Source organism: Aphelocoma coerulescens, chromosome 19 (genome assembly GCF_041296385.1).
Source record: "Aphelocoma coerulescens isolate FSJ_1873_10779 chromosome 19, UR_Acoe_1.0, whole genome shotgun sequence".
NCBI classification, from domain to species: domain Eukaryota; kingdom Metazoa; phylum Chordata; class Aves; order Passeriformes; family Corvidae; genus Aphelocoma; species Aphelocoma coerulescens.
In genome coordinates, this window is record NC_091032.1 from 11,003,449 (window position 1) to 11,285,425 (window position 281,977).

At 44.1% G+C, this 281,977-nt stretch overlaps 10 protein-coding genes and 3 long non-coding RNA genes across 35 annotated transcripts; 8 read left to right on the forward strand and 5 right to left on the reverse strand.

Moving 5' to 3' along the window:
- Positions 1-28,261: 28,261 nt before the first annotated feature.
- On the forward strand, positions 28,262-31,430 carry LOC138120604 (uncharacterized). The gene is made up of 4 exons (XR_011155913.1): positions 28,262-28,310; positions 28,794-28,918; positions 29,812-30,310; positions 31,076-31,430. It is a non-coding gene; the product is annotated as an uncharacterized lncRNA (long non-coding RNA).
- Positions 31,427-33,126, reverse strand: LOC138120605 (uncharacterized). The gene is made up of 3 exons (XR_011155914.1): positions 32,827-33,126; positions 32,314-32,382; positions 31,427-31,642 (listed from the first exon to the last, which is right to left on the reverse strand). It is a non-coding gene; the product is annotated as an uncharacterized lncRNA (long non-coding RNA).
- A 7,026-nt stretch (positions 33,127-40,152) lies between these two features.
- Positions 40,153-54,948, forward strand: SLC13A5 (solute carrier family 13 member 5). 2 transcript variants are annotated; one of them, XR_011155912.1, is made up of 13 exons: positions 40,153-40,302; positions 42,614-42,742; positions 43,531-43,667; positions 44,093-44,307; positions 45,623-45,794; positions 46,941-47,063; positions 47,600-47,812; positions 48,590-48,711; positions 48,985-49,103; positions 50,239-50,400; positions 51,391-51,528; positions 52,303-53,582; positions 54,052-54,948. XR_011155912.1 is itself a non-coding variant. In XM_069033400.1 (12 exons), exons 1-12 carry the CDS (start codon positions 40,198-40,200, stop codon positions 52,429-52,431), a joined length of 1,764 nt encoding a protein of 587 aa, XP_068889501.1. In that variant the 5' UTR covers positions 40,153-40,197; the 3' UTR covers positions 52,432-54,948. The 2 variants fall into 2 exon arrangements, 1 of the variants encoding a protein (XP_068889501.1); XM_069033400.1 differs by having other exon boundaries at positions 52,303-54,948.
- An 8,628-nt stretch (positions 54,949-63,576) lies between these two features.
- On the forward strand, positions 63,577-66,039 carry MED31 (mediator complex subunit 31). Of its 2 annotated transcripts, none has more exons than XM_069033739.1 (4): positions 63,577-63,825; positions 64,155-64,232; positions 64,842-64,938; positions 65,652-66,039. In XM_069033739.1, the coding sequence occupies exons 1-4, from the start codon at positions 63,585-63,587 to the stop codon at positions 65,842-65,844; spliced, it is 609 nt and encodes a 202-aa protein (XP_068889840.1). In that variant the 5' UTR covers positions 63,577-63,584; the 3' UTR covers positions 65,845-66,039. The 2 variants fall into 2 exon arrangements, with proteins under 2 accessions (XP_068889840.1, XP_068889841.1); XM_069033740.1 differs by having other exon boundaries at positions 63,691-63,782.
- A 981-nt stretch (positions 66,040-67,020) lies between these two features.
- Positions 67,021-69,223, reverse strand: TXNDC17 (thioredoxin domain containing 17). Its single transcript, XM_069033741.1, has 4 exons — positions 69,035-69,223; positions 68,214-68,295; positions 67,921-67,996; positions 67,021-67,307 (listed from the first exon to the last, which is right to left on the reverse strand). Exons 1-4 carry the CDS (start codon positions 69,174-69,176, stop codon positions 67,239-67,241), a joined length of 369 nt encoding a protein of 122 aa, XP_068889842.1. The 5' UTR covers positions 69,177-69,223; the 3' UTR covers positions 67,021-67,238.
- KIAA0753 (KIAA0753 ortholog) lies at positions 69,217-84,828 on the forward strand. 7 transcript variants are annotated; one of them, XR_011155959.1, is made up of 16 exons: positions 69,279-69,369; positions 69,553-69,693; positions 70,492-71,119; positions 71,603-71,706; positions 71,997-72,059; positions 72,184-72,399; positions 73,473-73,683; positions 74,766-74,965; positions 76,073-76,242; positions 77,279-77,366; positions 77,569-77,742; positions 78,796-78,877; positions 79,533-79,653; positions 79,779-80,003; positions 80,718-80,925; positions 83,061-84,828. XR_011155959.1 is itself a non-coding variant. In XM_069033733.1 (15 exons), exons 2-15 carry the CDS (start codon positions 69,604-69,606, stop codon positions 80,833-80,835), a joined length of 2,490 nt encoding a protein of 829 aa, XP_068889834.1. In that variant the 5' UTR covers positions 69,217-69,288; positions 69,553-69,603; the 3' UTR covers positions 80,836-81,853. The 7 variants fall into 7 exon arrangements, 6 of the variants coding, with proteins under 6 accessions (XP_068889834.1, XP_068889839.1, XP_068889836.1 ...); XM_069033733.1 differs by lacking the exon at positions 83,061-84,828 and having other exon boundaries at positions 69,217-69,288; positions 80,718-81,853; XM_069033735.1 differs by lacking the exon at positions 83,061-84,828 and having other exon boundaries at positions 69,278-69,369; positions 74,769-74,965; positions 80,718-81,853.
- A 285-nt stretch (positions 84,829-85,113) lies between these two features.
- Positions 85,114-142,857, forward strand: PITPNM3 (PITPNM family member 3). Of its 5 annotated transcripts, none has more exons than XM_069033127.1 (20): positions 85,114-85,579; positions 94,906-95,001; positions 103,194-103,301; positions 112,004-112,051; positions 116,037-116,113; positions 118,113-118,348; positions 119,319-119,508; positions 122,210-122,329; positions 123,174-123,355; positions 124,137-124,306; positions 125,836-126,006; positions 130,564-130,758; positions 131,202-131,350; positions 131,593-131,709; positions 132,354-132,470; positions 133,653-133,801; positions 134,811-134,960; positions 135,791-135,974; positions 136,373-136,501; positions 136,887-142,857. In XM_069033127.1, exons 2-20 carry the CDS (start codon positions 94,941-94,943, stop codon positions 137,193-137,195), a joined length of 2,862 nt encoding a protein of 953 aa, XP_068889228.1. In that variant the 5' UTR covers positions 85,114-85,579; positions 94,906-94,940; the 3' UTR covers positions 137,196-142,857. The 5 variants fall into 5 exon arrangements, with proteins under 5 accessions (XP_068889228.1, XP_068889226.1, XP_068889227.1 ...); XM_069033125.1 differs by lacking the exon at positions 85,114-85,579 and adding an exon at positions 85,877-86,420; XM_069033126.1 differs by lacking the exon at positions 85,114-85,579 and adding an exon at positions 85,877-86,420 and having other exon boundaries at positions 131,256-131,350.
- Positions 142,858-144,605: 1,748 nt separating this feature from the next.
- On the reverse strand, positions 144,606-150,059 carry PIMREG (PICALM interacting mitotic regulator). 2 transcript variants are annotated; one of them, XM_069033130.1, is made up of 7 exons: positions 150,016-150,059; positions 149,225-149,556; positions 148,801-149,120; positions 147,664-147,986; positions 146,771-146,866; positions 145,885-145,931; positions 144,606-144,682 (listed from the first exon to the last, which is right to left on the reverse strand). In XM_069033130.1, the coding sequence occupies exons 3-6, from the start codon at positions 149,089-149,091 to the stop codon at positions 145,901-145,903; spliced, it is 741 nt and encodes a 246-aa protein (XP_068889231.1). In that variant the 5' UTR covers positions 149,092-149,120; positions 149,225-149,556; positions 150,016-150,059; the 3' UTR covers positions 144,606-144,682; positions 145,885-145,900. The 2 variants fall into 2 exon arrangements, with proteins under 2 accessions (XP_068889231.1, XP_068889232.1); XM_069033131.1 differs by lacking the exon at positions 144,606-144,682 and adding an exon at positions 145,280-145,292.
- A 300-nt stretch (positions 150,060-150,359) lies between these two features.
- Positions 150,360-156,729, forward strand: FBXO39 (F-box protein 39). Its single transcript, XM_069033600.1, has 4 exons — positions 150,360-150,563; positions 152,459-153,673; positions 154,458-154,634; positions 155,669-156,729. The coding sequence occupies exons 2-4, from the start codon at positions 152,660-152,662 to the stop codon at positions 155,795-155,797; spliced, it is 1,320 nt and encodes a 439-aa protein (XP_068889701.1). The 5' UTR covers positions 150,360-150,563; positions 152,459-152,659; the 3' UTR covers positions 155,798-156,729.
- A 4-nt stretch (positions 156,730-156,733) lies between these two features.
- On the reverse strand, positions 156,734-164,481 carry TEKT1 (tektin 1). Its single transcript, XM_069033602.1, has 8 exons — positions 164,415-164,481; positions 161,330-161,573; positions 160,297-160,462; positions 159,939-160,067; positions 159,378-159,521; positions 157,966-158,188; positions 157,168-157,364; positions 156,734-156,894 (listed from the first exon to the last, which is right to left on the reverse strand). Exons 2-8 carry the CDS (start codon positions 161,517-161,519, stop codon positions 156,735-156,737), a joined length of 1,209 nt encoding a protein of 402 aa, XP_068889703.1. The 5' UTR covers positions 161,520-161,573; positions 164,415-164,481; the 3' UTR covers position 156,734.
- Positions 164,482-165,506: 1,025 nt separating this feature from the next.
- On the reverse strand, positions 165,507-185,566 carry SMTNL2 (smoothelin like 2). Of its 2 annotated transcripts, none has more exons than XM_069033590.1 (9): positions 185,363-185,566; positions 177,263-177,353; positions 176,301-176,543; positions 175,499-175,552; positions 174,343-174,418; positions 172,194-172,370; positions 171,517-171,634; positions 170,024-170,175; positions 165,507-168,505 (listed from the first exon to the last, which is right to left on the reverse strand). In XM_069033590.1, the coding sequence occupies exons 1-9, from the start codon at positions 185,492-185,494 to the stop codon at positions 168,379-168,381; spliced, it is 1,170 nt and encodes a 389-aa protein (XP_068889691.1). In that variant the 5' UTR covers positions 185,495-185,566; the 3' UTR covers positions 165,507-168,378. The 2 variants fall into 2 exon arrangements, with proteins under 2 accessions (XP_068889691.1, XP_068889690.1); XM_069033589.1 differs by having other exon boundaries at positions 185,090-185,566.
- Positions 185,567-253,157: 67,591 nt separating this feature from the next.
- LOC138120522 (uncharacterized) lies at positions 253,158-255,755 on the forward strand. Of its 3 annotated transcripts, XR_011155879.1 has the most exons (5): positions 253,158-253,235; positions 253,410-253,489; positions 254,092-254,132; positions 254,237-254,669; positions 255,416-255,755. It is a non-coding gene; the product is annotated as an uncharacterized lncRNA (long non-coding RNA). The 3 variants fall into 3 exon arrangements; XR_011155880.1 differs by lacking the exons at positions 253,158-253,235; positions 253,410-253,489 and adding an exon at positions 253,685-254,007; XR_011155881.1 differs by lacking the exons at positions 253,158-253,235; positions 253,410-253,489; positions 254,092-254,132; positions 254,237-254,669 and adding exons at positions 254,682-254,773; positions 255,180-255,310.
- Positions 255,756-257,440: 1,685 nt separating this feature from the next.
- On the forward strand, positions 257,441-271,462 carry LOC138120679 (tyrosine-protein phosphatase non-receptor type 1-like). 7 transcript variants are annotated; one of them, XR_011155934.1, is made up of 12 exons: positions 257,443-257,603; positions 258,076-258,304; positions 264,196-264,269; positions 264,861-265,070; positions 265,504-265,665; positions 266,288-266,454; positions 266,531-267,722; positions 269,090-269,196; positions 269,791-269,857; positions 270,434-270,496; positions 270,576-270,617; positions 270,859-271,462. XR_011155934.1 is itself a non-coding variant. In XM_069033554.1 (6 exons), the coding sequence occupies exons 2-6, from the start codon at positions 258,169-258,171 to the stop codon at positions 266,396-266,398; spliced, it is 693 nt and encodes a 230-aa protein (XP_068889655.1). In that variant the 5' UTR covers positions 257,443-257,603; positions 258,076-258,168; the 3' UTR covers positions 266,399-269,050. The 7 variants fall into 7 exon arrangements, 1 of the variants encoding a protein (XP_068889655.1); XR_011155935.1 differs by having other exon boundaries at positions 267,539-267,722; XR_011155936.1 differs by having other exon boundaries at positions 257,441-257,603; positions 264,867-265,070; positions 266,288-267,722.
- Positions 271,463-281,977: the final 10,515 nt, after the last annotated feature.

The window sequence follows — 281,977 nt, forward strand, 5'->3', positions numbered from 1 at the left end:
AGCTGTTCCCGTAATAACATTTAAAGTACCATATTCAATAAAGTCTTTTCTTCATTGTACATGGGTGTGCATGATCTTACTCAGAAGAAACCTTGCTGGCTTCTGAATGCATACACAGTGTTAACACTGACAGCAACCTGAACATTCATGTACCCTCCCTTCTGTTCACATAAGGGAGGTGGAAGGGCTGTCCAAGAGGGTCCAGGCCTCTTCCACCATCTCCCTAAGTGACAGGCTTTGGCTTGGACACACACTGGAACTGGGGCGGGCAGTGCCAAGCAGCAGCACAGGCTGGTGGGGCAGGGAAAAGCTCCTACAGCATGGGCACACCAGAGACAGCTAGAACTGACATCTTCCGTTCTATTACACTGGTCTTTTCTGTAATAAAGGACAGAATGACCCAGTCCCTTGAAGTGTGATTAAGATAGGGTCTGGTTTCTGCCTGTTGTAGGGTATCCTGACTAAGACTCTTATGATATGTATTCATTTCTCAGATCAATGCTTGTTATTAGTTTGTGTTAGCTTTGTTCTTCTACTCAGGAGGGACCTCTGATGTGTCCTGACAGCTCTACCCATGTTTGAACGTGACTGTTGATATATGTATATGGGATTACTTCAATTCCGTCTAGACTGTCAGCTACTGAAAATGGATTGACAAATGCCTACTAATAACCTAAACCAGTAGAACCAATCATAGTCTTAGGAGAAAAATTGTGATATCTCAAATTCTCTTCTACAAAGCAGAGCCCTACAAGACTTGCTCAGAAGCCATTTCTTCTTTGAGCAGCACATGAAGTTTCCTTCCATCTATAGCTGGCAGATTTAGGTTATTTAACCTCTGACAATAAGCCTTTTCTTAATTTCATACATTAATAATGAGGATTTAACCCAGACAGAGGACTATGCACCAAAAGGCAATGGCCAAAAGGAAGCCCAAATTCTCATTATACCCAGATGCCCCCAGCAGCCTGAAAGCACCTCAGACTGGAGAGCCCAGCTGTTCCACCCTTAATGAAAAGGTGACAAATAGCCAGGTACTGCAGGGGACACTTCCAGAGAAAACAGATTCTCACACACTGTCTCCTTGAACTGGGGAGACAAATTCTTATGGAGTATTTCCATGTGTGGCTTATTAATGCAAACAGCTGCATAGCAAGAAAAAAAAAATCAATGCCTTGTAAAATAATCCGTAAGTCTCCTGCAGTATGTTACTGTCTTCTTTATGGTAATGGTCAATACTGAATATTAATTGAAAATCAATGGTACCAATAATACTTCAACTAAATATAGACCATAGCTCTAAGTTTTCTTGTATTTCCTGGGTGATGATTTCTCCAGTATCATCTTAAGCACTTCATTTTTTGGCAATAATTAAAAATGCTATCATGTGCTGTCTGAAAACAGATCACAGTCTGTTCATAAAGACCTGCTAGGAAATGTGTGATTGTGATCACAGCTTTACACAGAAGCTTCTCCATGGAGCCAAGGCAGTGGCATGCATTCATTCAAGATGATCAACTGGGCCTTCAGAACACACAAAGAGAGATTGTTTTTCCCATGAATGGGTACAAAAGCTGCAGTTTAATTTATATAAATGATACTCTTAGTACCTTCCCAGAAGCATGGCTTTGAATGACAGGCACCTTGATTTTGTAAAACAACATCTGAAATAGAGTGGCACAAAAATGCTGTCTCCAGTGTGTCCATAGGGCCACTTCACTGCCCATCAGGACAAATGTCCTGGGGCACTAAAGAGATTGCATTTATAATAATTATGTTAGAATTACAATGATGAATTCTGACAGCTGTATCCTCTTCAGGGTTATGACTGGAATGCAAAATTAATATATTATCTCTTGATCCTTTGCCATTTGACTTGCATTTCCTTCAGCAAGATGTGGAAAACCTGAAGTTAGTGTTAGCATTGATACACCTACCCTGCAGATTCACAGCAAAAAGAAGGGACCCATTTCAACTGATTGCCAAATTCATACCCTAATAAAGGAGGGTTTAAATACAGTGTAACATTAAGTCTAGAAGTAATACAGAGTAAACCGATTACATCCTACTGACAGTTCACAAGAGCTGCTGCTGCATTGTTCACAGAAGTAGATCTTTGACACTGGAGTTACAGTCATTTGTCCCCAAGCATAACCTATAAAAACAATTCGATAAAATCCTATAAAAAGGATTCTCTTAGCAGATTAAAACAGTTTGATGTCTTGGAAAATGATCCCTTTAATACAATGAGAGCTGCACAAATATTCTCTCAGCTGTCCTTAAATAGGAACTTTGTACATCAATCATCTGAGGAACTACCAACAGAATTACAAGTGGAGCCATTTTTATATCTTGTGCCATAGGCACGAATTTGTGATGCAGAACCCATCACCCAGATGTGCTGAGGGAGAAGAGTGCTCAGCATGCCGGAAATGAAGGCTAATTACAAGTATCACATGAACTCACTCAACATGGAAATCATTCACTGGTTGGTATCTTCCACTTCAGCTCCCAAATATTGTTCCACTATACTTACTATAGCTTTGTTGTGAATCAGGAACCACTTGCTCACTAAATCTAAATGCTTGAAAAACTTTGCAAAAACATTCAGTCCAATATAAAGCACATTTGGCAACCTGCTCTGCTTTGATAACCAAATAACCTGGATCTTTCATAGAATCTCTAGATTGCATCTTGTTCCCATGTTCTTCTTGCTGTCTGCAGCCTGATGTTTCAGCACACTCCCATTTCTATGCACTATGAAGCCTCGTTAGCATTACAGGCAGGGAATTAAATTCCAAACTCAGCCCTTGGAGTGCACAAGCAACTCCAGAGGAAAGCCTAATGACTATGAACAGAACCAAAATGAATAAAAGAGAGGCAAGTGCTGGCAAAACATGAAGCAAAGTCTTACCTAAAATCATGCCCTTCTGTGAGTCTTCCAATAATATCATCCTGATCACAGCAGGCATTTACTCCTCCTATTGGGAATGCCTCAATCAGTGCATTATGCAGAGGGTGTCCTCACATAAAGGAAAGCAGAAGAAAAATTTCAATTGGGCATTTTTCTGACAATAGCCTGTGCAGGTATTTACATTCCATCATTGCTTCCTGGGACCCTTCCTATATCCACAAGTGCATAGAGGGGAGCAGAGTTAAGAGCTGAGACATTTTTTCCCCCCTCTCTAAACCTATCTAAATTTTGGGGATTGCACAACCAAGTGCCCCCAGCTCCACCATCTAACACCCACACAGACACCCAGCTGCGCCACTCCCACCTGTGATTTAGAGATAGTCTCCTTGCTTTGTGCAATCCAGAGCTACAAGCAGCTCCCGTGGCATCCAGTTCTAATCACATCAATGGCATTATATGCAATACAAAGGAAAACAAGAAGTGGGATTTTGTTCCACACGTCAACAGTTGAGGGGAATAATTTATTCATTAGCTCAACCAACCTAAGGCAACTCATACCTGATACAAAAGAACATCTAAGTAGTTCACCAAATGGTACAACCAGAGTCAGTACATGAAACAATTACAATTAAAAAACCTGAAAATAGAACCTAAGCTGTAAAACTAATAAAGCTCTTCAGGGATGAGAATTTCCATTTCTCAATGTTGGACAGTTTCGAACTACAGCTAATTCCAAGTCAGAAATTACTTTTCTTTTTAACACAATGATATTTTATAGCATTTCAATCCATTACACTACAAACTGCAAGTAAACTTCTGTATGAAATAAGAAGATGCATTACTTAACTCTCAAAAGGTGTATTTTGACAATGTTTTGTTTGTCCCTGACTATTTCCTTGATATCAATACACCCCCATTTTCAGTATTAATGAAATAGCGATTCCCAAAGAAAAAATGTCCCATCAGAAAACTCTCCATAGCTGTAATCGTCAGCCAGAAGGCCAGGCTGCCAAAAGGCAGCAGAAAAATTGATAAATGCTTCAGCTGTCTTTCTGGAATACCTTAGCTCAGCTATCAGTTCTGAGGTTACCTGTCCAAACCTCTGACCACAGGTCCTAGGCTGCAGTTCAGCCTTGCTCTGAGCACTTATGTGGAAAGAACAGCTCTAGGGAATGGGACTTTTCAGGACAGCAGAAACCAGGAACATTCTTTCCTTGGTGCTATTCTTAGACTGAAATATTCATCCTTAAATTGCTTCTGTGTCTCCAACTGGGTTGTCTGGCAAGCTGACAGACAAATCTTAGTAAAAGACATACTTGATAAATATGCCAGAAGTACTTGCAGTCTTGTTACACAAAGAAAAAAAATGGGGGAAAAGTTAGGAAAAGAGCAAAAGAATAAGACAGAAGAAAATGCAAATTGCTCAGCTGCTCTGGCTCTGTGGATAACTTCTGGGAAAAGGCAGTGAGGAAAATGATCATTTATGCCAAACAAGGCAAGGCAAAATATTTAGGCTTTTTCTTTGCCTGATGTACAGAACAGAACCAATCTTCTGGGCCTCCTAGATCTAAGCAGGGGAGACTCTTGCCAGGCTTGCTCCCACTGCAGCTGTAGGAAAGACCCTCCCAAACACCACACCGTGAGTTGAAGTTGGGATGTTCCATTGCTGTTCCACAGCTCAGAGCTCAGGTAGAGGCTTGGAGACAATGAGCAGAAAGACCATAAGGACAATAAAAAGCATTTCTGTTTCTATTTCATTTTGCATCTGAGCCCCAGATTGTGACTTGAATCAGTTTCTCTACAATAAGTCAACAAGAAAGGTGCTCTTAAATATGGACTTGATATTCTTCTGTAATCACATGCTTTGGAACAGTTTCAAAACACTTTGGGATGTTCATGGTAAGCTATTGCAAGACATCTAAATTCAGGGTACCTGAAGAAGCTGCCCCATGCTCCCTCTGCAATGAATGGGTCAGACCCTTCCGAAAAATCACAGGGTGTCAGAAGGGAGGGCTAAGTCACCCTCAGAAGTACTTTTCTACCTCTTCTGACTACTTAAAGTAAAATTAGGCAAGGTAGATCCAAAGCCATCTTTGCATTTTTATGAATATCAGATAGGGTTTTGTTTTCTTTCAGCATGGGACCTGGACAGTCATTGTATTGTTCTTCCACACCTCCTGCCTGCTGGCAGGGTGCCTTCAAGGGATGATCTGAAAGCTTTCCCACCAAGTCCTGTTTCTCCAGGCCTGAGCCCACAGATCAGTAAGCCTGTCAGTCTCAGTAGCTTTGCCCAGCTCACAGAGGTAATGCAATAATGCTGCTTTTATGCCCACACAGATGGCACTTTTGTTCACAGCAGGATACACACAGGAGTTAAAAGGAACTGGCTACATTTCCCCAGGTTTAGGTCTCTGGCCTGGAGGATTATTATAGGTTGTTTGCTCTGGCATTGCTTTGACCACCAATAAATGTAAAATAATCAAACTGCTCTTTCAGAGGAGGGCAACAACTAAAATTTATCCTGTAAATGACCCAGCCCCATACTGAAGATTGGTCAAGTGAATTCAGTTCTTTTATCAGTGACTTTGTTAAATGTTATGCACTGACTTGATCAAGCTAAAGGAAACAGGAAGAAATGTAAAATTATAATTCAGAGAACAAAAGATTCTCAGCAGCCATTTACTATTACTAGTATATTTAATCAAGACACATGTTGAAACAAGGTAGAACAGCAGACTCATGCCACTTTGTTACCACAATTAACAGGACACAAAATCAGAGTCAGTTATTTTCTCTCCAGATTGCCTTGTTTGAGGGAGCCTTGAAAGCCATTAAAACCAAAATTAAATAAATGCATGACAGCTGAGAGCATATTCACCAAAAAGTGAGTCAGCCAGCAAAATCAGAACCAATTTCAATGTGTCCTTAACAGGTATAAGTAGCAGCCACAGGAGTCAAAGAGATTGTGACAGCTTCTTCCACATGTAAACCCAATGCAACGAAAGGGATTGTTCCCCCTCCAATTTTTTTCTATTTAAATCCATGACAACGTGCACACCAGTGTAAAAATATTATATGCATAGTGTATATCAAAACTGGAAAAGTCCCCAGTTTCCCTCTAAATACAGCTGAGAGTCAGGCCATTAAGCTCTCCTCCCCCGTAATAGAGGTCTTGCTCACTTCAGTGAAAAAAGAGAAAAGTTATATAAAGGATTAGCAAAAATGACAATTTCAACAATTCGGTTAATGTCTTCCAGCAGATACAAGATCTGTTGGCTACTGAGTTCAACAGAGCCTTGACTTGCATGGCCATGCAGTGCGACCTCACTTCAGCGTGGTGAGGAAATGATTGATTGATTGCCAAGGCTCTGGTGCTGAGCTTTGTTTTCTCCCTATGGTATTCACAGCAAGGTAAGCAACGTAAATAAGTGGCCCCGAGGTACATTACCTCCTCTGAAAGGAAAACACATGATCCTGTCATAAAGCATTCATCCAACAATTCTTCAAAACCATAAATTAGGCTGTAATTTGCTGTTGCTGTAATCCAGACATTCATTTACTTTTCCAAAATTGTTCTTTCCGCAGAGATCATTCTGCCTCAAAAGCAAAACTCAAAATCGTTTCACTGACCTGTTAGGTTTAGGTCTTAGTTTTGAGGATTTTTGTTGTTTTATTTTACAATGAGAGGGATTAAATACCTCAGAGCTCAGTTGCCCCAGCAAACTGTCTGCATCCAAAAGACCCTCAACAAGGCTAAGCTTCTCCTAAGGAGTTAAAAGAAAAAAAATAGGCAAAATGAAGAGGGATGTTTCCATGAAATAAACTTTTCAGGAGAAAAGATTTACTGAATATATAATTTTGACTGATTTTTTTTTTAACCACAGCTAATTAGAATGTATTTTAATAACTACTGAACCTTTACAAAAAAATTTAAGCCCTGAACAACACTTCCTCTACCACACACACAGTCAGCAGTGCTTCCCTGTGGCAGACTTAATCAGAAATTGAATTCATTTAGCTCCTAATTGATTTATCATTATGCCACAGCTCTTCAACAAAATGGAATTAAAAGGTCCCATGTAATATTGTTATACAGTTTCCTTTTGGGGAGCAGAGTGAGATGTCTCACAATTCACACTGGTTTTTATTGCAATGTCATTTGTTATTTGCAATTTGACTCCTTTTAAAATTGTTTTTTGGCTTAGGATTTATTCATTGTATCACTGTAGTTCCAACAGCCTTGTAGTCAAAGGGCCAGGAGGCCCTTGGGGACAGCTGGCCCCACACACACCCACTCCCTGCGTGGGACTGGGACAGCAAGACCCAGCCAAACCTCACCACAACTTCCCTTGCAAAATTTTCCACAGGACTGTCAGACAAGGCAACCCCTCTGTGGAAATTTTTTTACACATTATTCAGGATTGTGTTAATCAAGAATTTGTAGATCAATGACTTTAAAAACCTTTAGGCTATAATTAAGTGCCTGAACTTCACATGAGAATCAACATGGAAATTAAAACCAATTACACTGCAAAATAACACCGTGCCCTTCTGCAGCACCAAAAAATCTTGTCTTAGAAGAATTAGCTCTGATTATAAGGGACTGAAAAAAACCAAGGTAGACATACATTTAAATTTAATGTGCATGGTCTCATTTAATTTATTAGGCTTTGAAATTCTGTGGAGAGCTGCAGAGCCTTGGTATGGGCACATCTCCCCTTGACATGCTGAGATTTTGCAGGTTTGGGATCTACCTCAAGCAGCTCTGCCAGTCACCGTGCAGCCAACAAATAGCAGCTCTTGGCAGCTGCAGTCCTCAGATCACTGTTTCCCCCTGTAAATCCTGCCATCTCACATCTCCCCCTCGATGTAGTATTTTAAAACATCTCTTACAAGAGTTGCACAGCAGCTGCTCAGCATAAATCCAGTTTTCACATAGAGACAGTTTTCACATAAAGAACTCGTTCAACTAGAGCAAAATAAAAGAGCACCACTACTTATCTTACAAAAGTGTTAACTACACTTGCATTATCTTCTGAAGACATGGCACCTGAAAACACATTAATGCTCTGTTCCTGAGAGGAGCAGAACTACTGAAAACCAGACAGACCACATGGTGAGTGTGGGAAGTTACTCCAGTAAAATGACCTTCTCACAGTGGCTGAAACCATTGGGGGAAGCCAAATACCCCACTCCTTCACAAAACAAAAAAAAAAGGCAAGGTGAAAACTGGAGCAAGCGTCCACTTGAAAATAATTGCTACTACTGCATTCACACATCTGGTAAAAGCTACCTTCTGCTTAAACCATGTTCTTTTATGCTCTTCATTTATGCCAGAAAAAAATGTTAAAAGCCAAAGCACTCCTAGAAGTAACTGCTGATGCCCCATCTCTGCTGGAGCTTGTCCATGTTTTGCTGGGAGCCATTGTTGATACCAGCACAGAGCAATTGCTATGAACCTCTTCAATATCTCTTCAAGTGACACAAAAACCTACCCTCAAAATTAACCCCAAATGATCATCACAAGAACTGGGGAACGTTCCTTGATTCTGGGCTGCCATATCATCTGCCCGCTGTTTGCAGAGAGAATACTCAAAGGCTTCTCCCCCTCTGAACCTTCAAGAAGGGACAGTATCAAACAAAAGGATGGCACATTAATGTCTCCTCACTCTGGTGTCAGAGTCCACAGTAGAAAAATTAGCAAGAATGACACCAAACATGGAAAAAGGAACTCGCTTTTTCCAGAAAGCTACATGAGACACTCTAGGCACAGATGTTCATGCAGCTAAAAAACACAATCAGAAAAATCAAGATGGAAAGATCAGGAAAAAGGTTTTGTAAGTCCCTTTATGTGCCAACCACATGACCTAGGAGCTTCTAAGGGACCTTGCATGAAGTGCACTTTGCTTTCTCAGGCTCATCACTGAGATCCACTACCAAGCAACAAGAAATTCAGCTTAAACAAAGGTATAAGAGGCTGGCTTTAAGAGTTAATTCTCATTTATCAGAGTGTTCTGTTTTACATCACTGACCTTGAGCCAATGCCTTTACACAACAGGTGGGGGTGTTTTCTACTTTTCCCAGAGTCAGCAGTCCTGCTGAAATAAACCTTGGTTTTGTTCTCCCCAGCCTTCAACACAAATTCATGGCAAACATCCCTCCTTACAGTCTTTCTGAAAACTAGGTAATTCTGTCCTTCCTCTTTCAGCTTCCCCAGCCACTAGCAGCTACTAAAACTGAAGTCCATACTCTAATGAAAGCAAAAATTGAATGCTATATAGCAGTTTGGAATCACAATGCTAATGAAGTCTCTGAAATAATTGCATCTAAGGTTACAATCAATGGCACTAATTGTCTCAGGGATAGGCAATTACAAAAAAAAGGATAATTAGAATCACTTCTGCAAACAAAATCCTCTGTTATTAATTAAGGTGAAAATTAACTGTCAATCGTGTTTACCAGAAGCAAATTCAAGATTTACCTGATAACAGTGTAATATGCATTATCTCACTGCTCTAACAGGATACTGAGCAGACATCTCTGGGCTGAAGCATCCAAGGCTGACACTTTTGAGAAAATACACAGCAAAAGCCTAATCTTTAGCTGAGATCAAGAACATGAGTCATCCTAATTTTGATTGCTCAGTCAGAATGAAACATATGGTTGTAAGTTTATAAACTCTGTCCTAACCTTGTATCTTGAAAAAATGCCAACTTGCAGGAAACAGGATACCTGATACCCGTGTTTGCTGGCCCAACTCACAACATTGCTGACACCACTAAAAATATAATCTGCAGGTGAGAGCAGAAGAATTTGAGCAAGTCAAAACCATCTTCTGTCTGAATGTTCTAAATCCCTGTCTATCATGAGCAGCCTCGCATCTGTCACAGGAGCTTCCTGAGAGCCACAGCATGAAGCAACCAGGGGGCTTGCTCAGAACCTGCCCCCAGCAGAGCACAGTGTCTTGCAGGAAGCCCTTGGAGTAAATCACCTTTCTGGGGCAGACCTTGGCACTGCACTGTGGATAACTGCATCAGTAGGAAAGCATTAATAGCAGTCCTTACTTCATAACCATTCTCCTGGACAAGCTGGCAGCTCACAGCTTGGACAGGTACACCCTTCACTGGGTTGAAGTAGCTAGATGGCCAGGCCCACAGAGTGGTGGTGAATGGTGCCACATCCAGTTGGCATCCCCTGGAGATCAGCTTCCCCCCAATGTCTCCTAACGACCACCCTGCCTCTTCTCCCATGTTCAGCAAGCACAAGGGCCACATGATGGGCTTACAGTGGTGAAGCACCTCACTCAAGGTGTCCTACTGGAGTACAGCTCCCGCCTCATAACCCACTCAGCAAACACGTGAGCTCAATGTGCCATCAATCTCTAAATCTCACAGAAGAAACTTGCATATTAGACTTCAGCTTCAAGTCCCAGCAAGGTGTGAATTATTATCCCACAGTGACCATCTAAATCTCATAATGGCAATATGTGATGATAATACCTACATTGTCGATCCTTTTTCCAATAATAAAAAGGACATAATGATCAAGTGAGCAGGTATAAGCCTGGTGACTCTGCTAAGATTTTCAGTATGTGAAACAAAATTGGTATGGGTGTCCCTGTACTTCCTGACTGCTCCAAGTGCAGGATTTATTGCTCTGCCTTATGTTTTTAACTCATGGTATGGCTGGAGGAGGCACCTCTTGCTTGGAATATGCACTAACATATCTTCTCTGTCGTTGAGCTTTCTGGAAAACAAGATGTAGTTGCAGGACCTATTCCTTACTCAGTTTCACCTAATGACAGGCAGCATTTCATAGATTATTCCAATGCCAGAAAAAGAAAAAGAATTAAGAATTTTAGTGGATGCAAGGATACAAAACACAGATGGATGTTAGTGGAAAGAGCTACTTATTCCCTTGGGCAAATTCAGTGGCATCACTGAATCATCTCAGTGACAAAAAAAAGGCGCCTAACAAAAATTCTCTGCACAACCTGTCTCGGAAAAAGTGTCACATTTGATATAAATGTTCAAATGTAAACACAGATTTAGACCATCTGCAGGCTGTGGTGAGTTCAGCAAGAGACAGATTTTAGTTCATACAAATGAGGATCACACCCAAGGATCAGCCAAGTGGCCAATGGGAAGCAACAGATAGAGGCAACCTTTATTCCTTCAAATTTTAAAAGTTTGAATCAAAGGCCAGTGAAAATAACGTAAGTCCAATGACCTCACTGGACTTTGCCAAGATGTTCATTTCCATGTCACTCCATACAGCTGCTGAAGTACTGGTTCCATCCCAGAAACTGGGCCCTGCCTGCCTTGGGTAGGGGCAAGAAGGCACAGAAACTGAGCCACAGCTGCTTTGATAATTTTGCAATTTACTGCAAACATTAGTATCCAAGACAAATTCAGATACTTTTTGCTTACGCTGACAAATTGGCTGATTTTTGGCACCCTCAAATCACCAGAAATCCATGGAAAGGATGGAACAATCTCAGCACTTCACCACATCCCCAGGGAGGGCTCATCTCCAAGCACACAGCAGCCTGCAGCTGGTGTTGTGGCTTGTATTGTCTAAAAGCAAATGTGAACACCAGCAACTCCTGCTTACAAAGACATGCCAGTTGAAGACAAGCTTTGCTCTTTCTTAACATGACTTCAGTCACAGACAGATGCTGCTTTAGCGACAGCATCAGAACACAAGCAGTGTCAGTGCCAGCATGGGTTGTCTTTCCTCCAGCTGCACACTGTGACTCAAGGCCATTAAACCAGGGAGGAAGATGTTAATCATCATGGGGCTTTTTGTGATTTTGTTCCCCAAGGCTTCAAAGGATAACAGGAAAATTGGAATTTCAGAACCACTCAATGCCCAGCTAAGCACAAAGTCACACCATCAAATTTTCAAGTCAATTAACACAGTAGGAGGGCATTGCACATTTCTGAAAGCGTCTCTTGTTTAAACACCTCACTGAAACTGGGCTCCGAAACTGAGCCTGAACTTTTACTGTGCCCCTGTTTACTGGCTCTCTACAAGTTGCACTTCGTACTTACACAAATGTTTTTTGACACTTCAATAATGTCATATTGAGCAATATCTACCTAAAGCAACTTGTTGACCCATTTTCCAGATGACACTTTGAGAGAGTGACTCCAAGTACGATCTGAGTGGCCAGGCTCTGGTAATAGTCCAGGGAGGAAGAGGAGGGACATTATGCATCAGCTCATTGACCACAGTCTGTTCAGCCTTCTCACACTGTCTTACCTGGAGACATTACAGACAACAAATACCCAGAGTATTTGTTTATTTCCCTACAGACAAAGCATTTACTACAGATGAAATTCAAAGAAAACAAAACTGACAAAAATTACTAACTTATTTCCAAACTCAGGAAAACTTATTCCAGGAAATCATGGCCAGTTCTTCAGCTGATATAAATTGCATCCTAGCAAAAGAAGAAATAACAATTTCAGTAACTCTGGCACTTTCAGTATCAAGAAAAAAGTATGAAAAAAATCACATTAATAATTATTAGTCACAGTAGTCAGTAAAAGCATTGCCACACTCTCTCTGCTCCCATTCTTCATGCTGTAGCAGCCTTTGCCACTGCTAAGAAAAATTGGGGTGGCAAAGTCCTTTTTTAGCCAAAAGCCTCATGCTTGTGGCAGGTCCTTTCAGAAGACTTGACTGCATAAAAATATATGAGGCAGTTTCATTTAGCAGCTAATTTTAATCCAAATCTCCAAGCCCTCTTCTGCTCTTTTCACCAGCATCTCACGCTGTCCTTATCACATCACTAGAGTCAGCAACAGCTCTGAGGAAACACTGAAAATCATGTTTTAGGATAAAAACAAGATAATTTAGAGCCCCAGAATGTTTTTATAGTAGGAATACTACACATGATTAACTATTTTCTAGGTATAAAATGTAATCAACTTTTTGACCACTTGCCTTCATTCAAATTTAAAGAGCAATTAGTTAACCTTTTAAACCAAAAGCACTTAATGCATTTCTTGACCTACTCACAGATAAAGTTAGAAAGATGTTCAAAAAGGCAACCCAATTTCTTCCACGAATCATCAGGGCTATTGTTATTGCTCTTTCTTGGCTTTACAAAACAGGAATGAAATTGTTCATTAAATTATACAGCCCACTATTCCATTTATCCCCATTTATAGCATTTTAAGGAAAGAGAAAGTGTTTGAGATGAAATAATGTTGCCTGGGCTGAAATAATGCTGACAATCACGGGTACATGAGACTGATCAATGCACAGCAGTGTCCAGAAAGGGAGAAAATTGGTATATTTACGACCATCCTCTTACCCATCATGCAGTAAGTTACTGAAACAAGTTTAATGTACTTAGTTTGCAAATAGTTTTTAAAGTAAGTGGCCCTAAGGACAAGATAGTTGCTCATAACACCTCATCCTTTAAGTCTTAGAAAGTCCATCTGAAAGGTTCTTTAGAATGTTACTCCTTTGGCAATAATGTGAGCAGCTGAATCAATACTGAGCTGACTTTGGGAGCTGTCTTAAGTTTGAACTATGGATTTATGGCACTGGGTTCATGATTGATAGAGTGCAACTCATACAGACAGGCATCACTGGCCTGTTCCCATCTGTGCTAAAAGCCAGTAAAATTTCAGTTGCTGTCAGAGTTCCTGATTACTCCCAGTACTGCACAGAAAAATGGGGTTCTTCAGGCTACCAAAATACTGCTGAATCCTTACCCCCAAGGCACATCATGCCATCCTCCTGCTCTCCCCTCTTCATAGGCAGGATCAAAGGGATAGAAAAACTAATTCACTTTCATAACCCTTCTAGAACAAAACCAAGAATAAAAAGGAGATTGGGAAACATTGCCTCTTCACATACATACTTCGAAAACTAAAGAATGCTGGTGGAACTGCTGTTTCAGATGTGACATGCACACACACCATTCTGCCATTTGAAGAGCAATGTCCCATATCTAGAACACTATCTCCACAGCAGAGCAGAGTCCCTGGTGGAAGGAAAAAAAAAATCTCCAGAAAATACTCTTACTCCTGTGTGACCAACACTCGTGGGCTGCCTTCTCCCAGTCCCTATGCTCAGGAACTCTTTAATTAAAGCCAAACCATGTGCTCCAACAGCTGTGTTTACTAGAGCAACTGTGGCTTGCCCTCCAAAACTAGTTCTTAGATGTTGTCAGCTGTGTTTATACAGACATGGGAAACTTCATGTGGCAAACCATTTGCCAAATACCCTGTGAATTCAGCTATTTTCCCTATGCTGAGATAATACTGGCATTATCTAGTTTTAAACTTCAACACATTCGTATGACAGCACTGCAGATAAATCCTCAGCTAAAAGCTGAGCCTTGAAAGCAATTCTTTGGCAAGCACGTATATGCTGAACACAAAGGACACCCTGCCTAGTATTTCTTTGCTTTTGAGGATCACAAATCAAAGCCACTGTCTTGCTCAGCCACTGCTATTTTGGGAACAGCACTCTTCCTCCTCTGAGGAGGGAGGTTCACAAGGAGGAAGAGGCAGGAGGTCACATCATCCCGCATGGTACAAGCAGGGTGTCTGGGAACATCACACCTCTGAAGTAACCAAATTCATGTCTTTTCATTACCTGAAGCCCCTAAATTGAACATGTTAGCAATGCTTAACACAGTAACTGTGTCACAGGCAGAAGCATACAGGAGATACAGAAAGTCTTGCCCATTATTCCCTCTGGATCCTTTTGAGGCATGGATAATTGACACCCTAAACCCAAATGGTGCTGTGCTAGATTTGTGGCCAAAGCAGTGCTGATAGCACAGGGATATCTCAACTGTTGCTAAATTCTGAGGCACAGCAACAAGGGTTTTTCTGCTTCCCCTGCTGCCCTCAGTCAGTCAGTAGGGAAAAGGCAAGAATAACAGGCTAGACAAACACACAGGGTAAGAAACATCTGCCTGTGCAGCATTCTGCAGGAAGGCATCTATGATCATCATGGATTATAGATGGAATGTGAATCAACTAGTGACGTTGCTGAAAAATATCAACTGGAGAGAATCCAGAGGGGAATGATCTGAGGTCTCAAAATTGCTTAGGAAAAACAAGTGAAAAAAAAAATTTAATCTAAAGAAGATCAGACTAAGGAGATCAGGTACAGATGTAACAGAGGGAAAAAGCAGTGAACATTAACATTATAGGGCTCTTTTCAGAGCCCTATATTTATTTATATTTTCAGAGGCATTTAGACATGCTAAATATCAAACTCTGTCAGGATTATGCTCCAAGTCACTAACCCTACTACTGAAAACAAATGCACGTCTTAAATTACAGCTAAATATTCATACAAGAAAATGGCTTCTAGAAAGTCAGAAGGATCATCTCAATAGAAGAAGCACGCTTCTGCTCTTTGAAGAGACTTAAATTCAGAGCAATTCAAATTAAACTTCGGGATATTAAATCTAATTCAAGCCATGTCTATGCAAATGATTCTAACAAGACTGCTGCATTTTATACAAACGAAAGGAACAGAACAATCCTGCTCACCTGCAGCAAGAGGCAGTCTCATTATACATTCCACATCAAGTACCTCTCAACAACTTACTGGAACATGATGGTTAAAAATTTGAGCAAGCAGCTGACAAGAAATTTATCATTCTAATAACGTTTGAGGTACAGAAGTCAAGCGTTAATAGACCTGCTACAGTGTAAAAGAGCAGGAAGTCCTCGGACCTTTCAGTTCAAAGGGAATAGTAACTCAAAGTCCTTTTGATCTGGTGATGACCTGCAAATCTGCACTTATCCGTTCATTCTGCTGACTCCCAAGATAGTCAAGCAGAAAAACCTCACGACAAGCAACTTGGCAATGCAGATGGTTACAGGATACACAGCAGAAAAAAACCAGCTGTAGTAAGTTTATAGTGATCCTTTCCCAGTATGCCCCTTTCTCGGGACCTCCATTCTGCACTTGGGCTTTCTGAGTCATATATTTTTTGCATTTCTCAGTCCACAGTAATTGTCAAGGCAGTTTTTTAACTAACTTAACCAACTTAAGTTGTTAAAAAGCAGATGGTAACAACAAACACGGAGATTGTGATGCCCAAATGCTAAACACAAGAGTTTGTACACCTCAACAAACCTTTACACCTTTACACCTTGTGCACCTTTACACCTTTACACCTTGTGCAAACACCTCACCCCACACTCACCAGTTGAAAAAGAGACCAGGCAGATGCAGACAAAAATTTCTTCACTTTGTACACTGCACCTACATGCCTGCCTCCACAGCAGACCAAAACTCTACAGAGACCAATTTCTAACCTTAGAATGTGACCTTAGCTTTTCTTACTCTGTCATTAGGGGGATATTCCTTATAAAACTCTTCCATCCTCAAGACAGATGGTCCAGGATGTGTTTTCCCCTAACAGTATACTTCTCACATACCCAGCAACTTTTGTCATTTATATTTTCCTGAATTATTTACAAAATTTGATAACAAAGTGTTAGAAATAAACACAAACAGTGAATCTATAAATAGAAATGTGCAGCACTCATTTAAGTCAGTGAAAAATGGTTCCTGACATGTGATACTTGGTTCACAATTGTTCTGAAAATTGAAAGATGAAGATAAACTATTGCAACAAGAGATTGCCTTTCAGAAAAGTCAATTGATAAAACAGTATATAAACCAACTCCTTCAGGAAGCCTCCCCTGACAGTACTTCCAGATGACTCTACAGTTCCCAACATAGGCTGTTCCAGGCTGTCACAGTATTTTGTTCATACACCCAGCAGTAACTCAATAGTCTGATCCTTCATAATGCTGGCATTTACTCTGCTAATACAATACAAATCATCCAGCTCTTCCTGAACTTTATGGGAAGCAAACTTCATATTACACCAAATCCACTTGCATGGAAGGTTTTGTGACTTCAGATGCCAGTTTTCCCACAGCACAAGAAGCAGAGGGAGCTCACACCCCCCGGACAAGCTGGGGGCACCCCTGCTCCCTCCAAGCACACTGAGGTTGTTACAGGTTATGGTGATATTTGACCTCCCAGGGCAAGCATTCGCCAAAGGGAAAAACCAACAGCAAGAGACCCAGAGATTCACCAGGTTCCAGGACAAACCCCCAGTAGTACAGCTACAGTACCTGCAATAGAGCTGGGAGTGAGGCTGTGGCACTGCAAGGAAGGAGGGAAGAGGCTCTTGGTGGAGCTCAAATAGGGCCACGGGGGTGGGGATGGTGTGGAATTTCATGTCCCAGGTGAGGCTGTTTGGGTCCAGCTGGCCCATTAGCCACAGGATCAGGAACACCTGTGTGCCTTCCCACAGAGCGTTCCCCTCCAGCTTGTGGGGTCCTGAACCAGGGGGAGGGGAGCCTTCCTCAAGCCTAAGCAATGTATTTCTTAATAATTGCAACAACTTATCTTTTTCTTGGTGTTTCAATTAGACCAGATCCCAAAACCAGTGAAATCAAGGAAAATCTTTCTGCTGATCTCAGGCACTTTGGACTAGTTTCTTATGAAGTGATTTGTGTTTCATTCTGCATTGCAGGTTAAACTTGTGTTAATCAAAGCACTGGTGACACTATCAGAAAGACAATGTGACATTTCCATGCCATTCCACCAGGTTAAACAAGATTCCATGAAGAATTTGACCTTTTCTCAGCCAAAATATAAATGCCAAACTTGCAGGAATCTATCTTTCAATTACTGTCACCTTGATAGTGAAAAATGCTGTAAGCACTACACCTAAAAAACATTACCAAGATAAGATGTATTTCAAATGCAATCTCCCCTTTCAGGGTGGATTCTTCATTTCTGAAATGCAATGAATCTTATGCAACTTTCCCACACAAATGTGACAATACTGGGGATTAAGACTAGCTTTAAAGAGGGAAGGACTATGAAAATATTGGGGAATGGCAGGAGCACCAGGCACTTGCCTGACTATGAGGAGGGGCTCTTGGCCATGGGCTGTTTGGGGCAATTAATGCCCCTCAGTCCTGCAAAGAGAGGTCAGAACTGAGGGTCCCACTAAACTGGCTATGTTTCTGCCAGCTTTGTAGGGAATGCTGCCAGCCAGGGGCAGAAGGCACAGGCACCAATAACAGGGGAGAGGGGTCCCTACTTCCTGGGGAACAAGTGTCTTTCTTACCCTCTTCCCAAGGGTCCCACTTTTGCCAGAAAACAGGCTTCCAATTGAGTTCCCTAGGAAGCAGAAAATAAAGCCCAAAACCCAAATTTTTAAAACCCAGCCTGAAGCAACCACAGAAAAGTTCTGTTTAAGAAGAAATGCTGTAAGGAATAAATGATCCAAAGTCCCTGCTGCTCTTTAAAGACATTTTTCCTTTTGCTTTCCTTCTCCTTTGAACTGAATGAGGCTACAAGTCCAGCTTGTCAAAAGAGTAGTAGATATTGCTTTTAAAAGCTCACAGAGCTGAAACTTTACACAAGCTCAATTCTACTTCAGTTTCATTTGATATTCCAGATCAGGATTCTTCTCTACACAGGTGGACGCCAAGTGTTTAATTCATCCCTCTGTGTCACTGTACGTCTGTCCCATTATCCATACACCCATGAAGTTACAGGATGGTCACAATCATGATATATAAGCCCCTGCCCTCCAGGGAAAGGATTGCTGCTTTTAACACAGAGTTTTGGCTCAAAAAAAAAAAAGTAAACAAGAATTTATACCAAAGTGTGTGAAGATCCCTAAAGTTCAATTATTGCTTCAATTTCCCAAAGAAGGCACAAACTGCAGTGCTAAGTGACAGCATAAAATCCTTAGATAGATGCATAATAATTTATTAATTACCTCTAATATAGACAGAAGCCCTTGGACATAGACATGATACAAGGAAAGTGTCATGAATCACTACCACAGATTAAGAAATATCTGGTTTTTTGCTTCCTGTTCTCACTCATTCCATCTTTTTCATTTCCTATTCTTTCATCTCATGGTAGCAATGCTGAATACTAACAAGACATATGTATTTAACTGTGCTCACTCATTTCCATGCTAATTAATTCAGGTTCCAATATATGCATTTTGTACAAGTTTGATAAATCCCTCTTAAACTGGTAATTTGAGCCCAAATCTTCTCCCAGGGCAGAGAGAATCATTCAGCTTCTGGCCATCTCTGCTTATGATGTCAGTGCAGAGATTATTTTAATTAAAATATAGGTGAGAAAAGCAATCATAAGATAACAAACAGGCCAGATCACCCATTACCTGTAGACAGTATATATATATGGGATTCTAATCCAATTTATGAAGCTTTCAAGCCAGTAAACCAATTACTTTTAAAATGTGTTTCAGTCAAGATGAAAAACTACTTTGTCTTGTGCTTTGTTTTTTAAGGTGCAGGATGAATAAGCCACAGAAGACAACAGAAAAGCATTTCCTTCTTGGTTTTGTTTTTTAATGACACAAATGCAGTGATTACTCCAAAGTAATATCCATCAGAAGTCTCCTAACAGATTATATACAACTTTTTCAATAGTTGAAGTACCTCAAATACTTTGAGAGTAATGTTAGCAGACTGTTTTTCTGCTCTTATTTGCTTTCATTCTGACACATTAAACCACGAGACAGAGGGAACCTAATATGGTCCTGCTGTGTTCTTCTTGGTGCCTTGCCACTCACAGATGCCAGAGGCTCTGAAAGCCTTCAAGGGAACAGTAAGCATTCAGGAAAAGATATTGAAATTATTAGATATGGGGCCACTATGCAAGTACATTAAATATAATTACCTTACATCAGGTATTTCACTGAGATAAGGATTGTAATCATTATTTTGGGTTATGTTACCATTTAAAAAAAAATAGGAAAAAAAACAGAGTGATGCAGCAAAAAAGCTCTTCACTATACAATATTAAGTAAAAGTATTGAAAAACAGGATAGTGTATAATTAGACATAACATATATCCAAGCAGATATTTACAGTCTTCAGGACAGTAAGACAAACAAGAAGCAATAACCTGCCCAAATACAACAAAAGTCACCATCAGTTTGGTGTACCAGAGGAACCCTTACAATGAACAGGAAAATGTAATTTCATTCTGCATCACCAAAAATGGTTATTCAGTTGTGATGTGTTCCATTCTTCTGAGCATCTTCTCCCAGTTTTTCAGTTTGCTTTTTTGTCAGGGAGAACAAAAATGGGAGGAGGAAGGAAAATGGGAACAAAAAATATTTCTGTCTCACCCAGCATAAAATGTATTTCATAGTAAAAGCACTCAGGAATCAGAGGAGAAGAAAAAAAATCCCTATTTTTTTTTTGCCAAAGCTTTAGCATAAAATAATAGTTTAAGAACTGCCTGTATTCATAATCTCAGTTTCAGTACAAATGCTGCATTCATAAGAAGAAATATAGGGTGGTAGGGTTGGATTTATCACTGGAATCTGCACACTGCCATAAAGAATGTCCTCTATTAGTGACAACAGCTGTTGGTTTAATAACCCTAGAAAAGATCATTAAATTCCTTCAAATTTCCCATAAACAGATGGAAGAAATGCAAAAGTGTTAAAACATATGGGAGAACATATTGGAATTCTGCAGCCTCCTGGAGCAGCCAGGAATCCCAACACTGCAGCCTCCAGGTTGCCACGGGTCCCCCCACAGCGCTGGAGGTGGGTATGCTGTGGAAATACTGGGAGATGATGGAAGGGGCTGGATGTCCAGGGGCAGGGGTTGCTCTGACAGCTCACCCTCATGGTCTTTGCAGGCATGGATTTCCTTCCCACTCTATTTCCTTGGGAAGTTCTTTGCACCCAGAACTTCAGAACATGCAAAATCTCAACACACAGAGGAACCCCTTCCCCCAAGAGCTGCAACAAACCCGTGACTGTGGCCTCTGCACTTCCTAGAACAAGAAAAAATTCACTTTAGGAAATGGGAATTTCCCAACAGCTTGAAAGGGAAATCACAACAGGTCCCAGATGAAGTGTTTCCTGTGATCAGGGACACTGTGACAGTCCTACATTGACATATAATTTATGCACAAGCCTTACACACCGCATAAGAACATCAGGAACATTTCAATGAAATATTGTTGGCATTGTTGCTAATGCAGGCAAACAATGGTAGCAAAAATTGAGGAAACTCAATTGAGGAAAGCTGCAAGGAAAGTAAAATGGAAGTATGTTTCAGAGATCTGGCCCTGGGTGTGCTGTCCCCACCACTACGTCAGTCAAAGTGGCACCATTTCATTTCCTCTGTGATGGGGGCAAATGGGTAGTGTCAGCCTTCAGAGGAACATGTGCAACGTTTTCATTTTGAGGAGTAAGAAAGCACTAAAATGTATAAACCAGCTGTTCTTTGGGGAAGAAAACACTATTTATAAGCTAGAGAATTCACAAAGGCATCGCCTCCCTCTGTGTTCCCCAGTAGATCCAATATCAGTACACCTCAGCCCTCCTAAATTAGTCATTTAACCTTCACAGTTTAATCATCCCAATAATACTTGTCCTTTCCTCACAGCACCTGACAGTTGCTGTAGTCATTACGGAGACCCGCACACCCTTCTGGAGGAAGCACTCAGATCTCAATCAGCCCCAAGGCTTTTATTTTTTCCCCAGGTGCCAGCCAAGTGTTTGGAAATAACCTCCATGACATACAGTAACTCCAGACGGTAACAGCTGTTGTTCAGCCACCCAGAAAGGTTATGAAGTTTTTCAGGTATTTGTTCTGAGCAGATTTCCCCTCAGTTCTAAAGAACATTCCTAAAGTCCTTTTGCTGTCTCTCCTCTCCCTGGTCGAGAGTGTAACAACAGAGTTGTTGCTTCAAGGTCAGTTCAAAGGGGCCCTCTGAAAAGTTCTGGTTTTCTCCCAGCTGTCTTCAAACAGTCCCACCTATTTATCCAATGAAGTCTTTGAATGCGTGTTCCAGTAAAGTGATAGATGTAATAGATTCATCAGGTTATTAATCACTGACGAATTGTCTTAAAAAGAAATATTAATCTTTGTTTGGGAATTTTATTTTTCTGTTCTGATCGCAGATTAAAAGTCTGCCTATTATTAATGTTTCAATTAATGTTCCAATTAATGAACAGTTTGCTTAAGTGAAAAAATAATTCATTAGATTCAAAAAGACAGTCTGATAAAATGTTTTCATTATAAGATGTAGATCTTCCCAGTGAGTGCAATTCCCACCCAGACAAGCTGACAGGCAGTTCATGAGCCATCTGCAATATGCAGCACCTTCCTTGTGTACACAAATAATTGTAAGTTGGCTCCTTCAAAAGACTACTTTTTCTTCAGTAAAACCCAATTACAATATTAAGCCATAAATCTAGGTCTTGTCTCATTGTTTATTTATGGTAAGTTTTCATAAACAAATGGTTCTTGTCCTCTCTAAATTGATAGCACAAAATGAACAAGTTTATCAAAGTCATCCCAAACTATATATAACATAATAGTGGTTTTGTAAATCCAAGTCAGTCAGGTACATAATTATTGCAAATAATATTTCCTGCATTACTCACTTGAGCAGAAAGGCATTTCAGTGAAATTTTGGTTAGTAATTCACTGTTTTGAAAATCCATCATTTCAACTCACAAGAACACATGCACGTTGATATGTTTTATTTGTATACGCACACTTCTATTTGCCACCTCACACACCTGCCTACCACAGCGCACGTCACCAAACCTGGAAATTCAACAGCTCTCCGTTCTGTCCCAATGAAATGTTATAGATTGAAAGGGTTTACTCTCTACACCTTTTTTTGGCTTTTGTTTTGTTCAAAGTGCCACCAAGCAGCACAGTCCATGGTGAGGATTGTAACAACCAGAAATAGTTGCTCTCTTTTTTGAGCACTGTACACAAGCTGCCAGCCCATGCTGCTTTCTCCTCCTTGCCTCTTGCTTTCCCCTCAACTCTTCAGCCCCATTTTCCAACCCTAATTATTCTGTGACTTCCTTTTGTAGTGATTACTTCAGACTGGAAAACCAGGTTATCATCCAAATCAATTGCTTGTGCATTCTCACAGAGCAGGCTTTTGATATACCAGGAGCAGATACAGGTGAGTTCTGGGGAGTTTTAGGAGGGAAAGGTTCCCTTCACTGTTCAATTTCTGTATTGCACTGAGGAAGCACAACATTCTATTATTGGCATCTAATAGCAGAACAGATCTTTTCCCTAGATAAACAGCTGATCTGTACTTGCTAATGCCAATCTGCTATGGTGGGTAATGTAGTGACTGATACAGACCAAGCTCTGTTCCTTCTCAAAGCTATCAGTTTCAAATTCATTCCACACCTTTGTGTTTAAAACCCCACTCTGGAGCTACAACCACAAACTATTAGTCAGCCAGCCTCTTGCAGAGCTCCAGACCCCTTCTCACACCCACCACCCTGCCCTCAGTTTTTGCAAGTGGTTAGATTCCAAAGCAGCTTTCAGTGACAACCTTTAGAGCTAAGGGAAAATGAATTAGAGTCTTTGTGCTTCAGGAATAAAATATTTCTTGTTTGTTTGCTTGTTTTGCCTAGCCAGTGTTTTGAAGGTCAGAGTATTGTTTCCTCATACTGCTGGGTACTTTACACTTCAGTGGAAATAAAACCAGTCTGCAAGCACCTTCACAGCAGTATGCAAACTCCCTCCCACTTCCCACTCAATACATGGGAATGAACTAGCATTCCTACTTACTGGCAGATGGAGATTGGGAACACTGGGAAATCTTGATTCTGCCAAATCAACTGAAAAACCCCATAGGAGCCCACCAAGAACTGCTCCTCAACACCCCCATGAAGTTTGGGGATTTCAACTGTTCTTGTCCTTTCTGGTGAGGGAGTGAGCGTGTCTCCGACTCACCCAGGCATGGCACCTGAAAGGTTTCAGGGAGGGCAGGTTTCCCAGCACATTTCCCCAGCAGTCACACCCTGCCCCAGCAACAAGGCAGCTCTTGGCGATGTCCCTGCTCCCACCAGAGCAGGCTCTGACACGGAAAACACTGCCATGGCCATATTTCAGCATGGTAAATATTTAATTAATTTGCAGATTTTCATTATCGTGTATGACTCAGTATTGATTTCTCTCTTATTTTTAGCCAGCTGCAGCACACTTGATACGCCACTTCCCAAACCTCCCGTCTCACAGTGACCGCTTGTCTTGGCAGCATTCACAGGGTGCTGAAGTGTCACAGGTGTGCTAGCCAGAAAGAGGGAGGTCATAACACCCGTGACAAACTTCCTGTAGCAGCAATACAAAAACATAGCAGATCCAAAACACAGACCTAGGCATGTCTCTTGCCCATTTCACCCGTGTGACACCAATGTGTCATTAACTTGTAGGAGGATCCACATATGGGGAAATGAGATTAAAATCTAGGAGGGTAAGGCCCCTTGCTACTGCTGTGCCTCTAGACCCCCAAGACTGCTAGCAATGGGCCAGCTGGGAAGCCAGATGTAAATTTTTAAAAAATGTGAAATGGATGCACAAGATGCTTACTTGAAGGCCCTCATTCAGAACTGGCCTTAAATTGTCATTCCTTATTCCTCCATAGCAGATGAAAACTAATTTATCTTTGAATGGAAACATCTGCAGGAGAGCTAATGTGTTTTAAAATATGCATAGTGACCTCACATTGAGCTGGACCTGCTTCAGCTTTCCTGAGCACTGATGCAGAGATCAGCTGCAATGCAGGGATTGGATCTGCATCAGGAGCCCCTCTGACCCCCACTGCAGAGCCGTGGGACAGGAGATGGAGAGGAGCTGTTGAGGACTGCCTCTCCACAGAGCCAAGGCTTGGCTGAGCTGACATCCTCTAGCAGACAGAAACACTTCTGCCTCTTTTATTCAATGACCCAAAGAGGTGCTTCACCTGTGGGCTGACTCCTGCAGTTTTAGAGGGGAGTTGGTCTCAAATAGGGCCCTTGGGCTGTTCCTGTGCTGAGGCTAAGGTTCTCCTGCAGAGACTGGGTAAGTCCTGGTGCCTCTGTGAGTCACAGCTTTGCTTGTTACTGATGCCCAATCTCTAATCCCTGCTTCCTGTGAGGCCTGTTGAAAGGGGACCAAAAAAAAGCAAATAAACAAAAAACCAACAAACAAATTAAAAAACCACAAACATCCAACACAAAAACCTCCATGCAAAACCAGTCCTTTCCTCAACAGAATTAGCTAATAAAGAACATAAAGGTACTTGGAGTTTTACTGGGTTAGGCTTCAATCTTTATTACAAAGTTTATCAATTATTGAATAATATTTATCTGAATTATTTAGCAAACCTTTTATTTAAACAGGCTTTTGGTAGCAGCGGAACTGGAACACACCATTTCAATCCTCAGCTTTATAATCTAAATAGGTAGGCTTAGCAAAGATAAAAGTCACATTTCACCGGAAAAATCCATTTGCTGGACTCATTTCACCTTCCAAATTTTTTTCCCCTCCTCAGGAACAGCATGAGATTAAATCAAAAAGCACCTTTGGTGCCTGGTGCTGGTGTGGAGCGTGACATCCTTCCCAGCACCCCACAATCCCACCACAGCTTCCCCAATAGTGATGGCAGAAGAGGCCAAGGGCCCCTGTGCACCCACCAGCACCATGGGGAGGGAAAGGGCTTCTGCCTGGCCCCAGCCCTGCCCTACCAGAGCAGAGGCTTAGGGGGTGGTCCTCATCATTCAGCTAGAGGGAACCTGCAAACCACAGCTCTCTTCTCACTCAGAGCCAGGGGCAGCTCCTACTGTGCCTTTCAGCTCCAAGGCAAACGTTCTGATGGCTACACCTTGGATCTTGCAGCCACTTGATCCTGGTGCTACCATAGGACTCATCCCACTCACACAAACAGGAGACTCACACCTTGAAATTGGAAAACTGAGGATAAGCCTGTACAGGATTGTGACCAGTAATTCTGTCTTTCCAGTTAATATTTAAACTCTAGCAGTGGAGTTTCATGAGGGAACTTGTCTCAAAGCTCCCTTTGAAGGCCATATGTGCCTTTCCTTAGTGCTCTGCAGCCAGCACAGGGCTCCTTCAGTGCACAGGCTATGCTGCACCTGGGCTTTATGAGTGTCATCCTCAGGTGACACTGCAACGTGTGTGTGTGTGTGTGTGTGTGTGTGTGTGTGTGTGTGTGTGTGAGTTAAGTCTCACCTCACTCAAAGCAATCAAACTGTTTTAATTACTTCAGTGCTCTTTATGCACAGTAATAGAGCAGACCTGTTAAAGCTGAATCGTTAAAGATTTGAGCTAGATCAATAGATAATTATCTGTGCCATACCACTGTGCTCATAAACAGAACCTTCCAGACGTAGACATGATGGAAATAAGCAACAGCCACACGGACATGTGAAAGAAAGAAGGAAAACAGACATTCCTTACAAAAACTACTTTTTTCCTAAGAGTATAATAATGAGATTTGTGAAGTGCCAGAGCTGTGAACTGATAATTTATTCCTAAAAAATTAGAGGCTTTTGAAAACTTTGTTTTGTCAAGAGCAGCTTAATAATTACCATATCTGGTATTACTTCTGCACTATAATTTTAAAACTGACCAGATATGTATACGGACACACAAACATGAGCAAAGTGATCGTGACACACCAGGGAGCAGTGATGTCTTGACCTGTGCAGGAGTTTTATGTAACAAATTTCCTGCAATAATCTAAAAGTTGTGAGAGAAGGGGTAACAAAAAGTAGGCATCCGGTCACTGCCACCATTAAACTCCATTTTAATGCTCATGATATTTTGGAGAAATGCCTATTTAATTATCTTCTAAAGAGGAGCTCTCCCACCCCCTCATGTCTCAGATCCCTTCCTCCTCTCAGATAACTCTGGGAACTGGAGCTTTAAGAAGAAACACCAAGCACTGCAATAAAATAAAAATGGCAAGTCATGTCAGCCCTGCTGCTTGAATGTTTTCCTGTTTTCAGAACTGAGCCCTCTGTGCTCCACCATTGTGCTCACCCCAAGACAGCACGTCACAACCAGGCGCCAGCATCCCAGCTCTCATAAACCACCCCTGCAATGTACCTCTTCAGTCTCTCCAGAGACACAAGTCCTTTTTTCAAGAGGAACCTTGCTCTAGTTTCAGCATGTTTCCAGGACTGAAATTCTTACACAAGATTAAGAAAACAAAAGTAAACAAAAAACCAAAATAATCCCTATGCTCCTTTAATAAAACCTACATAAGATAATGCAATTTTTATAGTGCATGAAAAAAACAAAGGTTCAGCTCTTGTAGAAATCAATGAACCTCCTATTTCAAAGGCTTCTGGGCAAACAATATTTCCTTGAACTAATACAATACATTGAAGTGAAAATTTTAATTTTACTATAATTGCATCAATAGAGCAGCCACATTCCTCCATACAAAACTCTGAAGATTAAATTTTAAAGCATGGTTCATAAATACAGGAACAGAGAACAAAATAGCTTCTTTTTTGATAATTAAACAGTTAGCAGCTAAATTGCATTGTAATTGATTGGAAAATTGCTTTTTAAATGAGATTTAGTCACTAGGAAATGGCTTTTTTCTTCAATACACCCAGTGTGCATTGGGGTCATTTAAAGAGCAAATTGCCTTCCTGGGCTCTCCTGTAGAGATTGAACTTTGTGTAAGAAAAGTCACATAACCCAGCAAAGGAGTCCCAGCCCTGTGAGGCTCAGCCCTGCAGCTCAGCTGTGCTGGGCATCCGACACCTGCAGGGCAGATGCAGTTGTGCACCCAGGCAGGTATAGGTGTGTGCAGGTGGGCACTCCTCACTCCCCCAGGAAATGAACTCGCACCCTGCAAGCTCTGCTGTCTGGCTGATGCTGGGGTGGATCAGGAACAGTGCTCCAGCAGAGGCTCCAGCCTGTGCAGTCTAAATAGACAAAACAGTGCGAGAGAAAGTACTGAAGTATCTTTTTAAAGATGTATTATTTCAGATCTAATATACTACTATGATTAATACAGTGTGTAAAAAGATAAAGTAGCCTTTCTTCAACAGTAGAAAGACCATTAAAATATTTGTTTTCAAGGATATAGGAAACAGTGTAAAAGAAATCTTGTCCAGCTACGTGAAGAGCACTGAATAAGCATGTATTAAATGTAAATTATCATTTGACAACCATCAGTTAAAGGAATTTTCCAAATGCTACAGGAAAAAAAGCTTTCGAAGAATCCTGGTTATTGCGAACAACCTATTATGTACAACAACACATGCATTATACAGTTAAGCCAGATTTTTAGTGTTTAGTTTCCAGTATCTCTATTGATGTGACTTGGACTGCAATATAAACAGCAGTGATCGCAATCATTTGTTGCTGCCATAGCAACAGAGAAAATTAAAAGGGCAAACACTGAAGCTGAAGTGGCATCACAGTTGTAGCTTATAATTGCCTGACAGTAAAATGCTGTGTGCAGGGTGGCAGCAGCACTTGCAGGTATCTGTGAAGCAGGTTTGCTTGCAGAGATCAGTGTCATTTAGGTCAGATTCTGAAATCAAGAATGAGCACCAGCTCTCATTTTTCTACAGTTCGTTCTCTCTTTCTCTCTCTCTCATGTAGGTAGATTTAAAAAAAAAAAAAAAAAAAAGAGTTCAGAGCAATCTTATGGAGATTTAGGCTATGTCTCCATTCTCTAGGCTTCTAATTTGGAACTCAGACATAACTATTATTTGCCACTTCTGTTCTGGATTTTAGAATGTGGCAGAGAACAGAATCCCCACTATTTATGCAGTTGCACTATACCAGTTTCCACAGCCCAAGGATAAATTTCCTTCTGCTCTGCTGCCCCTGCAAGGTTTGCCATCACTTGGAGACATTTCTGCCTACCTTAGTCCACTCACTCTCCCCCACTGGCTACTTGCACTTTTACTGCATTTCTTTCTGAATTTCAGGGACATGTGTTCATATACCATAGGAGAAGATGGTCCTGGTCACCTATCTAATAGTTTGTTTACTTTTTGCAGGTTTTTTTCTAAATAATTTAAAAAGTACTTGAGCTCAAGTTTCTGCCAAATTTTATCCCAATGTGACTCAACTCAAGACACCCAGAAAGCCCTTCAGCAGCAAATGAAGAGATGTCAGTCATGAGGTACTACACAAGTTACATAGTTGGGTATGGTTCATAAAATATATGCTGTTTGTTTCAACATGCTGAGGCAGTACGGGGGCCTTGTGTTGGCTCAACAGATGACTTTTACCCTCTGGATTATAGAAGACAACAGTAAGACAATGAGATCTTGCATTGTCTTTTGCAACAGAACCACTGAGAAGCAGCAGTGGGAAAATTCAAAAATAGGTCATTTAGCTTCTCCCTATCAGCTCACTGCAGGGTATATTGTCAGTTTAATTTCCTCATTTAGTTCCTTCTGCTTCCCATAACACTGCTTTCAAATCACAACAGTGTCTGGGAGTAGGATATGCCAGCTGGCTTTGCAATGTTTTGTGTACACACAAAAATCCTGCCTTCAAATGAGATTAACCTTTGAGGAAAATTAATATACATACAGCATAGTGAGGAGCAGCCACCAGCACACAGCACCTAGGAAATGGAGGAATACAAGGTGTCCTTCATTCTGATATCTCAGAGATTGGTGTTAAAAGTTGTCACTGTGACAAAAGATTGTTTAAAAAAATACTATATGGAGAGGCACGTAGGTAAGGGTTTACTGGGGAAGGAGGGTCATACAGAAATGGATTTCCTCCTGCCACTGCCAAAGTATAAAAATATTAAGCTTCAAGGTAAAAGACTGAAATCCCAGAGTATTTGAAACCTCAGCAGTGCTTCAGGAGTATCATGCCACATCCTCTGAGTACCTGTCCTGGGAAGGCTGAGCTTCCTTTTCTTGCACAGAAATATATTTTTAATCCGATAATAGTTTTGTGCCTGGTAAAGATCTATTTTTTGTAAGAAACAGACAGTAACTAAACAAATCCTCATTACCAAGCAGAACGACGGCACACTTATTTTCTCGGTTTCTCTAGTATCTTCCAGTTCTATCTCCTCGGGGAAATCCAGGCCTACAATCCTCCTGCGCTGTCCAGGGAAGAGCACGTTGGGCCTTTATTGCCATCTAGTGACGGAAACGAGCACATTGGTACACCGAACACATCTGGGAATTTGGAAACCGAACAGCGCTTCTTCTCTCTCACCCTGAGAAAAGGTGAGGTACCTCGCGATACCCTGTTCCCCGCATCCCTTACGGACCTTGGACCTCAGGTTTGCAGACTTGTGGGAACTGCAGCTTTCATACAGTGACGTCGCTCTGCAAATGAACAGGCCCTTCACCTTCCCACCAAGACCCGGCAGTTTAGACAGAGGCCATTCACAAAATCGAAGAGTCGTGGTTTGTCCCCAGAGGACTCACCGAGCTTGGCAGCAGATTCGCCGCGCTGGGCCGCACATTCAGCACCAGAGTGACATTTGAGGTGGCCGTAACAGCCATTTCCTCACGCTGGGAGGCCGGAGACAGATTGCTTACAGGTATTCTGAAGATCCATCAGAGAGGTATTTTGTTTTGGAGACTCTCTTGGTATTGAGACAGACTCCCGGCAGCTGGTACACCTGCACACAAGGCACCAGAGCGTGCCGGGGAGGCTGCAGAGTGTTCCAGGCCATGGACACTTGGCTCGCTGCTCTCTTTATCCAGACGCTGTTGTCTTTGACCCAGCTGGGATCCTGACGTTATTAATTACCGACCGGTCCCGCGCCCGGGCTGTCCAGGCTGCTCCCGGCTCTCCTCGAGCCCGAGCCCGAGCCCGAGCCGCGGCCCCGCGCGGGTGAGCCGGTGCTGGTCTCACCGGCAGCCACACGGTGCCACCATCAGCCACACGGTGCCCGTGCCACCATCAGCCACGCGCTGCCACCATCAGCCACACGGTGCCGCCGCAGTACCGAGCACCGAGCACCCCGCGGGCCTTCGCGGAGGAAACACTTCTTCAATAGTCCAGGCCTTCCCACCCCTCCAGAGGGAAAGGCTGGAAGGCTAAAGCCGGCCCTGTGATCTGAGGTAGTTTTGTGGCTCTTTCCAGATACAGTAATTTTGGTCCCGGTCTTGCAGTACGAGGTGTGACCCCATGTGCTCTCACAATAACCTGTGACAGAGCACAAAGACAGTCTGCAGTGGTCTTGGGGTAACAGGGCTGGTGTGTGCACCATCCCCTTACTTGCCTGTTCCTGCCCATTTGCTGCCCCGTGAGCATCCATTTTCCTGCCATTGGACTCTATCAGTTTCCACTTGTATTTCAGGAGATGAATTATCCCAGGATCTGTCTGTCATCTCCTGAGATGAAGATGTTTGTGCTGGTCCTGGGTTCAGTGGCTCACTGAAGTGATGGAGAGTAGGATTTAATGTTTTCTACGTTCACTGGGCCATGACCTGATAAACACAAAGTTCTCAACTATCAGTGAGTACAAGAGGAATTGGTGGCACTCAACATGACAACGTATTCTGAATTCCTTATTTCCTTCTCTTCCCCAGAACAAGTATTTTAAAATAAACTGCTCTCCCTGCTGAAGCGGGTAGGAAAATTACATTCCTAAAGCAAGCTTACACAGAAATATTTGAAATTATGACAGCTGTTGAGCCCCCATCACATTTACAGTTTTCTGTTGAAACCTTTAAATGCTTCTCTTGATAAGGAATAAAAATCTGAGTCAGTCGTTGTTCCTAATCTAGAGTAGCAAGTTTACACTTTTATTTGCTGATAAAGCTATCATACTTTCAGTGCCTTTTCCTAAAGATGCGCTGAAGCTTCAATCTGGAGACGTGCCTCTATTTCCAGACTTAGTCACGAATGCTGTAGAAACAGTCTTCTGAAAACAAAGACCAGTTATGAGTGGTTTTAAAGTTTCCGGTTTACAGCCTTCCTATGTCATCACTCAGTTGAACAATATAAAAAAACTCGCAATGCAGTTCAAATAATCCATGTTATTACCATGTATTCACTTTTATTTCAAGACCAGAGTCGTGTAATTCAAAACTAGACACACCCCCTATTTCTCACTTTGGTGCTTTTTCTCTTTAATTCACCCAGAAAGGAAAGCTTTACAGGGAGAAGTAATACATCATTTACTGAACAAAGTGGAAAAAGGACAGATTGAGAACAACAGCTTTCAGTTTCACTTAATTAAACTGGACCAAGAGGAAATGATTCTGCCAGGATCTGAAAACCAGAGGAGGATATTCTGGTCTCTGCTTCAGTAGGGAAAGTACTGCACTGTTCAGAGTAGATTGATTTGTGAGGCACAAGACATATTAGTCTGAGTCAGGAGAGTGAAAACAGACTGGCTCTGCAGCAATGCTTCTTTAGTGCAATCTCATGGGAACACCCTGTGCGTTGGAATCTAAAGAGCTTTGTGATACTCTGAGTATTAGCTTTACAAGATGCACTTCCTCTGCAAAATATCCCATTGTTCCTGTTAACTCAGTCTAGAATCATCCTGAATGAGAAAATCTATTCTAAATTTCTGAAATTCTGCAGTACCTTTTTCCCTGTGGCTTGATTTTTTTTCATCCTAGCATTTTACGAAGTTGTCCAATGCAGACATTTGATCTAGAAAAATAAGTAACAGTCATGTCAGAGGAGAATTTAACATTATATTCAACAAGCCATCATATTCAGTAGTGAGGCAACGGGATATAATCCTACTATTTGCTTAGCAGGAACAACATGAGCCTTCAGTAAATAAGAACAGTTGCTGAAGACTTTCCAGGATTTGAGCTTAAAATTAATTATTTCAGTCATGGTTATTACTTTCCTAAAACTGAAGCAGACTATAGGCAATGGATCTTGTTTGTGTGGATGTGAGCATAAATAGTCTATGGAATTAACAAATTCCACACTTTACAAACAAGAGTGTACCTGTGGCCAACAGTTCAAGAAGCTTTGGAATACAGAGATGGGCACTGGGATCCTGGGCACTGGGGACATAAGCAGTGATTGTGTAAGTATGGCCCTTTGCAGGTAGGAAGCCAAGTCCAGTGTGTCACTTCTCACCTCATGTTTCTGAAGGGTTGGAAGTGGCAGCAGAATGTTTCAAGAGTCACAGGTCACCAGCATATCAAAAAAAATTAGTGTCTTTAAGAGCTTGAGGTGATGTGGAGCGTAGTCTCTTCTGGGAGAAGGAAAGCTAATCATCTTTCTTTTGTATAGTTTGTCCAATGGCCTTGCTACTATTCAAGACACATCAAGTTCTGCAATCCTCATGGCCCCTTTCAGCCATCTATGAGAGATGGCCAATTACCCTGAACAAAGAAATGAATGTTTTATCACTTAATTGCAAACATAGCAACAGAAAGAACCATCAGTCATGGGGGGAAATTGAGGCAGCTGCTGGGTTTGGCATGGTCCATGCACTGACTCTTCTCTCTGCCAGATACTGCAAAATTGCCCACAGTGGTATTCTGAAAAGAGAGAACATGCAGCAGGGGAGAAGGATGTGAAAGAAACCTCTGCACAGCAAAGTAGCAAGAGAGCAGCAACTTGGAAATTTGCATACAAAATATTTTTGTTTCCTACTCAATGGCTAGCATGCTCCTGATGTGTGGTTCTTCCTCTGGTCCCTCTCTCACAGGAGACCCGGATAACACTAAGGAAAATCCTAGGAACTCTTGAAATTCCCCCCACTTTGTAGGAGTGAAGATCTCTTACCAATTTTTGAAGGACTTGATCTCTCCTGACATTTTTCTTTTTATTCTGCTGGATATCCTTTCTTCTAAGAGCAGAGAGGAAAAAAACCCAAAAACTGAAAGGCTGTGTTGCAGTAACTCCACCCCAAACAGCTGTTTAGCCAAAAAATTCTTTAAAGGAGAAACAGCAGCATTGCCAGAGAAGTATTGGGGTTTGGTTTTCAGTGTGAATTCCACACACAGATTAGTTTGCTAGTCCTTAGAGAAACTCTGGGGCCTCCGTGTGCTTCTTTCCCATGTAAGTTTGATTTACATTAGCTGGTTCAGTAGATGGCAGGGTTCCTCCACCCCACTGATGCTGGTCTGGCTGGCCTCTGCCCCCAGCATCCAGGCATGCTCTGGCCCAGAGTTGAAGGAGCCTGAGGAGGCAGAGTTGTGGCACCCTGAGGAAGGAGGCACAACATGAGGTCCCTTCCAGGCTGCAGGGCCTCAGGGCTGGCTTGTGGTGAGTAGGGGGGCAGGGGCATGCTGCTATCCCCTTCACCTCTTGAGGGCAGGTCATGGTAGTATTTGGCCCCACAAACCCATCTTGGCCTCCCTGGAGCAATGCTGTTTCCCTTGGAAAAAAGCAGCCAGCTCACGGGAGGTGTTTTCCCTCCATCACCACAGGGGAGAAACCCAGCATTGGTCCCTAGCCTCTCCTCCCCAAGTGCACAGCATGGGCTGCTCAGCCATGCCCCAGCAGATGCCCAGGCCTCACTGATTCCCCAGTTTCCCTTGGACCCAGGGTATCCAAATATGTGCCAGGTGAAATCTTTAACCTGCATTAGCCAGCACTGCCTTTCCTCTCTGGGGATACTTTGCTGTGATTGGGATGGACCGACAGCATGAAGGCCCCAGGAACAGCACGTCCTGTCTCTTGCTGGACTGCAGCAATACATTTTTACATAGGAAACTTCAGAAGAAATATAAGTTAGAGAGAAAAATGAACAGAACTTCATGTTTTCAATGCCTTTTGGAAGGAAGGTCAAACCTGCTGCTACAACTGATCCCTTATAGCTATATGATGTAAGTGGTGTCTTTGATGTGACAGACCCTACCCAGTGTGGAACAATGGGATACAGGAAATACAGAAAATACTAATTGACCTTCTTAGTCTGTCAAGTAGGGGCACTAATATTAATTCTTCCACCTTGCAGGAATATCAGAAATAATTATTCACTAGACTTTGCACAATGTATCATAATGCCACAGACAACAGCTGCCACAGATGTTTCTCAGAAATTGGTGTGGTTCATTTCCCATCTAAACAAGCCCCTTCTGTCCCCCATTTTTCTCTGGGAAAAATGAAGGAAGAAGAAAAAGGAAGCGCAATAAGCCATTATTTAGATCTGGGAATAATGAATGTTTATCTGGATTTTGTAACACAAATTATGTAATGAAGCAGAGAAAAGGCTTTTGAACAAATATGTTAATGAGATGGCAGCTAAGGGAGAGGTTACAGAGCTGCCAATTCTGAATCAAATTTTTAACATGATTTTCTTTTGGATCTTTTTTCTTTTGTAGTTGTTAGCTTGCACAGCATTTGAATGGGCTTTAGGGCACTAACTATATGGGAAACACCAGTTCTAGGTCTAGAAAGACTGATCAGCGACATACACTGCCTGAGAAAACCCCACTGACTCAAAATTCATAATGAGGGCTTTTATGTAGAAAGTTGTTGGGCACAGGGATTGTGCTGAAAAGACTGTTCGTTCAGAGTCTCAAGAGCTTTTCTTGGAAAAATATCAGATACTCCACTGGGAACTTAGTTGAAAGCTACTCCTGAAGCAGCACAGTGGACTGGCAGTAGCTGGGAAGTACCGATTGGAGGGAAAATGGAGAGCAATGAAAGAGTGGTTTTCTCTGAATGCTGGTAATAACTCTTTCTATTTAAATTTAGTGTAAACCTTCCAGTGCATAAAATTACCATACAAGACCTCTTCTAGGCATCTTTTTAAGGCAAGAATCACATAGAGGTAAGTTCTGAGCTGGTTATTTTTTAAATGTGATTTTCAAAAGCCTAAGTAGAAAACATTCTTTTTCTGCTAAGTCCTAGAATGACTCAGGGTCAGTTGTTTTAATTTTTGTTTCTCAGTGTCAAATATGATACATCTTACAATCCTGGTTTAATTTTATTTTGTTAAAACTTTTGTACCTCTGGCTGTTGCATGGAGCCTGCAACATGAAAGAACTTTAAAAAGAATGTGAGGAGTTTTTGTCTTGAGAGAGAGTAGCAGTTATCTAGGTCAAATGGACTGCTTTAGAACAAGCAAACTGTACTTGTGTGCTTGGGCAGCATTTGAATTAGAAGCAGAAAATATGTCTATCTGTAATTAAATGAACCAGCTGCTGCCTGTAAAGTCACCTTTTTACAGACCATTCCTATCCACCAATAACTGGAGTAACTGGGATGATTGCCTTGTAGAGAGTGCAATATATCAGAAAAGCAGCTTCTCGGGAATGAACTAAACTATAACAAAATCTTTATTTTTCAATTTTTCCACCTGGACTGACCCTGGAATTCCTACTTTCTAAGTGGGATTGATTTCCAGTACCTTTCTCTACCAGACAATATAGGTCAGCCTTTCTTAACTGGTCTTCAGCAGTGTCCCACTTCTGACTGCAACTCTTGGCCATGGTTCACATCATTGCCTCTGGTATCTCTAGTATAAAAGAAGAGATTGCAAGACTCTGCATGTGGTTTGACAATGCTGTCAAGCTCATCGTGGCATTTGCTGTCTTGAAAGATGCAGCTGTTCCTATCACAGCTGTTCCTTGCCCAGCCAGAACTGGCCCAGTCTCTTGAGCTGGCTCTGGTGCTCACTGAACATTTCATTGAACCTATTCAGCTCACTAACAGCAGAAAAATGTTATGCTTTCTTTGTCAAGTTAAATCAAATGAGCCCCAGAGCCACCAGCTGAGAAAACGTCGCAAAGGCCAGGGAAGGTTAGTGGCGGTGAGCCACAAGATGGGCTTGGCTCTGTTACTCAAACCCTTGATTCTTGACATGCTTCAAAATACCTGTGTTTATTAGGGCAGCAGAACAGCAAATGGGAGAAGTGGTGTCTTGCAACCAGGAGAAGGGTTTTCAGCTACAAGAGAGCTGATTCAGCTCCTGGTTCCGCCTCATGTCACCACCCATGCCTAAGCCTCTTTGTAATACAAAAATTTGAATTCCTTTGAAAACTGATTTGAAACTTACTACCAAGAAGAACAAGAACAGCACATTATTCAAAATTTGGCCCAAAGGATGCTACAATCTCTGCTTCTAAATGATGTCTGCAATCAAAAGTTAATTTTACCCACTGCCTTTAAAGCAGTATTTAAAACCATTGCTCTCTACTATGTTCCGAGCCATACTGACTGGAGGAAAGGATTCCTTTTTCTTGAAGGTTTGCAATTAGTGCTCAATTAGCATGAGCCAAATTTCAGGCTGTGGGAGGTTTTTGTTTGAATGCTCTTTGGACCACCTAAATTCCTCCTGAATGTTTTGGAAGTGCTTAGGCTCTCTGCAGCTCCCTCTACCCAAGCTGTCAAACCAGTTCTGTAAAGTAAGCAGCCAAAACTTTGTCTGTCCTCTCCTTGGCACAGTGAAGAGGAAGTTCATCGTCAAATGCTATGAAAGAGCTGCCACTCCTGTAGCACCCTCATGTCCAGACAGTGCCAAATGCACCTTTGTCGTAAGCGTAAGGGAGATGGAGAACAGCTGCAGTATTTGCCAAATGGAACATGTTCCTCTGTGCTTCTCTGTGCTGATCCCTTAGAGCTGTGCTGAGTCTCGGCCTGTACTGTAAATTCCTCTTTTTCCCATCTGGATTATGCATTGCACAACTTTCCCACCTGTTTATCTGAATGTAGGCATCTTCTCTCATCCTCTCTCAGTATTCTTTTTTTTGCAAATGTTGTTGCAGCTTGCCATAATACATGATGACATACTTCTAACATCTGTATTCAGTCAACTTCTCGCCCTCCTGGTTCTTACAATAGAACATGAATTGACACATGTAAACCTTCTGTGGTTTATAAAGTAGTGATGAAGTGTGCAGTGGCAGAATGGCTTGAACAAGGTGGTAACAAGGTCAGAATTTACTTTTCAAGTTGACAGGTTCAGTTCAGTACAGGAATTTGGCTTTGCTGCTCTCCCTCAGCCAGCTGCTTTGCTTGATTTTCGCTGAATTCCTAGCAGACTTCCACAGGAACTGTAGTTGGCACTAATTTGATTTCTTCTCAGCAGTCAGCCCTGACATAGTTCATGAACAAATATTCCACATGCACTCCAACAAACCTGCTCTCCTCCTGAAGTAAACCTCTAAAAAAGGAGCCTACTTTAGCAGAAGAAGTAAAGAAGTAAAAGTTGCACATTTCCATGGTCCCACTTCAGATTTCTCCCCACTGCTGCTTTAATCAAAGTGCTGGGAATGCCTTAAATTTAAAGTTCCTAAAGGCAGCTTATCAGTGCTGGTCTTGATTCATGAAAAGATTACAGTGTCCTAGTGTAGGACCAGTGTCTCAGATAAAAACATGCTCAAATAAAGGAAATCTAGGCATGCTTTCTTTCAAATCTGCACTCAATGTTTTTCCTAGATATCTCTCACTTTTCAACCAAGCAGCTCTGCCAGAAGCAGTATGAAGTGGGTATTTATCTCTAAGGGTCAGGAACTTACTGGTCTTGACTGACACCTCCCTGTTTCCCTCCTTTTCTCCTTCCTTTTTGCTCTATAATCTCTTGGGAGGCCTGCACCATCTTCTCATCCCTGTCCAAAGTCAGCTGATCCTAAGAAACCTAGGGAACATTGTGTTTCTCGCATGCCTCTTCCTCTCCTCCCAAGGTACACCCTTTGCTGGTCCAGTGCTAGATAAGCAGCAGCAGACAGTATCCACTACCTTTCAATCTGGTTCTCTATTATTCAGGTGCTGGTTCTTTTCTATGAGTCTTTCTTTCTCTGTTTTGTTCCATACTGTTGAATGGACTTTGCATGGCACACTGAAGGCAAGTTTGCAATAATTCCACACAATAAAGGAATACTGATTCCCTTTTCTATATTGACAAAAAAAGGACTGAGGCATGAATTAGCTAATTGAATTGCCCGTGGAGTCCCATGTCTCACCCCCAGGCACAGCAAGCAAGTCTCCTTTCACAAGATTAGTCCATCCAAAGGTATCAACACATTTGTTGTCTTCCTCTTTATTTTCTTTTTTCTTCACTGCATCTTATTGAAACAAGAAAACAACAAATCATATTTGCACTGGTCTATCAGAGTTAACCTTAGAACAACTCCATTAGAGTTAACTGTTTGCATTTTCTTATTTAAGTGCTTGTAGTCCTTTTTCTTTTTTGACTAGGAACCATTTTTTCGTTGGAGATAGGCCACAGGAATGCAAGTTTTGGCCGATTCCCCACTTTCTTCTAGACTTTGCACTGGTGTGAAGTTTCCTCTGTGTTGGTAAGTTACCCAGAGGGACTGCTCCGAAAGGTTTGAAGATTTGGAATCTGTCCAGATCCGGTTGGCTACTGTTTTTCTTAGTGGGCATTCACTGCTTTTATAAATGAAAAGTAACATTGGAGTGTCTTGTTTTGAACTTCTGTCACTCAAGTTCCTCTGGTCAGCAGAGGATAAAGAGTGCAAGCTGTAGTCAGAGCTCCCTCATTACTTGCTGTGGAATCTGAAATTCTTTATTTCTGTGAGTAACTGCTTGGTAAGACTGTATTAAGAGACTGCAGGATCAAATTGTTGAGATATGATTTCTGCTGACTTCATTTCAGGTGGCTGTTGCCATCCCAGAAGCAAAACCTAAAATATCAACAATTTGTTTGTCCCCTGTCTAGTTTCCGGTCTCTCTGGTTGTTTCTTTCTGCCCTCTCAGTAGTGCTGGCCACTGTCAGTAGGATCATCCCTTTGGATTCCAAGGCTGTGCTGTAGACAAAGCCACTGAATTCAACAACATTAAAAATAACCTTTCAAGTTAACCTTCCTGGGTTATTTTTAACCCAGATCCAGAGGCACAATGCCTCTCAAAATAATAGCAAAACACAGCCATGCATGCCTGCACAGACTTCTGTTTTGGGGAGACCCCCACTGTGGTTTTCACTCTCCATTTCCCTAAAGGAGCCCAGTCCTTCCCCACCACTGTGTGAACGAGCGAGGGACGATCCTCCCTTGGCGTCACCAGCACCTCCCGAAAGTCCAGCTCCCGAAAGGGGCCGTGTCAGCACCTCGGTCCCTGCACGCGATGCGCTCCGTGAGAATCTGTGATTGCTGGCACCTTTCTGTGGGCTCTGCGAGCAGGGAGAACGTTCTCAAAACATTCTCCCGACTAGTGTGACAGCTGATACAGGCCATTGAGCAAACTTCCCTGGCATGGAGGGGCTGCAGAAGCCCCGCACGAAGGTGGCCGCAAGGGAGGGAGTGCGGGACCGGCCCCGCGCCGCGTCCCGGCGCCCCGGGCAGGGAGGGCGGGTCGGAGCGGGGCCCGGGGCGCTCGGGGAGGCTCGTTCGCTCCCGGCCCTCACCCGCGCCGCCGCCCGGGGCGGCCCCCGGCGGGGCGGGCAGGACGTGTCGCCCCCCGCCGTGTCCCTCCCGTCCCCCCTGCCGTGTCCCTCCCGTCCCCCCCGCCGTGTCCCTCCCGCCCCGTACTTAAAGCGGCGGCGGCGCGCACTGCTCCCACTCGCGCCCTGACCGTGTCACCCCACAGAACATGGCCCCGACGTGCCTGCGGCCCCTGCTGAGGTACCGCTCCTTCGCCATCCTCTTCCTCACGCCGCTGCTGCTGCTGCCGCTGCCGCTCGCTGTGTCCACGCGGGTAAGTGCCTGCCGGGCCCCTGCGGGAACAGAGCCCGGCTCCTGCCCTGCTGTCCCCCAGGTGATCCCCACTCTACCCGTCTCCGGCCCTGCTCCCTGTGGCTCCCACGGACCCAACCCATCGTGCCAAACAGATGCTATTCATTTTGGGCCAAGACAAACCCATGCGTAGCTGGCCGGCGCGTTTGAAATTGTCCCGCATTATGTCGTAGCGACTGGAGTGGGCTGAAGGGCAGGAGTGCGTCCCCCAGCTCTCTGCTGAGGCTCTGCTACTCCCAGCACGTTGCTTGGTGACATTCTCCATCCTGATGGCAGTCGGGAGCCGGCGCTGTGTTGTATGTATTGGTCAGGATTTCAAATACCATGTCCTCCAATTCATCCATTTTACTCCACGGATGGCGATGGCACAACTCCTTTGCGTTCAGTGGAGTTACACCAGCATAAAATTGGAATAACCCAGGGAAGTATGGCCTTCATTGTCTTGTAGCTTTCTTCACCAAGTGTGAAAGCTCAGTTCACATTATTTTAGCCTACTAGAGCTTTGGAGACTATTCTAATGCTAAAACCAGCCTTTCTTCTGAGCAACTTGTGTTGCTCAGTCTGTTTTAAAGTACAGGAAAATTTGATCTGTATTTATAAACCAAATTGCCAACCCTCTGGTTTACCTAAGTAATACCAACCTGACCTTTCAGTTGAATGGTGGTGCTTTATATAGTGAGGACTTCCTGACTGTTAAGCTCTACTTTGGTCAAAACTAGCAAAGACAATTTCCAAAAAAAATTCAATATGTCTTCAATTTGCCATTATTTGTAGGCATCTTGTGTCATTAGTATAACCTAAGAAATTACAGTATTTCACAATGGGAAATTAATACTTCAGTCAGTGACTGCTTTTTCATCTCTCAGCCAGAAGGCAGGTCACTGCATTTTGTGTCAACTGTACAGAAACATCAAAGAGACATTCTGTGACTGTTCCCATAAATCACAGATAAATATAGCTATAAGTACAAATACATATTTAATTCCAAATCTTTGGTCGTTTGAATTGGCCATGGTGGTTGGAGTTAATTTATAAGCTTGGTTGTATTTTTGAACTCCACATAAATTATTTACTCTTTAGTCTCTAAACCCAGTGTTTTGAATTTTATTCACTTAGAATTGTTTATCTATCTTTCATACTAGCAACAGATTAACCACAGTCAGTTCTAGCCCTGCATTACTGCAGTACAGCATGAATTGTATTGTGGGCTCACCTTATATGTATAAAGGGAAGAGACTTCAGTAGGGTCTGCCTGGTATCTTCTAGTCTCTGAAGAAATTTTTTTTTTAAAACTTGTAACCTGAGGGGAAAAAAATACAAATTACTTACAAAAGGTGTTTTCTGGTTCTTAAACTTCTCAACAAAGTTAAGAAAAACGCAGCCCTACTTACAAATATCACCTGATGTCAGTTTTTAAATGTCACTGTCACACCATTTATTTTAGCAATAAAGTCAGATTTGTTGTATTAGAGTAAAATCCTATAAACACATGCCCTAAATAGGAGCAAATACTGAACTACAGAACACTGACTTCAGCTTTCAAACAGTTCACTGTTAGCTAATGAAGGCTTGCTTTTCCCAACAATTTTTAGAGTACAAACCACGGAAGGCTGGGATACAGAAATGCCTGATCCACAGCCCAAAAAGGCAGGTTGCAAGAATTCTAATCTAGGGAATCCGCTTAGCAGGTAGGGACCATAAGATTTGGGAAAGTTGTTTAGTACCTCTAATGTGCTTAGTCACAAAAAAAAAAAAAATTATAAAAGAGTTTTACTTTAGTAGTTACTTTAAAAAGCAGAGAACTTTTAAATTATTCAGTGAAATAGTTTCTGAGTTCAGCTGTGTTACAGGACATACATCAAAGACTTGTGAATTTCAGGCAAGCTAATCATCTTGGTCATCCATTTAGAAAAATTAACTCTATATTGCTGTTCTTGGCTCCTAGATGTAAAATCTGCTGACCTCACCCACCAAGAGGTAATTGCACACGGCGAACTGTGCACTTACCTCACGGTGAAAGATTTGTTTTTCTCACAGCATTTATATTGTGTGGATGGATTAAAGCAAACACTATGGTCTTCTTGGTCAAAAAGATGTTTTTAGACAAGTGACTTCAGAACATGATTTAAGAGCACAAGTTTAAGTCCTCATTCAATGTAATTTGTTAAGCTACAGACAGTGGAGTGTGTGAGCCACTTGTAAGAGCTACCAATGTATTTCTTATCTTTAAAAACAGTTTCTAATGCTTAAATGTGTTTTCTATTATGTTGTAGGAGGCCAAATGTGCATATATCATCATCATCATGGCTGTGTACTGGTGCACTGAAGTGATTCCCCTGGCTGTCACCTCCCTCATGCCAGTGGTATTTTTCCCTCTGCTTGGAGTTCAGAGCTCTAAATCAGTAAGGAATTCATGCAATCCAGGTCTGATACAGGGAAATCCAGTGCTCTGATCCCTCATCAATATTTAGCCAACAAGTCCATATTAGTGTTCAGGGTTCTTATATGGGAAGATGCTGAACTACATACACATTTGCCCAAACTGTTAAGAGGGGAGGGCTTGAGGTGGTAGAGGGAAGGGTCTGTTTTGGGCATGGATCCTGCTGGAGAGCATCCCACTAGTGCCAGCAGTCTGTGTGTTCATAACCTCTGAGAAAGTAGTGCTGACAGATCTTCTGGGAGATCTCAAAATGCATGGGACAAACTTCTAAGAGGATAGATGGCATGGTGCCAGCAGGTATGCTGTGTCCTCTCCAGAATTCATCCTAGACTGTTTGTACTGGAGCATTAGTCCAAGGCAGAGGCTGTATTCAGGTTCTGTAGCCCAGCTTCACTACTGCCCAACAAGCTGGTAAAGGCAGGTGTGGTTGTTGAAGGTGCTGAGAAAGCCGTTTTGGAGCTTGACATTTCCAGTGCCTTCCATACTTTGAGCCCCCAGCTGTGTTTTAGGAATCCAGTGTCATTTTGCACAATGATGCACAAAGACCTCCTGCACAGGCAATTCAGCAGTTACACAGGTGATCAAGGGTTCAGAAAACTGCATGGAGCTCTCAGGCAGCAGCTGCCTCTTCTGCCAGTGTTGGGTGGGGTTTGGTCCAGTCCGTGGATTTGAGAGGGTAGTAGGCAAAATGCAGTAGTGAAGCAAGTAAGAAGCAACATTTGGGCCCGACTTACCTTCTCTGTCTTTCAGGTTTGCTTGCAGTACCTAAATGACACAAACATGCTCTTCGTTGGAGGGCTGATTGTTGCAATTTCTGTTGAACAGTGGAATCTTCACAAAAGGATTGCACTGAGGGTCCTTCTGATTCTTGGGGTGAAACCTGCACTGTAAGAGTATTCCATTGGTTTTTTCTTACCTCTTACCTCAGTTTAGGAGAGGCCTAGGGATAATGTTTAACAGTCAGCAGAGAAAGAGTTCCTTCAAGAACCAATTGAGCTGTATTTGCACAGAGTTTTCAGAAATGAAGTCTAGCAACAGGAATAGTTTATTTGTCCTTTATCCAAAACTAGCATCTGACTAAATTGTAGAGGCTTGCCACTGGGGACAAAATTATGACAGACTTAATCATGCACTGGGATTCCTTCAGTGAAGGTGGCAGAGCTGTCCTAGAAGGGAGTCTGATCCTGCTCTGTATTACTGGATGCTGCACACATCCCTGTTGGGCTCTGCTCTCCAAATTACAGTGACTACAAAGCTTAGCAGCATCTGTTCACTCTCTTCCCCTCTCCTCTGCGTTTTTCTCTCTTTTCAGCCTCATGCTGGGATTTATGATAGTCACTGCCTTCCTGTCCATGTGGATAAGTAACACAGCTACCACTGCCATGATGGTTCCCATTGTCCAGGCTGTCCTGGATCAAATGGACAACACGGAGTATGATGTGACCATGATGGAACAAGCAGCTGGGCAAACAAATACAGTTATTGAGCTGGAAGAAAAGAGCACATCAGACTCCACTGCAGTGCATGGTAAGGGCCTGCTCACCAAAAAGCGGATGCTACTGAGCTTGCTACACTCACAGCTCCCCAACCTAGGATTGCTGTGTACACTTTCCAAGGAAAGAGGATGGTAACCTGACTGAAACCCCCTAAATACATAACATTCAGGTTTTACAAAATAGCTTCCAATTTTGATGGCTGCCGTTTTGTATGCTAGTGCTAGATCCCAGACAGGTTGTTATGTTCTTTCTTTTGAACTGGAGTCATCCTCCTACAGTTTCCCCAGACTTAACCGCCTGTTTAGGGAAGTGAAAAGCATATCCTGTGGGAAATAACCATCCACCCCCCTAACATCCCACTTTCTAAATCTTGTGATTATCAGTGAGGATTCAGCTTCTAAGCCATGTAGGGCTATTTGAAAAAAATCAATCATGTAAACACAATCTATTTTGGTTCTGGGGTAATAAATATCTCTTTATTGACCAGATTGTATGTGGAGGTGGGGAGAAGAAAGAGGACTACTTTAAAAGCCACGTGGAAAAGAGGAACTGGTGTAATTTGACTCAGAGTAGACAAACTGCTCTTGTGTGTGATCTTACCCTGATCTTACCTCAAGGTCCTCTGCCAATACTGTGGTTCTGCAGTAGGTTTTACTTCATTTGAAATATGTGCATAAACTCAGTCCCTCTCATTTCGCTGCTCTGCTGTGCTGTTACAGAGGGCTGTATTATTAAATGTGATTAAAGATCAGATCCCAAGTGTAGTGAAGGTAATTAGAGTGTGCAAAAAACACCCTTTGATATTGTTGAGTTGGCTGTAATTGACATAAATTCTTTATCCTGCTCCATTAGTCCAGTCAGACTTCAAGATTAGAGTGTTAGCTTCAGAGAACAGTGGACACTGCAGTAAAGTTTCATGGTTATTGTAAACTGGCATAACATATTGATTAAGTTATGCCAAGCAAGGATTTGGGTTTCAGTGGGGTTTTTTCTGCCTGTATTCATATCTGTTAAAGCTAGTTGGGTTCTCACTGTGGGACTGAAATGGTTCCAGTGACTACAATATTTGGCTGGTGGTAAGCCTCTCTGTGAAATAAGAAATTACTGATGAGGAACTGTGGCACTGATGTGGACAACAGCATCCTTGGATCATGTAAACCCAGACTGTCAGCCTCTTTCTTCAGCTCCTCATGAACATTAGTCCAAAGTATTTAGGGACATGTCTGTGAGTTTTTTAATTAAAATAAATGGCACATACAAACTGGAAGCACTGAGCCTACAGACCCTATCCTGAACTCTCTGCCTTTCCAGTTTTACCTGAGGCAAGTCATTTTCTTTGTGTCTAGCCATAAGCAATGGACAAGTCCCTGATGACCCCAAATCTTCTGAGGAAAAGAAAATGAGGAAGCGTATATGCAAGGGAATGACACTTTGTGTATGCTATGCTGCCAGCATTGGAGGAACTGCAACACTTACTGGAACAGGACCAAACATGGTACTGAAAGGACAGATGAATCAGTAAGTCATTTTTGCTGCTTCTTTTAGTTATACTGTTGTACTGTTTCTGTGACCAGTTGACTGGTCTTAGATGACAATTTGAGTTGCGAACTTTAAGCAATAAGTTGAGGAGCTGAGAGTGAGAAATGTGTATGAAGAGTTGGGCCTCATTTTTTTTGCCTCAGCATCTTTTAAAAGGAGGCTTTGTGATGGAATTATAGGTCTTCTGAGAAAATTGGAAATAGTTGCTGGCAATTGACATGCAAGTGGTTGATTATGAGATATTGGTTCTTGTGTGTCCTCTTTTTCAACTAAAATACAGTACATCAGAAGAGGAACTGCAGTAAAGAGCACCAGAAGAATGTAGATTACTTGTAAGCACACTGAAGAGCTCTAGAAGGAACTTGGCCCCTCCTATAATACTCTTCCTCCATACTGTGCCTGTGGAAATTGTACAGTTGTGTTGTACTCTCATTGCTAAACTGAGTTTGGGAACTGATTTCCATGAAACCCAATCCACAGTGGAAATTTTGCAGACTCAACATCAGTCCCTCAACATTGCTTCCTTGTTTTGAAAGGACTTCAGCCTCAGCTGCTACATTATCTGTTGGTTTTAATACCCAGCTGGAAGTTTGCTATTGATATTTTTCCTCCGATCATTATTGGCGGACACAGGGAAGAACAAAAATTGCCATTCTTAAAACACTGTCTTCATTCTTTCAAGCCAACTAGCAACTTTTTCTTCTGTTGAAGGCAGCAGAAGTAAAGGTATTAATTTCAGGAAAGACATTTCTTGCTCTCTTATTAGAATGAATTGGGAGGAAGAAAAAATATCCTGTCTTGGGATAAATGAGCAGGTGTGTTGGAAGTGAAAGGTACCTAGGATGTATGGGAGATCTTTCAGCCACACTTGTCTGACTGAGACAAGTATCAACATAAGCTCCTATATGCATCAAAGTAAGACATGGGGAAAATTGAGGATAATTTAAGTTCTGCTCTGAAATCAGGCTGTCTTCCTCTGTGACTTCAGTTAGGCTGTGGATGTTGCCTATGATTGCTTGTAATGGTTATCCTAGATGTACATGTATAATTGTCACTAGGACATATTAAAGGGAGAGTAGATTACAAAAGGTTTTGACATTCATACAGAAAGTCATTTCTTTACAGGTTATACCCCAACAATAATGATATTGTGAATTTTGCTTCCTGGTTTGGATTTGCATTCCCAAACATGATCCTGATGTTGGTGCTAGCTTGGCTTTGGTTACAGTGCTCCTTCATGGGACTCAAGTGAGTATTTATCTACACAATATTGTGTAAACCCCTCAGTAAGTTAGTGCAGATCAGCTTACTGAGACATCTGGGTAAAACAAATGCACTGACAAGTTATTAATCTGGTAGCAGAGAGCAGGTCCATTTCACAGAAATTTTGAGGTCTGGAAACCTTTTGTGTTCATGAGAGGTACACTAAGGCAAAAGCCTTATACATTCTTAATCTTCAGACAGAATTGCCTTTTTATTTTTCAATCTCTCACCTGTGAATTTCAGCCCTAGGAGAGCTGGCAAAGCTGGTTTGCAGCCATTGATTCAAACCTGAGTTTTTCATCCCAGGTTACTCCAAATTGCCATCCTTTGATAGATCCCATTCTTCTGTGAGAACTGGCATGTCCCCACAAAATACTTTGGCACTGTTGTGATTTCTTTATTTCTGGCCTCTGCTGTAGTCTGTGTCTGTCCCCAAGAGTGATAGCTTCAGAGTGATAAGGATGTTAAATCCCTCTAATATATTCATACTTACAGGGTTTTTTTCTCCATTTTTCTTAAAGCTTTAAAAAAAGCTGGGGCTGTGGGACAGAGAGAACTGCCAAAGAAAAAGCTGCATACAATGTGCTGAAGGCAGAAATGAAGAAGTTAGGCCCTATCTCTTACGCTGAATTCAATGTCCTCCTTATGTTTGTATTGCTGGTGCTCTTGTGGTTTTCCAGACACCCAGGCTTTGTAAAAGGCTGGGCCACCAGGCTCTTCCCAGAAGGAGAAAAGTAAGTTTTTAGGTGTTTTTTTCATCTTTTACCCTCTTGGTTACTAAAAAGATTCCCTTGCTCATATGTTCCATTTTGAGTGTGGGGTCATTAATTCCAGCTTTACCTGACTTCACATTTGCTGGCTTGATCCAATGGCTTGTACATGACACCACCAATTATCTATGATTTGACAGTTTGTGCTGCAGTGAAAAGGCTGGAGACTGAGACATGGAGCAAGCTGAACCTCCTAAAGGAAGAGAAAATTCTGTAATGCTGGTCTCAGTCACACTGACATACACCTTCGTATTTTGTTTTTATGAGCTCCAATCAGTTGCAGTGACATTTGAATATTTGGTAATATTGCCTCTAACCAATACCTTAGAATTCACTGGAAAATTGATTTTGTGCTTTGAATGGCTTCTTTGCATAGTGTTCATGCATGGCATGTTAGGAACATAAAATACATGTTGAGATTATCATTCAGGCCATTTCTTTAGACGTCCATCTTTAAGATACAACTGTTGAATCTTGGCTTCAGCACAGAGAAGGAACCCTGCTCCAGGAGGGATGAGTTGTCATCCGGGACTCTGGTTATTAATGTGTATTGTATTTTTTTTCTTTTATTACTGTGTTTATGTTATAGCAGGTCTGAGAGACCTCAGACATGAGCTAATGACCCATTTTGCTCAAGCCCCAAATGGGATGGCAAAGATCAGTGACTAGAGTGCTGGAAGGCAGCCCTTTTCTAGGAGAAAGATGTCCATTTTCTAACCTATATCCTCTTTTCTTCATTAGGTATATCACTGATTCTGCTCCTGCTGTGTTTATTGCCCTGCTACTGTTTATCCTTCCTGCTCATAAACCCAAATTCATAGCCTGGAGTCAAAGCATGTCTGACTCTGAACAGACTGAAGAAGGTATTTAAAAGAGAGATTGTAATATTGTGAAACAGCTAACCCACTCAGCTAACAAGGCAGAAGCATGCACTGGATTTGCATGCAGTTCTTTATAGCAGCTCACCTATCTCACTTGTTGGGCAGGGCTGGGGCACAGTCCGTGCTCACGTGTGTTACCCTCACCCTGTGCAGATTTCTCAGTAATGTGCATCTGCCCACTGGTACCTTATAGAACAGGAGACAAAGTGTCTTCGCTCTCCTAAAACATGTTCTACTTTTCATTTCTCACTTCAGATATTAAAAAGCCATTTTTATCAGACCCGCTGCTAGACTGGAATGTGGTTCAAAGGAAGATGCCCTGGAGCATTGTGCTGCTGCTGGGAGGAGGTTTTGCTTTGGCTGATGCAAGCGCAGTATGTCCTGACATCTGTTTTTCTCTGACTCAAAGGCGAACTTCCCTGGTTTGTTATCTAGTCCTGTATTACTGGGCATGCACCCAAAGCCAAACCCAGTAGAGAAGTTCAGATCTGGAGGCAGATCTAAATTAGCAAAAACTGAGGAGAGGTGAACGCTTGTGAGTCTTTTTTAGGAGTTTTTGTGCTCTGACCAAGTTTCTTTAATTTATCTTACCTCTTTGAGACTGCCGAGTAGGTTGGGATCTTCACTGTCTGGACAGCCCAGGAAAGCATCCTTTCTTATTTCTGTAATCATCCCAATCCCAGCCATGGCTAGAAAAATAGAAGCATAGACAAGACTTGTAAGATTTTCAGAACCATTTGTGGTTTGTTTAAAGGTTATATATCTTCAGACTTAAACCAAAACCACTTTCAGAAAGAAAATCCTGGGTTGATGCTGTGTTCATAAATTCACAGAAAATGCGGCTAAATTCCCAAAACAGGAAGGAATCTTGAGGTGAACCACATTGTTTCCTTCACCACTGCTAAGATGCATCTAAATCAAAGCAAGCCTTAGATATCAGTAGTGCCATACTTGGGGGAAAGTCACGTTCACATCTAAGTTTTGTGGCTAATTAGGTTTAAACCATGGGGCAAATTAAAGCTCTGGGGGCTTACTTTCATCTACATACATCAGACATAAATTATTAAAGCTCCAGAGCATTAAAAACAATCAAGTCCGAGATTTTGTAACCTGTTTGTATCAACTACTGACTGTGTTCCTACAACAGAGCATTCAGACAGAATCATAACCTTCAGAAACCCTAGAAGTTTCTGGGCCATACATTAAGTTTTTGCAATGGCCTCAGAAATAACACTTTCTGTTTAGCAAGAAAGCCATAATTTTGTAACCTAAGTGTGAGCAAGTATTTGATTTCCGGAAGAATCAGAAAAGTGGGATGCAGTATTATGTCTAGTTGGCAAGGAATTTCTTTCCGTTTTTGTGACAAATCATTGTACTTTCCTGGATGGTGTTTGTATAACTCAGGACTCCTTTAGCGTTATTTGACAGGAATGTTGCACATAACATGACTTCCCTGCTTGTGAGTCAGGGGTTCTAAACCTCACTGAAACCCACTTTTTTTCTTGTCAGAACTCTGGGCTCTCAGCTTGGCTGGGTCATCAAATGACTCCACTGGGATCTATCCCGCCATGGGCCATTGCAACAGTGCTCTCCCTTATTATAGCTGTCTTCACTGAGTGCACCAGTAATGTGGCCACAGCCACCCTCTTCCTGCCTGTCTTTTCATCCATGGTAAGACTGCTTCCATCCTGTTGCCCTGTCAGCTGGAAGATCAGAGTTAAACTGGGTGACAAAGCAGTATTACATTTATTGTCTTGGATGTTGCTCCAGTGTTTCCTCACTTAAAAGGAAGCCACGTTGTGCCTTCTGTAAGGTGTGTGCCTTGGCCCTGGAGAAAGTGAAGTCCCTTTTTCAATACAGATCAGCAAACATCAGTTACTTTGGTCATTTTGAACCATCACTTAGAACTGGAAAAACACACACACACAAAACCCAAACCAAAACAAAATCTAGCACTTTCTGATGATGCCTTTGAATGATGCATCTTCACATTTTGTGCTAAAATACACAAAGTGGTAAGCCTGATTATTAATAATGTGTCATTTCTCATAGGAACCCAGAACAATTTTAAAACTTAGGGAGGAAAACCTGGTAAGTTTTGCTGCCTTTTCTGAGCAGATTTGAAACTGTGGCATAAAGAGAAAAATAGGTTACTTTGTTCTTTATTTGGGAAAGGAAAAGCACTTTGTTCTAGACTATTTGACCAAAGTAAAATTACCCCAGTCAAGGTACTGAGCTATTAGTGACTTAAATTGGCACTTAAGTTTTGATTCCAATAGAGTTTATGTAAAGTCTTAGAGTGTCTCTCCATGTGCCTAGTAATTATAATCCCATTCCTGTGTTCCCTGGAAAAAGGGTGGTCCGAGGTCAAAGAAAAGATTGTTGGATATATTTGACCAGAACTCCAAATTATACCATAGAGCAAAACAAACAACATGAAAGAATCAAACCTTGTTTTTAAGTATCATGGGACAGGAAACAACAGCAAAGTTATGTTTAAGCACATACAGATTTCAGAATAAAATGTTTGTAAATTATTCTGGTGATGTAATACAAGGAAACAAAATAAGCCTATGTATCTCAGTGGTCTGGGGTAGATTGATCCTTTATACTTTTCTTTTCAAACACCTCCAGAGTGATATTCTCTCCATTTCATTTCAGGCTGCATCTGTCAAGATCCACCCTTTGTATGTTATGCTGCCTGGTACTCTCAGTGCTTCATTTGCCTTCATGCTACCTGTTGCAACACCACCAAATGCAATAGTGTTTTCTTACGGCCACATCCGTGTTTTGGATATGGTAAGATGCCTTGTCTCTTATCTGAAATTCTCCATTGCTTTCTTCCTGAAATATGGTGAGCTTAATTTTCTTTGCAGAGTGTTTCCATAGTACCAGGAAGCTCTTACGGGCTGTAACTACCACCCTATGCCCCTCTCTTCTGCAGTGTTAATATTGGGATAAAAATTTGCGTCTCTGAAGTAACAGAACTTTTCTCACAGGCTTTGGCAGACATACAGACTGGCCCAAGTGAAATGAAAAACTGACAAATCATAAGTCTCTGAAACCTGAAGGGTTAAAGTGCGGGCATGCTCTGCAGTGTTCTGGGGCTTTGGCAAGTGTCTGAGGCCTTGTCTCCATTGGAGCTGAAAGCAGAAGGTAGCAATCAGTAGCCCTTGGCTCTGGTCCTCTGATTTTCTGCCAGACCACACAGGGCAGGTTCTGGGCGGAACACACAAACATTACTGTTTTTCTAACTGGACACTTGAAGAGGGCATAAGCAGTTCTCTAACTAATAAGAACAACTTATTACACATGCCTTAAAGCTCCTAGACTCATTATATACATAGCAAAGTGCTCAAAGACTTTGCACAGTGTGTTCCCTGGTATCTCCACCTAAGCAAGAGCATAAGGCAGTGGATACAATGGCTATTTCTGTGATTTATATGACCATCTTTCTTGTGTATGTACAAGTAGGCCTTGCTGCAGTTTGCTGTGCTGGTGTTTGGGTGTTGCTGGTTTGGACTTGCTGTGCTGGCATTTGGTTATTGTTGGTTTGGATTTTTTTCCTCACAGGTTAGATCTGGAATAGTGATGAACATCATTGGAGTCTTCTGTGTCACACTGGCCATCAACACGTGGGGAAGACCTATGTTTGACCTGGACACATTCCCAACCTGGGCAAACAGCACAACAAATCAGTGAGCGGTGAAGAATTTGTGTGTTAAACAAGGAAAGGACCCTTACTACTCCCTATTGCCTAAAGTCCTGTATAGAGTCTCATCACCACTTCAGATCCAGTGTTGGTTGTTTGCTGCCTTCCAGCAGTCACACATCAGTTCAGGGTTGAACCAACCCAAACGTACTCCAGTTGTGCTGGAGCCAAAAGTGTTTGCAATTATACAACCTTAAGGATCATATGTCGGGATCATAAGTATGATCAAATGATCCATTGTTCCTCCAATCAAGGTCAAGAATTAGGATTTATCAAACTTTCAATAAAGAGAGGGGAGGCTGTTGGATCAAATGGTTTGAACTATTATATCACTATACGTACTTGTAAATCATTAGCATTGAACATTGCACTCAGGCAGGGGCTGAACATTCCTTACCTATTCCTTATATCTACAAGTCAGCAACTGTACAGAGAAATCCCTGTTGTCACTGGTCTAGTGAAGAAGGGGTATGTGATGTTATGCTATCTTATGTTTTAGTTGGGCCGCAGCCATGTGGTGGGATCCTTCCAAGTCAATATCCAGCACGCTTTCTCTTGGCTTGTTTTCACTCCTAAGTCTCACTGCATTTAGACGCCTTTATTGAGGGTTGAGATAACATAATTCCATGCTGGTCATGATTCAGCTGATGTCTCGGACAATGATGCATTAAGGCTGGCTCTGTGCTTCTTGCACTGTGGCAATTAGAGGGAGGGGAGCCTTTCCCTCAGTCACATGTGTGATTTCACATGCCAACCAGTGTTCTCTGAGTGCCAGCCTGGAGATGACTAGTGGCCCATAGGACTTCACACCTATTGCAGAAGTTCCTGGATTAGCCCCTGATGTGCCTTGTTAATTAACTCTGGAATTTTGAGCAAAGTCAAGACATGAGAAAGACTCTAATTGATGACCTGGGAAAAATTTAGGGATCCAGATTTTAGTGCTTCTGCTGCTGGCTGACAGCAGTGGGAGTTGTCTTGTGTACTTTGGAATTAATGTCTTGTGAAAAAAGTAGTTTGTAATAGTTTGTAACCTCTTTATGCCATTTCTGTTACAGAAATAGTCTACAGAATGATTGGTGTTGGGCTGGGTGTACTTCATCAGTGGTACATGGACGCTTTTCCTTCAGCCCTGGGGATGGAGGTGGGTGGGAGGTAAAGCTCTGTCTTAGAGTGGAAGGATGTGTGGGTATGACCTGGGTTTTGCTCCCAGACTTGCTGTGTACCCCCGTGCAAGCCAGTTCACCTCTTTTTGGCTATTTCCCCTCCTAAAAAAGATGTTATGGAACCTATCTACCTCACCAAGGTGTTGTGAGGACATAAGGGTCAAATTCTGCACCCATGCTGATTTTCCACCTCATGATAATGGGTGCAAGGTGTTAAGTTATAGAACCATAGAATTCTGTGTAGAAGATCTGGCATATAGCATAGTATTGTGTGTAGGATATTCAGTAGTTCTGTTACTAATGTGAATGTTCTTTATGGAACTGGAAAAACACATTTTTATGTAAAAGTGAGGGAAATATTTATCCACAGAATGACCAGGTGCTTTTTTGAGCAGAAAACTGCTTCAAGAATTGATTTTCATGCCTTTATCTTCTGTGCTCTTTCAGGGTGCTTAGCACCATAAACTCTCTGCTGAATGTTGCTCCCGAGTGCCACCAAAGGCTCCCTGTCTACCCAGCTGGCTGCATGTGGTTCAGCCTCATACTTCTTCTGGGGAATGGTGGAGCATGTGGATAAGCACGCTTCCACTTGCAGAGTCTATCTAAGGAAGAGGCCAGTTCTAGTGCCAAGAAGTGGCTTGCTCACAGATATTTGTCACCACCTGAAACTTATCACAGTATTTGTTTGAAGAAAGTGAAACCAGGAACAGCTGAGCACCTTCTGTCCTTTGGCAGTCACCACTTAATGCTGATTTGCATCTCTAGGTGTCTAAATGCATTTGCGAAAGGGACTTTTTCTGCTTTCTGATGGACTTCACAGTGTGGGAATGCTTCCAGATACAAGGTGCTTGCTCTGCTCTGTCTTACGAGTAAGAGGGGAGCTTGCATAGGTAGATGACACTGAGCTTGGCTATCTCAGTTCATGCAGACCAAAACTCCTCTAAAACTGGTTCCAGCTAAAAGCTGTAGGACAGCACTTCACTGTCCTGTTTGCCGAAAAGAATGTTCTGAAAGTTTCTTGAAGGGGAGAAGTTGCCCTCACCTCAGCTAGGGAAGAGCTTCACTCTGTTGCTGGACAAGAAGGAAGCAAATGCTATTTTCATCAACAGTCACACAGGGTGATTCATGGTCAGGAGTGCTGGGGCAGGGGAAGCGTGCATGTGGGGTAATAAAGAGTGTTGGGTTTATTGTAACTGTGATTTACTGGATGTGTCACCTCTCTGTACTGTTAACAGCAGTTTCTTTTTGAGACGCTTTTATGACATTCTGTATTGATTCATATTAATTTAAATGGGTGGGTTGCGTAAGTAGAGCCTGGCAAATAAAAACTTTCTAGAAACAGCATGGATTGTTTCCTGTGTACCATAGTGGACCACTTGTTTCTGCATTAGCTGCTGCTGTACCGTGGTGTTGCTCCAGTAAGATCCAGGAGGGTACATGCTGTAATGAATAATGCAAAGCAGAGATTTGGACACCACTCTTAAGTGTCTTCAGACCTGAATATCAGTGGTTTCTCTTCTTTCAACAGCTAAGTGATAACTCAAGTTTGCACCTCTGAAGATGCTCAGGTGGGACCAAATCAGGTGGCATACCCTACTAACTCTCATTCATTTCAGAGTAAAGGATTATAAGAATCTAAGAAACACAACCAGTTTTTAAGAATTAATGTTGTACAAACTTTCCAGTATAACAGGCACAAGCGGGCTTTTCTTCAGAATCAAGCATGCATGGTGTCCTGTTCCAGTGCCCTAAGTAAATATATGTTACTTACAATGGACAATGCAAGGACAATTGCTTTGTGATTGGAGCTGGTTTACAGACCCTTCAGCACTGCAGGACAAGTATCATGATAGACACTTACTGGGCATGGCATTTATTTTGTTGCTCATCGAAGGATTATTGTTTTAGATGAAGAAGTTGTGATAGTCCTAAAGTAGTGGCATAAAAGAATCCCTTTGTCTCCGCTTTAAAACACACAGCCCCAGCACCCACAGAAAACATGGGAGGATCTTCAGTGTGGGTTTTGTCAGGGCAGGTTATTCGGCCACGCTGAGCGAGCAAACAGTACCCATTTTACCATACGAGGGCAGAGTGTGATTCCTCGTGGTCGGTCAGTCAGTCTGTCAGCTGGTCAGCTGGCAGCACAGCTGGCAGTGCCACCTCTGAGGAGCTAAACCAATGCTTTCTTATTTTCTTCCCACTCTCTATGGATCCTTGGCTTTTCCTTTCTTCTCTCAAAATACCAATTTACCAAAATACCAAGTTGCTAATGCTGTTTCTGCAAATATTGAGTGTCTCAAACCTGCAGAGTCATGATCTGGGCTGCTGTTGCACAGGGCTCCTGCTTGGCCTTGTACCAGTGTGCCAACTTGTTCCCACAATGTCCTGGTGCTTGGGGATGGTCTCACAATCATAAATGAGTACATGAATGACCAAACTACAAGAAAACATACAAAGGGAGAACAAAGGTATTTCCTTCCCATGTGTTGAATATCTACATCTGTGAAACAGAGAAGAAAAACCTTTCAGCATTCTCTATATGATCAAGAAGAAGTCCCCAAGCTGAAAAGTGGTTCAGATTTTTTGGTGTCATCCACTGAATTCAGAGCAGCAGGTAGTGCATTCCAGCTAACTCACTTGAACTCAGTCTTTGGCTTATTCAGCCTTTGTTTTCCAGCTCAGGTGTGTTACCATTTGAAAGGACGATAACCTGGTTGTAGCCAAACCCAACATTTGCTGACAAAGTTGGAATTGGGCAGTTGGTGAAAATGAGCCCGGAAAAAGAAACAGAGCACTGAATCAGTCCTAGCCAAAATGCAGCAGTGGTTCCTTAACACCACCTCTTCCTTTTTAGTAATGACATATCATATACATTTTTCAGATATTTCACATCTTTTTCTTCCCCCCAAATGTCTATGCTAAATATGTGAACAAGTGGGTAGTAATGAATCCTGAGCACTTGGATCAAGTGACAGAGTTTCCACAATGTTTTCCAGTGTGGGTGAATAAATGTGTGACTTTTGACAAGTCTGATCAATCTCATTGTGCCATTGAGAGGTCTTCAAGACTTTTGTACTTTGCACCACAAGGCTAGCAGTCTGCTGCAAGAGACTTGTTGGGCTCAGCATTTGTCTGCATGGTTTAGTGGCAGGGTGCTGATTCCCCTCCGCACAGAAGAACCATCTCAGTGGCCGCTTCTCTGCATCAGATCAGACCTTCCCTTTTGTGTATCTTTGCTGGCCCCTGTGTGAAGGATCTGCGGCACAGAGAGGATTTGCCATGCGCTGCAGACTGCCTCTGCTTGGCAGAGAAATTCTGAGGGAAGTACAGCCCTCACCATTGGCAGCACAGAGTAAAAGCAGGCATACCATGCTGCCCTGAGGTGATCAGGGACTACTTAATACAAGGTTTGGCAGTTATTTAAAAATAGAGCTGACTATACTGAAACTATTTTTTGCCCATTTTTTCTGGAGCACTTAGTCAATAGCTGCCCATTCATTATGGTGTAAATGTAGATTTACATCTGACTGTAGATTCTGGCCGTAAGAAAGAGACTGTTTCTTCTGTCAGAGAAAAGATGTTATGCTTCCCCAGTTTACTTCAGTGCTTTATTTCCCCCACAAAATTATTTCCCAGTCTTATTTGGCACACAGCACTTCAGTGAGTTTTCATAAGCTGTTTCAGGCCAGAGTGTGAGCCCCATTATACTGTTCATAAAACATTTTTTTATAGACAAATCATTTTCTTGAAAGAACTGAGTGTTCCAGATACTAAATCTAATTTATTGTAGTTTCCTTTGTGAGCTATTCTTTGAGAACAATAACTTGGGTTGGGTCTTAGCAAATATTTTAGAAAGCCAGCTGAAGATCAAATTTCCACCAGAAACGAAGTTAACACAATCTTTCATTTAAGGAATGATTATTCTGGAGGAAGTTTCTATTTTACTTCAATATTTTGCCTTGGCTATAGAGTCAGAAATCAGAAATGTAGGGGTTTGGGGGGGGGGGGGGGGGGGCGCGATTGTTTTGTTTTGTTGTTGGTTGGTTGGTTGGTTGGTTTGGTTTCTTTGGGGGTTTTTTGTGCACAATACTAAGTTATCCTTCAATTTGGAAAAAAGAATTTCCTCTGAAAAAAGGGATGGGGATGAAGAAAATGAAGGAGCAGGGGGGGCAGTACACAGGACACTTTAACTCCTTTTTTAATAACAAACAATGGGGAAAAAACAACATAAGTTTTCCTGGGAACATCCTCCACAAACACAAAATTGTCTTATCTTGCCTCATTTTTGGAGCTCACCTTCAGCTGTTTTCATTTCTATCTTTTTACACAGGTAAGTCAGATCAATACAAAGCAATGTCACCTAGGATACAAAAAATACCATTCAAGTAACCCCTTTGCAGGGTCATATTGAGAAATAACTTCAGCCGTGAGTGAAAAGTGGTCAGACAAATAAATCGTTAATGGTTTGGGGATGATCTTGGCCCAGCTCTTTGTTTTGTTTATTTGTGTGTTTTCTTTTGAAATTACTTAAATTGATGATGACCAGTGCTCTGGGGGTTAGGTGCAGGTGTCCTTCATGAAACATCTGTCAGCAGTCATTCTCCTGTGTGGGATGACTCCACTCTACTGCTCTGTTTGAATTGATCTGTCAGTAGATTGAGGGCTGCCCAATAAATTAAAGTCAGGGAGATGGTCAGGAATATTCAAGGAATAGAAATTACAAAAGGTAAGTGGGTTTGGGAGGTTTTTTTGTTTGTTTTGTTCTCTGTTGTTGGGTTTCTTTTTTTCCTGCAGTAGTTTGATTACCTTTAACAGCAGGAGTCAAAAGATCAGGAAAATTACCCTGATGAACACTGGAAGGCATGAATGCTTGTACTTATTAATGGCATGCAGATGAGAGCTCCAAGTTAATATACTCTGCAAAGCATTTACAAGCCTATGCAGCCAGGTTGTCTTGGTAGACAGAAGACTGCACAGTACTATAACCTCTCACAGAGAGAGTGCTGAGGCTGTTGCAGTAAAGCTTCATCAGAAAGAGCCTGTAATAATGGACCTCCTTACTCAGGGATTAACCAAAGATGTATGTGATATTGGGACAACTGAGCTAATGCTTGCTACTGCAATTCCTGCACTTTGTGGGTCACAGCAAGAAATTTTAGGAGTGAAGCCTGTTTTGACTATTTTTCCAGAACTAGGAATAGATTTCAGGAATACTGCTGTTCAAAGCATGGGCAAGATACATATTTGTCTTTCTTGTTGCTTCTGAATGCTCATGGTATAGATGCCTTTTCCCTGACTGGAAAGAATAACCTGTGAATAACAGCTTCCTCTACTGAACTGCTCTGCACAGGAACTATTAAACATTCAGTGGGACTGTTAGTGGCACTTATTAACTGTAGGTGAAAGACAACAGGAAAAATTGTTGCTGAACAGCTACAGCATCCTGCAGGAAATTTGCACAGCAGCTGCCAGAAGTATGGTGTGATTTAGGAAAAAGCTTGGCAATTATTTTTTCATCTTTCTCTCTTTTCCAAAATATTAAAATGAGCCTTTCTGAGCAAGGAATGGAGATGACATTGGCATTCCCAGCAAAAGAAAATGGTATCCTCGAATGTGGTTCCCAGCAATGTGGCCTAGGAAAAGGAGTAGATACAAAAACTGAAAGGCTGTTTTCGCTGAGCTGGGAAAAACTGCTAAAACCCAGAGATATTAATTATTGTAATGCATGGGCAAGGAAACGAGAGCTTGAAGAAACCACCCCAGATAAACTGTAGGTTTGTGGCAATTAATCTCCAAATACTTTAATTATATTTTTAACTGCAATACAGAAAGTAAGTGGAATGTAATGCAAGTAACATGGCAAGGTGTGCCTTATACGGTTGTGTACTTAAAAGCTCCAGGTTACTTCATGTTACTAAGTTTATGTGTTAGACATAATTCCAGCATATTCAACTGTGGGCCTGGTGTTCAAAAGTTATGAACCTTGTAATGAGAGATGTATTTAGATTTGCTCCAAAGAAAATCAGTACTTTTGTTTGCACAAATGCTGTATAATCTTGCTCTAAGCACTGGCAGGTTGACTAGCATGCAACTAAAGAGAGGGTTTATATTCTTGCTAAATATTGATGTAGGCATCTGTGAAACTGTAACTATTTGTGCACCACCTTTGCAATGACCAACAATTAAAGTTATTTTCATCCTGAGTGGGTGAGGTTGTAGATGACTGGACAGAATATTTAGTTATACTTGCCAGTAAGAAGGAATCTCACTAATCATATTTCCATTATTGGAGACTATGCTTTTCTTCATAAAAGTGACTGTAGTGCTAGTCTATATGGGTGTACCTACTAGTTTCAGCACCAAATTAACTATTTATTTCTTATCTGCTGAACACATACTAAATGTATTCCAAAATAAAGGAGATTAATTCTTCATTAATTACAAAGACATGCCAATGATTCCTTTAGTTTTATAATTAATTCTTTCTGGTGCTTTCCCTACGCCCTGCTGCTCAGTGCCACAGTAAAAGAGCTTAAAAATGAAATAGCACAGAAAGTGGCTCAAACTACCTCATTATTGAAGTGTTATTTGGAGAATAACATAACCATAATGCTAATCTAAAATATCATGAAAATAAGTGAAATTAATCATATTTGTAATCATTAAAAAATAGATAACATTCTGTTTATTGTTCTGCAAACTTTTCTATGTAACTTGACCTTGAGAAGTTTTACATTCCTTCATTACTGGGAATTAGTTGTTTCTGGCCTGTTTGGTGTTCAACAGAATAAGAGTTCCTTTAGATCAGGCCCCATGTATCCTGGCTCCCTCCAGAATTCTTTCCTTAGAGGACCTTAGGAAGGGCTCCAAACAGTGGCAGTATTTTTTGGGAAGATGTTCCTTAAAGACCACTGCTCTCAGGTCAATGCATATTGCTCCTGGCAAATGGCTGACTTCAAATTCACCTGCCATCCAGGTGTCCTAATAGAAGCCTGACATATTTTTAACCAACTTATTAATGAAAAATATAAAATACTTTCTGACACATGACATTTAATCTTGACTTTATCTTTGATTTCTAACGTTTGTCTGAAGCTAGAGGAGTACCATAGTCACAGAAGTACATGTCCCAGTGCCTTCAATAAACCAGTCCCTTTACACTATCTCGTCCAATTTGCAGCTTGCTTGAATGGTGTTTGGCATCTGCAGATGAAGTGGTTCCACCATGACTGTCATTGGCTGGCTTCTGAAGTGCACATTACCTGCCAGTGTCTTGACCTCAAAAAAAGAGAACTCAGTGAAGAGTTAAGCCTTTAATTAAATATATTCTAACAATTGTTTTAGCCACTGAAAACTATGATCTTGTTTCTATTGAATTACAATTATAGCATTGTAGTAAAAAAATTGCAGACTTTGTGCTGGCTTGTTATAAATATAACATAATGCATACTCTGTTCTCTGTTATTTAACCATATTTGAAGCAGGATGCTCTCCAGTCTACAGAAGCTGTCTTGCATTCTATGGGTAAAATCCTGACAGATGTTGCCCATGTTAATATCAGTTTGCATTCTATTCCAAAGCAGTGGGTAAATGGGTGAACAAAATGGGATGTCTTGGGTTTCATGCACTGGGTGTAAAAACTTCACTGTTTCATCTCACTTGATCCATTTTCAGTGATGAAATTGCTGGACCTTCTTTTCTCTCTGATGCAAATGCATTGCACTATGGTGTCACAGAGGAATCTTTTGTAGCATCTCGCTTCTTCAGTGTTCACGTTCAAGATCTAACAGCATACCAGACAAGACATTATTTTCTCTTGTGTCATAAAACCTTAGTGGCTTCAGGTCCCAGAGATGGTTCCATTTAAGAGCTGTGTCTCTACACCAGTTCTCATAAGTTAAGTTATACTTATTGTCATAAACCATCGCCTTTCTGGGCAGGCAACAGCAATGATAGCAGTCTAGTCTCTGTGAAAGGAGAAACTGAGGCAGTGATGTCATCCTGGTTCTATGACAATAAGGCAAATTCCTGACTCATATTTATATTAACACATATCCTGCAAGTTTGGCTCACCTGACATTTAAAACCAGAAAAAAATCCAAACTTTTCTTAGAGAATGTTCTCAGTTAGTATACTAAAATCCTGATTTTCAATTTTGTTCCTAGTTTTGATGGACAAGAATTGAGGTGTTTGACTTAACTCTGGCAAACCTACATAGTAATTTATTTTTGTGACCAATTCTTTTTTAGGATTCTCTCCTCTGAAGTCAGTCTTGGGAGAAAAATCACATTCTAGAATAGCAATGCAGACACGTGGGATCTATTTGATCTCTTCTTTTAGCTTAAAGTCTGTGTTTACTGGGGAGTGACTTGTTATGTTTTGATATAGTAATAGTAGTATTCCACAACCACTAAAATGTTGTCTAAAAAAGCAACCTTTTTTATTAAGAAACACTATGCATGGATCCTTTTTATATGGTTTTTGTAATTCAATTCCCAGGGAAAAAAATCATACTGCATAGGAGAAGATAGTATTATAGAAAATTGCTAACTTGGATGCCAAAAATACTTCAACAAATGAAAATAGAAAATAATTAAACAACAAAAAAAAGGAAGACATGAGAAGGGTTTCGGGTAAGTTTGTAAAGATTGCCTCCACTGCTGCTGCTGCTCACTCATAGAGTATTTGCTTATTAATGGTTTTACTCTGAGAAAATTGTGCTTTAATTAATGAAGAATTCAGTGCAGAGGTTGACAGCAATCTCCTTGGCTGACTGTAAAGTTACTATGAAAAACAAAACAAAGCCCAAAGCTCCAAACTTTGTCCAGTATGCAGAAAGAAAATAATACACCAGTTTATTTACCATTAAACTTTAAATACAGTTCAATATTTTAGGGTTGATACTCTCTACTTCCTTTTGCTCTGGAAGTGATGAACAGTGGCTTTGTCTAGTACAAAGCTACAATGAATGTTCTGCAAATACAAACAAAAGTTCATCCTCTTTTTATCCTTCCCAGCTCAAGGATTATCTGGTGAAAAAACATGCCTAGAACATTGACCCCAAAGCCACCTTCTAATGGCTCTGGGAGTGACTGGCCTCTGTGGCAGATGGACAAAACACTATCCTTGCTCCTGTCAGAAGGAATGTTCATGTTCGGGAACAGTCGTAGAAGCTGCAGTCCCAGGAATGTCACTCTGTACTTGCACTGGGTCATTGGGTCCCCCTGGCACAAGCAGCGCGTGTGTCACTGGGTTTTTTCCCCTCAGATGGTGAAATTTTCCAGGGCTGGAGGCTGCCGCAGGACGATGGTGAGTGACGTCGTCAGGACAAAGCGATTGATGTAAAACTGAAAGTTGGTCGTTCAAAAATACATTGGTTTGTACTTTTATGACTTCTGAGTTCTTTGGGGGTTGCCGTGAGCTGCAGCAGAGCACCGTGAGAAGGAAGGAATTTGTACAGTGCCATATTCAGTGTGGGGTTTATTTGGATATTGGGATCTCTGAATACTCTTTCCAAGAGCAGCTACTCGATGCCCTGCTGCTGCAACCCAGCAGAAGCTGCTCCCTCACCCGCGGCAGCGAGGGAATGGTGTCAGTTGTTCTCAGCTCCCAATAGCCGAGTGTTTGCCGGCTTCTCTGCGGTATCGGTACGAGGGAAGTGCTCCCAGCAGTGCGCGGCTCCTGGCGGGACTCGTGGGTCGGGAAGCCCAACACTTAAAATAACCAGCATTTGTTCAAGGGACGCCGTGTCAGTGTCTAGGGACGAGTGCGAAGGACTGATGTGTCGCCACACGGCCGGGACCGGGCACGAAACTTCTCCACGAGAGGGACGCTGCGCCGAAGTGACCGCTCCGCGCCCCGCCTCCGCGCCCCGCCTCCGCGCCCCGCCTCCGCGCCCCGCCTCCGCGCCCCGCCTCCGCGCCCCGCCTCCGCGCCCCGCCTCCGCGCCCCGTCACACCGCCTCCTCTCCCCCCGCCTCCATGCACCACCTCCTGTCCGCTCCGCTCCGCTCCGCTCTGCACCGCACCGCTCTGCACCGTCCCGCTCCGCACCGCCCCCGGCCGTTGCTAGGCAACGGCCGCTGCGTTCCCAGCGTGCTTAGCGTTGCGTTTCGCCGGGCCTCCGGCAGAGGGGGTGCTTGCCGCCATCTGCTGTCCGCGCCCCGGACATGGACGCAGGTGCGGGACGCTGTGGGGCCAGGATGGCGTCGGTGCGGGGCTGGTGAGGAGCCCCGTGGGGCCGGTGTCGCAGCCGCTGTCGGAGCTTCCCAGGCCCCCGGAGCGCCGGGTCTAACGGGTCCGCGCAGGCCGAGAGCTTGCGGCGCGGGAGAGGCTGCCGCACGGGCTCTGGGGCCCCTCTAAGCCCGCAGCCCCGAGAAGGCCTCTCACGTACTTGCCCGGGCCGGCCCGGCCCCCACTGTGTGGTTCGCTGCCGCCGGCCGTGGCCCTCGCCCACCCCAAGGACGCTTTAGTCCCGGGTTACACATCGACCGCGATTACTTTCAAATCTGTTGTGTGGGTCCAATTCTTACTGTTTTTTTCTTGAATCAGATGATACAGGAAATCGACTTCGATTCCAGCTGGAGCTGGAGTTTGTTCAATGTCTGGCAAATCCAAATTACCTCAACTGTGAGTACTTAAAGTAAATACCAGGACGCTGAGGAGTTAATATAGTTTAATGATGTTTATTGTTACTGGTAATGTTGAATATAGAGACAGGGCTAAACAAAGGGTTTTTCACAGCATAAAGATAATCTGTAAACAATTTGTTTAACAGGTGGATTATTATTTTTTAAAATGCAAAGTCTTTTGTTGGTTGGAATGCAAAAAAAAAAGCATTTATTTGATGGAGAAAAAAATAACAAGTTCAAGTCTGTTATTAAACATTAATGTCAAGTTAACAGCATTCCTTTATCTGAAAACAGAATTTTACTAATGTGAATAGTTTCAGATACTATACATAACTCTGCTAATTTTGATGCTACAGTCAAAAAGTTCTTGTTTCAAAAAGCTGCTCCATTCAATGAAAGATACAAACTGTAAGGGAGATGAGACTAATCTATTATTTTGTTGACATAAAAATATTATTTTTCCCTGTGTTTTTTTTCTATTTACCAAATACAAATTATTGAAATTTGATTGTAATGAGAAAGTTTTGACTTTGTGAATTTGATCAAGTGTCCAGATTTTTTTCACCCATCTGTAACTGACAATTCTTTATTTGCCATTTTATTTCAGTTCTTGCACAAAGAGGCTACTTCAAAGATAAAGCTTTTGTAAATTATCTTAAATATTTACTTTATTGGAAAGAACCTGAATATGCAAAATACCTGAAGTAAGTGCTAAATTCCCTTAGGTTTCTGCATTTTAATGGTTTGGCTTGTACAGTAGCATGTCAGGGTTTCATTTCTGCCTGTAATGTTACTTTTGTCTTCCCTGCAACATAGACTATGTAATATTATGGTTATATGCAACGTAGATTTTCCTGTTTCCAATAGTCCACATGTAGCAGGAATGGGCAAAATTATACAAATTTCATGAGTTTTGCATAGAATCTTCCTTTAAAGCCTTAATCTGCACTTTTGATTGATTCAAAATTAAAGTATTGAATGTTAGGGTACAAAAGCAGTAAGTGCATTTTAAGATTAATTTTGCATTATTGATGCTTACATGAGACAAAAGGTGATTTTGTGTTCGTGCAAGTGTGCAAATTCCTTCAGTTTTTGGGAAAATGGTTTTGGTCATCTCCTTTAAGTGGGCTCTGGAAACAGGCATTGTAATTGCTATGGATTTGGTCCATCAAACCAAGACATTGGGGAAGCTACTCTAAGCAAGCGGGAATGTGCATTTATACATGGAACTGGACTCCTTGTTTCCTGGCCTGATACTGCAGTTACCAAGTCACAGTGTGTAGGCGGAAGTGGTTTCACACTTGGGAAAAGCACATACAAGTCAAAACTAAAGTAATAACCTACAGAAGTATTGGGCACTCTAGATTTAGTGTCCCTTGTAAAAACCTGTATTAATGTGTGTTTATTTTTAATCCAGGTATCCTCAATGTTTGCATATGCTAGAGCTGCTCCAGTATGAACATTTCCGCAAAGAACTGGTCAATGCTCAGTGTGCCAAATTTATTGATGAGCAACAGATCCTCCACTGGCAGCACTATTCCCGGAAAAGGATGCGCCTCCAGCAGGCACTGGCCGAGCAGCAACAACAAAACAACACCTCTGTAAAATGAAAAGCACGTGGAGTAGTGATGATAAGGTGTACTTTGTGTTAGTGAAATATTTACAGGAGGGGAATGAACCCTTGTGTAAGTTTGGCTCTGGATGTGTGTCCCTTTTATTTGAATTTATCAAGTGACTGGGGTTTTGTTTCATCAACTCTTTTAAAGACTAATAAACACCTGCAATTTATTTTACAGCATGGACAATTTTGTAAGAGTTTTACTACAATAGTTATTGATTCCTCTTGATTTTGAAAACAAAACCTAGCTTTGTTACTTACTAAGTATCTACAAAAAAGTGTAGCTCTAAAGGCTGGTCCTAGGAAGCTTTTTCCCTGGAGAATAACGATGTGTCTTAAAGCGTCACTGAGAACTCTCTGCTACTTACAGCTCTGGGACAAGCAAAGGTGAAGTGATGATAGACAAAGTTGAAATGGTGCAGTTTTATTTTTGGAAACCAAGCTGAGCTATTACTTGTTATTTCTGTTTCTCTGGCAGTCATTGCTGATGACCATTTTGCAGAGTTTTCCTTATAGCATGTAGTACGCATAGAAATTGAGTGTACAAGGTGAGGACTGGGAAATGGAGCAGACAGGTGCTGATAAACTCTGCAGACAGAGAGGGAAACAAGCTGCAACAGTCTCTGTTCCATTAAACTCGGCTTCCTTGAATCTTGGCCTCTGCCTGTCCAGTGGTGGCTGCTCTGGAGTCTTTACACTCTGTAATGAGAACAGTGTGTGTGGGGAAACATATCATTGCTTGGAGTATTGGAGAAGCACTTGCCACTTGTTCCTTTATAGTTTTTATTGTAACAACATAGCTCTTGGCAGCAGCCAGGGTTTTAATTTTCATGTTTTTAGACTCTATTTCTGGTGCATTCATGTTGTATTTCCTGCCGTTGTAGGAGCAGGTACTCCCAGCTGTTAACCATTAACATGTGATCAGTGACACTACAGCTGTCAGCCACCACCTTATTACACTTGGACTGACCAGATGAGCCATTAAACATCTTTGGCATTGAAAATTTATCTTAACAGTTTCAGTAATTATGTGGTCAGGCTTAGAAAGGAGGTTTTTCTGTTTCTCCCCTTCTTCCTTACTCACTGTGAGTGTAACTTAGCAGTTACTCTTCAGTAAGTGCAGGCTAATCTCAGTTTCTAATATGAGCTCAGCTCCTTTGAAAACAGGTTGTTCACAAACTCAAGTTTATTTGGACATGAAAGGAAAGATACAGTTTTTTGTTGTAAGATTTTAGTGTAGGGTTTGGACCCAGAATTTAATTACATTTATCTTGACTAGTACGAAGTAATTAATCATGAAAGTTTTAATAAAGGTCAGTGATTCCTTGAAAGGAGACTGCAGTAATTGAGATTACCATCTTCGTCAATGATTGACTAGTGAGGGCTTTAGTCTTCAGTAAACAACATACGCACAAGCTCTGCTTTAAAACATTCTTCTTCGACCAGCTTCTGAGGCTGAAAGGAAAAGTTCACATGTTTTAGGGGCAATTAAAAAACCTGTTCTAGCCAAGAGCCATCTTAACACACTAACATTAGTCACATCCAGCAACTGTTGTCCAGGGGAGTGAGGTAGTGGGCGCGGAGCAAGCAAGGTAATAACAACTGAAACATTCCTGAGGGTTTTCTGGCCTTGGAAGAGGCATTTCTAAGAAAGTAACTGCTAATTTAACATGTACAAGTTACAACTTGAGCTGCTGTCTGAGTCGAGCATACTGGTTTCACTCCCGTAGTTCAGCGTTTGGATTTTTCAAAAGTTGAGCTGCAAATCAGGAACATTAACAATATGTAGCTAAGAAATTTCTCAACCCCTCAAGCACTATGAGCCAAGAGTACATATTCCCTTTACTGCATATTTATTATAGACATTACACAATAAGCAGAATGGTTCTCTCTTGAGGAACTGTTTGAGTGAGGAACAGGGAGCAGAAGAGCTGTTGAGAATGCTCTGGCCTCCTTGAACAAGAGAAGGTTCTCAGAGAATACACGACTAACTCATTTACAGCCCTAAACTCCTGCCAGGTCCCCATCTCAATGCCCGTAGATCCAGAACATACAACAAATCACTTACTGTTCCGTATTTAAGTAGTGTGGGCACTCCCGTTAGTTTCAGATTCCTCCTGAATTCATTGTTGGGATCCTTCCAGCTGTTCAGAAAGAAGGCGTTAAGCACAGCTTGTAGAGGGGCATTTTGAAATTAAAATAGCTTCAAAATTATTCAAAGGGCTTTGCCTCATACCCTCCCAACCCCTTTCTCAAAACAAGCATGCAGATAGGTCATGTCAGAGATGGTGAAGACCTCAAAAAATGATTGATTCCTTACAGAGGACAGTTCCCATTTGTCAGCAGTCAAAAGTTACTTACTAGGCTCTATCTCCTACTAGACAGTAGATGAAAACTGACTCATCAGGCAGGTTATGAAGTTCCTTTCTCACAACTGGCTCAGCTAGAAAATAATTTTTAAGATCTGTTAGTACTTAATACTTGTGACACAGAATCGCATGGATTTACTTGGACCAGCAAGGCTGCAGATTAATGTTTTGTCTGCTTTAGTTAGAGATCTGTATTTCATTTCACCTGGCTATCCACAAGTTTTTCAGACTTTATGACATGCTCGAACGTTGACTGGTCTTGTGTTTGAGTAAAGACCAATTTCTTCTCTAACAGGGAAGAAAAACACTCGTTCGGTCCTGTCCTGTCCTGGGTGTGGCAGCCCAGCACGGCGCCCACCCTTCTGCAGGGTGACGGTTCTATAACGCACCTCCACTCGTGCTCAGACACGTACGACCCAGGCAGTTCAGTGCGATGATTTCTGAGAACAGCCTTCATCTGCTGCTGCCGGACACCGTCGGGGAGGACACCGCTGCGCCCTGATACGTGCAGCATAGGTGAAATTGACTGTACGACGCACGTCTGTTTGTTTGCTGGGCTGTGTACCAGTCTTCGCGAACAGCCCGTGCCGTTCGATGTGGATAACGAAAAGGGCAGCGCGGCAGCTGCGGGTCACAGCCCGTTCAGTTCACCAGGGGAAACTGCGCCTAGAGCTTGGGACCGCCACTGGGACTGGGGCTGCTGTGACCACCCAGCATGTTCCGGAAAGGCACCCTCCGGAAAGGGCCTCTCCGGCTTCCCCAGCACCGACACAGCCCATGCCGCAGGCAGGGCATTCACCCCACGGGCCTCACCCGTCACGCAGTCAGGACACCAGCTCCTGCCCTCGGCGTCCTTATCGCCGCAGAAGAGCGCGAAGATGGGTCGGCCGTGGTAGCTCTGCGCTGTCCGCACGAACTCGGGGTACCCGCGGACCTGCATCTCCTCCCAGCCCATGGCGGCAGCGGCGGAGTCTCCGCCCGGCCCAGCCTGCGCGGCCGCCGTAGCTCCACGCGCTCCCAGCAGCCCCTGCGGCGGCGGCGGCGGGACCGGGTTCGAACGGCGCCTGGTGGGTCCCGGCGCGGCCGGGCCGCTCTTCCTTCCTCCCGCCTCTCTTCCTTGCGGTAGCACCCGGGGCCCGCTGGTGCCGGTACCGTCCGGGACGCGATAGGGCGCGGGGCGGGAGCAGCCGCGGGCCCTGGGCGGTTGCAGAGAGGCTGCCCCTATCTCCTCTCCCCGGCTCCTCGGGCCGGTTCTCCCTCTGTTACTCACATCAGACCCGGGATTGCTTCTGCAAATCTGAAATAACTGTTTATTGTTCTCGCATTCACAGCTGTGATCACAAGCAAGGGACAACAACGGGGTTTGCTCTCAAGCCGATGCGATGGGGCCGAGCAACACAGCAGTGCCTGATGATGCGTTTGCACTGAGCACCCAGCCATACAGGAATGAAGCTAATGCTTTACAAGCCCAGGTACCATTTGCCTTCTGCAGCGATGCTGTATTGGTTTCCTTTGTGATTGTAACAGAAAGACGATTCTGACCCACTTTGTGAGACAGCCCAGCAGGGAGTGTCATACTAGCTTTCCTCATTCTGTCACACATAATCTTGACACCGTCCTTTTGTAAGGGGAGAGGTCAAAAACTGTATCTCTAATTATTCTTAATTGTCTGTTGTGGTTCAGTCCCTGTAGGCAGCTGAGCATGCAGCTACTTGCTCACTCTCTCCCAGCTGGGATGGGGAAGAGAACTGGAAAGCAAAAAGTATGAAAAGTTATGGGTTGCGATAAAGGCAGTTTAACAGGGAAAGCAAATGCTTTCCTGTTTTTATGCACAAACAAAGCAAAATAAGGAATTCATTATCTACATCCCATCAGCAGGCAGGTGTTCAGCCATTTCCATGACTTCAGCACATGTTGACAGTGACTTAGGAAGACAAATGTCACCAGTCTCCCCTTTCTCCTTCTTCCCTGCAGCTTTTACTGCTGCGCACGATGCCACAGGGTGTGGAATATCCATTTTGTCAGATGGGGTCAGCCATCCAGTTGTTTTTTTTCTAGTTTGTTGCCCACCCCCAGGCTACTCACTGGTGAGCAGGTGAGGAGCAGAAAAGGCCTTCACCTGTGTGAGCACTGCTTAGCAAGAATGAAAACATTGGTGTGCTGTTAGCACTGTGTTCAGCACAAATCCTAAACAGTGCCATCATGACAGAGTTGCATCATCTGTGTATAGTGTTCTGTATAACATCAGGGTCTTTTTGCACTTTGAACAGCTCCAGTTTAATAGAAATGTTCCTGCAGTTCCAGAGAACTTGGCTCTCAGATTCTCTCACCCTCGTCCAATTATAATAGAAAAACTGAAGGCATCCAGTGATCAGAGAAATCTAGTTGGAAGTGAGGACCCCAGCCTGAGAAGCTCTGGGATGTTCTCAGTGGTATCTGAAGAGAGACTGAAATTAGCTGTTCAGCTGGCAAAAAGGGACATCAAACAAAAACGTCTCCAAGAACAAGTGAAACAGCGGGAATTTGGAGATGTGGTCAGTAAGCCATGGTGGACCCAAAAATCACAACAGCAGAAGACTGAAGTATTTGTAAGTCGAGAAAATAAAAATGCCCTGAAGTCTCAGTCTTGCTTGACATGTCAGCAGAGGCTTGACCAGCCTTCCCAAGGGGAGTCTGCCAGCTCTGACGCAAACATTTATCTCTGCGTAGTTAAGGAGGGAAAGCCATCACCAGCTGTTTTGGACTCTCCACCCACCCATGACACAGGACCAGACCCCAAGCCAAATTTAAATAAAAAAGAACATAAAAATACGCAGGAAGTCCAGCGTCTGCAGAAAGAATTGAGGAGCTATGTCCAGAAAATCGAAGAAATTATTAAAAAAGGTGTAAGATGGAACAGTAATTATGTTATATAAATGTACACTAGTTTGTTGATTTTTCCCCCCATTTTTTGGGTTGGGTTAGAATTTGTATTTATGTCTGGATTTTTTAGAACCATCTGTTTTCTTGAAAAACAGATAAAAGATAGAATAGCTAGCCAGCTTAAGCAATTGGTTCTTTTGTAATAACTGGCAGGAGGTTTAACCATTCCAAATTTTGAGTGCTTTATCTGCAACTTTGTCATAAAACTAAGGGGTCACATGATTTTTTAAATAACTAATGAGCTATATTGTATGAGACTGTTTAGTCAAATTCTAAACAGAAACAGAATGTAGAGTTTATAATAACTAACTTGCATTACTGTTAAAGGAACCCCCACAAGTATGTGGTTTGGTTCTGCATGGAAGAAGCTTATTACTAAGTTATGTCTGTTGTCATGGCTTAATTGGGATTTTCACGGGTTAAATTAAGATATAAAACTTTATATTCTATGCTTTTTAGGGAGAGATAGAGAACTTGATCCTGAAAACAAGCAGCGACTTTGCATTAGGAGACAGCAACAAGCTGCACGGTCAGCTCGGATGCTGTATGTGCTCCAGCAACAGGTAGGAGCCATCATTTTAAACTGGGATGTGTAGTAGCTTAGTTTGTTGTGATAGATTTGACAGACACTAACTGAAACAAGAGAAATTCAAACAGGTTATCTCTGAACTTCCATAGTTTAGATCTGAATGGTGTGACTAATTTCCCTCATGGCTGGACAGAGAGGTGAGCATCACTGTTGGAAAATCTGGACTTTCACTCAGATGCTACAGTGAAAATCTATTGTTCATTTATAGACATGGAATTAATTCTGACTGACTTGCTCCTCTCCGTCTGCTTTCTTGATAAACAGGTAAAAGAAATTCAGGATGATATAGAAAAACTGAGTCCTCATACAATCAAACATACTAAAAAGGTAAGATGTAATTATCCTTCAGGCTGTAAGTGACTTATTGACAGAGTTTTCTAGATTACTGGGTTTGATTGTATTCATAGAAACTATAGTTATTAAAGCATTTATTTGTTTTTCATTTCTCCAGTCCCGAGCAGTATCCAGGTTGGCAGCAGCACACAGAGGAGCTGTACGAACCTTGCAGGCATTTGCCAGTCAGTTTGCAGATCAAACAGATGAGCAGATTCCTGCCCACTACAAGGAACTGGGCAGTCTCATTCGACAACTGTCTCTATGCTCTGCCAAAGTAGAAGGAGATTCTTCCATTTCTGACGTTATCATAGATATTTTGCTGCAAGTCGAGGTAGGAAAATAACATTTGTTTTTGCTAAGGCAGGAAAGATGTAGTGAAATATGAGATTGTGTTCATGAAATGGCAGAATATATTATTGGTTTTGGTTTTGTTTTTTTAAAGGCCATATTTTCTAATGTAAAAATGTACTTCTAATGTTCCTAAGTAATGGTGGCCTAAAAGAGAGGTGCATCCTAAACACAGAAGCTACCTGCTGCTGGTCTTATTGATTGCTGTTCCTATCTTTCTTGGCTGTCCTGGTAGAATGAGGACTGGTAACAAAGCATCAGTTTCTAATTCATTTGTCATTTTCAGGATCAAGAGAATTAGTTTTATAAATTGGTGTGCATTATGTGTTTATTACTTTGGATGCATGCTTTAGTCATCAGTGTCAGTGATGAGCACCTGAGGATCTCATGTGGTGGTGGGTGTAGAATTGTCCAGGCAGAAGATAAAGTTGTGGGTACAAGATTTACTTAGCTCCATGCCCTTCAAATATTGTTTTTAGTGATATCTGATGGCTTATACATGTCATTGTCATTGTTATCATAGAAAAGTTCTGATTCGTGTTGCCTGCTGCATAAATAAAAAAAAGCAATACCAGAGCCATAAGATACTTTCCTTAAAATACTGTTAAAACTGTAAAAGCTGTGTTTTTAATTTTACTGTCATGAACTGCTTATGAGAACAGTAACAGTGCTAACTGCCTGGGAATGGGAAAGGAAGTAGTTGTTTAAGTTTGAAGATAGCATTGGAAGAAGTGTCTGTATTACCATAATCATGTGACCGTGGGGGTTTTGTTGGTCTGTAGCCCTTGTGTTCAATTTTTTTGAACCTTCTATAAGCAAATGGTTTGCTGGGGTCAGTTGTAAATACAAAAATGCAAGCCTTTTCAGTAAGATTTAAGTTAATAATATGAAAAAGCTTCTACATGAACAAGCTATCAGGAATAATCACTGTCAGAAAAAGAAAACCAAAACAAAACCAGACAAAAAAAGCTCCAACTGCTTAGAATCTCTTGAATTTGCTTTTCATTACATCAGATTTGCTGAGAGAGTAATTAAAACTCTAAATGTTTGGTGCAGGATCTGAATTCACTGCTGGAAAACAAGCAAACACCAAAAACAGTGAAGAAATGTATTTCAGCTTCTCAGGCCAAATCTCCAAGGAACACTGAGACATTTCCAGCCAGAAAGCACCTTCTGTCTCCAAAAGGAGAAAGCAAACCTGTCACCTTAAAGGGACAGCTTGGACAAGAGTCTAAAAAACCTCCATGTGCTGGGAGTCTCTTGACTGGTTTGTATTTTGAATTACTAAATACATTTTTATCACCTAGCTCGCCATGTGCAGTTCCATTTTTTAGTATGGTATTGTTGGTCAGAAGTTGGTCAGATGTTAGCAAATCAATCTTAACAAAAACCAGGTTGTGGTGGTTTAACTGTTCACACTGAAAAGGTATTCTGTAGCTTTGGCTCAGAGTTCCCTTGGTTGGTACAATTTCTCTACTTCTGGGAGCAGTGGCTGTTTTATCCTGGCCAGTTCATTACTGTCAATGTCTTTTGTACAACAGTCACAGTTTTGTACCTAGAGACACATTAACTGATGGTTAAGCTGAAGACTCGGGGGTTTTCACCACTATCTTGCCATGCAACTGTTTGGAGTTGGCTTTCTATATTGTTCTTCTACTTTGTATTTGAAAGAAAAGGAGCTTTATTCTTTCTCAACCTGTTGTGAGGTAAATTTACCTGAAGTATTTTGGCAGCTCATGAAAGCCACTGTAAGTTCTTACATTATTATATAGTCTATATTAACTGTTTTTCTTCTTTGTGGTGATTTTCTCATACCTCAGGCTAGTTTTTACTAGAACAGTAAGTATTCTCTACTACCCCCAGGTAGCAAGAATTCCATATGCCAAATTCATCTCTGGCAGTCCTGGGAGACAGTATATAAACATCTAATGATTTCCATGTGTCTTGCTGCCTAAACAGGGATGTTTTGTTATCACTGCCTGGAGTTCATATGGCAATTGCTACCAAAAGGCTTTCCCATGAGTTGCATATATATGTATATTTTCAAATATCTCTATACATATAAATATGTATATGACCATAAACCCCAAACCTTCCTGTTCATCAAAACAATGGAAGAAAGACAATTTCTTTAATACTTGTCAGGAAATACAAGGCTAGAAATTTTCTTTTTGTCTTTGATTTTTGTAAAATTATGGTGGAGCTTAAAGTTCATGATTCAGTATACCTAGTGTAACAGAGGTATCAAATGTAGAAACAAAGACAATTCTTGCCCCTTTCAACTTACAATTAAAAGTTTATGTGTTATTTTTGATACAGATAAACACTGACATGTTGCAAATATTTCAGCAGTTCAACAGGTAAACAGTTGTGCTCATATATTGCACAATAAATACCAAGAAAAAAGTGGCCCACCTATTCCGGAGAGAAATGCCACTTTGCAAGGGAGCACAGTTGCACTGGTGAGAGCTAGAGCTGTAAAAAAAGAGTCTGTCCTTGAAAGTGGTGCTTTGAGGAAGAAAGATGTGTTACTGCCTGCAAAACCACAGGTATGGAAGTGATAAATCATTTATGCTGTCTTCTACTTGTGCTCTGGGATTTGTTATATAATATAAGACACTGTCAAAGCTTTGCACTTGCTCACAATATTGCCATTATGAGATAGGAGATACAGGGGGATAAACCCTGTCTCTTATTTCTAGTGGTTATGACTATTTTAGCAAATGTTTTTCGAAAACAGTGTTTACTGTTCCTTGGAAATACACTATACAACTAGAAACAACAGCAGAATTAGTAAGGAAAATGCTCACTGAAACTAGTTTCATGTTTGAAATTAACATGTTTTTCTCAATTTGAAATTAAAGCTGAAGTATTTTCCTCCTATGGTCATCCTCTGTCACAAAAAATGCACTCAGCACTAATGTGCTAATGTTAGTAGGAGAATATAAGTTACTCAGGCTTACTTAATTGATAACAGGAATGATAAAACTTCGCTATACAAGTTCTGGTTTCTGCTAAGTCCTTGCAAACAGAAAGAAGCTCCATAGTACAAACAAAACAATTCTTAAAAGACTAGGGCTAGATTTTGCAAAGAAGTGTATTTTTCTTTTATTCCTTCCTCAGAGTATCACTTTTAACTAGGAAAATCAAATCTGACACAGCAACATAGATGTATGCTTATGTAACTTTTACTGCTTCCTATCCCTGTGGATCAGCGAGGATCGTGGGCAGGAAGGTTAAGCATTTCAATAATTCATATTGAGGGGACAAGTCTAAATGACCTTGTAACAAATATAAATGGGGGAATATTATTGTTTTGTGGCTGAATACAATGTTACCCTGGAAACCTATTTGGATTTATTAATAGTTAACACAGAGTCTAATTCTGAAAAATCAAAAATAAGTTTTTTCCCCATGAAGAGCAACACTGGAAAAGTTGGAACTGTTTGCAAAAATAATAGTTGCAGGATTAAGCATATGTTCTGTTCAGGCACAGCTGTACTTCCCTTTAAAGCACTTGTAAAACCTTCACATACGTCAGCTGCAGCAAAGCTAGCAGGTGTAATTTCAAGACAAAGTCTGAAGCAGAATGCAAAAGACTTTAAAAATACAACAACTGGAATATGTGTTTTCAATGTGATCATGTTAATTTTAAGGGAATGCTGAAATCTTTAAAGTCACGACGGGTACACCCTCCAGGAAAGCGTGCCCGATTTCGAGAGCCGACTATAGCTTTCCAACTAAAAGAGAACAAACGACCTGTTAAGGAGAGCAAAATGCCCTGCATGCCTTCAAAGCCTCCACCTCGGTCTGTTTCACCTAAGCGGTATGTTTGCAGTCCCCTGGCAGCCATCTGTATCCTGCTTCCCAGTGGAAATGTTTCTGGATCTGTGCTAGTAACTAGGATAGAGTTGGCCTGGCTTCAGTCTCCCAGTCCAGGGTGGCCAGTGGCACAGCACAGCTTACTGTCAGATAGCTGCTCTGCTTTCCCATTTGGCCCAGAGCAGCCTCATTCCCTAAAGCCTGGGAAGAGCCAGAGCTTTAGTCTTTTGCCTGAGTTACTGCCTGGGAGTGAAGGCCAAACTGTGCAAGGCAGGGCAGTGACAAAACACAGGAGGTGGAGTGGGTATTCCCAACACTGCTTTAAAAAGGTAAAATATTATCTCCCTGTTCCAGAAGGACAAGATACATGTATTTGTCCCAGACAATAATAAAGTGCAGGTTTGTTTACTTTTTACTCCAAATTTACTTAATTTGGAGACAGGGGTCTCCAAATTTAGGTTGATTTGGGACTGGTGTTCATAGCATTTGAAGCAGGAGAACCAGATGCTGTACTAGGCAGTGTGCATGGTAAGATGAGGAGCTCATTTCTCTGGACAGTATTTGTGGATAGCCATGTAGTTCCTGTTTGCCAACAGCAGAAACATGATTCAAGATCCCTCAGTCTCAACAGAATTTTCTGGCTTATATGGTCTTAAACTCTATTAGTTTTTTCTCTAAAATTTCTTGTAACTCTTCCAAACTAATGCTGGAAATCACACTACTTCATTCTTCGGTTGTTAGAATGTACATTTTGTAACTCTCTATACTACTGCACTATTTTTGAAGACTAGCAAGGCTTGAAGCAAAAAATTCTAGGAGTGAAGGTTCTAACTGACCTTTGCAGAGGAGAAATGGAAAAAATAGAAAAGTTAAGATAATGACTTACTTTGAAAAATATCATAATGGGTGTCAGATCTAATACGAGCTTCTCCCCACTCCCAAAAGTCCCCCTAAAAATACATTTATGTAGTTGGTGTTTTAAATTAATATTGTCATACTAGGTTTCAGAATGGCATTGTCATTTCTTCTTCTTTGTGCAGGCCACAAACTGTTTCTCCAGCCCATTGTGCAGACAAAGATGGGAAGGAGCTACAGGAGTGGTCAGAGCCTCCATTAGACAGGACACAGGTAGTACAGGCAAGGTCATGCCACTGGGTGAATGATGCCTTGAGAGCTGTCAAACATTTACAAAGGGGAAACAGACAGTTTCTTTTCAACTTAATGCAAGTTGCTTTTGTTTTGGTTTGGGTTTTTTTCTTTCTTTCTTTATTGGCTTTGTGTCTTTTTCTTTTCTGTGGTATTTGTTTTTGGGGTTTGTTTTTTTAAGTAGCAGGTTGCAACAAATGCAGATGTTCTGAGTGAAAAGCTATTGGATGACCTTTTGGAAGATACTGCTCAGGAACTGTGGAGCATGGATCAGCATGAGAGACTCCAGACCGAGGCCCTGCTTGTGGCTGACACTCATAGCCTAGAGTCAATGTTGCAAAGAATGGAAGAAATTGAAGTAAGATTTTCTGTCTTGGTTGGTCTCATTAGTGCCAATTTCTTACTGTACATAAATTATAATATTTGTAAGTATCTACATTCTTAAATGAAGCAAGGTCTGACTGGATCAGTGTCTGAGATCAAAGACCTGGTTGGAGTTTGTGCTTCCAGAAAACACAGTGTAAGAACAGAAGCAGAGCGTTTGATGAATCTGTTGCTGTAAAGTTAGCAGACCTGAGTTTGCATCCCATCTCAAAACTTTGTGGCTTAAATCATTGTATGTGAATAGGAGAATCAGTATGGTGATTATGTTGATTGTCTAGCAGATTGGAAAGTATTTGAATATTAATTTGATTTTTTCCCTTGTGTTAAGCTATAGAATCTCAGTATTCCCGTAGCATGACCATCTTGAGGAAATACGCTCTGGCAATCCAAAGTATTTCACAGGGCAATATGGAGACGTCAGACAAATACATGGTTATCTGTGTCTTTATTTATTCATCTTTCTATATAAATATTCATAAGGTTATTGTTTAGTTGACTTGAGCTTTCTCATATATTGCTTTCTTAAAAATTTTTCTTCCATCAGTTTTTTCATAGTTTCTGGTTTGAGTTCCATTTTGACCTTCCTGTTCTCTGAAATTTTTTGTGACTTAGAACTACTCAGTTTAGTGCCATTTACTTGTAGAGATCTGTTCATCAGTTGGAAGTATGAAGCTGACATCCTGCAGTGTCCTTGTCCCTGAGGCACTGGAGCACCCATTTGGATTCACTGTTGGTGAGGCAGAAGCAGCTTGAGGGCCCTTCAGTTGTTTGGCTAAGGGCTATTGGTCTGAAATCTGAAGAGCTCCCATGGGACTGGCAGTTAGTTTTGTATTCGAGTATGGCATTTTGAATAAGAGAAATGTCTGTGTTTTCAATCACCCAGCCCTTTTCTGTGTTTTGTTGCCAGCCAAAATAAGCCTGCTTTGCCCAAGGAGGATCATTACTTGCTTTCCTATTGAGTCATAATCAGTCCAGCTGGGCTGCCAGATACATGGGTGATTGATTGATGTTGTGTGTTCCACTGCAGATGTACCAGGAGGCTGTCCGCAGGAGAGTCACCCAGATTGTGTACAGTGACTCCCAGCTTTGGGCCCAGGAAGACAAAACGGGTAATTGTCTTCTTTAGTACAGGTTGGTTTCTCTATAATCTGTAGGTTTAAATTCAGGTGTTTTGAAATCAAGGTCATTGGATTATGTGTGATCAAATAGCACCACTCAGACACATTTTTTACCATAGGTGCTTCTTTCAGAGGACAGTTTCTAAGATGTAATTCTAAAATCAATACTTTATCAGCATTCCTTTTCTTTATCCTATGGTTTGATTGAGTAGCACAGTGAAGCTACATTGATTTTCCAAGGTATCAGATCACACACAACTTTACTGAAACTGTGTTGTTTAACACAAGTTGGAAAATCTCACAGTAAAACTGGTGAAGATTTACCCCAAATCTATGGATTCTTTTTCCATATCTTGGATTTACCACTAAGTTTAATAGACTGTGCTATTTTTACAGTGGTATTTTCTATCTCTCTGCTAGAATTACCCACTGGCAGCACAAATTATTTATACTAAAGGTAGCATTTCTAAATTGCTAATTGTTAATACACTGAGCTGAATTTGTTTTTTCTTACTTTAAATACTTTACTTACCTGAAGGACTTCCCCTTAAAAGAAACAAAAGTCTTTGTGAGGACTTAACCTGCAGTAGGTGTAGTTTTTCCTCTTTCAAAAAACCAATTTAAAATAGTATTTTCTTCCTTCTAGAACAACAAGTGGCATCAACAGCTAAAAAACTTACATCTCCTCATCCAGTTCAGATAACCAAATTAACTGGACACGCAGAGCTAGAAACAGACATTTTATTTGAAAAACCTTTTGACAGCATGTAAGTGGAATATTTGGCCCTACAGTAAATGTGGTGCATAAGATCTATGTGACTTCATTACACTGACTCTTCAAAAAGAGACTTAAAAATTTTGTCCTGTCTTGATGATTATTTCATATTTCCAGTGATATTGATGAAAACAAAGAAGCAGAGGAGAAATTGCAGACTGGAGATGACATTCTGCAGCCCTTGCCTCTGAATTCTCTACAGAAAGCGTATTCTGTGTCTCTCTCTGTGCCAAGCGATGTGCTCCAGAGCATCTTGGATTATAACAGCAGATACAAGCATCATTTAAAGCTTATTTCCCATGAGGTGGTGGGCAATTTCGATCCATGGCAGATTGCTGAGAGGTATATGAACTATCTTTGTGGTTTGGAAGTGAATGTGTCAGCTATTGACAGGTATTTCCGTTCTCACTCAGGAGATGAGGGGGTAGGGGCCATTTCAATTCCAAACTGAAAGCCAGAAGCAGTTGGCTCTCAGACTATTTCTCCACTGGTACTCAGTGTTCATGGATTTTGAAGGTCTTTGGATAAGACAAAAGGATATTGGAGTAGAGTATCCATCCCTTAGTACAAATAGATGTGAAGAAACAGTAAACTACAGCCTTTCTGCTGTTCACTTCCTGGCAAAGAAAAATTGTTCCTCAGGCTGAATGTCTACTAAGCAAGCAGGGCAACATAAGCCAAAATACACACCTTTGCACTGAAGCTAGAGTAAGTGTTTTGATTGCTCAGTAATAGGTTTAGCAACTAAATTACATAATTGGTTATAATTTCCTTCCACTTTTCTTGAGTAATTACCTACAATTGCCTAGAAATAATTTTCAATATATATGATATATTTCAAAACTTATCTTTGGGTCTTGCAAATTCCAACCGAAAGAAAGCATGGAAATAGAGGCTGAATTTGAACTTTGCTAGCCCTGTTTTTCGGAACTGCATAAATACTGGCACAGCATCAGGTGGCACAGAGCATTGATATCAATGGCATGAATGACTGGAATTTGAAATCTGACTTTCTGAACCTTTTCCTTCTCTTATTTTGCCCTCCCTCTCCCTTAGTCTTGCAGAGCAACTGACAGAAGAAGCCCTGTGTGACGTGGCAGCAGAGTTGCAGGATGTTTGTGAGGACTATGCAGAAGCTGTGTTCACATCGGAGTTTTTGCAGCCAATGCACTGAATTCTTTCCCACATGCCCCATCAATGTCAGCCTCAGCCTGACAGTCTGCGAGATTTTCTGCACTGGATCTCCATCAAGGATTCATCTCAGGTTTTTATAAAACCATTATAATAATGTTTTCCTTTTCAGACTTGATGTTGTCTGATCACCTTAGCACATGCTTAGCACATACACTGGGGTGAGTTCTTTGGGGATGTGGCAGTCCAGTGAAGGATTCTCATGGAACAGCACAAATAGATGCAAACACTTGTCACTGGCTGTAGTTGCAGGCTTGCTTGGGCTCTTGCCGTCAGCTTCAGAGTGGAGTTCCTGATTATCTCTAGTACATCATGAACAGGCAAAATGAGACCTTTCAATAGAAGCACATGGTAGAGATCTTACTTTCTTTTTCTTAAACTACTCTAAAATGTTACATTTTTAACAGCATTTAGTGATTCAACCCCACATTCCTTTCTCTTAAGAATCCCAGTGAAATCAAGAACAACAAAATAAATGAGTGATTGGCATTTCTGCAACATTAAATTAACTTGCTTCAAGTAATCAAGGTACTAGTTTGGGTTATGTCTGGAGTCAGAGCAATGAGTAATAATTACATATGTAGTATACTAGGGAAATGCAAATTCATCCCTTGAGGTAACTCAAAGAACAATATGAGTCTGTTTCCTTTGTCAATTTCTTTTTCTCCAATATTATTCAACTTATAACACATTCATTTTTAACCTTCTAAGATTATTTTTATTTCCTCTAATTAGAACATATATTTTAAAAATAATTTTGTTTCTATTGAAGCCTGGTTTACTATTTCAATCATCTTCAAATTTACATAAAATGTAATAAATGTTACTGCTGAAGCATAACTTTGCTGATACGCGATTCTGTAATTTAAAACAGTTAATTTCTAAGATTATAAGTCAAAAATACTAAAGCGATAGTGTCTATGTATGTGTATATATGTGTCTGAAAGTATTTCAAGGATGTTTTATTTTTTAATAAACAACACTTGTTTATTATCACTGAACAGTTTTAATTTAAGATAACTTCCCTCTGAATCCATTTGGAATAGTCAGTACCCAGCATGCAAGAGAGCACCTAGCAACATTACAAGAGTCAGACCACACACACCTTGAAGTAATGTGGTCATCTGTGAAGGAAGGCGTACTTTCTCTCACTTGTGAGGGGTATCCTCTGACTGAGGATGCCAAAATCAACTTTTATTCCGGATGAGAACGCTGTGGCATTTGGCTGCCTTCTGGGAGCAGATATATGTGGAGAGTGAAGGCTTTAAATAAAATTCCCAACTTCACACTCTTCAGTCCTTCTGGAGGAACTTAACTAAGGTGCAGAAGAAAAGTTTGAGACATCTTACTTGTGTCTGCCTCATAGATATTGAGCAATCCCAAATTTCTGTAGGCTTTAACCTCTTTTAGGAATCTGAGTTTATTTATTGCACTGACTAGTTTTTTACGTTTGGCTATTTGTTTCCTACTGTGAGTCAGATGTGAGAATAGCAATGTTATGAAAGTTCATGTCTGGGGATTTGGTCTTTAGTTGTTCTGAATTCTTGGTAGGGACAAGCTCTTAAGGTTTCAGTTGAAGTTTAGGCTCAGCAGGTGTCAGGATTTGGCCTTCAGTTTGGGGCAGTCTGCAAAGAAACTGGTCTTCGTATTGTAATTTTGCACCTACACCAGCGTGGGCAGCTGAATGAAAGCTAGTTCCCTGTCCAGGTGTTTTCACTGGAACTTTCATTTGCCTCTGATGTTTTTAAATGTGGCTGAAATTCAAGTGCAAGGTTACACTCTCTATAATTGTCTTTTGTCTTTCAATTGAGAAAATAAACTTGTTCTGAATATGGAACTAAGTAGTGCCAATTAAACTAAACATAAGGCAGCAACTGCTGCCTTCCCCCCACTCCAATCCCTTGCCTCTGGCTTCCGTCTTCTGTTTCTGCAGCCAGTCTGAATATTTAGGCTGAGGGAATAAGCAGCCAAAGAGAACTGGGTGATCTGGAAGGAGACAGAGAGCAAGTAAACTTCAAAGGGGAAAAAGAACAGAGTGGTCAAGACTTCAGTGTGGATTTCTAACCACCTCAGGAGCACGTGCTTAGCAATGATTATATCTGCAGAAGGTGGCACCATGGGTGTCAGTTATTAATAGACTTGTTAAAATGCACATGCTGACTCTTTTTCTTTCTTCTTCTTCTTTTTTTTTTTTTTAACTTTCTGTAGTGATTTCTGTCCCTTTTTGAGCTGCCACAGAACAAAACATCCATAGTATTGGTGAAACATAAATAGCATTGTTCAAATGGACCCAAACTGAGATGCTCAGGGGAGATCATGCTGGGCTGTTCCATACAGACAGCTCCTGGATCTGGCTTTTCCAACATCCTGAAATTTGTCCAAAACAGAACCAACAGCATAAGATGAAGTCTGCCCAGAGAATGATGCAGTCCATAAAACAGAAGTCATGAAGTACCACATTTGTTTCCTTTATGAAACATCACCCTTTGCTTCTCCAACAGCCCTCATTAGTCTTGTATCTGAATAGGGGGGAGTGCTGGTGCTAAAATACATGCTCTTGAGGTCTAGCGACTTTGCTTTTCTGTTTGCTGACAAAACTTGATGGCACATTTTTGTCTCATTATTTCTTCCTATGCATTACATATATGGTCCCACACCCTTTTCTTATTTGGTACTGGTGAATAAGAGGGCCATGGGTGCTACTGAGAAAAGATATTCTGTAAGTTATTAGTCTGAGAGGGAGCAGAGTGTCATTTATCATCATTATTTTTTGAATGCACTGGCCTCTTCTGACTGTCCCCATTTGTGGATTACTGACTTGTTCTGCGTTACACATTAATGATGGCATTTCCCTGGCTTACATCGAGGCCTGATTTTGGAATGGAGCATATGCATGGTGGGCTGTACAGCCAGTCTCTCCTTGTGCTCCTCTGCCTTACCTGGCTCATGGTATGACTGGAGTGAGCAGGTCCATGCAGGTCCATCATGCAGCGAGCCATCTCTGACCCTGGCTGGGTGCCCTGAGCTGTGATCCCCCTGGCAGAGTTCGGCCACTTTGCAGTGTTGCTCCTGAGTGCAGGGTGAGCATTTGCCCTGGATGAGATCCATCTGTGCCTGAGGAAGCCCATGGAAACTGAGGCTGTCTTTGAAAACAGTTGCTGCACTGCAGAAGAGAAAAGCTCCACAGATGCTTCAAAAAATCCTGGTGTCACTGCTTCTCCCTCTCCCCTCAGCATTCCAGTTAGGAAACATGACTAAAAATAGCCTGCTGCCTAAAGCTTTCAGAGAGCTGTGCTGTCTGATTACTTCCTTAGCATTTAATTTCTGTTCTCATGAGTGTATCCAGGTTTTTGGTTGTGGGTTTTTTTGGTTTTGTTTTGTTGGGGTTTTTTTCCAAATACCCAGTCCCTCATTTAACAAAAAGAAGTCTGATTTAGGATCAAGCTGATACTCATCAACAAATCTTGCATTTATCACAGTCCTTCCTTCTACTGATATTTCCTAATATTTTGCTCTGCTATGGACTAGCAGCCAGGGTCTGGAAAGAAGGCTTCCTAGCAATGCATTAAGCCACTATAGCAATGTTTTTCTAAAACAGGCTGCCTTTTTCAAAATGAGTTTGGGAAACTGATAGACTTTTCCACATGAAAAGAATAGATGCCCTGTGCTTATCTCATGAAATGGAGAAACACTGAAATTTTATCACCGCTTTTCTGTATGGAAAAATCAGAACAGACTCAGTAAAGCAGAGCAAATATCAGTAATATTATAGATGGAAGATTCTGGGCTACTCTTTAACAGTGGGGTAAATTATGGGGGAGAGGGGCAAGACAGGACAAAGTCCATACGGAAAGAATGAGATACCTAACCAGATACGCCTTTGGAGTTCAACATGCCTGAGTTCAAGAAGTTTTTAGACAATGCTCTCAGGCACATGGTGGGATTGTTGGGTTGTCCCACACAGGGCTAGGAGTTGGACTCGATGATCCTGATGGGTCCCTTCCAGCACAGCATATTTTGTGATTCCATGTATCCACGGTCTTTCTCTAGGATTGCTTTCTTTGGTGGCTTAGTGACACTGTAGCACCTTTGGGAAAGCAATCCTTGGCAAATCTTTTAAACAGGACTTATGTCCAACAGCAGAGGCAATGTGGCTCAAGGGCAAACTTTACAGCATGTCATAGCACTATCACCCATAGCTGGGGGAAGGTGAACCATAGTTTACTTGCAGCTGGCTCTGGAGGTGGGAACTGCTGGGCATTCTGGCTACCTATTCCACTTAAGGCTCAAGCAAAACCACTTAACTCACCATGTTCTCAGGGGTATTTGCTGTGGCTCTTGAATGAACTGCTAAGCAATACCCCTAGGAAATCATGTAATTATCTTTATACTTAACCAAGTTGGTGTTGACACAGAGCCTAGAAGTTGCTTTAGGACTTGGTTGCATTATATTTCCTTGGCTCTTTAATAGTAGGGGTTTTGGGGCAAAACTTTTGTTCACTGCCCTTTATTTGGTGGTGTTCTGACACACTGCAGTATCGTATAGTCCCTCCTAAGCTCTCTGCCAGCCTCCTCCCATCGTTTCTACAAGGAGGGCTGTGACTTAAGACGTTCCTTAAGGTGAATTTCTCCCAGTTATTGGGGGTTCTAGAGAAGTTGGCTTCTGTGCTTTTAGAGATAATGCCGCTAGTGATGCTCCTGAAGAGGGACGAACCAAGTCTCACCCTGTAAGTTCCCTAATTCAGCTTTCAACAGACTCTAAGCCACTTGCCTATAGCTGACTTAAAATGCAGCTTTGCAGTTGTTCAGCTACTGCATTGACACGGGGCTTGGCAACACCCGGAGGAATTTTGCTGTTAAAATCCAGAGCAGCCAGTCGCAGGAACGGCTTGCAGGGGCAGTGCCGCAGCAGCAGCCGAGCCGTGCGCGCCCCAGCACCACGGGCCGGGGCAGGGACAGCGTCACTCGGCTCCCCGGGCAGCTGAGGGCGGGAGCGGGGCACGGTGCGGGGCAGCAGTGGGGCGCGGGTCTCAGCCCCCTCCTGCTCTGCCCGGCTGCAGCTCCGAGGGGCACCAAGACGGCGAGGGAGCCCCGACCCCTCCCCGGGGGGCGTGTCGTGTGGGCTGCGGGCGAGGCGAGCTCCAGGCGGAGGGTCCTTGCCGGCAGCGGCGAGGCGAGGCGAGACAAGACGAGACCCGTCGCCGAGCCCTTCTCCAGGGCGGGGTGCTGCGTGCACCTCGCGGCCGCTCTCTCCAGGCCGTTTATGCGTAGCCAAGTCCCCGTGCTGGCCCGGCCCGACCCTCGCTCTCCGCGGAGCCGCTCACTGCGCCGTTAGCGACGGCGGCTGCGCCTTTAGCGGCGGGCGGCACCGGGTGGCGGCGGCGGCGGCGTCTCCCGGCCGCGTCTCTCAACGCCGCAGGCAAGGGGGCGGCGCGGGGCCTCTGCTGAAAGCCGATGGGGCGCCGGAGAGCAGGGTGCCGGAGCGCCCAGCGGGCGAGCACCTGATAAGGCTGAGGACGGCTTGGCTGCGAGCGGGCAGCCCTGAAATGGCGAAAGCTCCACTCCCAGGTAAGTGCTGAGCTCGAGGGGCAGTCCCTAGGGTAGAGCGAGGCCCCTGGGGCGGGATGAGGCGGCCCCGAGGGGAGCGCGGGGCCCCAGGGGCACGGCGGGGATGGGGCTCCGGCGCGCTCCCCGCCCACCCGCGGCTCCGGGGCAGCCCCGTCTCCGCGTTCTTCGCCTTCGGCCCCGCGGAGTGGTGAACGCAAACTCGCGTGAACGAGGCGCGGATACATTTGTCCTCGTCGTCGTTATCGAGCACGGCCCGCTCTGCCTTCGGCGCCCGCATCTGCCGGTGTCGTGGTCGCGGCACGGCCGTGCGGGTCTGTCGGGGCATCGCGGGCGCCCGCGCCAGTCGCCGCTGCCCGGCTTCCTTCCCGCCCTCCGGCGGTGCTGGTCCGGGAAGGGTCTCTCGTAGCTCCGGGGGAATTCCCTGGCTGCCGCCTGGTTCGGGCCGTTGCTCTCTGGCGCCCACTCGGGAGGAGCAGACCGGGAGGCTGCAGCCGTGGTCGGAGAACAATACAGGTGCGCTGTTGGGTGTAATTTGCCGAAAGCCTGCGCTGCGCCTTGCCCATTCACGTGCTGTAACTCGTGCTTCCTCCGGAGCCTGAGCAATGTGGAGGTTGGAGGTCGGTTGGCTGGGACTGAGACCAGGGCTGGAGGATGCTCAGCAGCAGCACCCGCACCCTGATGTCCCGTGCCCAGCCGCAGGTGCAGCCTTAACGAGGTAGAATATGTTCTGTGTGCACAATGGCCAGAACAGGTGAGAGTGCAGTTGCTGATGCAGAAGTGGTTTTCTTATAGGTTGCATGCAGAACCCATTGCTGCTGCAGGTGAAGGCCTAACTGCTACGACTGAATGGTCAGTATGTGACACTCGCCTGGCGTTCGGTGCCAGGTCTGGACACAGCTTTACAGCAGCGTGGCAATATTAAAGCTAAACCTAAAAGAGGGTTTTTTTCCAGCACTGGTTATTTCTTTTACTCCCCCAAAGTAAGCATGGATTGGTGGCAGCCCAGAGATGTAATACTCAGGAACATGAGAGCATCAATAATTTCAGAGGATGCAAATACAGAATTGAACTAAATGGTTTTTTTCTGTCTTTGGAAGATGAAGAAGTAATCCAATGGGGGAAAAGTCTCATTTTTTTTCTCTGGCATTAGTTTGCAATCCTTTTAAGTTTGATAAGAAAATAAGGGAGCATTGCTTTTGCTTTCTGTGATACGTGAGTAACACAGCCTGCATACATAGCTTGCATATTCAAACACAGTTTTGGACAGGAATTTTAAAGCATGGTACTTGTCTTGGATGTGATTTCACTGACAAACTATGTATTTTGATACAAGCTTTGTGATGTTGTCACTACTTATTGCAAAGAAAAGTAAGAGTAGACCATTCACAAAGGACGTCTGGAAGAAACTATCTGCTCTAGGTGTAGGGAAAATGTGTTGCTTTTATAGCAACACATATTTGAGCCTACCGAGTTTATCAATGTGAGCTGCAATATGCACAATTATAAAAAATTGCATCTATTTTGCTTGTATTACCCTACCTTGCAGCCCCTGCCAGTGCTGTAGCCTTACCTCAGATAGAAAGGAAGACCAAAATTGTACTGAAAATGTGCGGTTTGGTCACTGTTGAATGACAGGTGTGCTTGTAAAGGGCTTTTAGACATGGTCCACGCTTGACTCGTTTGAGTAGCCAGATCTCACCTAGTGAACTCCAGATCTTAAGCACTTGAAGTAGTCCCTGCACGGAAATGCTTGGGCATTTGCAAGAGTCTAGATTGTAAAACCACACAGAGACAATTGCAGATCACTACCTGACATGTCCCTGTGGGAGTTGTAGGGTATCTGCTCTTCATCTCCAGCTTCATTTTTAATAGAGCACAGTGACTCAAAAATGCCAGAATCTCTGCACTATGAAAGTAGAGACTTTCAATGTGTTGCAGGCAGTCCACCTACAGTCCTTGCAGGAAAAGGTTAGAGAATATTCATATCTTCTGTGGTTTTGGGGAGTAAGTTTGGAGGAGGTGATGACACTGCTGAGAGGGAGGGTGAAGTTAATTTCTGCTGTGGGGAAGCTGGCATCTGAAACATCAAGAAACAGCTCTGGGAGATGTACCATGTTTACAGGAAAGTTCGATCTAGGTTTTGAAGTCTGAACAGTCATGTTAAACTTCTTCTCTCTCTTCCTCCACCTCACTAGTAATCCTGTGAAGTGCAAGACTGCAAATGTCACTGGTACCTTAAAATAGGGGCTTAAAGGCCTGCATGGCTTAGTTTCTCAATTTGTTTCCTGTACTCAATATTCAAATACATGCCTATCCTTACCAACTGGCAGTGGAGGGATGTACAGAGTAGACAACCAGGGATTTCTCACTGTGAAGTTGCTGTGAGATGAAAGACACTGAATGAGGAATGGGAGAGAGGAGTTGGTTGTGTTGGGCACTTCTGACCACAGTGGCATCTGGACTGTTCCATCAGTTAGATCTTTCACTTCTTGACAAGAGAACCTGCAATTTATGTGGACTTTTTTCTGTCTGTAACTATATCTGGCTTTGTCAGCTCTGCATTTTGACAAGAGAACTTGACATCTTGACTTGATCTTCCACTTTTTTCTTCCCCATCCCCTTTGGCCTTTTTTGTTCTCTCCCTCTTGCCTCCCACTGTTATTTTTCTCCCTCTCCCCCTTTAGCCTCACAGTTTTGTAGGCCTCCTTCATCAGCCCCTTCCACTTGCAGTGTGTTTCATTTCAGCTTCAACTGATTTCATTTCAGTTCCGGTCTCTGCTGCAGATTCATTCCATAATTTTGGATGAGCTCTGTGTGGCCCTGCTATAAGTGATGGCATATATGGTCCATATTTTTTGGTGGTCAGTGTGTAGGCAAGGACTTCTTCTGATCAGCATCTCCCTCTGTCTTGTATGTATTCCTGAGTCTTAGGAGTGCCTCCAGTAGTTAAATTCACATCCTTGTAACAATTTTACATTTTCCAAATAGGAAATAAAACATAACTAGAAAATAATAGTGGGTGAACTTGGCCTCCAGTGAGTCTTAACTGCACAGTCACTAGGTAACACTGTGTGGGTAGCTGAGTTAAATCACTTAATGGGTAGGCAAGAAGCATCTGAAACCGGCAAAACAGAAAGAAGTATTATGCAACAGCAGTCAGTAGCAATAGCAAAGGTCATTCCTCCTACCCAGCATCTCTATCCAAATGGAAAAATGACTTGTGCTTTTTGATTTTATTAGGAAAACTGCCCCTGAATTCAAAATGGTACACTTCTAAAACAAGTTTTGACAAGTGGAAATGTTTTAATCTTTGCAATAAAGTCTATTTTTTATTATTTTTTAACTGAGATTAATTCAACACTCAATATTTGACTATGTAAAAGACTGAGTTTCCAGTATCTATGAGAACATTGTGTGCTGTTTCATCTCTACCTAGGTGTCGTGGTAGTATTCAGGAGTGGTTTTTTTTATGATTGCTTGTTGTCTGGCATGTGCTTACCTCTAGGCTTGATTGGAAATTGGAAAATGTTTGTTACCAAGCAAAAGATGTAGAAAAAGGCTGGGCCTGCTGCAAAGCTTGAAATCTGTGATAGTATGATGGTGAAGTGAATAATATTTAATTAGTTTTACAGTAAAGCCCACTGCTGTACTTGCATCCAATGAAAACTGCTGCTCTTATCCCAAGCTGCTTGAATGCATTTTCCTGGCAGCTCTGATGTGAGCACACCTGAGCTGGGATGGCCTCTGGAACCAGCCTGTAATGCTGCCAGTACACAAGGGGATGGTATGACTGGCATTTGGGTCATCCTGCTTACTTTCCGTCTGTCCTGTTTGCCTGACAAGGTAGCCAGTGATACGTGCATTGGTAAGGAGAAGAGGGAGATGTGGAGTGACTCTTACGGTGATGCTTCTGGACTGAGCCTACTGTGCTGCTACTCTGCCCTCACAGTATGTTTTAGGAATGAAATCACTGCTCTTTCATTCCCAAAGTGTATGTGCTGGTACTGCTCGTGAAGTGCTTCTGTAAACAGTGATGCAATGACTCCAGTAATGGTTTTGTTTTTCTGTTGCAGTAAGTGTTTTTAAAAGCTATTTCAAAATGAGGAGAAGGCAGAACCAGTGACGAAAGGTAACATGGCTGTGGTTTCACAGCAGGGCTAGGCTTACTTCCTGCTGCATTTGAAAATTAATTTTCTGCTCATTAGATCCAGTAGCAGATTCAATCCCTGTGTCTTGGCAAAGTGTGCTTCCACTAGAGGGCATCATTTCCACAGGAAAATGTTCCTTCCTTTTTCCAGGAGATACTCCTGTGCTCCTCACGTTTAACCTCCAGGTGTTTGGCACCTAAGGACCTGGGGTCTGTAGTGTACGGTGTTGCTTTGTGCTGTCAGAATTGATGCCGGTTACTGGAATGGAAATGGAAAGTACATGCCTTTTCTTTCTCCTGACGTGGTATGCATTTTAAATATGATCTTTGCCTAACAAGTGCAGCATTAGCTATGCAGTTTTCAGAGGAAAACCTTTGTTTCTTAAAGTGTTTTTCAGAGCCTCTTCAGCCTTACTTCACTTCTTACATGTCCTTCTGTTTCCATTTCCTTAGTCCTGAGAATGTTGGCTACAGACCAGTAGGGTCACTTTAGTTCCTCTTGTGTTTTTCTTTTTTTTTTTCTCTTTTAGAATCACCCTCGTATCACATGGAATGAAATGTGCTCATGCACTGCTTAAACATCATATCATTGCTAGTTTGATAAAAAAAAAGAGGCACCTTGGAAACAATTTGGGTTTATGTCTCCTGATCAGAGGAAGCTGGAGCTGATTCGTCTCTTATGTATACTTTCCAACTGCTGTTGATTTCTTATGGAACTATGGTAAAACGAGCTCTGCTGGTGTTTGTGGGTCAAAGTGGAATTGGCATTTTCCATGGCTGTTCTGCTCCTTAGGTCTATTTGTGGAATATATCAGAGATTGCGTCATTTTAGTGGGTTGTTCCTTCTCTGAATGGACAGCATTAGAAGCTGCTGCTATGTGAGTGGGAACTGTTCCTTCTGCTGTTTGCTGGAATTATGTACAGTCACTAAAGACCAAGGATGAAATTTGCCTCGCATTTGAATTAGGATGACGTGTACAGAGGTGCAGTCTGACTTGCCTTCAACCGGAAGTGCGAGTGTTGCATAACAGAACATGGAACTATTTCTGTAGCAATTTTTAAGTCAAATGAGATCCTGACTATTTTGCTGCCTATCACAAGATATTGTAGCTGATTGTTTCTGTGGCTCTTCCCCTTATGGAAGCTGTTGTGCAGGGTATAGGTTTCAGTTGTGATCCTTAGTTGTACATTGCAGGGGTAAGGAAATCAATATCTAACAAGAGTAAATTGGCTAATGAATATATTCATTATTTTGTAAATCTAAAAATATTACTTTAACTGATTGCTTTTCACAAACATTCAAAAGTGACTTTGCTTTTAATTAGCCTTTTACACACTGACTGCTACTGTGAGGTTGGGGCATATTGTGAAGTATAGTGAATCACAGACCCAGATCTAGTATATTGATGATGCGTGTGTATATGTATTATGGAATGGTATACATGTGGGAATACTGCTTTCTGTAGGTCCTACAAGAGTTGTCTTCAGGTGGATATGATAGCATCAGCCACAGAAAAAACTAAAATGTGAACAAAATTTGTGCAGGGAAAATTAGGAGAGTGCTTTCCAACATTGAGTTTTACTCATGCATCACAGCACCTCCTCACATGTCACCCAGATCACTGATGCAGCAAAGTACCAGTGAAATTCCAGCTGTTCTTCGTTGAAGAAAAAAATCAAGACTTTTTTTAATGAGGAAAATCCCTGATTGTAATCTTAATTACAATTAATTACAGTTAGTGCTGGCCTAACTAGAGCATTCAGCTTCTGTTCATAATGCTGCAATGATGGCTCTGCTCTTGTCTTCTCCCTAGCTTTTACGGTGGTTCTGTGCTCAGGGAAAGTCTCTTCCAGCTCCCTCTGTGACAGGTTGACTGTCACAACCTGCAGTTCTGAGCAGAGAGAACAGGTTAGATAGGAAACTTCTGCTTCTTCTAGAAGAAAAGCACCTGTGCGTTTCTATGGGCTCTCCATCTGCCTCTTGGAAATGTTACTGTTGTATCCTACTGTCCGTCTGTCGTGCTGCCCCAACAGCTTACGGGGAACTACTGTATGTACTTCCAGTGCAACTATTATGACTTGCAAATTGGTCATGCAGTGTTCAAAGCATTTCTACGTGCTTTCCCCTTCTATGATCAGAAATTGTGATCCTGAACAACTGAAATGAAAGTTGCTACCCTGGGTGCAAAAATTGCTGAAATCTGGCTGCTAAGAGTCAGCTGACTGATCTTATAAAGAGTAGGTTCACTGCCATAGAGGCATAAAATGTCATTACCGAGGAGCTCGCCTGTGTTGTGAAGTAGGGCTGGTCTTTTCATTCTCTGAAGCAAAATTATAAAATAAAATATGCGGCAGTTGACAGTGTAAATCAAGTCAGTGAGTCCAGGTAATGCCAGTGTCTAATAAAATCAAGAAATGTTAATAGAGTCCTCTGAAGGTGCCTGATGCTAATCTGCTGGCACAGAAGGAAGCAGACTCAATAGCACCAATGTATTAGGGCAATGCAATGCAGTCCAGCCAGCAAATCAATCTAGATGTAGAGAGCTGTTGCAGTGAGCTTTACACAGATTTGTGCTGCTGACTGTGGTTATGTTTAAGCTGCTTCTAAATGTAGAAGCATTCCCAGTGCAATATAATAAAACTGATGCTCCCAAGAACTTTTCTCATGGCCAGAATTTATGCCTGGATATTTGTGACTCTTTCCCCTGCCCTCCCTTCACATTCTACATCAAACTCCAAGGTCCCTAGAACCATGACTTTTTTTGTGGGGTGAGTACTTCTACTGATTTTCAGCCAGGCTAGTGGCAGTTCTTCTCCAGGGAATTGCTCTTTACTTTGGAGTACTTTGGAAGTTTTTACAATTTCTTATTTGTATAGCCTCCTCCCTCCTTTTGTTCTCCCTCTCTCCCTCCCTCCCTTCCTCCTTCTGTCCAACCCTCCATACACCACTCCAGTATTTTTGTGGTGCCTCCCATCTTGTGCTTTTGAAATTTTGAAATGCCTTCTCTTCCAAGCATTGACCCAATGCAGACTTTTTGTCATTAGAAGTTCAGAATAGTGTTCTTTCTACCACTATTTTGATGACTATAGTGATACATTTTAGGATAGATATGAATCTGAATGGAGGGACTCCATCAGCTGCCAGATATCACTGGACAGATTCCCAATACATGCTGTACTCTTGAAATGAATACTGACTCCTTAATAAGTATTTTTTTAAACCATATTAAAATGCTATTAATTGATTATTATTTTTACTCACATCTTGGCCAGCTAAAATCTGCTTCTTCTTACCACCCTTCACTTATATTTCTGATTAATTCAGCTATAGGTGGAGTAAATGAAGAACAAAAGGCTGTGACCTAGAGGCATGTTTTCTCCAGAATAATACAGAAGGATGCATCCTCTGTTTGAGTTGCTCTTTTACTACTGAGAGAAGAATGTTTTTGTGGCGAGGGGCTCAGGATATTAGAATCAGGTCTGATGTCGTCATTTGCAAAAATGAATAAAACGAAGGACACTGTTCTGGTGGGTAATGAGTGTCCTTTCTACAATAGTGTTGTTAAGGGTATGGTGGATTTGATCCCTGGTCCTCCACTGACTGTGGGGAGACTTTGTTGTTAATATAAGGAATATATTCCGCTACTGCTTTCTAGTGTTGGGTTGCTCAGATGCAAGGAGAATTCAGGTATTTAGACAAGTCTGGTTTACTAACTACAAATTAGTTTGAGTATGATAATCTATAAGGACCATCTAAGGTGTCATGACTATATCTGTTACTGTACCTATTCTAATGTGGTTTTGCCTTCATCTTCAAATGGCAAGCTTCAAATAAAAGCCCCAGGCTCCAGCACAGCAAAGCCCTCTGGTGAAAGCAGTTCACTGAGTGAGAATTGAGTAGCTTGTCTGCAAATCTGTGAGCCAAATAAGACGGCACTTCTTTTAGGAGTTAAATTGAATTTAAGTGGGAGCTACTGCTATGTCCTGGGGAAATGCTGCTGTATGTCTTAGAAACAATGTGCAGTTTGAGTGTTGGAATGGAACAGCCAGATAAATTCAACAGGAAAGAATTTATCTTTTGAGGTCACTGCATTAGCTGAAAGTGATGAAGGCTTATCTTTAACATGAACTTGTTTTAATCACTTTGGTTAAGTGGAAGTATTTTTTTTTGCCATCCTGAGAGCTCTGGCTGGCTTACAGTTGAGATTAAAGTGTGCATGATGACCATCCTCCTGAGGGGCATACACAAACTGTTCATTAATGTGTTGGGTCGGGGTTTTTCTCTGGAGCAGAGGTGAGCATTCCCTCGTGTTAATGTGAGTCTCCTTGTATTTCCAGCTGGCCCGTGCCAATTTGGTGACGCTCAGCGGCATATGCAGAATGTTCTCAGAGACTCTGTAGAGAGCTCCGATGATGAATTCTTCGATGCACGAGGTAAGTACACATTTTTGTTCTCCCCTCTCCATTCTTTCCCCCAATTTTGAAACAAGTAGCTAACCTCCTTTGTGGATGAACTGACAACATTGTCCTCATCAGACAAAACATCCATCAATTCTTCTATCCAGGATTTGTGGATGGACCTAAATTTACAGGAGTTTGGTGAGGTGCTGGGGTGGATGAGCGAGCTGCCCTGAACTGAGTCTAGTGTCGGAAGCAGCAAGACACCACCAGCGCGGACCTCATGGGGTCTCTTGGGCCCAGGTCCTTCCCAGGTCAGACAGTGTATGATGTTACAATGGGAGTGCTCTTGTTCGCAGTTCCTGAGGAAGGCCATGAGCATCCATGTTACTGATGGCCAGCTTTTAAGACCAATGTCTTAGGTTTTCCACTCTATAAAAACTTTCACTGGAGGGACTGGGACCTCTGCTTGTTCAAGGAACAATATTCAAATGCTTCTGGATTTAATCACAGGGTATTCTGACTTGGAAGGGACCCACAAGGATAATTGAGTCCAACTCCTAAGTGAATGGCCCATATGGGGATCAAACCCGTGACTCTAACCAGCTGAGGTAACTGAAGCATTCCCTACATCATCTGAGACTCTGAATCTTGACATGATCAGTAACATGCCGAGTTTTGAAGTGGGAGAAGAATCTGTAGGTTGTGTGCATACACAATCTCCCTCCTCCAGTGGGAGACTGGGGCTCTGGTTTTGGTTCTGTTTAGGGGTTTTTTTTTATATAGGGATGCTGAGGCATAAAGTCTGACTACATGTTATCTGGTGTCAGAAAGCCAGTTCATGCCTAGCCTGAAATCAGTTCAAATTTGCTCTTTTGAGCTGAGATTTAGCAGCCCTTCTCTACTTGAAGAGAGGTTTGAGAGCTTTCAGCTCTGCCTGTGTGCATGCACGAGTCTGTTTTTCAGAAAATACATTGCTGAACACTGATTGTTTTCTCCATGTTCTGAACCAAACAGCTGTCTTATCTGAAAGAGACTTATAGCACAAGGATGTTCCAGCTGTCTGCACAGATAGACGAAAGAAATATGGATGGTGTATAAGCTCATTTGTCTCTTTTAATCTTTATTGTCAGTTGGTAGGCACACAGACACTGCAGCTGGTGCTCAGATGATCTTTCATTATTATGGGAATGTAAATTGTCATAGATACAAAACTGATATGGGTGTGTAACTGAGATTTTGGGGGAGAAGGTGTGTGTGGCATGTATGTGTGGATACATATTTTGTTTGCTTTGTTACCGGTAAGAATGGCAGCTTGTTTTGTTTGTTTTGGAGGCAAACGCAAAATCTCCATTTATGGTGTAATTTCTCATGAAAATGCATGCCCTTGAAATACGTGTCAGTCTGTGGAAGTCTCTTCACCAAGAGAACTAGTCCCATGTGGACACTGGACTCTTTAGAGAGGCAGTATTAGGTAGTGGGTAAAAACCAGGTGGACTGTGGGTAGATGTGGGCTATTTTAGGGCACTGGTTTTTTGTGTCATATACAACTATTAATTTTATTTCTAGATTTTCATTTTTCCAGTGTTAAAACTATGAGAAATCTTTTCTGGCAGGTGAATGAAAATTGGAGTAGAATTTAAGAGGAAGCTGATAATGGTTGTTATTATTAAAGTACCTTGGAGGTGATTTCAGGCTTTTTGTGGCCTCCTGCAGAAGAAGCAAAGTTAACAGTTGATACCATGTTTGTGGTAAGATGCAGATGGTAGTATTGCTGTTCACAGGAGGTCCTGTCACCACCTTCTGACCTACTTTAAATTTGAATGTTCTCTGACCTCAGCAGTTACTCTGCATTTAGACTAGTCCAGCAGATGAGAATCTGACCTATCAGAAACATACCTTCTTTATAATTTCTTTATCTGTGCATTAGGCTTCTAATTTAGAATGTTAAGGGTTAGGGTTTTTTACTTCCTAAGTTTCTAACTAGCAGATGTTACAGTCAAATGCTCTCTGACACCTTTGCTAAAGATTCAAGTGGTGGCATGGAATATAGCTGTCTCCTTGTCCCGAGCTGAGTTTGATTAGCCTGCATAAGAACTTTTGTCATCAGTTTTGCCTTCTTACCTTGAGCCTTGTGGCACTGTCTTCTCTATCACTGTGTTCATATAAAGCTGAAGCCAATAAATACGTGGTATATATTTCAAGCCAGTCTCTGTGTGTTCTTTCTCAAGATTCTTATTCATTAAAGGAGGCTAGGCTAGCTCTTTGCTAATTAAGAGCTGTACTTAATTTGCTGAACTTTCCTCTCCTGAAATTAGATCTGTCTAATTTATTTAATTTTAAAATGCTCTGCTGTGCAACCTGAATATTGTTTGGAAATGCTGCCAATGAACTGAGGTGGAAGTTTGGGAGGTCTAAACACTCCTCAGCATGTTTGTGCTCTAAGGGATGTGATGTAAAATTCTGTTGTGCTCACCTGTCAAGGTGTGAGCATGCTGACTCTCATTCACTAAAGTATGTAAATTTTAAGAATAGGCTGTATTGCAAATAGCTTGTGAATGTCTTGATGTCAAGATATCTGTCTTCTGCTGCCTCAGTTTTTAGTGGGTGTCGTTCCCCCATCTCCCCTAGGTTAAACATCAATGGAAGGCACTTCTGTAAGCAGGTTATTTTCCATGTGATACATTCATTGCTGATGATAAGGAGTTTACCATTCCTTTGGAAAAGACCAAAGTGCTTGATGTTGCAGTAGTCCTCCTGCATCTCTGGCTTAGAGTAGCTCTTGCTTCTGGTGTTTATAGTATATTATACCAATGAACCTCATGCATAGTCTTCCATCACCTCTGCTTAAAGGATTTTCCAAGAGACAAATACAGGTATTACAGTTTCCAGATACTTCTATGCAAACTGTATATAACAGTCTTCTAAACCTTTCTGCTCATAATTTTTTTTTAGCTGTTGCCTAAAGCAGGTCAATCATGTATATTCTTAGTTACAGATGCTCAGCTATGCCATGACGTTTGTCAGATGGCAGGTCTCATGCTGGAATTGCGTTGTTCCATAGAAGACATTGTCATAGCATGACAATACCATTTTCAGTATTTTGATGCTTCCAAAATTTATTTAAAATACTTTGATTGTTGATCAGTGCAAAGTCCTATGGGTTTATCCAGCATGTCTTCACTTCTGGCAATTGTGGTATGTTTCTTGTTCTGCTCAGTGCAGATGGCAAAACTAATGTATAGGCAGTAAGTTATTACTGCACCAGATTAACACAATGCTTCACCAATGTGAGGAAAGTTATCCTTTTCTTGGAGTTCATGCATGTTAATCATCCCTATCAAATTAATCCCTATCAAATTAAAATCAAAGTCAGCATTTGACTGCTTAAGTACTGTAAATTTGAGGTGTGTCATTTGAAGGAGATTTCTTAAATCTAATTTTTTCAGCATACCCAGGCTCTGAAAATGAGGAATACAGAAAATTATGTGCAATCAGAATTGGAAAGATTTGGGGAAAAAGGAAGACAAAATCTGTTCAAAAATGTTTCCATTTCTAATGCTGTCCATTATGTATGTATAATATTTTATGTATTATATCTTAAATGTATTTTGGAGAAATGTTGTGGTACTCATAGTTTATGAGCACAGAATGCTGTGTGTAAAGTATATTGTGTGGTAGGCTTTCCTTAAATACTTACATTTTAATGTCAAAAGTAGTCTATGTAGTCTGAAATGCTTGTAATGATAGTCGCTATCATTTTTATAATGGTTACTTGAAATAAAATGTCACTGCTATGTAAAGATAATGAACAACATCTGTTACTGAGCTGTTAATCCCCTAATAACAGACTTCTAGTGAGAGATAATAATACCTGATAAATTACTTGTGTGGATCAAAATTAAATGTTCACTGGAGACATCTAAGCATGAAGAGAATGAGAGATGGTGATCTGTTCCCACTGGGTATTCAATGAGAATAGGATACCCAGATTGTTTAAGCTGCATTTAAATCTTAAGCTTTAGTGAGTGGAAGAGTTGGAAATAGAAAAGAAATATAGCCTATGCTGATTTTCCTCTACACTGCCTTTGTGCTTTGCGATGTTCTACCGCATGCTTAAAATACCTGTCATGATGATTTCAGCAATGTTTCCAAATTCCGTGTGAAGCTGGAGTTGTAACTTTGAGCACCAAATCATACTTCAGGTTTTTTCTCCAAAAAGAGAACCAAAATGATGATGTGTCAGACATTTTAGATGATGTCGTTTTCTTTGATGTGAATAGATCAAAACTGTGATTAGATTCTGTCTTTGGGAGTATGATCACTTACTGTGCTTGATGGAATATTCTTTTGAATCATCAAGATCCATTGTTCAATAATGCTTTGAAAGGTCAGTTTGATGGCTGCATTTTTGGAGTTGGTGAGGCATGCATTGTAGACTGAGAACAAGAAATGCACTTGGAATTTGCTGGACATAGTCCATATTGAGTTGGCACAAGTATTTCCAAGTTTAGATTACTTGATAGCTACTTGCAAAGATGCTCTTCAAATCAAGTTTTGTTTAGATAGGCTTTCATTTCTTCGTATCCTGTCACTGGTCACCAGAGAGCTATCAGCACCTCCCTCTCCATGGCCCAGCCTGAAGAAGTTGCAGACTGCAATGAGGTCTCCTCCCAGTCTTCTCTTCTCCCAGCTGAACAAACCAAAGGACCTCAATCATTCCTCATTAATCTTGTCTTGAGGCCTTTCAGCATTTTGGTTGTCCTCCTCTGGATGCTCTCTAATAGCTTTAGATCTTTCTTGTATTATGGCACCCAAAACTAGACACAGGGACTCGAGGTGGGGCTGCGTCAGAGCAGAGCGGGACAGTCGCCTTCCGTCAGCTGGCTGGGGTTGCTGTGCCTGATGCACCCCAGGACACTGGTGGCCCTTTTGTTTGCCAGGATGCACTGTTGACTCGTATTCGATTTGCCATCAACCTGAACCCTCAGATCGCTTTCTGCAGGGCTTCTCTTCAGCCTTTTCTCCCCCAGTTTGTAGGTATAACCAGGATTACCCCATCCCAGGTGCAGAATCCAGCACTTGCACGTGCTAAATTTCACATGGCTGGTGATTGCCCAGCTCTGTGGTCTATTCAGATCTCTCTGCAAGGCCTTGCTACCTTTGAGGCAGTCCATAGTCCTCCTAATTTAGGAAATCTCTGGTTTCTCCCAAACAGCCTTTCAGAAATAAGTGTATAAATGTCAGGAAAATAAATGTACACACAAACATAAATACTAGCAAAAGAGGCAGAAGGCATTTCTGCACTCAGAAGCTTTCTTGGTCATAAGAGAACTTGTGCCTTTGGTAGAGGAAAACACGTGCGTGGGCTGAAGTAATTTGCATTATCAGTAGATTAAATTTAGCCCCAAAGAAACAAGAGGAGTTTGTTTGTGCTGGAGTGAGGGAAACCTGTCCAGGAGAGAGACTGTGGCTTTCACCACCTAAAAATGAGGTAGCTTGTTACCCTTCTTCTGTCACATTTTCTGCAGTGTTTCTTACAAAATTTCTCACCCATTCTCTGGTACTTATACAGGGTGCTTCATCAATGTTTGATATTCTTGGCAGCTGCACAGTGCAGCTGGAGTTGAGTACTGTGGAGTTTCTTCATGAGAGAATCTGGAAGCTATCCCACATCTACCCATGTGTAATTTGTACTTCATAGACAGTCTGAAGTAGGAAACAGTGGGCACAGCAGTGGGCACCGTTAAAACACGACAATAGTGAGCTGCTTTTGTATTCTGAAAAACAGCTGGGGTCAAATCTCAGTTTCTCAAACAAAGAAGTTTCTGGCTCACAGCCTTGTAAACAGAGAATCAAGCACCTGTGTTTGAGATGAAGCAGCTGTACATGTTTTGACTGTTGATTCATCTGTCATGGCTAACTGCTTAATTTAGTGAAATCCATACAGAAAGGGAGAAGTAATATTTTACTGTTTAATGTTGTAATATAAATATATGTTATATTTGCTTTCCTTTGTTTCTTGCTTTCTATGTGGCAGGCCATAAGTTAGACAGGAATTTTACAGTGTCAACATGTAAAATGATATTTGGTGCAGGAAATGACCTTATAATTTAACTGCAACATACCTCTGATCACAGAAGATGAAAATTACAGCTGAGTACATTATCACAAAATTGTCAGAATATGAAATTCCACAGTTAACTAGCATTTTTCCTCAGATTTGAAAAGCTGCTCAAAGAAGCTTGCACATTCCCATTTGGCCATTTTATCAGACTTCCACAACAGACAGGCAAACACCCCCATACAGATCTCCCCACATACCTGCCCCACAGCCTTTAAGCTGAAAAAAAATCTTCCATAACACAGCCCTGGAGGCACATGTCTCTCAGTTGTTTTCAGTTCTTTTCATTGGTCTTCGTGCCTGCTGTACACACCTGCCAGTGTAAAGGGCCATCGGCTATGCTGCTGCTGCTGCTGCTGCTGCTGCTGCTGCTTGGTCTTCCACTGCCAACACTGGAATTTGCTCAAGAAGAACAAAGCAGGAAAACAAAATGTACAGAAGAGAACCATTACTGCCCATTTTTATCTATGGATGAAATGTTACACCTGTCAGCCAAACACTCACCATTAGGCCTTAAGGAGGTCCTGAGGGCTGTGTTTGTTCTATGCTGCTGCTAATTTGAACACTTTTCCATCTGTATGTGCAACTACACTGAAGGGCTGGTGTGAGGCTCAGGGGGGCAAGACACTTCTTGTTACTTCCAGTTGGCAGGAGGAACAGCAGTGAGGACTAAGCACAAAACATCACTGAAAATACCCATCATAGTCAGATTGACTGTAAAACCACTCGTGGAGGGAGGGAGGAAAGAGACCAAAACCACCGTGGCTCCTTCCCTTCCTCCTTATAGAACTTCAAATAAATCAGCCTTTGAGAGAAAGTGACAAAAAACCTAAGCAAAATGCTGTGCTAAGTGGTTGATTCTCTCTGTCTCGGAGCAGCTGAGATTGCATCAGGTGTCAGGGGTCTTTGCTGGATCCACCTTCTCTGATAAATCTGATAAATAACCTTTATCCTTGTTTGTTTGTAAAAGGCATGGCATACGGACAGAAAAGATATGGTGGTGACTATGAAGTGATTTATACAGTCCTTTATGCAGATCCATCTTTCTCTTTCTCCAGTACCAAGATCTCTCTAAATGAGAGAGGTACATATGAAAGAACATAAATTTTTATATCATTTAGAGGCCTACTGAAAGGTAGGTATTTGAAAATGATTATTTTAGCCAGAAATGTCCTGACTAAATTATTCTGTGTTTACTCCCATATTAGAGCCATTCTCTCTACAAAAGGCAGTAAGAGAGGACAGAATTTGACCCATTCTCTGAATCTGCATTAACAAGTAAAGAACTGTTATTTCTTATTTTACTTTTTTTTTTTTTTTCCTGTGTGCTCACCCTAGGTACAAAGACCATTTTGGGCTGTATGCAGCCAGACTGAAGTGCTTTTAGTAAATTTATTCAGAAAGGATTAATGCACCCTTCTTGCTAAATAGTTGTTAAATTGAAGGAAAAGATTTTCCTACAGCTTCTAGGCCTGTTTGGTTTTGGTTTGTTTTTTTACAAAAGAGAGTGAATATCTATCTGCAGGTTGTGTTTTGTGCTTTCCTACCCTGCTCCCTGGATGGGATCTCAATAAAAGAGATGGTTCTCTGTGCTGTGAGCTTGGTTCCATTCCATTATGTCTGTGTGTCCCTAGATGAAAATGTAGTTTTATGTAGCACAGGTGGCTTTGATAAAAGGGGAAAAAATATTCTTGAAAAGTCTTGAACTGGTCTGTGTGTCCACGCTTCCCTCTGCTCTGCCTTCTGAATGTTCTTAAAACAAAACAAAAAAAAATTTTAAAAAACAAACCCAAAACCAACCAACCACTCAAACACTCAAGTGATTATTATAAACTTTGTTTTCAGTGACTGCTCAAGGCAAGAGAAAAAATTCAGACAGTCCTCTCTTTTCCATGTTTTTCCTGCACATAATCTGTGAAACATATAGGATCTCTAGATCATATGAGTAGGCAAGAAGCTTTCCTGGACAGTCCTGCATAACCTGTTATCTGTTCCCATTAGGAGCTCTAATGAGTGTTTATTTCTCTCTCAATTACTAGTTCTCACCCTGTGTTTTTTCTCTTGTTTGTCACAGTAATTTATTCTATTCTTTTTCCTGTCACAGAAGAGATGGTGGAAGGAAAAAGTGCTATTCTCATAGGCATGAGCCAGTGGAACTCAAATGACCTTGTTGAGCAGATAGAAACAATTGGGAAGCTTGAGGAAAATCAAGGTAATGTTTAGCTTGTATTACCTATTTCTTTAGAGTCAACAAGAACATCTGACTACTGAAGCAATTCATTTTTAGATACTATGTAAATGCTCTACGGAAGTAATCTAATTTTACAGCATCCCATAGTTAAAAGATTAACATGGATATCTAAGTAGCATTTTAGTGCTGAGAAATTAATTGCAACGATCTCTTTCAGGAGAAAACTTTGTCAGACCAGGTAATACAAATTTATTGGCTTCAGTGGGAAGTCAGTGTTGGACTCAGCTGAACAACTATGACATAGATTACAATACTAAAACTTACTTTTTCTTGTATTCAATGTGTGAGAGACTTCTTGTTGTCACCGGGTTATTTTGCTCCTTAAAGTCAACGAATCTTTATCTGGAATTTCTATGGAGACGCATACTTTCAGGTATTTGGGGCCATTTATATATAAATATATATGTAACTATGTACCAATGAAAGGAGTGGGAAATGGGCACTGATACACCAGTAAGAATCTGGGACTTAGGGTGAAGGCCTAAGCACATCATAGTTATGCATTTAAATTCACTCCTGGTGCAAAGTATTCTGTCCATTACATGAAAGGAAATTGCATGTACTCACCACTAGGAACAAATTCAGACTGGTGGATTTCAGTCCTCCAGCTATCTTGAGATCATATCCTTACCTTAAATATATATTGTTAGTGTTTCTATGGTTGAAGTTATTGTTGGTTTGTTTTTGTATAGTGCAAGTGCAGTGAAGGTAAGTTGAGGTAAGGTGAAGAAGACTTTTTGTACACTTTGAATTTAGTATATGCTTTATATTGCATTACTTAAGTTTTTTATGGTGGGAAATGAGATTACTGTACATGTTAACTTGTAAACCAGGCAAATACTTTTTACAGAAAAAAACGTCATTCAATTCAAGCTAGTAATCTTAAATTCAAGCATGTAAACATAAATCTATGTCAGCATTTTAAAGGGTGAAATCCTGAGGAAAAATGCTGGAGTATGCATTATCCATGAGGTCAAGACACATTTGTTTGAGACCAAACCTGCATAAGACTTCAAATAAGGTCACGTGAATACTAGGGTTGTCCTCTCTCCCTCAGTTGCTATCTCTTGTTATACTGGTCTTTTGTAAATGTGGGCTTGAGAGCTGGAACATACCATTTCTTATTTCTTTTCTCTCACACGTGCAAATTAAAATATGAGAGAATCCAGAAACGTCTCAAGTGGATGAAGAACCACAGAGCTCCATAGGGAGATAATAAATGCTTGCCAGTGCAGTTGGAGTTTATCTGTACTGTTATGATTCAATCTCCGTATATGGCCAGCAGACTTTTCAGCTCTTCAGCCTTCATTTTGTCACCTCTTTCCCCCCGTTCCCTCAGTTCAGTTTATTTTTTTAAAGAGTAGAAGAACTGCAGCTGCCAAGGAATGGCCAGTGCAGCTCAAGGCCAGGATACCTTGCCTTTGCCAGCTGAGCAGTGTCACACATCCATGGACATGAACCAGCTTTAATTTACACTGAACAGCAGTGACAAAAAGGTTGCAGCTTTAGTAGATCAGACTGCCCTTCCTGAGCTGGTAACTTCCACGCTAGGGAATTTTATTTACTTCTGCCTTCCTAACTGGTGAGCAGAAGCAGTTGGTATTTTCTGGGTCATTAACATAGGCAGAACTACTGTATTACTTCGTGCAAGCTACATTGCAACATCAGACCTCTTTTTTTGGTCACATCTAATAAAATATGCAAGCTTGGAAGTTTTTCTTGTCTTGAGCTTCTGGTTTTTTCTGTGACTGTTTGGTTTTCTGCCTGTCCTCAGTGAACCGACCACTGTTGCTGGACAGCTCTGATTCTTGGCCATTTTACCAGAAATTATAGGACAGGTTATATTTCATTACAATTGGTGAATATCCCAGAACCAAGTTTGCAAAGCCAAGATTTCAGAATTTAGCAAATGCCAAACTTGAGATCTTAATGTGATCTTCATCAATTTCCTTTGTCTATTTGCCCCAACGCACTAGTTTTAATTACTTAGTAGTGTGATAGGAATGGATTGTATATGTCAGGTTTGCTTATGGTCCTCGACATGAGTAGCAAGAGAGGTTTTGTCTTTAATGATGGTGGGAGACGTCTTGAAGGAAAGTTTGTCTAGCAGTGAAGAGAAAGTGCTTGTACGTCTTTCTTGTCTGTGGATAGCTTTTTCATAAAAAAGCTTCCTGTAGAAATTCAGAGAGATGTGAAGATGATCTTCAGAAACATAGATGAATGAGTGAGTAGGAAGGTTGAAATGGTTGGTTTAGATTATGCATTAAAATCACAGTAACAAGATATTTGCAGTAATGTGAGTTTGTGGTGTAGTTGTGGGAAAACAGGTAATTGGCATGTTTTTGTTTGGGTATTTCTTTTAAGGAAGAGAAATATACATCTTTGTAATATGTGACCGAGTTAAATAACATCTGAAACTTGGTGTGTACAATCTTACAATCTCTTTTTTTTTTTTTTGACTGTGCATTCTTGCACGACTCATGGTTCTCAGGAGCACGTAATTTCTGTCTTTCACTAGAAGATGTACTTAATCATAGAGTGATTTGTGTTGGAAAGGACCTTAAAGACCATCTTGTTCCAACTCCTTGTCATGGGCATGAACACCTTCCACTATCCCAAGTTGCTTCAAGCCCCCTCCAACCTGTGCTTGAATACTTCCAGGGATGGGGCAGCTACAGTTTCTCTGGGCAACCTGTGCCAGTGCCTCAGCACCCTCAGAGGCATTAATTTCTTCCTAATGTCCAAACTAAACCTACTTTCAGTTTAAAGCCATTCTCTCTTGTCCTACCACTGCATGCCCACTGGCCTGCTGAAGGGAAAAATCAACCAGGCTATTATTCAAGGCCACAAGTCCTGCCAGAAGTGGGCTCCTTTTCTCTGGGCGCCGGGTCACAACATTTGTCACAATGTTTCCCTCTGCATCCAGTAAAGGATGGAGATTCTCCTTGGCCCTCTTTTTATGGCTGACATATTTGTAAAAAAGCATTTAATGTTGTCTTTTATAGCAGTAGTTTGAAGACTAAGTTCTAGTTCAGCTTTTGCCCTTGCAATTTTCTCCCTGTGTAACCTCACAACAGCCCTGTAGTCCTCCCCAGTTGCTTGCCCCTTCTTTCAAAGGTGATGCACTCTCTTTTTTCCCCTGAGTTCAAGCCAAAGCTCTCTGATCAGCCAGGCTGGTCATCTTCTTTGCCAGCTCAGCCTGCGCTTTCCAAAATGTAAATACTACAGAAACCCACACATGCACACACAAAAAAAGTGAAACAGGCAAAGCCCTAATGAATCTTGACTGTTTCCTTGTTTTAAAACCTAATTTATTTAAAAAAAAAGAAAAAGGCTGTATTTGGTATTTTTGTAGAAAATAAACAAGCAAGCAAACAAATAACAATGTAATTTCTGTAATAAAGCTTGCCACAAATGATGACTATTTATTTAATACACCCTAATTAATTTTAAGAGCCATTAGTCAATTTTGTCAGCAACATGCTACTATTTTACTCTGCAAGTCCAGTTAATTGAATTAAAATGCTTCAAATTAGGATGAATTCTCAGGTATATTGACAAAATACGATTTAATTTTTAGTTGTTTAAAACATAACTGACTGTAAAATGCCTGTGAAATTCACTTTTCCTGTGCTTCATATGCCACACATACAGACTGATGGATTGCTTTACTGGTTACCAGCAAAATACATGGACATGATCAGCTTTCACAACTGGAAATTTTCATATCAGGTGAGTGAACGGCCTTTCTTAGTCCCATTGCACAAGAGTAGGTTACACAGATCTTTTCATCTTTTACCAAATTGATTGTCTATCTGGAAAGTAGTGCTGACAGGAATATTGCTTTCTTTCTGGGAGTCATTTGAATTGCTGATTTAGATCAAATTTATTCTTCGTATCCAGCCCGCTACAAGATAGTGGATAGAGCTGGGAGATGCTACTGTTGTGCAAGTTGTAGTTGGTCTGTGTATGGAAACCTGCAAGTCTTTCCCTTTCTGCACCACCTAGGATTGAGCTTTTCAATTTCTACTGATTTTTTTTTTTAATAACAAGCTTTGTGTTTCTCAGTGGACTATAAAATGCTGTTGAATTCACGACATGCACTATGACTCCCCACTACTCTATCTGCTCTTTGTAGCTTCCCTTTAAAAAAATATTTCCTGAGATTTTAAATGCAATAAATGCATCACTGAGTGATTTTTTGGTTGGTTGGTTTTTTTGTTCTCTAATATAGTATCTTTTGGATCTCGTTTTCTAGAGTAAGGGGAAAAAAAGGCTGGTTTATTTGTGCAGCAGCCAGTTTCTAGGAGTGTCAGGAACAATTTCTTGTTGATTGCTTCAACTGCTCTCTCTGTTCTCCTGTCATAATAGCCACAAGGCACTGAACAGAACTGAAAGATTAGAATAACGTTTTTGGTTAAGTTTGGTATACATCTGTGGAGTAAGCTAATTTATAAAATCATAGAATATCTCAAGTTGCAAGGGACTCATAAGGATCAAGTCCAACTCTCTGCTCCTAACAGGACTACCTAAAGCTAAACTATATGACTACATGGCAGGAGGTCGCAATTCATATTTTCTGTTGTCTTATGTGCACAAGGCTGCTAGAAAGACTTAACTTGATGACAGTGATTCTTCTGTTTAGAGAAGTTTTGGTTTTGTTTTGGGCAGACTGCACGAGGAGTAGCTTTTCAGAGTGCACTAAGCTCCCAGAAATTGTATTGGGCATTCCAGAGCATTAAGCATATATGAAAATGCCTTTGTCTTGTGCCAGACGTCTTGAATTTCTGGTTAGACCAAAGTAATGCATGAGGTAAGACAATACCAGTCAGAAGGGTAAGATATACTGACAGCTGCTGCAAAAATTTACCGTGACCTTGCCCTGTAGATGAAGGGAGAGATAAGAAAGCAAATGAGAAAGTAATTGCTATTTTATTACTTTGTAGGACAGAAACAGTTTTTAGTTTGTCTGTGGAACAGTATTGCTTTATCTTTCCATCAAATTAAGAGTCTAACTAGTCTGGTATTATGGAGAAACATTACTGTGAGAGAGAAGTAATTAATCAACTTCAGGAGATTTTTCTTCATCAAATATTCAACTGGATTGTTGCACAATAGGTACAAATCTTACATGTAAGAGGAAAGTTTAGCTACATCATTCTTCACGTTGATGTTTTTTCATAAGGAGAAAGACTGTAGGCTTTCTGAAAACCATCTATGGTTTCTTGTGAAATGAAATTAATCCCGGTTTAGGTCAATAATAAAGGCTGTACAGTGTTTAACCCCTCTGAGGGCTGCCTTGCCTAATTTTGTCCACAGTGAATGTTCTGTGTAAACAAACTGCTCTCTTCCTTCCCTCCAGCAGCATGTGATTTACCCCTCCTCGTCATGCCCTCCTGGAGTCACATAATTAATTAAACGGTGTTTTTACATAGCTGACTGTGATGTTTATGCTGCTATTAAATTTATTGCAATAGCATCTGCTGCTGCCTATTAGTATAAAGAGTGGCAAACAGAAAATTTGGCTTGGTGAACAGTAGAAGGGAAATATGGAAACTACAATAGTCATCAGCATTCCAAAATGCATCAGATTGCTCATATAAAGAACAGATTTTACTTCTAGCAGCAGGTTTTGGAGAGAAGCAGTGGATTGGACTTCTGCAAATGACTACTGTTAGCAGTTTATAGTAGGGCAGGTTACTACTGTTCTGCAACTGCTGTCATTTAATTTTGTGATGCTGTATGTTCTAGAATACAGCTCAGAAAATGCAAGCAAAATGGAGGAAGCTTAATCTACCTGCTAAGATATTTTTTACTGAGAGCTGAGTCCTGCTGCAGAGAGCATTGCTTTCCTTGCAGTCTCTCCCTTTTCATTTTTTAATCTGTATTAAGATCCGGTCCACATGCTGAAATCAGCATGTGTTCTTGCATCATTTTCACTGGGCCTAGAGTTTCCCTGGCTGCCATTCCCATGGAGAGGATCATACCATCTGTAGGTATATTGTCTCCTTTCCTTTCTCTCTGTTTTCCCAAGTTTGACATATCTATGCTCACACTGGTGTTGCATTTGCTACAGCATTTAAAAAAAAAAATTAACAAAACAGATTTTTCTGTTCAGAAGTTAATTTTCACAGTATTCTTGCTGAGGTGAAAGTCATGTTCTAAAGAGGAGCATCCATGTTGTTTGTTCCAGTGGTATGGTTATGTTGTTACACAAATTCAGATTATTAGAGCGTCATTACAGAAAGTCATGTATACCATAAAACTTGCTGGCGCCTTTTTGGCCAGTATTGCAAGATTGGATGTGTGAGGGAAGAAAGAAGAGAACAATTCCCCTGGTATCTCCTTGGTGCTGAGGCACATAACTCTGTTCTGCTGTGCTATCCTCTAACGCTGAACCCATTATTGATGTAATCCCAGGCGAGAGCAAAACAAGAGACAAGAATTGTACAAAATGCCCTCTGACATCTCAGGAGCACATGTGTGTGTAATGGCTACAGTCTACAAATCTAATGTATGTATATTGGCAGTGTACCACGGCATGACACTAAAGGTAACTTTGTGAATCTTATTTTTACCTGCAGCTGCTTACTCTGAAGAATACATAAGGTTATTTCTACTGGTTTTACCAATCTTTTGTGGGACAATAAGGTGGCTTCTATTCTGGTTTCAACACTGCCCAAAAAACACCTTCCTGATTTTTTTTTTAATTTTTTTTTTAGTAGCATGCAAGTAAGAGTACTTGCAGATCATCCTTCAGTTCTGGGACAGAGAAGTGGCATTTTTTTCAGAATCTGTTAAATATACTGTGTGATGAAAAATAAAGTAACTGTCTGTTTCTTAAAACTACCAAATAAAAATTAATTTTAGTTCTGTAGTGGACGTCTCTTCAGTATCTGTCGAGAGCTGTTCTTTTGTGATGTAGAGTTTCTATCTGCACAGCCATTCAAAGCTGCCACAGGAAGGAATTTTATTCATGAAACCCATTGTTTTTCATGTTGTAATTTGTGGAATCATGTATGCAAGCACTTCAGAAAGCTGGTCTGTGCTCTTGGCACGGAGGTCTGGTTTTTGCTTTTAGCTCTCACATTCCTGAGAACTTCACACATTGTTCCCAAGGGAGTGACTGATGGCTGCTTTGCCTCAGCAATGACTCTCTCTATGAGCTGTTGCAGTTAATACTTCTTCCCTGGTAAGCTTTCTTACCTGGAAAGCAGGTAACAGTTGTGACCCAACCTCTTTGGCAGAACAACAGTCTGTGAATTGTCCTGGAAAGGAACTGAAAATGAAAGATTATATGTGAAGTTTGGAAATAGCTAATTCAAATTATTTTCGTTCCTCAAAGGTGAGGTACAGCAGTGTACTGCAAGTACAGCTTGCACAAAGAGTGGACTAAAGGAGATTTCTTTGCTGTATATTAAAAGCCTGTCATTTTTTTCTGTTCTTTTTATTCCCTTCAAAACCAAATTGTCAACTGTGATAGTTGGAGCACCTGAAAAAATAGAGAATAGTTGCAGTACTGCTGCATCCATCAGAGGACTTAAACATTATTATTAGTCTTTATGTATTAACACTAGCTGGATTTAGCATAACACTGTTTTTAGTTCATGAGATTGAGAAACAGTGCAAACAAGTTCTACAGTCTTAGATGCTAGGCAGAAGCTTTCATTGAACGCAAGGAAATCAGTGGGGAGGCAACAGCAGCACATGCAGTTTTATTCACAGTATCATAGAGGGCCACCGGCTTCCCTGGTCCTTGTCATTTGCCGTTCTGTTCTTTGATGCCAAACACATGCAACAGGATGTTGCCTCTTGTTGAGTCAGGCTGTGCTCCAGGAGCAGCGTGCTGTGTCTGTTGCATGTGTGAATGTACTCAAGTGGTAGGTTGGCTCTGGGAAAAAAAAGTAAATGTTGCCTGGGCCTCTGAAGAAAGAACCTAGAGAAGGGATTGAGAGACCTGTGTTCTCATTCCAGCTGTGATGGTAGGTGTAGGTAGAGGTAGGCTGATACCTTTGGGTTTTGTCATGGACAAATGATGGCAAAGGTGTTTACCCTCCATGGTAGTAATGGCCAGAGTGCTGTAGGAGCACTTTATCTATAGGAAGGGCCTTTAGTCCCATATCCTTATGTCTCTGTATATTAGGTTTTTGTATTTAGATCTGAGAAAATCTCTTTGTACTTGCAACTTTCCTTGGATGGGTAGACTGTGGGAGAGAATGGAAGGACAAAAATATTCTTTAAACAGCTGCTAATTAAATATTTGTAATAAGAATCTGGTTTGTATTGCTAGGTAAGTTATGCCAATTCTTAGTTATTAAGAGATTCAGTGACTAGTGCTGCAGGTTATCAAATGGATTCCTACCTACATTCCTCTATCAAATAGATTCCTCCCTACCTACCTACAAGTTTCATTTTTTATGATGCCTTTCTTGAAATGAAGAATAAAATCTAGCTTCTAGCATAACCATTTTGATTAATAGATTCCAGAAGTTGTCAGGTGTGTCATATGCTGATCTATTCCCACGGAAGCCAATGGGGGTTTTTGAAATCTGCATAGTAGTAGTCAGTTGCAAAATATTTACAGCAACACAGGAGAAAAAGTAAAGAACTTGATGTTCATGTAAAGCAATTTTAGTTTACATTGTGGTTTCTTTCTTTTGCAGGTGAAGAGTCTGCATTTTGCTCATCTGGCTTTCTACAGGAAAAACAACGTGAGTTGTTCTAATTTTTCTTTGTACCAAAGCTATTCAACAACTAGAGATAGTAATAGAGTAGAGTTGTTAACTAGCACAGGCCTTGTGGTATGTTACACTGAGAAGAGAAATGCATGTGGAGGGATCATGATTCTTTTAAATTTTCTTTTAAATTTAATTATTTTCACCATGGATTAAAATGTACCAGGAAAGTGCCTGTGACATTATTTAATGCATTATTGTCTTATAGTGTTGGCTGGAGTGGTGGAGGTAGAGCACTGGAGAGTGAAGCTGCTGGTGTACACAATAGCTCACACAGGACAGTACAACATGGCTCAATTTGGAGTGTAGGAGCCTTCAGCGCTTTGTGCTCTGGACTTCCTTTTTCCATCTCTGCTTAGGAAGGTGCAAGAAGTGTTACTGTTAAAATTTCTGAGTGCTATAAGAATGAAAAGTAGTGCCAAGCCTGGCATTGCTAGGGTTCCTTTGCTGCTGGTGCCCAGCTTCAAGGAATGTATTTACATGTGGCTCTGCTTTTGATATTTCTATGGTTTTGCATTGCTTGCTAAAGAGCAAGAATTGACTTATAGAAGTGTATGGTGTTAATGAGGGTGTTTTCTTTCATCACAGTTCTGTCTGGGGACATTGTCCGTTACCTTCCTGGAGTTCACAGTGAAATGTTGGTTCTTTATTCCTGCAGCTCTGTTTCTAAGGACATGCTGTCACTAGGTGCCAACCCCTTCCTTTTTGGAAATCATACTTTTCCCATCTGGCCAGGTCTGGTAACTGGAGCTGTGGAGCATTTTGAGTCAAGATCCTCAGCTAAATCCTGTGTGTTTCTTCTTCTTCTGTTCTCTATAGTAGTAATTTACGAGATCTGGTAGCGTGTGTATGTATAAGACTCATTCAATGAAGAAACTGTGAAAGTTAACACAGGAACTATCTCATGTTGTGATTTTCAGAGCACGATTGGGCTCAGTGATGCATGCCATTATTTTCCTATAAACAGTGCAGTTTGCAAAACTGCATCTGCAGTATATTTACAGTATTCTTTCTCATTTGTTAATAGAAAGCATATGTCACAGCCTTCATATGAACATATTTCTTATGATGGATTTGTCATGATAAAGGGCTAGCAACAGTGCAGCAGATGGCAAGAAACGGCATCATTTCTCATGAGGGCGTGATAATGGAAATAGCAGTTTTCTTTTGGGACTATTGCCACTTTATGTTTTGTAGCCAACACAAGTTCTCTTTTTTTTTCTCCTCTAAATTTTTTTTTCTCCTCTAAATAAACATGGCAAAATATTAGGGATATTTGAAATGGTCTGTGTCATAAAAAAAAGAGGACCTCACTTGATTTTTAGTATGGCTTTGAACTTTACCTCATGATCTCAGAAGTTTGGGAATGATCATACGAATTCTCTTCTACTAGATTCAGGGTACTAACTTACTTTTTTGGTCATGTATCAAACCCCTGCCTTTCATGCCTGCTTTGAGGTGTTGAATCACTCAGAGTTTTTCCTTTCACCTGGCTTTCTTCTCGTGGCAGTCTTGAGATCTGATGTACTCCATGTGAAGAGACAGGGCAACAAGTTACTTCAGGCAAAGTAACTGAGTAGAGATGCAGAACTTGCTTAGTGCCTCTCTAAATCACTGGTGAACATGTATGCATGTGTATATATGTATATTTATATACCAGTTCCAGTGGGAATTTGAGTCTGAAAAAATCCCTGCCAGACACACTAGCTCACTGGTATCTGTGTTAGCAGTATATGTTTCTGTCTGCAGAAATACTTGGTATATCACTCATTAAATAAGTTAGTTTAGATGGTGTCCACTGTTCCTGACTGTTGACTGCTAGAATGAAAAGCAATTTTTCTATTGGGGTTGCATTTGTTTTAGGACTGTGTGCTGTCTTCCTTATAGTTCAGTATCTGGTAAGCAATAGGCAAGTGTCACTTTCTGTTTTGACTCACCTACCTCACCAAAGTTTGCTTTGGTACCACATGTTACTAAGAGCCATTTAACTAGTAGGGTAGTTCTCAATGGGCTGATACATGGTCCTGACAAAAAAATGCTCAATAGTTCCTGCTGAGTTTTTATAATGAAGACTTAAGTTTAAAATCGCTTTAGTTTAATTTAAATGTTTTTAAATTGATGATCTCCCCAAAAATGGAGCTTCTAAATTTCTATTGTTGACATAGTTGTTTAATAATGAGGTCAGCATTACATTGCAGAGAATTTCAGAAAGCAGTTGCATTTGGTGGAATTTTAGGGTTTATGTCGTTAGGTTTGCTTTCTGATATTGTGGGTTTTGTTGTTGTACTCTTTTGTTTTATACAAGTATTAAATTACTGATACATTAAATCCTTGCCTGTCAGAAAGGCAAGAATAATTGCCTCAATTTTAAATACAGAGAAGTGTAGACACGGGGGCTAAATAAATTTCCAGTGGCTATAAGGGATAATATTGGTAGAATGTGCTGTAGAATTCAGTCTCAGTCCTAATGCAGAAGAGTAGAATGTTCAAAATGTGTTTTGGACTAAATTCAGGGCTTTCAGAATAACCTGGCCAGACTCTGCTTAAGCAGTGTTCTTGGTGAGGTGAGAATTCCATTTCACTCTCTTAAGGTCTGGCAGACTGCCTGTAGACAAATGGCATAGAACCTCAAAGAAGGTGTGAACTCCTAATGCCAAGGAAAAGTAAACTGAGCCAACTATAGCATTATGTGGTGTATTTATTTTCTTCTGGCATGCTGGAAGAAACGGAGGTAAATGTGTCTAAATCCTGAAAGCTGTCTGTTATCTATTTTGGTGTTATTATTTGGTACAATCATCTCTCTTTAACTCCTAAAACTTGTGTCTGTCATGGAGGGAGGAAGGCTTCCTAGTTTCTCTAGGAACAGCTAACATGAGATGAGTGGAATTTTAAGACTGCAAACTCAATCAGCTGAAATTTTAAATTACAAATTTCTAGCATCATCATTCACGAGGGTTTAAAAGCCTCCTCCTCCCCTCCCATAAGAGTGAAGAGGAGTTGTTACAGGACTAGGATTCACATCTTGTCTGGAATTCCATCACTGTCGGAGGGAAAAGCACATAGAACAGAATAGAACAGAATAGAACAGAATAGAACAGAACAGAATAGAATAGAATAGAATAGAACAGAATAGAATATTTTCAGTTGGAAGAAACCTGTAATGATCATGTAGTCCAACTGCCTGACCACTTCACGGCTGAACAGAAGTTAAAGCATGTTGTTAAGGGCAATGTCTAAATGCTTCTTAAACACCAACAGGCTTGGGGCATTGACAGCTCTCTAGGAAACCTGTTCCAGTGTTTGATAACGCTTTCTGCAAAGAAAAGCTATTTAAGTGTTCTTTCCCAAGGCAAGACAGTGGACAATCTCTTAATCTTAAAGCTGGTATCAGGAATTTTTCACCACTTACATCAGGCTGCTGCCCAGCCAGACTGCCTAAAGAGCAGACAAGTAGGTCTTTGAGTCTGTTTGGTCATGCTCCAAATTCAATGCAGAAACTTTCATTGTTGTCTTCATAATTGAAGATGTTGGATGCATGATCCTGTTATGAAAAGTTATTGGCAAAGCAGTGTGTTTCTCTGCAACGTCACTTCCTATTTTTCAGCTTACAAGACATACCAAAGTATCTAAGATACCTTTATGGGATGAGCGGAGTGATGCAGGACATCAGGTGACCTGTTCTGCTGCTGCTTCAGAAAGGCGCAGATGATCAACAGCAGCTGTACTGGCACTACATGCCTCTGTATAAGGACCTGAATCCTGTTCTGTATGTTGCTGTTAAGAATAGAAGAGCCTCTAATATGTAGGCCTGCAAGAAACTTTGTGTATTGTTCTGTTTGTCTACAGGATTTCATGTGAACAGAACTTTCTCTCTTGAAATTAGAAATGTGCCTCGATAGATGTCTGTGAAAGATGTAGCAGGCAAATACTTATATGACTAATATGTCTCTTTTCCTTTCAGGTGAATTATATAGAGCCTCTTTAAGAAAACAAAGGTTCCCTGCACAAGGCAGTATTGAAATACATGAGGACAATGAGGTGAGATTGTTTCCTAAAACTAGCTGTGCTGATTTTCAAGTAGACAGGTGAAAATACTGTCATATAGTATTATGAAATTGTAAACTCATTTGATGGCTTAGTGTGTTTTTGCCTTGTTTAGTAGGTGCACATGCAATCACTGAAAATCATCACAAGATTTTTAGACATTGCATACTTAGGTGGAAGTAGGACTCCGTTTTCTGAAGAGAAATTGTTATGTCTGCTTAGTAATTAACTGGAAATGCAGGTTTTGTGAAGCAGCAGTCATGAAATTGGTAATAACAGAATTGCCTGGTTTTAGAAGCAGGAAAGAATCTCAACACATTGTAGTCCTTCCAGCAAACTGATTACGGTCCTCTGTCCACACGTAGGAGAGATAGTGGAAATGTCTACTTTACCACTTTTGAAGAACTCAATCCTACAACCCCCTGAAAGTGGTGACAGTCATCGATTGACTTCAGATGTCCAGTCGATTTGTTCTTGAGCACCTTCTCTAAGTCATGGCTGAGCTACTGCTGAGAGGCAAATTAATTTTATTCCCTTTGAATCTTCCTGTGAAAGATACCAGTTAAATCCAGCTGAGAGAGTTCTCATACCAGCAACTTCAGCAATATTGACCCACTTGAGTTTTTGCTTTTTGAAGCTTTCAGTTCCATCATCTCCTCAGCAGTGCTGCTTATTTACAAGCAGGCATTGTCCATGGAAGGAACTACATTTAGCTTCTAAAGGGAATTAAATTTCTCTTATGAAAGCTGGAATGACACCTTATGGAGAAGGAAATTGTAAATTAGTGCATGGAAAAGTGGAACCTGAAAAATGCTTCTATGATTCTCCTGTATTTAAGCAGATACAGGCCAGGTCAGCAAAATGCCTTCGCAATGAATACTTCTACTGGATACTAAAATTCATGGGCTGAAGAGAGTTAGTGGAATAACCTACAATTCTTTCATTTTCAGCCATTTCTCTGTCATCATTATACAAGTGCTTAAGTTCCCATTTCCCTTCACTCCAGAACTTAAAAATAAACTGTCCAGAACATTGCCTGATGCTGAGTAAATCACTCAATCTAGCATTTAATGATCCTTAGACAAAAAATATTACTGTTGTTTTTGCTGTGTGTTCATATTTGGTCAGGAAGTAGAAATCTTCAGGAATCATCCAAAGTGAAGAAGAAAATAGCAGCAAGATTTAACAACAAAAAATCTAATCTTTTCATTTATTACTGAGTTCTTTGAGTGCACATGAGTCTCAAGGGGTAAACAGGAAAAAAAAGGTGAAATTGTGAGACATTTAAAATGCTTTTCCAGTTTCAAGTAGGAAATATCTGTTATCTGCAAAGCATGCTGATTATTGTCTGTGTATGTGCCTATTTACATATTCATAAATTTGTTTGTGAGTTTTATGGATATCAGCAATGATGTGTTTTTTTACTTTTTCATTAAGTGTCTGGGTGAATTACCGCCATCTTTCATTTTAATAAGAAGCTGCCAGTGTCAAAAGTCTGAGATAATGGTATCATCTGCTTTTGCTGAATGTTTTCATTTGCAGAGAAATTTGTCTATTTTGGACTTGTGGTGATTTGAATAAGAACCTTGCCAGTAAATGAAGCAATCATTAGGATACTTAGATGATTGCTTACGCTGCCTGTGGAGGTTGGAATTTTTCTCCAGGCTCAGAGTATTTAAAGTAATTTCTGATGTACACAAAGCTGTCTTAATCTTTGTTGATCTGAAACCTACATCTGTGCTGCACAGGGTTTGTGTCAGAGCATAGTGGGCTCTATATGATTCAGACGTACTTGAATTAAATGGAACACAGGACATGTGCACATGCACATGTGCACACACATGCCCCCACCCACTCCGGTGAAAGGAAATACCACAAAATTATCACAGTGGCGGTGGAAGAAAAAAAAAATCACTGCTAATGTTGCCACCAAATAAACTAACGAAGTCCATAAAAATGCCACCTCCTTTCTTATTTCCTGTTTTTCTCACAGGAAGGAGTTCAACACCAGAACTGCAAAACTCACGTGTTAATTTTGATCCTACATGGGGGGAACATATTAGACACTGGGAGTGGAGACCACAACAGCAAGCTGGCAGACATCAACACCTTCAGTTCTGTGTTTGAGAAAGTGACCCGAGCCCATTTCCCTGCTTCTTCAGGCCACATCTTAATGAGACTTGTTCCCTGCCCAGCAATCTGTTCAGCAGCTTTCTCTCTTGTTTCCAGGTAAGTTGATTTGTATTTCCTGGTGTTTGGTTTTGCATTGTGGTTTTGAATAGCTTTCTGTGACCCATATATTTCATAATGAAATTTTGCTAATCATTCCTAATCTTTTGCTGACCACAAGACTTGCACCGATCTTTCATCCTAAATGGATGAATTTGTTTTAAAAAACATTTTTATTGGATGTATCCACTTCAGTAGCTGCTCTTCCTCAGCTGCTTTTTCAGTCTTGAAGTTCACTCATTGAATGAGAGAATGTTTTCAAGTAACATTACTTTCTGTGATGTAAATATTTTAAATGGCACGATAAAGAAGAAAGAAACACATACTCCTGGGACTGCTTCAACTCCTCTACAAGTGCAAACCAGGATTAACTGTTGAACTCTGGTGAGGGGAGGAGAGAATCAGATTTTCTTGATTTCTGTTTTTCTAAGCATGAAAATGTTGCATTTTCAATCAAGTTGCCTCCTTTTTGCCAGATGTTACTATGCAAATATTTACTATGATTACAGAATGTGTGCAGCTTTGTTTCATCTTTTTGAAAAGATTGGACACTGCGAAAAACGTCTTTATATGCTTTTGAACAATACACATGTCACACTTGTGTTCTAGGAAACTGTTTCATTGTGATGGTTGGATCCTGCTCTCTGGTGTAGGGAGTTATTATACAGGGGGAAAACAAATGCTGAAACGTAATCATGTCATTGCCATTCAAAATTATGTCTAGTTGTATGTAGAGCAATTGCACCACGTACGTTTAACTGCAGAAATGCCTTCTAGTGTGATCCCATTCACCTAAAGCAGTAATGCCTTGGTTTTTCTAAGCAGTTGAATTCTATGAGAAAATGATCCTTCCCACGTTCGCTCATTGTGAACTGCAATAGCCCAACCCATTTCTGTTGCTAACTGCTCATTCTCTGATGCTGTGTCCTGCCTCTTGAAGTTTTCCTGATGATAACATGTTCTTTTCTAGCCTAAATCCCTACAGCTATGATGAGAGCTGTCTCAGCAGCAGTGAAGACCACATCCCACTGGCTGCCTTGCCTTTGCTGGCTGTTTCATCTCCTCAGTATCAGGATGCAGTTGCCATGGTGATCAGTAGAGCAAATCAAGTTTACAATGAGTTTCTCAAATCTACTGATGGGGCTGGTTTTAATGGGCAGGTAGGACTATTTTCTCTTGCATCAAAGTAAAATTCCTTCAGAGCAAGGCTATTCCTTTTTAAGCCATTGTGTTGAGGGGTTTGAGTTTTGAGTGTGAGACAACACTACAAATACGATGAATGAATGTTAGCATGGGATCACCTACACAAAATGCCCTCTCAGTGTCCAGCCCAAGACTGGCACTTCTGGGATCCCATGCACTATCTCGTGTGGATTTACTCAGCTGGTGGAAGACTATATACATTCTCCCACAAGCATTTTGACTCCTAACCTCTTACTTTGCTATGGTATGGTAAGCAGGGTATGTAGTGAACAAGCATGCCAGCCTGAGACAAAAGATCATCTGTGTTAATGAGTTCTTCTGACACAGCTGATTGAAAAATTGGGACGTATTTAAGATCCTAAGAAATCCAATACTGATCTATTATTTCTTCTTTGCCTCCATCACTGTATTAATAAAGCAATAGTCAGTAAAGAAGCATAGCAGACAAATACTCAGTTGCTAGTGGTGGTGCAGATTTCTTCTCTAACTCTGGGGAAATTATGTGATTTTCTGTTGTGACCTGCACACCAGTGAAGTCACCTACAGGTTTCTTCCAACTGACAGTAACTGTCAATTATTGTTCCTGCTTCACCATCTTTAATTTTCAAAATCTCCTGCTTCACATAGAAAAATGATATTGATACCCTGTGTGAGTTACTGATATTATTTTGTAATGGGGCCGCCTACAATGGCCAGAAGCATGCATTTCCTTTAAGAACAGTGGCCTCCACACTTCAGAAAAAGAAAGAAAATACATTTAATATAGAGTACAGTGTAAACTTTGAAGGGAAGCATGTGTCTTATTACACAGATTCTTTTCCATGGCACTAATAAGGTTATGCTGTGATATATTAGTATTTTTAGGCTAAAATTTGGTTTGAAGCCATTTTTACTACACATAGTAAACTGTTATTGCTGAAAGCATAAAATCAGCCCAATTGCAGTGACAGAACATTATGAAAGGTGAAATTATGTAAAGAGTGATACCAGTTACAAAAATAGTATGAAAATTTTCTCAATAGAAACTTAGTGTTATGATTTTTTTCTTTGGAAAAGGTACAAAAAAGTCTCCCTGTTGTAGTTTACAAATAATATATATTATTTCCTGTGGAAGAGTCTGCTAGACTTCTGTATGTTCCACAGAATTTTCACTATCAACTAGCAGCACTGTTAAAGTGGAAGTGACTTCTCTTTCTACAGTGCTTTGCTTTGCTCCTTAAATAGAAATGTCGGGTCTGCCTCTGAGTAAGTCCTGTACTGATCGAATATATATCATATATCCTGACACACACCCTGTGTGTGTCTTTCCTTCCATATTTTTGTCTCTTCTGTCAATTTACATTGCAAGTTCATTAGATCAGAGGTTGCCTTTTTGATTTTACGTAGTATCTGGAAAAAATTAACTCCATTACCTTAATGCAAATAATAATAAGGATTAGAAACACAGTGGTAAATTGAAGAAGGTATTGCCAATTCCCTACAAAAAGTGCTGTTACTTTTATTAAGGTTAACTGTATCATATGATTTTCAGCTCTTTATGGACTTCATTGTGCAGCATAGGAATTTGAAAATCGGAGAGTAAATTGGCATGCTGTTCAATTATATACAACTTTAGAACCAGAAATGCCTTAGGATAGATATCACCTTAATGTATTTTGATATTTTGTTTTATTTTTTAAAGTGTTTTTTTATAATTTTAGTTGAGTACAAGAAATGTACTCAATATAGGAAGAGTGCTACATGGATATGCACTGAGAGGAGTTTGAAATTCTTCCCTACCTGCATCTTGAAGAACTTGCTTTTCCTAACATTCTTCATTTCAGAGAAAAAATGCACAACATGCTATATCCAAAACTTGTAGTTTAGTGTTGTAGCCAAGCTGAATTAAATTTAGAAGTAAGTTAAGATTTGTAATATTTTCTGTTTTGCTAATCGGAGTTGGGAACAACAGATTAGACAATTGCTTCCATTTGAGAATTGGAAGGAGAGACTTGCTGAAGCATGTTATCAAGCTATTACTCATGCTCAGACATGGACAGGGGAACAGGGAGAAAGAATCATCTCATGTGGGATGGGGAGGTGTTCAGTGGAATTGGCTTGTGAAGGAGATTCTAGTGTACCATAAAATTACTCCAGAATTCCCAATTTTAGTAGTGTATGTATTTTTAATTGCCAGATCCATACCTTGAAGATAGCTTCCATGTTTATATTAAATGTGAAGCAAGAGTGAATTTCTCTGCTTAATACCTCATTTTAAAGTTTTGTTCCCTTGTCCTGACAGGGGAGCGCCAATCTGCTGAAGTTCTCTCCTCTGTATGACTCTGAAGGAAATGTTAAGTGGCTTGAAATCTTTGTGACACTGGTCATCCAGTGATCTGGACTTTTCGAGCTGGAATCTGGCTGCAAGCAGCTGGAAGAGTTCTAATCCATTTGGCAGAACTCCCACTCATCAAAATAGTTCCTGGGACAGATAGTCTTGGTGTAGGGCATATTTCTGGAGATAAAAGAAAGTAGAAGAAAGTAACTGCAATATAAACCAAAGTATAAAAACGAGTAACAAGGGTATGAAGTAAGACAGAAACTCCTCTGCAGTGCCGTGATGCTTTTTGTCTCTTTTAAAAATAATTGCTACATCTCCCAAAAAAATCTTTTTTTCAGGTGTGTCTCATAGGTGACTGCATTGGAGGAATTTTGGGCTTTGATGCCATCTGCTATAATTCTAATACAGCTTACGAAAGTCGGAACAGTAGCAGGAGAGGAAGCATCAGCAGCATCCAGGTGAAGAGAAAAAAATACGCACAGCTGAAACCCTATAGATTCATTCCATGGAGGAAATCGGCTCCATACGAGCCAGAGGAAATTTAAGGATTTGGTAAATTGCCATGATAGAGTGGGATTCTGCCCATCTATCAAAAATTTGCTGTTAAAAATTAAGTTGTTAGCTTCAGTTTATGATATACAGAAATCAGTAGTGAAGGCTTTATCTGTTAGCCTTTACAGTAGGGTTACCAAGTGCTCTTTATTGTATCCCTAATTGTAGATGCAAACATGTCCTTGCTCAGAAATCTCTGGTTGGCTGCCATTTTTGTCAAAATACCTTCCTTTCCCTTTCCCTTTCCCTTTCCCTTTCCCTTTCCCTTTCCCTTTCCCTTTCCCCTTCCCCTTCCCTTTCCCTTTCCCCTTCCCCTTCCCACCCTGCCCCACCCTTTCTCAAAAAAGACGATCCCATATCCATGGAACACGATGAGCAAGACCATTAATGTTGTAATGTGCATTTTGTGCACTCAGGTAAGACCCCTTCTGATTACCTTATGATATTTTTAGTTCTCTAAGAATGATGAAGTTATGAGGGATAAAGCTTTTGTGTTACTCCTCCTTTCCACCCCTCACACCCCTCTCCACCCTCAAATTCCTGATTCTCCCTCCAGCTTTTAGGCTATTTATCTTGAAGGGAAATTTAGTTTTCATCTCTTTGCTTCTACTGCAAAGAGAAATTTTTAGTCCCTTCCACCCTTTGTTGGATAAAGTGAGGTCATATGTATAAATGCAGGCATTTCATATAAGCTCTTTCGTATTTTGTTACCTGTCTAAATCATCCCTTTACTCTGCTCATTTTCTGAAGGATAATCCACTCTTAGCAGAGGACTCCAGTCTGGGTGACAGCAAGCACCTGAGCAAAAGCAATATTGACATCTCGGGAATCATAGAGGATGACAAGCAAAGGCAGCTGGTGCCTCGGAAACAGAGTGACTCATCCACTTATGACTGTGACACTATAACCCAGCATCATGCATTCCTGTCCAGGTAGCTAGTGGTTGATGACTGAGTAAAAGAAATGGGCTTGCCAATGAATGGAGCCTGTTAGCACCAAAGCACAGAGGCATTGTTATTATTTCTGTTCTGTCTCATGGATGGACAGCAGGTTCATAGGCTACTTTTCTTCTTCTGACTGTAGGTATTTATTCTCCAGCAGAACTAAATGATAGATAAGTCTTTTTCTGTCAGTAAGAAATAAGTGGTCTGTATTTACCTCATGCATACAAAGTAAATGGATGTGTTTTACATCACTTAAAAGATTAAAAGCTGTCTATAAGTATCATTGATTTTGATCTGTTAAAAACAGTTGAGAAGTAATAAAATTCTAGGTCATAGCTCAAGGAGCAGATTACAACAATGGTTTTTATGTACCCAGATAACATACTTTGACTGTAACCTTTTAATACCATTGTCCTTACACAACTTTAGTAGGTTAACATTTGTAGCAGAAGTTTCAGAATGAACTTGCATACATTTGTACTGCTAAAAGGGAGGGGAGGTAAACTTGAATATTCATGGTTTTTGGAAAACTTTACCAAGTGTTCTATAAAATAACTGTAGGAAACTCTTGCATGTTGAAGGTAGTAAATTTACTTAATAGCCACACTGAAAATCATGGCTGCTATATTGCTATCATTCTACAGTTTTAAGGTGTATGGCTTGGATCTAAATGCCAGTGCTAGAGCTTTCTAAGCATCCTGTTTTGGGAATGTTCTTTTTTTCTGAATGCCCTTTTTATTATTTTTGATTCAGTATTTTCTTTATTCAGTATCCACTCAAGTGTGTTGAAAGATGGTGCAGACCTTCCTCCTGTGGATTCCAGTCTCTCAGAAGTAAATCTGGGCCGATTTGAATTTGAGGTGTCTGATTTCTTCCTTTTTGGATCACCGCTTGGTTTGGTGCTGGCCATGAGGAGCACTGTTCTGCCTGGTCTGGATGGTAAGCTCTTTTGGGGGTTAAAATACAGGATATGTAATGACCTTTGTAAACAAAGAGACTCACACAAAAAGGAGGTAAATAAAGGAGCCTGGTTAAAGATCATGGGGCGAGGTAAGTTTCTTCCTTTAAGAGATGGGAATGTTAATGTAGGTAGGTACTGAGGTGACGAGGATTGTTCCAGGGATATCACTGCTCACTTACAGAAGTGTGTCTTATGTTCTGCTGTTAATCATATATTCCACGTCATACAACATGAAGCTCACACTTCACCAAGGATCAGTCCTTGAAAACAATACCAAAAATAACATCTCTTCTTGGTTCAGCATTACCTCTTGTTCATGTCTGGCTTCATGGGTGGATTTGGCCCTCGGGTATGTTGCATGTGAGCCATTCTTCCTCTCTAGTAACAGAACATAGTGATCAGACACAGAAAGGATTTTTTAGTTTTATTTCTAATGCATCTGGATTTTTTAAGTTTTTCAGTTAAAAACTTACTTTATTTTTCATTATTCAGCACATGCTTTGTCTCTTTGCATGGTATGAGCTTTGGATAGCACAGCATCTTTATAGGAAATGATGCATTCATTTATCAGGTGAGGGAGAAAATCTGTTACAATAATGAGAAGAGACAACATTTCAGAACTCTAAGGGTTTTTTTTTCCTAGCTAGTAGTCCTTCCCTCAGTCTCTGCTCTGCTACCCTCCAGACACTTTGACAGGAAATTTTCGTGTTAATTACTAGTATTTTAAACTATTTTTTTCAAATTAGTTCTCACTTCTATCCTTCCTCTGGTATCCTGCAAAGGAATATGCTTTGAGAGCAGCTCAACTGATGGGCATTTCAAACACATTCTGAGGTGAGCAGTGTCTACTTGAAGCATAATTAGTCTTTAGAAGTGCATATGATAAAAGAATCCTGTTTTAAAGTGATAATTGTGACACAGTTGAGAGAGAAAAAGACAAACTTAAACCTATCATGCAGACAGTTGGAAATTAGTTGAGAAGAGTCAGGTGCCCTCTTTACTGAAAGGAAAGGTAGAAAGCTACCTGAAAATGTGACAAGTAAAATTCAGATGTATTTATTTGTTTTGTTAGAATCAGTTTTTAAAATATAAGGGAAGCTTCTGCTGTCACCTAGGTTTAAGTCCTCTGGATGTCACAGGCCCATCAGACCATTTTGCTGGTCTGAAGCACATTTGAAGTGCTGAGCGTCACAGCTATAATGCTCAATAACATATTTACAAGATTTTTAATTTCTTTTTCCTTCCTTGCTTCCATCTGTTTCTCTTCTGCTGCTCTTCACATCTCCTATGTACCTGCATCTCAGATTGTGATGTCTCTGTAAATTCCTGTGCAGTGAAGTGTTCTTCACTGAAACAGGAAACAATTCAGTTAAATTTCGTTTGGCCTGATGTGTGCTAATCTGGAGTTTGCAGAAGACTGTATTAACTATGTTTCTGTACAGACTCCTTGAAAATTGTAAAGCAGCAATACTGACCCCTGTCTTTCTCTGTCTCATTCTCATCCAAGTATGCCAGGTCCGACCAGCCTGCAGCCAAGTGTACAGTTTCTTTCACTCTGCTGACCCCTCTGCCTGCAGACTTGAACCATTATTGGAGAAAAGATTCCATCTTCTTCCTCCATTCAGTGTCCCACGGTACCAGAGATACCCACTAGGGGATGGAAGATCTCACCAGTTAGGTACAGTGCCTGTTTTTGTAGGTCTCATTGCCTGTTGTTAAGTGTTCTCTCCTTACACAGCTCAAGAAAATTTGAAATAGCAATGTGCTAACATGCTGAAAACAAGTCATCTGGGACTGAGTAGCACAGACATACTTAGCAAGTGTGGAACTGAAGAAGATTACTAAGAAAAAAATTATTCTTACGCACGAGGTTTGCGATACTAGTTGTGTTAAAGAGGAGCTGGAAGGCAATATCACTGTTCTAGTTGAAGTGTCACTTGAAAAATTCCATGTCTTTTGCTATCCTTTTAAACAATTTATTTTTACAATTAGTTGATCTTTGCCTAGATCTTCACATGTTGTTTCTTTTGGTCACTTGTGGTTGGTTTGTTGTAGATATCTACTAGGACAAATCAGACCACTGAGCAGTCTTGATTACTCTTCTCCTAGGTGGGCTACTAAACAACAGTTACGTTGGTAATAAAGATTTGAATCCAGGAAAAAAAAAGCAGAAATAGATTGATTTCTGGGGAAGAAAGAGGAAGGTGTGGATGAACAAGGTGCTAGTAGAAGGAATTGTGCCTTTTTGACTTTATAGAAAATAAGGTAAAATCATATAGGCATGAAGTATCTTTGACTTGTGACATTATGCAGAAAAGGACTTCGGCAGTCTGTATCTGTACATGCTTGCATATTAGATTAATTCTTTTTGCTCTGTAGCAGACATGAATTCAAGCTTCAGCAGGATATTGGGAAAGGTTTCTCAGGATTCAGAGTTTAAGGTTGGAGGCTAATAAAATGAAATGTCAATGTTTCTATTTGTTGGAGCTAGGAGAATTGTATTTGGGAGCCAGTTCTGTGCAGTAGGGTACACAACTCCTTTCTTTTACATGCTCAAATATGGCATCCATTGGATGCAAATCAGTTTGAAAAGTGACAGTTGATATTGAGTTGCTGAAGGCTTGTTTCTAGGTATTGGCTTCACTGAAATATGTAAAGATCTGGCTGTTCCTCATGAATTGATTTAGGGAATAGCTAAGGTGAGAAACAGTCCAGACTAGGGAATGCATGCTTTCTCTTCATTGAATTTTCTTGCAATGGAAATACATACCTTGCTTTGCTTTGCTTTGTGACTTGGAGTTACTGTAAAAGCTGACTAATCAGTTACGATGAGACCTAGTTACGCCAAACCTTAATTATTATGCACTGCCCAAATCAGCCTTTTCTGATAACGTTTCACATCATTAAACAATCCCATTCTTTGTTCCATTTCTCATGATTGGTTAAAATAAAAGTGACTCTTCTGTCTACCTGACGTTCCTGATTGGTTCCTCTCTGAAAAAATAGTTCTGATCTGGAAGGTGCCTGACAAAAAATGTACTACTGGAAGAGAATTTCACCATAAGATTCATAAGAACAGTTCTACAATAATTCAGGCTGGAGAACGTGAAAATTGGGTGGGGGTGTGTAGAGGGATATTTCTGTAGCTGTCTTTCTGTTCTTGTCAGTCAAATTAAGCTTTTGAAGCCAGATTGCTCTGTGCATAGGGTTTATCTCGAAGGTTTTATTCTGTCAAATTCACTTTTTCCATTGAGATTCAGGAAACATCTAAGACTTAAATGGCAGTATACAAAGAGCAGGACACACATTTATCTAAACAATTGCTGTCTATATCCAGTAGTCCTCAATAATTGCCACTAATCAGTGTGTAATAATTGTGGTATTATTTTGTGTGTGAGGGATTGATCAATATATTAAGTGTTTAATGAGGATGAAAGCTTACTCTTACTGGGTTCGGTTTTGACTTTTACAGAGACTGGACTAGCCCTAAGAATTATTCCTCTTTCTGTCAATGACTTGGTCAGTTGCAACGCTATCTCCTGTTGCTACAATTCCTAATGCAGACATGATGCCGATATTAGGCAATTGATGAAATAGCTTAGTAATATAAAATTATTTGAGGCATAATTTAAGTTCATTTTTTTGAGTGTGATATACAGACACTCCACCGTAAAAGTAGGAGACTGAAAGCAGATTGAAAGCACTGCCAGGCATGTAGAGCAAGTGGGGAAGACATTTCCCTTCCTCCTCTTTTATCTGTGGTGATTGCTGACAGAAGACATTGCAGGAGGTAATGGTTCAGACAAAAGTGTGATCTATTAACTGGTGTGGTTCTTCACTGTAAGGGCAAGGTACAAGTTCAGGTTGTGTTACAGCCCAGAGAAAGCCACACTGTCTTGACCTTTCATTAAACAGCAGCTTTCTTAGCTGCTACCTAACTGACGTTTTGTAACTGAGATGCTTTTGTGGCTGTTATAAGTAAGCTTTAGCTTTGTAACAGGTCTCTGATTTACCACTCCTGCTTTTGATACTAACACATGTGATTTAATTCCTTTCCTTTACTTTCCTGCTTATGACAAGATACATTATATCTACTAGGGGGCTAAAAGCATGGTTGTTCTATATTAATTCAAAACACCTGGTTTCAACATAGCCTACTTTTTAGACATTTGGCATAGCAGGAGGTAGATAATCATTATCTTTATTGTTCGAGCTTCAACCTCACATTTAACTTTGCAACACAATTTAAATAATTGCAAAATTCTTCTCTTGAGATGTTTTCTTTATAAGGAATAGGCAGGAGTGCCAGTCCAGACTATGGCTGATCCAACTGGTCTGCTTCATTATGGATAGACAGAAGTAAACATCTGAAAGCTCAGTACTTCTCCAGCTGTATATGCATGAAATAAAGTATTGTTAATTTTGTCTGGAGATAGTTGCTGTGACTTTGAGGAAGTTTGCTTTGTCTCTTTGTATTGGCTGTGACTATCATAATTATCCAAGATGAGACTCTGTAAAATGATCTGTCTTTAATTTATTTCTTATCAAGCATGATGGTAAATTTAGATTAGTGGGACAAATAATAACTTCTGGTCACTCTCAGAGCCATGAGACAGGTTGCTTCTTTCAGTACAAAAAGCATAATAATACTGCCTTGTCTTGCGAGATAAGTAATAGCAAAGTAGCATTGTGTTTTCTTTTCAGTTAGACTGTGTTGGGATCTATATAGTTTGCCTGAGACAAAAGTATCCTTCCATTCTTTTCACCTCCATCCTGTAGCCACATTTAGCTACACTACGTGTCAACAAGATTTCTTTGAAAGAACAGTACACTGCAGTTTTTTGATGAAAAACATGTTCCCATGGAAACTGCAGTTGAACATATTCTGTTCAAACTACATACCCACCACAAAGTGTTAGAACTGAACTGTTTCTCTCATTCAGTTGCGGGGCAGATCTCGGTATTGTTTCTTGCAGTTGAGATATTCATGCTTATGTCGAAACAAGCCAGAATCTTTCTGACCACGTCTCCTTTTTGGAAGGGAGGAGATTTTAGGGAGCTATACTGCTATTCCTTTTCATTTAACGATAAATGATTTTACCAGCTCTGATAAGCTATAGACACTTACGCTTCCAGTGGTTTGGTTTTCTTTTTTGAATGGTGTCCTTGAAAGCAGCAACGTTCTTGTGTTCTCCTTTGTGCGCCATTGAGGTGTGCATTGCATTGAGAGTTGGTAAGACTTGAAAAGTTGCAGAGAAACTTATTTCAGACCTCCAGCACATAAAGAATCATAAAGTTCCCCAGCCCAAGACCGCATGAATGATGAGCACAGCGTGACTGCAATTATTTGTCTGAATGGAACTGAAACATGCTCAAAAATAGAGCAAGACATCAAGGGCTATCTCCTTTCTTTTGTGTTATGTGCATTGAACCAGGTCTCCTTTTTTTTTGTTCACTATTTTTACATCTCCAAGAGGTTTATTCTCTGAGGAATAACACCGAGGAGTCAGCTGCTTTTGATATGTACTTTGCTGTGTAACCTATATCTAAGTTGAGGTTCTGCCTTTCCTGGCTATGAGGAATGTGGCTGCTTCAAGCAAAGATATCAGTAATTTTTATTTAAGTGCATGTCTGTTCTCACATGTTTCAGAAGACCTCGGAAAGAAGGCTGTGTTTCATTTCATTGAGTAGAGGTATTACTCACTCTCGCTTTGTCAGAATGGCATGAATAAATGAGAATTCTATTCCATTCTGTTTCATTTGGGAAATGCAAACCAGTAGATAGCCTTGCTGAAGATTCTCTTTCTAAAGTAATTTTGGTCACGTCAGAAAGAGGACCAGAGAAGTATCACAGACTCCCAGAGCTGTGTAGTTCTTCTCCAAAAATGACTTTAAAATGAGTAGGGTTGAGTGTGAAGTAAAATAGCCTCCCAGCATTACTACACAGTTTGGAAGAGCCTGGCCAAAAGCACCAGGATGCCATTGCACATTCATGGCAGTAGGGTATGCTTTCTCCATACAGTCATGCTGTGTCATGCTATTCTCACTCTGAAGGAGGAAGTTTCATCCATGGGCATTAAATGTGATATTATCCAGGAAAACGCTCATTAGCCCTGTATTTAAAAATAAATGAATAAATAAACAAATAAGATATACACACAAACACTAGTTTCAAAACCATCGTGTGCATCCTTTTTTCTTTTTTTTGTGTTATTTTCATTTTTGTAACCTGCAGGTGATGCTCTCCACAATCACAGTGGTCTGTTCCTTGAGAATAGCTCTTTGAACATACCTTTCTCTCAGGAGAGTCCTGGATCTCCAAATACATCTGATCAACTGCAAGGGAAAACAAGAAAGTTGAGCTTGGGCAGCACAAACAGTGAAAACTCTGGGTCAACTGAAAGCTTGCCATCAGCATGCCTCACCAACAGTGAGTGAAGCCTGACGCCATGTGCTATTGGACATGGCAGCAGCCTTTCCCTTCACATTGTTTCTGTGAAAAAGCTGATTATGAAAAGAAAAGATATCTGCTTGGAAATTGGGGAGAATGAAAATAGCCCAAGTTTCTGCAATTTTACATAACACAAGTTTTCTTCCTTTTCTGTTTGTAATTAGATAAAGTAATAGAAAAGAAGTCACAGTTTTACATTAAGATGCCACTCATAAATAGCCACAAGAGTTTCATAGTAACGGGTTTATGATCATGTTCCAGGCATGAAGCAGTATAGATAGATAAGAATGATGCATGAATGATAGATACCTTTAACAGACTCAAAATGTCAAGATTAAGAAAGCAGAGGACTTAATTCCATTATCTAGCTTAAAAATGAAGACAGCAAGAAATTTATTGATATTTTGTTTCATTTTCTGTAGTTACTGCAAAGTGGTGGGGAACAAAACGAATAGATTATGCCTTGTATTGTCCAGATGTGCTGACAGCTTTTCCAACGGTAGCCCTGCCGCATCTCTTTCATGCCAGCTACTGGGAATCAACAGACGTCGTGGCCTTCATTTTAAGACAGGTAATTAATTTTTTTTTTCTCTCTGCAACAGATAACCTTGGGATTGTTAATTGCATCTTCCAAGGGTCAGTCTTCATATTTGTGCAATTAATGTGAACATATGGCTTTACTCTCTACTTCCATGGTGCTTTTGGCTCTGCAGTGTCATTCAACTGGGGCAGCATTGTAATTTCTCTTTCTTTGCCAAGTACCAGGACTCCCCAGGCCATACACCATTTATTAAAATATTAATGTAATTTCAGGTGATGAGGTATGAAAATGTAAATTTCAAGGAAAATTACAACCTGGATCCAGAAACACTAAGTCCATCCAATCCACGAGAAAAATGGCTCCGCAAGAGGACACATGTCAAATTGAGGGTAAGTTTAAGTCTGAATATATATGGCAGCTATAGAACATGGGTTTGGCAGAAATTTAAATGGAGTTCAATCTCCCCGAATAAGAGTTTACATAACTGAATATCACTAAAGAGCTGAAAATGGCTAACTTAATCCAGAGGCAGGCAGATTAATGGTTAGGGAATAGGAGCAATTTCTTCTTGGTTTATCACTACATGTTGGGAGAAAGTATATTTCTTTCTTTAAATAACAGACAGGCCCTAAGTTTCCATTGAGCAAAGAAGTTTCTTTTATGTTAGACAAATCCATAAGCCAAGCAAAAATATTTCCTCCATTCTTCAGGTGCTAAGTCAGTTATTAATGTCAGTTAAAATGCATGTGCCCTGCGCATAATGATGTGGATCTATGGCACCACTTGAAATGAAGGATAATTGGGTTTCCCCTAAAAGTTCTCTCTTATTTGGTCGTCTTGAGCACTCTCTCTAGAAAGTCTGTTCAGGAGCCCACCATTAGTGGAAATCAGGCTCCAGCTGAAGTGGGAATGCAGTGCACTTGACGTACCTCAGACATACTGTGTTCCTGTGTCACTGTTCGTAACATAATAGAGAAAGTAGCCTCGTGACAAAAACAAACAGTACCCTTCCCATCTTCTGCTCTTATTTCAGAATGTGACTGCTAATCACCGAGCTAATGATGTCATTGCAGCAGAAGATGGTCCTCAGGTACTAGTTGGGCGCTTTATGTATGGACCTCTGGACATGGTGGCTTTAACAGGTGAAAAGGTGAAGTCTGAGTAATCAATTTTCTTAGTTTTACAGAAACAGTTGTGGAATGTAGCACACATGTATAGTGTCAGAGAAAGCCTTACAGTGAGGGGAAATGTGTCACTAGCCCCCTACTACTTCAGCAAAAATAGGCTGTAAAGTGGGCTTTCCTGATAGGTGACCTTTTTCTGAGCTCTCATCTCTCTTACCTGATTATGGCTATCTCCTTTGGTTACTGGTGAGTGTGCTGTGCAGTGGTTTCTGAACCTACCATGCAACTGGATCACCTACTGGAGACAATTAACTTTCCGAGGAAGAAGGAAAAAGAATTTTATAGTAGTTGACAAAGCACTAAAAGAAAATCATGTATCATCCTGTCCAGGTAAAACAACCAGATAAAAGAATAGGCATTCTAGAGGTTAGGTGGCTGCCTACACATGGGTGTGTAAAGATTAGTTCTAGAAATCAGTAGTAATGTGACACAATTGAAACTCTCATTCCTAAAGCTGCCTGCAGAAGCCACGCTTACAGCTAATAAAGCCAAGCATCAAGTGAACACATTTTTTCATATTCACTGAGGTTGTAAGATTTTCTGTGCAAATTAAGAGAGCAATGCAGCTGAGCTGAGGGAAAAACTGAAGCATGGAGGCTTCACTTGGCCTGTTTCTGGTCCAGCAAAGTATTTAATATCCTTTATGTTAATTTTGATGAAATATTTCAGTTGAAGAAAACCATATTGATGAAATCTTCTGATAATTTGAAGTGTTTTGGTTGTAGGCAAGGTTATGATTTGAGAAAGATTTTGTCTCAATAACCAGATGAAATTTTCCATTTTGTAGGTTTAGTGTGCAAAAAGGTAATAATAGCCATGCAAGATAGAATTTTCCTAGTTTAGGTTCCTGCCAAATTTCTGACCTCTATACCTATGTTTGACACGTGCAGTGCTAAGATCAGGGCTTTAAATTATTAAGACAATAAATTATGCAGGCAATAAACTCTTGTACTGTATGTTAGGAAGCATTTGCTTATTGCAAGGACTCTCTTTGAAGTTCTTACTGAGTCATGAAGTTCCTTCAAAATTCCTTGTAAGCTTTTACAACATGGTCGGAGATACTAATATTGTCTGGTCTTGGCAGGCCTGGTAATTAGGGGGTGTTTTGTTGACTATCACACTAGATTACTGTTTCATTGGTTTTACAGGTGGATATCTTCATAATGACTGAGCCATCTTCGGGTAGGTGGGTGTATTTTGACACAGAGATATCCAACAGCAGTGGACGAATATCCTACAATATACCTGAACAGAAGAGACTGAGAGTTGGTGTGTATCCCATCAAAATGGTGGTCAGGTAATAGCTCCAAGCTGGAACTAAAGCTGTGATGGGTTGTTGTGATCAGGAAGGAACTTCAAAACTGAGTAAAAACTTCGTTTGAATCCCTACTTGGGAGATTAAATCAATGAGGTGAATTTAGCTTAAATAGAATGTGTTGTTATCCACCAGTTAACAAAGTCCAAAGTCAGCTTACAATCCTATGTAGTGCTGTTTGAGGAGGAGAATATGTTTTACCTCACTTTAATAAATAAGGCAATCAATTCAAGAAAATAGAGTTACTGATACGCAAATAAAATTGTATTCAAAAGTGAAGCTTTAGAGTACAGGAGTACGTTTCAAAGAGGAACAAAATAAATTGTCCTGTCTTTGTTCATTAGGCTGTGAGCACATATTGTAAGAATCTTCATCACCAGACATAAACGCGGTCTTTAGATTACAGGTTTTAGGGAACATGAGGTCGTAGGATGGGAAGAGCTTTGGATTTCCTTGTCATTTATCCATTTTTTAACATCCAGTTCTCTTGGGGAAAATACCTCATAATGAAATGTGTTTCACATGTCTTTCCATGAAAAGAGTGATGTATGACTGCATCGTTTTGGGGTGGGCTTATTTTTTCTTTTTTTTTTTTTTTTTTTACTTTTCTCGACTGGCATTCCCATCATAATTTGCAAGGATTGAGGGTGGCTAATGCTCGTATTACCAACTGTTAAGCTTATGGAGAAAGTTTGAGTAGTAGTTTGAGTACTTCAGACTGGTTTGCATTTTTTTTTTCTGACTCTTTTAGTTATTTGTTTGTACATTATTTCTTATTAAGGTCAGCTTCCAAATTTGTCTTTGGAAAACTATTTCCCAAAAGTGTAAGTTTCAATTGCCCCATGTAAGACTGAAATCAGAAGCCATATTTGACAGTGATTTTTAAAGCTGTAGGTCCAGACAGATCTAATTTCAAGTCTTAACTAGAACGTGCAGAAAATACATTCTGACATTTTGCTTTTTAAATTAATTTATTGCTTTGACTCTCCAGAGGGGACCAGAGCAGTGCTGCAAGTTACCTGACTGTACTGCCCCGAGGAATGGAATGTGTTGTGTTCAGCATTGATGGTTCCTTTGCAGCAAGTGTTTCAATTATGGGAAGTGACCCCAAAGTCCGAGCAGGGGCCGTTGATGTTGTCAGGTAAATGAGCTTTGAACACTTCAAATCTCTGACTTTCTGCTTGAACACAGTAGGAGGGAAAAGAGTTGTTATACTAAACAGACAGCAATTTTCTAAGGACCAAGAGTCTTTGCAGATACATTTCTGTATTTTCTTGGACATCAGGTCTGCCTGAATTTCAGAGTAATATTAGAATGCTGTGGATTACATTGAAATTTGTAGTTTAAGTTGCCTAAAGATAAAAAGTTACTTCTTGGGAATATGATCTTGAAGTGTGTGCAGTGAATTAATAATGAATCCCATGTGTATTTTGTGTTTCACTAATTTCAAATAAGGACATATTTGTACTTCAAAAATATCAGGTGCCAGGAATGCAAGAATGTTTTTTGGAGGAAAAATTAAAAGGCCTTTTAATCCATTCTTGCAGGTCTGTTATTTTTGCACTGGATGGGTAAAGGCAGTTCTCATTTTGGAACTTACATGGGAATGTAGAAATGTCAGTTTTCAAGGGTTTCCATTCACTACAGCTGAAATGGCAGGAAATCTCATTAAAGATTTCAAAAGTAACAATACCTGATGTGTTGCAAGGTTTATTCTAAGTATATTTTTAAATGTCTCTCATACTTTAGATAATATTTTGTATAAGAATGTCTCTTGCTTTCCTCCATCTCTCCCAGGGTGTAGGCATTATTATTTAGTTTCTTGATTAGAGCAGAGACTTAAGCATGCTCCTTTCCACTTGTTGAAGGATAACATCTGACTCCTAACTGATCTGAGAAAAGATGCTGACCTGACCTGTGAGTGTTGTTTCTCTTTCTGTACTTACATAATTTAACTGCTTCTTCTGACAGGCATTGGCAGGACCTGGGATATCTGATTATCTATATCACCGGCCGTCCAGATATGCAAAAACAGCGTGTGGTTTCATGGTTGTCCCAACACAATTTCCCACAAGGGATGATCTTCTTCTCAGATGGACTTGTCCATGACCCACTGCGACAAAAGACCATTTTTCTCCGGAATCTCGTGCAAGAGGTACTAGAAACCTATTTATAGCCTTGAAACCTCTTTTCAGAGAACATTATTCAGTAGAGATCTCCCTTCTTTCTGAACAGTAAATCTTTCTGGCCATCACAAAGTCTTTTTGCCATTCCTCATTTCTTTTCTCACTTTTTAAAGAGCAAGGAAAGCTGATAAAACATCCAAAGGGACTTCCAATCATGACACATAAGTAAATGAACTGCTTGTTCTTTCCTGTGCGCATAGCTGTAGTTCTTGCTCATATGCAGGCAGACCGATTTAGCTTTCTGTGGTTTACAGATTGAAATTGTTAACAACGAATTCATATGCTGCTTCATTGCAAATCACACACCTGCCTTGTAGTTGCATGGTGTTCAACAGTGCGTTCACTTTGGAAGTAATGTTTGTTTCAGTGCCACATCAAAATCTGTGCCGCATACGGTTCCATGAAGGATATTTCTGTGTACAGTGTCTTGGCTCTGTCACCATCCCAGATCTACATAGTTGGACGATCCACAAAGAAATACCAGGCACAGTGCCAAGTAAGTAACTCTTGCTATTCAGTCAGGAAGTCCTAGGGAAAACAAGGAAATGCATGCAAATGAATGCATGTGCAAACTCACACACACGCAAAGCAATGACAGTATTTCAAAGAAAGGCCGTTTGGGTTACATATGAGGCATTTTCTGGAAGAGTGAATAGTAAAGAGAATCAAGTGGTTGCAAGTTGTATCTACAAGTGCATGCATTTCATATTTCTGAATGACAAAATGGAACAGGTCACTTGAAAAAAAAGTGAGGGGAGAGGAGTATTAATACTCTGTAGGTGTCTAACTGGAATGCCAGTGATCAAAACTTAATCCCTCATAGAGCTCATAGGTCAAGGCAGCAATAATTTGTCACTCCCTTTCTTTCCTTCCTATTTCAGTTCCTCAGTGAAGGTTATGCAGCCCATTTGGCCTCGCTGGAGTTCAGTCTCCATTCACGACCCAAAAAGAATAACTCTCGGATGATCTTGAGAAAAGGCAGCTTTGGCCTCCACTCGCAACCTGAGTTTTTGCGCAAGAGAAACCACCTCCGCAGGACTATGTCTGTACAGCAACCTGACCCGCCTTCTTCCAACCCCAAGCCAGAGCGTGCTCAGAGCCAGCCTGAATCAGACAAAGATCATGACAGGCATTTGCCTTCCATTGCTTGGGTTCGAGGTGGAGTTCACAAATTTGAATCTATTCCCTAGGAGGATGGGGAATGTAGATCTTGGGTGCACCCCATTAAACTTGTAGGCATGCCTCAAAGATGGTATTTAGGCAGCTCCAAACTAAGAGAAGTAGATGGGAATTTGTACCTTGGAGTCTTCCCTGTTCTGAAATCTGCCTTCTTACACCAAGTGGGGCACTCCCAATCTCTTCCTCTTGTCATGTTTATTGGGAAACTATAAAACAATCTAAAATTATCACAAGTTTATCATCATAGCAACAGGAAATATCTTTGGTTGTTTTTTAATACATGTAATATGTGCAATAAGAGGAGAAGATACTGATTTTACTCAGAAGGATTGTGGTATCAGCTAACTAGCTGCACCCAAAACAGCATAAAGGGTAGGTCCTGTAGGTTACAGAGAAGATTTACACTTTAAACATTAAGTAGTCATGTCTGTTTCCACTTCACTTTTCAATAAAAGTGATAAAGGGAAGCAGCTATAGGAGCTACAATAACAGATGGTTAGGATTTGTATAACAAGATGCTTTCTGGGTGCCTTAAACCCAAGGTTTCCTTTCAGCCTACAGTGTTGGTCAGCAGACTCCAACATGGGCACTCATGTTTGTGTGAGGTGCTGGACAAATAAATGAGAGAACTTCACTTGTGAACCGAACATAAAAACTTCATGTTAAAAATAAATGTGTCTGCCACAGTTTGAACACGGTTAGTGTTGTTGTAAACAAAGTAGTGTGCAACTGTACAAAGATCACATTGTTTGTGGAACTTGGTGACTGTGCAAAAATGTGTGGACTACTCCAAAGAAGATGGCTCTGATGATCTCAGTCTGAGAGTCAGATCCTAAGAGGGCAAGTTAAAGGGAACCGTTTTACTAAGGGATCTGCAAACTTCAGAGCAATCACTTTTTAAATTATTCTAACTAGAATCTTTACACTGGAGGGGAAAAAAAGTTAATTAAGTAAATTGATAAATTGTTTACCTTCTCATGCTTTACAGCAGCTGCTGTATTAAGACAATCTGTAGCATTCAGAATTATAGCATTTGAGCTTCAAAGAGTGGACATGTGAAAATACAGGTGCCAAATAGACATTTTTCTACTGATTTAAATTTCTCTCTGATCTTTCAATGGACTTACTAGAAGTAAAATGTCTGACATTTTCCCTAAGTAGTAATATTTCTAAAGCATTATAGTTACTTTTACATAGTAGCAGTTTGCAGATTCTTCATGCAGATACTTCCATTGAAATTAATCAAGGGAACTTTAATGACTGAACTGATGCATGTTTTAAAACCTGCAATGGAGTTTAAAATGCACATAAAAAAACTTTTTTTTTAGAGTTAAAAACATACTATTGACACTGAGAAAGCTTGAAGTCAACAGGACATTCCTTTTTCAGGTTTGTTGTTTGTTTTTTATTTCAGGGAATTGGGGTGGAGAGGGTGTTGTGCCTCTCCATCTCCCTTTCAGGTTTTGCTAGACCAGAAATAGTCTCTTGACAAGTTGGTTAATGATTTTGAAAGTTAACATGTAAAACAAGAAATGCAATGGAAAACTATTCAGACAGTGCAGAAGTAAAGTAAGTCTATACTCCCTGTTAACCTTGAAGTTTCGGTGTGCTTTTGGAAGGGCATAGGAGTGTAGCTTTTGCCTAAGAGGCAGCAAAATAGCTTATAAGTGGGGATCTTTGATTTATATTTTCAGACATTACTTGGCAAGATTGTCAGTTACCTATTTCAAACTTCCTGAAATATCTCTGTCACATCAGAGTTGGTTTGGGTTTTTTTTATAACGCTTACTTTAAGGGAAGGGGTAATCTCTGCTGAAGATTAAGGAAAGATATAAAAAGTTTGGTAGCAAACACTTATTGGGAGCAGGTAAATACATTACAAGGGGCTGGGGTTAATGAAAGTCGTTCGGAAACTGCATTGAAGCAGTCTTTACCTTTACAAATGCTTTCCCGGTAGTATCATAGTTCTTGTATACGTGAAATTGGAGGAATTATTCCATGTTCTGTTTCAGCCCACTGCATGTATTCTAATCATGTAGTACATTTCTTCTCCTCTGCTCTGCACTAGGAGGAGGTTGCACAGCTGCCCCAGCCTCCATCTCCTTCCACTGAGTTTACTGTTAGCATGCTCCTGCTTGTTAGTTTTAAATAGGTATGAGGTTCCAAGGCTTGTGAGAGAACTTACTAGGAAAATTTTAAGTTTGCTGAGGGGTCTAAAATATTGACTGATCAAAAAGTTCTTTTTAAGCATTGGGTGTTGTGTAGCATGTCTCCTGACAGTAATTGCTATTCCTGTTCAAAGCTACTGTTGCTTTAGCCATCTACCTCTATCACCCAAGAGACTTGAAAACCTACGTTTTTGTTTTAAATTGCTGTAGTAGAAAGGTCTACTTCCTTTCAAAAGAGGGATCTGTGTGTAATTCCGTAACTGTATTGAAGGAAATAGTGTCTGAATACGAGGTTAGAAAAATCTCCTAGGCTATAAAGGGCTGCCTTTTACTCTTGGAGACATAATGTCATTTTGCAGGGTACCATGTCATGAAAACTCTATTTTGTGTATTTCTATTAATAGCTGGGTCACCTTTACAGTAGTCACTGTGCTGGCTTCCCTTAGGAATATTAGGAGCTAATAGCAGTAAAACGTGTGTGTGTGTGTGTGTGTGTGTGTGTGTGTGTGTGTGTATGATTTAGTGTGGTAACAATTTCAAAGTTTCACATGGTATTATAATCAAGCTGAAAATATTCTCCCTAACTTTGTTTTCATACAATATATGAGAGCTTATGTAGTATTTGCATAATTCCAGCACTGCTTATTGCTCATGGCGAGAATGGTTTATCTTGTGATCACATGCTCCAGCTGTGCATTTTAGCAAAACAGTGATACAGGCATTTTAGTTAAACACTTTGTCCACATGAAACTGCATCCAGTCATTCATGGGCATTCAGCTTGCAATTGGATTTCAGTTTTACCTGTGTTTTCATGGAAAATCAGTCCCGTAGGCAGGCCATTTACTGAGGGTAAGTTTGATCCTACAGTCATTCTTAATTGCAAGTCCTCATCGCTGCAGTTTCTGTGCAGCCAGCACTTAATTAAACTATACAGGCTATGAAAATGTTTTAGCATACATGAAAGGGAAGGGGATAGAGAAGTCAGGTGGGTGTGCCCACAGAACATACATTAGACTCATCAGTTGGTTCAGCACCATCAGTTGTTTAGTGCCTCCAGTGTGTAACAGAAAAGCACGTTCTTTTAAAATGCTGAATGGAGGAAGCGTAAATGAAATTGTAAAATGCAAAATTGTTAGTCCAGTGGGTGCTAAGGCTACCATACAAGTAAGCCACAGTTGGAAGCATTTATTTCTTTGTCCTGTTGATATGGATCCATTTTAAATTACTGTAAAAAAATGGCTGTGGTTAATAGCAGTGGTAAAGTTATTTGAGATATTGTGAAAACACACCTTCACAACTGCGGTGTTTCAGTTTTGTTTGTATGTATGTGTGTATAGCTGCTGGAAGACATTTAAGTTTTGGTTCTGCTTTCACAGCAAATTTGTAACCAATATACATTAAAAAAAAAGAACAAAGCCAACTCAACAGCAACAATGGCTGTCTGTTCAGTTTTGTTGTCTAGCTAGGTAGGTTTGGAAAAAGATATCGTTGTATAGATTGCAGAATTGAATAGTGATGTTAATCCAAATCTGCTTATTTTGAATAACATTTTTGTTTGCATACACTAGTGCTCTTGGAATAGATTTTTGCTTGACCAAAGTATTCCTGTTTAGTTTTGTGGCATGGTTTGTATCTATTCAGCATAAAATTTTGTTAGGTGTAAAAATGACAAAGTATTGATAATTCTTACTCATTGGGGTTCATGAGAGCTGTCATTTTTATTTGTTTACATTAAACTAGTCTTAATTTATACAGATTACTTCACTTTTTCCTCTAGTACCTAGGGAAGTCACTTCCAAACAGGTAAAACTTTCACTGCTTATGTAGAAGTGGAAGTATTAGTAAACTAGAGAAAAAAAATTACACACCCTGGTCTATGCAGGACAATGACATTTTTTTCAGAAGCCCCACTATTCTGCAAAATAGCCTTTGTTTGCCATTACTAGTGAACAAGTTGTCCTGTTTATACATTGCAGTCTTTCTTTAGCCAGGACACTACTAATGTGTGTATTTAACAAATCTTCAATATTTAGATCTATAGTATCATCCTGTCCTTCATGGAATAAATTTAGAAAGGGAAAAAAGTATTTTTTTTCTTTCCTTCTGCATCATTTTCTGTTTTAAATTTGCTAAAAGCTTTGTTTATAAGCATTTTAAATAATACCCAAAACCAGTAGGTATTTTACATTTCAAAATTTGTAGGTCCAATAGTTGTTACTGAACAAATAGGATTTCCCCAGGTTTCTTTTCCCCTCTTGCCATCTAGGCAACAGAAAGGTGAGTACATCATCGCAGGACTAGATAGATGATTGGGTACCTTTTTGACAGGCTCATTGGTTTGATAATGGAGAGATTAAGATTAATCAGAAAAGTTATGAAATTGTGGTGCATAGAGATTGACATGTGGCATCTGAACTCAAGATCTCTGCATTGAATTGTTCATGTCAGGCATGCAGGGGAGAAAGTGGAACTTTCATCCTCATCTGGAGCTGGTACAGGATAGAATTCCTATAAACACAAAACTTTCCAGCCTACCTTCTCAGCTTCTCTAAGAGCAATGGCTCTTCATGGTCTGTGTTCATATCTTAAGCAGAAATTGTGGGTTTGGCAAGGTAATTAAGACTTCCTTAATGTTTAGTCACTCAAGGTAACTATTTGTTCCTACAAATGAGCCTAAATTCAGAACCCCCATAAAAAATGGAAGTAATAACACATTTTTCTGGATGAAAATATCTGTTTTTCAGAAACAAGGCCTGGAACAGCTAGAATCCTATGCCACGGACTCTGGAATTGAAGTCATGTTGTTGGCTCTTTCACTCATTTTAGTTCAAGCCCAACAGATGGCGATTAGCACAGTTTACCTTCTACTTGTATTTATCTCAATAAGCTATCCTTGAAACAGAATGGAATTTTGAGGGTTGGGGAAAATAGAACAAATTTGACAGTTCATTTGTCATTTGTACGGATGTATAGAACTTAGGAGGGGGAAAAGAGAGAGGCGGGTTTACGGTGACATGCTGGGAGATGGTATAGCAGAGATTGCAACATGATTTACAGATAGCAAGTTTGAAAGGTAGGGTTATTCCTGGATGACTGGTGTACAGCCCAGAATGGCAGTCCTCTCACAGAACCCCAAGTCTTATGTATAACTTAGGCAAGCAGGTTATGCATAACTTGTTTTTCTATTTGTTGGGGAGAAAAGGGGCAGTCCCCTTACAACTGAATTCAGACAAAGAAACTTGAAATTGTAGGTGTTCATTCAGTCTATAGTTTTATTAAGTGCATACTTTTAAATATTGTCAGTGAGAAGGTTCTATCTGGTGACAAATGTTTATATTTCTTATTGCTGCCTTGTAAAGATTCAAAAATGTACAATAATGAATTTCTTAATATGAAATAAGGAGTAAGATTTCTACAACTGCTATAGATTTTGATGTGAGCTGGTTTTTAAAATATTAAAACAGATTAGCCACTTAAATAAAACCTTCCTTGCCTTTAAACAAACAGTGTCACTGATTTTTCTTACCAGTGATTTGGTAAATATTGGATCATCATTGTACATGTCCTAGTAGCTGGTGGAAACATAAATAGAGGGTATTTGATCTGTCGGAAATAATACTTAGATTGGAGGTCAACTTTTCACAAAACTCCAACCCTCCTTCCTTTTCAAAAGTCATAGAAGAAGGTATTTCACTAATGAGACAACATTTTTGTGAAAGCTTTATAGAAGTAGTTTCAGGACATGCAAAGAATAATTTGGAGATACTATACTTTTCTATACTTCCACATAGAAAAGTTGTTTAAAAACCCTAAAAACCAGCCCACAGAACACACACAAACACTACATCAAGAAATAACATAAGCTAAAATTCTCAGTCCTCTGAAAGTCTAGAAGTCTTCAGGCTGGAAGGGTTGCTTTCATGTTTCCAGGCCTCATTAACTGTTTCAATGTTTTAAAATTGTTTAGTTTGACAAGAAAAAGAAGAAAAATTGCAAGCAAGTTTAAAATCAAAATTTATACATAAATCATAACTGAATGCTTTTCATATTTATACCTGATACCATTAAAATTTTAGTAACACTCGAACTACTAAGTCACAAGCACATCTTAAAAATTATCAAGTAGAGCAAAGTTTCCCAAATCAGTCTTTCATTTGAAGGTTCATTTTAGAGTGAACATAATCGGAGAAGTCTGCACAAAGCTTACCATGGAAAACAGCCATGCTGTTGAATTCTAGAAACTTGGTAAGTCTTTGCTTTAGTTTGAAAGACTAAACTTTGTTATACTGAATGAACTACCAAAAATGGCTTGTCAAACGAATGTTAATTTTTTTTTAAAGTCATTAGAAGCAAAATACAGGTATCAAATGCTAAGTATACATAATCAAAATACTTCCACTGTGATATTAGCTAATAACAGTAGTTGCAAGAGGTTACATTAATTGTAGTAACAAATTTCCATGTGTAACTAAAAGACAGATTAGCACAAAAGCAATGTTTAATTCAACTGCCAAGATGCTATCTAAAGCAGCAGTAAGAAATGACAAAGTTGCTCTTTGATTTGTCTGGAACCAAACTACCTAAGATTAGCCTAACTAATCCTATCTTTAAGGCCATGAAGTAAGAGTCCTAACAGAAGCCCGTTGCTTTGGAATGGCAGTTCTGCCTAGAACTCAAAAAAGCCACTACTGTTTTATTAACTTCCAGCTAATACAATGAATAACTTCTAGTTTGCTAATAACAACAACAACAAAAAAAAAAAAGTTAGGCTTTCAAAATAAATAGACCAATCTTTTTCACATGAAAAGTACTTGTGCTAAAACTCATGGCCACTGGATACCAGTTAAAACACTAATATTACCTAGGATTACCCTTCATAAATCCGTGGCCCTTGCTTTGGCCATTATTACTGGCCAGTTGAGCATCAGTTTCTAAGTACTTACTGCCTCATGAAAGTCACTTTCAATATGAACCATCTCCCTCATCTCAGCGGGAGATAACACACTGTAGTTGGTACCATTCTGATTCTCTCTTTACTTAAAAAGAGAAAGCAAGGGAAGTGCTGAGCTGCTTCATGAAAAAAAAATATATAAAGTGTAATGGCTCATTTAAGAGTATAGAGTGCATCCTTTCAGGTGCTGTACAGACCTCTCCTTTATATGTGCTCATAAACTTGGAAACATGAAAAAATAGCTACAGCCATCTCTGTCTAGGTACCAAGTGCTTGATGGAGTTTCTTTGCCTTCTGATAGCTTGAGATGATTTCAGGGATCGATGTATAGACTGTGAGTTTTGTGCCATTAGACAGTGGTTTGATATTGCTTGTTGCCTGCAGAAGAACAACAGGACTGCCATTAGCAGCATGAAGTCAGTAGAGCTAATCAACTGGTTGTCACACAAATTGCTAGAAAACAGATGGGAGAAAGGAAGAGGTCTGGTACACTTTCACTGTGTAATTGTTCTAAACACTAGCAAGAAAGTATTTTGTTATCTTCAATGAACATAAATGGCAGTACACAAATTAAGTACTGCAATATTTTAACTAGCAACAGGAGCATTTCTTGTGATATAACCTAATTCATTAAAATGCAAAACATTAGAACAATACATGGAATTGGAAACAATCTTTTGAGATCAAGGTTTGCTGCATCATGAAAAAAATGAAAAGGGAGCGCTAACATTAAAACTCATGGCAATTGGATACCAGAACAGAAAATCTCATGCAAGACTAAAGGCACCTCCAAAGTTCATTTCACAACCATTCCAGTAGGCAACTAAGCAGTGACAGAGCACGTTGTATGTATCTACATATTCAGGAGAACTGTACCAAATTAGTGGAAGCAGTACAGGTCACAGCTTAAAGCATCAGTCAAGCATTTGAAACTGTTCTCATTTTTCTTGAAAAGTTACAGCAAAGTGTCTTGCACCCATCTTCGTTGCTAAAATAGAACATAGTATTCAGGACATACCTTTCCCTTTAACAAAAAGAACACTTCCAACATAATGGGTGAAGATATTAATGTCACATTAATTTGGGTACAATTGCTGTGTTTAAAAATGCCACCAATACAGTTACGAGCTGCTGTTAATTGTGATAGCATGGATTCAACTGCTACGAAAATTCGAGGCATGGAAAAAAAAGGCTGTAAAATCAGACAGCTCAGGATAATGGTTGATTCTCTCATGCTTTGTGATCATTAGTAACCAGTGAGAACTAAACTTGAATGACAAAAACATTAGTACCAGTAGTTTTCTGGTCTGGGGTGAGAAAAGCTGATGTTTGCATAGGAGGTTCATTGTGAACCCACAAGGACTCACAAGTCCACAATGTAGAGGTGAAGTTTTACAACTGCACAATGATCTGCTGTACCACAGACAGCCACAGTGAATATGAAGGAAGAACTCTGTGGTTTGGCATAATACTGCCTTAAAGCAGCATGAGTTGATAAGCCTCTCTCTCTCTTTAAACAGCAGGTTTTCTCCCCACAGATGCATGCATGCATAGACAAGGTAAGTGAACAACTACTTTACCTGGTTGCTACTATCTTCAGTTACGAATGAGAGAAACTGTCATATCGCTAGCAGATGGGAGAATATTAGGAGTGACATTTAGTGAACTTTCAAAGGATATGATAAAATTAACTTGATACAAGCTTTAACCTATAGGTATCTAGACATGGTCCCATTGGTAAAAATTTTTGCAATTATCTGGGATGTTAAGCCCTTAACTCTTTGTAGGTAAAGTACTTGATGCTAAACTCTCTAGAGCATTTGAGGTGCTTGACATTTAGTTATTAAATGCTTGACATGAAGTGTCCTAAGAGAGGAAGAAGTTTAGGGAATCACCCTGTGACAAGACTTCTGACCTTTAATTTTTACTCGCTTAATATGTCTAATTCAGAATGGCATAACCTTCACAAATACAGCAGCCTATCACCTTATGGATTAACCAAGGTGTTTTATAAGAGGCTGCTTCATCTGGGTACCATGGACTGTTTGCTAACAAAATAAAAGGATTTTTCTTATAGATGTGCAGACATCAGTGACTGTGTCAGTACACTGGAATTTTCCCAGCTCCTCCCCCAGCCTGGACTGGCACCTCTTTTAGACAAGAGTCAGGGAGGTACTCTTCTCACACAAGGTCAAAGGTAGGCTCTTGCTGCTAAAAATCTGACTTCCACAACAAGGAAACTGAAGACAAGGAGAGCATTTGACAGGTTTTAGAAGCTGCAAATCCAACTGCAGATTTAATCTTCCCAGGTATCTTGAAAGAAAAACGGATGTACTACATTACACCTGAAAAAGTTCTGCAACTATTCCTCATCCTGAGTTACAGGGACTACTTGGCCTGCAATTGGCTATGTTCAGGTGGGAGGTAACCTGTGCCAAAAGTTGAAGGACACTTAACATTATTTACCTCTCCTCTTCCACAATGGTGTCATCGAGTGCTTGGGAGATACGCTTCAACTGGCAAATCCCTGAGGAGACCAGTTCCAACTTGCAGTCAAACTCTCTGTAAACAGAATGGTCATTGCTAAAGATCAAACAGGACAGGCTGACTAGGCGACACTACTCAAGCCTCTATCCCTGCAGTACCGCTCTTGTTACCTCTAGACTTTACCCAGAGAAGTTTAGGGCGGTGGCAATCATGCTCTTAATTCCATTGGCCAACTGCTTCACGTGTCCATTCATCCCCCAGACAGCTACCTTCCAACTCAGACACAGGATTCAGATTCACGAGGCTTGGATTCAACTTCTAGCTTTAACCCTTCTTGCAACTTTTACCAAAAGAAAAACCTATGTGCACATTATTAAGTATTTCCCTAGCTCACAACCCTTGATCTAATTTGTGTTTGTTCTTTGAGGCAAGAATCTGTCTACGTTCTATAAAGAACTCAGCATAAGCAGAGCAATTCCTGGTATCTTCACAAGACAAATAGCAGCTTTGGAAAAGATACAATGAAGTAGGAGTGAGATACATACAGAGCATTTTCCTTTACCCAGCAAAGAACTCAGGTATGTCTCTAGCATCTGATGGGCACTGGTGCTGAGAAACAGTGCAAACTTTCCCAGTGGGAGAGTGATTTTTTCAAAGTTCCTGTCAGCAAAAAATTACTTTTTTATGTTTCAGCTTTATGCAGAGCTCTGTCCCTGTCTATACAGGGAGCTGGAACTACTTCCTTAACTATTTGAGCAGCACACCCCTTCAGGAGAATAGGACAGTAGACTGCACACCTTGCCTTTCACTTTACCAGATATTCTAATCAGAGTAATTAAAAAAAAAAAGACTTACAAAAGAACGTAACTCACATCTTCCTGCTGGAAGGAGCAGGTGATGAATAAGGGCTCTTCAGTGCTGCTGCTCTTCTTGATCTCCAGAGAGAGACAGCATTTTTACCAAGCCAGGATGAGAAATCCCTCCATTCTCTATGTTCTGACACCCTTGTTGGCCCAAGCAAGGCCCTTTTGCTGGACCTTGGAGTGCCTTTGGAACTGGCTGCTGGAGTAACACTCTTACAGCAAGGTGTAGTACTTCTTTTTTTGGTAGAACTGGTCGCACAGCCTCTGCTGATGGATTCAGCTGGAAAGGTCACCATTGAGTGTACTGGGCTTTGGCAAGACTTCTGTATTTTCTGAAAGAAGCATTAGACATGTTAGGCTAAATGAACTCAATTAGCCTAGAGTTTGGAACCAGGAAGACTAGGAACATTTGGGCTGAATGCCTAGCTTCCATTCTCGTATCAGGTTTCAACTAACATGAATGCATCTCAACCTCTGTACTCATTTGCATTGTAGGAGTCACTTGCTTCCCTAACCCCTGGCACTCATCAAGGACTTCAGAGCAGGCATTGGGACAAACCTCCTGCTGCTCTTATGCTGGAAGAAGTCAAGCTCCTCAACACAGAACTCATGCATTTAAAAATCTGAGGTCTCCAACAAAGGGAAGTGCAATCTCAAATCTGCTACCCTGCTACCTTGTAGCAGGTTTTGTCAGTCTAAATTTAGATCAACTATAATGAAGAACATGCTAGTAAATAGTATGGGTACAGGAGAATAAATAAAAGAAAAAAAAATCCAAAGTGCTGCATGTTTCTCAGTAACAATTCTTTGCAAGTGATGGCAATCTCTACCCAACTTCCTCAGTGTGAAGGCTGCTCTGCCATACATGAATAAATATAGTAGGGGAAAAGCTTTTATTTAATAATAAAATAAAATGTTTTCACCTTGCTCCATGTTCTGCTAGATCCATAATTTGCCTGCCTATACTTTAGGAGAAGATATTAAAGATTTTAAAAGTTAGTAGCTATGAGACAACTACTAAGTCGTGCAAGTGCATAGGAATGGACTCTCTGGAATACAGCACTCAGTACAGATTTCAGAAATCTTAGTACTGGAGTTGAAGCAAAAACTAAACTCTATCCATGTTCCACTGCAAAGGCAAAGTACCTGGGACACTGTTCCAAAAGCATATTTTGCTGTTCTTTTAATAGTCTGGAGAGTTTGGCATCTCTGTCTTGGTTCCAGACTTTCCCTAGTTGGGGTTTTATGAAAATTCAGCTCTACTCGCTTTAATGGTACCCGTTTCCTTAGAGACATGCGAATGGTATTGAGAGAACTCAGAGAGGCCCTTCTCTTGAATTTGTCAGGCACAGGGCTCTCATTCTCATTGAGGTCAGCTAGGAGCTGGTGTTTCCGCCAGGCCATTGTTGCTTTGACATTTTGAAGCACAGATGCCATCTTGTTCCAGTTCTTGGTCAGCCTTATTTCTAAACAATCAAAATGAAAGCAAAGCTTAGACAGAACAAGGTACAAAGCAGTGTAAAAAAAAGAGAAATGGAAACTGTTGCACAATATATTTGGTTTCACTTGCCTGAAACAAGAAAACCAGAGCTGAGCAGGCTTTTACTTGGAGGCTTGAAAGAGAACAGGATTGATTTCTACAGCTGTTTAGGCTTGTGCAAATCCATAAAGAAGCCTCGTACTGCAATTCCACTGCTAATTTGAGAGGTAGAATGCTCTATGAGTGCAATTTTTTTGTTTGTGTCTCAGATCAAGATCTGGTATTCCCAAATTTTTGCCTTCTTTAGTCAAAAACAACCTTCCACTGCGAGACAAGTTTACGCAGTTGCTGTTGTCTCCTGCTGTACTTGCTAGCTGAAGGCTCCTGCTTCAGTCACAGTTATGAGTGTGGAAACGTAAGTCCTGAAACAGACAGGATTATTACTGACAGAAGGCTTTGGTGGGAAGGGCTAAAATGCCAGTTACCTAAATGACATACGACAATTCAAACATATGTACACATATACTTTCAATTCTTGATTTTCACTTGCTAGCAAATATGATTCAGGTGAAATGCCCCGAGAGAGCCACTGCCGTCCTACGGCTACAATGATCAAACGGGTATTGCACAGGACAGCGCGGTGCTCTAGCTCTTTTGGAAGCCACGGCTGTCTGGGGTAGCCCCCGGCCGGGCCCCTGGACACGCCCGGCCCCAGGCCTCGTGCGATCCGATCCGAGCCGCTCTCGCCGCAGGGACCCCGCTCTGCTGGCACTGCCCGTGCTCCCCGCCGACAGCCGCGGCAGACCCGCCGTGCCGCCACATCGGGGTAACGAGACACGGCGGCACCGGGCGGGCCCAGCTAGTGCCGTTATTGCACCCACCGGGACGGTAGAAACAAGCGCGAAAAGTACCGCCAAGGCCGGAGGAGAGGGGCGGGGGAAAAGCGGGCCACAAGCGGGCCGCGACCGGGCCGCGCGGGTTAGTACTCACTCAGTGCACAGGGCGGGGCCGGGGCCGGGGCCGGGGCCGGGGCCGGGGCCGGGGCCGGGGCCGGGGCCGGGGCCGGGGCCGAGCTACCACCTTCCTCCGGGAACTGCCTTGTGCGCCGCCACCACGTTTGAACGCCGCCCCGCCCCCTCCGAGCCCCCGGATTGGCGCCGCCGCCGCCATCACCCGCCACAATTGGCTGGGCCCCGCGCACGCGCGGCTGCCGTTACTCGGCTTGGCAGGCGCGTGGCCGCCGCGAGCCGGGGCTGAGGGAGCGTGTCCGGGCCCCCAGCGACACAACCGCAGGGGCTGCGCTGCCCCCCCTCCCGCGGGCCTGGTGCCTTTGCGGACCGCGGCCCAGAGATCCGCGTCAGCTGGAGCAGTAAAAGGACTCAGGCTGGGTTCCACTTGGATATCCAAGCCACAGCTCCTGTTACTTCTGGTAATTATCGGCCAAAGTCTTAGAAGGTTTTTGTTTGTTTGGTTTTACTCCACGGGCTTCTGCAGCTCTTGCTGGAGGCGACAGCTGGTGTAACTGTCCTTGTGGGACCGTAAACCATCCGGGATGCCCTCTGAAGCAGATCGGGCAGCAAAGAGGGCCAAGTGTAGCGGATGTATTTGTTCAGCCGTGGGGGATTTTGTTTTGATTTGGATTTTTTTCTTACTCGAAAGGCAAACACGACATGCAAAGCATTCATTTATCTTTATATAACTTCTACCTGAAAAAAATTGCTCTAGAAAGAGCTATAGCAGCATCTGTTTTTTTCCAAAGATTTGTTTTCCCTGCACCAAGTTAAACTCAGAGCTGACAGCTAAAGACACCTCCTTAGCTAAGACTTAAAGTGATAAGGAAGCCAACCCAGTAACGCTGCAGGATACCTCTTGAATCTCACCACTGGCTTACAAACATACTTTTTACGAATTCCTAAGAGCTCTGGTTTTAAAAAAGTTCCACGTGATGGTGTTTGTACCCTTTTGTATTCACACACTAAAAATGATGAGTATAGTGTAATAAACACCCTTTATTAACAGATGTGTTTCTATGTATTGCAGCCCTATATGCTGTTCTGCTTTCCTCTGTCCATTGACTTTCAGGGCTTCCAGGTAGCTGAAGTGTTAGACCTCTTCTCCTGTGTCCTCCCGGCCCTCAATCTCTATAGCAAAAATTTCAGGTTCTTCTCACTAGCAAACTGGAGCTTCAGCTACCATATTTGAAGACTTGGCTTGGATTTTTGGACATTGATCTAGAGACCTCCTAAATGACTGATGGTTCTGCAAAACAAAGAGCTCTTCTTGAGGATACTAAATAAGAGAGAGAGAGAGTCGGGCGGTAATCAGACCACGCGCTCAGTTTCTAAGGGTTGTCTTGATAGCTGGGGATTTGGATTGGCACTTTGAATGGCAAGAGAGGGCAGAGGAATCCCTAAGAACAGAAACGGTGCTAATTGAAAAGAGTGTGTGTACAGGCAGAGAGATTCTGTGTGACATAAGAACCATAGGCCAAAAGGCAAACAGCAGTCTGAAGCTGAACTGGGCTGTCAGCCTGACCTTTCGTGCCTGTTTATAAAATTAAAATAGAAATATCTGAGCCTTTGTAGTTGTAAACAGACTCTTATGGATCTGCATGCTTTCTTCTTCTTCTTATGGCGCATTTCTTGTTTCCATCCATTTCAACTTTTTTATCCAGCAGAATATCACGTGCAAAGTAGAAAAGGTAGACTGTTTGGAGATTGGCATATTGTACTTTTGAGTTGCATCTTCTTGTAGTCCTGTCAGACAAGAAGCCTTGATTTCTGGGGTAGACCATTAGAAAATATCACTTGATGTTTTTCCAGTTTCACCCCCAAAAGCCAAGGCATGATTTTTCAAGCAGACATGATTAAGACACGTGTATTACAGGGAAGGGAAGTAAATACATCCTGAATTTTAGCCTCTGCAAAGGTACTAGCAAAACACTAGCTTTCCATGGCCATGCTTATTATACTCAACAGGGATTTTACCTGAATCTAAGGCAGGGTACTAATTGTCATGGAATGGTACCCCAGAAGGCTAGGAAAAGTCATTAGTGCTAATTTTGCACTCACTGATGGTCCAGTTCAAATGTATACAGCCCAAAGAACTGAGTACTTTTAAACACTAGGCAACAGAGCACAAACCATGATCAATTAACTGCAGCTGATGCTAACCAAAGGCTTCTTAGAGTGTGGCTGCTGTAGCAGCAGTTGATACCCCATCACTGTTTAGCTAAACTGAAGGTGAAGGCCAAAAAGTTAAAAGATGTGTCCTATGCTTGTACTGTGATTGTTCTTCATTTTTTGTTTTTTTCTTTTGGTTTAGGTAAGACTATAGTTTAGACTCAAGAGCTTTGACTCTGACAGCTAGAGTACAGAGGCAAAGAAGAGGTTGTTTGTTTTGATTGTGAAGAAGCAAACTTTCATCCATTAGTTTAGAAGCCTATTATGTTGGGATTGGCAAGAAATCTACCCACAGCTTTCTGCATGTAGGTTTGACTCAAGACCCAGAAGAGAAGTCCTCTCAATGGAAGATGACAGTGAACCCGAGCAAAGCTCCTGGGCCTATCTACCTGATGTCTGTCTGAGGCATGTCTTCCATTGGCTAGATGACAGGGACAGATCTCGGGCTGCCTTGGTCTGTAAAAAATGGAGTTGCGCCATGTACTCTGCATCTCTCTGGAGATGCAGAACCATCACTTTCTATGGCCAACCATCAAGGGCACGCACACTGGAGTTTCAAAGTGCACTGTGGTATACCAAAAAATTTGGCAAGTATTTGAAGCACCTGGAGATTAAGTTATCGAATCCTTACAATACTCCCTATATCAAAAAATTTCAAGTGGTTATGAGAGGTCTTCTTTCACACCTGGGTAAGTGTAATAGTCACCTAGTATCACTGAGCATCAAGTACCTAGAATTAGACTGCTTGATCTGGAAAAATGTGGTTAGGGCTCAGTTTATCAAGAACTTAGCTGCCTTCCTGAAAAGAATGAGCAATCAGCTTGATTATCTTAACTTAAAAGGAGCAAGAATAACTTTGGAAGAAGGCTGTGAGCTTCTGAATTCTCTGAGCAGCTTGACAAATAGAAGCTTTATATCTGAAATCAATATTGAGGATTTCTTCAGTCTCCACCTTTCTGTCTACAGCAGTGCCTTGTTCCACCAAACTATGTCGAAGTTCCACAGCCTGACCATCCTGACTTTCAATTATAACTGCATCTCTGATGAACTGCTGGACATCCTGCGGGAGCACAGCTCTCATTCCCTGTGCACCTTGAATATTAAGTGTCATGTCCATGACCCTCATGGGCAAGTGGTCTCAGGAATGGCATGGGAAAACCTGGCAAAGAGAGCCCCAAAACTGAATGTGAACTTCTTCTTTGAAAGAGTCATGAAGCATGATCACCTAGCTAGGATCCTGCTAGTGGAGATCCCAGTTAGGAGCATCAGCCTACGGAGCTGTTATTTTAGTGACCCAGACTGGACAATGAGACCTACCCTCACCAACCTTCTCCCAGCTTACTGGCATGGTCTGCAGGTAAGGGAAACAATAGGGACACCCTACTGCAGTATCACAAAGCTAAGCAAAATAATCATGTAGGCCTTCTGCATAACAGCAGTTAGCAATAGAAGTTCCTGACTGCTTCAGTTTTATGTTCAGGGGGCAGTTCTCCTAAGTGAATCATTTCAGTGTTTCAGCTATAGTGTGTTGATGAAATTATCCTTGTCCATTTATAACCCACCATAATGCTATCAGGCCGCTCTATTTTGGCAATGCATAAATGTTGTACAGCACATCTAAATTAACTAGTGCCCATATCAAAGCCCTTCGGTGTCACAAGGGATGTGTCACCAAAGGTTTGCCACAGCTGACCCACATAGTGAGCATCAGGTCTTTGCATGCCAGAGGGAAACACGTGGCCTTACACCTGATGGTTGCTGACAGCTTTCTGTAAGTCCTGTTGCATTGCAGAGTTTCCAGTAAACACCAGAGATCTGTAAAGCTTTCTAGAAACCATCATTGGCTCTACTCTTGTCTCTGGGATAATTTTCAGGATGTCAGATAAGATCATGGCATGACTGTGGGTGGAGCATTTTCTAATGAATGCACAAGGGATCAACCCATCTTAACAGGAAAGTGATTTACTGTAGCACATACATTGTTGTCATAATGCAAAACAAATTCTCAGCTAATGTCAAGGTACAAAATTGATCTGTTGACACTTGCTTTCGTTGATTAACTTGGAAAACTATTTGTTGAATTCTAGTTACTGCACTCAACATCTGTTCAGTAGTACTAACTGTGTTCATTCTTTTTCAAGAAATTAACACTTGAATTGAACAATGACCATGAGTTGCTGGACAATGAGCTGCTACAGCTTATCTTATCATGCAAGAGGTTGTTTTTTCTGAAAGTCTGGGCATTTCTAAGTGCCAGCTTTATGGAGAGGCTGCTACAAAACCGTGCAGAAAGGAAATGCGTTTTGACTACCATAAAGGTAAGACTGTGCTTCAAAACTCCCATTTCCATTCTTGCTCCTATACCCAAAGGTCCCCTGCCCAGGCAAAGGTCACTTACAGAAATGTTAATATAACTATCTTCCCTATGTTATGCTTTAGTACTAAAGAGCTTGGGAACCACTCATAGAAATGGGGCTTTCCAATCTACTTAGCCACATACAGATACTATAGAAGTTTAATATGATGTCCAAAAAAATCCAGAAGCCCTTCCTAGACTGGCATTCCCTCTGTCACCTCTAGTTCAAGCCCTCTCCCACTTCTAGGGTTTCTCAGTCACCTCTCAGGCTCAGTGCTTATGTCTATGCTTAAACCAAGGAGGGTGGACTGAATCCCACTAAATAGCAAAAAGATGTAAGCACATCACACCCTTTAGGGATCCTGTGTTGAACTGGGGCCAGGCCACAACTGTAGCTGGTGTAAACCATGCTGACATGCTAGTTTGTGTGCTACAGTCTGAATTCAGTAGGTCCTCACAGATCTGCGCAGGTTCCAGGGATGCAGCAGTTCTGGGGGGTAAAAAGAACCTTGCTCTTCCTGTTTGAGTCAGCACAGGCAGACAGCCAGGACAACCACAAAACCACAGCTAAAAGACAAAGAGTAAATTTGTTTCCCTTCCTTTGCTCACCGAGGGATCCCCAAAGCAGCCCACAGGCGGACACACACAAGTGGAGATGTAAGCACAGTTAAACTCAGTCCATGCCAGAGGGTCACTGGCTGGTCTTATTAAGGGCTATTCCCATCTGCAAGATCACCTGAATGATTTACAATCCTCCTCGATAGTCTTCCACTATTTAACCCATTCCTCGCAACACCTCCCAAAAATTCTTTGGCAGGAGATGATGTTTTCAGTCAGTTAGGGGTGGGAAGAGAGCAAAGCTCAAGATTCTCTTCAAAGTCAAGGAATTTTGCTTCTCTAGATTCCTTCTTAGTTACAGATGCTTCTTGCTACCACGAGTTTTAATGGGCCAAGCTCCCTGTATCTGAGAGATGTTACTGCTGTTTGTGCATACAGGTCAGGATTTATACAGCCCAAGACGACAGCACTGAGGAGGAGCAGCTGTTGGCTGATATTTACAGGAAGTTCAAGTACCTGATTGACTCAGAACTTAATTATTTTGTCATTACCTACCCAATGGTGTAAACTACAGGGGGAGAAGAACACCCAGTGACATCTGCATTATCGGATCCTTCGGAGGGCTTTGGTAAGGTATTTGAATCTTGACAGCAATGCCTCTGAAAGGGAGTTATCATTCCAGCAAGAGAGAGGCAAGGGACGATTTTAAACTCCATGCATTAAAATGTTGGACTTGGGAACTGGACTCCTTTGTGTCCAGCACCATTTATTCTTGCCCTTGCTTTGTTTTTCCTTGCCAGAACCAAAGGGAGCAGTGATCCCTTTTGCACCCTTACCGGCATCTCTGTTAAAAATAAGACCCTCCTCTTTTTTCAGCACTTCTCGTTGTAGAGCTTCAAACACTTTACCTTTGAAGCCTATCTCATTGTGTCCATTTTACGAATAGGGAAACTGAGACCTGGGGTGAGGAAGTGATTCTCCCAAAGTCAGCCTTGACTTGATCTTGATTCAGATGCAGACAGATGTACTATCTAGTGTATCAGCTAGTTAAGCTAGTTAAGTCCTATTAAGTTTGTCATGCTGCCTAGTTCTTAGCAGCAGATGCTAAGATAAAAACAAAACATAGCATGGCTAGTCCTGAGAGACATCCCTCCCACTTGCCCAGCTCTCCAACAAGTGATTTATGAGGACATTCCTGCTCTAGCTTCCACAGAGTCCTCTTTTGACACATTTCAGTGGCAAAAGATATCATTGGTTACACATGAGAGAAACATGGAAGAAGGGGCATTTCTCATTATTCTGGAATTTTATTGCCAAGTGGAAGATTTCATCAAATGTTTTAGAGCGTAGATAACTGTGAAACAGATAGCTGTAAGTACTAGGTCTGTTTTAATTACCTTGCACAACTAGACAGCATTGAGCCAAGCCAATAAATTTGGAAGTTTGTAAATAAAATTTCAGCAGGAGCTGGTTCTTTGGAGCACAATCCCCCAGTATGATGACTTCAGTAATTGTTTATGTAAAGAGACTCTCTCATTTGCATGCACAGCACTTCATCAATGTACAGTGTATTCTCCTTGACCTTGATCTCTTCCTCTAAGGAAAGCTGTCGGCAGCTCAGGCGTTTCAGCTCTGTCTCAGCCTGTGCCAATGCATCCTTTAATCTAATAGGGAAAATAGAGGCAGCCATTAGTTGAAAACACATGAATAGTTTTTTTTCTCATATGGGTTAAGAATCCTGAGCAAGAAAAAAGAAAGAGGGAAAGGGATTCATGGAGACAATATCCATGCAACTTCCCTTAAAATGTCCTGCCCTTAAGAGAAAAGCATCTCGCAACTTTTCAGGGAGAATAGCTGGGACCCATTGTTACTCTGACACATTAAATTAACCCAGTAATCTATACCACAGATTTTCCTCTTGCATAATTTCCACTCACCTTTGAATATTTTTGGTAATCTCTTGAACTTCATTAATCAGGCTGCAGTGCACTGTGTCATAGCACAGTTCCACATTGGGGCGATGGTTTCTTGCTTCCAAGCGGGTTTGAGCCACTTTTACAGGTCCTTCTTTATCAGCAATTGCTTTGTTTAAGGCTGCAATGTTCTTCTCCTGTGAGGCAGTCTCATCCATCACCTTAACAAATCCAACAATGAAATTCTGCACACCGCCTCTTACAATGTGTGAGATCATCATCATCATCATTATCTTTAATAGTTGTAACAATCACAGTAACACTCATTATGTTGTTAGTTCATCAAAGGACATTTTGCAAAACTTAGCCAGGCGTATGGTTCTGTCATTGGAAAGCAGATGACACTGTTCTGGGTGAACCCAGAAAATTATGCTCAGCAATTAATTTTTAATATTAATACTCAGTTTTCATGTGTCAAATTTTGAGCACATTGACCCTGCTTTTATCAATTATCAGGCTCTTATATCACAATCCTGAAAAAGCTATAGGAGCCTCTTGCAACTAAAAATCACAAGGAAAATCCTCACTTTGCTGATGGTTACAACAACATTTAGATTGAATAAGTGACTCCAGAAATGCATCTCTGTGGTGGTGCACACAGAACCAAGAAAAAAAAAAATCTGAGATGACTTTTACGGAGGAGGGAGAAGGGAACAAAAAGGAACACGTGGCAGATAAGTGCTACCCACTGGACTGGGAAAACCAGTAGATAACTCAAGCCCAGTGCTTCCACTTTTTCACTGACTGTCCCCTATGACTTACCATTGCAAGAAATGTCTCTAGCTTGTGCTTGGCATCCTTGACTTCCTTTACCCTATTTCTAAAAGCAGTATTCACCATCTCACATTGCTTGCGCATGTCATTTGCTGTCTGTGAGAGAATGCTATCAATAAGCGCCTTCAGTGCCAAAGAATTGTTTCTTTGCTTGTCAGCCTTTTCAACATTTATGTTTGAGAAATCTATCCAGTCCTCAGGGCTAACAAAACTGAAAGAGATTCAAAATAAAAGGTCACCAACAGACAGCAGCAGGCCCTCTATGACTTCATAAATCTGTAATTATGCCACAAAATCAAGAACAAAGCAGTACTTTTAACTGCATGTCCCAGTAAGCGCCACTTGTCCTGGGAATTCTACAGATACAAAATAAAGGCTCTGTCACAATAATTTTGTAATGAAGTAGATGAGAGTCAGATGAAAACAAATTCACTAGAGTCATAGAGCAACTTTGCTATAACTTTCTTTTCCCCTGGCGACAGATTAAGTTATTGTGGAGGGAAACACACATAATAGCCAGTATTTCTTAGAACATCTTTCATTAATAAAGCTGTTACTATTCATAGCAGATAGCTATTTACACAACACAGTCACTTATTCTCTCACACAGTTCACCTGTGCGACACTTACAGTACCTGCCTGGAGCAATAGTTGAGAAGCCCAGCCCCAACTGTATCTCCAGAATTAGAGGGTCATCCTTGCTGTGGCTTCCAGGCGGGTGTTTGGAAAGTTCCTCAGAGGGTTCATTCCTTGTTTATATAAAGTTGTAATTGTCATTTACACACAGCAGGCAACACTATTCTGGGTGTTGTCTGAGTTACACAACCCATTGTTGATGCACGCCAACGTGATGGCAGCAAGAGCTGTCAGTCTCTTGGTGTTACAAGTTTGCCAGTTGTTGCATAGCAAGAGTGACTTCCTGAGGCTCTCACACACATTGCTTTCTCAGTATAGTTCCTCTTTTCAGCCCATTTTTCTGTAGTAGCTATTTTTCCATTTAGACCTTTCACACTAACTAACCCATGCAGAAGGGGCACATTTGACAGGTTAATGACTGAGTCAGAAACTGATTCCACACCTCGGGTGTCCCAGTCCAGCATTCTTCCCACTGGGACACCCTGGGAGAGGAAAGAAGTTAAGGGCAGTAAATCTATTCTGTGTTTAAACAATATGTGAAATTCTTCCTTAGCTAACGGTGAACTTCGAAAACTTCTACTAAACTGCAGTTCACTGGGAGCATAATTATTGTGATACAAAAAAGTGATGGACAGAAGTATAAGAAACAATTAGTTGGCGAAAAGATAAAGCCTGTTTTACACAAAACTAATCTTGCTGTTACTGGGACAGCCCACATTATCTGTATAATTATCATATGTTTGTTGAACTAAAGAACCACTTACTTTCCTTCCAGTTTCATTGCATTGTCAGCATATATGATATGAGGAGTGTCGTTTGTCAAGCTAGCACAGTAATCATCAATCGTCAAAGCTGTGAATTTGTCCTTCAGATCCATTTCCAGGTTGTATTTTGCTGAACGGTTTCGTCTAGGAGAAGAAACAACCAAACTCTTAAGACAAAGTGTAGACACTCACAGGTGTCCTTAATATGTATGCATACATGCATTAGGTAATTCAAATGCTGTTATGGAAATATTAGTGTATGAACTCTTAGTTGTCAAGTCACAAAATCTACAGCATGAAGCTGCCTTTCTATAAATTGATGGTACAATTCACACTGAAATTAAAGGCACAGGACTGAATCACGAGAAGACCAAGGATCAAGTGCAAGTACTTTGTATTCTACATGCAGAGCATCTCACCATTACTGATTGACCTCCTGCAACTGTTTAGCATTGAAGATAACTTAGGACCTGTGCTCAGCCTGACCCTACAACTTCTCAGTATTGCGGCTGTCTTAATTTTCATCTAATTAGTGTTCTATTGTGCCCTTTCCCTCTGCACCTGATTTGCTCATTGGTTTGTTCCAATGTACGTCCAAGTAAAGCAATAATCCCCTGGAGGACTTCAGCTTCCTTCAGTAGTTCCTGTTCCACTTCATCATGCACCAAGTCAATCCCAACTCTCCTCTGCCTAAATGAAAAAAGGAAAAACCATCAACCACATTGTTCAAATGCCTGCATCTAACAGATGATGATGTTCAGCTTTCCCCAGTGTATGAGCACCTAAATCAGACTGTGACTCCACTGCAAAGAGAGTCAGGCCTTTAGTTTGCAGTCTTTTTTTTTTCATTTGTTAAAGGTTCATTACCTAGATTTTTTTTTTTTCTCTCCTTGAATGCTTTTCTTCTTAATCATCTCACCTGTACAGGAGACACTTTTGGGCAACGACAAGTGGCTCTTTGCAGCTCTCCAAAGCTCTCTCCAGCCTATTCTTGAAAGTCAACAACACCTCTGTCTCATGAACAATTTGTTCTAGCTTGTTATCTAATTCTTGCTTCCAGAACTTTATTTCTTCCCGTCTCTGGTCTGTAGAATCAAAATAACAAATGCGTATTAATATGATGCCATGAAGATTTTTGCCTTTTCTTTTATACCCCTGTTATACCTTTTTACAACTTCTGTATTCCTAGTGCTTTTTGCCTACATTCTTGGACTTGTTTGTTAAGCTAAGAGACTAAACATTTTAGAAGCTTCGTAGCTAGAGATCAGTGTGCCCCAGACCCCAAGGTCCTCTCCAGAACATATTCTGAAAACCAAGATAGAATCATCCAGGGGAGGGTTCCTTGGGGAGGGGGGGCTCACTTGAGCCTCTCATTGGGGAATCTTTGATAGATATGCTAATTAGTAAAACCTATAATGTTATACCCAATGTTGGGGAGGGGGAACAGAGACAAGGAGAGAGAGGATAGATAGACTCGGCGGGGTGCATCTCGATGCATATGACCTGGACGTGTACACCTAAGGATCCTTAAAATAAATACCAAGGTAAAATCCCTTTTCCCCTTCTAACCGTGTATGACTCTTGATTTTAAGACCAGGAAAAGGCATCAATACGGGCCCATTTTATGAGCAAGAGGACTGTAGCTCAGATCTTAGATACGGCTAGAAATAGACTTATTCTACAGTGGAGTGCCTGTAGCGCTGTGGGCTATGTGGAAACAGTTTTGCAACCCCATGTCAGGAGGTTTGGTTAAAATAGCTTTTTGTGTGTTTTGTAATAAAAATAAAGAGTCTGCCTCAAAATATTTTATAAAATATTTTTGATTTTTCCATGACATCAACAAGCATGGCATTGACACATACTCCTGTTCATTACCAACTAGTTTGTTAAGTCTTTCTTAAACATATAGCTCAAATAATGTGTCTTGACCCTTGCAGAAGACGTGGGATTACCTATTTTCTTATTGACATCGCTTTGGGTTTTTTGAGTTGTCTTTTCTATTTCATCCACCAGCCTCCAACTCTCAGCTGTCACACATTCTGACCTGGATTTCTGGGACTCTGTACTGGCACGCTGCATCCTGTTTGCAGTGTACCATTCTGAGGGATGAAATTTAGATGTATCTTGCAACAGTCTGGCCATTGTTATTTGGAAGGTTTCTGGATATAATGCAGGTTAGTTCTTGTAATGTAGAACCTGAAAACAGAAATAGCATTACATTTAGCTGCAGAAACAAGAAGGGGAGAAGACGGGTCCATGCGGATGAGAAATATTTTGTTCTTTTTACCTGCAAAATGATACTGATATGAAAATAATAGATGTCTTGCTCAAAGTTCCCCAAGTCTTTGCTGATGTGTAGGGAAGAATGTGCTCATGTGTTTGGAGTTGGAGAGTAAAGAAACAGAAGAATTTGTGAGTGGAGTTTAGGAGGAGAGAAGTGGAACTGACAGGAAAAGATGGACTATGCAATAGGAAGAAGGGAAAGGAGACCTGTGGAGGAGGCTGGAATTACTAAACAAGCAACCACAGAAAACAAGAGAAAAAGTGAACAAATAGAAAAGATAAATAGCCTCCCAGATGTTGGAGAAGTAAACACCTTTCAGGAATATGGCTGGAGAGATGGATAAAATCTAGATTGTAAAAAGAAATGGAATAATAGAATTCTTAAGGTTGGAAAAGGCCACTAAGATCATTGAGTCCAGCTGTTAATGCAGCGTGGCTGTGTTCACCACTAAACCATATCCTCAAGTGCCAAATCTGCATGCCTTTTGAACATATCCAGGGATGGCAATTCCACCACTTCCTAGGGCAGCCTGTTCCAATGCCTGATTAGGCAATTTTTTTCTAATGATGATTAGGTAAAAAAAAACAAAAACAAGCCACAACCAAAAAAACCCAACGCAGCCCAACTGACCAAAAACCCCACAACCACACAAAGCAACAAAACAAAACAAAAAACCAAAAAAAAAAACCAAACCCCAAACCAAAACAGGACTTGAAAAGCTGAAGGCGGAACTTCAGCAGGCAAATGAGGAAATGGGAAAGTCCGGAAAGGACTAAAGTAGAACAAAGAACAAAGCATACCAGGACACTTGTTTAATGGAGGGAGAAACCAGTGCCCTGAATTTTTGCAAAGCAGTTTGATTATCTATTTTCCTATTCTTGCAGTATGCTCATCCAGTATTCCCGAGACAGCTCCTGAGCCCAAACGCCCACAACTGCTCCTCAGCAACACACAGCTCTGCCCACATTCCATTCAGCACAGCTACCCTTAACTTCCTTCTCCCTCACACACCTCTCGACTGATACTTCTCCTCGACTGAGCTTGTTCTCTGTACATTATTTTTTGATAGTTTCCAGAGCTTCTGACAGTAATTCTGAATTGATTTGTTATAGAAATGCATAAGGATTGTGAAAGCAAACAAGAAGTGTGTTAAGTACCTAGCTATCTAAAATGTCAGTCATAAAATACCCTTAGTAGTATGCTCCATCTTTCCTGGGAGAGAAGATATTGGAAGCCAGACAGAAGAGATGAAGGAGATAAAAAGCATGACATCAGATGGTGCAGTTGTGTCCCCTCCCTATAGCTCTGCTATAGTTTAGACCAGAGCAGAGTTTCTCAGAGTGAAACCCAACAACGTTCAAAAAGATCACAAAATGATAAAGAAGTAATGTTGGTCAGAAAGAAGCAGAGCTGGTCCTGGACAGAAAAGCGGGAAGCAGCTGCAATTGTTAGCTGCAGAAACAATGCAGTGACAGCTAGAAAGCTGCTAATTATCTTCCTTCTCTATCAAACAGGGGTCATTAAAACTGGTAACTACCGTGCCTTTCATGCCAGCTGACATGTAAACAGAAATACGCAAGTATTCTGGAAGGGCAAAAAAGGACTTTCAGCTGAAGAAACACTGTCTTACAGAAAAATGCAGCTATTTCAGAGTTAGCCAAAGAAAAATACAGGCTTCAGAAGACAGGTTTAATGCTAGAACTGAAGCCATTAGCCTGAGAGAAGGAGGCCTTAGAGATTCAAGAAGCAACAGAGGCTGGGGTGCAAGGTAAGCAAGGAAAATGAGCAATATATGCTAACTCATGTAGGAAAGCTGCAGTCACAGACACTCAGCATGCTCCTGATGCACATGGAAGAGCAAAACTGTGACTAGGCTGAACAGTGATCAGAATCAATTACAAAGACTGCTACTGAGGCAGACCTGTAGATGAACTTATATGGCACTGCACACATGAAGTCTGCAACTATTTGCACAAAAGGGCAGTGCTTCTACGGACTGTCCCTTGATTTGTACATTCAGGCCCCCCTTGGTCTAGGTAGACTTTTTTTTCCCTGATGGATTTTTTACCAGGTTATCTACATTGAATAGTAAAATGCGTTAGTTAAAAACAGTATTTTTTTTTTTCCCCCCACATGAACAGGTGGAACAGGAACGGGAACCCTTTCCATAATAACTGAAAATTTTCCAATGGCTTCGGTGGATCTGAACGCACAGCCGGTTTGAACAGAGGTTTACTTTGGCTCGCGTGAGTCACAGAGTATGGATCAGGCTGCATATTAGTTTTCTTCTGCAAAATTTTATCATCTCTATTCCCAGTAACATTCGAAGGCTTTTAGAAATACTGGCAAATTTGAAAGGGATGACCAAATGATTCACAATGAATTGTTGAGATATCTGAATAGCAGTTGAGAACAATGAATGTCATGTTTCTGAAAACGTGCTCAGTCACCTTGAAAGCAGAGGAACCCCCCAGTGATGGCTCTCCACGACATTATTTGGAGACCGGTGGGACTTCATGCCGTTTTGTTCTGAAAACCCAGTATGTCATGCTGTCCCTGTCCCAGAGTGTAGCGACACCGCCACAAAGTAATTAAAGCTACAAACCTCAAATCCGTTCCTCAGTGTCTGCTACAGTAAAACACAACTTCCTTTTAAACCGTTAATACGAAATTTACAACTGATCCTGCAATATTAATTATACGACAGAAGAAAGCTTTAGTTTTAGCTCAGATGGTTTTCTCTACCGACTTACAGAGGTAGAAAACGGCTCCACAGCCGCCGGAGCTGCGTGCAGTGGACGGTCCCACCGCGCGCCCCGCCCCGCGCCGGCCCCGCCCCTCCCGGGCCGCCGCTCGCAGCCTCTGTAACGAGCAGTCGCGGGCGGGCGCGTCCGAGGGGCGATGGGCTGAGTCCTCGTGCTGCGGAGGCTCTGCCGGGTGGGCGGACAGCGGCATCGCCTTTCCACACCACGTGTAAGCGCCCAGTTACAGCTGGATGAAAAAGCAAGTCCTCTTCTGCACAGCAGTAGGGGTAAACTAACACCAGCTCGCTTACCACATTCCACTGTAAAGCCTTTAAAAAGGATTTTACAAAGGATGTCTAACCTAAATCATTCTATGATTCTATGATTTCAGCTTTATCAGATTGCTCAGAGCCAAGGCCAAACTGACCCGGAATTTTTCCAGGGATGGGGAGCTCTCTGGGCCACCTATGCCAGTATTTTGTCACCCTTATTGTAAAAAATTTCTTCCTTATATCTAGTCTAAATCAACTCCTTTATTTTTAAACTGTTAACCCTTGTTCTATTGCTACAGGCCCTACTGAAAAGTTTGGCCCCATCTTTCTTAGAAGCCTCCTTTAAGTACTGAAAGGCTGCAGGAAGCTCTCCCCTGAGCCTTCTGCAGGCTGAACAGCCCCAGCCCTCTCAGCCTTTCTTCATAGATTATTTTGGACACTAGTGGAAAACCAGAGTTCAGACCGATTACGTTAGTCTGCTTTGCAATTTCAGCAGCATTGAAAGAAAGCAGTTAATAATGCTGCAGTATTGGTTCAACCTAGAGAACTCTCCTACTTCAACACAGTTGCAGCAGCTTGGCTGACAGTTTGATTCTCTGAAGCATAAGACTATCTACGGTATTTTCATGCACCCAATAAGGAACATTGCAACATATTTAATTTAGATCTAGACTCATTAATGCTGGTTAGTTAGACTTCTCCACAGAAAATGTGAGACTTTTCCAGACTGAGGACTTGGCCACTTCACAAATAATGAACCCATTTTCTACATCCAGACAAAATTCACAAGGAGCTTTTAAATGAATCTTACACAAAGCAATCCCATCTTTTATTTTGGACACTTTAAAACTACCTATGTAAGCCAGGTCAGGTTTAAATTAATGATACAGGCTGAACCTTTGGGATAGTTTTATATGTAATTGCATATATCCAAGAATTTGCATGTGTTTGAGCTTATGTTTAGATTAAACACTTTATTGGAAATATCACACAAAGGGAGAAGTGATGAAAGACATTCATCCAGTTATTATACTTTAAAAGAGAAGGACTTTCCTGCTGTGGGAAGCTATATGCAAACATAATCTTAAAAAGTAGATGATGTCTCTGCTGACATTATCTTGAAAATACTGCACAGAACAAACTGCTTTAGCCTTTAAAAGTAGGATCAAGTTGCCAACAAACAACCATAGATACGCTTTTAGATACAATACAGAAACATTAGAAAAGTTAAGAAACAGTCCATTTGTGTAAAATATATACTATGCCAACTTAATATATTGTTCTTTTATCACTCGTGCTAAACACGCTGTCATATATACACACATGCTCTGCATTTTTTTTAAATAAAAATACTAAAAAATTAATTGGGGGCATACATTATATAATTTCAATTTAATCATACAATCAAATAGTTGACGTTATTCATATAGAGCAGACCTCTTAATGCACAAAGCTGTAAGTTTTTCTAAAAGTATGTCATAGCACTATCTCCCTCATCTTCTTACACACAAACCACCAATAGATCAGCTCAGCTTATAGTCCCACTTCCCTGCAAACAGGTTGCTGGTAAGTCCCAGGTATCTTTACCATCACCTCTCTGAAGCAGGAAGACTTTAGAAAACCTGTGCAAATACCTTGTGGGTAGCTGCAAAAACAGGCTAAATTACAGAAAGGATGTAGATTCACCCTGGTGAATTGGCAATAACTTTACAATCTAAAACTTCCTTTATATAATTATATGCTATTAGGCCTAAATTGGCCAAGCACTTACCTGTGTCTTACCAAGCACTCACATAACACAGTAAAATCATCCGTGACCCGGAACTGTGAAGGAACGCGATGTATTAAGCCAGTATTGCCCCTCTTGTGGTAGTTACGATGGAACTTGGCTCTGCTACTCAATAAAAAGTATTCTACTGTAAGAATGTAAATAGGTATATTGTGTGTGCCAGTTGTGGACAGATTTCTCATCATGCTTAATCCAAACTCCTCCAAAACATAAGTACAACGTGTTTATCCTTACAGTGCATTTGGTGGAGCTACAGGTGCATGCTTACTCCTTAGAATTATGGTCGTCCAAGACAAAGCAAAAAACTGAAGACAACGGCACTTATATGCTAACAAAGCGGTTGCTTCATTCGTGGTTTCTTAAGTAAACTTGACTAGAAAGGGAGACTGAAGTAAAATCATATTCCAAATGCAATTGAACTTCTGTACTTTTTAAACTGTAATTCAGAGCACACAGAGTCATGACTGGAATAAAAACCTTTTAAGTAAAAGCTCTGTGTTGTTTTTACTGATTTTACTTTGTTATCTGTCGCATCATTCTAAAAAGATGCAATAAATCTGAAGAATGCTTGATATATTTTATTATAAATGGTCATCAATACAGAACCAAATTAATCTTTCTAAATATCTACAAAAAGCACAGGGGCAGGTTAAAAAACATTCTCTAGCATGAGCAGAGGACTTGTGGCTTTCAATTTTTACTTTCTATGAGCCTTAGAAGGCTTTTTTTAAGTACATTTTTTAGTGGTTTTAACGTTCATTGTGAAAACAACACTGTTGTTTTATCAAAAAGAAAGCCAGAAAGAGTGACACATGAGCATTTTGTCTAGTAAATCTGGAATAATCTAACTGTACTGTGGTTTTAACGCTAATTTAATTGAAAACTGAAACTAGTGCAACTCATTTCAAAACTCTCACATCTTTCATGTATTTTTTGTGTATTGTTCATCTACCTCAGTCAGCATATGAACTGAACAAGTTGTAAAGAGTTCACTCCTTCTCACACTGAAGAGCTGCTCTCCCCCTGAGTCCTGGTAAAAGCACATTACAGGCTTGTTTCTATTACAACTATTCAAAGGATTTTATACCAGGTGCCAGGTACTCCCACCTTTCCTGCAATCCTAAACCATGCAAGCACACAATCTCAGACACCCAACAGCCCCAGCTGCTGCTATTCTTATCAAGAAATTAATCCAGGACTGCCAGTAGAGGCTTTAAGCAAGCCTCTCAGCAAATCACATTAGATTTGACCATTACAGAAAAATGCCATTATGTAACATAGTAATCTGTCCCCACACTCATCAGACAAGAGGTTATGTTCTCTTTATGCTTTAAGAGAACAAAACAATGCCTGTTTGATCTCTGTGTGTGTATGCTGGAGTGGAGGGGTAGGGTTGGAGGAGAAGCATTATTGCCCGAGTGGTTGAGTACTCTAGGTTATTACTTGCTAAACAGAATTTTCCTTGACCATCTCCTATTTCTTTTGTACTACGCTCAACAGAGAAGTGAAACTGAAGGTTCTGTCTTCTGGAGTTTTACCTGCATTTTAAGATGGAACACCTTCATAGCAGAATCATTGCATAAAATTGTCTCCAGCCTTACAGAGATAGGAGAAGGAAATTTGCTTCCTGGGATCTTTAAACATAAAAACCCTAAAAATCCAACCTACAACTAGCACCAAAAGGACAGCATTTGCCTTTGCTAATGTCTTTTCAGACCCATTTCTGTATTAGTGACATGGTAATGTGATCAACACTTCAGGGCACTGCTCAGCAATACTTCAGTCAGCCAGCCACACAGCTGAACGTAAGCAGTAAAAAGCAAGAAATAATAATGTGTCCCATTTGCAAAATGTCACTCTTCCCATTAGCATGCTGTACTTGACCCTTCTGGCTGGAGAGGTGTCAATGGTTTTATTCAAAACGTCGTAGATGACTGTATAGGGACTGGACGTAGGTGAAGACGCACATGGGATCTGGCTTGTGACCCATCACCATCATGTCTTCCACTTCTATCAGACGATCACAGTGAGCCATTTTTCTGTAGTAATAATAAAATAGATAAAACAAATCTAGAGTTACATAGCTGCTTCCAAGATTCATTTACTGCTCTCATTTGAGCATCATCAAAACATTTAAGAAATCCTGAGGTCTATCGGCAGCATTTCATTTCACAATTAATTGAGCAGGGTCAGGCCAGACATTATTATTTCTGTGACCATGGAATATTCCTGTTCTTTCTCTCTCTTCCTCTATACTGGAATCTGATCTAAAGCCCTGTAGGGTTGGGGCTTTTTTCACTATCATTCACATTCCTTATAGCTGTAGCACGTAGCCCCAGCTCACGCTTCTCTGCCCACATCTCAGATTTTGGTTAATATGTAGGGAGTTCCAAAAGAATGGAAAAACTCAGGAAGAGAGGAGATGTGCTGATGAAGGCCCATGTGGCTGTTGACTTGCTTGTTCTCCAGCACCCCCATATCTTCAAGATGTGAATGATGTGGACCAGCAGAAAGGAACAGATCTGCAGAGGCTTAAGATGAGAAATCACAAGGGCAGGAAGCAATTTGATCAGCACAGCTAGTACTGGGGTGAACAGCAGTAACTGAGAAAATAGCTTTTACTGGCACTTGAATAAATCAGTTGAAAGACAATCATAGCTATGAACAGTAATTTCTGTAGATACCTCTCACCTACTGTTTCTTAGTGTTGTGTTCGTGGTGTCTTTTTTTCTCCCCTAAACTTACTGTTTACATAAATCAAGGTAGAAGAACACTGCGGCTTTCCTTTGAGAGTTGTAGATAGTTTTTCTTTAGAGATCAATCACCTAAAAGTATCACAGAATCTCCTTCAACTCACTGACAAGCAACAAAATTTTTTTATATATACATATATGTGTACTTATAAAAATACTTGTAATTCCCAAATGAATTCCTTTGCTAAGGGCCATAATAAGGAGAAATAACATGTGAAGAATTTTGAAAGGTTTTTACTGAATGACCAGTGGAAAATCCAGTTCTTTAAGTTACTGCATTAGCCATGTATTCCTACCACCTGTTATCATTCGGAAGAAGTGTACCAAACCAAGCTGCATACCACACGGAGAGTTCTTACTGTAAGAATCATGTTGATACCAGCTCAAAAAAGTTACTATTTCTGACCGGCGAGTTCACATTCATGACGACTTTAACAAACAAGTTAACATTTAACTGCCTGCTATACAGCACAAAGAAGAATCTGGATAATGTGATTGAGGGTATTAGCTCTGCCATTTCTGAAATGCAGTCACCTGGTTGAGATACTGAGAAGCTCTCAGCCTCGGTCTCTACTTACACTGAATTCAACCTTCATTCTTTTTCAACCAAAACAACATACAGATAGAGGTGAAGTCTCCCACACGTTCTATGTGTTCTCTCTACAGAGCTTTATTATCTTTTTTGGCATAATACATGCAAGCTAATGATAGAGAATCTACAAGAATAATCCTTAAACTCGTCACTGCTGCCCAGGTGCATTAGACTTGAACTGGAAGTACTTCACAGAGAGCTAATGTACTCACTCAGCCGTTGTGAAGGCCAGCTCAAAGTTCTGCTTGCGATTAGCTGGGTCAAGCTTATTATAATCAAAAGCTTCAGGAAAGAAAGAATGAACAAGAGCACAGAATGCCATCCCATCATTCCAGCTTGAGGAGAAGTTCTGGAGATCAATGTGCTGTCACAATGAAAAAAACACACATGTTAATGCTGCACAGGGGAACAAATAAGAGCAGCTGCTTTTGTTCAATGCAGTTTTCTATCCTTCTTTCCCACCAGCAAGAGCAAGAGCATAGGCTTTATTTTTTTCTTCCCATCTTGGTATATCCATTTCACTGTTGACATTCTGGGGAAAAAATGGCACACTTAGCAATGAAAGCTTTTTGCCTGAAATACCTAGATGAAAAGCAGACACATAGTCAAGGTCCCTGATCCAAGCCCACTGAAAATACTGTGAAGAATCTAATCAACATCAGTGAGCTGTGGAGCAGGCCCGATGCACCAGCTCAGTATCTGTGGAAACTAAGGACACTGCTTATATATAATCATAATCACCCTATGGAAGATTTAAAATTGAAGAGCAGTTCATTCTGTGGCTGTGAATAACACTAGATAAAGACTATGCTTTCTTGCTTTGCCTAATTCAATACCTGTTTACACACAGATAGGTAGAAATAAAGGAAGAATCATGTCTACTGCGCAACCTGATTCTTAAAACAAATTCTTATTGTTACTTTCAACTGCCACAATGAAAAGAAACGTATTTGTGCTCTTGTCTCATGCTGCTTTCCCATCATATAGAATTCAAGTCCCAGCTTTTCTGGTAAGCAATTAACAGTATTTTTAATTAGTTCTGCTTATTTGTACTATAATGTACAGTTTAGCAATAATTATGCACATTTAGTAATGTTGAAAAACATACTACGCACACAAAGAAAATCCCTAGGAAAAAGAAATTCTATATTTCTTTGACAAGTGCAGTTTAAGGCCAGGTAAAATGAAAAAAATCTGAACTGCTGTATTCTTTTAGTTACACTGATGCTACCTCATAAAAATTTACTCACAGTGTGATTCAACCTCAACCATTTACTACAAATTCATTTGTCAAATACCAACAGAGTACTTTGGTCTGCATGTAGCAAAATGGCCATAGTCTCCATGTATTCAGAACTTGTCATACATCATGTGAATGCAAAAATTACAGTCGTCAACTAAGAAAAAAAAACGTCTGAGTGTATACTGAAGTTTATATCCATAAGCACAAAAATGTAGGCCTTCAGAAAAACTCTAATACATTGCTTTAATAGACATACAGAATCTCATTCATGCAATCACTGACTGTCTTGAAGTGCTGCCTGTGCAAACCATGTTTGTGTTACCCACAATAAAATTGATGACCTTGAGGAAGTTAACTCATTCTCTAGCATATTTTACATTCACCTTTTGAGCATGGTTTTTTGGCAAATTCTCCTGAAAAAAAAAAAAAAAGAGAGAGCTGGAAGCACTAGCATATCTTCACCTTGTATCCTATGGTTTTTGAGCGACACCAGTCTAACAGAATTTGTTTAATGCTGCTAGCGCTGGCAACCCCAAAACTCAGCGACCTCTTCAGCTTAGCTCTGGATTCTCCTTTTCCTCTGGAAAATTAACAGAGACCAGATTAAATTACATTCTAGAAAAACTTAAACCTACTTGTCAGGAACATCTATGCAACCTTGCCCAGGTCAGCCCCTCCAGGTGATATTTGAGAAACATGTTGCTGAAACCTCGACTTGTTGGTCCTGCAAGAAATGCTAATTTTTATTTCACTAAAGCCAGAATTCCAAGCCCTCTTTTATTTAAATCATACTCCCATCAAGGAGAGTTCATACTTTTGATCCTCAATGAATGGCAACAGAAAGTCACTCTACTCGCAGTCTCCTATAGTGATGGAGAAGGCAGCTTTCACAGAACTTTTTCTTGATAAAAGACACCTGCTGCTTCAGCTAAACAACTCCAAAGCCAGAGGAATCTGTAGCTGTGAATTTCCAAGGCTTGGTCTGCAAAGTCAGTGAAACTTCAAGTGACCTCATATTGTCCCTTAGCGCCAAATCCTACACCGAGAGAGATCTCCCCCCCATCTGTACTCTGCTGGTAATAACCAACAAATTAGTTTCCCATTAACAAACCGTTCTGGAGACAAGGACTGTGACATACTTTCCATCATCACGTTCAAATTTCTCGAAAAGCGCTTTTCTGGCCTGTGTTCCTGTAGTCCGCGGGAGTGTCTGAGACCGCACCAGTTCTCGCCTCCTTTCAATTTGGCGATGTACGGTAGGAGGAGGCGAGTGAGAGCTGGGGGTCACGGTCACATCACAGTAACTGTCAATGGCACTGGAAAAACATAACATAAAAAGTATGCGGTAAACAAAAGAGTAACTCTGCAGTGACAAGAGCCAGCAAAAAGGTTCAACTACTGTCTCTAAACCTCCCAACAGATCCATTTCAAGAGGATCTGCGTGAGTGAGAAGCAATTTTAATAAAAGTAAAATTATTATTGACACACAACAGCACTTAAGTATAGAAGACCATAAGGTACTATTACAAATAAGACACAGCTGGACAAGCCACAAGCACTTTGTAGCACTGAGCAGAAATACAATTAAAAACCTTCATGAAAAAAAAGTTGTGGTCACAGGAGCACTAAATCCCTTTCATTGCCAAGGTTCAGGGTTCCTTGAGGCTGTCACATTTTCAAAATTAAACTTAAAGAGTAATTCAGGAAGTATTTTTGAAATTTTTACTTATAGCGCACAGAATTCTGAGCTTCTGTCAGTGTTGCTTTACTGACTGCAAGCTGGTAATTTGATTGAGAAATATAGGATTATATTCCAATTTGTGTTTGTTTGAGCCGTATACTGCTTCATCAGCATTAATGAAGTAAGTCACACATTGCATTTGGAAATATTCTCTGTACAGAGATGGGAAAAGAGGCAAAGAACAATGACGTCAGTGTCACACATCTGGTACAGATGGAGGTCAGGTATCACACCAAGTTCTCTAGGGCGCTTAGTGTATCATGACCCAAATATTGGAGCGCTGATGTTGGAACTACCTCAGAAAAAATGTAATGCCTAATTTGGGATTGTTTTCAAGGCAGATACAAGCCCAATTTAAGAGGTTTAAACTTTCTTCTCTCCCATTTTTTTTCTTGGTGGCTATTGTGCCTGCTAAGGATGTCTGGATATGTCAGGAGTAATTGTGATACCATGTAGTCCTCTACTAAGCAACTGCAACTCTGAGTTAATAAAGAATGTGTAGCAGTCCTCAGCAAGGCATTTATCTAGAAATTAAACTCTAGGCTAGTCAAACTAAGAATATTTGATGGCAATCATATATTGGTTTCCAAAAATAAGCCCAAAGTTCAACACAGATGAGTATTTTTAAAACTGTTTTCAAAGGACCTGATAACATCCTCCTCCTAACAAAAATCCTCCACTATTGGGCACTGAAAGTCTTACTGACTAAGACTAAAACAATATGGAAACCCACAGTTAGGTCTACTTGAAACTGCTCTATAAAATTTTTGTCCTTTCTCATCTCTGTTCCACTTAGCCCAAAGGAAAGCTCACAGCCTTTAACAGGCTTAAAATATAGCACCGGCGATTCATTTGTTCTTCGGTGCACTGGTGGGGCAGCCTGAAGAAGCCTCCCCCCCAAAAAAGAGCCAAATGTGTTAAGGCTATCCAAAGCTGTAATCACAGGAGTGATGTCGACGCACAGCCTGCTAGATGTCTTGTGAAAAGAAAGGTGTGAGGATTAATCAAGATATGGCCCTGATGCGGGAATCAGAGGCACAAAAAGAGCAAGTCATGCAGGGGGTTTAGGGGGAATGAATGGTCCTCAAACTGGACACATACCATGACATACAACAGCAGGTTGCTGATTTCCCATGAGAAGTACAATCAGTAAATAACCTGGCATGTTTCACCTGAGAATATCCAGGGTATGTATACAAGCACTGCTGTGTTGAACAAAAATTACTATGTACAGTACATCACTAGGATGGTTTTAGTAAAGATAGTGTGATTATTCCAGTAGTCATTGATTGGTTATTTCCTGAAAGTAGAAGCGTGGTTAAGAGGAATAGGCCCATTTACATGTCGACGGACATAGCACATACATTAAATGAACTCCCTAGGTTAATGTAAGAGATTATGGGGCAAATAGATTAATGTACAATTATACATTCAATGCTTAAAATACAGCATCTGGGACTCACCTGTTTTCCAAGTCAGCAGAACACCTGTCCCTTGAGACTATATTGACCACAATGGCCTAACAAAATATCATGAGGAAGGCATACCTTTCACCAGTTTTGGTTCCACTACGCAGCCCATAGTCCACAGCTGAGACAGACTTGGTGGCAGAAGTAGCATTCTCTATATAGAAACAGAAAAGACACATTACTGCAGAAACTTTCCTCGTGTGCTTTCAAATAGAAACTTTCCTCATGTGCTTTCCTGATGGATAGACACGCATTGATTTTTACTTGCCACACTGTAAAGCTACAGGCCTCTAACTTCCGTATGAGCTAACAAGCTGGGGAAGGATTTTCCCCGGCGGTTCAATTCCTCTGTAAAATTGTTGCACTGCAGCAAGGATAGTGTAAGCATACCAGAAAGGACTCTGAGAGGATATCTTTGATAAAACTGCACTCAGAAGGTCAGATCATTTCAGGCCCTTGTGCAGACCTCAGAGGAGGGCACGCTGCCACAGACACTTCAGTTAAAGGAAAAAGTGGTGCCTGCAAAAGTCATTCTAGCAGACAAGCCCTGAGGAGTTTAACATAACTGAGTGCATAATTTAAATGACCTAATTACTGCCAGGAAGATATTTTAGTTTGTAAACTAGAACAGACTCCAAGTTGCAAATGTGGCTTAAAACCAATTTTGCATCTTCCTTCCTCCATTCCTGAGTGTCTACCTTTTGTGCTTTGCCTCTTAGAGCTCAGCTCTGGACTCCAGCTATGCTCTATAAACGCAAAAGTGGAGTGACACGTTTTGTCCTTTGACACATTCACATTACAAAGGAGACTTCTTACTTCTGTCTTACTCAAAGTCATTTGCTTCAAAACACATGGGTGGGCACACCACTTTCCAATTGCCACTACCTTGCGTACAGTCAGTTTTCACTCAATCAGCTGAAATCTTCACTGCTCAAGCTGTCTGCCTGCCACATTTTTCTGGCACCTATGGTTTCCACTGCAGAGATTGCCTAACAGTACACATGTACATCACTGTGCAAATAAGGGTAAGTACCCCTCACTGAACTGATTGAGAATCTGATGGAGTAGAGCAAGTTTTCATGATTCTATGAGTCTGCATACAGACTTGTTAGCAATTTTAGTATTACCATTCAGTACTACAAATCAAAACTACATGCTCAGCTCTGAATCCCCCAAAGAGCATGGAATCGCTCTCAATTTTGTTGCATAAGGGCATGCTGATAGGAACACTCACCTCCACTGGCCGACGAATCCATTGTTCTCATTGTAACTGAATGCCAGTCCTTCACTGTATCAGCACAAAAAAAAAAAAGACAAAGGAAGCGTTTGTGACATTCTCAGCTTTAGTAAGATAAAAATCAAAAGAATCTGCAAATAATCCCTATCTCTTGCTGGCAATCCCATCTGGTCTCCTTCTATAATTTCTGACCTGTGTGTGTACATATATATATAGTATATATACTATATATATACAGTATATATACTATATATATATATATATATAGAGTCCAATTTGTAAGTATCACAGCCAAGAATGAATGACTTCAGTATGATTTTTTTTTAAAACTCAATTTTGATATAACTAAGATTGTGCAATCATTGGCGTGTGTATATGTGTCAGACTGCTGTCGGTCATTCCTTCCTCCAAATGACTATAGGAACTTTTAGCCCAGTATCTGCCTAACTTCTCACAGGGCCTCCAGTCTCAGAGCAGTAAAAATGTCTACAAATTTGATTAAAATAGCTGGGCATGTTTAAGAGATTCAGTAACTTATTGAATTCAGTAACTGTGCTATAAGATATGCTTCACTAAAAACTCAACTACATTAGGCAGCAAAAATTCTCTGCAGATGTGACATAGCTGAAAGCTCCAGCTAGGACCCACAATATTCCAAATTGAAGTGTCCCACAATGGGATATATAGCCATAGAAGCAACGTTTCATAATTACCACTAGGTCACAGGACAATACTCATAGCACCAGTTGAAGAAAGGAAATGGCATGCAGCTTCAGCAAGTTATTTTTGTCTCTTTTACCTGGCTGGTTGGAAGGTTTTACTCCCATTGTATTTGTGCTCTTGCCCTGTCCCAGCAGGCAAGAAGATGTATTAATTGTTCCTGTTGAACAGATGTTCTCTCCTGAAAACTTCTCAGATGTCCTGGTTACTGCAGTAACGGGAAGGTGGGGCATCTGTAAGGTGACTGCAGGGGCATGGGCTTCAGGGGAAGAAGATTCTGACATCTGAAAAGAGGTCAGCTCATGGGCGGCTTTTGCCTGACCTGAATAAAAAGCAGGAGAGAGGAAGGAAATTTGTTTGCAAATTTGTAACAAAGTTACAAATCAATGTCCATGCAACAACTTTATTTTACAAGTCATTGGAATTACTCCCCTGTGAAACATAGTACCACTTATGTAGCAGGAACAACTCTAGCGCAAGCAATCCTCACAGCGATCACACTTACTCTACGTGAATCACAGCAGGAACAATGTCTTCAGATCATTAATACACTAGCATTTGCATTCGGTAAGCTTCTCTTCCTCTGTGCAGCCCTCACTTCCAATCTCCTGCCCTGGTTAAAGAAGTAGCATTTTTGTTCTTTTCGTGGTTTTATGAAACACTGTATGACTTTCTCTAAAGTGGAGATGGTAAGTCCTTCCTCCACCAAAGGATGATGGAAGTGGACGGGTGACTTGCAAGCTGTTTTGGGATGCAAGACTGCAATGGAACCCAGCATAGCAGGCCTTATCGCTCGTCTCCCAAGTTAATGTGACAGTAATAGCCTCTAATTTATGAAACACCATAGTACATGTTTAACAGTAAAGCCAAAGTTTAAAAGTTAAACTCCTAATTAGGAAATAAAGTATTGGTGCCACAGGACAATATCTATTCTGAAACTATAGCAGATTCTAACCCTTCCAAAATGCGAGACCTGCTCTATAACTGCCAAGATCAGGTATTTTACAAGTAGTGCTGCTTCGTTTCATGCCCTGTTCGTACCTGATGATGAAGATCGATGCCCATTTTCAATGATGGAAGAACTAAAAACTCTTCTAAATTCAGGTTTCTGGTGGTCATCCAGGTCTACACTCTGTCAGAACAGACAACACACATGACAACTAAAATTCAAACAGCCGCAAAAGTGAGAAGAATATCCAGAAACACCTGCCAAGAATAGGCCTTCCTCATGCAAGTAACCCCAATATAAGAAGGGAGCAATTACCTAACCCCAAGAGCCAAGCCTGCAAATGAAGCATTGGCAACGCAGAACTCACATCAATCTTCGTGCATTCGCCCTTAATGGGCCCCAAGCACCTAGGAGGTGTTATCTTTTGTTAGATAAAGGTATCACCAATCCACTGTGTGATGGTGATAAACAGAAGACTCCATGTAATAGTGGAGAAATTGTCTGAGATTGCACAGAGTAATGCTCTGCATTTTTTTTCTATTTGCCGCAGAAAGAAATTCCATTATGAAAACATATTGTACAAGCAATACATAAAGTAAATCCAATCCTAGGACATTACAGCTATATTATAATCTTTAACGCCCGTAAGAATAGCTTTCTTCTGGGAAAAGCATCAATTCTCCTCATAATGCCTGTCAACATAATTCCAGAAAAACCAGTCAGGAACGTTTTTGTGGGTTTAGTAGGAGGTTTTGGGTTTTGGGTTTTGTTTGTTTGACTGGGTTTTTTGGCTGGTTGGGCTGGGTTTGTTTTTTTTGGGGAGAGGGAGGAGGGCACGTTAAACCATGAGGAACTATGTGATTTTCATCTGTGTGTCTAAAGAAAGAAGAAAATGCTTCACGGATACACGCTTTCTGCAGCTAAAAAAATGTAGCTTCCAAGAAGCAGCAGCTACAAGTCGTAGAGAGAAATTCCCCAACACACAGTCCACAAAAACATTTTAATTGATTCTGGACAGTTATCTACGGATGACATGGGCCAAAAAATGTATTACTAAAGAAAAAAATCTGTAATGTGCCATTATAAATATAATCAAAAATTCTTATAATCTCAATCCAAACAAGCTTCCTTTTGACAGAAAGACTGAAGCTAGATACCAAATATTTTATACTGTACATAATTATAAAAACAACAAAACATAACAGAAAAGGAAAGACACAGGGTGTATACTTCTAACAAATTAATTTGTTTCTGGTCTTCATACACAGGAATTATGGACCGAACCGGTGATGTGATCATAACAAACTATTCTCTCAAATATAAATATATACATATCGATCTAAAATTATCTCATATACAATACAGAAAACCCACGATCAAGACAAATCAATAAAAATATTTTCTTGGAACTTGTCTGCTGTTTATCATGCATCTATTTACATTCATCCAAAATTAACCAGGAACAGCAGACAATAACATTAACACACTTTGCAGATTTTTTTTTTTAACTGTTTTATCTTGTTATATGCTGGAGTGTACTTGAGATACTACAACTTCCATTACTTTGGATGCATATCCTAGTCAACTTGCAAGAACTACAGTCTGAGATCTTGCTAAGAATTTGTTAATTACTATTAGATTACAATAAGGCAGCCTAAACACAAAACTGTCCTAGGGTTGGATTCGGATCTTTCTAGATACTAGTGTCAACCTCCAACTGATTTCAATGGGACAGAGATGTACATAGCAGAATTTGAGCTATGCACCTACATTATGGTATTTAAGGCTCAGCACAGATGGCACACTTTATTACATTGGACTGCACACTGTTTTTTAACCTGGGGTCTGATTCTCATGACGTTTTATTTCTACGCTAAGTGAGGAAAAGAGATAGGGTGACCTGGATATGATTTTCAAACAAAACAGTACAGAGTTAACAAGAGGACTGGACACTTCCTGAAAATGTGGAAGATGTATTCTCAGAAAAATTACTTTCAAAGTTGTCTCAGCTAGGAGCTTTCACTTAATTCTCTAGTCTAGTTTCTAAGTCAATGATCTTTCAGGGGTTATATATGCACTTACATGCACTGCTAGATAAGAGTGTGGAGGTTACACGAGGAGCCAAGCCATTCCTTTGTCTCTTTACCACCAAAACGCAGAAGAAGCTGCTTTTCTTTTTTTGTTCTTTTAAACAACAGCCAGTCAAACAACCAATCATGTATAACACCATGTTTTAGCACAATATTGCTTATAGGCCCATTAACAGGACTGACAGATTTCTACCAATGCCTACTGAAGGCTTGAGGTGCACCTAAGGTAGCTGGGAGTTAGAACGTCCATTCCACAACTAGGTTAGCACACCTTAAGATACACTGCAAGTTTTACACATGAAATGTTGATTCAATGATTGATACAATGAAGTTCTTTGTATCAATCCAAACAAGGTAAAATTTTGCTTTGTTTTAATTTCCCTCTATATTTGTTATGTAAAAGAAAGGAAAGTAACTGGATTGGGGAAGTTAGACCATGAAGAACTGAAAAAATTAACCCTGTCCTGGCCAAAAGTAGGATACCCACATACAACAAAGCTGAACTCTTGATAGTTACCTAGCTCAGGCCCAAAAGGAGGTTTTTTTGCAAAGCTAGTCTGCAAACTTCAATACATCACCAAAAGAACAACTTTTTAAAAATAATATTTTTTAGTTTTATACCATCTGCCATCCCTATGGAGAATGCTTCCATCCACACACAGTCTGACTTACTGCCACTAAACTGGATGTGTCACTGTATCCAGATGTTTTATTTTCTGAAAATAAAATTATTTTGAAACTTTTGTATTTATTGAGAAAAAGATACTGTGCACGAATAAACTCAGTTATCACTAGCTGTCAGGACTGAGAAAATGACAACAAATACTAATTATAGAAACCACGCAGAATCAGGGGTTCAGAACTTTTACTGCTGTCTCTAGCGCAACTGATATCCCATTCAGCAATTACTGCCCATATCCAGAACTGAAATGTAAAGCGTAGCTAATGCAGCTCCCTAGAATGTACCCATGATACACAGTTAGAACTGCTTAGCCATTCATGTCAGCCATTATGACCTGAATGTGAAGAACGCCTGTGCAGGCTGTAAACACGAATCTGCTTTTGTAAGCTGGGGAGGTGGGGGTGAGTAAAATCGTCAAATGACGTGGTCCTTGCAAAGGTCATGTAGCATTCTACATACTGAACCAGCTTCCTGATGCAGTGACAAGAGCTGCATTATCTTATTTTATGCAAGTCTGACTACTACAGTTTGGCTAATAATGCCAAAGGAGAAACTGATACCAGGTTGGAGGACGGGGAAGAAGGCCCATGTGCTGACAGAACAGTGGGAGGATCTGGGATCAGATTCTGATGTGCGTTTAGTAGTGTCAGGCTGAAGTACTTTCAAAATCCACTTTGGAGATGCCAAGCTTCTGACAAACCCATGTGTTTAGCAATACTACTTCTGTCAGTGCTGGTCACATAGATTATAAATAGCAGACGGATAGCTACATATATCTGTACTTAATATTAAGAAGTACTCATTTGTACAACTCACGTAAAAATGACATGATGAAGAACTGGTGGAGCTGAAGAAAAGAAAGTTAACACTAATATTTTGCATGCCTTATCCAAGCTTGCTTTTAGAACTAATCTCTCCATAGCTCAGAGGTCTCCGTGTAATGGGGAGTGATAATACTTTCCATAGTTGTAGGACCGCTGGAATTCCTCCTTTGCCGCAAAGAAGTTATACTTTGGAGATCCATAACCAGAAGCTGCAATTATCGCAAGCCAGTAGTGAAAATTCAGCACATTCAGAAAAAGTAAGAGCCAGTTCACAAGATTCGAAAAAAAAGAAACACAATTGTTATTTCCTTCCTGAACCTCTAAGGTGCATGTCTGTTACGTCTTCAAGATTTTGTCTGCAACAAGGTCAAAGCCTAGAAGAATGAGAGACACAAATGAGATTACTCTCTCATTTATACAAATTTGTGTCTTTCATAGAACCACCAACTATCACAAGGGTCACAATACAAATCACTGGCCCTAGGAATGCTGTTTATCTAGAAGTACATCCCCTTCTTCTTAGGTATGACAGGTGAAATCAATGCTTCACTTTGATGAATGGTAATATCGCCACGGACTGCCACAAAGGCAAGGTTTGATGTTCTGTTCCTCGTATATATAGGGATCATTGATGCATCAGATACAGGGAATGACAAACTTTTGAGGAAATGCAAACAAGCCTGCTAGACACCGGCAGAAGTGCACCACATTTACCCCTTAATTCTACGCCTAGAAAGCCATCGCCCATCAGACAACACAAGTATTCTCTATCTGTAACTGACCCTGCAACTTGAAGAAAAAGCCTCGAACGCCATGAACATATTAGAAAAGCTATTGCACTGAAGAAAAATCATGGAAGTACTTCTCATAGAACCTTTTCTGAAGTAAGGCTGGATATAAATGGACAGGAGGGAACAATTCTCCCTTAGCAGCTTTAGCAGGTGCCTGTGGCTATGTCAAAGTGAATGAAAACAAAACAAACAACAACAAAAGTAATCTAGCTAAGCATCAAGACAACCTTGACATGTCACCATTCCAAAAGGATACTTGCAGGAAGTGTAAGAGAATAATAAAGAAGTTAAACCAACAGACTTCCTTTATCAAATGTAGGAGTTGAGATAGTTTAGAAACAGAGTATGTAACACCAGGTAATTGCTGGATCATGTAGTCTCCCTGTCATTATGGAATCCTAGAATGGTTTGGGTTGGAAGATCATCTCGTTTTGACCCCTTGCCATGCGCAGGGATTCCATACATTAGATCAGGTTGCTCAGGAGCCCATCCAACCTGGCATCAAACACTGCCAGGGACAGGGCATCCACAACTTCCCTGAGCAACCCGTGCTTCACCACCCTCTGAGTGAACAGTTTCTTCCCAATATCTAATCTAAACCTGTCCTCTTTCAATTTTAAACCACTGCCTCTTGTTCTGTTGCTATCTGCCCACAGAAAAAGAAGTCCATGACCCTCCTTTTTGTAAGCCCCCTAAAGCATCGGAAGGCTGCAATGAGGTCTCCCTGAAGCCTTCTCTTCTCCAGGCTAAACAACCCCAGCTCTCTCAGCCCATCTTTGTCGGAAGCCCGTAGGTCATTACGTACACCCAAGTCATGTCTTATACAGTTACTCACAGGCCAGCTAACTGTTGGGTGCCATCAGGTCACCAGGGAGAGATACCAATGGGCAATACTTGTTTAGACCTTCAGAGGTGGTCATAGCCAGCTATCTATCTCTCTGCGGCTTTGACTGCTGCAGGCAGATTCTCTGCAGCCGTCTGCCTGCATTATAGAGAAACTCTTCTGACAGTTTTAAAACAGAACATCCTTAAAGTAGTTTTAGTCCTCCCTCTTAACAAAGCCACCCCACTCAATCACGAAAACTATGGGAATATCATAAATTATAAAGCTCCTGCCAAAATGTAAAATCAGATCAACAAAAAACAAAGATCAAAACTCTTTCTTCGTAAATGCTCAGTAGTGCAGGTATGGCTCCAGGATCCGGATTTTCGAAACCAATTCTTCCAACATCCCCTATTTTCCACCTTTGTGAAAGCAGCTCTCAAGATTCTGGCCTGGTTAAGAGAGATGAGCTGAAGTCCGGTATCAAAGTAACGGAATGGCTCACCTCTGAATCGGAGTGGCTAATGGCCATTTAAAATTCCACCTAAACCACCTAAATTTAGACTGCTGTATACCAGCTTTCAAGGACATCATAGCAGAAATCACCCAGATTAGAATTAAAAGGAGATTTGTGTCCTTACTTCTGAACTATGCTTGGAACTCCCCAGATTAATTTTTTCCCCAATGAAATTACCATGAAAAATAATCTAGCAATATTAGAAAATAATGATTCAGATACCAAAGATGCTCAGAATCTCCAGTATCCAATTAATGCTGCATCGACCACACAGCAAAAAGGAACTCAACCAATAAATCTTCTCTGGACCAAAAACCAGCACATTTTGATTTGCTGCTATTTCCAGGTCAGTATCATTTCCTTCTCGTACCTTGCACTTATAGAAGTATTTACTGAGACTAGAACTGTCACCAGTTTTATCATAGGTACTAATTTATCTGAAATCATACACGGTGCCACTTATGGTATTCTGTTTCAAATGCTTTGGTCATACAACCAGAAATCAGAATCAGCCGAAGGAACAGTGTTCGTTACAGAGAATCTGGGTGATTGGCACAGCAACCGAGGCTTGCTCTTTCACCATTTGTGTGCAGCCACATCAGAAGCTGACTCACAAAATCACATTTTCACTGCACAAATTTGGTGTGTACAGCCATAGCTGCAGCTCCCATACTTCTCAGTACTGAAATTCCCTTTCGGTCAGCTATGCTAACTTGGGAACTTCTCCAACCTAAATCGTTGGGAGGGCGCTGAAGAATGATCAGTACTTAAGCGATCTTCCCTGAACCCTCAAAGCAAAGCAGGAAGGTTCCCATCCAAACAAAAGTTCTTACCGTGCTTTCACGTGGACCGATATCTAAAGCTGGATATCGCCGTAACATTGATGCAAAACTCTTCACAGATTGTGAAGTACACACCGCAGGGTAGACAGTGGCGATGGAGTGGGTGAAATGGTGCAAGGGACCACAATCCCTTGTCCCTTCTATATCGCTCACCTTACTTCTATTCCTTGCAATACAAACAAGTGCGGATAGCTCCACAGAACAAAAAGGAACCAATCTGAAAGTTGTACAGGTGCTGCTTACCTTTGTCCCGTGGGGGAAAAGGCAGCAGTTGCTACAACGTACCAAAGAGCCCCATTACCTCTTCATTTGCCCAGATGTAGGAAGCCCTATGCCCCCCGTTCACAGGTCAGTGGGAATGAAGAGAGCTGGAATGCAATACAGACTCTGTTCATTCCCAGCAATTCTAGAGAATTTAATTTCCAAGTTTTGTTTTTTAACCCCAAGCCTGGATAGACCACAGACCAGTTTTTTCAGCTTCAACAGTCTTAAAACCCCTTAAGACATGATTAACCAAGAGGACACGAAACAGGCTGTCATCTGTGAAAGCCAAGTCTCCGGTACCCCAGTTTTATGTCACCTAATCACAGCGTATTGTCTGGTTGCGCTTTCCCGGCATCAAGCATTGCACAGGAGCTCTCAACTCTTCTCTCAGAGACAGACACAGAAAAGGATTACAAAAAACATCTCGATACCAGATGAGCTTCCCACTAACTGGGGTTTCTATGCATCAAGTTTACAATGTTCCATTATGCCGCAGGAAGTTTTATCAGGGGGAGGAATGATTACATTTGTGCAAGTTTAGGTCACAGAGACCATGGCAGCTTGTGTCGACCTCTCAGGGACAAGCTGCAGCAGTGAGGGTCAGCGGTCAGACAGCAAAACCGGCTCACCACGGGATGTTATCTGAGGGAAATGTTACTGCCTACTATACGCTAAGCAATTCCCCTTTGTGAGCTTGTCAACTGGCAAACAGCATTGCTGGCACACAGATCCCCCAGAATCGAGTCCAGAAAGGATACAAAAATATTCACATACGTACGCACGCTGATAGCCATGACTGCCCCACCTCCTCTTAGTCCTAACCACAGAGAACTGACAGGTTGCTACCACTCTAACCAAGATCCCAGTCTGACCAAACAGAGCCATAATCAGGTAGATCTCCAGGTGGTTTCACGGCCAAGACCATTTCTCAGAGCACCTCCCGAAATACCACTGACTCGGCACTGCAAAAGAGGAACCCCATGTCCCTAAATGTTACCCCGCGCCAACGCGGTCTGGCAACAGCCGTGAAGCATCCGTTCATGCACGCCCTTGGCCCTCCCTCCTGCCGTCTCCCCGGCCGCTTACTTGGCTCCGGCCAGTGACCGCTAGCTTGGTATGACTGGAAAACGTGCCGTCGGCCGAGCCTTGCCCCGGCGAGCCGGGCCCCACGGCCTGAGCGCTCTCCGCCGCCTCGTTCACCCACTCCTGCGGCAGCCCCCCCGACCGGCCCAGGGCCTCCACCTGCCGAGACAGGCGCTCCAGCTGCACCCGCAGGCGCCGGTTCTCCTGCTGCAGCTCAGAGACAGCGTGTGCCAGGGGGCTGGCGAGGCGCAGCACCTCCTCCACCTGCCGGCCTACCCCCTGCTTGAACAGCTGGATGTCCATATGGATCTCCCGGACGGCGCCCCGCAGCGTGTCCTCGTAGCGTCCTAGGCCGTCGCAGACGGTCTGCGCCTCCCGGCTGTTCAGATCCTCGATCTCGCCGGCCATGGTGTCCGCAGACCGCAGGCTGCGCGGGCAGGGACGCAGGGGGCTCGGGAGCGGGTAGCTGCAGACGCCCGATCGTCTCCCCTCTCGGCACCGCCTCTCCTTCCCTTTGAGAACTGCCTGTGCCTCCCGGCGGCCCCTAGCGCGGCCCTAAGCCCGGCCCCCCCGGGCACGGCTCGTTCTCCTGGGGCGCAGAAGTTCGGTGGGGCACCCGCCGCGCCCGGGGCAGCTGCGGCACAAAAGTAGCGCGGGCGGTGCGGCTGCCCGGGCTGCCCCGCTCAGCGTACACTCCTCCAAAGGGGGAGATTGAATTTCGGGAGGCAGTGATGGAAGAAGCAGAGCCAAGGGGCGGGGGCACGGGCTAGTTCACAGCTGCCCAGGGACTTTAGGGCCCGAGAGGGCCGGGCGCGATGGGCTGCGGGCGGGGCCGCGAAAGCGGGACGGCGCGAAGCCGGCGACAGCGCCGGTGTGGGGGAAGGAAGAGATGGGAGATGTGAGTCGGGAAGGAATAGGAGAGAGACAGAACGACGAGAGGAGGGGTCAGTACCAGATCCTTCCTGGGTTGCTTGGACAATGATGATGTCAAAATACGCACGGATTGTCTCTTCCGCGAGGAACGCTGAGGCAAAGGGAGAAGGGAATGGTCTTTGAGGGCATAGAGACAGAAATGCACGCACATACACCTTTAGACAAAACGCAAAGTTTCTGCGCTTTCACGTGCAGCAACTTATACCCAGCACGCTCACACTTAAGCGTTTCCCACCATAGGCTGCAATTCTATGGGCATTAGTATGGAGCTGCCAAGTCATCCAGCAGATCCAATCTGTGTGCACTGGGGATGAGATACACATTTCCGTCAAACTAGCCAGAGCTACGATGCAGAACGCTTTCAGGTGTATTCTCTACTGCAGCACAAGACAAAAAAAGCCTCACAGAAAAAAAGGAATCTGAAAAATATTTAAAGCAAATTTGCCTCATCGGGTAGCCTATATATGTCGGCACTTTATGTCAGGTAGCTACACCTTTTTTGGTACCATTTAACAGTTGTCAATAGTAGTTCTCTTGCAGCAGCAAGTAGCCAAGACTGTAAACCTAGAACGTGCAGGGAAAGTTGGAATTCTGCCCCCGTCAGTACATGTAAAACCCCAAAGCAATAATAACAGAATTCAATTACCATTAGCTCACAGGCAATTTCTTAACATATGCAGCCTTATCTAAAAACAATACACACGTGTGTGTGTGGTTATTAAATCTGACAGCTCACAGCTATTAGCTAATAGTACTAACAGTGTAATTCTTTGGAAAATACTCTTCCCTGCATAGTAAATATTTCCATTTTTACAATATCTTTAATTACTAAAGAAAACTTCTACTTTTTCACAGATTAATTATCTAGTAGAAATTTCAGTTTCCTGACAAAAGGTGTTTCGAAAGAAAATTTCCAACCAATTTCTCGGCAAGGTCTAGCAGAGCCAAGCAAATCAAATTGTTTTGCTGTTTACAGACTCAGCAAGCATAGAGTAATAGCAAAACCCTAGTATTTTTAAAACTGCCTCTCTTTCATGCATTTGGAACAATTTACAGTACAAGTTAGGATACCAACAGTTAACACACTTCCTACTCTCATAAAAAATTTAAGTATAACCTTCTGTCTCTGTCGCATCACAAATGAGGAATTAGCTTTATACTTCAATAGTCTAAAACCACACCCACCTTTCTCTTCCCTTTGAAATCTCCTTCTGAGCTCTTGCAGGTGGACAGAGCATGGGAATATGTCAGTCTCCAAAAGCCCCTCAAAACAGTTATTGGAAGCAAACAGCACAGGTGAAGCCCAAACTGGTGATTCAAAGACGGAAAGAAGACACGCAGATTCTCGGTGCTTAAACTGAGAGATTTAGGATATTTTGATGCCCAAATCACACTAGGCTCTCTGTCTCAATATCTGACGGTTTTTCTTCTTCAATAAAACTCTATCGGGAAATAAGATTTCTTTTGAAGCACAGGCAGTTAAGGACTTCTTTTCAGGTCAGAGCCACAACCCAAAGACCAAGATCAATGGGTGCATTTCTGTTCACGGTGTTTCAATAGTTCCCTAAGCACTTGCAGTTACTGCTTTTTAGAATCAATCCAGAGTACTGGAAATAAAGAAAAAACTGTCCTAGAACAGCAGCAACATGTCACTTCATTAAAACAGACTCTCTTTGCTTCCCTACCTTCCTCCATGCAAGGCAACTCGGCATTTGCTTACTGCAATAAAATAAATTCTTTTTTGCCAGCAAGAAAGATATCCTGGTTTTCACGTCTTCTGACACGATTTAGAACCTCGAAAAACACACCGTTTCAGCTAAATTAGCTGGCAACACAGCTTGGCCGGACATCACAGGGAGGACAAACAAATAATACTAATAATGTGCCGTGGTTGCATTCGGGATTTCTAGAGGAAGGATAGCCTGACTGAAAATATTTGGCATGTGGGAAACATAGACAAGGACTATATTACCCTCAAAATCTCATTTGTTGAAATCTCCCAGCAGGGAGAAGAAACGTGCATGAAAACCAGGCTGCCAATATTCTGTTAGCAACGATCCAATACTACAGCCTACAGTAATACAATGATTTGAACAACTCCTCTAGCAATATCACACATCTATGTTGTAAGGGTTTTATGGCATTTCTAGAGTATCTAATCTATCCCAAAAGCAAACCAGCATCCATAGAACATGTAAGATTCCACAGTCCATCTCCAATATCCAGTTTAGTTAACTTAACGTAGGGTTCTGCTTGGAAAAGCGTCATTGAAAAACAGTACAGCCAGGCACCAACAGAAGGAAAAAACATAAGCGTTTTAGTCCTGAACAAAATATGCTCAATTTACCTAGAGAGAAGTTTGGAGTTTGTCTTTAAATAAATGACAGGCCAGCATGCTCACCAAAGGCTTTGATAAACTATTTTAGTTCCTTGAGTCTCTTTTCATTCACATTAGCAGATCAGTCAGATCTGGCACTAGCAACCGGGCTCCGATTTTCCTCTCTGCTACTGACTTTCCTACAATCATAGAGCAAGCTATCGAATCTCAGACTCCTGAGGCTTAAATGCCTTTTACACTCCTCTGCCATATCTGGAGCGATAGGAGGTAGATGTGACTTCCATTTGCCACAAGGCTTCTTTGAAAAGCCGGGATCACGTAAAGAAAAAAGTCGGTTCTTATTGGGTTCTGTGAACTGATCTTCCTGGACAGCACTGTCGATGACTTTTACACCTGCAACAATAATTAAGCATTGTGGAACATGAGTTGACGTACCAGAGGATTTTCCACATTCCACCCTTTGGAAGACGAAGACTTCTGCAGGGAAGCCTGGGATCACGCCTAACGTCGTCCACTAGGCAACACCTGAAAATAGATTTCTGCCTGTTCACTCCCCTTGGCCAGAGAAAGCATTCCTCCAAATCTGGTGCAGTTGTACGTGGGCGAAGTCAGCGTAGGAAGGGTAGGGGGACGCACTCCACTGATTTCTGAGTTGTTCTGCTCAGTTGAGGCAGGGCATAGACTCCCTTTCTCCTCACAATTATCTGGCAATTTGTTAAGTTTCAGCTGAGCTTTCCATTCTCTGTCGTTGCTATCCTTTCTCTCCACAAGAAACATTACGAGAGAAAGCGAAAAAGCATTTTTCCACGGTTTGCCTTTTCTCTCCCCTTCTTTCACCTAGAGCCTTTTTATCTATTACCTTATGCGACCTTTCTCTGGCCTCACTGGTCCTCATTTTTCCCACTGTGGTCTCATCATTCCGATAATAAGGAAGACTGTCTTTTGTGCAACTTCTTCCAGTAGTGTTTCAACATCAAGTTCCCAGGCAGAGGATGTGGGGGAGCAAGAAGGTGGAAGAGCTTGGAACGTAGGAAAAGAAAACTAAACTACATCACAGGAGCATCATGGAATAAACAGAATGTCACGGCAATTATGGTCAACATTCGCTACGCCTTACAGGCTCCGACGAGAGCGTGCATGTGTCTTTGTGCGACCGGTACCGTCTGCCCGTGTAACATACGTAGGTGTACCTGCGTGCATTCAGAAGCCGAAGCACGAGCTGGGAAGTCCTCACCCTATAATAAGTTCCTTCTAGACTCGTGTTACGGCATACTCATTTCAGACCTTGAGAAAAAAACAACCTACTAAAATGTACCAATCTAAAAGCAAAGCAATCCACCGGAGCCTGAGCAACGAGGATTTGAAGAGATGTCTTAGGCGTAGAAAGATTTTGGACAGTTTAAATATGAGAAACCCATTCTAAAATGGAATTGGTTGAGTGCATGGGTACAATCACTGCTAAGATGAAGTTTCACAGCCTGACTGCACGTGAAATTACTATTTTTTAGCAGCTAAGGAAGGATAAACATTCTAAGTACAAAAGAGTTATGTTCTTAGTGACTTACTTTGGTCATTAGTTCTAATTTGCAAAGCTTATTGAAAACAGCTGAAGATAACAATCGCTCCAAGTGGGTTAACAGCTAGGAAGCCTCCATTGTTTCTTACAACTGACAGGCAACTTTCCTGTGTCCTTCTTGCTCATTTGTGCTGGGAATTATCGTAACATTGAACTCATGGTGGCAGAAGGTAACAGAGCGTACGCACCAGGCGTGTGCCTGCAGATGTACGTGCAATCATGTACATCCAAAGGCAGCGATAGGAGCAGCCATTCCCTGATTTGTGCAAGGTATTCAGCTCCTTTGACCCTGTTCACTCACCACAAGAAGGACTAACCGGTCTCCGTTACACCTAAGGATGCCAAGCCCTGTAAAGGGTAACATTTGAGTGACAACAGTCGCTGCCATGGTTGCAAACTTTGTTTTCTCAATACTGATCTCGGGTATCTGAGACCTGGTCATCCTCTCCTTAGCAATCACTATCCGATCGTGTGTCTGACAGCGTTCCGTGGGCAGTTCCAATTCTTTCCAGATCAGAGTTCTAGCTTTTCACGGCATAAAGCAACCTGATACTCTGGGCTAGCTCCGGCGTACACAAGACTGCCAGCCAAGGGGAAGGCCTCAGCAATAGGACATTTTTTGTCAGCACCTGTCTCAAAGTGCTCTATTACAGAAGAAGTGGAAAAAGTCTACAGCCACTTCACCCAAACCAGTTCCTTAATCGTATCTCCTCCTTAGCACCTGCTTCATCAAGCACAGCATCTTACAATGTAGCTTATTATTTTCCACAGCACTCGGCTTACCTCTGAACTGAGATCCAGTGAAGCCAAGGAGTTTGGCAAGAAAGCTGGGAAAAGACCAGGAAGCTCAGCTTTCAATCGTTACTTGCAGCTACACTTTTATGGCCTGCAGGCAGTTCTTTTTTCACATGTATTTTGTTGGCTGTGAAGAAGAGAAGATGACAAAACGGACAACTTGTGGACTGAATAACTCGCCTGGGTGAAACACAGGGCAGAGTTGCACGCTGAGAGGACCGCTTTCTAATTTTGTGCCACGCATGGACCAATGGGAAGCTACTCCCGACAGCTGAACGCAATGCATGATTCATTACTTGCAGCTTTCCCAAGTAAGCGTGATGCCGTAGCATCAGGAGTGAAGGCCGAGTTGAAGAATTACCTCCTATCGATCAAATAACAAAAGGGCAAGGGGGGAGAGAAAAAAGACAAGAAAACCCCAACCAAACTCATTGATGCCAGATAGACCCATCAATGGGATGAGAATCTATGAGAGACCGAAATAACAAGCGAGCAAATTCATCCTCCTCGCTCCATCGGCACAGCCGCAGAACTGACATGCACAGAAACAGAACTAAAGGAAGAACGGCAGCACTGACAGCCTTGATGATAAAAGGATAAACTTGCCAGCTGTCACCAACCATCTCCCTGCAGCCCAAGCAACTGTCACTGAATCCTCTCTGTAGATGGCACATGCTCCACAGATAGCCTTGTCAGTCATGCTGTGTTTCTGAGGATAAGCTCGGCCTTTGACCATGTCACAATTCTTCTAAGAAAGGCAGTAACTGGCTCCAAATAAAGGTCCCCTCCAGAGCGGAGACGCTAACTAAACGTGGAACGCAGAAAAGCCTCTGTGGGAAGGATCCTTTGCTCGTGCAACAAACTAGAGCAGGTGTCTCTTGCAGGAATCTGGCAGTCAAGACAGAGATACGCTGAAAGATACACTGAAGATACACTGAAACAGCTCTTGGAAAAAACAGATTTAATGGCCCCATCACGACCATCCCATACCGAAATAGGCCACTGACAGCTAAAGGGACAGCAAGTGAGAGTCTGCAAAACACTTCCATTGTTCAAGAGACAACATAAACTAAATACTACCGAACCTAGATTCCCTGCACTCTGTCTGAAGCCAAGGCACAGCACAGAGGGACGTCAAGAAGCGTGTGTCAGGGATCAGAATAAGCAGTACTCCCTTCCACAGCAGCTCCTAAGGCTGCTTCCACACTGGCACCACCTACTTTTGCTCCCTGCAAAGGTTACCATAGCCACAGCAGCTGTGTGGAACTGACAGTTACTTGGTTCTAAAAGAAAAATCTCCTCCCCGAGTATTTTGTTTTACAACTCAGTCGCTTTATACAACCCCACCGAACTATGGACATTAAGACCTCCCAAGGTGGGTCAGAGCCTCTTAATCCAGACCCATGACCCATAAAATAACTGTAATCGTTATGTGCAATGCAATACGAGACAAAGAAAGCGGCCAAAGAACACAGCTAAACCAACCATGCGACCCGGCCGCACTTGCCCTGTGCAGCTGCCTCAGCTCCAGCGCCACCCCCGGAGTCTGTCCTGTGGCCCCCAGGGGATACCATCCCAAACGGAGAGCAATCAGCTTTCTTTCTTCAGCAGGGCTGTCTGCAGCGAGGGGTCTCCAATCAGTGGGGAAGCGACTTAACTTGTCAGTGGGGAAGCTGGCCTCTTCCTTTGGGGATTAATCCATGCCACACGCCTATACGGGTGAAAACGTTTGTGAGTTCAAGGACGCTACCGATACTTCACATCAAACCCAGAGAAAAGGCAAATTTGTTGCTGGTGTGGAAAAGCTGACAAAGAATTTAACTCAATGGAGCGTGCCTTTGCTCCCAAATCGCTCCCTTGGTAGTTACCAATGGGGCTTTCTCAGGTAAGACAATGAACTGACACAGCGACAGAAAAGCACGGGCCTGAAGATCTCGTGACAGAGGGCAAAATTTATTGAACGCTGATTCTAAGAAGGAGTTCCCATCATTCTTGAAAGATGTGGCTCAAATAAAGAGCAACACCAATAAAGCCCACAGATAAAAAGCCTGGGGTCTCTGTGGAGGGTATTTTTCTTTCAAAAAATTTAACTATCTAAAGTACGGTTCTCTAATTCAGCCTGCCAGTTTCTGTGGAATCGAGTAAGTCTACGCACAAAGATATAAAGAGCAGTTAAGTATATTAAGGAAGTGGGACACACAGTATCCTTTTCCCACTGAACCTCAGCCACAGGGGACACACCGGGAAACACCAGGGCACACCGGGACACCCCGAGACACACCGGGACACATTGGGACACCCCAGGACACACCAGAACAGGCCGGCAGAGCGGGCAGCGCTCAGCCTGCAGAGGAGGGGCCGCCCAGTGCCTGAAGGGGCCGCAGGAAAAGATGGAGAAAGAGGATTTCCAAGGGATGGAGGGACAGGACACAGGGAATGGCTTCCCAGTGCCAGAGGGCAGCGATGGATGGGAGATTGGGAATTGGGAATTCCTGGCTGAGAGGTGGGGGAGGCCCTGGCAGAGTTCACCCAGAGCAGCTGGGGCTGCCCCTGGATCCCTGTCAGTGTCCAGGGCCAGGCTGGACATTGGGGCTGGAGCAGCCTGGGACAGTGGAAGGTCTCCCTGCCATGGCAGGGCTGGCACTGGATTTAAGGTCCTTCCAACCCAAACCATCCTGGGATTCTGGGATTGTTATAAATGTACTGTGGTGTTGGCTTTTCGCATGTTCCATCATTGTTATGGACGGATTGTGATGCTGGTTTTTTTCATGTTCCTTAATGTTAGAAAAGCTTTGCTGAGGTTCTGTAATGTAATGCTGTAGAATGTCTGTAGTTTGGGTGACAGTTTGGGAAGGACGGAGGGGGGGGGGGTCTTCGCATTTCTGGAAAAGGAGTGGACTAGAACATCTAAGCCTGGTGATACCAAGGTAACTCTTAAGCGGGAACTGGGGGTTAATGAGCTGAGAAAACCCGAATGATCCAAGAGATACACCAAGAATCACACCTGACTGGGAAATAAGGCCAAGCTTATAGCAGTGGTTTCAAGTGTTGCCTGGACAAGCCCTGAGACACCTCCAATACCCTCCTTGGGGAGGAATCCTTCCACTCCAAACAGGAGGATCAGGACTACTTCGGGCTGAGGGTTCTCATATTCTGGCCTTAGCCTGTGATTTATTCAAAAAGGAGGAGGAATTGCTACCTTCAACAGTGCCATCTGTGCGTGTTCACCCAGCTCCGACCCCGGGCTCTGGGCTGCTTTTGTCGATCGTGGCTTTCTGTGTGACCGATCTTTCGGCCGCGGAATAAAATCTATTTCTTTATTAAATTTAATTTGGCTGAATTTCTTTACCTCACATTCATAACAATGATGTAACATGCGAAAAGCCAACATCACAATCCCATTTACAACAGAGGGATCCGCCGGAGGCACGGGCGGTGCTGCGGTCCTGGTCGCGGAGTGATCCGCCGGAGGGACTCTTTGTGATGCGGTCCTGCCCGCGGAGGGATCAGCGCAGGGATCACCGCTGACGCCGCCCCGCCCGCCCCGCTGCTCTCGCTCCCTTTGCCCGCTCTCCCCTCTGCTTCCAGCGCTTCTCCTGCAAAGGGGACGGCTTTTCCTGGGCTCTTTTCCTGCCGGGCTGCAGCGAGCGCTCCCCTCAAGGAGCAGGGGCAGCTTTGCTCGCAGCGGCAGCGATTAAACAGAGCAGGCCCGCAACAATTCCTGCTTAGCCGGGCTTTGATCACATTCCTGAGCCAGAACAGGAGCAGCGAGTGAGGCAGTGGCACATGAAGGCGGCTGCGGCTCTGGCCAGGCTGGGGAGGGGTCCCTGTGTAAAATAAGAACATGGAGAGACAAAGTAACCAGAAAGGGCATGAAAAAAAGAAAAAGCCAAGACAAACTAAACTTTTTTAAAAAAATAATCCGGATCCAGAGGGACTTCTGGCTGGACAACTTCCTGGGGAGCAATCCTGCCCCTCTGGGAGACAATGACAGGGCAACTCCAGCTGAAACCTGCACACAAACACCACAAAGATTTCAGATGTTTGCAGGAAGCATCCACTTAGCAACTGCTGGTTAATAATTTATTCACTTTCCCATTAAATGGTACATTCAGTCCACAAGACTTAAACACCTTTCTGGTAGTTTTATTTACACTCTGCAGCGTGTTCTGTAAAACACAGGAGTGCTCACAGACACACACACACAACATAGGGATTTGCAAACATTTAAATAAGTACAGTTTATTCCAAAGAAAGTCTACGCAGTACCTTTTCCATAAAAATTATAAAAAATACTTTAGTTACTGTATTTTACCTAAACCAAGATATTTGAGAATTCTTCCACAAGTGATGCCTCCTCCCCACAAAGGGCACTCCGACAAGAAGAAATTCAGGAGACTGCATCACCAAATCAAATCCTAATGGCAACTGCTTCAATGCACCAGAAGAACAAAGAATTCCCACTCTGCATCTAGCAATCCCTGCTCTGCAGCCTGTCTGGATCTGCTTTTGTAGGGCTCGTGGGGCTTTTGCACTCACTTCCTTCTCCAGGGCAGTTCCCACAAACAAAGAATGACTGAATTTCTGCAGACTGTCACTCGGCAATCCTGCATTTCACACATCCAAAGGGAAACACATCCAAAGGGAAACACTTTCCTTTGAGCCCTTTATTTCAAGGAGTCTCTTTTTTACTGAGCATCCAGTGAGAACAGTGTCCAGTTGTGGCTGTTATTATTTCTCTGCTTTTGCTGCATGGCAATATTCTGCTGGAGCTCTGCAGAAGACCCACTGCAGCCCTTGTCTCACTGGGGCACACCGAACTGACAAAAAAAAGGCACAAAGATGAAACTCCTAAAGCAGCAGCAGCCCCAAGTCACTGAGCTGCTGCTTCCCAACACCAACACTCTGTGTCTCAGCAAACACTTCCAACACACGAGCTAAGGCCACAGGGCAGTGAAAAGCCCAGAGCCTGCGGGCAGGACAAGCACTACATTGGTCAGTAACAAGCCAACACAGCTCAACTGCATGGTGCACTTAGGACTGGACCTGGAAGCATCAGGAAAAGCCATTTGCACACAAGCTCAGCAGCACAGAACCCATTTGTCACTAGCTGATGAGATGGGAGGCTCTGTGTGGGACGCATTGTGCATTCAGCTTCAACAATGCCACAGCTCCACAGCAGCACTGAAAAACTTCTGCTTTTAACAGTTGTAGAGGATTTTCTCAATGGAAGTGAAGCTGTCATTAACAGAGGAACAGCACATGATGCACAGCATAACCTGCAATAAAAAGCTTTTGCTTTCCAGCATGGAAACATCCAGGTTACTGGACTTTAGCTCATATAAACGAATCTGATGATAGATTCTTTTTAATTTTTCTTGGAACTAAAACAGTAAAATCTTCCCTTGCACAGATGCATGTTGCTTTTACCCTTTTGGTTTTGTTTTTGCAGTGAAGCTTTACCTGTAAATCAACCAAAGACAAATGTTTGGGTTGCTTTAGCCAAGTCCTCAGGCTCTGACACCATCTGCTTATCCAACATGAGCCCTGACAAACCCTTCTCACCTTGTTTAGTGTAGTGCCTTTCCCAGAAGGTTTTGGTAATGTTACTTTTGATAAATATTAGCCATATGATGATCACCACATTTCTCCAACTCCCAGCCCGAGACACATAACTTATATTGATAATTTTAAAGTTGATAAATTTTACCTTCAAGAATTAGAAATTTTAGGCACAATAAAGAAGTAAATGCCACTTCTTCTATGATCAGTGACTTGCTGACAGATGAAGAGGCTGTCAAACATGCCACTTTACAAAACAGAGGTGCCCTTGACTGTCTTTTACTAGTACATGGGCATAGCTGTGAAAATTTTGAAGGATTGTGTTGTATGAACTTATCTGATCATTCTGCTTCTATTCATAAGCATCCGGGCCAGCCCGCGGAGCTCCTGCCGCCGCCGCCGCCGCCCCCCGACTGAGGGGCCGCGACGCCGGCGCCCCCATTTATACTCCGCACCCCCCTTTTCCCGCCACTGCCGCGCTGGGCTCCCCCCGCCTCAAAACCGCCCAGAAGCGCCCGAGGCGGGAACGGCGCAGCCGCGACGGTGCCTCAGAGAAGCTCTTTTAGCGGCACGGGGAAGCGGCCACTCCTGCTGCAGTACCTTTTGAATATCTATTAGACCATTGTCAATATTTTATTCGACTCACACTTCCCAGCCTTTCCCGTGTGGCTCCTTTTAACCAGCAGCGCTGCCCCGAAGGTCCCGCGGTGCAGCTCTTTTAGTGACACGGGGCAGCGGCCACACCTGCTGCAGTACCTTTATTGTACCTCTTTTACCATGCTCAGCATTTTATTCCCTTTACACCTCTCAGCCTTTCCGGGCCCCTTTTTTACCAGCACCGCCACCCCGCCGTGGGTCCCTCGGCACAGCTCTCTTAGTGACACGGGGCAGGGGCGGAGAGCCCTCGCGGTGCGGCTCCTCTGTGGCACTTTACCGTGTTCTATTTTATTTCATTGGTACCTCGCGCATTGCGCCGGGCGGCTCATTCGGAGACATGCGCCGGCTCTCACAGCGCCCCGCCCGCCGCCGCTCCCCGGGGCCCTCCCCGCTGCTCTCGGGAGATCGCACACCGCAGGCGGCCCAAGCCCCGTCCCGCCGACGGCACTCGCCGCACGCTGCGACGCTTCCGATTGGCTGCTGCCCGACCCGCCGCCCCCGGGCCGCTGCTGCTGCGGGTCTCGCCAGGCGGGCTGCAGCCAGAGCAGGACACAGCGCAGCGCCAGCGGCGTCCAGCGGTGCTCGGTGTCTGTCGGCGTCTGCACTTCAGACAGACAAATTGCATCCAAATTGCCGGCGATTTCCACCACCTGCTATTTCTCCTCTCTTTTCCTGGATGGATTTGACAGCGCTTTCTTTCCTCCCACAGAGTTGGAAAGCAAAATGCTCAGCTGCCCCTTGGCCATCTCCGCTTCCTTCCACAGCTCCAGCCTTGTCCCTCTTTCTCTCCCCTTTACTTTGCACCGGGCTCTCCCGCCTCCTTTCCCAGGCAGCTCGCAGCAGAGACATTTCACCCACCGGCACCACCTGCTTCCTCTCACTCCGTCCCAGTTTGCCCACTTTGAACTACTGGAGCCGCCTGCCCGCGGAGCCGGACCCGCCGTGCGCCTGGGTAATGGTGGCGTGAATGATCGCAGGGATTATTGGGGTGGGCTGGGCCTGGCCAGGTGCCTGGTGCCAGCAAAACCGCTCTGTCCCTCTCCTCCTCATCCTGGACAGGGAACAGAACACATCAGGAAAGGCCTGAGGATCGGGAGAAGGGCACAGAGAGATCACTCACCGGTCACTGGAATAAGAGACATGACTGGGGGGAATAAATTGAATTTATTGTCAAACAAATCAGAGCAAGAGAATGAGAGGTAAACCTGCAGGGGTTCAAGCCTAGGAACGAGGACTTTTTCTTCGGCAGCTCGCAGCTGCACGAGGGGGATAAAAGATCCCCCGGGGCCCCCGAGCAGCGGCTCTGCCCCCCCTCAATTGGGATGTGTCCAGACCCGCCGGTCCATCCCGGGCTTTGGGGGGCAAGAGTGGAGCAGGCGCTGAGCTGCTCCATGGAGCTTCCAGCCCCTGTTGGATCCGTCGGGGCGTGACACAGTCACTGCTGGGCGTCCATCGGCGCTCGGTGTCTGTCGGCGTTTGCAATCCCGACAGATAAATTGAGTCCGAACCGGCAGCGCCAGCTCATCTTTACTGTTCTTTTTCAATTTCTTAATGAATTAAGGGAAAACTCCCTTGAGTCACCATTTCAAAGCCTTGAATCAAGGGGGAAACGGAGGTTCCCTCTCAGTTTAGACCCAAACTTGATGCATGAGAAGGGTCTCCTCTGAATTTAAACCCAAATAAAAAGTGAATCAAGGGGAAGTTTTGCTCTATTTAGCCTCCTAAAATGAGGGGAAATGCAACTTCCTCTTCAATTTCCCTCAAGAAACACCATTTTGGGGGCTTTTGGACACATTTTTCCTCTATGAAGGTCCCTTCAAATGAGGGTCCCCCTTGATGAATCTCTTTTAATGCACATAAAGAGGTTTCTTCTCAAGGGAAGTCCTTTAAAATTGGGGACACTGGTGTTTTGCCCTCAATTTTAACCTTAAGATGATGAAAATGGGGCAGTTTCCCTCAATTCAAATCCATGAAACAGCACCATAAAAGTTTTCTTCTTCCATTTAGATATGAAAATAATGGAAAACGGTGATTCCCCGCCAACTGAGACATGCAAAATCATGAAAACGTTATGTGTTCCTTCAGTTGAGACCCTCCAAATCACAGGTGAAGTGGGATCCTCCTAAGTTCAAACACAATTACAGAAACTGAGTGTTTTCCCCTCAATTTAAATCCTTTTTCTTCTCGTAACCCCCCCCCCCCCTTTCTTGGGGGGGCGGGGGGGGGGGGGGTGGAGAGGCACTGGGGGCACTTCCTCCTCCTCAGTGGCCACATTTGGGGCTGCTGCACGTTGGAGAGTGATGGGAAGTTTCCTCCCAGTTCCCTCCCAGCATTCCCAGTATCTTTTCCAGTGCTCCCACTGGCAAAACACTGGGGGATACTGCATGGTCTGATGATGGGGGGGTGCATTGTCGAGGATCACAGAGGGGCCCGGGGGGTCCCAGGCATCCCTGGGGGGGTTCCAGATTCAGCAGTAGGATTTTTCAGACTATGAATGAGCTATGTGGCCTTTGGAGGTGTCCCTTCCTCTCCTGCTCACAAGAGAGCAGCTCAGAGGTGATTTGGCTCCTGAGCGTTTCAATTTAGGCCCCCAAAGAGAGGAGGAGCTGCTGCCCACATTACACCTTACAGCTCTGCCAAGGGGCATCTAACCCCATGTGTGCTCAGGAGGTGGGGATGCAAACCCCAAATCCCATCTCTGCCTCCCTCTGCAGTCCTTCAAGGGGTTCCTCTAGTCTGGAAAACCAGTTCCATAGCTATAGTAAACCCAGAGTCTCCTGAGTGAGAAACCACGTACTTGTAATTCCTTTGCAATAGCCTCATCCCACCTCCAGCAGCCCCTGGGAAGTTGCAGGCAAGAACACCTAACCTGGTAAGCAACTCCAATTCTTGGCAGATTTCCAGGGCAATGCAAAAACATTTTAAAGTATTTTTTCAAAACAGCTGCTTATTGTCCTTTAATGCAAAATAGTGATTCCATACCAGTCCTAAGAAGAACAGGCCCAGAGAGGACCTTGCTCTCTACAACTCCCTGACAGGAGGGTGTAGCCAGGTGAGGACTGGCTGCTTCTCCCAGGCAACCAGTAACAGGACAAGAGGAAATGGCCTCAAGCCGCACCAGGGTTGGACATCAAGAGGACTTTCTTCCTGGAAAGGGTGGTCAGGCCTTGGCAGGGGCTGCCCGGGGAGGTTTAGACTCCCCATTCCTGGAGGTGTCCGAGGAACACCTGGACATGGCACTCAGTGCTCTGGGCTGGGTGACAAGGTAGGGATTGGGCACACATTGGACTCGATGACTTTAGAGGGCTTTTTCAACCTCAGTGGTTCTGTGATTCTCATTATTCCAAATTCATTTGCAAAAGCTCTCACACCTCTAGTCACACCTTAGCAGGTGTGTAGGCCCAAGCTCATACATTTGAGAGATTTACTGCCTCCAGTGGGATTTACACCGCAATTTCAGGAAGAGGCAAGACATCAGCCGTTATGAGAGAAAATTGCAAAAGCATTCCCTGGAGAGACATCCTGAAGGAAGGTGTCTCCCTCTCTTCTGACCATAGAGGGAGCTGAGTCTCCAATGTTAATTCTAAAACTTTCAAGCTCCAAGTCCGACTCCCAGAAATTTTATTGGCCCCACTTCCCAGCACAATACTCAGACCTCACACGTTGAGGAAAAAAGCAGTGCAGATTAAATAGTTAATGCTTCTGGGTACTGTTCTCCCTCTAAACTACACACAATCCCAAAGGAACAAAACCCTTAAAGAAGATGGGTTGCTCTTGCTGGCACGAGAAGAGAAGGAGAAATCTGACAGGGATATACTTCATCATTCTGCCAAGGCTTTGTCAAACACCTCAGCTCCTGCACTTCAGGGAATAAGAAGTGGCTTATAAGAAGTGACTTTTATGTCAGTGAGCATGTTATTATGGGTTAATCTCACACTGGAAAACAGTCTTCATACCCTACTGCATCACCCAAAGAGTTTGGAGGCTGCTGCCTAGTGAGCTCCTGAGTTGTATCTTCCTTGTCTTGCTTACGACTGTTAGAATTAGACCAGGATGGGTTAAGAAAAAGAAAACTAGAATCGTGTGTTAATCTTACTGGTCAATTAGCAAATATAATCCACACTTCCGTAAGAAAAAATATAGTGTATGGAGCATATAGAAGAAGCTGGTTTTGCCTGCTGCTGCTGCTTGGCTTTATCATGTAACCCCATTCGAACTCTGCCTTCAAGACAGCTGTGAGACTGTGAAATAAAGAACTTAGCAGAACAGCAGCCTCCTCTGCTCTTTCACCCTGGTCCGAGAAGGAAGGGTACCCTGTCAAAGGCTCAACACTTGCCTTTCTGACTTTGTTTCTAAATTTCTACCTTTCTAATTCTGTTTCTATTTTTTTTTGTTTCTAACTTTGTTAGTTTTTAACTTTCTACCTTTAGAATTTGTTAGTTTCTTGTATTTTTACCTCTTTGTTTGTTTCTAAATTTCTGCCGTTGTAACTTTGTTTCTAACTTTCTACTTTTTAAATTTCATTTGTTTTTAACTTTTTACCATTCCTCCCAGGGAGAGATGTGTGCAGAATACTAAAACCTGTTAAGTTCTTCATTTTTACATCTATAGGCAAATGCTACTGATTTAGATGTAAATTCATTTTGAAATAAGCCAGGCCCCTCTCTCTACTCTATTGCATACAGGAATATAAGAAGCTGGGAATAGAGAGCAGTAAGTTTTGAGAATAACGAGCCGGCGTTTTTCTATAGGAAGGGAAGAAGCGAGTGCCTGGCGCCAGGAGCCGAGAGGCTCGGGCTGCAGGAGCTGCAGAGCGCCCTGAGCCGGCTTTTGCCTCTGCTCTGTCCGTGCCCCGCAGCGCGGCCCGGCCCCGGGCTGAGCTGGGCGGCGCTGCTGCCGCCTGGTGGCGAGAGCGCGGCACTGCCGCCCCCGGCACGGCGCCCCGGCGCTGCTGCCGCCCGGGGCCGGGGGAGCCGAGAGGGCGGCGGCCTCGGTGGCTGCCGAGCGTGGCAAGGAGCGGGAGCGAGCGGGGCCGGGTCTGTCAGCGGAGGGGAGGGGCGAAGGACGGTTCGGAGCGCCAAGGGACACGGACGTGCATGAGCGGGGCCACAGCTATGGAAAGGAGTGGGCGCCGTGCGGGGCGGTGACCGCGACGAATGACAGCGCAGGGGGCGGCCCGGCGGGGCCGGTTTTGCCGGGCAGCAGAGGCGCGGTCGCAGCGCGAGCCGGGGCGGGGAGCACCGGGCGAGCACGGTCGGAATAGAGCCGCCCGCGTGCCGCTCTCAAGGGGGCGGCTCGGAAAGGAAGGCGCAGTTCGGCGTTTTCGGGGCGGCATAAGTGGCGTTTTTATTCGAACCTGCCAGGACCTTGCAGAGGGTGGGTGACACTTCCGCCACACTCAAGATGGCGGACGCAATAGGCCCCTGCGAGAGGTGTCCCTGCCGATGCCTGCCGCCGGTCGCGGGGCCGTCGCCCCCCTCCGGCGCCGCTGACCCCACCAGCCGTGTCTTCGCACCGGGAAGCAGCGCGGAAAATCTCGGGGAAAGCGCGGGGCCAGCATCGGAGTCCAGGCCGGATTCAGGCAGCTGAATAGACAGAAGCCCTTGTGAGGAGGGGGGCCTTGTGCGTATCACACTAAAGATGGCGGCTCGACCGGAAGTGGCTTCTGCCAGCACCCAAGATGGCGACAAAGGGCGGAAATTTCGTCATAGCCACACTAAAGATGGCGGCTCCACCGGAAGTGGCTTGTGCCAGCACCCAAGATGGCGGTACAAACCGGAAGTTAGATCATCGCCACACTAAAGATGGCGATCATTTACGCGGTTTCGTGACCTTCTCAAGATGGTGTCAGGGGAAGGCCCCCTCTAGCTGCGTCTATTCGACTGCCTGAGCGTGACGCCGACGCCGACGCCAACCCAGCGCTTTCACGCATCTTTCTGAGGCGTTTCCCGCTATGCGGACACCGACTGTGGGGTCAGCGGCGCCTGGGGTAGGCGGGAGCATTCAGGCAGCCGAATAAACGGAGCGGGGGGGGGGGGGGGTCCTCCACCGCCGCCATCTTGAGACGGTCGAATCGCCACATTGGTGTAGTACCGGTAATTTCCGCCCTTCTTCGCCAGCAGTGGCAATGGCGGGGAGCCCGGGGAGCAGCGCGGCCGTCCGGGGGCACCGGGGCGGGTGCTCCGGGCTCGGAGGTGAGCGGGGAACGGGGACTGTCCCGGGACAGCGATGGGTGTTTGGCACAGGGATGGGTGTCCCGGGACAGGGGTGGGTGTGCAGGACAGGGATGGGTGTGCAGGTACAGGGATGGGTTCCTGGGCGATCTAATGATATTATATAACGATCGTACAAGGAGATCTATATAAAGAATCCTCCCTTGTCACCCTTCTCCCAGCCCCGCTGTGGTTTCAGGATCTTGGGGGCAGAGTTTGGGTCTGGACAAGGCTCTCGGGCACAGGGTGGGATTCTTGGGGTGCAGGGCCAGGATTTGGACTCGATGCTCCCTGCGGGTCCCTTCCAGCCCAGGAAATGCTCCGATCCTGTGCCTCCGAGGGTGAAATAAAGGGGATCGGTGGGGTTTTTGCCCGCTGTGTTCACGGCCCCGCCGGCTCAGGGCGGATTAAAGGCGCAGCTGCCCCGGGACAGGGGGACCGGCCGGTGCTGCTCGCTCCCGGTGCTGCCGCCTTGTGGGGAGAGCCCGGCACTGCAGCCCGGAACGGCGCTGGACACGGGATCGGCGTGGAACAGCAGCCCAGGGAATGCTGAGGCGTCCCAGGGAATGCTGAGGTGTCCCAGGGAAGGCTGAGGCACCCCAGGGAAGGCTGAGGCACCCCAGGGAAGGCTGAGGCGTCCCCTGCCCGGAGCACTCGGCAGCAAGTCCCTGATGTTGAGCGGAAAAAGGAAAGTTCTGGGTTAGTGGGAGGAGGTTTCTGGAATGGAGTCGGGACAGGTGCTGATCCACGCATGGAATCACAGGGTGGTTTGGCTTGGAAGAGCCACCAAGATCATTTACTCTCTGTTTGTTGTCTGATTCCACAGCAAAGAACACCCAGAACTGCCACCTCACCCTCACGGACAGCAGGAATGTCTTCCATAGCGCTTGTTTTGGAATGGGAATGGCTGGTGGGAGCTCTGGCAGGACCAGGTAAGAACAGAAATGGGACCTTTCCAGCTGCTGCTGGAGGTGGTTTTCTGCTTTCAGGCTGTTCTTCTCATTGATCCTTTCACAGCACTGTTCTAGGGCACATTTGAGGGTAATTCCAGGAATTTCAAACCAGATAAAAACTGGTGGGGAAAAAATGTGAACCTGATCCATTTCTGGTAATTCCAAGCTTCTCCCACAACACCGTTCCAGGGGAAACCTGATAAAAGGGTGAAGATGCAGAGGAACAAGTGCTGTAAACCCCCCAGGCTCTCTGACAGAGCAAACCTTCCAGTACTCCCAGCAGATCTCTTGGAGAAAGTGTGGGATCACAGGGTTTTCCAGGAAAGCAAAATGAGGGCAGAGATGAGGGAATAGGCTTCCAGTTACTCCTTTAGCTGAAAGCCTGGGGGAATTGAGAGGGGCCACAAGAACTGTTTGTGTAGGAAAATGGGAGTTTGGGGGCTGAATCTGAGTTTCTCTCTGGGGCATTTTTGAGGGAAAAGCTGAGGTGCTGTTTAAGGGAGGGAATGCACATTTTTGGGGTGGAAAAGGTTTAATCAATATTGTAGAGGAAGTAAAATGTTGGGGGTAAAAGTGGATGCAATCTGGAGGGGACAGAATGAATATTTTGAAGGCAAAATGGGGAACTCAGTAGTGGACAGAGGGGGAACATTTTGGAGGCAACACTTGACAAACTCTCTGGGGTGGAGAACGAAGACATTGAGGGAAAAATGAGGTGGTGAGCAGTGGGCACGTAGGGAAGGTTGTGGGGGTAAATCTTGAGAAAAGCCCCGTGGTATTCAAGAAATTCTTGGAATCAGGACGGAGGAATTCAGCAGTGGAAAAACAGGGGAATTTTGCAGGGGTAAAACTTTAAAAGATCTAAGAGTTGAGAGTGAGTGTTTTTAGGTAAAAAGGATGTCTTGTTGAAGTTGGGCATCTGGATTGTGGCATTTATGGATCAGAGGGTGTGTTTCCAGAAAGTAGAAGATAAAGAAGATTCCCAAAGCCTCAGTAGCTGTGTTAAGAAATCCCTCCCAGGGAAGAAAGGTACCTAAACCTCCTAGAAGTAGGGACTAATTAGCATGGGAAGGGAAAAACCCAGCCCAGTGGGAGAGAGCAGGCCAGGTATGGGAAGAGAAGGATGCCCTTAAGAAGAAGCAGGGAAGGGGAATTTCTGGGTTTGCTAAAATGTATCAAAAAGTTTGGAGTCTGGGTCTGTGTGGAGGCCGGGATTTTCTCGGCCGTATGCAGAGCCCAGCACTAGGAATAAAGTAATTCCAGGCTTTACAACGCCAAAAATGCAGTACCAGAGAGTTCTGTTGTCCCGAGGACTTGGGGGATATTTGGCAAAAATTTCTGGGGGCCCAGGCTGGACCGAGCTTTTCACACTCCCCGGATTCACGGGATCGGGGATTCCAGCGTGCCCTGCACGGGTTTTTCAGGGAAGTCCCAAATCCGTGTGAGCACGAAGCAGAATCCCCGGGGAGCTGAAGGCAACGGGATATTTCTTGGGAATTTTGAAGGATTAGGTGAGTCCTCAGTGTTAGGTTGGAATGAACGCAAATTGTCCGGGAGTTGCTGGTTTAGGGATGGCCAGGTCTGGATTTGTAGGCACCGAGCGTTCCTTGTGTCAGCTTTAGGTCTGGGTTGATGGGAATTGTCGGAGAAAAGAGAAGGGAATTGAAATGCAGAGCTCCATTCCTGGAGAAAGGATCAGGATGGGAGAGGAAAGGCTGTGGAGCTGCTGGGAGCTCCTGGAGAATGAAAGGATCTGAGGTCCGGAGGCAAAAGCTGTGGAACAAAGCCTGGAAAGGGTGCGGGGTGGGGCGGGAGGGGGAGGAGGGCACCGCGGGGGGTGGGGGGAAAGAGGGAAAGGATCCCTGCTCCTGGAATCCAGCAGGGACCAGGAGAGGATCATTTTCCATCCACTGCTTGTTCACTGCCTCTCACAGCTTGTACAGTAGTTGCAATCCCAGTGGTGCAGGGATGCACTGGAATTCCTGAGTTAATGTTAAGTCTTGCCAGATGATTTTGCTAGATGAGGTTAAATTCCAGTGAATCTGTACCAAAAAACTGGAAGCCCTGAAGCACAAGAAGCTGTGCTGCAAGGCCTGATGGCCTTGGTGTGCTCCTGGCTGTACCTGTTCAGGTGTTCCCCTGCTGTGCTGTCTGTCAGAGCCGTGGGGATGGGCAGATCCAAAGAGCTGGAGTTAAACCCCACGGAGGCATTTTGGAGCAGGCGGGTGGGACCAAGGCAGAGCTGCTCAAGAATTGCAGGTAGAAACTGAAGCCCTCACAGGGAGAGCTGTGTAATCATCACAATCCTCTGCTTTTCCTATGACAGAACCTGTTCTTGGTCATTCCTGCAGTTTGCAGGGAGTAAAAATGCCCTTGGGGATTCCCTACTGGGACCAGCAATCTATATTTTGAGGGGAGTCCTTGAAACAGACCTGTGAGAAATGAGGATGCTGCAGCCAGAACAATAGGAATGGAGAGTCTGTCGCTGTTATCCCCAGAGAACAGCGAATCACGACATAGGTCCAGGTTAAAAGATATGGCCAAAGCAGAGTTAAGACCTCATTTAATGAATTTCTCCTCTTTTATAGTGTAGTTCACAATTAAGAAATTACATGATTGGCTTATTCACTCACCACCTCTCAAGGTGATAGGCCGAGCAGTAAGAGACCCATTTCCAAATATTATTCTCACAAGACTGAAAACAATTCTAGTGTTCTGACAACAATAGCAGGTGTAGAAATAGTTTACATTCTTACAAACTGTTACCACCCATCCAGTTCTCACGAGAACGAAAGCTCTCACAGAGAAGCTGTGAGAAGCTGGATTTCTCTGTTTCTCTGCTAAAGGATGAGAAAGGAAAAACTTCACAAACTACAGAGCTGAAAAATTTCTCTGCTCCTGCCTTTTAGCATCCACAGAGAGTCCATAGTGAATGTTGTCTGGTGAGTCTCTCAATATCTCTGATCTAATGCTGTGCTGTCAGCAAGTGACCTCATTCTGATTTGAATGGTCCCAGTGAGCTGAAAGTACACACTGAAGTACAAAATGCCTGTGGGAAGGTTCATGCTCCCAAGGGATTGGTCTAGGGATGTGCAGCTTCTGAACTGCACAAATAATTCAGATTGCCGCAGCTGCCTGCTGGGCCATGGTTCTGGGCCAGGAGTATCAGGAAGATGGCATCTTTGCTGCCAGGTCAACAGTTATTTTCTTTGGAGCTATCAAGACAAAAACAAAATGGTGATCATGCCCCACTTGCAAACCACAGAGCACGATCAGTGCCGTAACTGTGTATTTTTTTTCCTACTCTCTGCAACTCTCTCAAGGATGCCCTGAAGTGCTCTGGCTCATGGCAATATAATCTGTGTGTAACAGCTTCCCTGTGCCTGTCTGTGCAGCTGGGTCAGTCACAGGCTGTCCCATAGAATCCCTGAGGCTGGAAAACCCATTGAGACCATCAGGTCCAACTGCTGCCCCAGCACTGCCAGGGCCACTCCTTACCCCTGTCCCCAACTGCCACATCAAGAACCACCCACTGACAAAAATTGGGGTGAGGGCTGCAGGCACAGACAGCGCCATTGCTCACTGGCAGGGGGCCTGGGGGTTCCCAGAGGGCGTCCAAAACCCCTGGCCTTCCCAGGCAGGATGGCTGGTGTGGAGAACACAAGGTGCAGGTGGGAGCATCCCAAAGCCAGACTTGGGATCATTTCCCTGAAGTTCAAGGAACCCGTGCTCAGAGCACCTTTAACTCCACTGTGCTTGGGACCTTTTTGTAGGTGTAGGTTTTTATGCACTTGGAAACAGATCTTGGGATCTGCCAGTGAATTCAGTGAATTGTCTCAGCCAGAGGCCTTTTGGCTGACCTAAAAAGTAGATTTTGAACCCTTGAGCCACAGGGTTTGTAGTGTTTTTCAACAGCAGAGCAAGACTCAATGGGTTATCCTGTTCAGCTGACCCCACAAGGGCCAGGTCAGCTGTGACAGCCCTTGCTGTCATGTGTTTTCCTCCCTCAGCAAAAGAGAAACCACTTGGCTTTACTCTGCAGGGTTCACTGAGGCTGTGAATTGTAATCCAGAGCATCTTTAGGCTCCCAGTGCTTGGGACTGTGGTCTTTGGTGTGCGAAACACACCCCAATCTGTCTAACTCGGGTTTGGATGCACATTTCCAGTTACTCAGACTGGGAAGAGGCCAAGAGGGTGGTGGGAAGGGCTTTCTCCTGGGCCTGAACACCCTCAAGGCAGGGACGATTTTTAAATGTTTGTTGTCTTTTGTTTCCCAGCCCAGGGCTAAACTGGTGTTCCCTGAATTGGATGCGCAGTTAGGGCATCCAAAGGATCGTGGCAAGCGCAGCACTGAAAATGTCAGGATGAAACAGTTCTCAAGAAACTCAACTTTCTAAAACATTTGGCAAGATAAAACCATACAGGAATGACCTTGAAAGAAAAGCCCCTGTCAAGAAAAGCAGCAGGAGAACAGCTGTGAACAGAAACACTAAGGAATTGCTGCTGGCTCTCGGTCCCGGTGTCCTGTTTTTTTCTGGCAGGTTTTGTACTGAATTGAAAGGCAGTTTTCTTGCCTCTGCGAGGCACCTGCATCCTACCTGCGGAAGGAGAAAGTGTGGAGCGGTAAGTGGGAGGAAGGACCATTTTTAGATCTACCCTTGGATTCCAGTTCCTCGTGGAGGGTCTGTGCTGCCTGAAGTACAAACGAAGTAAATCCTGGAGTACCTGTTCGTTTGCCTGCTGAGCTTGGAAGAGACACACTGGACATGAAATTCCAGGGAAGCTGCACTTGCAGTAGTGTCTGGAGCAAGAAGCAGTGGAAGCTGTTTGCTGTCTGCTTGTTCCCCACCTTCACCTCAGTTTTCTGGGGCCCCAGGTAATCATACATCACCTTTGCTTTTTCCAAAGTCTTTGCTGAAGTGTTTCTAAATGCGGCAGTGAGATTTTCCATAGCTGGAATTTATTTCTGTTTTGGGAAGTCTGTCTCATTGTACAGTCTGTGATTTAACAGTTCCCATGAGAGGATAATCACTGTCAAAGAAGGCAAATGAAGCCAAGAGCCTGGACTAGGATGCCACAGGCCCCTGCCAAGCACAGGTTACAAAATAGCAACCGCCCAGGTTACAAAAATACTAAACTAAAAGCCCATGTTACAAAATACAAAAAAAAAAGCCCACAAAAATACCAAAAAAACAGCCTACAAAAATACAAAAAAAAAAAAAAAATCAGATTCCGAAATACCAGAATAACCTAGTTCCAAAATAATAGAAAACCAAGGTAAAAAATATCAGAAAACTAGGTTTCAAAATCCCAGAAAACCAAGTTTTGAAATACCAAAGTTATCCAGTTCCAAAATACCAAGTCCAGAAATACCAAAGTAATTAGGTTCCAAAACAGTAGAATACCAAGTCCCAAATTGCCAAAGTAATCCAGTTCTGCAATACCAGAAAACCAAGTTTCAGAATAGCAAAGTAACCTACTTTCAAAATACCAGAATACCAAGTTCCAAAATACCAAAATAATTCCCTTTCAAAATACCAGAATATTAAGTTCCAAAATACCAAAATAATTCCCTTTCAAAATACCAGAATATTAAGTTCCAAAATATCAACATGTCCCCATTTCAAAATATCAAATTCCAAAATACCAATTTTCAGATGCCCTATATGGGCAGGATTCCCAAACGCAAAGAATGCATTATTGTCAAAATGGGATCTGTGCTATCAAAATGGTTATTTTCTGTTCTGAAAAGCTTTCGCCCAATGACCATCAATACTTGTATTTATTTTGCTCATTTAGCCAGATGTAATAAGAATTTTACTTTAAAAGCCAACACTTGTAGCAGTTTTCTTGTCTGTGAGAACCGGCATTTGGGCAGGAGAGCTGCGGTCAGGAGCAAAGGATGGAGTAATCTGCTCCCTGGATGGACAGGGAAAGACTGAGTAGCAGGCAAAGGGAGTATTTATAAACTATATCAATATTTCACGGAAATTCGGGGTAGACCAGCGATGGGGAGCTCGGGTTCTGTCGGGGCCTGTCAGGATGAGCCATAAAAAACCCGGCCAAACCCTCGTCCCCTCAAGGGATGTGTCAAACACTTCACAGAAACACAATTCAGTAATGATTGCAGAGGAAAAATTACCTGTAATCGCTTATGATCTGAGGGAAATTTCCTCGGTAATTACAAAGCTAGGACATAGGGAGTTTTGGAGGCAGAATCCCAATTTTGGCCACAGGCAGCTGGCTGAGAAGGCCGGTTCTTTTCCACAGAAAGGAAAGCCCGGCACCCCAGTATTTCAGGGACAGACAATGGCCCATGAATGGGAGGGAACAACCGGCAGGACCTTTCTCACCTCACCCCCCGCTCCAAGGCACAGCAGGTCCAGGCATGACCAGCTGCCTTCAGAGGGTTGCCCGGGCACACCTGCACAGGGAGCTACTAGTTCAGAGGGACTGATGAAGGTATCCCACGTGTCCCTCCAGGAACAACAGTTGGAGCATCCTAGCAGGAGCTAGGGAGCAGCCAGATGCACCTGGGCACCCGAGCATGCCGGGCGCCACAGGGAAGCTTTCAACTTTCCCCTTTTATCTTGTCAGTCCCTCCCCAGAGGCCCCAGAAAAGAGAGGTATTATTAGGAGAAAAGGGGCTTAAATTGAGGGAAAGCACTTCCTTTTCCATAATTGTCTCTATCAAAATTGAGGGGGAATCCCATTCCCCTGCAATTTTAATAGCATCATTTGAAGGAAACCCCACCCCTTCTATGTTGTTAGGGGTATCAATTGACAGCAAATCCCCATTTCCCATTATTTTCTAGTTTGAATGGAAAGGGAAAACCTTGACTGTGCTATTTTATGGGTTTGAGTTAAGGGTAACTCCTGCATTTTCATCATCCAAATGTGTAAATGGAGGGGGAAGCCCAGTTGTCCCCCCTTTTTAAGGGTTTGAGCTGAGGGAAAAATTACTCTTTCTGTATCATTTACGAGATTTAAAGTGAGGAAACCCCCTCTTTTCCAAATATTTTAGGGGATTAAATTAAAGGGGAGAAGCCATTTATTTGCCATCATATTAGCTTAAGTGGAAGTAAACACCCCATCTACTCATTTTAGGGGTTCAGTTAAAGGAAGTGCTCCCTTTTTCAGCATTTTAAGGGTTTAAATCTGCATTTCAGGGCACTTCTACCCATGCCCCGGGACCAAATATCTCCTATGGGAGTAAGCCCAGCACATATGTAACCCTAACAGCACCCAGGAGCCTATTAGTTTTGTTATTTTTATTTATAATGTATCTAGCCCTAATTAGAGGTCCCAATGAGAGCTTCACCATTCATATAATTACTACTCTTCTCCACCCTACTTAGTCACATGTGAAGTACTACTTACTAATCACTAAGGAACAACTGTGCAAATTAACAGCTAGTTATCCCACTTAGCTATCTACACTGCCAAAATACAAAGTTTTATTTCTTACCTGGTCTCTGCCCTTTTACTTGATGTAGCTGTAGTGAAAAAGAAGGTATCATCAATTCCCTGAAGAGCTTTTTTTCTCTCTCCAGCCCTTTACTCACTTTGAATTTAAACCAGAGGAGCCAAGCAGCTATAGCTCCTTTGACAGCTTTTATACCTTGTGGTAATTACCTCCTCCCTTTTCTGGGGCATGATGGGAATGAGAGGCGGACCCGGCCAGGGGTATATTAACCCCAGCCTTTGCCAAAGGGCTTCATTTCCTCCCTGGGATTGACTGGGATGGGAGATGTCTTCTCATTTCAATGAAGGGGGCCTTTCAGCTTATATCAGGTTTTTTTCCCCTCAGTAGATGCTTTTGGTCTCTAAAGCAACAGAGGTTTTGAAGACATTGGGAAGAAGATGGTGTTGAACACAGGGAGTATTTAGGCTTGTAATTTTGGCCTGAGTGTTCAGGGGTGGTAAGGTGCTTTTCTAATTTCAGGGGTTTTTCTTGTGTTTTTTTTTTTTTCTTTAGGAGCATTGTAACTTCCAGGTTGTATTGAGTATGAAGCTTCAAATTTTTTTAGTGCATTCATTGCGTCATAAAAGGGACCTTGTTCATATCAAAGATGATACCCAAAATTGTGGCTTCCAATAGGTAAGTTAGGGATTGCAGCTGGGAGAGTGTGAGCAGGGTAGCTGGTTTAGGAAGTGCCAGAAGGGGTTTTGAAGGCCATAGGGTGGGAAAAGGTGTCTATTTATGGCTACCTAAGGCTTTTTCCTAAGTACAGCAGATGCATTTATACATCTTAAAGCACACAATTGCATCCACCGTACTCACAGAAATACCATATAACTTTGCCCCTCGCTGTCTTACATGTCTATTGAAATAATGGCCACAGCTTTTGATTCTGGGTGAAGCCAGAGACCTGAGGACCTGGATGTGCTTAGGAGGTGGTGAGTAGCCAAATTGTGGGCATTTGGCCTATATGCCACTAGATTTGTGCATTGATGTTGTGTTTTTTTTTTTTTATTGTAGGTGACTTTGAGGCTAACCTGGCTATTATGGGGCCTTCCGAGACAACTGAGGAGGACTCATTTCATATCCAATGTGGATTCATATTGCCGGTCATCTGAAAGATAAGTCAGGGGCTATGACCTGGAGATGGGATGGCAGCAGGGTAGTGAGTTGGAAATTCCTGGGAAAAACTTAATAATTAGTGTAGGGGTAAGGGATGCTCTCTAAGGGGCCTCTTAGGATAGCTAAAGGGAGAGGCTCCACATTTGACTGCAACTGTAGGGTATGCAGTGCAGAGCAGTTCCAGTCTGTGTTGTGTTGTCTGGTGTGTTGTGTTGTCTAGTATGTCTTCAGGATCCCTTGGATCAGATATGTCTGCCTTTTATCCTCAAGGACCTTATGGCAAGTGTCAGCCATCATCTCTAGGTTCTCAAACATTTGTACTTCTCGGCATGTCACCGATATCATTTGTTCTCTTACCGACGGGCTCAGCCATGTCTCGGAATCGCATCTCACAAGTGTTGAGTCAGATATCTTTTGAGGCCTCATTCCTGGCTGTATTGCCATACATCCTTTCCAGCCGTGAGTTGTAATGTCCTGGGGCTTATAACATTGTAAGGATACAGGGAGCATTCTGAACATAGCATTGTTTTGCAGCTGTCTTGATCATCGTGACTGACAGTTCTTATAATAGGTCACTCTATTACAGTCTTTTCTTCCGCTCCTTAGAGCTGCTTCCGTCTACTGTCGCTACACCATCGGTCATCTCTTTTGGCGTCATCTCGGTCCTCACCGTCATTCTTCTCTCAGAGAGCTTTTTTTATCATCCTTGCGTCCCACTGTTTGTAGCATAATGTGTTGTTTGAGTTTGTGTTTAGCCTGGAACTGCTCTGCCCTGTGGAATAGACTGGGGGGTAGGTGGAATAGAAAGAAGGCTTTACGGGTAACCTTTACCTTTGCATAACCACCTGAGCCACATCTCAGACGGAGCAACCACGGCCGGTCTGTGCGGGGTTCGGCGGGAGTGGTATTGGCGGCATCTTGCAGTTTTCTAGTCCCAAGTTATCATGCAGCCCTTTAACTTTTGTCATCACTTCCTTTCAGATGCAGATGGGTTAAATCGGTGGCAGAGTGCCCCATACCGGGTGAGAAGGCTTGCACAGGAAGGTCAGTCGCCATTTGTCTTTGCAGGGCAAGTGTGAATGGTGACTGTGTTCCAGCATTGGTCTTTGTCTTTATTTTTAGGAGGGAAAGCTAGATCTCAGCAGTCAAGGTCAAGTGAGCAAGGTAAGCAGTGACCGGGGGAAAGAAAAAGTTGTTATTCCTTGGGTGGCAAGTTCTGGTACAGCTCTAAGCATCCACTGTCATTTGTGTGTTTTAGGGGGTCCACTTGTATTATGCTGAACCCCTCACGGACTGGCCGATGTACCCGGCTCGCTGCCCTCATGAGCCCTCCCAAAGCATTATGGGACTCTGCAATGAAGCCTTTACCTTTTCCATTCAAAGATACCATCCGGGCAGACTTTGGCAACGGCCGAGAAGTTGGGCGAGTTGGGGAGGGAGGGGGGAGGAGCGAGGGTCTGCTCAAGTCTCAGCAATGCTGCATCGCCTTGTCTCCTCTTAACCCAGGTATACCCTACAATGACGGTGCCATCCTTGGAGCGCAGCCAAAGTGTGTGGCCCCAGGACCCCGGGCTTCTTAGGAGATGGTGAGTAGTGGAATTGTTGGGTTTTGGCTAACATGCCACTAAGTTGAAGCCTTGATATTTGGTTTTCTTTATTGTAGCTGACTAAGAGACAACAGGCTGGCAATGGTAGGAGCTTCCTGGATGGCAAGGTGGCCCTCTTTTGCACCCAAAGAGGATTCACATCCCTGGATGTCTGAGAGATAAGTCAATGGGATGAAAGCGGGGTGTTGGGTAGGGGGTTGCTGGGAGGGATTTTTAAGTCAGCTTTGGAGATGGGGCTACCCACAAAGGGGCCCCTTAGGCCACATAAAGGGAAAGTCTCACTTTTGATCACAGTGCCGAGGTGTGCAGGGCAGAGCAGTCCCAGTGCATGTTGTGTCACTTCTCTATTGTGTGTTCTGTGTCTTTTGGGCATCTTGTGTCTCATGTCTTTTGCTTTAGCCCTTTGATGTGCTTGCATTCTTCTTGCTGAGAGTTTTCTCTTCTCGTTGTGTCCCCTCCTTTGTCATCTGCTGCATGCAAATCCTGCATGGGATTTGGCCCGGAGCTGCTCTGCCCTACTGCACAGTCTGGCCTATAGGTGTAATAGGGCAAGGCTTGGAGACTTGGAATTTGTTTCGTAGGGTGTAGTTTGGCCTCTAGGTGATATTCCTAGATTGATATTCCTAGATTGACACAGGATGCCTGGAGCTGTTAAGTTCTCACGCAGCACTTTGACTTGTGTCATCACTTTCTTTCAGATGCAGTCGGGTTAAATCTGGGGCAGAGTGCCCCACACGAGGTGAGGGGGTTCCTGCAGGAAGGTCAGTCACCATTTGTGTTTGCAAGGCAAGTGTGAATGGTGACTGTGTTCCAGCATTGTTCTTTGTCTTTATTTTTAGGAGGGAAAGCTAGATCTCAGCAGTCAAGATCAAGTGGGCGAGGTAAGCAGTGACTGGTAGACAGAATGACTTGTTATTGCTTGGGTATCAATTTCTGGTGCATCCATTGTTATTTGTGTGCTTTAGGGGGTCTACTTGTATTATGCTGAACCTCCTCACCAACCGGCCGACAGACCCAGTTTGCTGCCCTCGTGAATCCTCCGGAAGCATTACAGGACTCTGCAATGAAGTCTTTACATTTTCCATTCGAAGCTACCATCCTGTTGCCTTTGGCAACGGCAGAGGAGCTGCAGCAAGTTGGGGATGGAGGAAGGAGGATTGAGGGTCCGCTCAAGTTTCAGCCATGCCACATTACCTTGTCTCCTCTTAACCCCAGTATACCCCGCAACGATGGCGTCAACCTCGGAGTGTGGCTGAAGTGTGCGGCCCGAGAACCCCGGCCTACGTAGGAGACGGTGAGTGGCAGAATTGTTGGGTTCTGGCCGAGGTGCCACTAACTTTGTGCACTGTTGTTTGGTTTGGTTTTGTTTATTGTAGCTGACTGAGAGAACAGCCCGGTGATGGCAGGAGCTTCCTGGACAGTGAGGCCGCCTTCTTTTATGCCTGAGGTAGATTTGCATCCCTGGATGTCCAAGAGATAAGTTGAGGGGGTGAAAGCAGAGTGTCAGGTCAGGGCTTGCCGGGAGGGAACATTGAGCCAGCTTCAGAGATGGGGATGTCTAAGAAGGGGCCCCTTAGGCCCCATAAAGGGAAAGTCTCACTTTTGATTAAAACACTTATGTGTGCAGAGCAGTCCTGGTGCATGTCATGTCACTCGTCTGTTGTGCGTTCTGTCTCGTTTGGGCATCTTGTGTCTCATGTATTTAGTCTTAGCCCTTCAATGTGTTTGCAGTCATTCTTCTTGCCGAGAGTTTTCTCTCCTTGTTGTGTCCCCTTGTTTGTCATCTCCTGTGTCACGGGTGCCTGCATGGGTTTGGCCCAGAACTGCTATGCCCTGCTGCATAGCCTGGCCTATAGGTGTAATAGGACAGGGCCCTGGGACTTGAGATTTGTTATGTAGGGTGTAGTTTGACCTCAAGATGTTATTCCTAGATTGACACAGGATGGCTGGAGCTGTTAAGTTATCGTGCAGCCCTTTGACTTTTGTCATCACTTTCTTTCAGATGCAGATGGGTTAAATCCATGGCAGAGCGCCGCATACCGGTTGAGGGGGTTCCCGCAGGAAGGTCAGTCACTGTTTGTGTTTGCAGGGCAAGTGTAAATGGTGGCAATGTTCCAGCATTGTTCTTTGTCTTTGTTTTTAGGAGGTAAAGCCAGATCTCAGCAGTCAAAGTGAAGTGAGCGAGGTAAGCAGTGACCGGTGGAAAGAAAAAGTTGTTATTCCTTGGGTGCCAAGTTCTGGTACACCTCTAAGCATCCACAATCATTTCTGTGTTTTAGGGGGTCCACTTGTATTATGCTGAAGCACCTCCATGACCGGCCAACAGACCCGGTCTGCCACCCTTGTGAGCCCTCCAGAAGTGTTACGGGACTCTGCGACAGAGCCTTTACATTTTCCATTCAAAGCTGCTGTCCGGGCACCCTTTAGCAACGGCTGGGTAGTTGTGGTGAGTCAGGGAGGGAGGAAGAGTGAGGGTCTGCTCAAATTTCAGCAATGCTGCATCACCTTGTCTCCTCTTAACCCAGGAATATGTGGCGACGATGGCGTCGGCCTTGGAGCACGGCCAAAGCGTGCGGCCTGAGAACCCTGGTCTTCTTAGGGGATGGTGAGCGGCGGAATTGTTGGGTTCTGGCCGAGGTGTCACTAAGTTCGTGCACTGATGTTTGGTTTGGTTTTCTTTATTGTAGCTGACTGAGAGAACAGCCTGGCGATGGCAGGAGCTTCCTGGATGGCGAGGTGGCCTTTTTGTGTGCCCGAGGAGGATTTGCATCCCTGCACATCTGAGAGATAAGTCGAGGGGATGAAAGCGGAGTGTCGGGTTGGGGCTCACTGGGAGGGAATATTGAGTCTGCTTCAGAGATGGGGATGTCTAAGAAGGGGCCCCTTAGGCCCCATGAAAGGAAAGTCTCACTTTTGATCACAAGGTCGAGGTGCGCCAGGCAGAGCAGACCCAGTGCATGTCATGTCACTTGTCTATTGTGCGCCCTGTCTCTTTTGGGCATCTCATGTCTTCTGTCTTAGTTCTTCAATGTGCTTGCAGTCATTCTTCTCACTGAGAGTTTTCTCTCCTCATCCCTTCACCTCGTTTGTGATCTGCTGTGTCACAGGTGCCTGCATGGGTTTGGTCTGGAGCTGCTCTGCCCTGCTGCACAGTCTGGCATATAGTTGTAATAGGACAGGGCCCTGGGACTTGAGATTTGTGATGTAGGGTGTAGTTTGGCCTCTAGATGTTATTCCTAGATTGACACAGGATGGCTGGAGGTGCGAAGTTCTCATGCAGCACTTTAACTTTTGTCATCACTTTTTCAGATGCAGATGAGTTAAATCTGTGGCAGAGCGTCCCCCACCGGTTGAGGGGGATTCCCGCAAGAAGGTGAGTCACTGTTTGTGTTTGCAGGGCAAGTGTAAATGGTGGCAATGTTCCAGCATTGTTCTTTGTCTTTATTTTTAGGAGGTAAAGCTGGGTAGCAGCAGTCAAGGTAAAGTGAGCGTGGTAAGCGGTGACCGGTGGAAAGAAAAAGTTGTTATTCCTTGGGTGTCAAGTTCTGGTACAGCTCCAAGCATCCATTGTCATTTGTGTGTTTAAGGTGGTCTGCTTGTGTTCTCCGAACCTCCATGACTGGCAGACCCGGCTCGCCACCCTTGTGAGCCCTCTGAAAGTATTATGGGACTCTTTGACCAAGCCTTCACCTTTTCCATTTGAAGGGTCTTTCTGAGCAGCATTTAGCAATGGCTGGGGAGCTGCAGCATGTTGGGGAGGGAGGAGGAACGAGGGTCTGCTCGAGTCTCAGCAATGCCATATCACCTTGTCTCCTCCTAATCCAGGTAAACCCTGCAATGCCAGTGTCAGCCTTGGACCATGGCCAAAGCATGTGGCCCAAGGACCCTGGCCCTATTAGGAGACGGTGAGTAGCAGAATTATTGGGTTTTGGCTGAGGTGCCACTAAGCTAATGTACTGATGTTGGGTTTGGTTTTTTTTTGTAGCTGACTGAGAGAGAACAGCCCAGTGACGGCAGGAGCTTCCTGGATGGCAAGGCGGCCTTCTTTTGCGCCCAAGGCAGATTCACATCCCCAGGCGTCTGAGAGATAAGTCGAGGCTTGTGACTCACAGAGGGGGTGACATCAGGTTGTTGAGTTGGGACTCACCAGGAGGTATTTTTGAGTCAGATTTGGAGGTGGGGATACCCAAGAAGGGGCCCCTTAGGACCTATAAAGCAAAAGTTTTGCTTTTGATCACAGAGCTGAGATGTGCTGGGCAGAGCAGGCCTGGTACATGTCACGTGTCTATTGTGCGTTCTCTGTCTTTTGTGCATCTCGTGTGTCAGGTCTTTTGCCTTAGCCCTTTGAGATGCTTATTGCAAACTCTGGGCATTATTCTTAGCATCTCTGTTCTTGGTGTTCCTCAGTGTGGTGCCGATACCATTGATCCTTTGACTCGTGAGCTTGGAGCTGCATCAGAATCACATCTCTTTAGCAATGTTGAGTCAGGTGTCTTTTCAGGTCTTGTTCTGAGCTGCACTGACAGCTGTGCACCACAACAATCCACTAAAGGGGATGAGGACTTGTGAAAATGAGAAGCTAGCTAGAGGATTCCACCCGTACAACTCAGGCATCCATTTTTGCGGTTCTTGGATAAAGCCCTTGTGTTAGCATCCTCTTCTGCCAGGGTTCTTGGAGCCCTGTCGGCTCACTGTCGGTCTCACCTAAGTTGTCTCATTCCTCATTCTCTTGGTCCTTGTGATCATCTAGCCCAGAGTTTTCCCTCCTTGTTGTGTCCCCTTGTTTGTCATCTCCTGTGTCACGGGTGCCTGAGTGGGTTTGGCCCAGAGCTGCTCTGCCCTGATACATACTCTGGTGTATGGGTGTAATAGAACAAGGCCTGTGGACTTGAAATTTGTGATGTAGGGTGTAGTTTGGCCTCAAGATGGTATTCTGAGATTGACAACAGATGGCTGGAGCTGTTAAGTTCTCATGCAGCACTTCGAATTTTGTCCTCAGTTTCTTTCCGATGCAGAGGGATTAAGTCTGTGGCTGAGGGCCCCCGTACCAGTTAAGGGGGTTCCTGCAGGAAGGTCAGTCACTGTTTGTCTTTGCAGAGCAAGTGTAAATGGTGGCTGTGTTACAGCATTGTTCTTTGTCTTTGTTCTTAGGAGGTAAAGCCAGATCTCAGCAGTCAAGGTCAAGTTAGTAAGGTAAGTGGTGACCGGTGTACTGAACAGGTTGTTACTGTTTCGATGCCAAGTTCTGGCACTCTAAGCTTTAAGCATCCATTGTCATTTGTGTGCTTTAGGCAGTCCCCTTGTATTATGCTGAAACTCCTTGCCAGCTGGCTGATGGACCTGACTCGCTGCTGTCATTAGCCCTTCGGAAGTATTATGGGACTCTGCGACAAAGCCTTTACCTTTTCCATTTGAACGTGCCGTCCAGGTTGCCTTCGGCAACGGCCGAGTAGTTGCAGTGAGTTGCGGAGGGAGGGAGGAGCGAGGGCCCACTCAAGTTTTGGCAGTGCCGCATCATCTTGTCTCCTCTTAACCCAGGTATACTCTGTGACGATGATGATGGCGTTGGCCTCAGAGCGTGGCCAAAGCGTGCGGACTGAGGATCCCAGCCTTTTTAGGAGACGGTGAGTGGCAGAATTGACAGGTTTTGGCTGAGGTGCCGCTAAGTTCATGCACTGATGTTTGTCTGGTTTTCTTTATTGTAGCTGACTAAGAGATAACCAGCCTGGTGAAGGCACGAGCTTCCTGCATGGTGATGCAGCCTTCTTTTGCACCCGAGGCAGATTGACATCCCCAGACATCCAAGAGATAAGTCGAGACCTGTGACCCACAGAGGGAGTGAAAGCGGGGTGTTGAGTTGGGACTCACCAGGAGGTATTTTTGAGTCAGATTTGGAGGTGGGGATACCCAAGAAGGGACCCCTTAGGACCTATAAAGCAAAAGTTTTGCTTTTGATCACAGTGCCGAGGTGCGCAGGGCAGAGCAGGCCTGGTACACGTCACGTGTCTATTGTGCGTTCTCTGTCTTTTGTGCATCTCGTGTGTCAGGTCTTTGCCTTAGCCCTTTGAGATGCTTATTGCAAACTCTGGGCATTATTCTTAGCATCTCTGTTCTTGGTGTTCCTCAGTGTGGTGCCGATACCATTGATCCTTTGACTCGTGAGCTTGGAGGTGCATCAGGATCATGTCTCTCTTCAGCGACGTTGAGTTGGGTGTCTTTTCAGGTCTTGTTCTGAGCTGCATCGACAGCTGTGCACGGCAATGATCCATTATAGAGGATGAAGGCTTGTAAGAATGTGAAGATAGCTAAAGGATTCCACCTGTCCAATTCTTGGGCATCCATCTTTGCAGTTCTTGGAATAAGTCCTTCTCTTATTATCCTCTTCTGCCAGGGTTCTTGCAGCCTCGTTGGCTCACCGTCGGTCTCGCCGTGGTCATCTCATTCCTCATTTGCTCGGTCCTTGTGATCATCTAGCGTAGAGTTTTCTCTCCTTGTTGTGTCCCCTTGTTTGTCATCTCCTGTGTCACGGGTGCCTGAGTGGGTTTGGCCCAGAGCTGCTCTGCCCTGTTGCATATTCTCTGGCATATAGGTGTAATAGAACAAGGCCCAAGGCCTTTAAATCTGTAATGTAGGGTGTAGTTTGACCTCTAGATGATATTCTGAGATTGACACAAGATGGCTGGAGCTGTGGAATTCTCATGCAGCACTTTGACTTTTATCATCACTTTCTTGCAGATGCAGACGGATTAAATCCATGGCAGAGCGCCGCATACTGGGTGAGGGGGTTCGCGCAGGAAGGTCGGACACTGTTTGTGTTTGCAGAGCAAGTGTAAGTGGTGGCTGTGTTACAGCATTGTTCTTTGTCTTTGTTCTTAGGAGGTAAAGCCAGATGTCAGCAGTCAAGGTCAAGTGTACAAGGTAAGAAGTCACTGGTGGAAAGAACCACTTGTTATTCCTTGGGTGCCAAGTTCTGGTACAGCTCTAAGCATCCATTGTTATTTGTGTGTTTCAGGCAGTCCCTCTTGTATTACACTGAACCCCTCACCGACTGGCCAACAGACATGTCTTGCCGCCCTCTGCAAGTATCATGGGACTCTGTGACGAAGCCTTTACCTTTTCCATTTGAAGGTACCCATCCAGGTAGCTTTTGGCAACAGCCGAGGAGTTGCGGCAAGTCGGGGAGGGAGGGAGGAGGAGCAAGGGTCCACTCAAGTTTCAGCAATGCCGCATAACCTTGTCTCCACTCAACCCAGGTATACCCTGCGATGATGGCGCCAGCCTTGAAGTGTGGCCTGAGGATCCGGGCCCTCTTAGGAGTCGGTGAGTATTGGAATTGTTGTGTTTTGGCTGATGTGCCACTAAGCCTGTGTACTGATGTTTGGTTTTCTTTATTGTAGCTGACTGAGAGACAACAGCCTGGCAATGGCAGCAGCTTCTGGGATGGCGAGAGGTGGCCTTCTTTTGCGCCCCAGGAAGATTCACATCCCTAGATGTCCGAGAGATAAGTTGAGGGCTGCAACCCATGGAGGGAATGAAAGCGGGGTGTCGGGTCGGGGTTGCTGGGAGGGAGTTTTGAGTCAGCTTTGGAGATGGGAATACCCCAGAAGGGGCCCCTTAGCCCACATAATGGAAAAGTCTCACACTTGATCGCAATGCTGAGGTGCGCAGGGCAGAGCAATCAGAGTGCATGATGCGTCACTTGTTTATTGTGCATGCCATGTCTTTTGGGCATCTTGTGTCGCAGGTCTTTTGCCTTAGCCCTTTGATGTGCTTGCAGTCATGCTTTCTGCTGAATGTTCTCTCTCCTTGTTGCATCCCCTTGTTTGTCATCTCCTGTGTCACGGGCGCCTGCATGGGTTTGGCCCAGAGCTGCTCTGCCCTGCTGCATACTCTGGCATATAGGTGTAATAGAACAAGGCCCAAGGCCTTTAAATCTGTAATGTAGGGTGTATTTTTGCCTCTAGATAATATGCCTCGATTGTCACAAGATGGCTGGAGCTGTGAAGTTCTCATGCAGCACTTTGACTTTTGTCATCACTTTCTTGCAGATGCAGACAGATTAAATCCGTGGCAGAGCGCCCCATACCGGGTGAGGGGGTTTCCCGCAGGAAGGTCGGTCGCTGTTTGTGTTTGCAGAGCAAGTGTAAATGGTTTCTGTGTTACAGCATTGTTCTTTGTTCTTAGGAGGTAAAGCCAGATGTCAGCAGTCAAGGTCAAGTGTACGAGGTAAGAAGTCACTGGTGGAAAGAACCACTTGTTATTCCTTGGGTGCCAAGTTCTGGTACAGCTCTAAGCATCCATTGTTATTTGTGTGTTTCAGGCGCTCCCCATGTATTACGTGGAAACTCCTCACCAACCGGCCGATGGACCTGTCTTGCTGCCCTCGTGAGTCCTCTGCAAGTATCATGAGACTCTGCGATGAAGCCTTTACCTTTTCCATGTGAAGGTACCGTCCGGGTAGCCTTCGGTGATGGCCGAGGAGTTGCGGCAAGTCGGGGAGGGAGGAGGAGCGAGCGTCCCCTCAAGTTTCAGCAATGCCACATCATCTCGTCTCCACTCAACCCAGGTATACCCTGCGATGACGGCGTCAGCCTTGGATCGCGGCCAGAGCATGTGGCCCGAGGACCCAGGCCCTCTTAGGAGACGGTGAGTAGTGGAATTGTTGGGTTTTGGCTGACATGCCATGTAGCTCATGTACTGATGGCCGGGATCTTTATTGTAGCTGACTGAGAGACAACAGCCTGGCAATGGCAGCAGCTTCTGGGACGGCGAGAGGCGGCCTTCTTTTGTGCTCCAGGAAGATTCACATCCCCAGACGTCCGAGTGATAAGTTGAGAGATATGACCCACGGAGGGAATGAAAGCGGGGTGTCGGGTTGGGGCTTGCTGGGAGGGAGTTTGAGTCAGCTTTGGAGATGGGAATGCCCAAGAAGGGGCCCCTTAGCCCACATAATGGGAAAGCCTCACATTTGATCGCAATGCTGAGGTGCGCAGGGCAGAGCAATCGCAGTGCATGTTGCGTCACTTGTCTATTGTGCATGCCGTGTCTTTTGGGCATCTTGTGTCACAGGTCTTTTGCCTTAGCCCTTTGATGTGCTTGCAGTCATGCTTTTCGCCGAGAGTTCTCTCTCTTTGTTGCATCCCCTCGTTTGTCGTCTCCTGTGTCACGGGTGCCTGCATGGGATGGCCCAGAGCTGCTCTGCCCTGCTGCATACTCTGGCATATAGGTGTAATAGAACAAGGCCCAAGGCCTTTAAATCTGTAATGTAAGGTGGAGTTTGGCCTCTAGATGATATTCCTAGATTGTCACAAGATGGCTAGAGCTGTGAAGTTCTCATGCAGCACTTTGACTTTTGTCATCACTTTCTTGCAGATGCAGATGGAATAAATCCATGGCAGGGCACCCCATATCAGGTGAGGGGGTTTCCTGCAGGAAAGTCAGTCATCGTTTGTTTGTGGGGCAAGTGTAAATGGTTTCTGTGTTACAGCATTGTTCCTTGTCTTTGTTCTTAGGAGGTAAAGCCAGATCTCAGCTGTCAAAGTCAAGTTAGTAAGGTAAGTGGTGACCGGTGTACTGAACCGGTTGTTACTGTTTCGATGCCAAGTTCTGTCACTCTAAGCTTTAAGCATCCATTATCATTTGTGTGCTTTAGGCAGTCCCCTTGTATTATGCTGAAACTCCTTGCCAAGTGGCTGATGGACCTGGCTCGCTGCTGTCGTTAGCCCTTCGAAAGTATTATGGGACTCTGCGACAAAGCCTTTACCTTTTCCATTTGAACGTGCCATCCAGGTTGCCTTCGGCAACGGCCGAGTAGTTGCAGTGAGTTGCGGAGGGAGGGAGGAGCGAGGGCCCACTCAAGTTTTGGCAGTGCCGCATGACCTCGTCTCCTCTTAACCCAGGTATACTCTGTGACGATGATGATGGCGTTGGCCTCAGAGCGTGGCCAAAGCGTGCGGACTGAGGATCCCAGCCTTTTTAGGAGACGGTGAGTGGCAGAATTGACAGGTTTTGGCTGAGGTGCCGCTAAGTTCATGCACTGATGTTTGTCTGGTTTTCTTTATTGTAGCTGACTAAGAGATAACCAGCCTGGTGAAGGCACGAGCTTCCTGCATGGTGATGCAGCCTTCTTTTGCACCCGAGGCAGATTGACATCCCCAGACATCCAAGAGATAAGTCGAGACCTGTGACCCACAGAGGGAGTGAAAGCGGGGTGTTGAGTTGGGACTCACCAGGAGGTATTTTTGAGTCAGATTTGGAGGTGGGGATACCCAAGAAGGGACCCCTTAGGACCTATAAAGCAAAAGTTTTGCTTTTGATCACAGTGCCGAGGTGCGCAGGGCAGAGCAGGCCTGGTACACGTCACGTGTCTATTGTGCGTTCTCTGTCTTTTGTGCATCTCGTGTGTCAGGTCTTTTGCCTTAGCCCTTTGAGATGCTTATTGCAAACTCTGGGCATTATTCTTAGCATCTCTGTTCTTGGTGTTCCTCAGTGTGGTGCCGATACCATTGATCCTTTGACTCGTGAGCTTGGAGGTGCATCAGGATCATGTCTCTCTTCAGTGATGTTGAGTCAGGTGTCTTTTCAGGTCTTGTTCTGAGCTGCATTGTCAGCTGTGCACTGCAATGATCCATTATAGAGGATGAGGACTTTTAAGAATGTGAAGATAGCTAGAGGATTCCACCCGTCCAATTCTTGGGCATCCATCTTTGCAGTTCTTGGAATAAGTCCTTCTCTTATCATCCTCTTCATCCAGGGTTCGTGCAGCCTCGTTGGCTCACCGTCGGTCTCGCCGTGGTCATCTCATTCCTCATTTGCTCGGTCCTTGTGATCATCTAGCCCAGAGTTTTCCCTCCTTGTTGTGTCCCCTTGTTTGTCATCTCCTGTGTCACGGGTGCCTGCATGGGTTTGGCCCAGAGCTGCTCTGCCTTGTTGCATATACTCTGGCATATAGGTGTAATAAAACAAGGCCCAAGGCCTTTAAATCTGTAATGTAGGGTGTAGTTTGGCCTCTAGATGATATTCTGAGATTGTCACAAGATGGCTGGAGCTGTGAAGTTCTCATGCAGCACTTTGACTTTTGTCATCACTTTCTTGCAGATGCAGACAGATTAAGTCCATGGCAGAGTGCCCCATACTGGGTGAGGGGGTTTGCGCAGGAAGGTCGGACACCGTTTGTGTTTGCAGAGCAAGTGTAAGTGGTGGCTGTGTTACAGCATTGTTCTTTGTCTTTGTTCTTAGGAGGTAAAGCCAGATCTCAGCAGTCAAGGTCAAGTGTATGAGGTAAGAAGTCACTGGTGGAAAGAACCACTTGGTATTCCTTGGGTGCCAAGTTCTGGTACAGCTCTAAGCATCCATTGACATTTGTGTGTTTCAGGCGCTCCTCTTGTATTACACTGAACCCCTCACCGACTGGCCGACAGACCCGTCTTGCCGCCCTCTGCAAGTATGGGACTCTGTGACGAAGCCTTTACCTTTTCCATGTGAAGGTACCCATCCAGGTAGCTTTTGGCAACGGCCGAGGAGTTGCGGCAAGTCGGGGAGGGAGGGAGGAGGAGCAAAGGTCCACTCAAGTTTCAGCAATGCCGCATAACTGTGTCTCCACTCAACCCCAGTATACCCTGCGATGATGGCGCCAGCCTTGAAGTGTGGCCTGAGGATCCGGGCCCTCTTAGGAGTCGGTGAGTAGTGGAATTGTTGCGTTTTGGCTGATGTGCCACTAAGCCTGTGTACTGATGTTTGGTTTTCTTTATTGTAGCTGACTGAGAGACAACAGCCTGGCAATGGCAGCAGCTTCTGGGATGGCGAGAGGTGGCCTTCTTTTGCGCCCCAGGAAGATTCACATCCCTAGATGTCCGAGAGATAAGTTGAGGGCTGCGACCCATGGAGGGAATGAAAGCGGGGTGTCGGGTCGGGGTTGCTGGGAGGGAGTTTTGAGTCAGCTTTGGAGATGGGAATACCCCAGAAGGGGCCCCTTAGCCCACATAATGGAAAAGTCTCACACTTGATCGCAATGCTGAGGTGCGCAGGGCAGAGCAATCAGAGTGCATGATGCGTCACTTGTTTATTGTGCATGCCGTGTCTTTTGGGCATCTTGTGTCGCAGGTCTTTTGCCTTAGCCCTTTGATGTGCTTGCAGTCATGCTTTCTGCCGAATGTTCCCTCTCCTTGTTGCATCCCCTTGTTTGTGTCTTCTCCTGTATCACGGGTGCCTGCATGGGTTTGGCCCAGAGCTGCTCTGCCCTGCTGCATACTCTGGCATATAGGTGTAATAGAACAAGGCCCAAGGCCTTTAAATCTGTAATGTAGGGTGTATTTTTGCCTCTAGATAATATGCCTAGATTGTCACAAGATGGTTGGAGTTGTGAAGTTCTCATGCAGCACTTTGACTTTTGTCATCACTTTCTTGCAGATGCAGACGGATTAAATCCATGGCAGAGTGCCCCATACCAGGTGAGGGGGTTCCTGCATTAAGGTCGGTCACAGTTTGTACTTGCAGAGCAAGTGGAAATGGTTTCTGTGTTACAGCATTGCTCTTTGTCTTTGATCTTAGGAGGTAAAGCCTGATGTCAGCAGTCAAGGTCAAATGTACGAGGTAAGAAGTCACTGGTGGAAAGAACCACTTGTTATTCCTTGGGTGCCAAGTTCTGGTACAGCTCTAAGCATCCATTGTCATTTGTGTGTTTCAGGCGCTCCCCATGTATTACGCTGAAACTCCTCACCAACCGGCTGATGGACCCGTCTTGCTGCCCTTGTGAGTCCTCTGCAAGTATCATGAGACTCTGCGATGAAGCCTTTACCTTTTCCATGTGAAGGTACCATCCGGGTAGCCTTCGGCGACGGCCAAGGAGTTGCGGCAAGTCAGGGAGGGAGGAGGAGCGAGCGTCCCCTCAAGTTTCAGCAATGCTGCATAACCGCATTTCCACTCAAGACAGGCATACCCTGCGATGATGGCGTAGGCCTCGGAGCGCGGCCAGAGTGTGCGGCCCAAGGACCTGGACCCTCTTAGGAGTCGGTGAGTAGTGGAACTGTTGCGTTTTGGCTGACGTGCCACTAAGCTCGTGTACTGATGTTCGGTTGTCTTTATTGTAGCTGACTGAGAGACAACAGCCTGGCAATGGCAGCAGCGTCTGGGATGGCGAGAGGTGGCCTTCTTTTGCGCCCCAGGAAGATTCACATTCCCAGACGTCCGAGAGATAAGTTGAGGGGCTGCGACCCACGGAGGGAATGAAAGCGGGGCGTTGGGTCAGGGCTCTCTGGGAGGGAGTTTTGAGTCATCTTTGGAGATGGGGATACCCAAGAAGGGGTGCCTTAGCCCACATAATGGAAAAGTCTCACACTTGATCGCAATGCTGAGGTGCGCAGGGCAGAGCAACCTGAGTGCATGATGTGTCACTTGTCTATTGTGCATGCTGTGTCTTTTGGGCATCTTGTCACAGGTCTTTTGCCTCAGCCCTTTAATGTGCTTGCAGTCATGCTTTCTGCTGAGAGTTCTCTCTCCTCATTGCATCCCCTTGTTTGTCATCTCCTGTGTCACGGGTGCCTGCATGGGTTTGGCCCGGAGCTGCTCTGCCCTGCTGCATACCCTGGCATATAGGTGTAATAGAACAAGACCCAAGGCCTTTAAATCTGTAATGTAGGGTGTATTTTTGCCTCTAGATAATATGCCTAGATTGTCACAAGATGGCTAGAGCTGTGAAGTTCTCATGCAGCACTTTGACTTTTGTCATCACTTGCAGATGCAGGCAGATTAAATCCGTGGCAGAGCGCCCCATACCAGGTGAGGGGGTTCCTGCATTAAGGTCCGTTACCTTTTGTGTTTGCAGAGCAAGTGTAAATGGTTTCTGTGTTACAGCATTGTTCTTTGTCTTTGTTCTTAGGAGGTAAAGCCAGATGTCAGCAGTCAAGGTCAAGTGTACAAGGTAAGAAGTCACTGGTGGAAAGAACCACTTGTTAATCCTTGGGTGCCAAGTTCTGGTACAGCTCTAAGCATCCATTGTCATTTCTGTGTTTTAGATGTTCTGCTTGTATTACATCAAAACCTCTCGCTGACCGGCCGACAGACCCAGCTTGCTGCCCTGGTGAGCCCTCCAGAAGCATTACGGGACTCCACAACCAAGCTTTTACCTTCTCCATGTGAAGGCACCGTCTGGGAAGCCTTCGGCAGCGGCCAAGTAGTTGCAGTGAGTTGTGGAGGGAGGGAGGATTGAGGGCCCCCTCAAGTTTCGGCAGTGTCGCATCAACTTGTCTCCTCTTAACCACAGTATACCCTGTGACAATGGCGATGGCATTGGCCTCGGAGCTTGGCCAAAGCGTGCAGCCCGAGGACCCCAGCCTTTTTAGGAGATGGTGAGTGGCAGAATTGACAGGTTTTGGCTGAGGTGCCGCTAAGTTCATGCACTGATGTCTGTTTCGTTTTGTTTATTGTAGTTCGCCAAGAGATAACCAGCCCGATGAAGGCATGAGCTTCCTGCATGGTGAGGTGGCCTTCTTTTGCACCCGAGGCAGATTGACATCCTCAGACATCCAAGAGATAAGTCGAGACCTGTGTCCCACAGAGGGAGTGAAAGCTGGGTGTTGAGTTGGGACTCACCGGGAGATATTTTTGAGTCAGATTTGGAGGTGGGGATACCCAAGAAGGGACCCCTTAGGCCCCAGAAAGCTTAAGTCTTGCTTTTGACTACAGTGCCGAGGTGCGCAGGGCAGAGCAGGCCTGGTACACGTCACGTGTCTATTGTGTGTTCTCTGTCTTTTGTGCATCTTGTGTCACAGGCCTTTTGCCTTAGTCCTTTGAGATGCTTATTGCAAACTCTGGGCATTATTCTTAGCATCTCTGTTCTTGGTGTTCCTCAGTGCGTTGCCGATACCATTGATCCTTTGACTCGTGAGCTTGGAGGTGCATCAGGATCATGTCTCTCTTCAGTGATGTTGAGTCGGGTGTCTTTTCAGGTCTTGTTCTGAGCTGCATCGACAGCTGTGCACTGCAATTATAGAGGATGAGGACTTTTAAGACTGTGAAGCTAGCTAGAGGATTCCACCTGTCCAATTCTTGGGCATCCATCTTTACGGTTCTTGGAATAAGCCCTTCTGTTATCATCCTCTTCTGCCAGGGTTCTTGCAGCCTCGTTGGCTCACCGTCAGTCTCGCCGCGGTCATCTCATTTCTCATTTGCTCGGTCCTTGTGATCATCTAGCCCAGAGTTCTCTCTCCTTGTTGTGTCCCCTTGTTTGTCATCTTCTGTGTCACGGGTGCCTGAGTGGGTTTGGCCCAGAGCTGCTCTGCCCTGCAGCATACTGTGGAGTATGGGTGTAATAGGACAAGGCCTGGGGATGTGGAATTTGTGGTGTAGGTTGTAGCTTGGCCTCAAGATGGTATTCCTAGACTCATACAGGATGGCTGGAGCTGTGAAGTTCTCATGCAGCTCTTTGACTTTTGTCTTCACTTTCTTGCAGATGCAGACGGATTAAATCCATGGCAGAGCGCCCCATATTGGGTGAAGGGATTCCCGCAGGAAGGTCGGTCACTGTTTGTCTTTGCAGGGCAAGCATAAATGGTGGCTGTGTTACAGCATTATTCTTTCTTTGTTCTTAGGCGGTGAAGCTAGATCTCAGCAGTCAAGGTCAAGTGAACGAGGTAAGAAGTCACTGGTGGAAAGAACCACTTGGTATTTCTTGGGTGCCAAGTTCTGGTACAGCTCTAAGCATCCATTGTCATTTGTGTGTTTCAGGCGGTCCCCTTGTATTACACCAAACTCCTCGCCGACTGGCTGACAGACTTGTCTTGCCGCCCTCCTGAGTCCTCCGCAAGTATCATGGGACTCTGCGATGAAGCCTTTACCTTTTCCATGTGAAGGTACCGTCCCGGTAGCCTTTGGCGACGGCCGAGGAGTTGCGGCAAGTCGGGGTGGGGGGGGGGAGCGAGGGTCCGCTCAAGTTTCAGCAGTCCCGCATCACCTCCTCTCCTCTTAACTCAGGTATACCCTGCGATGACGGTATCGGCCTCGGGGCGCGGCCAAAGCGTGGGGCCCAAGGACCCCGGCCTTCTTAGGAGATGGTGAGTAGTGGAACTGTTGGGGGCTTGGCCAATGTGCCACGAAGTTCGTGTACTGATGTTTGGTTTTCTTTATTGTAGCCGTCTAAAAGACAAAAGCCCGGCGATGGTAGGAGCTTCCAGGATGGTGAGGCGGTCTTCTTTTGCGTCCCAGGTGGATTCACATCTCAGGACGTCTGAGAGATAAGTCAAGGGGATGAAAGCGGAGTATCGAGTCGGGCCTCGCCGGGAGGGATTTTTGCGTCAGCTTTGGAGATGGGGATACCCAAGAAGGGGCGCCTTAGCCCGCATAAAGTGAAAGTCTCGCATTTGATGACAATGCTGAGGTGCGCAGGGCAGAGCAATCCGAGTGCATGTTGTGTCACTTGTCTATAGTGCATGCCATGTCTTTTGGGTGTCCTGTGTCACAGGTCTTTTGCCTTAGCCCTTTGATGTGCTTGCAGTCATGCTTTCCACCCTGAGTTCTCTCTCCTTGTTGTATCCTCTCGTTTGTCATCTCCTCTGTCATGGGTGCCTGCATGGGTTTGGCCCAGAGCTGCTCTGCCCTGCAGCATACTCTGGCATATCGGTGTAATAGAACAAGGCTTGGGGACTTGAAATTTGTAATGTAGGGTGCAGTTTGTCCTCTAGTTGATATTTCTAGATTGTCACAAGATGGCTGGAGCTGTGAAGTTCTCATGCAGCCCTTTGACTTTTGTCATCACTTTCTTGCAGATGCAGACAGATTAAATCTGTGCCAGAGCGCCCTATACTGGGTGACGGGGTTCCCACAGGAAGGTCAGTCACTGTTTGTGTTTCCTCAGCAAGTGTTACTGGTGGCTTTGTTACAGGATCGTTCTTTGTCTTTGTTCTTAGGAGGTAAAGCCAGATCTCATCAGTCAAGGTCAAGTGAATGAGGTAAGAAGTTACTGGTGGAAAGAACCACTTGGTATTCCTTGGGTGCCAAGTTCTGGTACAGCTCTAAGCATCCATTGTCATTTGTGTGTTTCAGGCGGTCCCCTTGTATTACACTGAAACCCCTCACCGACTGGCTGATGGACCTGGCTCGCTGCCCTCGTGAGTCCTCTGCAAGTATCATGGGACTCTGCGATGAAGCCTTTACCTTTTCCATGTGAAGGTACCGTCTGGGTAGCCTTCAGCAACGGCCGAGGAGTTGCAGCATGTCAGGGAGGGAGGAGGAACAAGGGTCCACTCAGGTTTCAGCAATGCTGCATAACCTCGTCTCCCCTCAACCCAGGTATACCCTGCGATGATGGCGTCGGCCTTGGAGCGCGGCCAGAGCGTGTGGCCCGAGGACCCTGGCCTTCTTAGGAGACGGTGAGTAGTGGAATTGATGGGTTTTGGCTGACATGCCACTAAGCTCATATACTGATGTTTGTTTGTCTCTATTGTAGCTGAGAGACAGCAGCCGGGCAATGGCAGAAGCTTCTGGGCCTGCAAGAGGCCGCCTTCTTTTGCGCCCCAGGAAGATTCACATCCCCAGATGTCCGAGAGATAAGTTGAGGGATATGACCCACGGAGGGAATGAAAGCGGGGTGTCGGGTTGGGGCTTGCTGGGAGGGAGTTTGAGTCAGCTTTGGAGATGGGGAGGTCCAAGAAGGGGCCCCTTAGCCCGCATAATGGGAAAGCCTCACATTTGATCGCAATGCTGAGGTGCGCAGGGCAGAGCAATCCGAGTGCATGTTGTGTCACTTGTCTATTGTGCATGCCGTGTCTTTTGGGCATCTTGTGTCACAGGTCTTTTGCCTTAGCCCTTTGATGTGCTTGCAGTCGTGCTTTTTGCTGAGAGTTCTCTCTCCTCATTGCATCCCCTCTTTTGTCGTCTCCTGTGTCACGGGTGCCTGCATGGGTTTGGCCCAGAGCTGCTCTGCCCTGCTGCATACCCTGGCATATCGATGTAATAGATCAAGGCCCAAGGCCTTTAAATCCGTAATGTATGGTGTAGTCTGGCCTCTAGATGATATTCCTAGGTTGTCACAAGATGGCTGGAGCTGTGAAGTTCTCATGCAGCCCTTTGACTTTTGTCATCACTTTCTTGCAGATGCAGACAGATTAAATCTGTGGCAGAGCGCCCCATACCAGGTGAGGGGGTTTCCTGCAGGAAGGTCAGTCACCGTTTGTTTGCGGGGCAAGTGTAATTGGTGGCTGTGTTACAGCATCGTTCTTCGTCTTTGTTTTTAGGAGGTAATGCCAGATCTCAGCAGTTAAAGTCAAGTTAGTGAGGTAAGTGGTGACCGGTGTACTGAACCGGTTGTTATTGTTTCGATGCCAAGTTCTGTCACTCTAAGCTTTAAGCATCCATTATCATTTGTATGCTTTAGGCAGTCCCCATGTATTATGGTGAAACTCCTTGCCAAGTGGCTGATGGACCTGGCTCGCCGCTGTCGTTAGCCCGCCGGAAGTATTACAGGACTCCGTGACGAAGCCTTTACCTTTTCCATTTGAACGTGCCGTCCAGGTTGCCTTCGGCAACGGCCAGGTAGTTGCAGTGAGTTGCGGAGGGAGGGAGGAGCAAGGGCCCACTCAAGTTTCGGCAATGCCGCATCACCTCGTCTCCTCTTAACCCAGGTATACTCTGTGACGATGACGATGGCGTTGGCCTCAGAGCGTGGCCAAAGCGTGCGGCCTGAGGAGGCCAGCCTTTTTAGGAGACGGTGAGTGGCAGAATTGACAGGTTTTGGCTGAGGTGCCACTAAGTTCATGCACTGATGTTTGTCTGGTTTTCTTTATTGTAGCTGACTAAAAGAGAACCAGCCTGGTGAAGGCACGAGCTTCCCGCATGGTGATGCAGCTGTCTTTTGCACCCGAGGCAGATTGACATCCCCAGACATCCAAGAGATAAGTCGAGACCTGTGACCCACAGTAGGGGTGAAAGCGGGGTGTTGAGTTGGGACTCACCAGGAGGTATTTTTGAGTCAGATTTGGAGGTGGGGATACCCAAGAAGGGGTATCCCTTAGGCCCCATAAAGCTTAAGTCTTGCTTTTGATCACAGTGCCGAGGTGTGCAGGGCAGAGCAGGCCTGGTACATGTCACCTGTCTATTGTGCGTTCTGTCTTTTGTGCATCTCATGTCACAGGTCTTTTGCCTTAGCCCTTTGAGATGCTTATTGCAAACTCTGGGCATTATTCTTAGCATCTCTGTTCTTGGTGTTCCTCAGTGTGGTGCCGATACCATTGATCCTTTGACTCGTGAGCTTGGAGGTGCATCAGGATCATGTCTCTCTTCAGCGACGTTGAGTCGGGTGTCTTTTCAGGTCTTGTTCTGAGCTGCATTGTCAGCTGTGCACTGCAATGATCCATTATAGAGGATGAAGGCTTGTAAGAATGTGAAGCTAGCTAGAGGATTCCACCCGTCCAATTCTCGGGCATCCATCTTTGCGGTTCTTGGAATAAGCCCTTCTGTTATCATCCTCTTCTGCCAGGGTTCTTGCAGCCTCGTTGGCTCACCGTCGGTCTCGCCGTGGTCATCTCATTCCTCATTTGCTCGGTCCTTGTGATCATCTAGCGTAGAGTTTTCTCTCCTTGTTGTGTCCCCTTGTTTGTCATCTTCTGTGTCACGGGTGCCTGAGTGGGTTTGGCCCAGAGCTGCTCTGCCCTGCAGCATACTGTGGAGTATGGGTGTAATAGGACAAGGCCTGGGGATGTGGAATTTGTGGTGTAGGTTGTAGCTTGGCCTCAAGATGGTATTCCTAGACTCATACAGGATGGCTGGAGCTGTGAAGTTCTCATGCAGCTCTTTGACTTTTGTCATCACTTTCTTGCAGATGCAGACGGATTAAATCTGCGGCAGAGCGCCCCATACCGTGTGAGGGGGTTCCCACATGAAGGTCGGTCACTGTTTGTCTTTGCAGGGCAAACATAAATGGTGGCTGTGTTACAGGATTGTTCTTTGTCTTTGTTCTTAGGAGGTAAAGCCAGATCTTAGCAGTCAAGGTCAAGTGAATGAGGTAAGAAGTCACTGGTGGAAAGAACCACTTGGTATTCCTTGGGTGCCAAGTTCTGGTACAGCTCTAAGCATCCATTGTCATTTGTGTGTTTCAGGTAGTCCCCTTGTATTACACCAAACTCCTCCCCGACTGGCTGACAGACTTGTCTTGCCGCCCTCCTGAGTCCTCCGCAAGTATCATGGGACTCTGCGATGAAGCCTTTACCTTTTCCATGTGAAGGTACCGTCCCGGTAGCCTTTGGCGACGGCCGAGGAGTTGCGGCAAGTCGGGGTGGGGGGGGGGAGCGAGGGTCCGCTCAAGTTTCAGCAGTCCCGCATCACCTCCTCTCCTCTTAACTCAGGTATACCCTGCGATGACGGTATCGGCCTCGGGGCGCGGCCAAAGCGTGGGGCCCAAGGACCCCGGCCTTCTTAGGAGACGGTGAGTAGTGGAACTGTTGGGGGCTTGGCCAATGTGCCACGAAGTTCGTGTACTGATGTTTGGTTTTCTTTATTGTAGCCGTCTAAAAGACAAAAGCCCGGCGATGGTAGGAGCTTCCAGGATGGTGAGGCGGTCTTCTTTTGCGTCCCAGGTGGATTCACATCTCAGGACGTCTGAGAGATAAGTCAAGGGGATGAAAGCGGAGTATCGAGTCGGGCCTCGCCGGGAGGGATTTTTGCGTCAGCTTTGGAGATGGGGATACCCAAGAAGGGGCGCCTTAGCCCGCATAAAGTGAAAGTCTCGCATTTGATGACAATGCTGAGGTGCGCAGGGCAGAGCAATCCGAGTGCATGTTGTGTCACTTGTCTATAGTGCATGCCATGTCTTTTGGGTGTCCTGTGTCACAGGTCTTTTGCCTTAGCCCTTTGTGCTTGCAGTCATGCTTTCCACCCTGAGTTCTCTCTCCTTGTTGTATCCTCTCGTTTGTCATCTCCTCTGTCATGGGTGCCTGCATGGGTTTGGCCCAGAGCTGCTCTGCCCTGCAGCATACTCTGGCATATCGGTGTAATAGAACAAGGCTTGGGGACTTGAAATTTGTAATGTAGGGTGCAGTTTGTCCTCTAGTTGATATTTCTAGATTGTCACAAGATGGCTGGAGCTGTGAAGTTCTCATGCAGCCCTTTGACTTTTGTCATCACTTTCTTGCAGATGCAGACAGATTAAATCTGTGCCAGAGCGCCCTATACCGGGTGACGGGGTTCCCACAGGAAGGTCAGTCACTGTTTGTGTTTCCTCAGCAAGTGTTACTGGTGGCTTTGTTACAGGATCGTTCTTTGTCTTTGTTCTTAGGAGGTAAAGCCAGATCTCATCAGTCAAGGTCAAGTGAATGAGGTAAGAAGTTACTGGTGGAAAGAACCACTTGGTATTCCTTGGGTGCCAAGTTCTGGTACAGCTCTAAGCATCCATTGTCATTTGTGTGTTTCAGGCGGTCCCCTTGTATTACACTGAAACCCCTCACCGACTGGCTGATGGACCTGGCTCGCTGCCCTCGTGAGTCCTCTGCAAGTATCATGGGACTCTGCGATGAAGCCTTTACCTTTTCCATGTGAAGGTACCGTCTGGGTAGCCTTCAGCAACGGCCGAGGAGTTGCAGCATGTCAGGGAGGGAGGAGGAACAAGGGTCCACTCAGGTTTCAGCAATGCTGCATAACCTCGTCTCCCCTCAACCCAGGTATACCCTGCGATGATGGCGTCGGCCTTGGAGCGCGGCCAGAGCGTGTGGCCCGAGGACCCTGGCCTTCTTAGGAGACGGTGAGTAGTGGAATTGATGGGTTTTGGCTGACATGCCACTAAGCTCATATACTGATGTTTGTTTGTCTCTATTGTAGCTGAGAGACAGCAGCCTGGCAATGGCAGAAGCTTCTGGGCCTGCAAGAGGCCGCCTTCTTTTGCGCCCCAGGAAGATTCACATCCCCAGATGTCCGAGAGATAAGTTGAGGGATATGACCCACGGAGGGAATGAAAGCGGGGTGTCGGGTTGGGGCTTGCTGGGAGGGAGTTTGAGTCAGCTTTGGAGATGGGGAGGTCCAAGAAGGGGCCCCTTAGCCCGCATAATGGGAAAGCCTCACATTTGATCGCAATGCTGAGGTGCGCAGGGCAGAGCAATCCGAGTGCATGTTGTGTCACTTGTCTATTGTGCATGCCGTGTCTTTTGGGCATCTTGTGTCACAGGTCTTTTGCCTTAGCCCTTTGATGTGCTTGCAGTCGTGCTTTTTGCTGAGAGTTCTCTCTCCTCATTGCATCCCCTCTTTTGTCGTCTCCTGTGTCACGGGTGCCTGCATGGGTTTGGCCCAGAGCTGCTCTGCCCTGCTGCATACCCTGGCATATCGATGTAATAGATCAAGGCCCAAGGCCTTTAAATCCGTAATGTATGGTGTAGTCTGGCCTCTAGATGATATTCCTAGGTTGTCACAAGATGGCTGGAGCTGTGAAGTTCTCATGCAGCCCTTTGACTTTTGTCATCACTTTCTTGCAGATGCAGACAGATTAAATCTGTGGCAGAGCGCCCCATACCAGGTGAGGGGGTTTCCTGCAGGAAGGTCAGTCACCGTTTGTTTGCGGGGCAAGTGTAATTGGTGGCTGTGTTACAGCATCGTTCTTCGTCTTTGTTTTTAGGAGGTAATGCCAGATCTCAGCAGTTAAAGTCAAGTTAGTGAGGTAAGTGGTGACCGGTGTACTGAACCGGTTGTTATTGTTTCGATGCCAAGTTCTGTCACTCTAAGCTTTAAGCATCCATTATCATTTGTATGCTTTAGGCAGTCCCCATGTATTATGGTGAAACTCCTTGCCAAGTGGCTGATGGACCTGGCTCGCCGCTGTCGTTAGCCCGCCGGAAGTATTACAGGACTCCGTGACGAAGCCTTTACCTTTTCCATTTGAACGTGCCGTCCAGGTTGCCTTCGGCAACGGCCGGGTAGTTGCAGTGAGTTGCGGAGGGAGGGAGGAGCAAGGGCCCACTCAAGTTTCGGCAATGCCGCATCACCTCGTCTCCTCTTAACCCAGGTATACTCTGTGACGATGACGATGGCGTTGGCCTCAGAGCGTGGCCAAAGCGTGCGGCCTGAGGAGGCCAGCCTTTTTAGGAGACGGTGAGTGGCAGAATTGACAGGTTTTGGCTGAGGTGCCACTAAGTTCATGCACTGATGTTTGTCTGGTTTTCTTTATTGTAGCTGACTAAAAGAGAACCAGCCTGGTGAAGGCACGAGCTTCCCGCATGGTGATGCAGCTGTCTTTTGCACCCGAGGCAGATTGACATCCCCAGACATCCAAGAGATAAGTCGAGACCTGTGACCCACAGTAGGGGTGAAAGCGGGGTGTTGAGTTGGGACTCACCAGGAGGTATTTTTGAGTCAGATTTGGAGGTGGGGATACCCAAGAAGGGGTATCCCTTAGGCCCCATAAAGCTTAAGTCTTGCTTTTGATCACAGTGCCGAGGTGTGCAGGGCAGAGCAGGCCTGGTACATGTCACCTGTCTATTGTGCGTTCTGTCTTTTGTGCATCTCATGTCACAGGTCTTTTGCCTTAGCCCTTTGAGATGCTTATTGCAAACTCTGGGCATTATTCTTAGCATCTCTGTTCTTGGTGTTCCTCAGTGTGGTGCCGATACCATTGATCCTTTGACTCGTGAGCTTGGAGGTGCATCAGGATCATGTCTCTCTTCAGCGACGTTGAGTCGGGTGTCTTTTCAGGTCTTGTTCTGAGCTGCATTGTCAGCTGTGCACTGCAATGATCCATTATAGAGGATGAAGGCTTGTAAGAATGTGAAGCTAGCTAGAGGATTCCACCCGTCCAATTCTCGGGCATCCATCTTTGCGGTTCTTGGAATAAGCCCTTCTGTTATCATCCTCTTCTGCCAGGGTTCTTGCAGCCTCGTTGGCTCACCGTCGGTCTCGCCGTGGTCATCTCATTCCTCATTTGCTCGGTCCTTGTGATCATCTAGCGTAGAGTTTTCTCTCCTTGTTGTGTCCCCTTGTTTGTCATCTCCTGTGTCACGGGTGCCTGAGTGGGTTTGGCCCAGAGCTGCTCTGCCCTGCAGCATACTGTGGAGTATGGGTGTAATAGGACAAGGCCTGGGGATGTGGAATTTGTGGTGTAGGTTGTAGCTTGGCCTCAAGATGGTATTCCTAGACTCATACAGGATGGCTGGAGCTGTGAAGTTCTCATGCAGCTCTTTGACTTTTGTCATCACTTTCTTGCAGATGCAGACGGATTAAATCTGCGGCAGAGCGCCCCATACCGTGTGAGGGGGTTCCCACATGAAGGTCGGTCACTGTTTGTCTTTGCAGGGCAAACATAAATGGTGGCTGTGTTACAGGATTGTTCTTTGTCTTTGTTCTTAGGAGGTAAAGCCAGATCTTAGCAGTCAAGGTCAAGTGAATGAGGTAAGAAGTCACTGGTGGAAAGAACCACTTGGTATTCCTTGGGTGCCAAGTTCTGGTACAGCTCTAAGCATCCATTGTCATTTGTGTGTTTCAGGTAGTCCCCTTGTATTACACCAAACTCCTCCCCGACTGGCTGACAGACTTGTCTTGCCGCCCTCCTGAGTCCTCCGCAAGTATCATGGGACTCTGCGATGAAGCCTTTACCTTTTCCATGTGAAGGTACCGTCCCGGTAGCCTTTGGCGACGGCCGAGGAGTTGCGGCAAGTCGGGGTGGGGGGGGGGAGCGAGGGTCCGCTCAAGTTTCAGCAGTCCCGCATCACCTCCTCTCCTCTTAACTCAGGTATACCCTGCGATGACGGTATCGGCCTCGGGGCGCGGCCAAAGCGTGGGGCCCAAGGACCCCGGCCTTCTTAGGAGACGGTGAGTAGTGGAACTGTTGGGGGCTTGGCCAATGTGCCACGAAGTTCGTGTACTGATGTTTGGTTTTCTTTATTGTAGCCGTCTAAAAGACAAAAGCCCGGCGATGGTAGGAGCTTCCAGGATGGTGAGGCGGTCTTCTTTTGCGTCCCAGGTGGATTCACATCTCAGGACGTCTGAGAGATAAGTCAAGGGGATGAAAGCGGAGTATCGAGTCGGGCCTCGCCGGGAGGGATTTTTGCGTCAGCTTTGGAGATGGGGATACCCAAGAAGGGGCGCCTTAGCCCGCATAAAGTGAAAGTCTCGCATTTGATGACAATGCTGAGGTGCGCAGGGCAGAGCAATCCGAGTGCATGTTGTGTCACTTGTCTATAGTGCATGCCATGTCTTTTGGGTGTCCTGTGTCACAGGTCTTTTGCCTTAGCCCTTTGATGTGCTTGCAGTCATGCTTTCCACCCTGAGTTCTCTCTCCTTGTTGTATCCTCTCGTTTGTCATCTCCTCTGTCATGGGTGCCTGCATGGGTTTGGCCCAGAGCTGCTCTGCCCTGCAGCATACTCTGGCATATCGGTGTAATAGAACAAGGCTTGGGGACTTGAAATTTGTAATGTAGGGTGCAGTTTGTCCTCTAGTTGATATTTCTAGATTGTCACAAGATGGCTGGAGCTGTGAAGTTCTCATGCAGCCCTTTGACTTTTGTCATCACTTTCTTGCAGATGCAGACAGATTAAATCTGTGCCAGAGCGCCCTATACCGGGTGACGGGGTTCCCACAGGAAGGTCAGTCACTGTTTGTGTTTCCTCAGCAAGTGTTACTGGTGGCTTTGTTACAGGATCGTTCTTTGTCTTTGTTCTTAGGAGGTAAAGCCAGATCTCATCAGTCAAGGTCAAGTGAATGAGGTAAGAAGTTACTGGTGGAAAGAACCACTTGGTATTCCTTGGGTGCCAAGTTCTGGTACAGCTCTAAGCATCCATTGTCATTTGTGTGTTTCAGGCGGTCCCCTTGTATTACACTGAAACCCCTCACCGACTGGCTGATGGACCTGGCTCGCTGCCCTCGTGAGTCCTCTGCAAGTATCATGGGACTCTGCGATGAAGCCTTTACCTTTTCCATGTGAAGGTACCGTCTGGGTAGCCTTCAGCAACGGCCGAGGAGTTGCAGCATGTCAGGGAGGGAGGAGGAACAAGGGTCCACTCAGGTTTCAGCAATGCTGCATAACCTCGTCTCCCCTCAACCCAGGTATACCCTGCGATGATGGCGTCGGCCTTGGAGCGCGGCCAGAGCGTGTGGCCCGAGGACCCTGGCCTTCTTAGGAGACGGTGAGTAGTGGAATTGATGGGTTTTGGCTGACATGCCACTAAGCTCATATACTGATGTTTGTTTGTCTCTATTGTAGCTGAGAGACAGCAGCCGGGCAATGGCAGAAGCTTCTGGGCCTGCAAGAGGCCGCCTTCTTTTGCGCCCCAGGAAGATTCACATCCCCAGATGTCCGAGAGATAAGTTGAGGGATATGACCCACGGAGGGAATGAAAGCGGGGTGTCGGGTTGGGGCTTGCTGGGAGGGAGTTTGAGTCAGCTTTGGAGATGGGGAGGTCCAAGAAGGGGCCCCTTAGCCCGCATAATGGGAAAGCCTCACATTTGATCGCAATGCTGAGGTGCGCAGGGCAGAGCAATCCGAGTGCATGTTGTGTCACTTGTCTATTGTGCATGCCGTGTCTTTTGGGCATCTTGTGTCACAGGTCTTTTGCCTTAGCCCTTTGATGTGCTTGCAGTCGTGCTTTTTGCTGAGAGTTCTCTCTCCTCATTGCATCCCCTCTTTTGTCGTCTCCTGTGTCACGGGTGCCTGCATGGGTTTGGCCCAGAGCTGCTCTGCCCTGCTGCATACCCTGGCATATCGATGTAATAGATCAAGGCCCAAGGCCTTTAAATCCGTAATGTATGGTGTAGTCTGGCCTCTAGATGATATTCCTAGGTTGTCACAAGATGGCTGGAGCTGTGAAGTTCTCATGCAGCCCTTTGACTTTTGTCATCACTTTCTTGCAGATGCAGACAGATTAAATCTGTGGCAGAGCGCCCCATACCAGGTGAGGGGGTTTCCTGCAGGAAGGTCAGTCACCGTTTGTTTGCGGGGCAAGTGTAATTGGTGGCTGTGTTACAGCATCGTTCTTCGTCTTTGTTTTTAGGAGGTAATGCCAGATCTCAGCAGTTAAAGTCAAGTTAGTGAGGTAAGTGGTGACCGGTGTACTGAACCGGTTGTTATTGTTTCGATGCCAAGTTCTGTCACTCTAAGCTTTAAGCATCCATTATCATTTGTATGCTTTAGGCAGTCCCCATGTATTATGGTGAAACTCCTTGCCAAGTGGCTGATGGACCTGGCTCGCCGCTGTCGTTAGCCCGCCGGAAGTATTACAGGACTCCGTGACGAAGCCTTTACCTTTTCCATTTGAACGTGCCGTCCAGGTTGCCTTCGGCAACGGCCAGGTAGTTGCAGTGAGTTGCGGAGGGAGGGAGGAGCAAGGGCCCACTCAAGTTTCGGCAATGCCGCATCACCTCGTCTCCTCTTAACCCAGGTATACTCTGTGACGATGACGATGGCGTTGGCCTCAGAGCGTGGCCAAAGCGTGCGGCCTGAGGAGGCCAGCCTTTTTAGGAGACGGTGAGTGGCAGAATTGACAGGTTTTGGCTGAGGTGCCACTAAGTTCATGCACTGATGTTTGTCTGGTTTTCTTTATTGTAGCTGACTAAAAGAGAACCAGCCTGGTGAAGGCACGAGCTTCCCGCATGGTGATGCAGCTGTCTTTTGCACCCGAGGCAGATTGACATCCCCAGACATCCAAGAGATAAGTCGAGACCTGTGACCCACAGTAGGGGTGAAAGCGGGGTGTTGAGTTGGGACTCACCAGGAGGTATTTTTGAGTCAGATTTGGAGGTGGGGATACCCAAGAAGGGGTATCCCTTAGGCCCCATAAAGCTTAAGTCTTGCTTTTGATCACAGTGCCGAGGTGTGCAGGGCAGAGCAGGCCTGGTACATGTCACCTGTCTATTGTGCGTTCTGTCTTTTGTGCATCTCATGTCACAGGTCTTTTGCCTTAGCCCTTTGAGATGCTTATTGCAAACTCTGGGCATTATTCTTAGCATCTCTGTTCTTGGTGTTCCTCAGTGTGGTGCCGATACCATTGATCCTTTGACTCGTGAGCTTGGAGGTGCATCAGGATCATGTCTCTCTTCAGCGACGTTGAGTCGGGTGTCTTTTCAGGTCTTGTTCTGAGCTGCATTGTCAGCTGTGCACTGCAATGATCCATTATAGAGGATGAAGGCTTGTAAGAATGTGAAGCTAGCTAGAGGATTCCACCCGTCCAATTCTCGGGCATCCATCTTTGCGGTTCTTGGAATAAGCCCTTCTGTTATCATCCTCTTCTGCCAGGGTTCTTGCAGCCTCGTTGGCTCACCGTCGGTCTCGCCGTGGTCATCTCATTCCTCATTTGCTCGGTCCTTGTGATCATCTAGCGTAGAGTTTTCTCTCCTTGTTGTGTCCCCTTGTTTGTCATCTTCTGTGTCACGGGTGCCTGAGTGGGTTTGGCCCAGAGCTGCTCTGCCCTGCAGCATACTGTGGAGTATGGGTGTAATAGGACAAGGCCTGGGGATGTGGAATTTGTGGTGTAGGTTGTAGCTTGGCCTCAAGATGGTATTCCTAGACTCATACAGGATGGCTGGAGCTGTGAAGTTCTCATGCAGCTCTTTGACTTTTGTCATCACTTTCTTGCAGATGCAGACGGATTAAATCTGCGGCAGAGCGCCCCATACCGTGTGAGGGGGTTCCCACATGAAGGTCGGTCACTGTTTGTCTTTGCAGGGCAAACATAAATGGTGGCTGTGTTACAGGATTGTTCTTTGTCTTTGTTCTTAGGAGGTAAAGCCAGATCTTAGCAGTCAAGGTCAAGTGAATGAGGTAAGAAGTCACTGGTGGAAAGAACCACTTGGTATTCCTTGGGTGCCAAGTTCTGGTACAGCTCTAAGCATCCATTGTCATTTGTGTGTTTCAGGTAGTCCCCTTGTATTACACCAAACTCCTCCCCGACTGGCTGACAGACTTGTCTTGCCGCCCTCCTGAGTCCTCCGCAAGTATCATGGGACTCTGCGATGAAGCCTTTACCTTTTCCATGTGAAGGTACCGTCCCGGTAGCCTTTGGCGACGGCCGAGGAGTTGCGGCAAGTCGGGGTGGGGGGGGGGAGCGAGGGTCCGCTCAAGTTTCAGCAGTCCCGCATCACCTCCTCTCCTCTTAACTCAGGTATACCCTGCGATGACGGTATCGGCCTCGGGGCGCGGCCAAAGCGTGGGGCCCAAGGACCCCGGCCTTCTTAGGAGACGGTGAGTAGTGGAACTGTTGGGGGCTTGGCCAATGTGCCACGAAGTTCGTGTACTGATGTTTGGTTTTCTTTATTGTAGCCGTCTAAAAGACAAAAGCCCGGCGATGGTAGGAGCTTCCAGGATGGTGAGGCGGTCTTCTTTTGCGTCCCAGGTGGATTCACATCTCAGGACGTCTGAGAGATAAGTCAAGGGGATGAAAGCGGAGTATCGAGTCGGGCCTCGCCGGGAGGGATTTTTGCGTCAGCTTTGGAGATGGGGATACCCAAGAAGGGGCGCCTTAGCCCGCATAAAGTGAAAGTCTCGCATTTGATGACAATGCTGAGGTGCGCAGGGCAGAGCAATCCGAGTGCATGTTGTGTCACTTGTCTATAGTGCATGCCATGTCTTTTGGGTGTCCTGTGTCACAGGTCTTTTGCCTTAGCCCTTTGATGTGCTTGCAGTCATGCTTTCCACCCTGAGTTCTCTCTCCTTGTTGTATCCTCTCGTTTGTCATCTCCTCTGTCATGGGTGCCTGCATGGGTTTGGCCCAGAGCTGCTCTGCCCTGCAGCATACTCTGGCATATCGGTGTAATAGAACAAGGCTTGGGGACTTGAAATTTGTAATGTAGGGTGCAGTTTGTCCTCTAGTTGATATTTCTAGATTGTCACAAGATGGCTGGAGCTGTGAAGTTCTCATGCAGCCCTTTGACTTTTGTCATCACTTTCTTGCAGATGCAGACAGATTAAATCTGTGCCAGAGCGCCCTATACCGGGTGACGGGGTTCCCACAGGAAGGTCAGTCACTGTTTGTGTTTCCTCAGCAAGTGTTACTGGTGGCTTTGTTACAGGATCGTTCTTTGTCTTTGTTCTTAGGAGGTAAAGCCAGATCTCATCAGTCAAGGTCAAGTGAATGAGGTAAGAAGTTACTGGTGGAAAGAACCACTTGGTATTCCTTGGGTGCCAAGTTCTGGTACAGCTCTAAGCATCCATTGTCATTTGTGTGTTTCAGGCGGTCCCCTTGTATTACACTGAAACCCCTCACCGACTGGCTGATGGACCTGGCTCGCTGCCCTCGTGAGTCCTCTGCAAGTATCATGGGACTCTGCGATGAAGCCTTTACCTTTTCCATGTGAAGGTACCGTCTGGGTAGCCTTCAGCAACGGCCGAGGAGTTGCAGCATGTCAGGGAGGGAGGAGGAACAAGGGTCCACTCAGGTTTCAGCAATGCTGCATAACCTCGTCTCCCCTCAACCCAGGTATACCCTGCGATGATGGCGTCGGCCTTGGAGCGCGGCCAGAGCGTGTGGCCCGAGGACCCTGGCCTTCTTAGGAGACGGTGAGTAGTGGAATTGATGGGTTTTGGCTGACATGCCACTAAGCTCATATACTGATGTTTGTTTGTCTCTATTGTAGCTGAGAGACAGCAGCCTGGCAATGGCAGAAGCTTCTGGGCCTGCAAGAGGCCGCCTTCTTTTGCGCCCCAGGAAGATTCACATCCCCAGATGTCCGAGAGATAAGTTGAGGGATATGACCCACGGAGGGAATGAAAGCGGGGTGTCGGGTTGGGGCTTGCTGGGAGGGAGTTTGAGTCAGCTTTGGAGATGGGGAGGTCCAAGAAGGGGCCCCTTAGCCCGCATAATGGGAAAGCCTCACATTTGATCGCAATGCTGAGGTGCGCAGGGCAGAGCAATCCGAGTGCATGTTGTGTCACTTGTCTATTGTGCATGCCGTGTCTTTTGGGCATCTTGTGTCACAGGTCTTTTGCCTTAGCCCTTTGATGTGCTTGCAGTCGTGCTTTTTGCTGAGAGTTCTCTCTCCTCATTGCATCCCCTCTTTTGTCGTCTCCTGTGTCACGGGTGCCTGCATGGGTTTGGCCCAGAGCTGCTCTGCCCTGCTGCATACCCTGGCATATCGATGTAATAGATCAAGGCCCAAGGCCTTTAAATCCGTAATGTATGGTGTAGTCTGGCCTCTAGATGATATTCCTAGGTTGTCACAAGATGGCTGGAGCTGTGAAGTTCTCATGCAGCCCTTTGACTTTTGTCATCACTTTCTTGCAGATGCAGACAGATTAAATCTGTGGCAGAGCGCCCCATACCAGGTGAGGGGGTTTCCTGCAGGAAGGTCAGTCACCGTTTGTTTGCGGGGCAAGTGTAATTGGTGGCTGTGTTACAGCATCGTTCTTCGTCTTTGTTTTTAGGAGGTAATGCCAGATCTCAGCAGTTAAAGTCAAGTTAGTGAGGTAAGTGGTGACCGGTGTACTGAACCGGTTGTTATTGTTTCGATGCCAAGTTCTGTCACTCTAAGCTTTAAGCATCCATTATCATTTGTATGCTTTAGGCAGTCCCCATGTATTATGGTGAAACTCCTTGCCAAGTGGCTGATGGACCTGGCTCGCCGCTGTCGTTAGCCCGCCGGAAGTATTACAGGACTCCGTGACGAAGCCTTTACCTTTTCCATTTGAACGTGCCGTCCAGGTTGCCTTCGGCAACGGCCAGGTAGTTGCAGTGAGTTGCGGAGGGAGGGAGGAGCAAGGGCCCACTCAAGTTTCGGCAATGCCGCATCACCTCGTCTCCTCTTAACCCAGGTATACTCTGTGACGATGACGATGGCGTTGGCCTCAGAGCGTGGCCAAAGCGTGCGGCCTGAGGAGGCCAGCCTTTTTAGGAGACGGTGAGTGGCAGAATTGACAGGTTTTGGCTGAGGTGCCACTAAGTTCATGCACTGATGTTTGTCTGGTTTTCTTTATTGTAGCTGACTAAAAGAGAACCAGCCTGGTGAAGGCACGAGCTTCCCGCATGGTGATGCAGCTGTCTTTTGCACCCGAGGCAGATTGACATCCCCAGACATCCAAGAGATAAGTCGAGACCTGTGACCCACAGTAGGGGTGAAAGCGGGGTGTTGAGTTGGGACTCACCAGGAGGTATTTTTGAGTCAGATTTGGAGGTGGGGATACCCAAGAAGGGGTATCCCTTAGGCCCCATAAAGCTTAAGTCTTGCTTTTGATCACAGTGCCGAGGTGTGCAGGGCAGAGCAGGCCTGGTACATGTCACCTGTCTATTGTGCGTTCTGTCTTTTGTGCATCTCATGTCACAGGTCTTTTGCCTTAGCCCTTTGAGATGCTTATTGCAAACTCTGGGCATTATTCTTAGCATCTCTGTTCTTGGTGTTCCTCAGTGTGGTGCCGATACCATTGATCCTTTGACTCGTGAGCTTGGAGGTGCATCAGGATCATGTCTCTCTTCAGCGACGTTGAGTCGGGTGTCTTTTCAGGTCTTGTTCTGAGCTGCATTGTCAGCTGTGCACTGCAATGATCCATTATAGAGGATGAAGGCTTGTAAGAATGTGAAGCTAGCTAGAGGATTCCACCCGTCCAATTCTCGGGCATCCATCTTTGCGGTTCTTGGAATAAGCCCTTCTGTTATCATCCTCTTCTGCCAGGGTTCTTGCAGCCTCGTTGGCTCACCGTCGGTCTCGCCGTGGTCATCTCATTCCTCATTTGCTCGGTCCTTGTGATCATCTAGCGTAGAGTTTTCTCTCCTTGTTGTGTCCCCTTGTTTGTCATCTTCTGTGTCACGGGTGCCTGAGTGGGTTTGGCCCAGAGCTGCTCTGCCCTGCAGCATACTGTGGAGTATGGGTGTAATAGGACAAGGCCTGGGGATGTGGAATTTGTGGTGTAGGTTGTAGCTTGGCCTCAAGATGGTATTCCTAGACTCATACAGGATGGCTGGAGCTGTGAAGTTCTCATGCAGCTCTTTGACTTTTGTCATCACTTTCTTGCAGATGCAGACGGATTAAATCTGCGGCAGAGCGCCCCATACCGTGTGAGGGGGTTCCCACATGAAGGTCGGTCACTGTTTGTCTTTGCAGGGCAAACATAAATGGTGGCTGTGTTACAGGATTGTTCTTTGTCTTTGTTCTTAGGAGGTAAAGCCAGATCTTAGCAGTCAAGGTCAAGTGAATGAGGTAAGAAGTCACTGGTGGAAAGAACCACTTGGTATTCCTTGGGTGCCAAGTTCTGGTACAGCTCTAAGCATCCATTGTCATTTGTGTGTTTCAGGTAGTCCCCTTGTATTACACCAAACTCCTCCCCGACTGGCTGACAGACTTGTCTTGCCGCCCTCCTGAGTCCTCCGCAAGTATCATGGGACTCTGCGATGAAGCCTTTACCTTTTCCATGTGAAGGTACCGTCCCGGTAGCCTTTGGCGACGGCCGAGGAGTTGCGGCAAGTCGGGGTGGGGGGGGGGAGCGAGGGTCCGCTCAAGTTTCAGCAGTCCCGCATCACCTCCTCTCCTCTTAACTCAGGTATACCCTGCGATGACGGTATCGGCCTCGGGGCGCGGCCAAAGCGTGGGGCCCAAGGACCCCGGCCTTCTTAGGAGACGGTGAGTAGTGGAACTGTTGGGGGCTTGGCCAATGTGCCACGAAGTTCGTGTACTGATGTTTGGTTTTCTTTATTGTAGCCGTCTAAAAGACAAAAGCCCGGCGATGGTAGGAGCTTCCAGGATGGTGAGGCGGTCTTCTTTTGCGTCCCAGGTGGATTCACATCTCAGGACGTCTGAGAGATAAGTCAAGGGGATGAAAGCGGAGTATCGAGTCGGGCCTCGCCGGGAGGGATTTTTGCGTCAGCTTTGGAGATGGGGATACCCAAGAAGGGGCGCCTTAGCCCGCATAAAGTGAAAGTCTCGCATTTGATGACAATGCTGAGGTGCGCAGGGCAGAGCAATCCGAGTGCATGTTGTGTCACTTGTCTATAGTGCATGCCATGTCTTTTGGGTGTCCTGTGTCACAGGTCTTTTGCCTTAGCCCTTTGATGTGCTTGCAGTCATGCTTTCCACCCTGAGTTCTCTCTCCTTGTTGTATCCTCTCGTTTGTCATCTCCTCTGTCATGGGTGCCTGCATGGGTTTGGCCCAGAGCTGCTCTGCCCTGCAGCATACTCTGGCATATCGGTGTAATAGAACAAGGCTTGGGGACTTGAAATTTGTAATGTAGGGTGCAGTTTGTCCTCTAGTTGATATTTCTAGATTGTCACAAGATGGCTGGAGCTGTGAAGTTCTCATGCAGCCCTTTGACTTTTGTCATCACTTTCTTGCAGATGCAGACAGATTAAATCTGTGCCAGAGCGCCCTATACCGGGTGACGGGGTTCCCACAGGAAGGTCAGTCACTGTTTGTGTTTCCTCAGCAAGTGTTACTGGTGGCTTTGTTACAGGATCGTTCTTTGTCTTTGTTCTTAGGAGGTAAAGCCAGATCTCATCAGTCAAGGTCAAGTGAATGAGGTAAGAAGTTACTGGTGGAAAGAACCACTTGGTATTCCTTGGGTGCCAAGTTCTGGTACAGCTCTAAGCATCCATTGTCATTTGTGTGTTTCAGGCGGTCCCCTTGTATTACACTGAAACCCCTCACCGACTGGCTGATGGACCTGGCTCGCTGCCCTCGTGAGTCCTCTGCAAGTATCATGGGACTCTGCGATGAAGCCTTTACCTTTTCCATGTGAAGGTACCGTCTGGGTAGCCTTCAGCAACGGCCGAGGAGTTGCAGCATGTCAGGGAGGGAGGAGGAACAAGGGTCCACTCAGGTTTCAGCAATGCTGCATAACCTCGTCTCCCCTCAACCCAGGTATACCCTGCGATGATGGCGTCGGCCTTGGAGCGCGGCCAGAGCGTGTGGCCCGAGGACCCTGGCCTTCTTAGGAGACGGTGAGTAGTGGAATTGATGGGTTTTGGCTGACATGCCACTAAGCTCATATACTGATGTTTGTTTGTCTCTATTGTAGCTGAGAGACAGCAGCCTGGCAATGGCAGAAGCTTCTGGGCCTGCAAGAGGCCGCCTTCTTTTGCGCCCCAGGAAGATTCACATCCCCAGATGTCCGAGAGATAAGTTGAGGGATATGACCCACGGAGGGAATGAAAGCGGGGTGTCGGGTTGGGGCTTGCTGGGAGGGAGTTTGAGTCAGCTTTGGAGATGGGGAGGTCCAAGAAGGGGCCCCTTAGCCCGCATAATGGGAAAGCCTCACATTTGATCGCAATGCTGAGGTGCGCAGGGCAGAGCAATCCAAGTGCATGTTGTGTCACTTGTCTATTGTGCATGCCGTGTCTTTTGGGCATCTTGTGTCACAGGTCTTTTGCCTTAGCCCTTTGATGTGCTTGCAGTCGTGCTTTTTGCTGAGAGTTCTCTCTCCTCATTGCATCCCCTCTTTTGTCGTCTCCTGTGTCACGGGTGCCTGCATGGGTTTGGCCCAGAGCTGCTCTGCCCTGCTGCATACCCTGGCATATCGATGTAATAGATCAAGGCCCAAGGCCTTTAAATCCGTAATGTATGGTGTAGTCTGGCCTCTAGATGATATTCCTAGGTTGTCACAAGATGGCTGGAGCTGTGAAGTTCTCATGCAGCCCTTTGACTTTTGTCATCACTTTCTTGCAGATGCAGACAGATTAAATCTGTGGCAGAGCGCCCCATACCAGGTGAGGGGGTTTCCTGCAGGAAGGTCAGTCACCGTTTGTTTGCGGGGCAAGTGTAATTGGTGGCTGTGTTACAGCATCGTTCTTCGTCTTTGTTTTTAGGAGGTAATGCCAGATCTCAGCAGTTAAAGTCAAGTTAGTGAGGTAAGTGGTGACCGGTGTACTGAACCGGTTGTTATTGTTTCGATGCCAAGTTCTGTCACTCTAAGCTTTAAGCATCCATTATCATTTGTATGCTTTAGGCAGTCCCCATGTTTTATGGTGAAACTCCTTGCCAAGTGGCTGATGGACCTGGCTCGCCGCTGTCGTTAGCCCGCCGGAAGTATTACAGGACTCCGTGACGAAGCCTTTACCTTTTCCATTTGAACGTGCCGTCCAGGTTGCCTTCGGCAACGGCCGGGTAGTTGCAGTGAGTTGCGGAGGGAGGGAGGAGCAAGGGCCCACTCAAGTTTCGGCAATGCCGCATCACCTCGTCTCCTCTTAACCCAGGTATACTCTGTGACGATGACGATGGCGTTGGCCTCAGAGCGTGGCCAAAGCGTGCGGCCTGAGGAGGCCAGCCTTTTTAGGAGACGGTGAGTGGCAGAATTGACAGGTTTTGGCTGAGGTGCCACTAAGTTCATGCACTGATGTTTGTCTGGTTTTCTTTATTGTAGCTGACTAAAAGAGAACCAGCCTGGTGAAGGCACGAGCTTCCCGCATGGTGATGCAGCTGTCTTTTGCACCCGAGGCAGATTGACATCCCCAGACATCCAAGAGATAAGTCGAGACCTGTGACCCACAGTAGGGGTGAAAGCGGGGTGTTGAGTTGGGACTCACCAGGAGGTATTTTTGAGTCAGATTTGGAGGTGGGGATACCCAAGAAGGGGTATCCCTTAGGCCCCATAAAGCTTAAGTCTTGCTTTTGATCACAGTGCCGAGGTGTGCAGGGCAGAGCAGGCCTGGTACATGTCACCTGTCTATTGTGCGTTCTGTCTTTTGTGCATCTCATGTCACAGGTCTTTTGCCTTAGCCCTTTGAGATGCTTATTGCAAACTCTGGGCATTATTCTTAGCATCTCTGTTCTTGGTGTTCCTCAGTGTGGTGCCGATACCATTGATCCTTTGACTCGTGAGCTTGGAGGTGCATCAGGATCATGTCTCTCTTCAGCGACGTTGAGTCGGGTGTCTTTTCAGGTCTTGTTCTGAGCTGCATTGTCAGCTGTGCACTGCAATGATCCATTATAGAGGATGAAGGCTTGTAAGAATGTGAAGCTAGCTAGAGGATTCCACCCGTCCAATTCTCGGGCATCCATCTTTGCGGTTCTTGGAATAAGCCCTTCTGTTATCATCCTCTTCTGCCAGGGTTCTTGCAGCCTCGTTGGCTCACCGTCGGTCTCGCCGTGGTCATCTCATTCCTCATTTGCTCGGTCCTTGTGATCATCTAGCGTAGAGTTTTCTCTCCTTGTTGTGTCCCCTTGTTTGTCATCTTCTGTGTCACGGGTGCCTGAGTGGGTTTGGCCCAGAGCTGCTCTGCCCTGCAGCATACTGTGGAGTATGGGTGTAATAGGACAAGGCCTGGGGATGTGGAATTTGTGGTGTAGGTTGTAGCTTGGCCTCAAGATGGTATTCCTAGACTCATACAGGATGGCTGGAGCTGTGAAGTTCTCATGCAGCTCTTTGACTTTTGTCATCACTTTCTTGCAGATGCAGACGGATTAAATCTGCGGCAGAGCGCCCCATACCGTGTGAGGGGGTTCCCACATGAAGGTCGGTCACTGTTTGTCTTTGCAGGGCAAACATAAATGGTGGCTGTGTTACAGGATTGTTCTTTGTCTTTGTTCTTAGGAGGTAAAGCCAGATCTTAGCAGTCAAGGTCAAGTGAATGAGGTAAGAAGTCACTGGTGGAAAGAACCACTTGGTATTCCTTGGGTGCCAAGTTCTGGTACAGCTCTAAGCATCCATTGTCATTTGTGTGTTTCAGGTAGTCCCCTTGTATTACACCAAACTCCTCCCCGACTGGCTGACAGACTTGTCTTGCCGCCCTCCTGAGTCCTCCGCAAGTATCATGGGACCCTGCGATGAAGCCTTTACCTTTTCCATGTGAAGGTACCGTCCGGGTAGCCTTTGGCGACGGCCGAGGAGTTGCGGCAAGTCGGGGTGGGGGGGGGGGGGAGCGGGGGTCCGCTCAAGTTTCAGCAGTCCCGCATCACCTCCTCTCCTCTTAACTCAGGTATACCCTGCGATGACGGTATCGGCCTCGGGGCGCGGCCAAAGCGTGGGGCCCAAGGACCCCGGCCTTCTTAGGAGACGGTGAGTAGTGGAACTGTTGGGGGCTTGGCCAATGTGCCACGAAGTTCGTGTACTGATGTTTGGTTTTCTTTATTGTAGCCGTCTAAAAGACAAAAGCCCGGCGATGGTAGGAGCTTCCAGGATGGTGAGGCGGTCTTCTTTTGCGTCCCAGGTGGATTCACATCTCAGGACGTCTGAGAGATAAGTCAAGGGGATGAAAGCGGAGTATCGAGTCGGGCCTCGCCGGGAGGGATTTTTGCGTCAGCTTTGGAGATGGGGATACCCAAGAAGGGGCGCCTTAGCCCGCATAAAGTGAAAGTCTCGCATTTGATGACAATGCTGAGGTGCGCAGGGCAGAGCAATCCGAGTGCATATTGTGTCACTTGTCTATAGTGCATGCCATGTCTTTTGGGTGTCCTGTGTCACAGGTCTTTTGCCTTAGCCCTTTGATGTGCTTGCAGTCATGCTTTCCACCCTGAGTTCTCTCTCCTTGTTGTATCCTCTCGTTTGTCATCTCCTCTGTCATGGGTGCCTGCATGGGTTTGGCCCAGAGCTGCTCTGCCCTGCAGCATACTCTGGCATATCGGTGTAATAGAACAAGGCTTGGGGACTTGAAATTTGTAATGTAGGGTGCAGTTTGTCCTCTAGTTGATATTTCTAGATTGTCACAAGATGGCTGGAGCTGTGAAGTTCTCATGCAGCCCTTTGACTTTTGTCATCACTTTCTTGCAGATGCAGACAGATTAAATCTGTGCCAGAGCGCCCTATGCCGGGTGACGGGGTTCCCACAGGAAGGTCGGTCACTGTTTGTCTTTGCAGGGCGAACATAAATGGTGGCTGTGTTACAGGATTGTTCTTTGTCTTTGTTCTTAGGAGGTAAAGCCAGATCTCAGCAGTCAAGGTCAAGTGAATGATGTAAGAAGTCATTGGTGGAAAGAACCACATGTTATTCCTTGGGTGCCAAGTTCTGGTACAGCTCTAAGCATCCATTGTCATTTGTGTGTTTCAGGCCGTCCCACCGTCTTATGCCGTACTCCTCACCGACTGGCCGACGGACCTGTCTCGCTGCCCTCGTTAGTACTCTGTGAGTATCATGGGACTCTGTGACGAAGCCTTTACCTTTTCCATGTGAGGGTACCCTCCAGGTTGCCTTTGGCAATGGCTGAGGAGTTGCAATACGTTGGGGAGGGAGGGAGGGGGAACGCGGGTCTGCTCAAGTTTTAGCAATGCTACATCACCTCGTCTCCACTCAACTCAGCTATACCCTACAACGATGGTGTTGGCCTTGGAGCGCGGCCAGAGCGTGCGGCCCGAGGACTCCAGCCTTTTTAGGAGACGGTGAGTGGCAGAATTGATGGGTTTTGGCTGAGGTGCCACTAAGCTCATGCACTGATGTTTGTTTGGTTTTGTTTATTGTGGCTGACTAAGAGATAACCAGCCTGGTGAAGGCACCAGCTGCCTGCATGGTGAGGTGGCCGCCTTTTGCACCGGAGGCAGATTGACATCCCCAGATATCCAAGAGATAAGTCGAGACCTGTGACCCACAGTAGGGGTGAAAGCGGGGTGTCGAGTTGGCACTCACCGGAGATATTTTTGAGTCAGATTTGGAGGTGGGGATACCCAAGAAGGGGTATCCCTTAGGCCCCATAAAGCTTAAGTCTTGCTTTTGATCACAGTGCCGAGGTGCGCAGGGCAGAGCAGTCCCGGTACATGTCACGTGTCTATTGTGCGTTCTTTGTCTTTTGTGCATCTCATGTCACAGGTCTTTTGCCTTAGTCCTTTGAGGTGCCAAGCATGTACCTTTTCACTTTGCGGGTATTGTCCAGGCCCCCTCCAGAGTCGGATGAAGATTTGAGGTGCGCCAGGGCAGCAGTGTAGAGGAGCCCTGGGGATTAATCTTCTGGAGGGTGATAGTCATGTTTTCTGTTTTGTCGTCTTAGGTACCCTGAGCCAGTGTGGAGCCGAAGTTTGGAAACGGCCGGTAAGCGATTAGCCTTTGCAGTTATGAGGGAGGGGGGCGTTGCAGAAGGGGTCATTTTTGGGACGTCTCATCGCAGTCTGAAGTTTCTTTCTGAATTTTTGCAGCCTCCAAAGCAGACTACAGGGACCGTACTGATGTCCACAGCGCCCACGTGTTCTTTTCTGTCGAGGATGGATTTTTTCCTCTCATCTCTGAAAGCTAAGTGTTGGGACTTGTGGTTGGGAGAAGGGAAAAACCTTTGGAATCACAGGAGGCAATCTGAAGTTAGCTTAGAGGAGAGGGCTGTAGTGGGATGGGCCCCTTGGAAGTAAAGGGAGAGGGTTTCTCCTTAGCATCACCTGACCCTTTGCCGGGCAGAGCAGTTCCATACCCATGTTTTTGCAAGCTTTGTGCTTTGAGTCTTGATGTCATTGCAGATCTTTTTGCCTGAGGAGCCTGCCTTTGGGTCCGGAGCGGTTGCCCAGCAGTCATCACCTCTTTCTCTAGGCCTACTGAACTTCTTGAGCATCCTCTTAACAGCTTTGGCACTAACTTCTCGTAAGGAGTTGTTTCACGGTCACGTGCTATTGCCATAGAGCCGTCTTTCCTTTGGCATCATCACTTTCTGGCTCATCTTGCAGCAGGAATCTTGGGTCCATCAGGTGAAACTGCTGGGCAGTTTTAACTTCTCTCTGTGTTACGTAGTTTGTGTCTATGTTGTGTAGTTTGTGTCCACCCTCTTCTGTGTCCTAGGGCTTTGTTATGTCTTGATGCTTTATTGGCATTGTTCTGGGCCGTATTGGCAGCAGGGGGGGGGGGGGTCTCTCCTTGTGTACTTTCCCAGATTGGGCTTATTCCAGCATCTTTACATTTTTACTTTTTGAGACCAGAGGAAGTGCAGGAGATGTTCTCATCCATCTTCCTTCTCACTTTTGGTAGTGCCTTCTGTTCACATCCTATTCCCTTAGACTTTTATATGGAGCATATTAGACCCTCCTCACGTGACCGCGGTAGTTCTGTAGGTTTTGTTGCCTTAAAGCATATCAGGCTCAAGAATTAATCTTCCAGAGGGTTATCTCAAGCCGTCGTGTCGTCTTTGCTTATATTCGGCGCACCACCTTGTCCATGTGCTCTTTGCAGTTGGAGCTGCCCTGCCCTGGCAGGGTAATGGTTAAGAAGAACAGTAATAAAACTTAAAGGTTCATATCTTTTCTATGGGGTTTTGGGTAGAAAATTTATGGGCCTAGCGTGGAGATAACTCCTAGCCTTCGGCCCCTCACTGACTGCCTCATGTTGTCTCTCAGGTCCCTGAGGTGGCTTTGGATCTCTGTGGTCACTGATGCTACCAATTTTCCCAGAATCTACCGTTTGATGTCGAGGAGCAGCAGCTGGAAGATGTGCTGAAGCATCTTCATCCGTAGAGTTTTTTGAGTAAGGGCTGCAGAACAAAGGAAGCAGGAAGCTGAAGAGTGTGTGACTGTGTGTGTCTGTGAGAGTTGTCTGTCTTTCTACTTCTGTCTGCCTGTGAGAGCATGTGTGTTGATGGGTTCTAATGTTGTATGTGAGATTTTTGCCTTTCAGGTTTTTCAACACATTTTTAAATTTTGAATTAAAAAAACCCCAGCCAGGTTTGTTCCCCCCCCCCCCCCCAGGTTCTTTTTCCTTCGGTCCTGGCCGGTCTGCGAGGCGACGTTCATCACCAAGGTTTGGGTGCGGACCGTGCCGGCGATGGGGTTTTGTGAGGGAGGATGATTTGGAGGCTCCTGGGAACCACATTCCCATAGAGCGCCGAGGGTTAGTGGAGCGGTCAAGATGAGAGCAAGGGTGGGTTTGTGTGTAAGCTAAAGGAGGTGTGGGTGGTGGATGACTGTTATGTTCTCTACATGTTGCTGTTTTGGGTTTCTTATAACAATAAAAGAAAATGTAATAAACTTTCCAGAAACAGTAGCATTGTTTTATTGTATTGATATGTATTTGGCTTGCATTGCCCTGTATTGTTCTGTATTGGTGTTTGCCACTGAATTTCCATGTATTGCTCCGTGTGTAAATTGGACTTTTGCCAGCATGTATATGGATTGTATTCGTACTTGTGTTTGTATATGTTATTTCCACATTTTGCTGAAGTGTAAATAAAAAAATTCAATGAAGAAAGAAGTTCCAAAGAACTCGCTCAGAACAGGGAAAGAAGAGAAAGCGCACAGACTTTCAATGCAGTACTCTAAAACCGGCGAGAGATTTAGTCTCTGTCGGAGCAAAAGCTCCTCTGGACTCAGGCCCAGAGGGAAGCCAAAGCACGGGGATTGAATTTAAACCTTTGGACAGGCTGAGATACATGAAGCCACACCAAAGTGAAATAGAAACATAGATTTTTAACTTCAGTAGAAATATATGCTAAGTGCCTTAAACATTAAAAAGCTGCAGCAGAGACCTTAAACACAGTTCTTGCTGCAGCAGTGTTACCTTTTCACAGAATTCTTTACTTTAGACAAAATATAGATAGAAGTACACTGTTCATATTTTTTAGATAGACTGTTCACATAAACAATAAGAGCCGATAGAAACTGCATACGCAAATCTGTGTAATACCTATGTAGTACTTGTGTAAGGCTTACGACTGTTAGAATCAGGCCAGGATAGGTTAAGAGAAACTAGAATCGTGTATTAATCTTATTGGTCAGTTAACAAATATAATCCACACTTCTGTAAGAAAAAATATAGAGTGTATAGTACATTGTATAGAGTGCATCAAGTATAGTGTGTATAGTATATAAAGCATATAGAGTATATGGAGCATATAGAACATATAGAAGAGGCTGTTTTTGCCTGCTGTTGCTGCTTGGCTTTGTCATGTAGCCCCCTCTGAACTCTGCCTTCAAGAAAACTATGAGACTATGAAATAAAGAACTTAGCAGAACAGCAGCCTCCTCTGCTCCGTTACCCCGGTCCGAGAAGGAAGGGTACCCCGTCAAAAGCTCAACAAGTCTCGTATATCAAATCTCAAAAGTCACATGCATACTTATGGAACACTTTCTAGTTTAAAAAAATATTTCAAAAACCAACCCTGACAGTTTACCTGCACCTGCCATCAACTATCTATTATCTATGGAAAGGAAAGCCCAGTGCCTCAGCGTGTCAGGTGCAGACAATGAGCCGTCCAGGGAAGGAGCAGCAAATTCTTTCTGCACCTGCCCTCACACTTGGACTGGCAACAACCCCAGGTGTGAGCCGTGAGAATGATGAGGGGGCAGAGCAGCCCCAGGTGTGAGCTGTGACGGTGAGGAGAGGGCGGCTCCTGCCGGGGCCTGTTTTAGGAGGGGTTACCTCAGCTCACTTTTGCAGGGCTATGTTGGAGGAGAGGGGCTTACGGTGAGGTCCTGGGGGGTCTCTCACGAAAGGACGGTGAGAGCATCTCACAGGGTCTGGGGGAGCACTCGGATGCAGTTAGATGCGGAGCATTGCCAAAGGAGGCGCCAGGCAGCTGCAGCTAAGCAGGTGAGCCGGTGCGTGGGTTTGCGGGGGGGGGTTCTTTCTATTTTTCCCTTCCGATTTCATCTTGCCAGTCCCTCCCCCCGTGCCCTCAGAAAAAAATGGGGATTACGAGAACAAAAGGAGTTTAAATGGAGGGAAGAAACTCCTCCTTCATTATTGTCTGTGTTTGAACGAGGGGATCCCCCTTCCATTTTAAATGGAAGGGGAAAGCACAGATGTTACCATTTTATGGGTTTGAATTGAGGGTAACCCCTCCATTTTCATCAACCTAAGTTCTAAATTGAGGGGGAAGCCCTGCTGCCCCTGCTTTTTGAGGGTTTTAATGAAGGTAAAAATCGCCCTTTCCCCATCATTTGAGAGAGTTGAGGAAAACTCCTCTCTTTCTGATATCTTAGACCATTAAATAGAAAGGGAGAACACATTTATTTACCATTGTATTGGTTTGAATTGAGGTGAACACCCCCCGTTGCCTCAGTTTCAGGGGTTAAATTGAAAGAAACTCCGGCTTTTCCAGCACTTGAAAGGTTTGAATCGGAGCGTGCCACCGCATTTGAGGTCGCTTCCGGCCATGCCCCGGCACCGAATGTCTCGCGCGGGAGCACTCCCGGCCCCTGGGGAATTTCTAAGGAGGAGTGGGAATTTGGGGGCTGGGCCGCCGACAGGGACCGACGGAGCCGCGCCGGTCCGAGCCGCGCGGAGCCGAGGTGAGCGCCGCCGGGCCGGCCGGCGGGAGATGCGGCACGGAGCCGCGCCGCCCCGGGTCGTCCCGCCCGCTCCGTGCCGTCCGTGCGCGGGGCTCGGGCGCCGCCGGCTCCCCTTCGGTCAGGCGCCGGTGCCGGTGCCGTTCGGCAGGCGCCGGGGGCGGGCGGGGGTCTCCCGGCGCGGGGCCGCCCCCGCCTGCCGGAGGAGCCGCTTCCGTGCCGCGAGCCGCGCTGCGCCCGGTTCCGGGAGCGCGGGGCCGTCCCCGGGCGGCGAGTGCCGCCGGTTCCGTGGGTCGCGTGGCTTTTCCGGTCCCCTCGCACCGTGGAACAGCGCCAGCCCGGAGCGAGTCCCAGCAAGGGGCACTGTAGCACGCTTGCGGCTTGTCCGCTTCATAGTTTGCTTGCAAAAAGCCACCGAAAGGAACAATGGAAAAAAACCAACCCCGATCTCCCAGGCTTTTTATCCAGGAGCTTAATTGGTATTGCTCTTTAACTGAGCCACGGCTTTAAATAATGAATGATTTAGCAGCCTCTGAGATAATCCTTGTCCCCTCTATCTTGACAAGATTAAGTTGAATTTGGCCTCTTAGGTTGTGTTTTTAGCATCTGCTGTCTGAACTAACATTTGCTGTCTCCCACTAGTTAACTTGTGCTTACATGAGTTAGTTATTGACTGCCCCTTCTTCAATCCCCCCCTTTTCTTTGGGTATTTGTAATTCTTTACAAATCTTGCATGTCTTTAAAGTAAGAACCCTTCTCTATCTTAGTTCTAAGTTTATGCTTGTGCCATGGAGCATAGGCATCTCGATTCCAGGTACATAATATCATACAACAGTAACTACTAATACAAACACTAAGTAACAATGCAATAACACAAATAGCTATTACAAACAATTGTTTAAGCCGGGTAAGTTGGGTAACCATGCTGTAAGTTTGTCTCATACCTCCTCAAACCTTCAAGAACTGTAATCTAAGGTGATCTGATGCAATGTTCGCTTTGGATAAATAATTTTAACAGTTTTCTGGGTATGATTATGAGACCCTTTATCCTAGCCCACCCATCTGTGCTCATTTGTCCCTTGTCTTCTTGTATCCAATTTAAATCATCAGTGTCATATGGTGGTTTTGTTTTTTTTTTTTTTTTTTTAAACTTATAAGGATGCTAGAAGGAATTAGAGCTAGGGCTTGGATCTGAACCCCACTGGCCACTGCCTTTGCTGTTTTGTCTGCCATAGCATTTCCCAGTTCAGGGATAGTGTTACCCTGGGACTGTCCCTTACAATGCATTATAGCCACTTTTGAAGGTTTTACCACTGCTTCCAGTAACTGTACAATTTCAGTAGCGTGCTTGATTTCTTCTGTGAGGTTAATAAACCCCTTTCTTTCCAGATAGCCCTGTGAGTGTGTACCACCCCAAAAGTATACCTCGACTCAGTCCAAATGTTGATAGGTTTTTCTTCGGCCAATGCCAAGGCTCGAGTTAGGGCTATTATTTCAGCCTTTTGAGCTGATGTCCCCACAGGTAACGGTTTTGCCTCAATGACAGCGTCTGTGGTTGTAGCTGCATACCCAGCAAGCTGCTTACCATTCTTGACGTAACCGCTCCCATCGGTGAACCAGTTTGCTGCATTTTCTAGCAGAGAGTCCTTTAGGTCCAGCCAGCCGGAGTAAACCGCCTCCACGGTTTTGATGCAGTCATGTCTTACAGGCTCCTCAGCAGCCTTGCCCTGGAGGTAAGCTGCTGGGTTTAAAACGTTAGTTACTTGGATACTCACATCCTTCAATTCTGCCAGGACAGCCTGGTATTTGAGAAAGCGAGATGGGGTTAACCGGTGATTTTCTTTCTGTGTGAGCACTGCTGACACCATGTGAGGGACAAAAACAGTTATATGCTGTCCCAGTGTGAACTTGCGAGCTTCTTCTATGTTCAGGATCACGGCTGCCACTGCATGCAGGCAGGCGGGCCCTCCTTGGCTGACCACGTCCAGCTGCTTGGAGAAATAAGCCACCGGCCTTTTGTACGGTCCCAGCTTCTGTGCCAAAAGTCCCAGTGCCAGTCCTTGTCTCTCATGTGAAAACAACAGAAAAGGTTTAGTGACATCTAGTATGCCCAGTGCTAGAGCTTGCATCAACTCACGTTTCAGAGTTACAAATGCATTATTAGTCTCTGGTGTCCAGCATAGGTGAGTTCCCCCAGTCTCTTTTAGGAGTTGGTATAAAGGTTTCACAGTGAGTCTATAGTTGTAGATCCATAATCTACACCATCCTGTCATTCCCAGAAAAGTTCTCAGTTCTTTGGTTCTTCAGTTGGCCAGGGCATTTGACAAATTGCCTCCTTCCTGTTGTCTCTCAAGGCTCTCTCCCCTCCTGCCAGTTCATACCCCAGATATGTAACATTGTGGAGGACTAGCTGAGCCTTTTCAGGAGAGACTCTATGTCCACTTAGTCTCAGAAAATTTAAAAGACTTACAGTCCAGTTCTTGCAGTCTTCACAGGTCCTTGTTGTTATCAATAGATCATCGATGTACTGCAAGAGCGTACCTCCCCTTTCCCAAGCGGCGGCGTCCAGGCTTCCAGTTCCTCGGCTAATTGATCTCCAAATATCACGGGTCTATTTTTGAATCCTTGTGGCAATATAGTCCACGTAAGCTGGCTTTTTCTCCCTGTTCTGGGGTTTTCCCATTCAAAGGCAAAAATTTCCTGACTGCTTTCACCTAATGGCAGACAAAAGAAAACATCCTTTAAATCTAAAACTGAAAACCACACTCAGTCACTTTGTAATTTTTTGAGTAACGTGTCCTCAGGTCCTGAACTAATCAATAACTTCCATTTGGCTTTTGTACTGGTAGAATTGGGGTATTGCAGGAAGATCTACACTCTCTCAACAACTTCTGATCAATAAATTTACTAATTATTGGTTCCATTCCTACTCATGCTTCATGCCTTAGTGGATATTATTTAACTGACACTGGTTGTACCCCTTCCAGTAGTTCAATAATCACTGGGGGAGCCCGTTTTGATCTCCCTGGAATTTCAACATCTCTTACTAATGGGATCATCTGATTTGTTATTTTACTATCTATGGGTATTTCTCTCAGTCTTGTTTGTTTGGTCGGTTGTTTTTGTTTTGTTTTGTTTTTTTTCCTAGGCCTGAGTTGGTCAAAGAATGGGTTTTCCCTTTATCTAATCTTAGTGGTTTAACTTACACTTTAAAGTCCTAGTCAGGTATCTTCAGGAGGCTTCTTTGGTTGTAGCTTCTTTATACAGTTTTTGTTATAATAATATTCTTACTCTGCTGTATAATTCTATACATTATAAAGGATTAGTTTTTATGATACAAAACTAACACACAAAACATTTTCATACAAAATATTCTCATGCAAACATATCTTTACATCAGGGCTATGCTCTGTTTTCCAGGAGACAGATTATAGCACTCTTGTCATTTAATCTTGACACAAACTACAAACTGTGGCTTTATTTTTGGTGGGATTAAAAATGAAATGAATTCTCTTTCAAACTTAAGGTTTTTTTTTCTTTTTACCTCAAGTAGCCTTTTTTCTTTTGTGAATAAATTGCCTTCATCCCATTCTGCACCTACAACTGACATTGCAGAATGTGCTATAAATAGGAGGGGTGAGGAAAAGTTAAAACATCCTCTTAAGACATGGCATGAGATTGAACAGCACTTTAGTTTGAGAGCTGGTAGAAGGCTTTTCTGTATCCCTCCTGGTTTAGGAAGGGGGATTCAATCATTTCTCATGTAGCATTTGCTTGTGTTTTGTCAAGATTCTTTAATTCACTAATTAGAAAATCCAAAAAATTTAGCCAGATTATAATAATTTTGAAGCTTTCTGAGGCAGAACCGGGAGGGTTAGTCCATATTTGTAGGATTTCAAATATGTATAAATTCTTATACCAACTCTCAGGATAATATTGGTTGAAACAAATTATACATCCATAAGACCTGAGCCACACCATTTTTCAGTAAAAAGACAAAACAAGTTAGACAAAAATTAAACTCAAGAATATGTAGAATGCTTTAACTACTATTTGATCTGTCACTTGCAATGAAAACACTAACAAATTACAAACATTAACCAACTGACAATGCAAGCAATTATGGTGACACTTTCAATTTCATTGGTTTTCACACAGCTCCATCTCATGTGTTGGTAGATTCCTATAAAAGAAAAGTGAAAATTTGGCCCACTAGACCGATTATTAAAAAAGAAGTAAAACTTTATAGGGCTAACACAAAGTGACAGCGAAGCAACGGTTATCACATTTAGGTGTGATTTTGCTGCTTGCAGTTTCCTTGCTCTCAAACTGCTGGCTTTATCTTTGATGTCGGGACATTTGACATTCCTAGAAAAGAGAAAAGAAACAAACTTCCCCCCAAAAAATATGTCTGAGTGAAACAAGAGTTTAATTGCATTAACTTATTCAAGTGGAGTTTTAGTTTTTATTCTATGAAGTGCTTGTCGCACCACTTTTGTTGTCTCCCACAGGTTTTCGGTGGGGTTTCTTCCAATTGATTCTTCAGCGGAGGGAGCGAGACTGCTTTTAAAAGTTTTGCAAGAGTCGCAGTCTGTGAATCAGGCATTTGAGTCGCCTTTTTTTTTTTTAAATAACCAATCACATTTTTAGTAATCAATCATCTTTTAGTAACCAATTGTTCCTTATCTCAATATTTTTTTTTTTTTACCAAGTCCACCCCAGGAGTAGAGAGGTGACTAACAAATTAACCAAGGAAGGACAGCAAAACATTCTCCCCATAGGTTTCTTTACAGCCCCCGCAGATGAGGCTGCATGACAAATACCTGGGCCTGCACAGGGACAACACCATCCCCACAAGGCAGCAGCTGCAGAATTGGCCGCAGGATTAGAATCTGCCAATTCTAGTTCTCCACAATAAACCACAGACCGGTGGCAGGGGAGGGTTCCCCACAAGATAGGAGCTCCGGATTCACCTCAGAACCGAAACCTGCCAATTTTGGCTTTTCACAACAAAACACAAAAGGCACAGGGGCACGGGTCCCCTCCAAACAGGAGCCTTTCAGCTCTGCACAAGCACCACATAACAGGAGCCTCGCAGCCCCGCACAAAACACCAAGCAGAAAAGGGAACTAAACACCCAAACCTATTAACCACAATGTCCACAATTCTTACAACCTCTGCCATCACCTTTGCCATTGCTTTTGCCTTTTCCTCATCTCTTCTTCCATACACTTGCTGTACTTTTCTAACCAGCTCCTCTCAAATTTCTCACTATTCTCTGCCACTCTCCCCTTTAACATTATCTGCACTTTCCTTTTCTGCCAAGTTCTTTATTCCTGCTCTTTCTAGTCTGATACCAAGCTCTCTCCTCTGGCAGCTTGGACACCACCCACTCCATCTAGTAGAAATACAATACCACTTTCTCTCACAATTAATACATGCACACAAAGACAAGCTTTAGAACCGTTTTCTCACACTTAACACGGGATTTCAAAAGGGAAATCAGATGGAGCTATATCAGAAAGGCGTTGGGGGTCTGCATGTTTTCAATTCAATAGCTAAAATCTTTCTCCTCTAAAATCCACCCCCTTTGGACAGTAAGGTTGAATTCCAAACCGACAGTTTATGTGATTTATGCTCATTCGCTCTTTGCCAATCGCTTCGCTTTCCTCCGGTCGAGCCCGTCGCCGGGGTACGGAACCGCAGATAGAGCCTCTCACTCGCTTTGTACTTTGACAGCACGTCTCATCCACTCTCACTCACACAGCAGCAGAATAGCAACAGACAAAACAAAAATAGCAGTACAATAGCACACGCCAGTGGGGTCCAGCCCCTTAAAGGTACCTTTCCCAGTGGGGTCCAACCCCTTAAAAGTACTTTTTTTTCTTGCCCAGGACTAATTTTGGGAGACCCAGTCTTCTTCGGGACTTTCAACCCACCCTCAGGGACTCGAACCCTGGACCTGCAGGTATTTCTGTGTTTAAAAGGAATAGCAAATACCTTAATTTGGTGCAGATGGTCCTTGTCCGCCCCCGCCGCGAGCCAAAGGACAGCCGAGCTCCCCCTGAAAATTCAGGGTCGCGACCGGGAGGTCCGCTTACCCCTGGATCCGGCAGCCGGGCAGAGAGGGTCCCATCTCGGGGCACCAGATGAATCGCGCCGCAGCCGGGCCAGGAGATTGGCTTGAAATTGGGGGTCACGAATTGGTCTGGATTTGATGATTCTGCATGAGATGTCATGGAAATGAAACTCTTGGATATTTCTGAGACGTACCTGGGGACACTCCAGGCGGTTTCATGTCTCAGCCATACCCAGAGTGACACAGGCTTCTGAGCTGCACTGAAATAGCTGAATTGTAAATAAGTAAATTTACTTACCCAATTCCCTTTGGTCCCAGTGGAGACCTTCACAACAAGAGACAATTACTTGTAATTAGTTTCTTGGCTGTGCAGCTATAAAAACTCCCTGAGACTCCCTGAAACTTTGTCCTTGGAATTTAAGTCAGTCCTTCTGACTGGTGTATCCAAACTAAAACTGTTCCCAAACCCTGTTTTTGCAGACCCAGGAAACTCGGGAGATTCTGCACTTTCACTACACCACCTGGCCCGACTTTGGGGTCCCAGAGTCGCCGGCCTCGTTCCTGAATTTCCCGTTCAAGGTGCGGGAGTCGGGCTCGCCGAGCCCCGGGCACGGCCCGGTCGTGGTGCACTGCAGCGCTGGCATCGGGAGGTCGGGCACCTTCTGCCTGGTGGACACCTGTCTGCTGCTGGTAAGGGCCACCTGCAGGGCCACCTCTCCTGCACAGGCACCTTCAGGGGAGCTTCGGTGCAGCCTTAAAGGAGCTGGAGCAGGGGCTGGAGGGGTTCCCTGTGATTTCCTGTTGTTTTACTCTGCTGTTTTGGGAGTGTATTCCAAGGCAGGTCTCATTCCTAAGTGGCCATTTTGAGTTAGGGGAAGAAAAGTCTCCAGTTTTCAGAGTGATTCGCAAAGACAGGCTTTGCTTTCAGGGAAAGCAGCATTTTTGAGGCCCAGTGTTTTCCCCTGTGTGTTTTTGGAGACCCAGTAAAGAGCCGTTGATACCAATTGTATGTGAGTTCATTCGTTCTGTAATGTGGAGGGTGGTGTGAAGGCCTTACCACAAAGTGAGTCATTGTAGTGAACCTCATCAGAGCAGAAAACACGTTTCACGTTTTTATCTGCAGACGGACAAACGGAAAGACCCTTCTTCCGTGGACGTTAAGCAGGTTCTCCTGGAAATGAGGAAGTACAGGATGGGGCTCATCCAGACTGCAGATCAGCTCCGGTTCTCCTACTTAGCTGTTATTGAAGGGGCAAAATTCATCATGGGAGATGCTTCAGTGCAAGTAAGTGCTCCTGGCAGCTCCCAGGGAACTGCAGCAAGTGGGTGGAAGGAACAGGATGGAAAGAAGCTTCCAATGTGGTGCTTGCTTCAGCTTCAGTACATGTTTATGTTATGGGGCTTTTAGGTACAGTGCTTTACAATCTGTCACAACCTAAAGTGCTGCGTTTTATTTATTTCCAAAAGTACCTGTGATGTAGCAGGTGCCTCCTGTGCTTTCCAGCACAGTGACTGGGGTGGAGCTGCTGCATCAGCCTCCCCTGACATTTCAGACAGTACAAGTTTTCTAATATGCCTGAAGTTTAAGTGTCATGATTAAATTAATCAGGGTTTTTTATGGTAAGCAGAACTCTAGCAAAATAGATTTTATTTTGTGCTGCTTAGGTTTTTTAGAAGCAGATGGGAATTTCTTGCTTTTATGGCCAATATGTTTTGTGTAGTGGATGTAGCTTGGGCTTGGAGTTCTTGTGTTTTTCTTGCCTTTTTTTCAATTCTGCCAAGCCTCCAGATCTGTGTAATTCCCTTGCCAAACTATCCTCCTCCCCAACAGTGCAGCGCTTGTTCCCTTACACCTTTAGTTCATTGTGGAAAGCATTTATTTCAGTGAACAAATGTTGTTGTGGCAGGTGCAGCGAAAAGCAGAAGAATTCTCGGTAAGTTCATCTCGGAGACGTCAAGTGCCGGCCAAAACCTCGCCGCATTCTGCCGTGACGCCACCGAGGGAGGAAAGAGCGTGAGGTGCAAAGCCCCGAGCAGAGCGGTAGGAAACGGAAGGACCGAAGAGTCGGGCTAGGTACGGATTTAAACCGGGCCGGGTATAGGAACTGCAGAGCAGGAAGAGTCATTTAGCTGGAATTAATTTGTTTCAGGAAGCGTCTCATCATATAGTCTGTCATTTAACAGTTCCCATGCCAGGAACTGTTAATCGTAGCGGAAGACAGCAAACGAAGCCTAGAGACTCGACCGGGATGCCCCAGGTCCCTGCCAGGCGCAGATTACAAAAAACCAAACCCCGAGGTTACAAAACCAGTAAAAGCTCATCATACAATACACAGGGAAAAAAAAAAAAGCCTACAAATACACCAAAAAAACAGCCTACAGAAAAATTTTGTTCTTTGTTTTGTTTGTTATTTGTCTGGTATTTTGGAACAAAATACCAGAATAACCTCGTTCAAAATCATAGAAACCCAAATTTCAAAATACCAGAAAAACAGTTTCAAACAACCACAATACCCAGTTCCAAAATATTAAAATAGCCTAGTTTCAAAATACCAGAACACCACGTTCAGAGGTAGCAAAGTAACCCAGTTTCAAATTGCCAGAACACGTTCAGAAATACCAAAGTAACCCAGTTACAAATTACCAAGTTCCAAAATACCAAAGTTACCTGGTTTCCAAATATCAGAATACCAGGTTCCAAAATACCAAACTAATTCCATTTCAAAACGACAGAATATCAAGTTCCAAAATATCAAAATGACCCCGTTTCCAAATATCAAATTGTAAAATACCGATTTTCAGATGTCTTGTACAGGCAGGATTCCCAAACCCACAAAAATGCAGTATTGTCAAAATGGGATCTGTGCTACCAAAATGGGTATTTTCTCCTCTGAAAAGCTTTCCTATAATGACCATCAATAGATGCATTTTTTTAAATTGTACAGCCAGATGTACAATAAGACTTTTACTTCAAAAAGCCAACACTCGTAGTAGTTTTCTGCTTAGATCGTGTCCGCAAGCATCGGCATTTGGGCCGGAGAGCTGCGGGTGGGATCGAGGGATAGAGTAAACCCTCTCCCTGCAGATACACGAGGAAAGACCGAGTAGCAGGGAAAGGGAGTATTTATAAACAATATCAATATTTCACCGAAATTCAGGGCGGACCGGCGACGGGGGCGCTCGGGTTCGGTCCGGGCCTGCCGGGACGGGCCATAAACGACCCGGCCAAACCCTCGACCCCCTCGAGGAACACGTCAAACACTTCAAAGGAAACGGAAGTCAGTAACAATTATGGAAGAACCATTACCGGTAATCGCTTGCGATCGGCAGGGAATTTCCTCGGTAAGTACAAGCCTAGGACATAGGGAATTTTGGAGGCGGGATCCCAATTTTGGCCACGTGCACCCGGACGAGAAGGCCGGTCCTTTTCCACGGAAAGGAAAGCCCCACACCCCGGCGTTTCGGGGGCGGACGACGGCCCACGTAGGGGAGGGAACGACCGGCAGGACCTTTCTCCGCCTCATCCCCCCGCTCCGAGGTGCGGCAGCACCGAGCGCGACCGGCGTGGATGAGGAGGGGGCGGCTCTGCCAGAGGTCGCTTTCAGAGGGTTCCCGAGGCACACCTACACGGGGAGCTGCCGGTCGAGAGGGGCCAACGGAGGCGTCCCGAGAGACGCTTCGGGAACAACGGTCGCAGCGCTCCGCAGGAGCCGGGGAGCGGCCGGATGCACCCGGGTAAGGAGCATCGCTTCAAGAAAACACCCAGGGAAAAGCTCTCGTGCCAAGGGGCAGCACCTGAGCGGGCAGGGCAGTATGTGAGGTCCCTTTCATCTCCCCCTTTTCCATCATTGTAAGGTTTAAATTGAGGGGGAAGCCCAGTTCTCCCTCCTTTCTAAGGGTTTGAATTGAGGAAAAATCCCCCTTTTTCCAGCACCAGAGAGTTTTAAAGTGAGGAAAACCCCTCTTTTCCCAATAGGTTAGGGGATTAAATTGAAGGGGAGAAGCCATTAATTTGCCATTGTATCGGTTCAAGTGGAGGCAACTCCCACCCGTTCCCTCATTTTAAAGACTTCAGTCAAAGAAAGCTCTCCCTTTTTGAGCATTTTAAGGATTTAAATTGCATCTCAGGGTGCTCCTACCCAAGCCCCAGTACCGAACGTCATACGGGAGCGAGCCCCGCACGGACGTAACCCTAATAGCAGCTAGGAGGGTATTAAGAAGTCTTATTTTTATTTATAATGTATATAGCCTTAATTAGAGGTCCCAAGGAGAGTTACATCGTTAATAAAATTACTATTCTTCTCTACCCTACTAAGCCACAGGTGGAGTACTACTCAGTAATTACTAGGGAATAATTATGCAACTTAACAACAAATTACCTAGCTGAGTTCCCAAAACACAAAGTTTGATTTCTTACCGGCCGGCCACCCTTTTGCTCAATATAAAAGCAAAAAAAGAAAGCATCGTCGTTTCCCTGAAGAGTTTCCTACCAAGCCCTTTACTCACCTCAAATTTAAGTCAGAGGAGCCAAACAGTGGCAACTCCTAGGAGGGCTTTTATACCTTGCAGGATTTGGCTCCTCCCTTTTCCCTGGGCATCATGGGAACGAGGGGCGGACCCGGCCAGGGGTATATTAAGCCCAGGCTTTTGCAAGGGGAGTCATTCCCTCTCTGGGAGTGAGTGGGGTAAGAGCTCTCCTCTCATTTCAGTGATGGGGATCTTTCTGCTTATCTCAGCTTGCTTTCAGCAGGCTCTTTTAGCCTCTAAAGCAACAGAGGCTTTGAAGACATCGGGAAGAAGATACCATTGAATACAGGTAATATTTAAGTTCACTCATTTGGGTTACATGTTTAGGGTTGGTAAGGTGGTTTTATAATTTCTGGTTTTGTGCTAAGGTTTTTTTTTTTTGGAGCAGTGCAACTTCCTGCTATTCCGGGTTGTGTTGAGTGGGATACTTCAAATTTTTTCAGTGAATTCATTGTGTCCAAAAAGGGATCTACGTCGTGCCGTAGATGGTGTCCGAGATTGAGGCTTCCGATAGGGAAGTTGAGGATTGCGACCGGGAGAGGGAGGACGAGCAGGGTAGCGGGTTAGGAGTTACAGCAGGGGGCTTTTGAAGGCGGCACGGTGTATTTGGGAGCCGCTTAAGGCCTTTCCATAAGCATAGCAGCCTCATTTACAAGTTTTATGGCATGCAAACACATCCCATGCATTTATGGAAACGCCTTGTAACTCTGTCCCTTGCTACCCTGGGTGCCTCTCACAATAGCAGCCGCAGCCTTAGACTAGGGATAAAGCTAGGGCCTTGAGAATCTAGGGGCACTTAGGAGCGAAGCGAGCTGCCGACTTGTTGCGATTTGCCACTAAACTCATAGTTTGATCTTGGTTTTCTTTATTGTATCTGACTAAGAGACAACAGCCCAGCGACAGCAGGACCTTCCCGGGTAGCGAGAGCCAGCCTTCTTTTTGCACCCGAGGCACGTTCGCATCCCCGGACATCCGAGAGATAAGTCGAGGGCTCTGACCTACGGAGGGGATGAAAGCGGGGTGTCGGGTTGGAACTTGCCGGGAGGGATTTTTGAATTAGCTTTGGAGATGGAGATATCCAAGAAGGGGCCCCTTAGCCCACATAAAGGGAAGTCTCGCTTTTGATCACAATGCCGATGTGCGCAGGGCAGAGCAATCCCGGTGCGTGTCGTGTCACCTGTCTATTGTTACGTTCTGTGTCTTTTGGGCATCTTGTGTCTCGTGTCTTCTGCCTTAGCCCTTTGATGTGCTTGCAGTCGTTCTTTTCGCAGAGAGTTTTCTGTCCTTGTCGTGTCTCCTCATTTGTCATCTCCTGTGTCACGGGTGCTTGCACGGGTTTGGCCCGGAGCTGCTCCGCCCTGCCGCATAGTCTGGCACATAGGTGTAATAGAACAAGGCCTGGGGACTTGAAATTTGTAATGTAGGTTGTAGCTGGGCTCTAGATGATATTCCTAAATTCACACGAGATGGTCGGAGCCGTGAAATTCTCATGCAGCCCTTTGACTTTTGTCATCGCTTTCTTTCAGATGCAGATGGATTAAATCTGTGGCAGAGCGCCCCATACCGGGTGAGGGGATTCCCGCAGGAAGGTCAGTAACTGTTTGTCTGTGCTGGGCAAGTGTAAATGATGGCTATGTTATAGCACCGTTCTTTGTCTCTTTCTTTTAGGAGATAAAGCCAGATCTCAGCAGTCAAGGTCAAGTTAGTGAGGTAAGCGGTGACCGGTGGAAGGAAAAAGTTGTTATCGCTCGGGTGCCGAGTGCCGGTACTCTAAACTTTAAGCGGCCATCGTCATTTGCGTGTTTTGAGCAGTCCACTTGTATTATGCCAAATCCCCTCACCGACCGGCCGACAGAGCCGGCTCGCCGCCCTCGTGAGCCCTCCCAAAGTGTTATGGGGCTCTGCAATGAAGCCTTTACATTTTCTGATGTTTTGGTTTTCTTTGTTGTAGCTGACTAGGAGATGGCAGGAACTTCCCGGACAGCGAGGTAGCCTTATTTTGCACCCGAGGCGGATTCACATCCCGGACGTCCGAGAGATAAGTCGAGGGTTACGACCCACTGAGGGGATGAAAGCAGGGTGCCGGGTCGGGCCTCGCCGGGAGGGATTTTTGAGTCAGCTTTGAAGGTGGGAATGTCCAAGAAGGGGCCCCTTAGCCCACATAAAGGGCAAGTCTCACTTTTGATCACAATGCCGAGGCGGGCAGAGCAGTCCCGGTGCGTGTCGTGTCACTTGTCTGTTGTATGTTCTGTGTCTTTTGGGCATCTTGTGTCTTAGGTCTTTTTCCTTAGCCCTTCGAGGGGCCAGCTTATCGGAAATGCCAGGCATCATCCTTAGCATCCGTGTTCCTCGGCCGGGTGCCGATACCGTCGGAGCTTTGACCGACGAGCTTGGATGCACATTGGAATCGCATCTCCCTTCAGAGGCATTGAGTCAGAGGTCTTTTATGGTCTTGTTCTGAGCTATATTCACAGCTCTGCACCGCAGTGATCCATTACAGAGGATTAGGACTTGTCAGAATGCAAAGAGCGGTAGAGGATTCTGACCGGACGATTCTCGGGCTTCCATCTTTGCGGTTCTCGGAATAAGCCCTTCCGTTAGCATCTTCTTCGAGCCTCGTCGGTCTCGCCGAGATCATCTCGCTCCGCATTCTCTCGGTCCTTGCGGTCATTCCTCTTGCCAGAGTTTTCTCTCTTCATCGCATCTCCTCGTTTGTCATTTCCTGTGTCACGGGTGCCTGCATGGGTTTGGCCCGGAGCTGCTCTGCCCCGCCGTGTAGTCTGGTGTATAGGTGCAGTAGGACAAGTCCCAAGGCCTTGAAATCTGTAATATAGGGTGTAGTTTGGCCTCTAGCTGGTATTCCTAGATTGACACAGGATGCCTGGAGCTGTTATCATGCAGGACTCTGACTTTTGTCATCGCTTTCTTTCAGATGCAGATGGATGAAATCTGTGTCAGGGTGCCCAAGACCGGGCGAGGGGGTTCCCGCAAGAAGGTCAGTCGCCGTCTGTGTTTGTGGGGTAACTGTAAATGGTGGCTATGTTACAGCATTGTTCTTTGTCTTTGCTTTCAGGAGGTAAAGCTGGATAGCAGTAGTCAAGGTCGATGGAGCAAGGTAAGCGGTGACCGGTGGACAGAATGAGTTGTTATTGCTCGGTTATCAATTTCCGGTGCAGTTCTAAGCATCCATTGTCATTTGTGTGTTTTAGGGGGTCCGCTTTTTTTATGCCGAACCTTCTCGCCGACCGCCCGACAGACCCGGTTTGCCACTGTCGTGAGCGCTCTGGAAGTGTTACGGGACTCTGCAACGAAGCCTTTACATTTTCTCTTCTGAGGTACCTTCCGGTACATCCACGGCCGTGGAGTTGCGGTGAGTCAGGGAGGGAGGAGGAGGGAGGGTCCACTTAAGTTTCAGCAATGCCACACCACCTTGTCTCCTCTTAACCCAGGCATACCCCGCGATGACGGCGTCGGCCTCGGAGCGCGGCCGAAGCGTGCGGTCGGAGGACCCCGGCCTTCTTAGGGGACGGTGAGTAGCGGAATTGTCGGGGCTTTGGCCGACGTGCCACTAAGTTCCTGTAGTGATGTTTGGTTTTCTTTATTGTGGCTGACTAGGAGACGACAGCCCGGTGATGACAGGAGCTTCCCAGAGGGTGAGCCGGCCTTCTGTTGTGCCTGAGGAGGATTCCCATCTCCAGATGCCTGAGAGATAAGTTGAGGGCTACAATCCACTGAGGGAATGAATGTGCGGTGTTGGGTCAGGGCTTGCCGGGAGGGATTTTTGAGTCAGATATGGAGGTGGGGATGTCCAGGAAGGGGCCCCTTAGGCCACATAAAGGGCAAGTCTCACTTTTGATCACAATGCCGAGGTGTGCAGAGCAGAGCAGTCCCGGTGTGTGTCACTTGTCTATTGTATGTTCTGTGTCTTTTGGGCATCTTCTGTTGCAGGTCTTTTGCCTTAGCCCTTTGAGATGCTTATTGGAAATGTTGGGTGTTATTCTTAGCATCTCTGCTCTCGGTGCTTTTGGCCCGGTGCCGATACCATCGATCCTTTGACTCAAGAGCTTGGAGGTGTATCAGAATCGCATCTCACTTTAGAAACGTCGAGTCAGATGTCTTTTATGGTCTTGTTCTGAGCTGTATTCACAGCTGTATGCCGCAATGATCCATTATAGCGGATTAGGACTTGTCAGAATGCAAAGAGCGGTAGAGGATTCTGACCGTACGATTCTCGGGCATCCGTCTTTGCGGTTCTCGGAATAAGTCCTTCCGCCGGGGTTCTTTGAGCCTCATCGGCTCACCGTCGGTCTCGCCTAGGTCATCTCATTCCTCGGTCTCTCGGTCCTTGCGATCGTTCTTCTCTACGAGGGTTTTCTCTCTTCATCGCATCCCCTCCTTTGTCCTTTCCTGTGTCACAGGTGTCTGCGTAAATTTGGCCCGGAGCTGCTCTGCCCTGCTGCACGGTCTGGCATATGGGTGTAATAGGACAAGGCCTGGGGACTTGTAACTTGTGGTGTAGGCTGTAGTTTGGCCTCTAGATGGTATTCCTAGATTGACACAAGATAGCTGGGGCTGTGAAGTTCTCATGCAGCACTTTGACTTTTGTCATCGCTTTCTTTCAGATGCGGAGGGATTAAATCCGTGGCAGAGCGCCCTGGACCGGGTGACGGGGTTCCCACCGGAAGGTCAGTCACCATTTGTGTTTGTGGAGCAAGTGCAAATGGTGGCTGTGTTACAGCATTGTTCTTTGTCTTTATTTTTAGGAGGTCAAGCTGGATCTCAGCCATCAAGGTGAAGTGAGTGAGGTAAGTGGTGACTAGTGGACCGAACTAGTTTTCTTCCTCACTTATCAATTTCTGGTGCAGCTCTAAGCATCTGTTATTTTTTGCGCATTTTAGGCGGTCCACCGGCAAGATGTCCCGGTCGGGGATGCTGGCAGCCAGGTGGGTGCAAGCTTAAGCTATAGGTGCAGTGTACTTTAATTGGAGGGGGGAGGTTGTGATTTCAGAGTCTTTCAGGATGTTTTTTGCTTTGTTTCTTTGCAGGTGCTGCTGCTGCCTTGGATGTGCCAAGAAATAGAGACAATCAGGTGAGTTGGCCTTTAAGTGGGGCAAGTAATAGGCGAGCGGTATGTGGCAGTGTGCTAAGCATGTACCTTTTCGCTTTGCAGGTATTTTCTGGGCCGCCTCTGGAATCGGATGAAGATTTGAGGTGAGCCGGGGTACTGGTGCGGAGGACCCCTGGGGATTAATATTTTTGAGGGCCACAGTGACGTTTTCTGTTTTGTTGTCTTAGGTGCCGTGAGCAGCTGCGGAGGTGAAGTTTGGAAGCGGCAGGTAAGCGAGCCTGGGCCCTTAGGAGGGAGGGAGGCCTTGCGGAAGGGGTCGCTTTTGGGACGTCTCACTGTGGTCTGAATTTTTTTTCTGAATTTTTGCAGCCACCAAAACAGACCCTGGGGACCGTATCAACATCCATGGCGCCCGTGTGCTCATTTCCATTGAGGATGGATTTTGTCGGCTCGTCTTCCAAAAGCTAAGTGTTGGGACCGGTGGTGGGGACAAGGGAAAACCCTTTGGACTTGCAGGAGGCAATTTGAAGTTAGCTTAGAGGAGAGGGCTGTAGAGGGATAGGCCCCTTAGAAGTAAAGGGAGAGGGTTTCTCCTCAGCATCACCCGACCTTTTGCCGGGCAGGACGGTTCCGACCTGTCTCCGTGTTCTCACGAGCTTCACGTCATCGGCCTTCTCCGAGTCTTGATGTCATCGCAAAACCTTTTGGCCCAGGAGCTCGCCTTTGGGTCCGGAGCGATCGCCCCGGTCCCCCAGCAGTTGTTGCCTTCTTCTCTAGGCCTACTGAGCTTGAGCATCCTCTTAACAGCTTTGGTACCAACTTCTTGTAAGGACTTATGTTTTGCTATCATGTGCTATTGCCATAGAGCTTTCTTTCCTTTGGCATCATCGGCCTCTGGCTCATCTTGCAGTAGGAATCTTGGGTCCATCAGGTGAGACTGCTGGGCAGTTTCAACTTGTGTCTATGTTCTGTAGGTTGTGTCTATGTTATGTAGTGTCCATTGTCCTCTGTGTCACAGGGCTTTGTTGCATATCAGTGACTTTTTTTGCATTGTTCTGGGCCGTATTGGCTGTACTCTACTTGCCTACTTTCCCAGATGGGGCTTATTCTGGCATCTTTACCTTTTCACTTCTTGAGACTGGAGGAAGTACACAAGATGTTCTCATCTATCTTCCTTCTCAGTTTTAGTACTGGCTTCTTTTCACATGTCATTCCCTTGGACCTCTAGAGGGAGGGTATCGGACCCTCCCTCCATGACCGCAGTATTTCAGTAGGTTCCATCGCCTCTAAGTGTATTGTGCTCAAGAATTAATCTTCTGGAGACTCATCTCAAGCCCTCGTGTCATCTTTTCTTAATTTGGGGTGCCGCCCCTCTGTTCGCCGCTTAGGGTCGGAGCCGCCCTGCCCTGGCATGTAGAGTCACAGTTAGGTAGAACAGTCATAAAACTTAAGGGTTCATTTATTTTCTGTGGGGTTTTGGGTAGAAAATTTATGGGCCTGGTGTGGGGATAACTCCTAGCCACGGGCCACTCTCTGACCGCTTCACATTTTCTTGCAGGTCCCGAGGTGGCTTTGGATCTCCACGGTCACAGATGCTACCGATTTTCCCGGAATCTACGGCTCGATGTCGAGGAGCGGCAGCCAGGGAAGATGTATCGAAGTATTTTCATTGGTGGAGTGTTTTGATGAATGGCTACAGTCACTGTGTAAGCTGAAGAGCGTGTGACTGTCTGTATCTGTGTGTGAGAGGTTGTGTGTGCTTATGTGGTTGTGTCTGCCTGTGAGTGTGTGTGTGTGGAATGGTTCTAACCTTGTGTGTTTGGTTTTTGCCTTTCAGGTTTTTCAACACATTTTTAAATTTAGAATAAAAAAACCCCAGCTGGGGGGGTTTTTTTTTTTTTCCCCCCCGGCTGGGTTTTTTTTTCCTCGGTCCCGGCCGGTCTGCGAGGCGACGTTCATTGCCAAGGTTTGGGTGCGGACCGTGCCGGGCCGGGGTTTTGTCAGGCAGGACAATTTGGAGGCTCTCGGGAACCCCGTTCCCGAGCAGCCAGGGTGGGGAGAGTGGTTGAGATGATGGTGGGGTTGTGTGGAAGCTGAAAGAGGTGTGGTGTGTGTGTGTGTGTGTGTGTGGTGGAATGGTTCTAACCTTGTGTGTTTGGATTTTGCTTTTCAGGTTTTTCAACACATTTTTAAATTTAGAATAAAAAAACCCCAGCTGGGGGGGTTTTTTTTTTTTTCCCCCCCGGCTGGGTTTTTTTTTCCTCGGTCCCGGCCGGTCTGCGAGGCGACGTTCATCGCCAAGGTTTGGGTGCGGACCGTGCCGGGCCGGGGTTTTGTCAGGCAGGACGATTTGGAGGCTCTCGGGAACCCCGTTCCCGAGCAGCCAGGGTGGGGAGAGTGGTTGAGATGATGGTGGGATTGTGTGGAAGCTGAAAGAGGTGTGGTGTGTGTGTGTGTGTGTGTGTGGTGGAATGGTTCTAACCTTGTGTGTTTGGATTTTGCTTTTCAGGTTTTTCAACACATTTTTAAATTTAGAATAAAAAAACCCCAGCTGGGGGGGTTTTTTTTTTTTTCCCCCCCGGCTGGGTTTTTTTTTCCTTGGTCCCGGCCGGTCTGCGAGGCGACGTTCATCACCAAGGTTTGGGTGCGGACCGTGCCGGGCCGGGGTTTTGTCAGGCAGGACGATTTGGAGGCTCTCGGGAACCCCGTTCCCGAGCAGCCAGGGTGGGGGAGAGTGGTTGAGATGATGGTGGGATTGTGTGGAAGCTGAAAGAGGTGTGTGTGTGGTGGAATGGTTCTAACCTTGTGTGTTTGGTTTTTGCCTTTCAGGTTTTTCAACACATTTTTAAATTTAGAATAAAAAAACCCCAGCTGGGGGGGTTTTTTTTTTTTTCCCCCCCGGCTGGGTTTTTTTTTCCTCGGTCCCGGCCGGTCTGTGAGGCGATGTTCATCGCCAAGGTTTGGGTGCGGACCGTGCTGGGCCGGGGTTTTGTCAGGCAGGACAATTTGGAGGCTCTCGGGAACCCCGTTCCCGAGCAGCCTGGGGGGGGGAGAGTGGTTGCGATGAGAGCAATGGTGGGGTTGTGTGGAAGCTGAAAGACGTGTGTGTGGTGGATGACTGGTATGTTCTCCCTGTGGTGCTGTTGTTTTGGGTTTTCTGTAACAATAAAACAAAATGTAGCAAGTTTTCCAGAAATAGAGTAATTGTTACATTGTATTGATATGTATTTGCCTTGTGCTGCTCTGTATTGGTCTGTATTTGTGTCTGCTGCTGTATTTCCATGTATTGCTCTGTATGCAAATAGGACTTTTACCAGTGTGTATATGGATTGTATTTGTACTTTATTTGTATACATTGTTGTTTCTGTATATTGTGCTAGAGTGTAAATACAAAAATCCATTCAATAAAGTTGAATAAACTCTAAAACCCTAATAAAGATCCCCAGCCCCCCCCTCCTTCCTTGGCTCCTGTCTTTCTTTGGTGTGGTTTAGTCATTTATTCACTGTATTTCTTGCTTTGCTTCACTTTACTTTTCTCTGTCTATCCTTATTTCTGTGTCTGTTTTTCTTTTTCTCATTGTTTCTACCTCTGTCTCTCAGTTTCTCCTCACTCTCTCCAATTATGTTTCTCTCTAGGTTTATTTCCCTATTTCTCTTTAACTATTTCCTTGTTTGTCTCTGACTCCATTTCTTTGCTTCTCTAGAACTCTGTTTCTTTGCTTTCCTATTTCTCCTTATTGCTTTGTCTCTCTCTTTTTCTCTTTAACTCTGTTTCTGTCCTTCTCTATTTTTCTCTTTTAACTCTTCTTTGTTCCTCTGTTTGTCTTTATTCCTGTGTTTTCTCTACTTTTCTCTTTCCTCTTCTCTCCAACTCTACTTTTCTGTCTTTAACTTTGCTTTCTCTCTCTCTCTAACTTTTAAACTTTACTTTTCTCTTTCCCGCTGACTCTTTTGCTTTACTTTCCCCTTTCTCTTTAACTTTTCTACTTTACTTTCCTGTTTCTCTCTAACTTTTCAACTTTGCTCTTCTCCTTCCCTCTAACTTTTCTGCTTTGCTTTTCTCTTTCCCTCTAACTTTTCTACTTTGCATTTCTCTTTTTCTCTTTCTCTCTAACTTTAACTTTTCTACTTTGCTTTTCTTTTTCTCTCTCTCTAACTTTTCTACTTTGCTTTGCTTTTCTCTTTTTCCCTTTCTCTCTCTCTAACTTTAACTTTTCTACTTTGCTTTTCTCTTTTTCTCTTTCTCTCTCTCTAACTTTAACTTTTCTACTTTGCTTTTTCTCTTTCTCTCTCTCTAACTTTAACTTTTCTACTTTGCTTTTCTTTTTCTCTTTCTAACTTTAACTTTTCTAGTTTGCTTTTCTCTTTCTCTCTAACTTTAACTTTTCTACTTTGCTTTTCTCTCTCTTTAACTTTTCTACTTTTTCTCTTTTTTCCTTCTCTTTAACTTTAACTTTTCTACTTTGCTTTTCTCTCTTTAACTTTTCTACTTTTTCTCTTTTTTCCTTCTCTTTAACTTTTCTACTTTGCTTTTCTCTCTTTCTCTTTCTCTCTAACTTTAACTTTTCTACTTTGCTTTTCTCTCTTTCTCTTTCTCTCTAACTTTAACCTTTCTACTTTGCTTTTCTCTCTTTCTCTTTCTCTCTAACTTTAACTTTTCTACTTTGCTTTTCTCTCTTTCTCTTTCTCTCTAACTTTAACTTTTCTACTTTGCTTTTCTCTCTTTCTCTTTCTCTCTAACTTTAACTTTTCTACTTTGCTTTTCTCTCTTTCTCTTTCTCTCTAACTTTAACTTTTCTACTTTGCTTTTCTCTCTTTCTCTCTAACTTTAACTTTTCTACTTTGCTTTTCTCTCTTTCTCTTTCTCTCTAACTTTAACTTTTCTACTTTGCTTTTCTCTTTCCCTCTAACTTTATTTCTAACTTTTGTTAGAAATAAAGTTTACTTTTCTTTATAGCTTAAATTTAAAAAAGCAGCAGTAGGGCTTTTAATGCTCCCTGGGAGTAAAAAAAAAAAAAGTTTTACATATAGAATTTTTACTCCCAGGGAGCATTAAAAGCCCTACTGCTGCACCAGACTTATTATTTTTCTTCTTTTTATATATAGTATATAGGGCCCCTAATTACTGCTCCACCTGGGAGCAACTAATTGAATCAATTAGTCATCACATAGCTACTCCCATCTGGAGCAGTAATTGAATTAGGTAATGGGATACCCCCCCCCCACACCTATCACTCACCCCAAGCCCCCTCCCCCATTCATCACAGGCCCCCACCCCCCACATATGCGTCACACGCCCAGCCCCGGTCGCCGCCCCCCTGGCCCGCGCCACACGCCCCCCGGCCCTGGTCGCCGCCCCCCTGGCCCGCGCCACACGCCCCCCCCCGGCCCCGGTCGCCGCCCCCCCTGGCCCGCGCCACACGCCCCCCCCCGGCCCCGGTCGCCGCCCCCCTGGCCCGCGCCACACGCCCCCCCCCGGCCCCGGTCGCCGCCCCCCTGGCCCGCGCCACACGCCCCCCCCCGGCCCCGGTCGCCGCCCCCCTGGCCCGTGCTACACGCCCCCCCCGGCCCCGGTCGCCGCCCCCCTGGCCCGCGCCACACGCCCCCCCCCGGCCCCGGTCGCCGCCCCCCTGGCCCGCGCCACACGCCGCCCCCCAGCCCCGGTCGCCGCCCCCCTGGCCCCCGCCACACGCCGCCCCCCAGCCCCGGTCGCCGCCCCCCTGGCCCCCGCCACACGCCCCCCCCGCCCGGCCCCAGTCGCCGCCCCCCGGCACCGCCCCTGCTGCCCACGTCACGCCGCTCCGCCCCCCTCCGGGCCGCGTCACACCGCACCGCCCCCCGGCACCGCCCCCGGCGCTTGCGTCACGCCGCACCGCCCCCCGGCACCGCCCCCGGCGCTTGCGTCACGCCGCTCCGCCCCCGGCACCGCCCCCGGCGCTTGCGTCACGCCGCTCCGCCCCCGGCACCGCCCCCGGCGCTTGCGTCACGCCGCTCCGCCCCCGGCACCGCCCCCGGCGCTTGCGTCACGCCGCGCCGCCCCCCGGCACCGCCCCCGGCGCTTGCGTCACGCCGCACCGCCCCCGGCGCTTGCGTCACGCCGCTCCGCCCCCCGGCGCCTGCGTCACGCCGCCCCGCCCCCGGCTCCGCCCCCCTCCTTCGCGCGCGCGCGAAATGTAGCCCCGCCCCCCTCCCCTCACGCCGCCCCGGCACCGCCCCCCTCCTTCGCGCGCGCGCGAAATCTAGCCCCGCCCCCCTCCCCTCACGCCGCCCCGCCCCCGGCTCCGCCCCCCTCCTTCGCGCGCGCGCGAAATCTAGCCCCGCCCCCCTCCCCTCACGCCGCCCCGCCCCCGGCTCCGCCCCCTCTTTCGCGCGCGCGCGCAACCTAGCCCCGCCCCTCTCCCGTCACGGTATTTCCCGCCCCCGGCACCGCCCCTCCGCCAGTCCCGCGCCGACCCTGCACCTGCCGGCAGCCAGAGCCCACCGGTCCGGTACCCGCCGCCGCCCGCAGCCACCCGCCAGCCCTCCGTGAGCCGCCGCCGGTCCCGCACCACTCCGCCGCCGCCTGGAGCCACCCGCCAGCCCTCCGTGAGCCGCCGCCACCCCCCCACCGCTCCCGCACCGCTCCGCCGCCTCACACCCCCCCGCCGCTCCCCCCTCCCGCCATTCCGGGTCCCCTCACGGTATCCCCCGCCCCGTGCCGCCCGCGGGTCCCCTCACGGCACCCCCCGCCGCCTCACGGCAGCCCCTCCCGCCATTATAGCCCCCCTCAGGGTATCCCCCGCCCCTCGCCGCCCGCGGGTTCCCTCACGGCACCCCCCCACCCCACGCCGCCTCACGGCAGCCCCTCCCGGTACCCCGGACCCCCTCAGGGCACCCCCCACCCCTCGCCGCCCGCGGGTCCCCTCAGGGCAGCTCCCCCGCCATTACAGCCCCCCTCAGGGTATCCCCCGCCCCTCGCCGCCCGCGGGTCCCCTCAGGGCACCCCCCCCCCCACCCCGCGCCGCCTCACGGCAGCCCTTCCCGCCATTGCGACCCCCCTCAGGGCAGCTCCCGCCCCTCGCCGCCCGCGGGTCCCCTCAGGGGACCCCCCCCACCCCGCGCCGCCTCACGGCGGCCCTTCCCGCCATCCCGGCTCCCCTCAGGGCAGCCCCCCCTTCCCGCCAGTCGCACACCACCCCACAGCACCCCTCAGGCCACCATTTTAGCCCACCCAGCCACAGCAGGCAGACCCCCCAACACCAGGAGAGCGGCATAGCCCCCACGGAAGGAGAACACCCACACAAAAAAGGTTAGAAAACCACAAAAAGGGTGGCAGCTAAGGAGGGACACAATAAAGGCTGAGAGCCCAGGGGGAGAATACAGGGGGGCATAATAAAGGCCAAGAGCCCAAGGGGGAGGCAGCAGGAGAATATAATAAAGGCTAAGAGCCCGGGGGAAGCCAGGGAATAAAGAGAACGGGCTCAGAAACCACACACTCCACAACAAACACAAGAGGTATGATACACAAGCCCCATTCCCTAAACCTAACCTTAACCAGGACCCCAAACAACACCCCATTCCCCCCAAAAAGCAGCCCCAGGCAGCAGCCCTCCCCACAGCTGGAGGCAATCACCCTGAATGCCGAGCCCACGCCAGCACCCTCCCCACAGCCGGAGGCAATAATCCAAAATGCTGAGCTCATGCCAGCACCCTCCCCACAGCCGGAGGCAATAATCGAAAATGCTGAGCCCATGCCAGCACCCTCCCCACCCGACCCTAACCCCAAACCCTAACCCCAGCCCCAGCCCTGACCCCAACCCTATAGCCCCAATACCCATACAATGCCAGAGCCCCACCACCAGGACCACAGCAGGAGCCCACCACACAAGGGACAACGCACGCCAGCCAGAGACCAGCAGGTAAGGGCCAGGGGCCAAAGGGGACAGTAGTACCCAGGGTAGGGGCACAGGTGCCCACTAGGGGTGCCAGGTGCAGGTGAGGAGCAAGGGCCAGGGGTGCAGGC

What these genes read in the sequence shown, in the direction of transcription:
- SLC13A5 (XM_069033400.1), top strand. Translation starts at nt 40,198, where the DNA reads ATGGCCCCGACGTGCCTGCGGCCCCTGCTGAGGTACCGCTCCTTCGCC. An exon ending in CTCTGAACAGACTGAAGAAG is followed by an intron (nt 48,712 to 48,984) that starts GTATTTAAAAGA and finishes TTCTCACTTCAG; the next exon opens with ATATTAAAAAGCCATTTTTA. An exon ending in TGCCTGTCTTTTCATCCATG is followed by an intron (nt 50,401 to 51,390) that starts GTAAGACTGCTT and finishes ATTTCATTTCAG; the next exon opens with GCTGCATCTGTCAAGATCCA.
- MED31 (XM_069033739.1), top strand. Translation starts at nt 63,585, where the DNA reads ATGCACCACCTCCTGTCCGCTCCGCTCCGCTCCGCTCTGCACCGCACC. An exon ending in AAATCCAAATTACCTCAACT is followed by an intron (nt 64,233 to 64,841) that starts GTGAGTACTTAA and finishes ATTTTATTTCAG; the next exon opens with TTCTTGCACAAAGAGGCTAC. An exon ending in GAATATGCAAAATACCTGAA is followed by an intron (nt 64,939 to 65,651) that starts GTAAGTGCTAAA and finishes TTTTTAATCCAG; the next exon opens with GTATCCTCAATGTTTGCATA.
- TXNDC17 (XM_069033741.1), bottom strand. Translation starts at nt 69,176, where the DNA reads ATGGGCTGGGAGGAGATGCAGGTCCGCGGGTACCCCGAGTTCGTGCGG. An exon ending in GTGTCCTGACTGCGTGACGG is followed by an intron (nt 68,296 to 69,034) that starts GTGAGGCCCGTG and finishes ATTATTTTCTAG; the next exon opens with CTGAGCCAGTTGTGAGAAAG. An exon ending in CTAGTAGGAGATAGAGCCTA is followed by an intron (nt 67,997 to 68,213) that starts GTAAGTAACTTT and finishes CTTTCTGAACAG; the next exon opens with CTGGAAGGATCCCAACAATG.
- KIAA0753 (XM_069033733.1), top strand. Translation starts at nt 69,604, where the DNA reads ATGGGGCCGAGCAACACAGCAGTGCCTGATGATGCGTTTGCACTGAGC. An exon ending in TACTGCCTGCAAAACCACAG is followed by an intron (nt 74,966 to 76,072) that starts GTATGGAAGTGA and finishes GTTAATTTTAAG; the next exon opens with GGAATGCTGAAATCTTTAAA. An exon ending in GGCCCAGGAAGACAAAACGG is followed by an intron (nt 78,878 to 79,532) that starts GTAATTGTCTTC and finishes TCTTCCTTCTAG; the next exon opens with AACAACAAGTGGCATCAACA.
- PITPNM3 (XM_069033125.1), top strand. Translation starts at nt 86,399, where the DNA reads ATGGCGAAAGCTCCACTCCCAG. An exon ending in GAAGCTTGAGGAAAATCAAG is followed by an intron (nt 103,302 to 112,003) that starts GTAATGTTTAGC and finishes TTTCTTTTGCAG; the next exon opens with GTGAAGAGTCTGCATTTTGC. An exon ending in ATCAGCATGCCTCACCAACA is followed by an intron (nt 130,759 to 131,201) that starts GTGAGTGAAGCC and finishes CATTTTCTGTAG; the next exon opens with TTACTGCAAAGTGGTGGGGA.
- PIMREG (XM_069033130.1), bottom strand. Translation starts at nt 149,091, where the DNA reads ATGGCATCTGTGCTTCAAAATGTCAAAGCAACAATGGCCTGGCGGAAA. An exon ending in CTTTTGGAACAGTGTCCCAG is followed by an intron (nt 147,987 to 148,800) that starts GTACTTTGCCTT and finishes TGCTTCTTTCAG; the next exon opens with AAAATACAGAAGTCTTGCCA. An exon ending in ACCATTGTGGAAGAGGAGAG is followed by an intron (nt 145,932 to 146,770) that starts GTAAATAATGTT and finishes CCCATCTGCTAG; the next exon opens with CGATATGACAGTTTCTCTCA.
- FBXO39 (XM_069033600.1), top strand. Translation starts at nt 152,660, where the DNA reads ATGGAAGATGACAGTGAACCCGAGCAAAGCTCCTGGGCCTATCTACCT. An exon ending in CTTACTGGCATGGTCTGCAG is followed by an intron (nt 153,674 to 154,457) that starts GTAAGGGAAACA and finishes TTCTTTTTCAAG; the next exon opens with AAATTAACACTTGAATTGAA. An exon ending in GCGTTTTGACTACCATAAAG is followed by an intron (nt 154,635 to 155,668) that starts GTAAGACTGTGC and finishes TTGTGCATACAG; the next exon opens with GTCAGGATTTATACAGCCCA.
- TEKT1 (XM_069033602.1), bottom strand. Translation starts at nt 161,519, where the DNA reads ATGGCCAGACTGTTGCAAGATACATCTAAATTTCATCCCTCAGAATGG. An exon ending in CAAACCAATGAGCAAATCAG is followed by an intron (nt 159,522 to 159,938) that starts GTGCAGAGGGAA and finishes TTCTTCTCCTAG; the next exon opens with ACGAAACCGTTCAGCAAAAT. An exon ending in TAGAGACATTTCTTGCAATG is followed by an intron (nt 157,365 to 157,965) that starts GTAAGTCATAGG and finishes GGATTTGTTAAG; the next exon opens with GTGATGGATGAGACTGCCTC.
- SMTNL2 (XM_069033589.1), bottom strand. Translation starts at nt 185,494, where the DNA reads ATGGCCGGCGAGATCGAGGATCTGAACAGCCGGGAGGCGCAGACCGTC. An exon ending in CGGTCACTGGCCGGAGCCAA is followed by an intron (nt 177,354 to 185,089) that starts GTAAGCGGCCGG and finishes CTGTTCTGACAG; the next exon opens with AGTGTAGACCTGGATGACCA. An exon ending in GCATCGATCTTCATCATCAG is followed by an intron (nt 176,544 to 177,262) that starts GTACGAACAGGG and finishes CTTTTTATTCAG; the next exon opens with GTCAGGCAAAAGCCGCCCAT.
- LOC138120679 (XM_069033554.1), top strand. Translation starts at nt 258,169, where the DNA reads ATGCCCCGGCACCGAATGTCTCGCGCGGGAGCACTCCCGGCCCCTGGG. An exon ending in CCGAGCCGCGCGGAGCCGAG is followed by an intron (nt 258,305 to 264,195) that starts GTGAGCGCCGCC and finishes TTTCTTGCCCAG; the next exon opens with GACTAATTTTGGGAGACCCA. An exon ending in TGGGAGATGCTTCAGTGCAA is followed by an intron (nt 265,666 to 266,287) that starts GTAAGTGCTCCT and finishes TTGTTGTGGCAG; the next exon opens with GTGCAGCGAAAAGCAGAAGA.